Genomic DNA, 256558 nt, shown 5'->3' on the forward strand with positions numbered 1-256558 from the left:
CCACATTCTGAGGCTTAGCTTTGCCTCTTTTTGCACAGCTAGTTTCCATGCCGCCGGTTCTTGCAACCACCCGTTGAGATGCAGTCTGAACAATGCGCAGTCAGGCCCACGTAATCCCAAATAATTAAAAGCACACTCGCCATTCATTGAGTTGGGGCCACCTAGACAAGCCCTCTGTTGCTGGGACTTACCAATGGCTGAGGCACTCAAAGAAGCGGCGGGCCAGGTGGCAGGCACAGTGGTGGAGTTGCTGCCTGTGTGATGGGGGAAGAGGCTGAGAAAGAGGTTGCCTCAGATGCTGCATGGTGACAAGGGGCTGCCAGAGGCCCTTGTGGCATGGCTCCTTCTGGACTTACTTCCCTTTCACAGCCTGTTGGAGTTCTCTGGTGTTGGTTTCTGGTCTTTCCGTGTGTGTGCGTGCATGTGTGTGTGTGTGTTGCTTATACCTGTGTACATCCATGTTTGTATGTGTGTGGGTGTAGCTGTGTGCATGCATGTGTATGTGTGTGCACATGTGTATAGCTATCCAATGTTGAGGCAGGGTGTCTTCCTCAATTACTTTCTGCTTTACATAGTGAGGTCTTGCTACAGAGGAATGTGCAGATGGGTTCCCCGGAAGCCTTGGTAAGCTGTGTTCTTTGGTTGTGGTGGTGTGCTCTTGGTAACAGGGTCAGAAAGGTAGCAAGGGACTCAGGCCTGGAAAGGGGGGCAGCTAAGGTATGATGCAGCTTCATGGTTGGGTCCTGAATTCATAGGTCCCTCTGGAACAGTTCTGTGTCAGGTAAGGGGTTGGACCTCTGTCACCAATAACCAGTTGCCTATCCTAGGGTGGGGCATGGCCAGAGGCCCCAGATAGGTGTCATTGGCTGCCAAGGTCCAGGCAGGTGCTGAGCGAGAGCCTCCATTTTGAAGGGCAAGTTGGGTAACAGCAGTATCACTGTGGGTGCCCTGGTTGAGCTCACACCGCTCACTCAGCATGGTGCAGTGGCCCATTTGGAAGAGCAAGGCCCTGGGTTAGGGCCAACCTCTCTCCCCATGGCCTGCCCTACCCTTGCCCCACCACAGTTGGTTTCAGAGAGGAAACCAGTGGCCCCTACTCCCCTTTCGACGTCCTGGCCTGTTCTTCTCTTACCCTGGACAGCTTTCACAGGCCCAGCTTTTCTTCTGTATATGACTCTCTCTACCATCTCCTCAGGTTGGGGCTCAGATGCCAGAAACTTCTCAGGCTGTCCATGTACTGTGGTCAGGAAAGGAGGGAGGTGATAACTACCTTCTATCTGTCCCCTGATGAGGCCAATTGTTTGAAGTCTGTAGGACAATTTCCTACCAGTGAGACCTATGGATTTCAAGGTGAGGAGTTCGTGTTGCCAGGAGGCAGCCATCATGGAGAGTTTGAGGGGACTTCCTGTCTCTCACCAAAGCATTTTTGTGTGAGAACCTGGACTTGTAGGCACAGAACACTATGGAAAGAAGACAAGAGTGGGAAGCTGATTTCAGGGAATGGTAGGTAGCATGTGTGTGTGTGTGTGTGTGTGTGTGTGTGTGTGTGTGTGTGTGTGTGTTCCCCTTTAATCTTCTTTGTTTTGTAGATCCATGAATTGCTTCCCCCAGGGAACACAGTACCATCTGACAGTCACTGGCTCAGGGTATCAGATGTCTCTTCCTCCCTGTCTTAGTCTGCTTCTGCTGCTATAACAAAATGTCTGAGACTGGTTAGCTTAACACCATATATTTATTGCTAACAAAACTAGATACTGGAAAGTTCAAGGCCCATCCCTGCACTTACAGGTTTTGTATAAGCAGAGGGTTCAGTCTCTGTCTACAATGTGGTACCTTGCACTCTGCAGCTCCAGAGGGAACAAGAGTAGTGTCCTCACTTTGGAAAGCAGAAGGGCAAATGAGAGTTAGCAGTCTCTTATGAGGCCACTGACCCCATTTATAAGAGTGGTATTATCCTGACTTAATCACAGCCCACTGAGCCACCTTTATTACGGTTACATTGGCCTTAGGCTCAACATAAGAGTTTGGTGGCCGGGGGAGATGGCTCAGTGAGTACTCTCCACCCCAGCATGAGGACCAGAGAAGGGATCTCCAGAAACTGTGTTAAAGCCGTGTAGGTGAGATTACAGGGAGTACCCTGTAATCTCAGCCCTGGAGGCAAAGATAGGGGATCCCTGGGGCAAGCTGGCTAGCTAGACCAGAGGAAATGATGAGTTCCAGATTCATCAAGAGACCTTGCCTCACCAAATAAAGAAAAATGTGATTGAAGAAGACACCCTCCTCAACTTTGGGTATTTACATATATGTGCACACACAAGCATATGCATGCACATAGCTATACCCACATGCATGCAAGAGCATGGACATACACAGGCATGAATATCACAAACACACACACACACACACACACACACACACAGAGAGAGAGAGAGAGAGAGAGAGAGAGAGAGAGAGAGAGAGAGAGAGAATTGAGTAAGCACACAAAGCACACATTAAAAGCCCAGCGCTGACCTTTATAAGGCATGCCTCCAATGGCCACCCCAGCTGCAAGGCTGGAAGGCCCTCCCCTGCCCTGCCTGGCCAACAGCAGTGTGCTTCTTATGGGAATCCACAGTGTTTGCCACTTCCCATCTCCACACCAAGTAGGATCTTTCACACTGTGGCTGCTGTCTTGTGCCCCACAGGGACATACAGTGTGCCCACTCAGCAAGAGTGACAGCAAGATTAGTTTATAAAACAAACAAGACTCAGGTAGTTCATACATGATGGGGATGGAACCCATCTCTTGCCCGTGCACAGCAAATAATCCATGGCTGAGGGACAACCCTGTCCAAGGGAAAGGAGAATTTTACTGGATTCCCTTCCAAACCTTCTGGCACACACACATGTTCTATTCTGAGCTGCCTGCTGAGTGCTGGAGGAGGCACCTGCCCTCGGCACTTGGGCCTCAGAAGGACTTTCCCGGATGGCTTGGCTGTGATCAGGACCTAGGCTGTCCTGGGAGCCTCATGGAGAACCTGCCTGAGCTCCATCCCAGGGGCTCTTCTGCAGGATTTCTGGCTGAGTCTCTTCATTGCTCTTTGGAACATTCATTTAAAGGACCTGAGCCAAATATATATATATATATATATTTCCCCTCACTATTGAAAAAAGAAGAGAAAGAGGGGGAGGGGGAGGTGAAGGGGAATAAGGAGGAGGGGGAGGGGAGGGAGGAGGAGGAAGAGGAGGAGGAGGAGGAAGAGGAGGAGGAGGGGAGGAGAAGGGGACAGCAAGATTAGTTTATAAAACAAACAAGACTCGGGTAGTTCATACATGATGAAGGGGAAGGAGGGGGAGGAGGGGGAGGAGGGGGAGGAGGGGGAGGAGGAGGAGGAAAACAGGAAAACCAGGACCTTTTGTTAAGCCAATGGTCTTCCCCTCTGCTTTCCTCCAAGACCCAAATGGAGGCCTCAGATCCCACCCCCATTTCTAGCACTGTGTTGGCCTCTGTGTTTGCTGCTCATCCATGAAGCCAGTCTCAGGGTGTGGTCATCCATCCCCTTGTGAGCTCCCTCACTATCTAACTCTCAGGTGTCTCCAACCCTGCTCCCTCCACCTCCTAGAGCCAGACTTTACACACACACACACACACACACACACACACACACACACACACACACACCACATCCTTCTTGATGGTCTCTCCCTCTGAACTTCAGCTTCATTGAAAATGTGAAAAGACAGCAATGAGAATTTGTTACCTTGTCTTCATCAAGAGAGCTATGATTGATTGTCGTTGGCAGTGGACAGGACAGGAAAGCAGGGTAAGGAGTCACCCATTTCTGGCTGTCTGCTGAAATACAGACCTTCATCTCCAGATTCCCTCAGCACTTCCACACCTACCCCATACTGGTTTCTCAAAGATGAAGACACACCATTGCCCTTGCTTAGAACTGAGGAGGTAGAATCTAGAGAAGCTGTGTTTCTCACGATGCCCACTGGACAGGTAGTCAGGCTGGTGTTGGTGACAGAGCTGGTGTCCCTAGTGAGAAAAGCCTTCTACATCTTGGAGGAATGGAAAGTCTGAATGATTCACTAAGTTTTGGGGTCCTGGGTTTCTGGGCTCCCACCTTTAAGCAGATGGTGCTGTAACTGGCCTGCAGAAGTCACTGTGGCCAGGGACAGTGTCTTCTTCATTTGTGGGCCTGCCTCTTGCTTGAATGGAGGTATAGAGGGTTTGGACAACCTAGCTTTTCCACAGCTCAGTGAGCAGCCCCTCCCTGGCTGGCTGCCCTACAGCTGAAGGAGTATTGTGCATGGTGTGTGTTGGTCCTAGAAGCCTAAAGGTATGCACAGTGTGGTCAAATGGGACACTGTCCACCAAGATCCTATTCTGTGGGTACAGCTGGCCCATGGGCCATCTCCAAAGCCCTGAACTTTCCTTTTCTCCCACACTGTCCTTCCCTTGCAGACGTTTGTCTAATTCATCCTTCATACTTCCAGGGCTTGATATGGGATAAAACCCAGAAAGACTCAATGATGAACGGACTTTGTCTCATGCTAAAGTGATAGCTACATAGTACGCACCATCAAGCTGACAGAGGACACACACACCATCCAACTTTGTGATGAGATAGCCAGTTCCATCTGGTTTTGTCTTAGAAATCCTTATGGAAAATGGATTAAGATGTATAGCCCTCTTCTGATCTAACTCACCACACTCTGGTGGCTAGTCTGGATGTGGGGGGTGTCCCACTCCTCTCTGGGTTACCAGCCAGCCCTCTCCAGAGCAATCTCCTTTCATTCAGGGAAGAGCTATTGGTCAGGCTTGCTCATTCCGTTAACTGTTGACTCACAGTCTGAAAATGTGCTCAGGACCCGTTGTGGCCAGCGAGCCTCAACAGACTCCTGCAGGAGGACTCCCTTTCCACGCACGTGCCGTCCTCGGCACCTTCCTGCCAGCTGCACAGCGACCCTCCTAATGGGACCCTCATGTTTCAGCTTAGCCTTTAGCCATAGGCTTTGGCTCAAGACCTGGCAGAGGGGGACAGAGGGAGAAAGCCATCTGGAGAGGAATCAGTGCTCAGACGAGAAAGGAAATTGCGTTCGGATGATCGAGACAGCAAAAGGGAGGGAAGCTCGCAGGGCCAAGTTCAACAGAGGGGGACTGGAGTGAGCAGGCGGGGGCCCTGCTCTGTGGATGCTGGGGTCTCTTTCAATCTGGCAACAGGGGGCAAGGGTCTCTCCTTCTTCTGCCACCTTAGGCATCAGGAGTTTAGGCAGGTCTGGTAGTCACTCCAGAGATGTTTTGGGTTCCCAAAACCATGGCAGGGAAGGCCAGAGTGAATCTATCTGGATCTTTCATGTAACCCACATGGTTAAGTTGCTCAGACTAGGCCCCAGCCTTACTCTCAGTAAGGTGTCCTTGGGTACTTTATAGCATCATCCTTTGGGTCACTAGGTGCCATTTACCCTTTAAGCATTTAGTTGAGGGCAGGCCTGGCCCTTTGTTCCAGTGTCCCTGTGGCTGGCTCAGAGCTGCTGGCCACACATAAAAGCCATGCCCATGTCTAGAACCTGAGCTTCTGGATGCAAGAAGCACTCAGCTGAAGCACCTTGCTAAAGACACTTTCCCTGGGCAGCAGCAAGATAGAGACTTTGTCCTTCTGTTGAGTGGAGGAAAATGGGTAGGGCTAGGCAAGGTGACAGAGTAGCCAGGGCCAAACCAAGCTGTGGTTCACAATGTGGTACCTAGTGGTTGTTGTGAGCCTCCAGCTCAGCTGTGGCCCAGTGTGTCAGGAGACTGGACTACCATGGGAGAGTGAATGTGTTTCTTGAAGCACCCCCTACAGGTTCCTACCCAGCATTTTCACAGTTCAGTGGCTCAAGTAGTGGAGGTGACAAAGAGCTCTGCTCTGAGGTCCATCTGAACAGTTTGTTGCCCAACAGTGACACTTGTCCCCAGATCTGCGCAGCAGCCACCACTTGAGTACCATTGTGTGTCAATCTGGGCACCTGCCAACAGAAGGCATCTGAACATGGACGAGCCTGTTTGTTGAGCCAGGAAAGTGCAGCAGGAAGGTTGGGTTGGGAAGCCATTCCTCACCTTTTCTGTTCCCCACAGATGTCAGCTGCCTTGTAACTCCAGGGGGGGAGGGACAGGGCACCTCTGGCCCTTTGTGCTCTCAGGTGCTTAGTGGGTATCTCAATGTGATGGCTAGTATTGACTGTCCACTTGGCAGGGTGTAGAATTACCCAGGAGACAAAGCTATGGGCATGTCTGGGGAGAGGATTTATAAATTGTGTTAACTAAAGACCCAACCTAGTATGAGTGGTGCCATCATGGGTCTTTGATAGGGTTTTACTGCTGTGAACAGACATCATGACCATGACAACTCTTATAAGGACAACATTTAATTGGGGCTGGCTGACAGGTTCAGAGGTTCAGTCCATTATCTTTAAGGCAGGAAGCATGGCAGTGTCCAGGCAGACATGGTGCAGGGTAAGCTGAGAGTTCTACATCTTCATTTCCATACAGCTAGGGTGCCAGTATTAAAGCCCGCACTCACAAGGCCACACCTACTCCAACAAGGCCACACCTCCCAACAGTGTCACCCCCTGAGCCAAGTGTATACAAAACCATCACAGGGATAGAGGCCTAGACTGAATACAAAGAAGACAGTGAGCCAAGCCCAGCACTCGTCTCCTCCTGCTTCCTGACTGGGTGCCATGCCACACCCTCCTGCTTTGTACTCACGATGCCACCCCCACCATGATGGCCTGTACCTGTAAACTGTGAGTCCAAATAAACCCTTCGCTGTTGGTTTTTTTCACAACACAATCTAGAGTCATTGGGAATGCCCTAGACCAGCCTGTGAGCAGTTCTGTGGGACACATTCCTGACTGATGATCGATGTGGGAGGGCCCAGCACACAGTGACAGTGACATTCTTGGGCAGGTGGCCCTGGCTGTTATAAGAAAACAGGCTGAGTAAGCCAGGTAACAGCATTCCTCTCTGGCTTCTGCTTCAGTTTCTGCTTCCAGTTCCTCTCCTAATTTTCATGATGGACTATGAATTGCAAGCCAGATAAACCTTTTCCTCCCCAAGTTGCGTGTGGTCATGGTGCTTATCATAGCAAAAGAAGCCTAATGAGTCCCAAACACACCTTTTCTTGTGTCTGTTATTTTATCACACCAGTAACAAAAGTAAAATATAGTGTGGTGGTTTGCATATGCTTGGCTCATGGTAAAGTGCTTCTTTTAGGAGGTGTGGCCTTGTTGGAAGAAGTGCATCACTGTGGCGGTGGACTTTGAGGTCCTGTGCTCAAGCCCCACCTAGTGAGGAAGAGATCTTCCTGCTGGCTGCCTTCAGAACAAGATGGTGAACTCTTAGCTCTCCAGCACCAAGTCTGCCTGCACACTGCCATGCTTCCCACCATGATGATAATGGACTGAACCTCTGAAACTGTAAGCCAGCCCATGTGTAAACTGTATAAATGTTTGCCTATATACAAGTTGCCTTGATTATGGTGTCTCTTCACAGCAATAAAACCCTAACTAAGACACATGGAATGTTGTCAAACATGGTCCTCAGAGCAAAAGGGTTGCCATCTTCATCAGATCAGCTGTGCCTGCCTATGAATGTCAATCACTATGGGAACAGTGGACTGTTGACATTTCCTCGTGGAAGAAAGCGTGTGCAGGGTCAATGGACCCTTTCCTTAGTATCAAGCCACTCCTCCCACCATTTGTATTCAAATTTCACACTAATTGCGTGTGACCTGGAAGGTCTTAGGAGGGGCTAAAGTTTATAGGTTGGGGAGACTTAGCTGAGGGGTTCCTATCTAAGTGGTATGGGGGGGTTCTGTTATGGTTTATATAAGCTCGGCCCAGGGAGTTTCACTATTAGAAAGTATGGCCCTGTTGGAGTCAGTGTGGCCTTTTTGGAGTAGGTGTGGTTTTGTTGGAATAGGTATGTCACAGTGGGTGTGGGCTTTAAGAGCCTCATCTGAGCTGCCTAGAAGTCAGTATTCTGCTAGCAGCCTTTAGATGAAGATGTAGAACTCTCAGCTACACCTGCACCATGCCTGCCTAGATGCTGCCATGCTCCCATCTTAATGATAATGGATTGGCCCTCTAAACATGTAAGCCAGCCTCAATGAAATGTTGTCCTTATAAGAGTTGCCTTGGTCATGGTGTCTGTTCATAGCAGCAAAACCCAAACTAAGAGAGACACCATTATCCACTCAGGGTCAGATCTTCCATTATCCACGCAGGGTCAGATCTTCCAGTCTGGCTGCTTTAGGATCACCTATGCTATGCTCCAGCCCACGAACCTTTACCCATGTTCTGTGAGTCCAGTAAACTCACTGGTTCCCCAGGGCAAACTTTGGTTAGTCACTGGGACTTCAGTAGGCCAGGTGACATTGTTTAGCATCTCCCTAGGGAAGAATTCTACAGTAGGCTATGACAGGCTTTTCCAATAGAGCCAGTGCTTAAATAACAGTGCTAATCCAGAAGGGCTTGCTCTGATGACTTACACCTCTGAAAGGACCTGCTGTTTATTATTGCTCCAATGGCTGAGCTTCACAGGGAACTTTGAACCATAGGCTGCCCTTACAGGGCTGAGGGTGTGCTGCTGGCTAGATTGCCACCCTTCTTCTGTTAGCTGCCTGCACAGGACACTGCTTGGCAGAGCTCTGGACTCCTCAGCTCTGTCTAGACCAGAAAATAGACCCTGCAGGTGGAAGTCCAGCATTGGTAAATAGGCCTGGCCTCTATCCATTGTCTTGGCCAGCATCACCAATCCGTTGCTAAGCTTGGTTCTACCGAATGGAGGTGGTTTTGAGTTCTCTTGACCCTAAGTCTTCACATTCAGCTCTAGAGTTAACCATGGCTTCATCCCAGGTGAGAGGGAAGGTTCCTTGGCTGTCCTGGCTGATGGTCCCCACATCCCTGACTGTGCGTGACTAGCAGAGAAGGCAGCAGAGCTGTGTGAACTGGCCTTTGTCTCCTGAGGACAAGCTGTGGAATGTGAGTCCTGGGCAGGGGCCAGAGGATCGCCTGTGAAGGAGAGGAGGTCCTGGCTGGGCATCTGGACACCAGACATGAGAGGCTTAGCTCATTCAGGGGCCGGGCCAAGCTCTACCCTAGGATGCTGGAGTCAGCTCGGGTTTGGGGGCTAGAGAAAGGTCAGGCTGAGGTTTGAACTGTCCAGAGAAGCCCAGAGGATCAGCGGTCCACAGATGTTATGTCTTACTGGGTAGAATATCTCCTGCCATGCCTGTGCCTGCTCCTGGGTTCTTGGGCACTCTGAGCACAAGAGGATTAAGAATCTCTGGACATCTCTGTACTGGTAGATTCTGATTTTCAAAAGATCACCAGTTAAAACTGCACAGAGAGAGGGTTAGCCAGGGGAATGTGACACAGTGGCGTGAACATTCATGGAAAGGTACAGAAAGAAACAAAAGAAACATTGCAGGAATTTCTCACTTAATCTCAGAACCTCTTGCAACTTGTAGTAAATTACAAGTTTACTACTTCCATGGTTAGCAAGGAAGGCCCTTTGACTTCTGACAACAGTGCCCCTGTTCAATGTCCCAGAGTTGGCTCTGCTGAGGACTATGATTCTAAGCCATTGGGTTTTAACCTTCCTAATGCAGTGACCCTTTATTATAGTTCCTCATGGTGTGATGACCCCCCAACCTTAAAATTATCCTTGTTGCTACTTCATAACTGTGACTTTGCTGCTGTGATAAATGCTGATGTAAATATCTGTGTTTTCTGACAGTCTTAGGCGACCCCTGGGAGAGGATCATTTGAATCCTAAAGGGGTTGAGAACTGCTGTTCTAAGCAGTTCTCATGGAAACTTCCCTCTCCGCTCAGTAATCCCCCTGGGACATGATCCTCCCTCAAGGAGCTTCCAGTTTCACGAGGTTGAGTCCAAGTCATGTGAGCACAATTGGGGGCCACCGAGAACCTCTGCAGGGACTTTCTGCTCCATTTTAGGAAAAGGTGGACTCTGCAGGAGTCCTGCCCATCCATCAGAAAGGTGGTGACTTCTTGTCAGCACCGGGGTAGGACTGGGATGCTGGTTCCAGGACCTACGGGGGACTAGGTAAACAGGAAAAACCAGGACTACCCCAGAGCACAACCTCAGTCAGCTGCAGTCACCCCTTTAAATAGCTGGGGAGACCCCAGGATTCCCAACTGGTTTGCAGTGTTAGGCTCTGAACCCCTGGGTTCCACAGGAAAGATGACGCCCACCAGACATGAGAGTGTCTCAGAGACAGAGCTGGGGAGGGGGCTTTCACAGATGTTGTTGGACTTTGAAAGGCCAGGGAAAGTTTGCGAGCACAATTGGGTGTGGAGCCAGTAGCCTGTCCAACTTTCAGACCACGTCAGCCCAGGCTGTGGACTCCAGCCCAGATGGTCTGGCCACTTCTATATGTTATCCGTCTGTGAAGATATGTTTCTGCAAGAAAACAGATTTAGACAAGAATGCTGGGCTCTGAGATCCCCCTGGGGGTGGAATGTTCTAGCAGAACAGGAAGTAAGTGGGGGCTGGGCCGCTTTCCTCAGGCACCACACCAAGATTAGGAGGTCCCCACCCTGCCAATAGATGGGTGGAAGAACCACTTGGCTGACAGATGTGTACTGGGGCCTGAGAGGGACTGTGTAACAGTAACTGTGTCAAAGGAGGCTCTCGTTTTCTTTCTGTCCCCAAGCTTAGCTGGCCTTGGGTTGTCACACTGGAAATACTGGAAGTACCGGCTGCCATATGCAATTGAGTCTGTTGCCTGCTTTCTGTCTTTCCTGGGATTTCATTTCTTCCTATAAACAGGGCAATTTTCTGGATGAGGGTAATGTGGCTTTTTTCGTAGACTCTTTCTGTTGTTGTTTGAGACAGGGTTTCTTGAAGCTTGGGCTGGCAGATGATAACCTTCAACTGGTTCTCTTTCCATGAAAGCTAGGATCACAAGTGTGTACCACCATGCCTGGCTACTTATTTATTTGCTCATAGACTTCATCTTTATTTATTAATTTAAATATTTCATCGTAAGAAGGTTTTGTATCTGTGTGTGCATACATGTGTGTTTTTTTCTGGGTGCATATGAATGTAAACATGTGTGTTATGTAAGTGTGGGTATGTGTATGTATGTATGCATGCATGCATGCACATGCATGTATGGTGTACTGTGTGCACATTACAGGCTAGAGGTTGATATCCGGGCATTTCTCTATGGCACCCCTGTATGCAATCAGGCACCTCCACGGTCAGCACAAAGGGACTCCACAGAGATGTGAGAAATCAGGTATCTTTATAGTCAGTCCCAAGGGACATATTGTCACTAGCTGCCCAGAGGTGGCACATTCACATTGTTGCCCCTATCACATGTCCTCCTGCTCGTGGGCCATGGCATGACAAAAAAAATCCATGTTTTCCCTCCCACTCCCCATCTTCCCTTCCTCCACCCAGAGGCAGCCTCTGTACCCCTTCTTTTTTGGATAAACCTCCCACATGAGACCTTTTGCATGGTATGATTTTGTCAGAATTCGCAGCTTAGTTCCATCAACCACACCTTAGTTTTTGAGACAAGGTCTCTCACTGTACCTGCATAGCTTCTTGACTGCAGAGGATGGTCAGAAATACACTTGTCTCCACCGGCCCTTTCCTTGCCGAGGCCACACTTGGATTTTAGGTTGGTGCTGGGGATTTAAACTCATACTTGCACAGTAAGAACTTTACACACGGAGCCATCTCTTTAGCCTGTTTTGTAAATAAAAAAAATATTATATCTATTTTTCTGTATGTCACATCTATCATGTGGAGATCAGAGGACAAGTTGTAGGAGTCAGTTCTGTTCATAAATGGGTCCCAGGGGTTGAACTTGGGCATCAGCCTTGGTAGCAAGCATCTTTACCCTCTCTTTTAAGGTCTCTGCTTTTTTATTTGTCCATATTTATGGAATATGGAGTGACTGTTGGGAGGAAACAGGGTCCTAATTGTAGTATGAACTGGCCTTATAGTGATCATCTTGCCTCCACTTCCGAAGTGGTGGAATTACAAGTGTCCCCCTCATTCTCATGCCTGGCCACAGTGTGACACTTTAATACCATATAGAATCTATCAAGGAAGCTAAGATATTCATAATTTCTTATATTTATTTTATTTCTAATTCTGTGTATGTATGTGACAGCTGATCACGGCTGGGACTAGAAAACATTAGTTGAGGAGTTACCTCCATCAGATTGGCTTGTGGGGATCTATGTGGGACATTTTCTTGACTGTGAGTTGATATAGAAGGGCTGAGTCCTAATATGCTTCTTGGATCTGGGAGGAGTCCTGCTTGGGATCACCCTTGCATTTGGGCTGGAACTGTGAGGAAGGTTAAAGTCACACTAAAAGGACACAAATACCGCTGGGCCGGTGACACTGAGCACACTTGGCAGGAAGCAATGTTTGGGGAAATGGCCTTACCCATAAAGAGAAATGGACAGGACGAGCCTCGATCATCCACCCTGGAGTTGGCACTGTGCTTCTCTAGAAATAACTCTCATGAGCACCAGGTATCGAGGGCCATGGCTCAAAGCAGCTTGTCTAGTGCACAGTGCCTGTCCATGAGGTGAAGTGCCATGCTATGAAACAAAATAACTGTAACGGAAGAAAACCCCAAAGCCATATACATCCAAACAGGAGCGAGCCAAACTCAGGAGGCAACACAAACCTGAGCATGGAACTTTGAGGATGAGAGAAGGCATCAAAGAAGTCTGACTCTGTGAGCTCATGTATATACTGTTCAAACACAGACAAGACCCAACTGTGTGGTTAGGGCTGTGTAATTAGACAAAGCAACTCAAAGGAAGAGAAGGAGGCAATTACCATAGCAGCCACACCACGCCAGGGCTCAAAGGCTATGCTGGGTTGTTTGGTCAGGGGTCTAGTGAGTATGTCCTTTTGTATGAGTGTGCACACACTCCTCTGTGTGTGTGTGTGTGTGTGTGTGTGTGTGTGTGTGTGTGTGTGTGAGTGTGTGCGCACGCACACAGAATGTCAGTCTTCCAGTCTATCTCACTGGCCTGATTGTGTCTTTTGAGGCAAGAGTTGGATCCATGGATAGTGCTCTAGAACAATCTACATATTCTTTGTATGTATGTGTGGACATGTGTGCACACATGTACATGTGTAGATGTGTATATGGAGGCCAGAGGACAATAGTCAATGTCATTTCTCAACCAATTTTCCTACATATTGTTTGTTTAATGACACAGAATCTCTTACTGACCTGGATCTCTCTTATCAGCCAGGCTGGCTAGTCTGTCCTCCTCCTCTCTCCAACATCCTCCCTGCCCCAGGCCCTGGGATTACAGGTGTGTGCCGCGATGGCTGCCTTTAATGTGAGTACACTCAGGCTCTGATGCCTCAGTGGCAAGCACTTCCTGACTGACTGAGCTATGTTCTTCAGGACTGCTACTCTCATGGTTGGTGGGATCAACTAAGCTGGAGGGTAAGTAAGCTTCCCTCTGATTCTACCCTGGACCTACAGACAAACGGGCTAACGGCAGCCCCAACCCCATCACCAGTTCTGCCTGAGCAGCTGTATATACACAGAGTTGTGGTCCTGTATCCTTACCTCTGAGCTGGGAGAGCAGCATCTTCCTTTATCTCCTGGCTCAGCAGCCTTCCACTGAGCTGATGCTGTCAGTTCAGTCAACATGTGTTAGGTGCACGTGGTGTTCAGGTCCCAGGGGAGGGTCACAGGCACCTTTGGGTACCTACTGTGTGCAGGCCTTTAACAAGACATTGAAGATCTCCATGGAGTCATGGGGCATCAACGCAGAGGGATGGGGCCTGCTGCTTCTGTTTCTGTCAGGTAGGGGAGTACATTAGGCTCAGACAGGCATGAGCAGGCCAGAGGAAAGGTGAAGGTGAGTGACATTGTTGGTTTGAGATGACTCAGCCCCTCCCCCCATCAGTGTGTTCTAGAGCAGGCCTGCATAATACTAGAGTTGGCCCCTCCCAACCTCTGTTTCCTCATGACAATAGTCGCATAATGCTTGCTCTTGTGATGTTGGATGGAATAAGGCATTCCTGAGGCTCTGGTGACTTCAAGACCTTTCACACAGATATTCACCTGAGCTTCCGCTCTCTCAGACAGTCCAAGAGCCCCTCTACCTCTCTAGTGGTTTCCACACAGAAGGCCTTTTAAGGGTGTCTGGGCCATGTAAGGCAGATGTGTGGGGAGAGTGGTCCGTCCTGTTGGAAACCTTCAGCTGTTGTACTGTTGGGACCTTTGCCTATGCAATGTGCCCTGGCCTCAACTCAGGCCCAGTCATCCAGGGGGACATTGTGCCCTTCAGAAACCTTACCAAAAGTGACCTATGCTGCTCCTCCCACCTGCCCTCCATAGTTGATGAATGCAATTTGCAGAGAGCTCCTGAGGGACGCCTACTGCAGTCACACAAATGACCATTAATCACCAAATCAACACAGTGTATCTGGGTCAGAGAACCACAAAGTGAGGCCAGCACCCACATTGGTTTCTGCAGGGATCTCTGGGCAGGAAGACAGACTTAGAGATCACCACAAAATCATTTGACGGCCACAAGTCAGGCAACCAGAGTGATGGCGGCCCATCTTGTCTGGAGGGAGAGGAGGGGGATGGAGGCCTAGCAGGGACTGCTCGGCACAGGGGTGTGTATGTGTGTGGGGGGTGGGGTGGGGAGGGGCTGAAGGTAGGCACATGGGTGTCATCAGAAAAGAGGAGAAAGAGGTCCTAATTCCATGTCCCAGTCTCCTTGTGACTGACACAAAAATTCTGAGCTGCACTTATGTAGATCCCAGTTTGCTCTCAGTGGACATTTCTAAGGAGTGGTCCCAACTATTGGACATTTACTGTGAACCCATAGGCAGAGGACCCTCACTCCAGCCTGTATAAGAGACTATGTTATCTTATACACATAGTTACATGTGATAGGAAGAGAGACCCAAACTTGCCACCATTGTGGTCCAAGTCTTCTCATACACACACACTTCCGGCCTCCAATATACAGAGCACACACACACACACACACACACACACACACACACACACACAGAGACTTCCATGATGTTGATGATATTAGGAAGCCTTTGACCTGAAAATACATGAAAAATACATGGCCGAGAATTTTCAGGTAAATTCCAGATGCTACTGGAAAAAAAAAAGCAAATTGGAATGAAACATGTGCCTCCTAACCTTTCAAGGATGGGTGCCACAGTGGCAGTGAGCTTTGGAATTAGACAGTCAGAAGACAGGGCTACAGAAAACATGCAGGCTCCATGGTAGGCAAAGGGATAGAAAATATAAAAACACCAAGAAGGAATGAGGAGATGTTCTGAGGGTCAGACCACTTGCCGTGAAAGCCCAAAGACTTGAGTTCAAATCCCCAGCACCCATGTAGGAAGCTGGACACAGCCATGTGCACATCTGTAGCGCTGGAACTATGGTGGGTAGAGACAGGAGCTGGGGCTGGCTGCCTGCTGAGCTCCTGGTTGGTGAGAGACGCTGTTGAGGGAACATGGATGGAGAGAGAACAGGAATGCCTGACATCTTCTGCGTGCGCGCGTGCAAGTGCGCACACACACACACACACACACACACATCCCTCTGTCTGTCTCTCTGTTTCTGTCTCTCTGTCTTTTTGTGTCTGTATGTCTGTTTGTCTGTCTGCCTGCCTTTCACACACATACCCACATACAGCAACACCAGTTGCATGCAGACTACATTGAACTACGGCAACACTTGGCACTGCAGTCCCAATACGTGTGAAGAGACAGAGGTAGGACTGGTATTGGAGGAGAACTTCCCTGACTTCAAAGGAAGAAGTCACATATTTAAGAAGTGCCATAGCAGCAAAACAAATTCAAAGGGAACTATGTTTTAGAAGATCACGGTAAATCTACTGAAATCCAAAGACAAAGAGAAATGTATTGTTTGTGATCAGCCAAAGGGAAACAGTTAACCTTAAACAGGTAGCCAAATCTCTCACCAGAGATGGTAGAAACCAGACACAGTGGAGGAAGAGCTGCCGTGGAGAGAAGCATAAACCCCCGGCCTGTACAGATTCCCCATGGGGCTGGACAGAAGGGTACCCCCTCACCCCCGTACAGATTCCCCAGCAATGAACACGAAATAAGAATGTTTTAAGACCATGTAGCCGAAGAGAATTTACAATCTGATTAACACTAAATAAAATACATTGTTGTGAAAACATCTTCCTCGGGGGAGATAGGAACGGTGCCTACCCACTCCTCACAAGGAAAAGCAAGGCAGAGTCCCCCCACTAACGTAATCCAGGGAGTCGGGGTTCGCGGGGGCTTCCTTCTAGAGCACGGGTGAGAATTCCTGACAGGACAGCAGGTGATCCCAGAGCAGCAGTGGGAAGCCCTTACCCAGCACAGATGGTGGTTATATAAAAAAAAAAAAAGCTATAACTTACAAAAAGAGATGCAAGAAATAAAATTAATATAATTTGTCAAGAAATAGAATTTTTAATTTAAAAATCTTAGGGTCTGGTGGCTTGATTGTACAATTCTTCTAAATATTCATTTAAGACTACTGCTGATCACACATGAGTTCTTTGAGAGAATAGAAAGAATGTCCTTAACTTTGTTTACAAAGCCACCATTCCCTTGACATAAAATCTGACAAGAATTTTACACAAAAGGGGAAGCATAAGTTGAAATGTCCCATGGACAGAGATATAAAGATTCCAAGCAAAAATATTGACAGATTTAATTTGGTGAAATAATGAAAGGCACGCGCCACAGAGCTATTTTAGTGTTTAAAATTGCCAAGCAATGACGTGCACTCCATTATCAGGGCTCAGCAGACCAAAGAAGTCAAAAGAAACCTCGTCAGGCTAGAAAGGGAAGCTGGAAAACAAACAAAAATACTAGCAGTAACAAGTACCCATCACCATTGTGCAATACTAGAATTGCCTTCAGAGAATGGAGCAAGGATGTTACTGCGGCAACAATCCTGCGGCTTCTGGAGGGAGCACACAGGTGCCAGCATCTGCAGAAAAAAGACCATCTCCCATCAGCTTCCACGGTCCAGTGTGCAGCTAGAAGTCTAAAGACAGCCTTGTGAGAGTGCCAGAATTAGAAGTGAATCTGCCAGTTGTGAAGGTGTGCATCAGTAAGATGTGCTAAAGAGGTGGAGACAGGAAGTTCAAAGGTTCAAGGCTGGCCTGAGCTACACATCTGAGAGGCTGGAGAGATGATGAGCGCTTGTTGCTCCTGCAGAGGACCTGGGTTCTGTTTCCAGATCCCACATGGGGACTCACAACCATCTAAAACTGCAGTTCGAGGGGATCCAATGTCCATTTCTGAACTCAGATACTGCACACTTGTGGTGTATATACATACATGCAGGCAAATGCACATGCAATACAATAAACAATTTAAAAAAATTGATTCTGTCTAGGGCATAATCTAGGGTATAACTATAATGTCAAGATAAAACAATTCACTGCATGGGGCTGGAGAGATGGTTCAATGATTACTTGCTGTTCTTCCAGAGCACCCCTGTTTATCCCCAGCACCCGTATGGCAGCTCACAACTGTCTGTGACTCCAGTTCCAGGAGGGTCCGATGCTGCCTTCTTGCCTCCATGGACCCTGCACACAGTGGTATATGTACACACATCCAGGCAAAACATACATACACATAAATCAAAATAAAGAAGTCTATAAAAAAGAAAGAGAGAGAAGAAGGAAAGAGGAAGGGAGAAAGGATGAGAGGAAAGAAGGGAGGAAGGTGGAGGAAGGACGGGAGGAAGGATGGGAGGGAAAGCTGCATTGATGGAAGGACACACAGATACATCATGAATGAAGACTCAGTTATAGAAAGCCGTGACTCGTTGCCTGTTTTTATCTTCTCAGAGAACTGAAGCCTGACCCCAGCAGAATGGATAAGCCGAGTCTCCAGTTTATATGGATGTGCAGAGGGACAAGAAGAATCTAGAGAATATTAAAGAAGGAACAAATTGCGAAACTTGCTCTGCCATGTACTAAAACATTGGGGACCAGCAAGAGAGTGAAATGTTTCCCCAGAGCCGACCAATAGGCCAAGAGGACAGAGCACAAGAGCCACATGCATGCGTGGTCCCAGGCCTGATTCTGGGGACTTTAATATGTAAACGGTGTTCAGTGTTCACATGAGAAGAGATGGTAAGACAGACATCTCGACACTAGCATCTTTCTCAAGAATGGCTCGGAGCAGGACAAAGATGTGCAGCTTCCCCTGGGCAGTGTGACAGTGTTGATGAGGTTGGAGGGACATATGTCCTCACCAGGACACAGATCAGGCTGTCAGAGAGCAAAAGACTGATAAACCACACTTCATTGTCACTGGAGAATACAGTTCATCAGAAGTCTCGCCATGATCAAACCAGAGACTCTCGAGGGGAAGTGGACATCAACGACAGATGGACCCGAGAGGACTTGAACCCAGAGCACTGCAATCAGACTTCTGACAAATCCACAATTCACTCACACTGTAACTGGAGCGTGGCATTGGAGTAGGAGCCTCAGGAAACAACTTTTGGATGTGATGTTTAATACTGAATGCCAACCTGACAGGATCCAGCATCACAAGGCTCCAAGCCTGTGTCGTCAGGGAGGTATTTTCTAGACTAAGTCGAGTGTGAAGACATGCTTTAAAAGTGGCCCCGCTCTTCTACAGATGGGACCCTGAACTCAGGGAGAAAAGGAAGCTTTTCTCTCACTGCTTCCTGTATGTGGATGAAATGAGAGCGGCAGGGCCGGCTTCCTGCACCTGACGCCTGCCAGGATGGGCTCCATCCCTCTGAAAGGCCTGCCTCCAGGATCTGCTTTGTGGAGGCATTTCCTCAGAGAAACAGAAAAGCAACCTAGCAAGCGGTGGCTGTACAGACTGGGAATGTAGTAACTGCCGTGGGATAGATCGCTTAAAACAGGTCATTTATGAGATCGAACTTCACCTCAATAAACATTTTAAACCAAATGAAATAAGCCACAAGGACACAATGAGCCAACATGGCTCAAATTAAAAACAACTGACAAACCAGAAGTCAGAGGCGATGTGAGCTGCTGAACTCCCTCCCTGTGGGGTGGGGAGAGGAGGTCTGCCACCCCTGACTCTAAGCTGAGAGTACACAAACTCTGTGATGTTGCAACTTGGCTCCTTGAGAGCTTGGGTGGAGAGTGGGTAAGGGGTCCTTCCACACAAGAAAGACACAGGTAATAGGCGTCTAGGGCCAGGGAGAGCTGTCAGGTGAACCCTGGGAGCTGTGCTGAGGAATGTATATGAAGGGGATGGGAATCCATTGCCTGTGTCACCAAGAGATTACCAGGGAGGGTGTCGGTGACAGCAGAGAACAACCCAGAGGAGAGGCATTGCTGAACCTTCTCAAGAAGGTCTTCGGAAGGGGAGGAGGTCTCAGAACCTAATAGGGACCCAAAGAGCCAGCTATGTGACAATTCTGAGGGGACCAGAGATGTGCAGGGCAAAGCTCACCCTCCTACCAGTCACATTTGCCACATTCTGTTTTCTGATGCTTAGATGTTTCAAGGATTCTGATATCCCAAGAGGCTAATTCCTGAAGACAGCCAGGGGCGGCTTGCCTGTGAACACACCTTCTAAGACACATGCCAATCACCAAGGCTCTATAGCCCCACCTACCTTCCCCAGAGAACAACCACAACCACTCTCCAGGTGATACTTTCTGGGACACCCCTCCTACAGCTCAGCATCCTCTAGTTATCAGCCACAGGGAAGCCTCCCTTGGCCCTTCCTGCAGAAACCACAGTGAAGCCGCCCCCCACCCCCACCTTGCTGCTCCCCACCCCCTGCTGCTTCCTAAAAGTCCCAACCCTTTCTGGAGTGTGTGGTTCTGTGCAGCCCCTCATCACATCCTTGTGAGCACTCAGCCTAGGACCCGCCAACACTATGCAGAGGAACCTCAGGCCTAGCACAAACAGACTCCTTTTTGGAATTTTTTGGGACAAGGAATAAAGGACTCTGGATAGTAACAGTGTCTAACCTGGTGTCTTCTGGTATGAACTGGTCATTTTTGCCAGAATATCAGTATAGTCACTAGGGTATCAAACTAGAAGAGGCATTTGTGAGTTCTGGAGTCCCGGATCATCCATCATCAGCCACCCCTCCCCCCCAGCAGAGCAGACCTATGGTAGAATAGCCATGGGCAGTCACTGGTTTAGCGAACAACAAGGCAACGCTGTGCCATGACCCCTTGATCGCAGGCTGCCCTCTCCTGTGAACGACTCACAGTCTGAAATGGGCTATTTTTATCTGCTCCTCAGGGCAGATCCAGCAAGATGCCTCGCTGGCAGGAAGCCGCTGCTGCTCAACAGTCTCCCCGTTGCTCCAGCGGAGCCGGGCTCTTAGAACAAGATGGAACTTTCTTCATCTTCTATGTCCTCTGATTCAATCAGGCCCTGCCTGCCCTCCCTGGGCCCCCTCTGGTGGGGAGGGACCTGAGCCTCCTCCCCTGCTGCTGCTGTGGCCACATGTGCAATGCCAGCCCCCCACCTGCTCTGACTCAGCCTGAAAACATTCTCTGGGGAAGCTTCTACCCCTCCCTGCCTGGGCCCCAGTTTCCCAGGCTTAGGCATTGCACAAGCAATTGCAATGCCTGGATCTGGGCTCAGGGCTCTGGTGTGAGGGCCAGACATACAAAGCAGACAGTGCTAGGACCAAGAGGAGCCACAGTGAGCCAACTGATCAGAGGGGCTCTGGGAGTCCTCCTAAAACCTACCCTGGGTCGCCATTGCAGCCAGCTATACCAAGGGCCTGTCTGAAAGCAGTGGCTACTCTGTAACTGCCCTCAGAGTAGGGAGAGAGATCTGGTTGCCCGGGGGCAGGGAGGGGGGTACGGGAAAGCCATGTCCAGTTCCCTCCTGATCTCCCAAGGCAGGGGAATGAGCATCCAGAGGGTGGGACAGAAATTGGCCATGAGAGGAGACAGAGGGAAACCCTGTTGCCACTGCTTCCTGCAGCCTTACAGCACCCCAATCCATCTCTTCAGAGATGTCTTCAGATGCCCTTCAAAGGCCACCCCTCTTCCTCTCTGAGTTTATTCTCAATGCTGCAGACTGTAGCCATCCTGGTGCTTGGCTCACATTAGTCTGAGCTCTGCCTGCACAGAAATGGAGCCTGTGTGCATTCCTCAGTTTCTCTATCTACAGGCAGAGGTGGGCTAGGCCCTTACTTGGGGAGTCTCTGTTGGTACTGAGCTCCTGCTGAAATCTTGGGGGGTGCAAGGTTTAATTATGGCCATGGAACCTGCCATCCTTTTCTTCCCAGGAAGGGACCAGCTTCTCTGATTCCAGATGAAGCCTGGGGCATAAGCCCAGTGATGTCTTCCCATCTCCCCCATGACAGGCCTGCTCTACAGGTGTCTTCCAGTTCTCTCCTCTGTCCCAGTGCAAGGAAGGAAATGTAAACTCTTCTGTCCCCAAACCCGCTCTTACCAAATGAAGTCACAGCAACAAGTGGCCTTCCAGTCCTTCTTTGCCTGTGGCCCCAACCTCTCACACTGCTGGTGGGTAAGCAGAGCAGGCCTGTCCTGGCTTTGAGGTGAAGGGTCTCTGTGCAGGTGAGCTATTCGACTAGCTGGAGGACACTGTACGTGGGTGCACAGCCGACCATCAGTCTGCATACTCCATCATGACCATGTGTGCACGTTATGCTTTCGCTCGCAGGCAGCATGCTGGCATGGTGGAATCCGCTCTGGCAGGTCCTCACAGGATGGGCTCTGAGGGAAAGTGCAGAGAACATGAGGCCCTGGAAGAGCTGAGACTACTCTGTCTGTGGCTCCTAGCCTGGTTATTCCATGGAGTCTGTGATTGTCATTAGCCTGCTGGTTTTCCAACCAAGGGATATTGCCAGCTTGTTTACTGGCTTTCTGGATGGAGCAGTCTGAAGCCTCCATGACACACATTTTCCATAGGAAGGGGTCTCCAGCTTCCAAGGGATGTAGTCCGTGGGTCTGAGTGATATACTCCAGCCTAGACTGAGTCCCGGGTGTCAAACCTTCTGATGTTTCCAGAGAGAAGGCAGGGTCTATTCTACAACACCCCGAACACAGGCTTCCCCAGGATCTGACACACTGCTAGGGCTCCAAGTCAGCTTGTGCTGTTGTCTGGGTGGGGGAAGAGCAGAAAGGAGACACACACAGAGACTCAGGGGTGGTGGCTGAGGACACCATGTCCATACCAGGTGAAAATAACATTCTCTGATGCCCTCAATTGTCTTTTCATAAACGTGTTAGGGACAGAGGGTCTCTGCCTTTGCCATGTGACAGCCTCACTGCCTTCTTTCTTTGTGAAGCATGTCTGTCAGTTGTCCCCAACCTGTCAGAGTTCAGCCAACACCTATTGAGAGGCAGGAAGGACAGGGCCACAGACCACAGAGTCCAAGCAGGAGGAAGGTCTCTGCCCTTCCCCATCCCGCAGATAGTCTATGGACCCATCCACCTTCCCCTCAGATGTAGACACTGTCCCTGAACTACGAATGGGGACCATCATGTCATAATATATGTGAGGTCCTAGAGTGGACTATACCATGTCACCCATCCTTGGACCTGTTGACAGGTCTTCCATTAAGTTCACTGACGTGGATGAATGGGTCCCCATGGAGGGTCAGCCCAGTCTCCCTTGGCTACAAGGCCTGCATAGTGCATTCCAGCCCCCACACTCTCTGCAAGGTCCCCATGGCCTTGAGATTGGGTGGGCAGATGCGGTACCTTCCCTTCCCATAAGAACCATTTCCACCTCTGTGCCATAGCAATAGCCACCCTCACCCTGGGGGCAAAGGCTGCAGCAGAAGAGTGTGTGGCAGTGAGAAGGACCAGCATGGCACTCCCAGCAGTGAGGCGCTCTGACATGGTTAATGTTTGGTGCCCAGCATGGCCACGCTGTGGCTAATGGATTCAGCAAGGATGTGAGCTTCTCGAGGAGGAAACATAGCAACTCAAAGTCAGGACGTGACCAAGTCAAAACTTCCAACCTCCAGGGACCAGAGAGTTCAGAGGAACATGGTACAGTGGCTGTCTTCTTTTAAAAGACACGTAAAAGCCTTTCCTTCCAACCTCATAGGATGGAGGATCAAGATCATTGATGGGGGAATGGAAAAAATGGGCCAATTTCAAGGTTTCTACCAAATGCTCAGGACAGTGGTCTCTGATATGACTTTAACGCCCGAGGGCAGCTGCCTTCTGGAAGCGCATCTCTGAAAAGTGTACCCTTGTGCAAGGAGGCCAGATATAAGACAGGAGGTCTGGAGGCCTCTGGATGAGAGGGATAGCCACTTGTCAGTCCCTGTGAGTTCTTGCAAATGAGGCTTCGGAAGTGAGTCCAGAATAGATTCACGGTGAATGCTTTGTGCCTTACTAATCTATAGATTAAGAGAGAAACTTCCCTTTTCTGTTTGTGCCTCAGTTTCCTGGTTTCAGAGTGGGCTTTTGTCTGCGAGGCCTCTGCAACCTGCTGCTAAATGATGGGAACTATGTAGTAAGGACCTCCTCTGTCTTTCCTGTTTCTAGACATTCTCAGCATCTTGTGCAATAATCCCCTGCAGGGTTCCTGTGTGCAGTTTTATCCTAGGGCACCCTTGGAAAGCTGTCTGAGATCCTCGGGGAGTTGCACTCCTGGCAAGAGGTTACATACATGTTACATACATGTCTCAGATTCCCAGGACTCATGGAGATCTGACTCAGTCTAATCTCTAGTCTTCTGGCACCACCCTGACAGCAGAGTACGGACAGAGAAACAGCTTCTGGAACTCACCATCCTGGGCGAGAGCCCATGTCCCTGCTGGGTGGGCCCCAAGCCTCCTTTGGCTTTGATTCTGCAGCTTTTTCCAGAACCCAGGGCATGATTCACAGCCCAGATCGCAGCCCGGCTAGTGGAATTTCTGAAACCGGAGAGCTGAGGTACCGTCTGCACTTCTGAGAGGTCCTACCCCTACCTTGGGGGCAGCTTGCAGCAGAAATGGGTGAACCCACACACATTTTTCCCACATGAAGCACTGTCCTCATCCGGAGGCAGCAGCGATGACAGCAAGGGATGCCAGGCGTCATAGCCACTTGCATTAAACAACTCAGATTTACTTAACTTGACAACCCTGTGACAGTCTGGGCCTGAGGACAGCTCCAGGCTGCACTACCACCCAGCACTAACTGAGGAACAATGGGGTCTCTCCTTGTCCCTGCCATCCCTCTGCTACTCATCCAGAGTGGTCCAGCATCCATACTGCTCCTGCCAAGTCTCCTGAACAAGGCAGCCCCTTATGAACATGCTAACACCATATGCTCTTGTGGTGGTCGTGAAGAGATCAGTATCTCTTGTCTGGTTAATTACTGTCTGGGTTCTTATAGTGACAATAGCGTCTCCTGGGACTTTTCATCTAGGGACAATATGGTCCTGGATGAGGCAGGAGTGGGCATGACCCTGGCTGAGCATAGTCCGATGGGAGATAAGGACCAAGAAAGTCGGTAGTTCTCTTGGCCTCCAAGTGACCAGAAAGCAACAAGGCCACCATTGTGAAGGCCACAATGGGCCAGCTTTCTTTTCTAAACATGGAGGGCTCAATGGGCATTGTCACCCAATAGGATATGATGGGGAGGGAGGTCCCCATGGGAACAAAAGCAAGGCTGGAATGGAGTCTGCTGTATGTACAGAGGGCCAGTGAGTCAGCCAAGTGCAAGTGAGTGGACGGCCTGGGTGCCGTGTTCTTTGTTTATGAGAGAATATGTGTGCACAGTTTGTGTGTATCTGTATGTTCACATGCGCCTGTGGGTATGAGCATACACACGGAGGCCACAGGTCAATGTGAGGTATCTTCCTCTCTTGCGACCCACTCTATAATTACTTTAAAAATCTTAATTAACTCTGTGTGTGTGTGTGTGTGTGTGTGTGTGTGTGTGTGTAAGGTCAGAGGACACCTTCATGCCATTGCTTCTCTCTCTCCATTTTTAGTGGGTGCTGGAAACCACACTCAGGCTGCCAGGCTTGTGTAGCAAGCCTTCTTACTCGCTGAGCACCCTCTCGCTGTCTCCAGTCTCCAGCTGATTTTTTGAGACAGGGTCTCTTACTGACCTAGGATAGGAGTTCCCGGGTTTAGTTAGGAGAACTGGCAGGTTCCTGCTGTCTTTACCTCCTCAGACTAAGATGCCTGGCTTTTTATGTGAATTCTGAGGACCTGAGGATGTCTTTACATACTGAGACATCTCCCTAGCCCTAGGCAGGCCAGTTTTAAAAGATCTCTGTGTGTGTGTGTGTGTGTGTGTGTGTGTGTGTTACATGAGTGTGCACACATGTGTTTGCCTTAGTGTGCACATGGGCGTCTGAAGCCAACAACTTTGCAGTGTTGGCTCTCCCCTTCCACCATATGTTTCTGGGATTTGAACTCATCAAGGCTTGGCAGGGAAGTGTCTTTAGCTATTGAGCCATCGTTTTTTGCTCCCATGTTCATTTTTATTTATTTTTAATTACTCTTTTGGTGTATTGTGTTCTGCGTGCATGTTGTTCACCGTGGAGCACGGTGTCCAGAGGAACTGCTGGACACCAGAACATGCCAGAAGTCAGCTTGTGGTGTTGAGAATGCATTCCCCAGAGCTGGGAGATTAAGTGTTGCTTTGCCCTGCCAGGTTTTAGGTTAGCTGGGACCAGCGACTGCTCCTTCCTCCCTTCCCACCCCTCTCTCCTGTTGGCGATGGGGGCCTGTCCAACTCTTGTACATTGGAAGCCCAGAACATGTTTGACCTGTGTTAGACCTGAAGCTCCTAGGACTGGAGTTACAGATGCTTGTGAGGCAACACGTAGGTGCTAGGGATCAAACTGGGTCCTCTGGAAGAGTCGCCAGTGCTCTTCGCCACTAAGTCAACTCTCCAGCTTCTGCCATGCTCATTTTATAAGCCAAATAGTGACCCAGGATTTAGGAGATGCTAAAGATGATTGGAAGGAGAGCGAAGACAAGGAAGGACAGGAAACACCGTGACACCCCAAGGCTGGTGGAACTCCCCAGATGTCAGGAGTTTTCCTGCTCTCCGCCGTTCAGGAGCCTTCGTGTTCTAGAGGAAGCCAGTCCTAGTGTCTGGGCCAGGCTGTCTCCAGGAGCTGTAATGCAGAGTGAGTTGTCCCAAGCTGAAAGTCCACTCATGCCGGTTCAGCTCATAATGAGCTTTCCTCTGGAGCACACCCTTCCTTCCTCCCTCTCCTCCTCTGGCCTCCCTCCCCCCTTCCCTACCTTGTTCTCCTCTCCCTTGTGTAAAGTATGGATCCTGAAGGAGTCCTGACACGAGGTGGTGCTGATCCAGTGGATCCCGCACGTCACCCTGCTGTTAGAACCCAGCTTTACCACTGCAGAGGGCATCTCCCCTGGATGTAGCTGCATGCCTCTCGGAGCTTGTTGTATTTTTCTTTTATTAAATCAGATGTGGCTGCAACTGCAGGCATGATTCATCCCCAGGCAACTTTCCCTCCAGCTGTAAACCTGGGAAATCAAACGCGTCCTGGGCTTCCAAAATCCAAGAGTTGGGCGGAGCCCCCATTGCCAACCGGAGAGAGGGGCAGGAAGAGAGGCAGGAGGAGTCCCCTGCAAACCTAAAACCTGGCAGGGCAAAGCACTATTTCATCTCCAGGCTCTGGGGAAATCATTCTCAGGCTGACTTCCGAGTGCCTTGAGTGAGAGATGAGGGCAGAGTCACCGACTAGCCTCCAGCTTTGAAGATGAAGCAGCCCGGAGATCACAGTCCATGGCTCTGCTGCTCAAGGATGGAGGTGTCAGCCTATGGCACAGCCCCACAAGACCTCACCCTAGTGGGGACTCACTGATGAGTCTGTCCTTGAGGTAATCCTGCACCTCAGGCAGTCACCTAAAACTGCAGGCGTTCGTTTGCCAGCTTCGAATTCCCTGTGACGAAATTCCACCCACAGCACACACACACCTCTGCCATAAGAAGGAAGAGCTGGCCCAGTGTGCAAAATAACCAAGGCTACAGTCACTGCCCTCTGGAGGGTGGCTAGCGTGACTATTACTCAGTCTGGCTCACTGGATCCTCATGTTGTGTTGTGGAAGGGGAGCTCTGGAGGTGGGGAACGGAGCTTGGGGTGGCAGTGCGCAGGAAATGTGAGCAGTCTACACTCCTGTGCCTAAGTCACCTTCTCTCCCAGACTCTATGGGCTGTGCTGGGAGAGGTGAACTGATAATCTCTGTAATGCCTTTGGGTCACCCCATTGTCTTATTCAAGACAGTTCTTGCTTTAGATAGCCAAATCACCCCCCCCCGACCAACTTCAGGTAGGGGTGTGTGTGTGTTGTTTGAGACAGATACATGATAATCTTTGAATGTTGGGGTTATAGGTACAGGCCCCACGCTGGGTCCAATTTCCCATATTTTTAGTTTTGCTTCCATTTTGATTAAAAACCCTGCCTTTGAATCGTTCACTTTTAATAAAATTTTCACTATGAGCATGTGAGAGGCACCAAGCTACACCTTTAAAATGTGGCGGAGAAACTCTCCCAAGATTCTCTTTCATCCCTCCAGTTCTGCCTTCCACACTCTCAAGCCCCCAAATGCCAGCACAAGCCAGCCATGATTCTCTGTTGACTTTCAGTAATGTGCTCTGGGTTTCCGCTCGAGGCTCATGACTTTTCCTACCGATATTCTGTTCTGAATATGGCGCTCTCCACACCCACCGGTCAGCAGATGCCCTTAGCCCACTGCCTATCCCATCTCCCGCCCATGTCCTACCCTTTCACCCCCTAAACCCACGTACAGAGGCAAGCTTTCTCTGGCCAGTTCCTGGAAACCCTTGGAGATGGTATGTGCTGTCCGTTCCCATAGCTGCATCCACTCTGCAGGTGTTAGCTTTAGTGTTTCCCACATTATTGTCATAGACTCTTGTCTTCCTCTGTTGCGATGCCTTAACTAAATACCAAGTACTGCATAACTCCTAAGCAATGGAAACACTTTAGTGTCCTGGGAGAAGGAATTCCACAGTTCCAATGCCTGCAGGTCCCACACTGGGAGGGCTTGACCTTGTTCAGTGAGAGTGCCTTCGCTCTGTGTCCTAGCTCCCAGGAAGGGGCAGACAGCTCTATAGGTAGAGTTTTGTCCTTGAAACCTACTCAGTCCCCACTGGCCCCACCTCCCCCTATCATCCTGCTGGGAATAGGAACACGAGAGAAACAGAACCATCCAGACTACAGCACTGATTTTATTTCAACCAATAAATGTTATGGGCCAGCAATATGCTCAACAGGTAAGGGTGCTTGCTGCTAAGCCTGATAACAAAAGTTCAGTTCCCTCCCTAGGACCCACGTAGTAGAAGGAGAGAACCAGTTCCCATAGTTGCCTCTGACTTCCACGTGCCCACAGTGGCATGCACATGACCTGCGCACATACACAAAATAAATAAATACTTTCTTTTTTTGGATAAGAGCAACACTGAATAGTCCATAAAGCTATTTCCCATGGACCATCTGTATCCTGACATGCACAGATCTCTGCTGTGGGAAGGCTTCACTACAAGGGTGAACCACGTTCATCTGCCACCACCCCAGTCCACTCTCCACAAGGGCTCACACTCCTTGTTACTTTCTTAATGTATATGCGTGCCTCTGTCCGTGTGTGTATATACATGCATTCAGTGCCTTCAGAGGCTGGAAGATGATGTTGGCTCTCCTGGAGCTAGAGTTTCAAGCTAACTCTAGCGCTGGGAATTGAACTCTGGTCCTGGGTGCACACCTGAGGAGAACATAAGACAACTCGTCTGAGGAGTCAGCTCTCTCCTGCACTGTGTGATCTCAGGTGTTTGTGCTTCCACACCTCAGGTACTGGGGGACAATTGGCCCCTCATTCTTTCTATGTCTTTCATTTCCAGCTCATTAAAATAAGAGGTCCACCCACTCATCTGACCATACCTCTTTCCCATTGGCTGCTGTGGGCTCAGGGACTGGGTGTTCCAGCCTTAGATGACCTGTATGTTGTACTTATTTTGGGGTGCAATTGTGGTACAGGTCTGAGGCTTAAAAGTCTAGGAGATAGACTTGGGGGGCTCCTTCCTAGTCCTGGATCAATCATGCTGGGTGTATTATGTGTTGGAAAGAATCTACCAACTGTCTCCCTGTTCTGCTAGCCTAAGTGCCAGCATGTGGTGTTAACTAATCCCTTTAACCCCTTTGCCTCTGGAGTGTCTAGACTTTGGCTTGTCCAGGGCATCCTACAGAAGTCAGGAGGCAAGTGGCCTGTGCACAGGGTAGGGCAAGGTCAAGCAGGCCTAGTGAAGCTGACCACTGTCTATAGAGAAGAGACCACTCTGTAAGTGGGAGGGGCCCGGGCATCACACGGCAACCTTCTTCATAAGAATCCATGAGAGTTGTTTCTCTTCAAGGCAGTCTCAGCAGCTATTATTCCTGTGGGAAGCACAGGACCAGATTCTGCTAATTAGGAGGGAGTAGAGCCCTCTGTCTCAGGCCAGGGGCTGCAGGCCACTACCACCTCTGGCACAGATAGCTATGCAGGAGCTACATGCAGCCTGCCAGACTGGCCCTCCTGATCCCAATAAGTCTGATCTGGTCCCATAGATAACTCCCTCAACACCCAGCTCTCTGAGACCCCAGCTCACCCTCTCTGGGCAGCTCAGCCAGTCTCCTGTAGCTGAGGACAGGCCTAGGCTGATATTTGCAGCAGGGCTCTCAGCTTTCTTTGCCTGGAGGATGAAACCCCAGGCCTGCACTCTTGGCTTGCTTGTCCACTCGGCTCTCCCCTGTGGAACTCCTCTATGCTGCCTGGTCCTTGGATCCAGAAGTCCAGAGACAGTGTTCTTGAAAGACTCCAGGGGCCTTCTCCATTTGTCCACACATCTGGGGCCACCTCTTGCCCCACTTTCTTGCTCTGTCTTGGTCTTTATGAGCTTGCCGTGGGCCTGCACGTGTAGATTCTCATGCAGGAGCATGCCAGGTGCTGGCTCCTCTGCCTCACACACCAGTCATCTGCTTTGGAGCATGGTGGCCAGCTCCAGAATCTTCCTTGGCTGCCTTTGCCTCAGCTCTTCTTGCCAATGAGAGGATTTGCCTTCCTGCAGCCCATCTGCATTTCTTTGTCCTTAAGCCTCTTCCCTATCCTTCTCTAGCCTGGCCGACACTCCCAGCCTGCCAGCCTGTCTCTGGTGTCCGGATGGATGACAGGCCCAGTGAGCAAAACCCACCTTCTTCAAAAGGATAGGTTGGGTAGTTCTGCAGGGTGTCCCAGGTCTGTGGCAGGCACTGGGTCTAAGAATAGAGCTTCCCAAAGAAGCAGAGGGTAAGGAGAGGCGCTCAGAGGCTATGTGCAGAACAGTCTGAATAGCTGGGCTTCAGGCTGCTGCCCACTCCAATGGTCTCTACCCAGGTAATTTATTTATTTACTTATTTATTATCTGAGACAGGCTCTCACTATATAACCCCAACTGGCCTAGAACAAACTATATAGACCAAGCTGACCCCAAACTCAAGGAGAGCTCAGGGATTCAAAGCCGTGAACTCCCACACCTTGCCCTCCCACTGGCTGGCTTCAAGTATCTCTCCCTGCAACAATGGTTTAGCTCTCCCATGGACAGAGTGTGTTCTTGTATTCCCTAGTCTGTGTTGTTGGGCGTGTGGGATTCAAACTAACCCTGCCTGCAATCAAAGCCCCTGTTCCTATGGGTCTCTCTCTATGACTCCACAGGCCACACAGTGGTTTCCTCATGGGAGAGAGTTGTGCAGTGTCACACTGGGTGGGTGTGCCTGGGGACAGCTACAAACATAAATGTCAAGAAGACCAAGGGAAGGTCAGCCACAGGCTGTGTTAGGGCCAGGAAGAATGAGAGCTATGAGGATAGGGCTAGCGGGGTGGAGAAGGCAAGAAAGATGTGGAGAGATGTGGAGGTATGTGTAGGGATACAGAAAGATGCAGGGATGTGAAGGCATGTGGAGGAGTGTGGGGGGATGGCTTACACTGAGCCATACATCCATGTGGGGGTGCTTTCTGTTACTGGCAGAGCCAGTACCTAGCATCCCCATTCTCCACTTGTCAGGCCTGCAGTTTGCCTTGGGTATCTCTCAGATGAGGGTGTAGTCAGGTGCTTATTGCAGCAATTCTGATGTGTTGGATGGCCAGGGGTTGGGGCAACATATCTGTGGGAGAGATAGGCTCTCTAATCTGGCTTTCTGTCTCCAAGTTTGGCAGAAATAGGAAAAGCTGCTCCATGAACAGACCTGGATCTGGTCATGGCTGGGGCTGCACAGAGAGCCCAGAGCAGTCAGCCTCAGCCCAGCAGACGTCCATGCCGACTCAGCAGAGGTTAGGGTGGTCCTGCTGGGTGCTCGCAGGGTAAGCCTGTCTGTGCACTGCCCACTGGGGCCTGACTGTTCCTTCTGAGAACCAGTCACCTCTGGCAGACATAGGAGAGTGTGTTGGGAGACAGGATTAGACAGAAGCTGTTGTGAAATTTTTCTCCCTGGAGAGATGTGAACAATGCCCACCCCTTTCTCATAAGGCCCCAGCAATAAGCCAAAGAATGGTTGCACTAAAACCCACTTTGAGGGAAGCGATGAGTTTGCTGGGCTTCTTTATAGAACACAGGTGAGGTTTTACTGGCCAGAGCATGGAAACCCTCAACAGCCGCCTTGGAAAGTCTTCGCCCAGCATGCATCATGGCTTCCTCCTTGCATCACAGATGCAGCTCTGCCTCAGTTAACCTCCCCAGGCTATACACACATATATTCTAGCACATCACAACAACGAAGACCATGTGCATTTAGGGCAGAACTACATACAAAAGGCTGAGAGCAGCCTCCGGAATCTCAGGTGAGGATCAAATGACCCATCTTCTCCTTTCCTAAGGGAACCTCTGTAGTCTATAGGTCCAGTAGTGATGGACCCTCGCAAGGGGGTACAACTGATCTGGGAAAGGTGGTGGCTACTCTGTTCAGAGGATCATACTATACAACAGGAGCTGATGGAGGCCAGAGCCTCTCTTCTGGCCTCTTTGGGTGGGAAAACTTTGAGAGTTGATTCTTCCAGCTCTAGGAGTGGATTTGAGAAGGATTGGGCATCAAACCAGAATCATCCAGTAAAACTCTCCTTTATGGCAGTGGGAAGGGAGCCTAGAGCATTGTTTGATGACTTCTGGGTCTTATGGCTGACAGTGGCTGATGCCTGGTGCCTAGCCTGGCTTCCGTGGGCCTTTCCTATATCCACATTCCTGCCCAGGATTTTCTGTATTATACACATGGAAGGGACTGTGGTGTCTTATAAGACATCCAAATTCCATTGGGGACCCTTGGGAAGGAGCCCTGTTTCCTCATCTGCATGACCATAGCAGCTGGGAAAATCTAGAGCAGGGCTGTGGTCGGGGCCTGCATCTTATTTTGCTTTCTATAAGCTTGGCAACTGGAGAAGGAGCCTTCCCCAGCAAGGCACACAGTAGAGTTTGGTCGGAACCTTTGATCATTGTGCTGGTTTCTGGTATGGCTTTTTTAACCAGCTGAGGCCACCTTCATAGCTTGACTGGCTATGCACAGCTTGTACAAATGGCTTTATAGGCTCCACCCATGTGCAACCAATGCCTTTAGACACAGTGAGGCTGTTGCCAAGCTGGGACCCTAATTTGTGTCTCTGCCTCACCACCCCAGATGGAGTCCAGCAATTTTGGTCATGGCTTTCTCTATTCCAACTACAAGTACCAGTTTGGAAGGAGAGATGAGTGGATTGGCTGAGCTATAAATAGGATGTCTGTTCCCCAGAAGGCAGACTTGTTGGGGTGAGGCATCCGAGAAGGGTTTGTGTAATAGGGGAGGATGGTGTAGCTGTGAGGATGGTCTGGGAACTCCTATTTCCCACCCTGGCCACCCACCCAACCCAGCAGTGGAATTATCTTTCCTGCTTCCTGACATGTGGAGTGGCCAGACACTGATAAGACAGGCTTAGAGATGGCCCTGCCGTCGAAAGGGATGGTGTTTCTCACAGACCGGGATTAACCCCAGTCACTGATTAACCCAGCTCTTTCCCATCAGGGCAGTCCCTCCTTCCCACACGCTGTCACCCTGGTTGAGAGATATCTGGAGCCTCAACTGTACATGGGTGACCCCATGGGTGACCCTGGGGTGACAGTGCACACAGCTCTGCCTGTGGGTGAGAGCTGTAGGCCACAGCTATAGGACCAGTCCTAAAGCAGCTCCCAAGGAGGCTACATGTGGCTGCTGCCTCTGACCAACCTGCTTGGATTGTTTACAAAAGGGAGAATGTGGGTTAAAACTGGGGCCCATTGGACATGCAAACTTTATATGCCCCAGTACAGGGGAACACCAGGGCCAAAAAGTGGGAATGGGTGGGTAGGGGAGTGGGGGGGAGGGTATGGGGGACTTTTGGGATAGCATTGGAAATGTAATTGAGGAAAATACGTAATAAAAAAATATTTAAATAAAAAAAAAACTGGGGCCAACAAACTACGGTCCCCGTGACCAGAGTTGGTGGTGCTTCCAAGCTTACAGTGGGTTTCTATCTTCAAATGATCGGGGGTTGGGGGACCAAAGAATGTGACATAGAAAGAACATGAAATCCAAAGATTGTTTACACCATCCTGCCTGGTACTCACTACTGCTGCTTTCCATCTCCTTCCCTCCCTCCCTCCTCCCTCCCTCCCTCCCTCCCTCCCTCCCTCCCTCCCTCCCTCCCTCCCTCCCTCCCTCTCTCCCTCCCTCCCTCCCTCCTTCCCTCCTTCCCTCCCTTTCTTATTTCTTCATTGACTTTCTGTGTGTGTTGGCATGCATATGTACACACCATGGCAAGCATGTAGAGGTCAGAGGACAATTTGTGAGAATTGGTTCTCTCCTTCCACCATGTGGGTCCCGGGATCAAACTCAGACTCCCAGGCTTGGCTGAAAGGGCCCTTATCTGCTGAGTTCTGTTCCTGTGACTTTTGCACCCCACACCACAAAGCCAAGTAGTGGCCATAGGGAGCCCCGGTAGCCATCAAACCAAAATTGTGTGTCTCCAGATCCTTTAAAGCTTCTGAAATTTCCAGACCAGGCTTAGACCCTTTAAGGGTGTGGGCCCCAGGAGCATGTTGGCTATGATACTCACTGTCCCCCCAAAGAGCAAGGCACAGGGTGTGTATTGTGTGGCCTAAAGAAGTCTACATTCTATGTAGATCAGTTATCCTCAGTGGAGGGTAGTTTTGCTCAAGGGTGTGTGTGGAAACAACTTGAGGTACTGCGTTCTGGCAGATGGAAAGGGGGTGTTGCCAGCATTTGCTGGGCAGAGGCCAGAGAGGTTGCCGTTCATCCTGTGTGGCCCAGGGTATCTCAGGCTGAGCCAGATAGCCCGAAATGATCACAGTCCTGAGGCCAGGAAACCCACTATAAAGAAGTACAGATCTTTCATTTGGTCAGATTTCATCAGCTAGGGAAGATGCATCAGGGCAGGGATGAAGACAGAGGTGGGTCTGAAGCAGGCAAGCATGCTCTAGCCTCAGAGGCACAGGCTGGAATACGCTGCCTGCACTCACACATGGTTCTGCCTGAGCCTGTGAACCAAGCCTTTGTACTTCCTCTCTCAGAACTCCATTAGTCAGGCCCTGCACTCAGCCCTCAGGAGCCAGAGGGTACAGAGAGGACTCCTCTTGCTTTTAATTCATCTTAAAGACAGCTAAGGACGGAACTCAGACTGGTGGTGGCAGACAAGAGCCTGTGACTGATGACAGACGAGCTCCTGTCTTCTGATGGTCCCCACTCAGCTCTGGGGAGGTCCTTCTTCACTTTGCTCACAATTTGAACTTTTAATTTTCAGTCCCTGCATCCAGGCATCCACTCAGCTCAGCCGCCTCTCCCTGAGCCATCCCTTCCCCTTTCTTCCCTCTCTCCTTTTTCTTTCTTCCATTTCCTTGCTTGCTTCCTCTACAGCTCCGCAGCTTTTCCTCTCCCTATTTTCCCATTGCAGAAAAGAGGGTCATTGCCACCAAACTCAAACTTCTCAGAGACAGGTGCCGTGTTGTGGCCACAACAGTACCCAAGGCAGTCTGCAGCTGGTGCATCTGAGAGAGCCAGTGACTTCACAGAGACTTGACTAATCCGCCATCATCTGCCCTCTATATATGGGAACTTGGAAGAAGCTGGCCTCAGACTAGAGTCCACTGGAGATTCTATAGTTAACTGGGAGGGCTCACAGATGGAAGCACAAGACTTGGGGACCCGGTCTCCAATCAAAAGCAGTTGGAGGATCCGGAGTTTGACAGATAGGCATTCTCAGCCTTCCTCTGTGTTAACTGATGAATTTTCCAGAGCTCAAATGAACCAGAGCAGACAAAAGTCATGTACAAACTAAAAGCCTGCCCTGGCCTACTACCTACCCTATGGGATTCACTTCCAAGGAACTGGCTCCTTGCTTTCTTTCATTGTCTCTGTTTCTGTCTCTGTCTGTGTCTCTCTCTGTCTGTCTGTCTCTCTGTCTCTGTCTCTGTCTCTGTCTGTCTCTCTGTCTTTCTCTCTCTCTCTGTCTTCCTCTCCCTCCCTTCCTTCCCCTTTCCTCCAGAAAGTCACATCCATTAGAGCTGTCTATGGGGCTGAGGGCATTTTTCAGTCACCACCTCATCTTACAGCATGGCCACAGAGCCAACAATTGGGATCAGCTTGTAGTCTCAGGTATCGGTAAACGGCCTGCCCACACTTTCTAGCTGAGATTGCAGAATGCACAGTGTGTGCCGAGCTGGGAGAGTTCCACGGCACATGCATGTTCCTTGCCTGGCCAGAATCCAGGAGAGTAGAAGCTGAGGTGAGAGTGGGAGAAAGAGATTGCCCGAGGTCACCTGACAGGTCCGCAAGGTCTTACAGGAGCTGGTTCACTCTTTCTCAGAAGGTTGGAAGGTGCCTTCCTCCCCTAGTCAGTGATGGAGAGATGTGTTATATATTTGTATATTTAACTCTTTGAGTTCCTTTCATCAGAACTGGAGGTTGGAGATGTCTTCAAACCCCATAGAAAGAATGGGCCCAGAAACACTATGGGCTGTATGTCTCTTCTCAGAGCTGCCACAAAACATGGCATGTTGAACACTGATGCTACTGCCCAGTTTGATCCTGCATGCCTATGTCCTATGCCAGCCTTGACCACTTGTGGCCCACCTACCTCAGAATCTTTGTGCCTACACACCCTTTAGTCATCTCTGGCTCCATCTGAGTCCCTGTCTAGGGACTTGCCCTCTGCACAGGGAGATGTTGTCTTCATCCCTCTTGACGTCCCTCCATGGCAATTGCTCATGGCCACTGAAGTTATGGAGACTTTCTTGTGGATGACATCGAGGGGAACATGAATTCTCTGTAACAGTAAGCTCAGCTTGGGAGGGGACAGTAGGCCTGCTCCAGACAGAGAATCACCCGCCCTCCTCACTCCAGGCCTCCCTGGGCAGCCTGTCTCCCAGTTAAGGCATTCTCCCAAATTCACACCCCCCATCCACCCAAAAAGGAGCCTTGCTTCCATTTACAAGAAGCAGTAGGGTGACAGACAAATCCCAAATCTGGCAATGGAATCCTGAATGCAGCCACCAGTGGTCTGGTGAGTCATGTCAGTTAGGAGTAAGGACAAACCAAAGCCCAGCTGTGGAGACCAAGTGCAAATGCAGCCTGACACTCCCCTTCCTCCCGGAGCTGTGGTTCTACCTCAGAACCACACAGAAGGGAGGATGTCCACTGCTCAGGGACGCAGGCTGTGACAGGAGTAAGTGTGGTGTTGCGTAGCAAGGGCCTGCATAGTGCCCAACACAGGTCTCATTCACAGGACCATAATGCAATTCTATTTTAAATTTAGGAATTTGCCTGTCTGTATAAGAACAGCAATGGAGTCAGGAACCAGGAGCCAGGAGCCCTCACCTTAGCCACACACACAGCCATGATCTGGGCAACTCTCGACTTCTGCAAGCCTTCCGAGTTCTCCTTGCATGTTTACTCTAAGGTGTAGGAGACAGAGTGTGTCTGAAAGTCTTCTATACACTGTAACCAACATGAAAGCGAAAGACTCAAGCCCTCAGCATCTGTCAGGGATGTTTGCGATTCATCTTCAGACCAGCAGGATCCCTGCTTTCTCCAAACATCACCAGCTAACCCGACTTTCAGCCCAGCCTTGCTGATTGCTTTAATTTGTTCAAAAAGTAAACAAAATAGTGTGTTTTGTTTCCAGGATGTCCGGTGGCTTGGTTTGAAGGAAGGCCAACAGGATAGTTCTTTGTCTCTGCTGGGGTCAGGAGAGAGGGTGCCCAGCCTAGGGAGCCTAAGTGATCGGCTATGGTGCCAGCAGCAGCCTCTTTGGCATGACTGAAAGCTGGCCTGAGGCACTGGCTTTGAACCACTCAGCCTCCAGTGCCAGCCTTACCATCCCTGATTTGACACAAATGCGGCCATGCTCTTAAGTCTCCCTGAACCTATGCTAAGAACCTGTTCTTGGTTCCCAAGAGGGCATCTGGGAGACCTGTATGGGAAGGTGAGGTGTGGCCGGGCCAACAAAGGGCTTTATTCAAGGTAAAGGTGACTTACTTCTGAGGTAAGGAGCGGGTTTTTTTTTTTCCTTTTTTTTTTTTAGGGTGGGGGTGGGGCTCAGATGAGCAAGCCTGGGGTTGGCTTTGCAGGGCCCTGCACATGTGGGGCGGAGGGGAGCATTCTCCCGCCTCACCTCTCCACGGTCTCCTCCTGGCCCATGTAGAGCGATTTTTTTCTTCCATGTGTCAACCCTCCAGATATCCATCTGCAGGCAGCTGGTGAGGAAGACAGTGTCTAAGGAAAGCAGATGGCTGCCTCTCAGGAAATCCCAGCTTTGAAGAAGATAGGGGAAACTTTCCCTGCCAGGAGTTGTCCCTCCCCAGCCTCGAGGAGGAGGAGGAGAGCAGGGTTGGAAACCAGGACCATACTGGGGAAGAAACATTTTTTAAAATTTTTAAATTTTTTATTTTTGGAAGATTTAATGATTCAGGACAAAGGTCTCAACTGTCCCATTTGCTCACAGCTAGCTGTATACAGCCCTGCCATACCTGATTTTAAGCCATCAAATGATACCATGGGACACAGCTGGTAACAGAGCATCAGACAAAAGCAGGAAGAATTTGGGTAATAGTTTCAGTTAGATTAGGGCAGTCAGGATCTGCAGGAGCAAGTCAGGAGAGGGTCAGTCCAGAGGTCCTGGGCACTGGACAGTGGAGTAGGAGCTTCCACTAGATTGTTCCCAGTGTCTGGGTTCCTCAGGTTGCCAAGGTGGGAACCCACCTGTGACAACCCTATTGGTTCTCATGCTACAGACTAGGAAACCGAGTCATTGCCCAGGAAGTGCCAGGCTCCCAGGAAGTGTGCTGTTTTGCTTCCCTCCTGCCAAGGCATGGGAAGGAGGATGGCAGCACCAGACCCCAGGTTTGCAGGGAGCAGAGCCACAGGCGACAGATATGCCAGGAGAGGGCAGAGCAAGCCATGGGAAAGGCTGGGGGACAAATGCCGAGTGTCCCCTTCTGTTCCTTCCTTCGGGTTCCAAGGGCCACAAACTCTGCAGCTTTCCAGCTGGGGCGGGAAGTCAGACTGCTGCTGTTGAGACCTGCGGGAGTGGAAACTCTGCAGCCTGGATCTGCTGAGTCTCATTAAAACCAACCTCCTTGTTGACAAAGAACCAAATCGATGCCAGCACGCACCATCTGCGGGCTGCCTTAATTTTCCTGCAAGGAGCTAGAGCCCAGGGTTCCAAACTGGACCAAGCCCATAGGCTTCAAAGAGTATGGGGGCAGGCGGTGTTCCTGAATGGGAAGGGGCTTTGGCTGGGTGCCCTAGTAAATGAGAACGCCTCCTTAGGGGGCAGCAGCCAGAGATGCCCAGGCCCAGGGTCTCATTAACACTCGCTATCCAACATCCTGGTACGTTTTCCTTGGCGAATGGCTTGAATTTTCCTAACCCAGAGGTGAGACAGGAATGCAGAATGGATGTCATGGCGAGCTTGGACTGCAGTGCCAGCAGTTTTGAGCCTAAGAGGCCACCAATGTGAGGTCAGTTTATATGCCAGGTGTCTGAGAAGACAGTACCAGGGAGGCGAACACTCCAAATTGGCAGTGCAGGGCTGGGTAGCGCAGCATGGATACCTATCACACCATCCACCAAGCTGAGATCCAGCTGGCTCTCATGGCTCCAAATGGCAGGTCTTCAGAGCCAAGTGGATCAGGAAAGAAAGGTATACTGTGCAGAAAGTCTGTGTCTTGAAACTGTTGTTACAAAATAACTCCACTTGGGGACTAAGACAATACCAATGCATTGTCCCATGGTCCTGGAGGCCAAAGGTTAGAACTGTGGGCATGGAAAAGCCAGTTCTGTTTGGAAATTCCTGCTCTCAGTGTCTCTTGACTATCTAATCTTTACATGGCCTCTTCCTCCTCTCTCCTCCCTCCCCTCCTTTTCTCACCTCTTCTCTTCCCCTCCCCTCTTCCCCTTCTCCCTTCTCTTTTCCCCTTTCCCCCTCCTCTCCTCTCTCCCTCCCCCTCCCCCTCTCCTCTCCCCTCCCCTCCTCCCCCTTTTCTCTCCTCTTCCCCTTTCTCTCCTCTTCCCTTTCCCCTCCTCTCCTCCCCTCCCCTCCCCCCTCCTCCCCTCCCCTTCTCCTCTTCTTCTCCCTCCCTTTCCCTCTCTTCTCCTCTGTGCTTTTCCTATATGGACACCTGTCAGTGATTTTAGTGCCACCTGAGTTATATGTGCTAATACCACTGATGTCTGTAACAACCCTTCTTCCAAATAAGGTCAAGGCCACAACTGCAAGTTTGTGCCCAGCCAAGCTCATTATGACAGGTAATCAAGACATCCTCCTCACTTGTTTCCTGTTCAGCTTCCATGGGCACTGTGTCCGGCTTTCTTTTTTTTTCTCTTTTTGTACATCCCTCTGCCCACCTCTTCTAGTCACTCAGAAGCAGCCAGAAGACACTTGCCACGTCTGGTGTCTCTCTTACTGAACAGTGGGCCAAGCCTAACCTTCTGTGACATGAGTGTGGGTGGGTGACAGGTCTCACGTGATGCTTGGAAAGGAGCCCGAGCTGGGCAGGTCCCAGGTAGCATTCTTTTCTGTAGTCTTTCAGTGGCCCACTTCTTTTCCTGTATCCATGCTGCTGGGAGCATCCTGCACTACTGGCTCTTGCCCAGGTGGAGCTGGGTCCTGCAGCCAGCACCCTCAGCTGTGCGTTTCACTCTGTGTATGATGTCCTGGTGACAGCCTTTCCAGGATCCAAGTGCTGGCTAGTTGTGTGTCAACTTGACACAATCCAGAGTCATGTTGGAAGAGGAAATCCCAACTGAGAAAATGTTCCCACCAGATTGGCCTTTGGGCAAGCCTGTGGTACAGTTTCTTGATTGGTGATAGATACAGTAGGGCCCAGCTCACTGTGGGTGGTACATCCTTGGGTTCTATAAGACGGTAGACTGAGCAAGCCATGGAGAGCAAGCCAGCCAACAGCGTTCCTCTGCCTTAGCTCCTGCCTTTCAGTTTCCTACTTGAATTCCTGTCCTGACTTCCCTTTATGCTGGAATCCGAGCTGTAATCTTAAATAAACCCTTTCTTCCCAAGTGCTTTTGGTTATGGTACTTTATCACAGCAATAAGAACCTAATTAAGACACCCAAGAACTCCTGGCTTGAGTTTGTCAGGAAAGTGACACAAGGGGTTAGGATCAGAGGGAGACCTGCCTGCTCTGTGTCCTCTGAACCTGCCCTCTTCCTGTGTCTAGCTGGGCTGGTGGCAGCAGGCATACAGGCTTTCCTAGTCTCTCTCTTAGTTTGGATTTTATTACCATGAAGAGAGACCATGATCATGGAAACTCTTATAAAGGAAAACATTTAATTAGGGCTGACTTTCAGTTTCAGAGGTTTACTCCATTATCATCATGGCAGGAGGCATGGCAGCATGCAGGTAGACATGGTGCTGGAGAAGGAGCTAAGATTTGCTCCTTGAAATCTTGATTTTCAGGTAGCAGAAGGAGGCTGTGTGCTACACTGGGTATAGCTTGAGCACAGAAGACCTCACAAGCTCCTCCTCCCAGTGACACACTTCCCCCAATGCCACGCCTACTCCATCAAGGCCACACCCCCTTATAGTGCCACTTCCTATGGCCAAGTGTTCAGGTACATGAGTCTGTGGGTGCTGTTCCTATTCAAACCACCACAGATCTCACCTGTTTAGGAATGGCCAAGGCCATGTACCTCTTTTTTGTTTCAACTCTGGATAGGAGAGAGGCCTGAAGGATGTGCTACTGGGTCATCAGCCACCTGAGCCCAGGTCTTCCACTGATTCTTCCCACATACTCAGCCCCTCCCAACTGACATCATTTCAGTTTCTCTGAGATATCTTGTACTCTGGGCTGACCCCTTGGCCAGGAGGCCTCAGAAGGGTTGTTTGTGTCCACGGCCTCTGGGACTCCGGTTATAAAATACCATAGACTGGCTAGCTTAAAAAGCAAGCTTCCAGGTCCAGAGGCTACCAGTCTAACATCAGGGTGTGGACCTGTAGGACCATGTTCTCTCTAGAGGCTCTGATGGCAGATCCTTCCTGCCTGGCTGGTTCCTGGTGGCTTCAGGCATCCTGTGGCTTATGTGAGCACCACTCCATTGGGCTCTACCATCATCATAAGTGGGTCAGTCATCTTTTGCTCCCTCTTATGAGGATACTTTTGAAGGCATGTGGGCCCTGCCGACTAATTCAAGATGGGCTAGCTCAAATACATCTTTCCAGACCTTTCTCTAGGTAAGATTGCTGTCATGTATTATCGATATGGCTGTGGCCCTCTCCATCGTCAGCCACCCAAGGGGCCACACCCATTGTCAGCAACCTCATTCATTTCAAATCTGTGCCATTGTGGGTCAAGCTAAGTGTCACCTACATCCGGTCTTCCAGGAGGTGGACTGCAAGAGCATGCATCCTAGAGAACATGTTGGTTGGCAGTGGGATCCCGTGTCCCCACCTAGCAATCCTGTTCTCTAGGTGACACTTGAAGGTCCTGACTGCTCTTTTGCTATGGCTCAAGGGAGGACCAAAGAGGGAAACTGGACCTGAGGAGATATTCCAATTAGCAAAGCAGTTGCTTGTAAGTATGAGGCCATCAGTCTTATCTCCAGAGCACACCAAAAATAGCTGTGCATGGAGCCGGAGGGACTGCTCAGTGGTTAAGGACACATATTACCCTTGAGTTCCATTTCCAGCACTCACATCAGATGGTTCACAGGGCCCCATGTCTTCAGTTCTAGGGGACCTGATGCCATAGGGCACCTGCACTGTGTGTATACTAACACTCAGATGCACGCTCAAACACAGACATAAAAATACTAAGCCTTTATAAAGGAAAACTAAAAGAGAGCCCTGAGTATGGTGCTGTGTGTTTGTATCATCAGTGCTGGGGAGCCAGGAGGGTCCGTGGGGCTCAGTGGCCAGCCAGGCTAGAAGACTCCCTTGAGCACCAGGTCTCAGCCAGACACCTTGTATCAAAAACAAACAAACAAATAAACAAACAATCAAACAAATAATCAAACAAACAAACAAACGAGACGATTGTCTCCTAAAGAATGGTACTTAGGCAGACTGTGCTCTCCACATATTCACCCATCATTCACAGACATGTGTACCTGAACACGGTACATGCACATGAGTTCGTGGACACACACACAAACATATACACACTATATTAAGGGGTCAGGTGGTTTGTGGTGGATTGTCACAAAATCATTATCCCTTCTTGTTTGTCCTGCCCTCCCTGACTCCCTCCCACCCTCCCCCAGTTCCACACATCATCCTCCCAGGGGAAGCTCTCCCTATGAATCAAGCTCAATGACTTTGAGGAACAAGTGAATTCAGCTCCTAGGTGACACTCCAGCTTAAGAGCCTGGTTTTAAAGCCTTGATCCCCTTTTAAATTTCCTCTTATGGAAGAAAGTCTAAGAGGGCAGATATTTCCATGAAAAACATTGGTTTAATACTCAAAATGAAAACAAATAAAGCTAGAGTCTTCTGGAAAAACCAACAGTCCCAGTTGGAGTTTGGCAGGCACCACCATCACACACTGCTTTCAGCCCAGTGGCCAGTCCCTTTGCCAGAGGAGCCCTCCTGCTGGGAACAGGCTCTCAGGGCACAGGAAGCTGGGTGGTGTCTGCCCTGGCAGCCAGATGTACTGCAGCTCCCATTTGCCCTTTGTTCCAGGCCACAGCTGTGGAGCCCAGCATCTACTTGACTCAAGGTGATGGAGGGACAATCGGTCTCAGGACACAGATGTCTTACGGTGTCCGGGGCTGTAAAGAGTGACCAGTGACACCGAAGTCTGTTTGTATCCCAAGCACCGAGGCTGTGAATGGGACTTAATTTGCACATGGGTTATGCAGTTGCAATTCAGTTAAAGCCCTGGAGATGGTAGCAGGGGCATCTTGGGCTGCACATGTCTGTCACAAATGTCCTTTGTAGAGAGACCCAGGGTAATTACAAAGCAGACAGACAAGAGAGTGTGGAGACCAAGATGGACTCTGGCACCCTGTTAGAGAAACCTGTCGCCAGCAGGAATAGAGGAGGTATGACAGGTTCTTGAGTGCCTCGTGGAGGCAGGTGGCCCTGATACATATTAACCTTGACTAGCAGTCTCCTGGGGGGAGAGGGTGGGTTTTGTTGCTTTTAGTTCCATCTGGGCAGCAGCCCAAGATGCTTCAATGTTGCCACTGAACTAGAACTTCTGAGAGTAAAGGTGAGTGAGTAGGGACGGATCCACCCTCTCTGGATGCTCACCTGGCCAGGTTGTCCCAATGCTCACAGTGAAGGACGTACTGGGGAATCAAATGAGATCACCACAGGCTTTTGTACTAAGTGTCACCTGCTTATTCTTTAGTTGAGTTCAGAACCAAGAAGCATGTAAGATGCCCCCCAGCTCTGGGAGACCCAAATCACAGCCTTACTGAGCCCTTAGGAGGTGCTAATAAGCAAACAACCTCAGGTCCTCAGGCCTCTGTGTAGGTCAGATGGTGGGCAGATGGATGGGACCAGAAATCTACGACAGCCCATGATACCCTGCTCAGAAGAATCCCAGGGCTTGGGGACAAGGCATTTTTGAGAGGCTTACTTAGAGCTGAGCTTTGAGGCCTCCTTAGGATGTGTGGACATAGTAGTAGAGGATGCTGGGAGGGAAGAACACAGAGCATGGCCATTAGCAACAATGAGTGCTATAAGACAGACATGGCCAGGTACCCAGCTCTGCTGTCCAAGGTCAGCCTCAAGGTCCCAGTATGGCATCTTTGAAATAGGAGTAGCTGCATTTGAATTCCTTACAGGGGTGCTCAATTACTAGGACCAGACAGATAACTTAGGGAATCCTCGGTATCTGTGTAGAGGAAGGTGTGTGTGGAGGCAAGAGTGGGCAGAGTAAAGTTTCTGTGGCAGAGATGGTAGAACCCCATGCTGGTCTTCTTGGGCCTTAGCTCCTACATCTGTGGTCTATGCATGGCAGAGGGGCACGGCAGTAAAGTACATGATACTTGGCTGATGGCATGCTGTGATAGGCAGTGTCTGGGGAGACATCTGTGCACTATCTGTGGGGCTCTGCAGTCCTGGCTCCCTGGAGTTCCAGGACCCTACTGCCCACCTTGACCCTGCCTTTCCACCCGTAGCTCAAACCTTGTCCATTTCTGTTCTACTTGGCTTCTCCGCTGTGGTGATGAACACCATGACTAAAAGCAACCTGGGGATGGATGAAAGGGTTTATTTGGCTGACAAGCCCTAACCACAGTCTGTCACCAAGGGACTCAAGCAGGAACCTGAAGGCAGGGACTGAAGCAGAGACCATGCACGAACACCAATGGTTGGCTTGTTCCCAGCCTCTGAGTCAGCTATCTGTTTTATATCTCCCAGGACTACCTGCCTAGGGATGGCACCACCCACAGTGGGCTGAGCCCTTCCCACAGTATGGGCTGGCTGCCTCTGCATGAGCTGCCTATGATCCTGGCCACCATGTAGAAGCATGTGAGATCAGATCCTTGTGTGGGACTGTCATCACAGACAAGCAGGAATTTAGGTGATTTTAGGTGACTTCACTGATCCTGGGAACAGTCCTCTGCTGTAGGGGCAATATCTCCACCCCTGCAGACAGTTCTTCAAGAGACAAAGCAGAAATTTCTCCTGTGGACACTTTCCTTGGCCTGCAATCTCAAGCCAGCTCTGTGAAACAGTCTACAGGAGACGACCTGCGCCAGCTGCCACCGTCTGGAAAACGCATCTCAGGACGCTTGTCGTCTGACTCCCTGCAAACCTGCTTCTCATGCCAAAAGTCAGTCTAGTGTCTCCTGGGCTGTTCTGCCTGGAAATCCCATCATTTTTAAAGGCTTGTTTGGCACCAGCGGGGAAAGGCTAGCCAGCTTAGGTTAAAGAAGCCAGTCTTAGTGGACAGGACATGGAAACACTTGGTGCAGGGAGTGGCTGGCATACAGAAGGAAAATCCAGAGCTGCCTGCCCCTCTGTCTCAAACATGCCACCTCCCTTCACATCTGAGTCTTTGGGAATCCCAGAGTCAGCTTCATTACTCCACTTCATAGGTGACAAGCATCGCAGAGAGGGAACTCATCTGCCCAGGTTTTGCAGTTAATGAATGGCATGTACAAGGGTGGGACATCGGTCTGGCTTCTGAATGCCAGCTGAAGGACGCATGGGTGGAGCTCTTCCCTGGGCACAAATGTAAAGGCATCCCTGCTGGTGTGAATATCTCTACACACAAGGCAGAGCCACAGCTCATCATGACCTTCTGCACCTACCGCAGAGCTGCTGGGGCCCAGGACCTGTTGGAGGGCCAGTCTGTAATGTGCCTGAGAGACTTCATATGCTCCGAGAAGGAGGGAAGCACCTCCCACCCCTTAGCGTTTCCTCTTTGCTTCTCCCCAGAGTCTCAGGTAAAGGTCCTCCCTCATTGTCTGCTTCTATGTGAGAACAGCAACAGTCCACAAGCCTAATCAGGATGGACTCCTGCAAGCAGGGACAGCTGACCTGATAATAATGGCAGTTGCTTTGCTTGGAGGACTGTATTCTACAACAGAGGGTAATGGCATGTATGCATGGCAGGGACATGCAGGGGACACTGGATGGAGGTGGATATACAGAGACAGGCGAGATGGAAAGAACACAGCAGAAGCACAAGACTATGTCCATGATCATGGAGACCTGGTGCAACAGTGCAGGCTGGTATAGATGGGGCCCACAGGCAGCTTGCTTCCTCAAAGACTCATGCTGGTGAACAGACCATGACCAATACTCTCCATTATCATGAGATGCCAATTGGGCACAGGAGGATGCTGGGTATGGGTTGGCTTAGCCTGAGCAGGATGCCTAGGGTGTACCTGCTGGAAGGCAGATGTTCTGAGTCTGTATTATAGCACGAAGAGGGAAGAACCCTGTGCCTGCTGATCAGCTGCAGCACTCATCTTGGCTCTGACACAGCGCATTGCTGATTTGGTGCTCTGGGTAAGCCCCTTACCCCGCCTGACTTGCAGCGTCCCCGTCTGTGGATGGGAGAAAGACCTCCCCTGATATGTAGACCTGATGCAGGTTGGGGATGGGGAGGTGAGCTTGGTGAAAGCCTCCGGATGGCTGAGGTTTTCATCCCCATGAAACTCACCAATGGAATGGCACATAAGCACACAGTATACACAGCACACACACAGAGACACACATATGCATGTACATGCCCCCACATGTGTTCATACACACACACATACACATCTTATCATTTATACAACTTACACACATACATAATTATTCCATAACAAGTACAAGCTGGCTTTTAACTCTTACTGTACTGTGACTGAGTCTGTCTGTCTGTCTGCATGTCCACTCAAGCTTGTTTCCCTCTGCCCTCTCTGTACTCTGGATAGAATTTAGGACCTTTGTGCACAGCCTCTGAGCTGCATCCCCAGCTTTCCTCCTCTATTCTGTGTACTGTCTGATGTTCCCTATAAGGTACATTCCACACTTAAGCAAAGCTTGAATTAAGTCAGTACTAGCCACCCCCATTCAGATTCAAGAACCAGAGCATGGCCATCCCAGCAACTCCTCTGACTGCCTTTGCCCCCTGACTGCCTCTATCCCCTGACTGCCTCTGCCCTCTGACTGCCTTTGCCCCTTGACTGCCTCTGCCCTCTGACTGCCTCTATCCCATGAATGCCTCTGCACCCTGACTGCCACTCTCCTCTTGTTTGGAGAATAATGAGAAACTAGGGAGCCTGAGGATGCAGCCGGAGAGAGATGTCCCAGGCCGGTCTCCATCACTACAAAATTCTTTCAGGCTGCAATGTGTTCAAAGGGAGCGATAGCTTTGTGTCTGAAAGCCTTCTTAATTCACTCTGATTCTTTCTAAACAAACCCTGAAGCCCTTGGAGAAGGGCAGGGCAGTGAGTCAGGCTTTTGCAGGGCCTCCCAGGCCTGGAGAAGTCTGGGAGAACTCCTGTCTCCCTCTGCTGTAGATGGGGAGCTGGGAGCCCCTCTCCTTTTCCAGCTGTCAGCTCTGGAAGGGGGCTCTTCCTTTTCCTTGTGAGTTGTTGGGCCACTAGGGACAGCAGTAAGGCGGTGGGGTGGGATCTGAGACTGACCTTCACCTGATTAATAACTTGGTCACTCCTTGTTCACTTAAGGCCCCTCTGGGCATCCTTGACAGTCTGGTCTGTGGAGAGGTAGAAGGCAGGTCCCCAGCGCTGTATTGGCCTGTCAGTCATAGTCTAGGGAGCCCCTTCTGGCTGAATTGCAAGTTGAGTCTCCGCCCAGAAGAGGAGCTCTCGGAACTCCTCCTTAAAGAGAAAGTTCTGTGTGGTACTGCAATCTCTCTTTTGAATTCCAGCGATCAAACTTCGGGGGTCCCTCAACGTTGGTTCTTGGAGTCTGGCCAGGTCGGGGTACCTGAGGCGGGAAGAATCTAGGATCAGGGTGGGCCATCAGGTTTTGGAGGCCGCCGCCCAGAGCGGGGAGAAAGAACGGGGGCGCCGGCCCCGTCCCACGTCCGCTCCCGCCCCGGGCCAGCCCCTTCCTCGCCGCGACTCGCCCGCTATCCCCACCCCCTCGCCCTCGGCGCCCAGTGGGAGGCGGGGACCGGCCTTGCTGAGCGGGGCGCCGGGCTCTGATTTGCTGCGGGCGTTGGGGGCGGTGGGGGGTGGGGGAATCCACAGCCTCCGCGTTGTCTGCCAGCAGCGAGGGAGGGAGGGAAAGGGGGGAAAAGTGCTCAGCGCCGAAGGCGAGGTCCGCACTCCTGGTCCCCGCGGCTGGCGCAGGACCTCACTCCAGCGGAGCGCCCACGGGGAGCGGGTCGCGGGGCAGCAGCGGTGAGGAGGCCACGAGACTAGAAGGAGGAGGACAGGGAGTGCGCGAGCAGCCAGCGAGGGGGTCCCGGCCGTCCCGGGCCACAGTCGATCCCTGCGCCGTGGGCGAGCGCGCCCGCTGCCTCTTCCAGAACAGCCACCGCCGCGGGGGAGATCGGGCGGGTGCCGAGCTTCCTATGACTCCCTGAAGTTGTCGTGCTCCCCTAGCGTCCGCCACCCGGGACGTGTCTCTGGTCCCCGTGCATCGTGTGCGTCTCCCGCTCCCCGGCCCGCGCACCCCGCCGGCATGGACGTACACACCCGCTGGAAAGCTGCGCGCCCAGGCGCCCTGCTGCTGTCTTCGCCGCTACTCCTGTTCCTGCTGCTGCTGTGGGCGCCGCCTTCGAGCCGCGCAGGTAAGAGTGCTCTGGGGACCGGACCTCGGGGACTGTAAGAGGTGCGCAGAACCTCCGCGCCGCTGTCATCTCGGGCTCCTTCGCCGCCGGCCTCCTCCGAGCCTGCAGAACTTTCCTCCTTGGCCTGTGGAATGCACCGGGCAAGACAACGAATACCATTCGTTGGGGGCCCAGGAGAGGGAGCCGGGCCAACTCCATCCCCGCGGCGTACCGCCCCCTCCTCAAACGGGCCTGCTGGGTGGGGCTGTTGGTCGAGTCAAGGAAGAATCTGCCTCGTGTTAGATCCCAGCAGAGGTGCTCACACTTTTGTCCCCAAACCTCGCATTTTCTGTCCCACATCACAGGCGACCCGCTGCATCCCACGCAGCCCTTAAGCAGAAACTTTCCTTCTGAAAGCTGGAAAGGGCCGCCCCCTAGAGTCAAGGCCATTCAGTTCCTCAGGGACGCCTAGGGGTGGAGGGGGATCCCAGAAGTTTGAAACCCCAGCTATGGACTTCCCTCTGTACACACCCTCTTGCTTGTCTGAGCTAAGTTTCTGCAATTCCCAGGGGACAGAGTTCCCTGTAGTCCCTGACAAGTCTTCAGGGGCACTGGGGAGCCCTGTGAGGTAGGCCAGCCCTACTCCTAGCCGTCAAACCTCCAAACCCCTTAGAGGTAGTTTTCTTGGGCTTTCTGCCCAAAGATGGGATGAACGGGAAGCCTGGAGAGGGCCTTGGAGTCTGGGCTGGGAGCTTCTCAGATGATCTGCAGATGTGAGACTCCTGCCAGGTTGGGTTCTCTGAAGGAGCCCTGATCCAATGGGCAGAATCAGGGAGGTACTGGGATTGTCCCTGTCTGTATTTCAGCGCTTTCAGGCTCAGGTCTGGGCAGGCATATTATTTTCAGCATCACTCTTGTTAGTTAGTTGTGGGATAAACCTCCCCAGAGCCCTTAAACACCATAGCCCAGGGTGGGAAGGCACCAGGCATGTGCTGATACAGGGAGGCGAAGGCAGTTAGAAAGAGTTCAGGCAGCCGAACAGCGGGTGGAGTGGTCAGCCCTTGCGCAGTGACAGGGCTCTCCTTAGCTTAGCTGGTGTTACTAGGACTAGCAGGAGAATCCATTTCCACCCCCCATGGCCAATTACAATATTCTTCTCCTGCTTTCTGGCACCATTAGTGTCCAGTGGCCACAGGATGAGCAAGAGTGGAAATGGGAGGGGCCAGGGCCTGCGGGGACCGAGGGAGAGCATGGGCTGACGATGCTCACTCTTGTGGAACTTGGACCAACTGCCCCGGAGTTCCCAGGGTTAAGCTAGCAGTAGGGAATGCTGAAGGCCCTCAGGAAAGTGTGGAGGAGAGACAAGAGAGGTCAGCCTCTCTTTTCCCTATACCCCCACAATGTTCCCCTGTGCGCCCCAGAACCCCAGGAGGGAAGCCTTCAGTGGACCTCTCGCCTGGGAAGCTGGGGTTACCACTAGCATAGGTTGGGTGTTCCGGGTTCACCCTGTCCACCCTGTACCTTGTCCCAGCCCTGCCCTGTCCTGTGGCCACCTACCTCTCTTCGTCACTCTATTACTATGCTCTGCCCCACTTCCCTGTGCTGTTGAGGGTGCGGCCATTTGGAAGGGGCTGCCTGGGTCCTGGCTGTGCTGTTAGCTGTTTTGCTTTGGACAGAGTTGACTTTTAGAAGCACATAAAGAAACTGCTTTTCTGGGTGGGCTTCGGGAAGCTTTCCCCTCTGCTCCTGTGGTGCGACCCACTTTGAAGTCACCCTCAGTGCATGGCCAGAGGGGCAGCAGTGCACGTTTGATGCTGACAGGTCAGGAGAAAGTGCAAACAGACCCTGCTCTGCTCTCCCTCTCGGACCTGCCAGATGTTTTCCGAGGTTTCTGTGAGCACAGATCCTCTGTCTCTCTCTTGGCCAAGTGTGTGAAGGAGTGAGAAGTCCGATTGCTCTGGGAGCTGCTAAAAGCCTTAAGGGGGGGAGGAATGAGAAATGAAATGTGACCCCAATATTTGGAAATTGAGGTCATCTCTTCCATGTGCTATTGGTGGGCTTGGGTCATGTGACTGCTTTTTTTGCAATAATTTGCGGGGAAAGCCAGCCAAGTTTTGTAAGACTTGACAGATACTGAATGGTTAAATTTCCTGTGACTCAATGAGTTGGCTACAGGGACATCCTTGGGCCTTCCCTCCTCTCTCCCCTCTCCTCCCTCCCCCCTCCTCTCTCCCTCCTCTTCTCTCCTCTCTCCCCTCTCCTTCCTCCCCTCTCTTCCCCTTATCTCTCCTTCACTTTTCCCACAAAGTCCAGTCTGTAGAAGCCCCCTGTGTCTGTCAGGGTGTATTACTCTGGCTGCAGGGTTGGAGCTGTGTGCCCTCACCAGCTGTGTGGTAGATGAGTCCCCTCTGGGGGCTAGCTCACAGCCTCTTCTCTGATGATGCTGTCTTGGGGGCTGGCCCTGCGGTGCTGGCCAGAGACTGCCCCTCTACCCCACCCTGTAGATATTTCTGGATGCTCCTCATAGTCACACCCTTAGCCGAGGGCAGCTGATGCCCGCTGCCTGCTCCTGCCTCTGGCTGGAAGCCTCTTTCTTCATTTAAAAAAGCAAACCAAAACAACTTCCTGTACCCTCTTAGGGTTACAGTTGTTGAGTAGAATACAGATTGTACAGATCTAACCCAGTCCCCAGGGTCACAGCAGGGATGGTGAGTGGTGCCCAGTGGGTCAGGAAAGCATTTTCTCCCCTACCCCAGGACACTGTTTGCTGTAGTCTGGGGCTCAGGGAACAGTGAATACTGGTGGCTAGTGTGCTGGTACCTGTCTGGACAGAAGCTCAGCTGTGGAGAAGCAGAGCTGACTAACCTGGCTGGAGCCCTTCCTGCGAGCCCTGGCCCACTCCCACTCGTTCTGTTCTTTGATCTCACATCCATTTCCTAGCTTTCCCCTGGGAGACCCAGTACCCTGAGCTACGATCCCAGCTTGGGGGCCCAGTCCAGGCAGGGCCCTGGGGGACAGATGGGGTGTTCCACTCTGCCAGCGCCATGTCTCCTGCTGCTGCTGCTCCTGCCTCTCCATCTCTCCTCTCTCCCCCGGCCCTTTCTTTCTTCTTCTCTCTTATTCTTTCCCGCCATCCTCTCTCTCCTTGAGGTCCACAGCCTTCTGCAGGGGCTCCTTATCTCCTTTTGGATCACCCAGGCTCTTCCCAGTCACCAGAACCTTCAAGTACCACAGACTTTATTTAGCTTGCTCTTGGTCTGGAGGTCCTGGGGGTGGTGGTGAAGGCATTCCTCATTCCTTCTCCACATCAGACATCTTTCTTCTTGTTCTTAGGCCACTTCAGACATGCTGGCCCTGTGAAGCAGCAATGGAGGACATCTCCATGGAGTCCCTGGTGGCCTGACCCCTTTCTTTTTATTACCATCCCTCACTGTGTCACCTCCTTCTGGTTTAATTTTGCTTTTGTTGAATATTCCAAACTTATCTAAGGAGGTTCTCCCTGGACTGTCTTCCTTGGCTGGAAACCCCCTCATCAGTGGGTTGGCAGGTCCCCAGTTCTTGCCTGCCTTGTTGACATTACACCAGGAGAGCAGAAATGCTACCAACAAAAAATAAGTAGGTGTCCCAGGGCCCCACTGGTATCCCCTTCCTGTTCAGGATGGGAGCGTGTCCAGGTACCGTGTTAGCAGGATACACTCAGTACAAACCAGACGGGCCTTGGCTTTGCCCGTGGGAACTCTGCTGATGGTTGGTGGAGGACAGCCCTTGGTGGTACTGCACCTTCAAGGGATGTGCATGGCTGAGAAAGCCAGCATGCACTGTCTCTGCCTCTGAGGTTGAAGGTTAGCTAGAATGAGTCTCTGCCTCAGTTTTCCTTCCTGAAAAATGAGAAGACTAGCATCTGCCACTTTGGGGAGGTGGGTGGGTCTGAGACTGTCTGGTGGTCCTGCCAGTTCCTCTTAGGTAGTGACTTAGGCACTGGGATGAAGGGCCATCTCACAAGCTGTGTTCTGTGCTAATGGGCAGTGTTCCCTAAATCCTCTCCAAACATCATGATTCTAGAAACTTGGGCAGAAGAGTGTGTGTTCAAGGAGGTGCCATGCATCTCCTGTCTTTCTGCCTGGCTCTCATATGCATGTGGCTCCCTGGCCAGTCACATCTCAGAGGTATTGTAGTCACCCGAGGAGTGTGTGTGTGTGTGAAGGCACTGGACAGGTCAATTTCAGGGTTATTCTCTGTGTGTATGTGCACGTCAGGCTGTGTGTGAGTGTAATGTGCTTGTCCATGTGGGACCCACGTGCTCATGCCTGCATGTGTAAAACAACTGTGTATGTAAGAGCACATATGTGTGGGAGTATAAAAGCACACACATAATGCTTGTGTGGTTGACGTAGCTGTCCCGAAAAGGCTCTTTACTCTGTGCAGGATGGGAGGTGAAGAGGCTCTCATGGCCCTGGAACCCCTGGTGCTCTCAGTGACCACAGACCCTGGGTCCTGCCACAGGGTGGGCTGGTCCACAGGTCCTCCCAGTTTGATGAGAGCAATGTCATGTGATACCTGGGCTCCTTATCTTGTATTCTCCTATGTAATCAGCGTGTATACGGTCAGCACTTGGACAGATGCCTGTAGCAATTCCGACCCAGCTCTTGGATGTGCCAGGATGCCACTGATAGAGCCTGCCTGGGCCCTTCTCACAGGCCATCTTGCAGTCACTGTAGGACATGGTCTGACTGCAGACCCCAGTGTTGGGGGGTGGGATAGAAAGAACAGGGGTCTTGGGTGAGACAGCCTGCATGCTCATCCTGTCTCCGATTCTTCCCAGCTGGGTACTCAATAGCTTGGGCCTCAGTTTCCCCACTCGTGAGCAGATGGATATGATTGTAATGACAGCAGATCCCGGTGAGATCACTACACGGCTATATGAATCACAGATAAGCAGCATGCTTACGGTTATGATCATTGGGGTTCTTGATTGGCTAGAAGCTGGGATCGTCAGCTGTGGGAGCCACCTGTCCCCCTTCTCCCGAGAGAGCCACACTGGGTCTTCAAGATGGGACAAACATTGGAAGCAGTGCCTTTGTGACTGTTTCACCTCTCCAGAGGTCCCAAGCTCTGCTGGCCATTGGGAGTCTGATCCTGTGCAGTGTGGACCAGAGACCTCCACACCCCTCCCACTGCAGCTGCCCCACCCTACAAGGAGGATCTGGGGTCAGGACGTCCAAATGGACTTGGCCATTCATGGCTCTTGGCCACCTCTTCTGGGTCTGGGGAGGGAGTGAGGGGATGAAAGAACTGTCAGTGGCACATTTCCGGTCATATCACAGGCTACAAGTTCACTCTCTGTCACCATGTCAAGTAGTCTCAGCTCCTGTAAACACAGTCATTTTTCTGGGATATTCCCAACTTCAGTGATGAACCCACATCAGTGGTAAATGTTACCAGTTTGGTGACTCAGAGCTAAGACATGAACCGCAGACTGACCCACTTTCCTTAAAATGTAATAATTTGGAGTTCCAGGGGAGAGGTGCTGCTGGGCATGACGTGGGTACCGTTGCTTCGACTGTAATCCTGCTTCCTAACATTTTTTGTATTGCATTTATTTATTTATTTATTTATTTATTTATTTATTTATTTATGTGTGTGTGCATGTGTGTGTGTGTATGTGTGTATGTATGTTTGTGTGTGTGTGCATGTGTGTGTATATGTGCATGTATGTGTGTGTGTGCATGTGTGTGTATATGTGCGTGTGCATGTGTGTGTGTATATGTGCGTGTGCATGTGTGTTTGTATATGTGCGTGTGTGTATATGTGTGTGTGTGTGTTTGTGTACAGAGGACAACTTGCTGGAGTTGATTCTCCTTCTATCATCTGGGTTCCAGGAATGGAGTTTAGGTTTCCAGGCTTGACAGGAAGGAACCATAACCTGCAATGCAATCTTTCTGGCCCCAGTGCTGGTTTCTTGTGGGCAAATTTAGTTTCTCATCCTTTTCTTTCCTACTAGTGCCTTGGCAATGGGGATTCTAATAGCATCCTTAAAAAAGAGAAAAGGAAAGAAATGAGTGGCACAAACGGGACATAAAAATGTGTGTGTGTGTGCACATGTACATGTGTCTGCAGGTATGTGCACACACATGTGCATGTGTGCACATGTCTGCATGTGTGTGTGTACATGTGTGTGTGCACGTGTCTGCATGTGTGTGTACATCCACATGTCCGTGTGTGTGTGTGTGTATCCGTGTGTGTGTGTGTGTGTGTGTGTACATGTACATGTGTCTGCAGGTGTGTGCACACACATGTGCATGTGTGCACATGTCTGCATGTGTGTGTACATGTGTGTGTACATTGTGTGTGTGCACGTGTCTGCATGTGTGTGTACGTCCGTATGTCCGTGTGTGTGTCCGTGTGTGTGTTGCTGCGGACAGCTTAGAAAAGCAGTGACTTCCCAGCGAGACTGGTGAGCATCTCCGCCTAAGTGGGCACTGTGGTGTGGTGAGGCTCGGAAAGGTGGCCTCCATCCTGCCTTGTACTACCGTGAGGAAACTGAAATTTACATCTTGCTGGGATTTACCTCTCATAGTCCCTGTGAGCGACTGGTAAGCTCTCCCTGGCTGACAGAAACTTCTAGAGTAGGGTGTGTAGAGGGGACAAAGAACTGTATAGATAGTTCTGTCAAGTAGTGTACAGGCCTTGGGATTTGTGTCAGTCATCCGAGGTACCTGTCAAGACGAGATCACCCCTACCGGTCCCAAAGAGGCTTTGAAGAATCAAAAGAAGGCACTTGCCAGCCCCTATGGAGGACTGGGCAATCAGAGACCAGATTGTGTTTCTAGGCCTGCCTCCAAAGCACTGTGCTAAGCACCCTGGGGCCCACCCCTTGCACAATTGAAGGTAGGTACCTCTGCATGAATGCAGAAGGCACTTACCCCTATTGTTCCTTTTGGCTCCCTTTCATCCTCGTTATAATCCTGCTCTCCAGGCATAACTCACACAGTGCTTGTGCTCCTGAATGCTCCCCAGGCATGACCTGCATAGTGCTTGTGCTCCTGAGTGCTCCCCGGGCATGACCTGCACAGTGCTTGTGATCCTGAGTGCTCCCCGGGCATGACCTGCACAGTGCTTGTGCTCCTGAGTGCTCCCCGGGCATGACCTGCACAGTGCTTGTGCTCCTGAGTGCTCCCCGGGCATGACCTGCACAGTGCTTGTGCTCCTGAGTGCTCCCCGGGCATGACCTGCACAGTGCTTGAGCCCCTCAGACATCTTTGGGTGGGAATGAATCTTGCAAATGTGTACATGGAGGCTCTGCCAGGCCAGGCCACAGGAAACCATGCAAGTTACTCTCTGCTTTTGTGGGCCTCACTTCAGTCATATAAAGTCATAAAAGCCAATGCGGTATCATTGCCCTGGCCCCCTTATTCCCTTCAGACAGAAGTGGGTGATTTCGGAAAACAGCAGTGTCCTTGCCACAGGCGCTGGACAACAATTCTCCCTTTCTGATACAGGACGAGGCACCCCTGAAGCATCCTTCTTTGGGAGGGCAATGGTCCAGGTGTATGCCCAGCTAATTTTTCTCCATTGTCAGAGCTCATAGTGGCAGACTAGTGGGTTAGAAAAGCTGGCTCCTGCCCCAGTATGGGACAGCCTGCAGTTGTCACACTGGGCACAAAAAGAGCCCCTTGAATTTCTTCTGGCTCTGGGATGCTAAGTGACATGGGCTTGAGTTTCAGCATGGGAGAGCCTGGCTGGAGAAATGTGTGAGAAGCTGTGTGAAGTCTGGGGATGCCCCACCAGCCCCTTCCTTACATTCTTCGTTCAACGGAAGAATCAGGATACTGCCCACTTCCTGTCTGTGGAATCTATCCAGTCTTCTCCAAAGGGAAGACTGCTTGCTATTCAGCCGACTCTTGTATACTTTGCAGCAGATCTTAGGGATCAAGGCTGGGCTGGAGTGTATGGAGCTGTGAGGTTCTGGAGCATAATATGGCTGAGTCTGTCAGCACTGAGGGTAGTGAGAGAAACTTGGTCCAACAAGGCCCTATATCCTGCGAAGCCCCCAGGTCTGCTAGTCTTGCCTCATCCCCCTTTCAGTAGTGACTCTTTGGGCATATGTCCCTAAAAGCCAGCCTCCTGGCTGAACTCTGCCTCTCTGGACTCTCCCTGTTGTCGCCCACAGGCGCTCTCCCTATAGGCTATGGTAGTGTGGTCTTATTGGTGACACATCTGCGTGGGAAGGATGAAGAGATGGAGTTTAGAGCGGGTCAGTGCCCTGGAGGCCCAGGCCAGAGGGGCAGAGGACAGCTGTTTCCCACACCCTCAGACATCCAGTTCACAATCAGGGGTTAGGAGGGAGGGCCCCTGCATCTTGCCCTTCCCTGTGTGCTGGGACTTAGCACAACACTCACTTAGAGGCACCTACTGTGCCTGAGTTTCCCCATCTGCAGAGTGGACATAAAATGCTATCTCATCACCGAGGCAAGCTGAATAGAGATTGCAACACCTGCTGTAGATCCTCTTGTGCATATGACATCAGTGTGTGCCTGTGTGAGGCACGCAAGGAGCCTGCAAAACTCACACATGGAGCTATACTGCCTGGAGTTTATTAAGGAGCTGCAGGGAAGCCTAGGACCATCCCGCTTCAGCCAACTATGGGTAGGTTGATGGTGCAGACTCCAGCCCCTTCTATCCCCTGAGTAGACAATACTGAAGCAGAGGGCCTGTGGTGCTCTCCTGGAGCTTGTCCTGGCTAGGTGTCTCTGAGGCCTCTGCCTGCTGCTGGCTGATGAGCTGAGTGGCAGGCACAGGACAAGCTCTACTCAGCCAAGCCTGGAGCTAAGGACCTTCAGTGACTGCCTAGTGTGTGACACAAGATGGGTACCCTGTGTGCTGTGCCCTGTATCAGGAAAGCTGCATCCCAGATGTTCTGTGTGCTGCCATTCCAACTGCAGCAGGGGCTTACCCGCCCTCTAGTAACGCCCTGGCATGGCGGGCTGGTCCCCAGAGAGCTGAATGCTAGCCTTTTGCAGAGGGCCCTGGCCCTGCCCAGACATGCCTGGTGTTCTTTAGGCTTGAGGAAAGTGAAGCAGGGGCTGCACTTCCTTCAGAAAGGGTCTTGAGGGGCTCAGCAGGGCACCTAGACTGAGACCAGCGGGTGGAGTCAGGCACCCACATAACTGTCAGCTTCAGTGGCCCTAGGACCCTGCCTTGTACTTGTGGGTTCGTTAATGGAGCCAGTTCTACGAAGCTCTCTAGCAGTCCTCCCACATTCTGGTGCTAATGATCAGTTGAGGGCACAGTGGGATAACTCTGGGCACAGCAGGCAGTCCCCAGGGCATCCTGTCTCCATTGCCAGCTCAGTTGTATTGCAGGCATGGGGAAAGTTCAGCAGATATTAAGAGAACAGGACAGTGGAGGGTCCTGAGGATCAGAAGAGTGTGTTTAGGCTCCTGGTGGTGGGCCTTGGAGCGTGCCAGTAAATCTCTCTGACCTGATCAGTTCATCAATTCGTTAGAATCGTTTAACTGGAAACAGCTGGTAGGTAGGTCCAGATCTCGTGAGGTTGCTGTGGGCTTTGAGCCTAGGATGGTGAGTTGCCTCCAGCCCATGGGGGTAGTAGATGGTAGCAGGATGGAGGATGGCCTATGATGTAACTGTTCCCCAGCTTGTCTTTGTACTGATTGGGATCGAGGAGCACCCCTTAATTTCTGTGAAGGGTAAAGGTGCTGTGTGGCTGTGTGTGGGTATAGTGCCATGCCACCTCAGCCACAGTCACTTCCTTAGGGCAAGGGCTCCCAGTGGTGATGAGGGTGAATCTCTGGGTCACGTTGGGGCCATCCCACCTTCCCCTGCACTTGACACCTGGGGCTTAGGACAGAAGGTGTTTTTCTACCCAGGAATGTGAGCGCTCTGGCCACTTTGGAAGGAACTGACAGATGCACCGAGGGAGTGCTTATAGAATCTGGGGTCTGGCCTGCAGCTACAGGCCACTTGCAGATAATTACACTCAGATGAGTTGGGGATTTCTGAAGTCACAGGTCGGGAGGAGAGGGAAGCAGAGAGGGTCCATCTGCCATAATCCTGGTGCTGGGGAAAGGAGCCTGGCTGTCCTGATCCAACCAGCTGGGGAAGCTATTCCAGCTCTAATGTCTTTGCCTCTGATGGCTGAAAGGTCACTGCAGGATGGCTCATCCAAGGCTTTCTTGGATGACCATGATGGTTCCCAAACATCTCACTTGGGTGGTGTGCAGACAGGAGAGCCCACCCCACCCCCTGGCAGGTGCTATAAAATGTCTCCAAGCCATTGTGTTGAACTCTGGCTTGAGGCTGGTGAGATGTTCCCTGTTCATCAGCAGTGACTGAAAATGGGCTGCAAGAAGAGAGCTCTTTCCTGCCCTTTTAGGCCCGCCCCATTTCTTCACTGTTGCTGGCTCTGTCCATGGGGAGGGGCAGCCCTGGGTCTCCTAGCTTTGGGGATGCCTGTCCTCACATGCCCCGAGACTCTCTGAGTCCAGCCTGTGGACTTACTTACTCCACCTCCTCTGCTTGGGGCTAGGGCTGGGCCGATTGCAAACAGCTGCTTGGCCCTCGAGGCGGATTTTCAGGCTCCAGGAGGGACTGTTGTACTAGGGCATGAACAGTGTGGCAGAAAGGCCACACGGGATGTAGTAGGGGAAAGCCAAGACCCTTCTCTCTGCTTGCCTTTGTACGTGAGGAAGGCTAGAGAATGGAGAACAGACAGCTCATCTGTCCATTGTGGTCCTTCAGGTACCCCTGTAATCAGGTCAGGACAGCCAAGGAGGGTCAGCCTCTGGACTGGAGGGGAGGGGCCACAGGTTCCAATCAGGCCCTGGGGTCTTGCTATTCCCCAGAGCTTCCTTTGGTTCTGGTAACGGAACCTTTGCACATGAAGACGCATGCCCGATGTTCACTGAATGTGAAGACCAGGACTCTCCAGGTTGCTGCCTCCTCCTGCTCCCCTCTCCCCCTTCTCCTCCTTTTTCTTCTTTCCCTCTTTATCCTCTTCTTACTTCCCCTCCACTTCCCCCTCCTCTCTTCCCTTCTCAGTCTCCTCTTCCTGTTCCTCCCCACCCCTTCTCCCCCTCTTCCTCTCCACCTTCCTCCCCACTCCTCTCCCCACCCTCCTCCCACTTACCCAAGTGTTTCCCTACCTAGTCTATCCTAATGGCATCTTCTAAGCCAGGGCTCTAAATGTGTCCTGCTTGAACCCCCTTTTCATGTGACCCTGGCTCTACAGATATGTAAAATAGGCGCACAAACCAAACATTTACTGATTAGTGTGAGGAAGTTTATTTTAAAACAGTTCTTTGCTATACCTATTATGCCATCTTTTAAAGATAAAAGCAAGTTTGGGTGCTAATTAAATAGGTACATGTATTTATCTTTATATAAAGATTAAATCTTGGCTGAATATTGCCATGGTCAGATGTATAGTGGTCTCCGTGTTTTTCAGAGATGCTCAATGTCTTGATTTTATGATCGTCAGTGCTGAGAATTCAGCCTCGTACAAATGCATAGTACAAGTGGGCAGAGATGGGTTTGGGGCCATTTGATAAATTGTTGGAAATTTCACCCTAATCCCAAGCCAAAATTCATTTAATGATTTTTTGTTTTCACAAACAGAAATCATTTTGTTTTCATGCTCAGATCAGCAGCTCAAATGACAACTTTTGAAAAATCAAACATAGTGGCATAATAAAATTCAAAGATATGCTAATTTGATGCTTGCTCCTGAGGGATGATGGTGGGGAAATATGAAAGCTTGTGTCGTTTGTTTGTGATGAAATCATTATGCTTCTTTAAGAGCAGGAGACATTACATGTAGATGAAGCATTGGTTTCCCGAGGTGCAGCAGTCTGGGCTCCAAGCTGAGGCGTATGTAGTGAGCACCTGTGTCCGCATCCAAGGTCGTAGTGGGGTCACACAATTCACCATAGGTGGCCACTTGCCAGAGAAACCTCAGATTCATGGTACATTTGATTTGAAAATAATTTTTGGTCAGTGCTCATTGAGACACTTGTTGCTGTTGCCAAGCTGTTTCATGACACCCCTCCATATTGTCATGTGGCCCATGAGGTGATACAACCTGTGGTTTAAAGAGCTTGGCTCTAAGACATGAGACATCACCACCCCCACCATCTCCCCATTTCACAGGTGAGAAGACCAAGGCCCACTGAAGCTCTGCAACTGGCAAAGACAGATCTTAAGCTCTTAAGACAATATCTGTGCTCTAGGAATGACTGTCAGCCTGAGGGGTGACATTCAGGCTGGGTGTCAGGGCCAGTAGAGAAGGCTGATTGAAGATAACATTTTCATCTCCACTGAAGGCATTTCCCCCTTTTCTTTGGGGAGGGGTCTCCATCCCTGTGGCAGGGACTAATGAGAGGGTGTGGAGAGAGTGGCAGAATGAGTGTTCCTGTGTGAGTGTGTGTGGTCATCGGGGCTGGGGTTCAGGTTCCTGTCTCCCTGGGCTTCCTGAAGCCCACAGCCCTGGATTCCTGGGTTCTGCTCCGTGTGATCTATCTTTGGAGACCTCTGTGGGTTTGCTCTCCACAGCATCCAGCTGTGAGGAGCCTGTTTGTTTAGGAGTCTGAGTCACGTTTTTTCCATTTTAGTGGGAAGAAGGTCAGATAGTGGGGATTATGGCCAGGTAGGGGCTGTCTGTTCCATCTCAGTTGGCAGCTGATGAAATGAGTGTGGGGGATGCTCTGGGAAAGCCAAACATGAATGGCAAGAGTGGATGGGTTCCTGGGCCTGCCCCCCGCGGCCCTTCCCCTCCCGATAAGCCCGGTGGATGCGGGTGGGGGGTTGAGTCATCAGTTAGAGGGTCCAAGAATCAAGCTGCCACAGCTTAGCAGTAAGCTCAAGGTGGCCAGAGAAGTTAAGTGCGGTGTAGCCCACAGTTAAATCATGAGCCTTTGGAGAAGAAAATTAAAAACTCTGAGAACAATGTCTGGTGACCTGGCTGTCTTAGTGTGCCTCACGGGGCTCTGATCCTATAACTGGTGCTTGCTGTCTAGACCAACTACCTGACCCCCTGGTGTACTTGTGATCTTAGACACTTTGGTCACTCAGTGGACCAGAGTTCTCAGCACACAGTAGCAGAAGGTGGCCTAGGTCTGTGGAGGGGCAGAGACCTGGAACTCAGGTCTCTCTGGCTGTAGTGGGGAAGAGAAAGCATCACCTAGAGGCTGAGGGTGGTATTGCACCTCAGGGCTTCTTGCCTTTTAAAATTGGGTGTGGCTTGGGTAGCCAGTGTGACTCGGTGGAGTCCTCATCCAGGATGATGCCCCATCCTTCATAGGCTTGCGGTGTGGATCTAAGGAGGCAGAGTTGAGGCCATAAAGAACCAGACAGGGCTGTAGTCTGCTGTATCTCATAGTGGACCAGCATGGGGGCATGCCTAGTGAATCCTTTCTGGGACTAGCTGAAAGTAATTTGCAGACTCCAGGGTGTCTGCTGAACAAGAGTATAGCCATTCTGGAGTAGCAGTTGGTGCTGGGAAACCAGGGGAGCCCTGGTCCACGCTGTCCGTGCCATTCTGGGGCAGGCCGCGGTAGTCCTGGCAAGGTAATCTGAACACTGGAGAGCTGGGCTCTCGGGCTAGGTGTCCTGATATCTGCAGGGATGGGGTGCCCAGTGTTTTCCAGGCACACCTAGGGACTGCCCACCAATGTGTGGTGGATCAGAATATCTGGTGTGAGCTCCCACTGCACCGTCCCCTCTTCAGACAGAGGTCCAGACCCAGAGTTGCGCATCACAATTCCCATGGTGATTGGAACCACCCTGGGCCTTTCAGTGATGCCTAGGAAAATAACAGACTTGAAGCTGGCCATGGTGATGGGCATCTGCACTCTAGCGTAATATGTGTGATGTCTCCAGAGAGCCCTGTGGCCCTGCACATAGCTAAGCATGTCTTGTCTCCTTGTGGGGATGAGGTAATTTTTACCTGCTTTTTTTTTTTAATAACCCTAGGCCAGCCTCAGACTTAACTATGTAGCCAAAGATGACCTTGAACTTCCAACCCTTTTACTTCCACATCCCAAGGGTTGTGAGTATAGCTATGTGCTGTTGTAATTTTATGCAGTACCAGAGACTGAACTATGGGCTTTGTACATTTTAGGCAAGCGCTCGCCAACTGAGCTGTGTTCCAAGCTTTGACTTAATTTCTGTGTCCCCTTCACCCCATGTGGTTGCTACCCTGCCCCTGGAAGAACTTTCCAGGTGACTGTGCCCACGAGGAGCCAGCCTGAGGTTGGGTTGACACTCTCCTGGGATCTCTGCCTTCCCTGCAGCTCTCTGCTGACCAGCCAAGCCTGCCATCTCTCAGTATTCATTCCTCAGATGCTGCTTTTAGCCCCAGCTCATCTGATTCCAGGATCTACCATTTCACCCTATAAAAACTCCCAGCCGTGTTTTGCAATGATTTAAATACAGCCTGCTGCTACCCACTCTCTCTGGCTGCTTCTTTCTGTTTGGGCCCTTCCCTTGAACAGTTCCTATTATCTACAACTTTGAGTGTGGGAAGTGAGATTATAAAGGTCTCCTCACTTTAGACACAGGCATGCTCCCAGCCTCCCTCCCGGGGCTAAGACACCAGGCCCCTGCCGTGTGCTCTTTCTGCCTGACTGCTCACGCCTGGTCAATATCATGGCCAGCAGATAAATTCCTTGGCTGAGAGGCAGTCCGACCTCTTTCCAGTCACTTATAAAACTGTTTCCTGGTCTGGCTTCTTGAGTGATGCTGCAGCCAGGACAGAGCCACGCCACCCGGTCTTGGCATCCCACTCTACCTCCTATGCAGCTCTACCCCAGCCTACGTCAGAGTGAGTGCTGGGATGCTCTCACACCCTGCCTGGTTCATGCCTGTTCGGCCATCACCTTCCTTTCCATTTGGACATTTGTACTGGTCCAGGGACACCCTCCATCTGTAGGTGCCAGAGAAGCTGGTTTCTGTTTTCCCTTTCCTGATTCACAGAGTTCTCTACCCATTGACTCTCAAATTTGAACCCCATTTGTGGGCCCCCTCCTATATCCCTCAGTGGTTCATGAGTGCGCTCCTCCCCACATCCTTGGGTAGGAGTTGATGCAGACATGGTGTTGATGGCTGAGTAGCTTCCCTGGCAGGGATTATTCTTGGCCCTCTCCACTCTCACCCTCACAGCTCTGTGGCTTTGCCTCGTCTCTGATCTCATCCCTGGCCTCAGTTCTGAGCTCTTCAAGGGATGGGTACACACAGCTGCCTGCTTGGGTAGGAGCCTGCTGCTGATCTCCCAAACTATTGTTCATCGTGTCTCTGTTGGGCCACAGGTTCAAACCAGAGCCTGTTCTGTGACTCAAGTCCAGAACTATTAGCCATAGGAGAACCTTGTCTGCCGCGTTCCTGAGAATGCTGTATACCTACTAAATGCCCTGCCTGCTCGGCTAAGCCCCAGAATTCAGCTCAGCAGCACCTCTATGGGCACCGGCAATGTCCAAGGCACTGTGTGTGGCTTTGCCAAGGAGTCCTTAAGGAAACCTCTTTCCTGAAGTGTAATGCAGTGAGCTCTATGCACCTGTAATTGGCACACAGCTGGCACAGCTCCAAGGAGAAGAGTGGCATCCTGGCTGGGCCATGGGCTCTTTGAAATCTGAGCTGCATCCTGGAGCTAGTTATGGCAGCACCATGGCTTTGCCCACATGAGGCCTAAACCACGGATGCAGCTCTGATTCTCCTGCCAGCCCAGGAGGGAGGAAGAGTAGACCCCATTTGGGTTCTGTTCCCAGGGGTCACAGGTCAGTCTGGTGAGGATAGCATGAGCAGAGCCAGGGTTCCCACTGAGGGTGACCTCGTGTGTGTGTGTGTGTGTGTGTGTGTGTGTGTGTGTGTGGGCAATGACCTTGGAAAACAGGAAAATTCATGAAAAAGTGACTAAAACCATCTATAATTCTTGAAGTCAGAGCTCATGGGTCTTAATAGAGAGAAGAAAGGAGGGGATTTGTAACAGTGGCTACCTGGGGAGTTCCTGCAGACACTCTACTAAGGACCCTGTGCTCACTGGGTGCTCCTCCCTGAAGATGACAACCCCGAGGCCTGCAGGCAGGCAGGCAGGGAGGACTCACTGCAGGCTAGAGGGAGGACTCACTGTCGTTGTGTTGTGTGTGCTGTAGGTTTCACCCCGTCTCTCCCGACCTCTCTGAGTACTTGCGTTACTTGAGTCTCTCTCTTACTAGTGGACATTCAGGTGGTCCCCATGCCTCATATTCTAAACCACCTGTTGCAGAGAAAGCATGCCACAGGGGTGGGTGGCAAGAAGGCTTGGGCCTCCTCCTTGAACTGCATTTAGGGAGAAGAACATATTGGGGGGGGGCTAGTGAGCAGTGTACCCCCATTCCATGTGAGCCAATCAGCTGCAGATGGGAGATATATAGCCCTTGCCCTTAAAAGTCAGGACACTAGCGGTAGTTTAGGATCTAATAAAGTTTGTAGTTTCAGAAGGGCCTTGGAAGAAGGGATTAATCACTGAACTGGACTGGGATAATGGAGAAGCCATCTGGGGCAAAGATGCCTCTGTCTACCCTCCTCTTGCACTAAATTAATTCCAGGTGGATCAAAGATGTGAACTTTAAAAATGAAACCACAGGACCACTAGAAGCAAGCTAGGGAGGTAGGTGTTTATGATTATGAGGCCACGGTGGGGGTGGGTGGGGTGGGAAAGTGACATTGTTAGTGTGACACAAACCTCAGAAATTGTAAAAGAGAATTATAATTTGAGTTTTTCTGTCTGGCTGAAGGTAAAAGCAACTACCAATTGCAAGAAAAGAATGTAAGCCTATGTGACAGGAAAAGGGGTCAATATGGTATCATATGCAAAGAGTTCCCACAAATCAATTTAAAAAGGTATAATCAAAGGTATAATCAGTTCTCCGAAAGGAAAACATTTGGAACTTTGGTACATTTGAAAGTTGTATAACTTTAACAAGGATAACACAATGTAAGGCTTCACTGTCAGCTGGGGAAGTGAACACCTGGCATCTTGCCCTTTTACAATAGGCAACCAACAGTAGCTGTTGAGATGTTAGAATGCACACGCTCCTTTGGCCCGGCAGCTCTGCGCCTTGGAGTGTGTTATATTCCTCACTCATGTGTGTGCAAGGTGCTGCTGGGAAGAGAAGGGGTTCACAACATGTGCATGCTCACCAAGAGAAGTCATTTTCCAGATAGGCTCTCCTTAAGTAGCCCAGGCTAGCCTCAGTGTGTGTTGGGATCACAGGCATACACCATCGTGCCTAGCCACGGGGAATGCATTTAAATACGTTATGGTGTGTCCACGGGACAGGCCAGAGATCAGAAAGCAATGAGGTTTAAGAGGTTCCGATTCACTGAGCAGCACCCATCTTCAAGAAACTTGAGGTGAAGCCTAGCAAGGAAGAGGGCTCCTCCCAGTGTGAGCCCGCCCTTCCAGGGGAAAACACCCAGGTCCATGGCTACACATGTGTCAGTCATGGGAAAGGATGTTCAAATATCTGGACTCGGGTTTTCCTCCCGAGTGGGTAGCAGGTCCCTAGGCCACAGTTCTTACGTACTTCTTTTGAGAGATGAATGCAGGACCCCAGAGGTGTGTTGCTAGGAAGCAGGCAGATGTACAGCTACAGAAAACAGAGGCAGTGAGGTGTGAACCGGCTGCTCTGGGCTGCATGCCTTTTGGTGTGGAAAAACAGTAAAACCAATTTGTGACCTTAAAAGTTTGTAAAGCAAGGACTGGGGAGATGGCTCTATGGTTAAGAACATATACTGTTTGGTTTCCAGTACAAATGTTATGAGGATAACAACCACATGTAACTGCAGTTCCAGAGGAATCCAGTACCCCTCTCTAAACTCAATGGCACCCACATGCGTGTGCACACACACATCCATGCATTTAGTGGAAAGTAAGTTTTTAAGAGTTCATGAAGCAAGCCGGTCGTGGTGGCACACACCTTTAATCCCAGCACTCGGGAGGCAGAGGCAGGCGGATTTCTGAGTTCGAGGCCAGCCTGGTCTACAAAGTGAGTTCCAGGACACCCAGGGCTATACAGAGAAACCCTGTGTCAAAAAAACCAAAACCAAAACCAAAAAAAAAAAAAAAAAAAGAGTTCATGAAGCTGCCAGGCAGTGGTGATGGAAGCCTTTACTCCCAGCACTCGGGAGGCAGCGGCAGGCAGATCTCCAAGTTCAAGTAGGCCAGCCTGGTCTACAGAGTGAGTTCCAGGACAACCAGAGCTACCTAGAGAAACAAAAACCAAACCAACCAAACAAAAAAGTTCGTAAAGCAAATCCAGGAGATTAAGTGGCTTTGTCCATGCGCCCTCTCCTATGTGAGGTTGTGGAAGTAGAGCCTGCAGCTGAGGACTGCCAGGGCTGCTCATTTTACAGCAGGAGAAACTGAGGCTGCCACAGGCTTCCTCAAGCATCACTTGGAAATTGGGGGTCTCTGGGTTCAGCGAAGGCTCCTGGGACTGTTCTGCTCAGACACTGTAGCCCTATTTTCTACAGAGTGTTTTTTGGCTTTTTGGCTTTTGGTGAATCTATTCAGGAATAAGAGTCCTTCTGCATGTCATTGAGAACTCATTGTAAGTACAGACACTACCCCCTATCCCCATCCACCAGCTACACATTCCAAGCCTCCCCGGGGATGCTTGAAACCACAGTTATAGATAGAGAAGCCTGGGTGTGCTGCCTTTGTTCCTGTGTATACATACCTGTGGCAAGCTTTCATTCACAGAGTGGGCACAGTCCCAGATGAACAACTGTTCTGTATTTGTAACATTGTAACAGTATGTTATAGTAAATGTTATTTTAAATGTCTGAATTTTTTTTTCTGGACCTTCCCATGTCACGTGTGGGGACTGAGACTCTCACTGTCCCTGTGTTAACTGGTTGGATCTGGGCTGCTTCCAGCTCCGGGCTGTTGGGAATAGAGCTTGGGTGAACATCTCTCCAGAAGATCCCTTCAGCCTCGGATTGTTTCCTTAGGGTGATTTCTGAGACACTTACTCACATGCCAAAACACAGGAAGAGTAGAGCCCTTTAGTTTTCCCATTCCATCCCTGCCGCAGTGGGCAATTACCACCTAGCTACCACATCCTGGGTGGCGTGCTCCTCAGGTGTCGAGGTAGACCTCACCTGTAAAATGGGTGAGTGTGGGGGCATTCAACCCACCACCAAGACACAAGGTGCTTCTGCTTCTGGAGAGGCAGCAGGGGACTTTTACTTAAAGTTTGAGACCCAGCTTGGCCCTTTCTTGCACCTGTGACACATGCTAGGTCCCTTAGGCCTTTAGGTGAACGTGAGTGTTTCCCAGTATAAGGAATGTGACAAGTACTTCCAAGTCTGGGATCAACATGAGTGGCTGAACTGTTAAGAATAAGAACAGAGGGGGCTGGTGAGATGGCTCAGTGGGTAAGAGCACCCGACTGCTCATCCGAAGGTCCAGAGTTCAAATCCCAGCAACCACATGGTGGCTCACAACCATCTGTAATGAGATCTGACGCCCTCTTCTGGCATGTCTGAAGACAGCTACAGTGTACTTACATATAATAAATAAATAAATAAATAAATAAATAAATAAATAAATAAATAAAAAGAATAAGAACAGCACATCTATGCTCTATGCTTCATAGCTGTCCTTCCATTAGTCAGAAATCACGATGGAACCTTTAGAACCCAGTAGACACCTAACAGATACTAACCATACTCCGATTCTCTTCTTCCCTTTCTGGATGTCTGTATTTGCCAAGTCCTAGCTGGGGCCCAGTGAGCAAGCACACCGCATTCTGCTGGTGTCAGGGTCTTCTCCGTGTCCCTCCGGTTGACGGTGGGAAATGCATCACAGCTCGGGGCATCTGTAAGGTAGTGGAATGGGCTGGGTGCTGCTGAGCATCAGGAGAGGGACCAGCCTGAGCTGGAAGAAGATGGGCATCATGAAAGGCCTCTCAGCATCCTTCTTAGGAAGACATTGCCCAGAATGCTAATGACATGCAGCCCAGGAGGGCTGGCTGCAGCTCCGGAGCCTGCAGAGTGAGGCAGAGTCCCTTACGGTCTATTCTTGGGAATAAGACCTTGAGGGCCAGTGTGGTTTACTCACGAGAAGGGGTAGTGTTCAGCCATGACATGGGCTTGTGGAAGGAAGGAGTCTCTTTCCTGCTCCTCAGCCTTGGGGTCATTTCTGTCCCTCACAGAACTGGCCCTGAGCTTTAGAAATGGAAAAATGCTTTCTGGTCCTGGGGTGTGGTGTGAGATGTTTGTCCAAGGGTCAGAGTGACCAATGCATGGTTTTGCATCATGCAATTGGATTAGATCATTTTGGAGTCATGAAGATAATCAAATAGAGGGACAGAAAGGACTGGTAGAAAGGTATCCATCTACTTGCTGTTGTAACCAGTAAGCAAACAGCTGGAAACAAGCCACAGTTTCTACACAGAACCAGCAAAATGCCTCCCAATAGGGTGCATGCAGTCTGTGATCAGACAGCAGCACCATTCCGACCTGGAGAGCGGTGCGAATGGAGGATGTGCTGGTTAACATCTGTAACCTGAAATGTATCCCACTTACCTTCCTTCTCAGCTTGCTGTCTTCTCAGCAGTTAATAGGCGGTAAACCATCTTCAGGGGCCAATTCCCTTCTGTTTCTAAAGCTGTTTCTTCTAACGAGAATTTAAAGGCAATGCCAGCTCGCTGCCCGTGCTGGGAGGGGATAGCAGCTAACAGACACATTTGCCTTTTGTCCACATTTCATCTGAAAGGGCAAGGGTGAGGCAGACCCAGGACCGCCAAGTGGACCTGGGCAGACTTACAATGTAGGGTGGCCACCTTCAAGTGCCAGTATCCTGTGATATGTACACAGCCTTGAGAATTGAAGACATGGTTTTGATTTAGAAAGACCAGTTGAAAATTGCCCACTGTCGAGGCAAAGACAATGGGCACTGGGGCCATCTTGCTGTTGGGGGTAGGCACAAAGAGAGAATGAGTATTTAGCTATAGAGTGTTGCTTCCTGTTGGGCACTAACTGGCTCTCGCTGTCTGTTTAATATGCTATAAAAAGCAACATGTTAATATGGAAACATTAAAAGCTACCAAGAAGTAGAGAAGAAACAAAAAACATCATAATTCCTTACTTAAGTTATAGTGATGGCAGTTGGCAGTGATGATGGCTTTGGTGATGGTGGTGATGATGGTGATAGTGGAGGTGATGTGGTGGTGGTGATAATGTAGATGGCAGTGATGGTGACAATGGTAGTGATGGTGGTAGTCATAATGGTGATGAGGATAATGACTAATGATGGTGGTGTGATGATGGTGAAGATGGTAGTGGTGGGGGTGGTGATGGTGCTGATGGTGGTGATGGTGGTAGTGATGATAGTGAAGATGGTGATGTTGGTAGCCATGGTGATGATGATGATGGTGACAATGTTGGTTTCTATAAATTGTAGTCAAGCACACTACTAAATGAATACCTTCATATTTGCCTTTTCCTATTTATCTGTGCCTTTATAGACAAGGGTGAGATTACATGTACTTTGCACAAGTGTTTTAAATGGAAACTCTGATGAGCAAATCTCAGTAAGTAAGGGATAAAGAGGATTTCTTCATCCTGATAGAAGTCCTGCTTGTAAAAATCTGTGCAGCTCAAGAAGCAGGGTGAGCCACATGCTCTTCATTTAATATCAAATGGAAATCCTCGCCAATGCAGTAAGGCAGGAAAAGGAAACAAAAGGCTTATAGATTGTAAAGAAAGAGGGAGACTGTCTTTATTTATAGATGATGTTTGTCTACGAAAAAACCCAAAGGAATCTACAAAGCAGCTTCAAAAGCTAATAATATTATTTAGGACGGTAATAGAGTATGAAACCAATAAAAAGTCAGTTGTACTTTTAGACAGAAGTAACAAACAACCAGAAATGGGAAACTTAAAAGCATTACAATAGCATCAATGTGGAATTCTTGAACTTAATAGAATAAAGCAAAACATGTGGGTCTGTATAACAAGTATTACAGACTATCACTTAGCAAAATAAAAATTGTAAACACACTGAGCTATACCAAGCTCACAGATCAAGACTCAAATCATTAGGGCATCCTGAACTTTCTGTGTATATGTAGTGTGTGTGTGTGTGTGTGTGTGTGTGTGTGTGTGTGTGTATGCATGCTTGTATGTGGCGGCCAGAGACTGATGTTGGTGTCTTCTTCCACTGCTCTGTTTTATTTCTGTGACAGACTCTCTCAATGAACATAGAGCTCATCACCTCAGGAGGCCACCTAGCTCCAGGAACCTGCCTGCCAAGCGCAGCCCCCACCCCACCCCGCCCCGCCACACACCAGCACTGCAGTTACAGGCACACATCGCTAGCCACGCCAGGCTTTTATGTGGGTTTTGGGGATCTGAGCTCAAGGCCTCATACTTGTGAGACAGGGACTTTACTAACATCTCGCCAGATTCTGTGTTAGAGGACTCATGCAGTCTCAGTGTAAGGCAGTGGTTCTCAGTCTTCCTAAAGCTGTGGCCCTTAATACAGAGTCTCATGTTGTGGTGACCCCCAATCATAAAGTTACTTTTGTTGCTACTTCATAACTGTAATTTTGCTAGTTATGAATCATTATATAAATATATGATATGCAAGATATCTGATATGCCATCCCTCAAAGGGGTCACAAGCCATAGCTTGAGAACAGCTAGCTCAAGGCTTGTCATCTGTAGTGATCAAGACTGTGCAATGGTGACATAAAGGCACAGACTCATGGATAGGACAAAGTAGATAGGTAGTACATACACACACACACACATACACACCCAGAGAGACACATACACACGTATACACACATATACACACGAATACACACACATGAATACACACATGTACACACACGCATACACAAATGTGTACACACACATACACATGCACATACACATATGTACACATGCACACTCACATGCATACACACATGTGCACACACATGATTGTGCAGCATATACACACAGGCATGATCATTTGATATTTGTTTGCTTCTTTGTTTTGAGACAGGGTCTCACTGTGTAGCTTTGTCTGGCCTCAAACTCAGAGATCTACCTGCCTCTGCCTCCATCATGCCTGGAAAGATCATTTGTTTTGATCAAGGCATTAGTGGTGGAAGATAGTCCTTATCAACAACTTGTGTCCAAAAACCCTGGATGTACAATTACAAAGGCATAAACCTTGACTCTTACTTTGATATTCAACAGTTAGGACTTAGATCAGTTTTGCACTTGAGTTAGGAAAGAATTCTAACCTGGGGAACCCACAGAAGCAGGTAGAAAGCCAGTGTGTCTCCATTGAAGCACATGGTCTCACACTTTGCAGAAAATGAAGAGATAGTTGCAATAAGATATTTGCAAAACACATATTGATACAGAATTTGCATCTGGAATCTAGAAAGCACAGTCACAGTGAGACCCAGAAAGAATATGAACCAGTTTAAAACAAGATGTCTCATGAAAGATGTGAGGATATCCAGTACACATCTGAAAACATGCTTACTTTTCAGTCATCAGGGAGTTACAAGTTGAGCCCATGAGATGAAACCCCTTACTGCATATGGGAGGATATACAGTGGTGCATGCATGCATGTGTGTGTGTTTGTGTGAGTGTGTGAGAGCATGTGTGTGCATGCATGAGTGTGTGTGCATGTGTGTGTGCTTGTGTGCGAATGTATATGTGCATGTATGCATGTGTGTATGTATGTGTGTGTGTGCAAGAGCATGTGTGCACACATATGAGTGCATGTGTGTGCATGTATGTGTGTGTGTCTGTGTGTGTGCCCCCTTGCACACGTGCCTCTATGTGCATGTGCAGATGCAGGTTCAGATGTGTGGTGACCCTGTTTGTGCCTGCCCAGAGCAGAGGGCAGAACCTGAATTGGAGGTGTTGAGTCCCTGCTCGTAGACTGACACCCTGTCCCCAGTGGACCAAGAATCACCATCCATGCTACTTGTGCCATGTCAAATAGACACAAAAGGGTCTGATTTAATTGGAGCATACCTATTCATTAGTGACACTGAACATTAGTTGTTTGCTTGTCTTCCATCCTTTTTAATCACAAGGCGTCCCCTGGGGATTTCTATCACAAATATACCTCTTTGCTTTTCGATAGCTCCCTGTGATGCTTACTCTGATGCCAATGGCAAACCCTGTGTTCTGGTCTCTTACTCTGCATGTGGGCTCACTTTTGGGACATGGCTTGCCAACATGACTTGATCTCTCTGTATAGCTCAGGACCAGCAGCAAAATGGCTTGGGGCCCAGGGCTCAGGACTCGGGGCTCAGCTCCTAAGCTGGCTTTCCAGAGTGGGTAGTGAGTGAGGCCTGGCTCATGGTTAGGGGCCTGGGTGACTCCTTCCCTGGGACCTTCTTGTCAGGATACTCTGGGTTTCTCCAGCCTGACATCTGCAGAGGCAGGTCCTGTGGCTTTTAAAGCCAAGATTGCAGAGTTAGCAGTGTGTCCCTTGGTCACATGCATTCCTCACCTTCCAGAGAGCCCACCTCTGTTAGAGGGATTGTACCATTTGACAGACTCTTGTATTAAAGAGCTATGCCTGGTTTTAAATGCCCACACTTAAATATATTTTGAGCTCTTTTTAAAAAATAGATTGTGTAAGGTTTACACTGATACACACATGGCTCTTCAGAGGTAGATGCTGATGATTAGCGAGCACACATCTGTCCAATGTTGGATCCATCCAAGGCTATTGACCCCTGGGGTCATTTGTTCTGGATTGGGGGTGAGTTCAGAGTTTGATTTCTGTTACCTAGTTTAACTTAGTTTAACACAGGGTGCTGCATGCTTTCAGTGTTTCTGAACATGATTGTGGTCACTTAGCAGTGTGTTCTGGCCACCTTGCCATGTCAGGCTGTGTAGGTTGACCAATCCCACTCCATCTTTGCAGTGAGCTAGACAGGGACAGCTTTTTTTTTTTTTTTTTTTTTGATTCAACTAGCTCCCTTCTGATGGGCATAGACCTTGCTTTTATCTCACAAGCAATCCTGCACACCTAGGCACAATACAACCCTTTCTATACAATCTACCCCAAAGAGCAGATGCCAGGCTAATGTGGCCTGGCCTCGGTATTCTCACCAAGATCCTATAGGTACCCTTCCCACTCAAGGTTTCTTCCACTCTAGTGATTGCTGTTAGCACCCAGCACACGAACCTCTTTTATTTGTTGGATGGTTCATTTGTTCATTGGTTAGTTGGTTCATTGGTTAGTTGGTTCAGTGGCTAGTTAGTTTGTTCATTGATTGATGATCTGGTTCATTGGCTCATTGATTAAATGGCTGGTGAGTTTATTCATCAGTTAGTTGGTGTGTGTGTACATTGGTTGGTTAGTTTTATTCCTTGATTTGTTAGTTGATTAATTTGTTCATTGGTTAGTTGGTTGATTTCTTTTTCCCTAATGGTTACCTGCTGGATGCCTCATTTGTTCATCGGCTACTTGGTGGGTGACTCATTTGTTCATTGGTTAATTAGTGGGTGGCTCATTTGTTCATTGGTTAGTTAGTGGGTGGCTCATTTGTTCATTGGTTAATTAGTGGGTGGCTCATTTGTTCATTGGTTAGTTAGTAGGTGGCTCATTTGTTCATTGGTTAGTTAGTGGGTGGCTTATTTGTTTATTGGCTTGTTAGTAGGTGATTTTTTAGTTAGTTTCTGGATCCATGGACCTTATCAGCACACACAAAAAATGATGCCCTTACTGCTGTGTGCCTTGAAAACTCTGGCAGAACATCCAGGGAGGCTTTGTGTCTCTGGTGGTGACAGGCCATCCATCTGGAAATGCTTGGGACAGGACAGCTTTGACCTTGTCTGACTCCAGAATGAATCAGAGGTGGCATGGTCCTTCAGCTGCTCATGGAACATTGCTGAGGAAAGACAGCCTGGAGCTGCTCTGCAGGTGTCAGTGACCCTATGGGCAGTGGGACCCTGAGAGGGCCTGACTTGCAGCTGGCAAGTTATATAATCATCATGACCATATAGATGCCCACTCCCTGAGCCTTCCCAGGAGTTGGTATGGCTCTATAAACACACTCACTCAAATGCAGCCAACTCCATGTTGCACAATCCGTCTCCTGGCATCTTCCTCCACTTCCTCCAGAACAATGAGGTAAAACTATCTTTGAGGAAGCAGAATGAACCACTTGGTCCCTTACTCAGCTCACTGGTCAAGTCCTACAGTGAGCAGAGTCTTCTGGCAGTGCCCATATTCAAGGAGCCTGGCATTCATCCTGTCCCTCTGGGTGTTGGCTGTAGGCATGGTGTCCTTGACACAAGTTCCATTCTGTTGTGGTCACAATTCTTTGATAAAGGACAGGAAGAGAGAAACAGGCCTATTAACAACCATACATGAAGAACAGCAGTGATCGTCCAAAAGGAGAAAAAGATGCTGAACAGATTTGAGAAAAGTAGATACATCCTCTCTTCCAGCTGCTGCCTGGTGTGAGGCACTCCTGTGCCTACCACAATGTTAATGTGGCCTAGGAGTCTGCATGGTGGCATCTACTGATTCCCAAGTAACATTGCATCTTCCTCTTTACTCTTCACGGCTTGGCTCAGGCCTCCTTGCAGGAGTCCTTTGCATGATGTCTCTGCCCCTCCACTCCCCTTACCCTTCATGGAGTCCTTACTGTTGGCTTGGCTCTATTTTGAGTAACAGTATGTGTGTATTATGGGTGATCTTTGTATCTGGGTATCACCATCTGTACTTGGGGATTGCATTAGGGAGAATTGCAGGCACATGTGTCTGAGCCTTTCTGAAGGTGTCTCAGCCCTTGTCTGGGGTCTGTGTACAAAGTAATTCAAAGGTGCCAGGTGTCTAGACCTCAGGCCAGCTTTCAGGAGAGGTGAGAGATGGGCAGTCACAGACTGAAGGAGAGAAGCCTTGGGGCACTGGTACACTCTGTAATTATTTGTTCCCAAGCAGAGGGACAGACTCCTCCTTTCCCTTATCCAGATTTTCCATAAAACTGCTGATCTAGGACACAGTGGTCAGTGGCTTCCTGGAAGCCATAGCTTTCTGCCAGGAATGAAGAAGTGCCTTTGAGATGAAAGAAAAAAAGCCAAGTGGTCAGAGATGTGTGCCCAGTCCAGCCATGGAGCAGGGCAGGGCACTGAGGAACTTATTGATGGTCTTTGCTGGGGGTAGATATGGGTAGTGATGACTTATGTGGCTCTTTTTGAGCTACTTCATTTCCTGGGGAAGTAATTCAATTTTAGTCTTTCCATTCATGGTATATCCTCTTGTATATATTCCTTCTTCTAACCTATGCCATTATACATGGTTTGTCCATCTATCCACCCACCCAACCACTCATCTACCCATCCATCCGTTCACCCATCTGTCCATCCATCCGTCCGTCTGTCTATCCATGCATGCATGCATGCATCCATCCACCCACCCATCCACCCACCCACCCACCCATCCACCCATCACCCATCTATAAATCCATCCATCCATCCGTCCATCCATCCATCTGTCCATCATGCATCCATCCATCCACCCATCCTTTATTGATCTTATCTAGTCACAAAGCCATTCTTCAGCCACCCCTTTTTTTCCCTTTCATTACTCATCCATAATTCTGTGTCTGTTCTTCCATCCTGAGGTTGACGGAACTTACAGCTGTGAGCTTTGCAAACAAGTGACCTGGCTTTCCAGGGTGCTTTCAGGATCTGGAGCGTTAGATAAGGACAGTGTTTCTGCCCACAGCATGACCTTCTGAGACTCTGACAGCTCTACCCATCCTCCCTGGAGCGACCGCATCCTGTCCTTTGACCCTGTCCAGTACTCTCCTGCATGGATACCTGTGAGGGGCAGGGACTCAGTGCTCCTCATTGCTCTGAGATCATACATCTCCTCTGGGAGCATCCTACCAGCTTCCTGTCCATGATGTAGAGGGAAGAATGAAGGCTTTAGATCCCAGTATAGAGTTGGTTGGAGTCTGGCCAGCCCCTAGGTATCTTCCTCAGTATTTTGGTCAGATTTCCTCTTGAAGGGCAGACTCTGAAGACTGTGAGAGTGAGGGGTTTGGGGTTGGGAGGAGGTACACAGTACAGAGCCTCTGTCATTCCTCCCCGGACAGGACTGTTGCACGTGCTTATAGCCCCAGTGGGTATAACCCTTGCTTGGGGGAATCTCTGTAGGCAGAGATGACAACCTGTTGGGCCTAAGTGGCTGCTTGTACACTAATGCATGTGTTATAAGACACCTGCTGCTCCCCTCTGCCGTTCAGAGAGCGTTTACACACTATCTTCTGCCAGTCCTCAACAGGGGTTTCCTCTCGCACCTCATTTCTTGCTATGTTGTGGATTTCTGGACTGTCTACCACTACCACCATGTGGGTCTATAGGGCTCATCCCTCCCGACACAGTTCAGGGCAGTAAAATGAACCTGGCAATTGTTGGGAAGGAAATACTGGGCATTCTGGGTGAAGGAACAGAGCTGTGCGAAATAGAACAACGTACAGCGGGTCCCAGCTTTCACCCTCCATGCATATACCCTTCCATCCACCCCACCCCCACCCCCTATGCATATATCCCCCCCCCATCCTCCCGCACAACCTCCATGTGTGTGTGCTCTCTTGGGCAGAGCCCTGCTGCCTAGGGAACCCTGGGGTTCCATAGAAAGGATCAGGGATGTGACTGCTGGGTGACTGGCCCTGAATCGGTGTAGAGGGAAATCCCAGAGACAGTATTGACTTCCAGTTCCCACTCTGTGAAGAGACACCTCTGCCTTTGGTTGCCCAAGATCTCCTTCAGTTCTAGTCAGTCCTTCCTCCTGTCTTACCCTCAACCCCATATTGTGATGTCAAGTCTGGCCGACCATGCTCTTCTTTTTGTTCCATCTCTGATCCCTCCCCCCTTGTTGCTGGGACTGTCACCCCATACTTTGTATACTTTATAGTCCCTGCCTTCTGCCCTGAGGGGCTAGTGGGAAGTGTCCACTAGGTGGTGCCATGGTAGAGCATGCTGATCGGGTAGGCAGAGAAAGCCCTTCCAGGTGCAGGCTCCTACAAGGTTGCCACTTCACGCTCGTAACTGCTCATCCCTGGCCAGGTCCCACAGCTGGGGGACATGGCTTTGTAGAGGACAAAACAGGTTCCCAGGAGTCTGGCTACACCCAGCCTCACACTGCTGAATCTGCTGTGCCTTGGTGTCTGTCACAGGTGTGCAAATGGTCCTGTGGCAGTCTGGGGCTAAGTGGGGGAAGTTTCTCATGCTGTGTGCTGTGCAAACTAGGTGTGCCCTTGGATGGGTCATGGTGGGGTCCACAAGGTTGTGGCTGTGATGTGGAGATAAGCCAGCCAGCTCAGGCTTCCTGGGTGAGGAACGGGCTGTGATGGCAGGCTGAGGACCCTGTGCCTGGAGAAAATAGAAGCTATAAATTACATTTTGGGGGGAGGTGAAGGGACCCATGTTTATGGTAGAGGTGAACCTGGCAAGGGATCTGAGGTCAGGGCACCAACAGCCAGAGGCCTGGGGAGAGCAGGGACAGAAGAGGTCCTGGCTAGCTCCAAAGGCCAGCACTGCCTGCCTGCAGCCCTGGCCACGCCCTCCCTTGTCCCCAGCGTTAGTCACTGGAGAAGAATTTCATCAGGGCCTCCAAGGCACCCTCTTTGTTTTCCAGCCCCCTGGTTGACCTTGGATGAGGCCACTGCCCTCAGGGAGGGCTGGTGGAAGGACCTGGGCAGACCCTCAGGGGCTGCCATGTCTTCAGGTGTGGCTATCAGGCCTTTAGTAAAACTGGCTCTTTGCTCTAGGAAGCCAAGGGGGAAGAGAGGCAGGCAAGAGAGTGGGAGATTGGCCACCCCAGCCTATGAAGGCTGCTGCCCTGTGTATGTGGGTAGGTCAGGGGTGAGAGGCTGGGCACCAACGTGCTGTGTAGTGTTGGTATGCTGGCTGTAGCTCTCTGAGCTTCGTGTGATTCTTTAGGACAGACGCTGTTCGTCCAGCCCTTGTTGCTGACCCTTTGGTCCTTCTGTCTGTGAACTTACAGAGTTGAACCCGGGTGGTCGGTTGTCTAGAAGGCCCACATGTTCTTCTCTTGAAGATGAAGACGTTGACCTCGGAGTTTGCAACACAAAACAGAACACCTCACTGACTGTTTCTCTGTTGGTCTGTCTGTCTGTCCTTCTGTACCTAAGCCTGTCTTTCTCAGTCGTTCTTCTTATGTCCCTCAGTCTCTGTATATTTATTTTCTCCAAGGCTCAGCATCAAAAGAAGGTGGTCCTCAGTTTCTCCTTGCAGGCGCGATGTGGGGAAGGCCTGGTGTCTGAGGCAGGTTTTGGATTGTGGGGGCAGCATGGGAAGAGGCCTGCTTGACTGTAAGGTGGTAACATACGGGCTAGAGCTTGGGCTCAGATGACTAAGTCACAGTACCCACTCAGCCCTGGTGAGATACCAGTCATCAGGGAGTGGCCAGTGGGGCTGAGGCTGTGTTGGGGATTCTGGGACAGTGACTTCCCTGTGAGTGTACAGAGGCCACATGAGTCCCCACAGAACTCCTTGGGGAGAGAGCTCTGCCAGATGTATGTCAGGAGACAGGTAGATGGGCTGGAGTCTTTCTGATCCCAGCAAGTGCTTAAAATGTGCAGTTTACTGAGGGTGTGTGTGTGTGCCTAATTGGAGCAAAGGGTTGTATCACCCAAATCTGTTGGGTCAGGAGTGTGACTTCTTCCGACTGCTTCCCTTCTGCAACACCCAAGCTCATAGCTCAGTCTCTCAGCTCACAGTTGCTCTGAGAATGGAGCCCGGAGAGAGAGATGTAGCACGGCAGCCAAGGTGAAGTGAATTTCATTCATGAAAGCAGAACAGGAGAGCTGACCTCATTCACCTTTGAACTGCTAGGGGCTCATTTAGTCACTCAACAAACGCAAGGGAGTGCTGCCTATGCTCTGCCCCTGCCCAGCACAGGACAGGGCACTCTGACCTTCTTGTTTCTTTTGGTGCCCAACCCCAGTGGGGTAGGGTACATGATGAATCTGAGAGCTGTTTCATGAAGTCCTCCTATCAGGACTTCGCCTCTCTGCTGTTACCTGTGAATGTGTTTGCACCAGGCCCCCTGTTTGAGCTGGAGGTCTGTGCTTGACCAGGGTCCTTTCTGAGTGTTTGCATTCCTTGGGCTGGTCAGGGCTGGGGTGGCAGAAAGCCTGTGATTGTAGATTCTATTCTGAAGACATGTCCTGAGCGGCTCCAGATGGTGATCCGGGCCTCACTGGCCTTCCCAAGAGCAGGCTGTCTTTTGCAGTGTTGGCACTGTGGGCTGGGATGTGTTCCTTTGCCAGGGCCACGAGTTAGGCTGCTGAACATGGGACTGGCTCTCCTCTACTGCAGGCTGGCGTCGTCACAGATGTCCTTTTCTGTGTCTGAGCAGGAGGCAGGAGTGTTTAGATGCCAGCTATGACCAGCTATGACCAGAACAATTTCTGCTCTTTCTGAAAGCAGACACCTTGTTCCATCTGCTCTTAAAGCCTGAGGCCTCCTGGTGTTAGACTGTGGCGTGCTCCTCCAGGGCCTTGCCACGAGCTGTCTGCCTTTTTGGTCCTTCTGAGAGGAGTGTAGACAGAGCCAGGGTCTGCAGCCTCATGTGCCAGCAGCAAGGTTTTAGTTGTCTATCTCTAGGTAACAGGTCAGGAGAGCCTATGTGATGAGACTGCTCACTCACGTTCCTCCAAGGTGAGTGAAGCTTGTGCATAGCTGGGTGGCAGGCTGTCTGAGGGAGGACAAGCTGTCTGGGGAGCAGAGCCAGTTGGAGTTAGAAGTCTTGAGGCAACTATGGAGCTTTCACACTGAGGTTGCTATTCACAGGACAGGGTCACTGCTGCAGATGTATGGAAGCCAGGGCTCTTAGTGCCATGACTGCCTCACCACGGGCATGGTCCAGGAGCTTACTACAACTCGTGGTCCACTCTAGGATAATCACTGACTGGTAGATTCTGGCTTGCTGCAATAATTCTTATCGCAAAGGCCTCTAGGAAACATAGTTTTAGTCTCCCAGGCTGTGGAACAGGACTCTCTGGGAGGAGGCTGGGTCTAGCTGAAGTGAACAGATAAAGCCAGGCATTCTTCTCTCTGGAACCTGGTCTGTTCATAGGTGGAACACCCGGGGAAGAGCAAGGGAGTACTTGCATGCAAACCATTTGGAGGTGGTCTCATTTGCAGCAGGTAGTGACTGGTCTCTGAATTCTTCAGGGTCACTCAAGTGCCTCTTACTTTGAAGCAAAGACCTCTTGTTGGGAGCAAGGGCCATGGATGCAATACCATGTGTGTGCTCCTCCAGTCTGCGGGACTCCGATGAGTCCTGAGAGCACTGTGAATAGCATTTTCCTTCCAGAGGGCCCTGTACTTAAGCTACGGAGTTCTGGGGATTGCTCACTGGCAGGCTCCCAGTGGCTTCTGTGGCTTCTCTAATGGGCCTCAGCTGGCATGATCTTCCCTTGGGGCTGTGGTAATCCTGATTTTTAGGCACATCTACCTGTGTCAATAGCCCCTGCCACTTCAGAGTTGAGGTGCTCAGCCTGGGTGAGGCATTGGCCTGAAGGGCAAATAAGACATCTTGTGTGGAAGGGAAGAGTTTTCCAGATGCCTGTATGCTGGACACTACTCTAGTGCTCCCCACACCTTGTTTAAGACTAAATATATCTTGCTCTCTGGCACAAAAAAGCCCTGGCCAGCGGGAAGGGTGGCACTGGGCCTAGGAGAGGTCTGATGGCCTTTTAAACTGGTAGCGATACAGGTCTGCAAACATCCTAGTCAGACTCCTGTGAAACCGCTCTCTGCTTTGACAATGGGGAAAGCAGGCTTCGACCTGGTCTGGGAAGAGCATCATCGTATAGATGCAGTGATGTAGGGCCAGGAAACGCTGCTGGGATCCCCATCTCTTCCCCAGGCCATTGCCAGCCTTAGAGCTGAGTTTCCGAGATGACCCAGGCTTTGGTGCTATGTCGTTCTGGCCAGGTGTGCTGGCAGTTGGCACGGCCATCTTCCCACAGCTGTGTCCAGGCCTGGGACTGTGCCACACAGCTCTGCCAACACACTCAGCATTGCCTGTGATGTTCACTAAACAAGAGCTCAGTGAAGACTTTGTCATCACATAGAGTACCTGGGGGGGGGGCACAGATACACAAATAACTGGACACTGGGTGGTTACCTAAGAGCTGCCAGGATTCTGAAATGAGTTGAGGCTATCCTGGGTCAATAATGGGCCGTCCGTCCACACTGTGCCCTGCTGTCCTTCATAATGATTTCCTGTAGGGGTGGGGAACCCTTCTCTGGTGTCAGGAAGTTGGCACAGACCTGGCCACTTAGGTTGCCTTGGAGCGCAGGCTAACAGGAGTCAGGCTTGAGACTCGGTGGCTGCTGTTGGAGGACTCCTCACCCTGAGGAAGCTTGCATGATCATTCTTCTTTAACACCTTCTTAAAAACGGTTCAACTGTCCTCCCGGGGAATCCACTTGGGGAGGAAGGTGAATTGAGTTTGAGAGGAATAGTCAAGAGATGAGCCTCCTGTGGTCGTCAGATGTGGGTGCTGAGTGTTTAGCAGGATATGTTGTATTCTGATATGGACAAGCCTGAGAATGAACATATGGGCATGTATATGATAGCTTCAGGCGTAGCTGGATCCAGGTGCCCATTTAGCACTGCGAGAGTTGGCCTATGCATGCACTAGATTCCCTTGAGATAGTTGCCCTCTGACTTCATCTTCTGTGTATGTAGCCCACAGAACAGCTTTTTCCTAGACGAAGCCACAGGATGGTGCGACACTGGTCCAGCTTGGCCATGTGTCAGGGGCTTCACATCCTGTGGGTAGCACTTTGAAATTTATTCTCTGCTGGACATCCAAGAGCCTCCTATTTGATGTAACTCAAACTGAACATACATAAACAGGAAAACAAGCAGTCTGGGGCGGGCATGTGTGGACTCAAAGGCCTCTAGATGTAAGGAAAGGGGGCTTTGTCAGGGGGGCATGTTTTGTGTTTGGGGATGTTCTAGCTTCATTTCTGTCTCTGGACAAAAATACCCCAACGAAAAGAAACTTAGAGACGAAAGCAGTTTGTTTCAGCTTAGAATTCCAGGTTACAGCTCATTGTTGTGGGGAAGTCAAGGCAGGGACTTCAAACATCTGGTTACATCACATCCAGAGTCAAGAGCAGAGGGAAATGAATGGAACACACACTCACCTGCTTGCTTGTGTTCAGCTTGATCGCCTCACTGTTATTCTTCACAACCCCATGCCTAGGGAATGGTGCCACCTGTAGTGGGCTGTGTCTTCCCATATTAGCTAGTTAAAGACCTACCCCTCATAGACATGCCCACGGGCCAACTCAGTATAAACAGTTCCTCACTGAATCGCTCTTACAAGGTCAAGTTGGCACAGCTAACCAATGCAGGGGCAACTGTTGAGCTCTTGAGGAAGCGCCTGCACTTCAGGGGTCAGAGGGTCAAGCTTCTGCTGTCCTCTGAGTGGCTCCCAGAGGATGGGGTGTCAGAAGCTTTCCTAAAGGGACGTCCTGCAAGCATTCTCCTGACCTGGGTATTCAGGCCTAAATCTTTTGATACCAGACAGAAATCGGATATTTGCTCTAAGCTGTTGTGGGAACATGGGGGACGAAATGACATCAAAGACAGTGCAGAGACTAGAGGTTGCTTGGCAGTTTCTTAAGCTGTCAATCACTCCAATGTTGGAAACAGCCCCGTAGAGATTGCTGGAGCTATTGAGGCTTCCTGGCTGCGTCTAGGTGACAGACCTATCTCCAGTGTTGCTGAGAAGAAGTGGAGATTGTGTGACTCAGGCAAGTGAGGATGTGGAGTAAGAAGTCCCTGCAGTTTGTAAAACAAGGAAGTTTGGGGGCTTTCAGAGGGTGTAGGTGAGGCCAGGCTCTAACCTGGGCAACTAGTTGGAGATAGAGCCACTTCTAAGACGTGTCCCTCCTGAGCAAGCCCTCAGTCTCTTCTGAACACCAGATGTTTGCTGGTTTCAGTTGTCTAAGATTCACCTTCTCTTTGGGGGTGCCCCTCAGTTGTGTCCATCTTGGGGCTGACATAGCTTCTCTGTCTTTGCAGCTCAGCCAGCAGATCTTCTGGAGATGCTAGATTTTCACAATTTGCCCTCAGGGGTAACGAAAACCACAGGTTTCTGTGCTACTCGAAGATCTTCCAGCGAGCCGGATGTTGCCTACCGAGTCTCTAAAGATGCACAGCTCAGCATGCCCACCAAGCAGCTGTACCCTGGTAAGAGGTGCCTCATTCCTGTTCTGGGTGGCAGAGTGCTGGGGACTTCAGGCTTCTGGCCAGGGCCAAAGAGGAAGCCGGAGTGGGTGGTTGTGCCAGAGCCGTGGGTGTGCTTTGTGTGAGTCTTCCTCATTATAGTGAAACCAACACCCACTCACCACTTGTGTGTGCGCAAGGCCTTGTCTGTGCTAAATGGGATACAAGTAGGCATGTTTACATTAATGACAGACCACCATGAGAAAGGACAGAAAGGAGGTGAGATGAAGTGAGATCTTAGGTCATGGAGAAGAAAGGCTTATACTGGGGAACATAATCCTAACTGGGGCCAGTGACATTAAGAGACACAAGTCCAGAACCCTGGCTGGCAGCGAGCTTGAGAGATTCTTAATGAGCGTCTGCTGCCAGGTGCCAGACATCTACTTTTAATTATGTATCCAGAGGGAGCCACCATGTTGGACAGAGGCGTGCATCTAAGTGATTCACCCACAAGGGGAGTTAGCTCCTCTCTACCACATCTACTGGTACTAAGTGCCCTGGGTTTATTCAGTGTGGGCAGGTGATAGATTCTTCTTCCCCTGCCTCAGGAGGGCCTGCCAGCTTAGCCTGAGGTGCCCTGACTCTGTTGACCTGAGTAAGAGGTAGGTCAGCCAGACACTCCTCTTTTGCGATTAGAAGTCTGCATTCAATCTTTTATGGTCTGGATATGACCGCAGCATTGAACCAGAATTGGGCAGTTTTAGCAACCTGTGCTGTCCCTCATGTCCCCACTGTGTCCCTGGATGATGCTTTTGCCTCCCCCCCCCCCCCCCGGTGTTGGCACTTCTGGTCTTCTGTCAGGGTTTGTCCTCCACTCAGCATTGCTCTGGAGTCATTGTGACTTTACAGCTGAGGAAGAAGCTGGGTGCTTTGGTCCAAGGTATCATTTTGGATGGATGGATCTCGTGCGCAATGCACCTTCCTTGCAGCCACAGGGGAAGCAGCCTGGGGTCTCCAAGGAGCACACCTTTAGTGCAGAATCACCCTGGCTCACAGATGCCCCTCTAATTCTTCTGTAAAGATAAATGTCCCACCACGACCCTTTCTAAACGGGAACCTCACCCTTCCTTGTGAGGGGCTGCAGGGATGGATTCTATGCCTTATTTTTGGAGAAAACATTTTTGCAGAGGGGGGGGGGAGGTCATCTTGAGAACACTCAGTCTCATCTGTTTTCAGAGAGTTGTAATTTTTCTGTCTTGTGGCCCAAGAGTTAGAATTCCCAAATTGGAGCCATGGAGACCTGGGCCCAGGCTGGAAGGGTCTGCTAGTCAGGAACAGAGGGCTGGAGGTGATGATGATGAAGCTGAAATGGGGATGGCTGCAGAAAAGAAAGGCTCCCAGCCCAAGGAGCTATACAGAGCTCACTGATGCTTGTATTCTTACCATTGTCACCCAAGACAAGGGGGCTAGCCGAGCAGGTAGCTAGAATCCCCATCTGTCACTCTCTTCTCCCTGGGTGGCTTATGGTAAGAATTCTCACAGGATCAGGTAGCTGAGCCCAGGAAATGGAGTGGATTCCCAAGTAACATGATAGGGGATATTTTTTTGGTAGTTGACTAGTTTGTTGATATTTTGTTTTTGAGACGGAATCTCATGTAGGTTGAGGCTGGCCTTGAACTTGCCAAGCAGCTACGGAGACCTTGAACTCCCAGTCTTCCTGCTGCCACCTCCCAAGCAGTGGGATTACAGGCACAGTGCCTGTCTTCAGCCTGCCCTCAGCTCGTGTCCTCTGCCTTAGACTTGCCAGTGTGCGGGGTGAACCGTGGGCCTTTACTGTATTTGTTTTTGGCACGGTCTCAGCTGTTCTAGACTAGCCTTAGATTTTGCTTTACAGTTAAGGATGACCCTGAACTTCCAATTATTTTGAATCCACCTTTTTTTTTTTTTTTGCCCTAAGAGTGCAGGCATGCATCAGTATGAAATTTATGTGGTTTTGGCGATCAAGCTCAGAGCTCCATATGGGTTCAGGAAGTACTCTGACAACCGAGTCCCAGCCCCAGTCCTGGGAAGCTTTTGGTTTTGTTTTCAACTGTCCTCAAATTAGTAACTTGATTAGATAATCAGAATTGCTGTAGCTAGGGTGTGGGGGACACCGGGTCAATCACTGATTGTCTGACAGTGGCCAGTGCAGCCAAGGTGGCTTCGGAGTCTCTGCAGAGGAGTTTCTGTGGTGTCATCTCCTCAGGTCCCATGGGTCAGTCTGGAAAAGCTGTTCCAGGGTCAGCATTATCCATCATCTGGTGTCTGAGGCTGTATACCTCAGAGTAGGTGATTGACCCTGGAAAATCCTGGAAGGTACTGCAGGCTTTCTGATTGGCAAGTGCTTAGGAAACAGGTCAGACCTTGTGGGATGTCTTCCACAGGACTCACGTGGCTACATGCCAGCCATTGCAGCAGCCTAGGTAAGAATGAGGGTGGCTGCTAGCTACTGTGTGCCTTCTTCCAGAGTGCAGGAGCTCCTTGGCTACACCAGGGTGGGGAGGCTGTCTGTGGTAGCTGCACTAGGAGGCCCGAGGGCTCCAGGCAACCGCAGCAAGACTGGATTGGGTAGAGCATGAATAGATGTCTGGAATTGTCTTAGTGCTTGCTCAATGATGCCCTTGGTTATGGGCTGATCTCCCAAGACAGCCTTATCCTAGTGAGCAGCATAATCTTTCCTTCATGGGCTGTGTGGATCTGGGTCTTTAGATGGCTGGGCTAGCTTGTTCATGGCATAAGATCTGGCCATTCTCCCCCACAGGGTGGGCGCCATATCTAAAAGAAACTAGCAGGCCATGCATGAAGACGGTCCTGGACTTCCCTGTATACTGCTTTATTGCTCCTATGTCTACCCAGCTAGCACCAGCTGCTTGTAATGGTCTCCTGACTGACACTAAGGCCTGACCCCTGGCCTCACCTTGTGTGTGGAGAACCAGTCCCCACCATTCTTCCACTGAGGACTGAGGTCTCCCCTCTGTTCTCCTCAGCATCCTTCTCTGAGGAGGTACCTGAGATTTCTGGCTCACTCAGAACTAGATAGGGTGGATTGGCCAGGAGCTCTTCTCCTTATCCCCCCATTTCCAGGGCTCCATCTTTACTCCAGGATCCCAAGTCTTCAGCTAGCTCCAGGAGCAGCCCCTGACCAGCTACCCCTATTGCTCCCTCCTATCCTTACTGACCAGAGGCCCTGGGTCCAACCAGTCCACTGCAGACCACAGGATAAATTACATCTCAGAATGCTGGCCCTAGACAAAGGCCATGCATGGGAAGCAGGGTGCGGCTGCCTGGGCTGGACCATGGGATACGGGGCCCCAGGATGGTGTAAGAATACAGCAGCAGGTCAGAGGTACTGCATTCCTTCAGTGAGCAGAACTGTGTCTTCTCTGAGAGGCTGTGGCCATCCTGCCCATATGGTAGTATGTGAGATTCTCTGGGAGAGTCAATTCCATGGCAGCTGCATTTATTAGCTGCCTACTGTATCCCCGCCGTGGACCGGGGCCCTTGGGTGTTGGTGGGAAGAGGGAGGATACCCCATGAGCGGAGCTGCTGGCCCTCCACTGTGGTGGCTTTTCTGAGTGAGATCAGTCAGGAGGCACCAGACCGCACATGCACTTCTCCAGACTACCCGGAAGCTTGGCGTACAGTGTCAGCTCCTGTCGTAGTGAAGAGAGACCTTCTTAAAGGGACTATAAATCCATTGTTATTTTGCTAGGAGAGAGATTAATGTTCAACATAATTCATCTTTTCCAAGTTTTGTCTGAGCTGAGAAAATTTGTTACCATAGTGATTTTAAACATTGAGGAGGGGCATTTTAATGAGCTGGGAGAGATGGGCTGGCTGCCCTCCACCATAGATCATGATGGAGGAAGAGGACTCTCTCATGTGCCATGCGTCTCATCCTTTCAGTCAATGACACAGAGTCAGGGTGGGCACAGAGACTGGATAATGACCGCATGGTCCACCCTGAATGCAGACAGTGACCTCCCGGCTGCTGTAGGGTCCGCTCTGGTGTCCACGTCCTACAGGTACAGCGCCCAGCCACTGGCAGGGCTAACTGGGGCCTTCAATTGGGTAGGCACAGCAGTTCTCAGTGCCCATCAACACCAGTGAAGGTGGAGACCTCTGTTTTCCTTCACACCCCTGCCTAGTAGAGGGTGCAGTGTGGCACCCAGGGTGACAAGACAGTGCAGGCTCGCATGTCCCCTTCCAAGAAGCTTCCCGTCTGGAACTTGAAAGCAGGCTAAGCAGGTCCCCCAGTGGAGTCCTTTTTTCCCCAACTACCTCAAGTAGGTGCATGGCCATCATTACCAGCTATCAGAGCAGCCTGAAATTGTCACTCTGAGCCCAGGGGAGCTGGTGATGCCCAGCACACAAACAGGCCCCTGCACACCCAGCCTCTTTGGGCTCCTGACTTGGGCTAGGACACGTGGCTATCCCACATCAGAGTCTGAGGTCCCCTTGACCTTGATGAGAGGTCGTGACCCTATGGGATAGTTCTTCCACTGGCTTCCTATCCCACCATACCCTGTGCCACCCCTGGGATCTGCAGTTTCCCTGTCAGAAGCGACCACAGCCTCCATTAGCTCTCTCTGCCTGTGCCCTATATCAGAAACGGGAGGGAAGAGCAGTTAAGTCGTTATGTCCTGTTTGTGCCCCAACCCCCAGCCCCCAACCCCAGATCTAGGACATCTTGATTTTCCCCAGCATTGTACCTGCAGCCTGCAGTTCCAACAACAGAGGGCACCCTTGGATAGCTTTGCAAGGAAACTGTGACAAAGCCTGCTACAGCAGTGACTAGTGGCCTACTGGGCCAAGTGGCTGACCTTGTTCCAACTCTAAAGGAGAAAATGGAATAGCCAGACACTCCTGCCTCATCCCAGCCCGTAACTCAGACTCCCAGCATCTACAGAGGAAACAGTGTGGCTTGGTGGTACCTCACTACCTGGTGCTTCGTCAGTCTGTTTCTGCCAGTTCCTTGCTGGGTGTTACCCATTGAGGGATCTGAGAGGTGCCCTATCCATGGGTGGGGGAAGGAAGGAATATTTCTAGATCGCATTCCTTCACATTAAGTAACTGTGTGGCTTACATCCTATCAGACCCAGGCAGTTGGTGGCAAAACTTCAATCATAGGAGGATAGTTGACATTTCCATCAGGCTCCATGGGGAGGGGGCAGCCAAGGGCTCACTGAGCTCCAGCTGAGGGTGGGTTTAGGTGCTCTCAGGGCTAGGAGTGAGTTTAGGTACTCAAAAAAGGGGCTTCCTGTTTTGAAAGGCACAGGCTTTCCTGTTCAACATACTAGATATTTGTTTTTCTTAAAATTTTAAATTGGGAGTATTTTTAAAATTTGCTTCTGATTTTTCTTTGATGAGCTTATTGACAAGGAATCCTCAGACCATGTGAGTCAAGACGAGCTCAAGTCTGTCTCCCACTCCTCTCTCCTCCACTCCTCACATCCCTTGTGATCGACACTGGATGAGGCACACAGTATATTTAGCCTTTGATGCAGCTGGAGACTCAAAGGTCCCCCTTAAGCTGCTGAGTCCAGTGGGTCCCTAGTAGGACTCATAAGCAGATGCACAGAGGTGCAGCTCGCAGCCAAGGAGAGGGTGTTGTGGGGTCCTCACCGGAAGGGCCTTCCTAGAGAAACTTGTGTTTTGATTGTGCCTTGAACGGCCAGCTTGAACCCTGGTGGTGGAGGAGGCTGTAGAGGTTTGATCTTAGGGCGGATAAGCTGAAGAGGAGTGCCACCCACAGCAGAGTTTGCCAGATCAGTCTCAGCTTGCCATAGCTGGCCAGGGTCTGGGTTCTCCTATGGCCTTCTCATCCTGTCTTCTGTTCCAGAGTCTGGTTTTCCCGAGGACTTCTCCATCCTGACAACCGTGAAAGCCAAGAAAGGCAGCCAGGCCTTCCTAGTCTCCATTTACAATGAGCAGGGCATCCAGCAGTTGGGGCTGGAGCTGGGCCGCTCCCCTGTCTTCCTCTATGAGGACCACACAGGGAAGCCCGGGCCTGAAGAGTATCCGCTTTTCCCTGGCATCAACTTGTCCGATGGCAAGTAAGTATCCCACTGAGGTAGGGGATGGAGCTGCTGGCCAGATAGAGTGCGGCGGCAGCTAGCCCGATAGTAGATGGTTTATGATGCTCACCTGCAGGGTACCAGGTGGTGGGGCGCTGGACATGGAGTTCAAAGGCTTGGGCTTGTTTCTTCTCTTCTCTAAAACTCTAGGGGACCTTTGCTATTCCCTAGCCCTGCTGTCCTGTAAAATGCACCATGTGTGCCCTGTGCTGGCCCTAGATCAGAAGGGGCAGAGGACATGGCCTTGCTCACCTGTTCCCAAAGGGACTTCCTTTTTGGATTTGGACAGTCTCTGTGTGAGTGAGGGAAAACAAAGACCTATCTTCAGAATTCTGCTGGTGGCATCCCTGGGGACCACAGGCTATGGCTTCTGGGTTTTCTAGCAAGACTCTGTATCGAGCCATCACATCTAGCCCACAGTGGTCAGAGATAACATCCCATGTAAAGAGTTATAATGTGACTGTGACCACAGCCTCCGTATGACTTCTTTCAATGGCTGAACCCACGCTAAGTCCTCATGCTCACCTCTCCCAAGGAGCTCACGGGATTTGCATCTTAGAGATGAGAAATCTGGCTTTGAGGATCTGAGGGGACTGGAGAACAGTGGGATCTCCTGTAAGTTACATCTGTTCCCCAGAAGTACCTGTGTTACAAGCGCTCTTCCTAGAGTCTGGCCCCGTTCACTGTACGTACCAGGCCTACATTAGGATTTCTCAAAGCAGGGATCATGGAAGCCCAGAACATTCTCAGCTGCACTGAAAGAGGGAGGTTAAACAGAGATGACTCTCTGAACTAGGACAAGTGCTTTCTGGTTTATAAACATTAATGACGTGTTGCGTATGGATGCTATATTCAGAATGGGAAACGAAGCCTCCTGTTGCCTTTGAAAATTAGTTCTGAAGCCAGTGGATGTGATCCCTTTCTTGACTCTTAGAGATTCTCTAAGTGACAGTATGATTCTCGGGTGCTATTGTCCAGATGTGTGTCCAGAGTTGTCACACAGAGGCTTTGCGGTGCAAGGCCCTGGGGACTCTGCTGTGAAGCCACTCTGGCCTTCTGCAGTGTGCAACCTTTCCCCGCCTGAATGTTTGTTTCTTTGCAGGTGGCACCGAATTGCTCTCAGTGTCTACAAGAAAAATGTCACCTTGATCCTCGACTGTAAGAAGAAGATTACGAAGTTCCTCAGCCGCAGTGACCACCCCATAATAGACACCAATGGGATTGTCATGTTTGGCTCCCGGATTCTGGATGATGAAATATTTGAGGTAGGCAGGAGATGGGCAGTCCCCTATGCCACTTGGGATGTTTGTGGTCACGTGGTGGTTCTTCATGTAGAGATCTGTGGCTACTGTGGGAGACCCATCTCCTCGTTTAGGGGTCAGTTTGATTCTATTGCTTCCCAAGGATGCCACGACCTATGAGTGGAACGGCCTGACTGGCTACCATGTGGGTACCATGCAGGGGTGGCGGTGACTGCCTGTTTCTAAGCAACCCAGTAGTTGTCTCCTGGGTGCCACATTGGGATAGAGACAGGGCTTTGGCAAGCTTGCTCTGACTGGCACCTTCTTATGGGTAAGGGTTCTACTGAGGAGAGCCAGCTTCCTCTGAGTGGTACTTGCAGGGCAGAACTGGGCCACTCCTGGGATAACTGGGAGGGAACCAAATGACTCGGGGTGTGTGTGTGTGTGTGTGTGTGTGTGTGTGTGTTTGTGTGTGTTTGTGTGTGTTTGTGTGTGTGTTTGTGTGTGTGTGTGTGTGTGTGTGTGTGTGTTCAATGATCCAGCAGCTGAGCCTGCTTCTCTGGGAAATTCCCCAGAGACAAGAGCAGAAAACAGAGAAGGGGCTTGAGCCTGCATTTCAGTCTAGAGTCTTCTGGATTCCTGTTGGGCATAGAAGCATTTTGGGAACTGTCTTTGCTTCAGGAAGAAGGTTGAGAGCCCGTGCAGGTGTCTGGTGGCCCTGGAGGCCACCTGAAACCAGATGCACTGGAACAGGCATCTCTGAGGTCTGTGTCCCAAGCGCATCTGGAGCCTGAGACCATGGACTTGGGCTGGGACACTTGGCCTGGTTTCTTTTCTTTGACATACTTTGGACTTTGTGGGAAGTTTGGGAGCTGAGGGCCCCTGGCTGAAGAAGTTTGGTAATCACCCAGAGAATGGTCTCCGAGGGTGATCTTGGTTCTTAGATATCTCCCTCCAGGGGTTGGACAGGACAGAATGGGGGTCGTGCTCTCCTCAGTCTCTAAATACCATGTGAATGCTATTTCCTCCTTGTGCTGGCTCACCACCAGGTGCAGTTGCCACCTGTGTCTGATGAGGCCTGCTGATGCTCTCACCGCTGTGGTGGAGGTTCTGGGCCATGTCCTCCCAGTGACTCAGGCCCAGCAGGCTGGATGCCATGTCGAACCGACCTTAGTGCTCTGCTGGTACTTTGTGACTGATGTGGAATTGCAATGCTATACATGGATCTGTGGCAAAAGTGACATGTAGCTGAGTGTGCCAAGGAGTGAGTGCCTGATGGGTGTGAACCACACTCATTGTGGAGGTTGGGCCAAGGTCAGCTAGGGTGAGGTTGGGCTAGAATCTGCAGTCAATAGCTGAGGAGAGTCCAGAGCAGCCAGCTGCCTCATGTGGAAATGGGGTCAGTCTCCAGAAGGTGAGAGCGGTGGGTGAATGGGTCTGCTGGACTCATAGTCCAGGCCTTCTGCCAGGTGGGACAGGCACATGGGAACAGGCAGTACTGGATCCTGTAAGCTATGGGGCTGCCCTCTGGGCAAGCTTCTGACTAGATGTGCCCAGAAATCTGGGATGAACAGGGGTGTGGCTGAGTGTCCTCAGCTAGACAGGTACCTGCTGGGTCTTGTGGGAAGCTAGTGCTTACAGCTTGCCCAGGGGTCAAGTACTGCTTTTACGGATTACCTTGTGGGAGGATCTAGGTAAAAGCTAAGATGCTGGGAAGTGCCAGGGCTGCCCTGAAGAGTGGGCATAAGAGGGTACTAGAGGAGCCGGAGAGAGAACTCTTAGCCAGGAGAGCGAGGGTGGCCCCTGCTGTCCACTCTCTGGTGACCAAAATCTTAAAGGCAGGCATACAAGGACATCCCAGAGCTAAGCAAAACATCCGGTCTGACTGAATTTGCTGTGTACTAGCAGTGTCGGGCTGTGCTTGTCATTTCTACAGGCTGTGCCAACATGCCTTTTATCATCAAGTTTCTGGAAACGCTTTGCATTTTTAAAAAAAGCATCTGTGTATTTTTCTCTGTATGTATATGTGTGTTTATTTCTGTGTCTGTGTGTGCTTCTCTGTGTGTATGTGTCTCTATATGTGTGTGTTTCTCTGTGTGTGTGTGTGTGTGTGTGTGGTCTATGCACATGCATGTGCATGCATGTGTGCATCTGAAGGCCAGCAGTCAATGCCAAATGGCTCCCTCACCTTCCACCTTGTTTCTGGAGACTAGATTTCACTGAGCCTGACTCTCACTGACTTAGTGCACGCATGCACACACACACACACACACACACACACACACACACACACACACTCACTCACTCAGGAATCAGTCCACAGAAGACATACACATGTGTGATCCACAGCAGGCCCTCGGTAATGGTTACCAATTTGTGTTGAGAATGAAGACAGGCCCCAGTCTTTAAACACGTTTGGACACTGGCTGCAGAGTCCAGCTTTGCCCCTTTGGCTTTCTCTTGCCATGCACAGGGTGGTTCTCACCCTGCAACTGATGTCTGGCAACTCTGTTAGAACAGCAGGGTGCAATGCATGCACAGTTCTGAGTTGCTGGTGAGCTCTTTCCTCCTGCCTTGGAATTTGATTTGAGGGGGAGCGGCTGCCAGAAGCCAGGGATTTTTGTTGACCACAAGTTGTTAATGGTCTGAGGTCTGTGTTTTCCCAGCCCCAGGGTTTCCTGGCTGTTAGCTGTGCTCACGGTGGGAAATTGGACCTGTCTTCCTTAATGAAGACCAGCTAGGGCAGCAAGGCGGAGGGTGGCCAGTAGGGACTTTTTCTACTCTTTGCTTCTCACAGTGCAATGGCAGAGGAGGGGGGCTGGTCTCAGCTTCTATGTGTCTCCTTGCAAGTGAATTTTTAATCCCTTTTGGAATCGAAGGTATTTAACTCTCTGCTTTCCAGGTTTCAGATAATGGTGTCCGCTGCTTTCTTCATTTTCATTGCCTGGCTCCTCCAGAAAGTTCTTGCTGGAAACTTCTCCAATGGCCTTTACTTCCCACAAGATTCTTATGCTTGTTAAAGGCCACTTTGTTCCGTAGCTCTCTGATTTGAGGAGTGGGAGGCTGCTGGTGCTGAGGCTGAGGCCAGGGCACTGCTGGCACAGGCTTGCAGTTACTGCACAGCGCATCTTCTAGGCAGATCCGCCAAACTCCACAGGGCTTCCAAGGGGTTTTGGGGAAGCCTGGGATGCCACAGCCTCTCAGAGACCCTGTATAGCATGAAGACACTCTGAGGGAGGCAGCTAGGGAGGACACTCCCAGGGCCACAGTAGAGGCTTCTGTGACAGTGGCCTGTTCATCTTCATGGCACAAGTTGAGCCCAGCCACAGTGGCCTTGGCAAACAGTCTCTGGCATCTGCTGGCTCCCTGAGGCATGGGTCCTTTTGGTCTCACTAGTTTGGATCTGAGTCTTGGGGTTTCCCTGAAGTTCAAGGAATGTTGTGCATACCAGGGTCTTGCAAAGCTATACAGAGAGGAAGAGAAGGTGTATAGACTGTAGACTTTCAGCTCTTCCTGGATGGTCTTTATGTGGTCTTCCTGACTGAGGATGTGGAGCTCAGTGTTCACATCTGTAAAATGGGTACAAAGAGGCCACCACTGTGGAGCTGCGCATCAAGGGCTGTGTGAAATGTCTGCTCAAGTGCTTCAGGGAACCATGCTGAACTCAGGTCCCTTTGGCCAGGGCTGTAGCCCCTCTGGCCTGTAATTCGTTGCAGTCACTGCTTTCTCCATGGAGGCAAAGACACAAGTTGTCTCACCTTATCTAGTAAGTGCTTTGACTCCCCCTCAGAGATGGGGAGGGAGGGGAGCCTCATGCTCCCCAACTCCTACCTGAGCTGAGAGACTACAGATATGGATAGACAGGAAGTTGTAACCCTGGCTCCTGGGACACCCTGGCCCCAGCTTTCCCCTGCCATCTCAGGAGCTCACTATGAACCATGAGCTAATGTTCTTTACCCTGGGCCTTCACACTGTCTGGGTCTTGGGGGCTTACTAGGGACTCACTTCATGCTCTTCCTTGCTCCCTTGGCCAGCTCTAACCCAATGCTCTTGTATTCCAGAGGGCTATGCTGAGGCTACCCTGCACAGTTTGAGTCTTGTCTATTTCCTTGCAATGTGTCTGAGATCTGAGGTGCAGGCGATGCTGGGCAGGCCAAAGCCTTACCATACAGGAAGTGGAGGAGGTGTTTCTTGATCTCCCTACATGGGAAAACACTCCCTTTTCATTTAAGAGTGAGCTTTGGGGTTTGGGAGCAGGGACACAGCTGTCACGTAAGGGTGTTATCTGGACAGGAGGAAGCAAGCTGTTTTGGTGGAGTGTCTTTGCAGACAGGACACCAGCAGCAGTGGCTCTGTGCTGTGCCTGCCCACCTCAAGGTACTGGAGGCTGGGAACCTTGTTTCTATCTGGAGAGCTTGCAAAACTGGCCCCGAGAGCTGAGCAACCTAGCAAAGATCATCTGCAGCGTGACAGCCGAGCGGGGTTGTGCAGCCAGGTAGCCTAGCTCTGGGTCTTTGCCCCTGGCTCCTGTGACTCTACGTTAGCCAAAGACAGAGAATGGGACCTTCCAGAAAGAACCAGAACAAACATCTTTCCAGGATGGAAGTTCACCCACCGCACTGACGGCTAATGACCGTCCAAGCATCCTTGACTCCCCTTGCGCCATCCTTCTATTTCCCACCCCACCCCACCCCGAGGCTGCCCTTGTTCTGGTGCCTGCGGGTTTGAGGCTGACCAGTGCTCTCAAGGGAAGGGCAGAGATTGGCACCTTCTGCTTGCTCTAGGGCCCCAGGGTGGAGAGGCCTTCTTGCTGGTGTGTGCCGCGGAGGAGGGCCACGGAGGAGGCTGAAGCTTCTGGGATAGGGGGCGTGGTCGGCTGCAGACTCTGGGCCAGGAGCCAAATGTGCTTTTAAGCTGTTGAATGTTTCAAGGGGCAACAAGACCAAACAGACTGTAAACTCAGCTTTCACTGTGTACCCCCAGTCGCTGGCGGGTTCCCCTTCCCAACCGCACCTCAGCATTTGAAGAAGGCCAAGTGTTTACCTAATCCTGCCTTCCCTGTCTGCAGGAGCCTGGCTTTTCCACTGACGTGTTTTTTCCTGGAGTCTGCTCTGAGGCAGGAACGGGCTGTGCTGAGGAGACGCCTTCCTCAGTAGCCAGCTCAAGGAGATCTGGTCTGGCCTTCTCAAACAGGTCTGAGACCAAGCCATCTTCTGTGTGAGTGGAGAGAGCTGTGTTCTCGTGGGGAGATATACCAGTGTGGCCCCAGATCCAGGCCCCACTTTAGCTCCGATTTTAAACCTCTGAATCCTGCCGGGGAAACTCTCTTTTTCTTCTGCTCACCTGTCCACCAAGGGCCTCCGTGGCGAGCTATCATGGGCCGAGGCATTCAGCCCAGGCTTGCTGTTGAGTGGGATTCAGGGCCAGTGGAAAGGGACTTGTGTCATGGGGGAGTGGACTGAGGGGAAAGACCTCTAGAGAGAGCTGGCCCCAGCCTGTGGGAGTCGGCCAGTGATTGGTGGCCAAGCTAAAGAGCTCCTGAGAGCGGCTGCCCCTGTCCAGCTATCAGCTTTGCCTGTGCTTCATATCTGTCGTCCTCCCTTGCCGACCTGAAGGTCATACGCATTTCAGAAGGAGCCCCAGTAAGGCATGAGGTGCCCTACCCACCCTGAGAACAGCTGAGGAAGGCTGATTCTGACTCTGGTTGCAGATAGCTAGGAGCCGGCTTTCCCGAAGCCCATCTGATACCATCTCTGTGCCCTGGTCTCCATCCATTATGATGCTTGCAGTTTAGGTGGGGCAGCCTGGACCAGCTGCTCCTGAGATTTGGCCTGAGTCCCTATTTCTACCCAGGTCAGTGTAGCCATGGCTGTGGTCATGTTGGCCATGCTGTGAGGGACCTAACACAGCAACGAGACCTGCTTTCCCATAGCCCTCTTGTACTGCTCCAGGCCCCTGCATCCTGAGGCACAGACAGGAATATGGAAGCTTCTAGAACTAAACGCTAGGACCTGGGCTCAGTGACTAGAAGGGAAACCTCAAACCCAGGCTCTCAGCTGCCCATCCTGGGCATGGCCAAGTTGGGGCCAAGCAACAAATGGGAGGAGTGCACATCAGTGAGCAAGCAGGGTGTGCACGGGGCCTTGTCCTTGTGGCTTGGGACATGATTCACATTTAGCCAGTTCTGGTCTTCTGTATTCCACTCAGTCAAAATGCAGATGCTGCCTGGCCATCTCAGGCTATCACATCTGTGCTCCAGCACACTGATGAGGCCTCAGTATGTGCCCTTGTGATGTGTGTGTGTGTGTGTGTGTGTGTGTGTGCGTGTGTGTGCACAGATGTATGTGCACGTATATGAGTGCGGGTGTGCATGCATGGTGCACATGAGGAGGTCAGTGGTCAGCCTCAGTTGCTCGCTCTCCCCTTCTGCCTTGCTAGAGATAGGATGACTTTGCCATTTGCTGTTTCCTGCACTAGACAGCTGCTTTGGGTATAGGGTGCAGGGTGCAGGGTGCAGGGTGTAGGGTGTAGGGTGTAGACACGAGATTTCAGGGATTCTGTCTCCGCCTCTCATCTTGCTGCAGAACACTAGGCTGTGCACCTACTGTGGCAGGCTTTACCTGGATGCAGGGAGCCATTTACTTAGACACAACATGGCTCCCTTGGAGGCCCCAGGACACTGGCAAGTGGGGATTCAAGACTTCATCTGGTTGTATCTTCAGTCTGACTTCTCCCTGGTACCTCCTGACTCCTGGAAAGGCAGAGTTGTTCTGATGAGTCACCTGGAGCTGACAGGCACGGTCACAAGTGGTAGCAAAATGAAGACTCTGTTTCCTTCCAGTCTAGAAGGCTCTGAGTCCGAGGTCAGGTGTCGGCAGGACACACAAGGCTTACACTAAACCTAGTGGTCTCACTTCAAAACCCTCAGCTGAGCTCCATCCAAGTCCCTTCCGTGAAGGCTTAGAGCTGAAACATAGCTGAAATATAAGCTTTCATTTAGCTTATATCTCTAAAGCAGCTTGACAAGGCTTCCCCTGATCCCACCAGAGCATGCACACTTCAGTGTAAGGCACTGGGCACTCCTGAGTGGCTTCTAATTCCCCAGCTACCAGGTTTAGGAAGAACTTCATGTTGGGACAGAGGCTGGCCCCAGCGTGTGCTGTGGCTGGCAGCGAGCCACACAGCGTGATTCACCAAGTAAAGCTGTTGCCTGGCAGGCAACCAGATGGAGGTTTCTGCTTCTAGGACCCATTAAATCATGGTCCTGAGGCCCAAAGCTGCAGAGATTCAGCCCTTCATAGCACTCGCCTGGCCTGTGAGGGTTCCAGGCTTGTTCCATGGAAATCGTGAGCAAGCATCTCCCAGGAGACAGGGTTGACCTGATGTTGGAAGTCAGGCTTTGTCCAGTGATATCATGCTGGGCTGGCATGCAGTAGACATTCTGGTTCCCCCGAGACCATTGTGGGCAAGGAGCTCTAGGAAGTTGGACCTCTTTGCCAGGAGACACACAGGGCCAAGACATTGAGGGAGGTGACCAGGGCAGGCAGGACACGTGTAGGGGGACAGAGGGACAGTGTGTCACCTGCAGGAGCGGCATGTGGCCAGGGACCGGTGAGAGCCTAGAAACTGCTATCAAGCTAGTGACAGGTGAGAGTGTCTGAGTGCTGTCTGGGGGCGTGGCCAAGCCCTGTCCTTCAGCTCCCATGGCTGACTGCGTGGGCATTGGGAGCATGTTTTCAGAAACACTGATGGACACCTTTGAATCTCTTCGATGCTAACAGGAAGCCTGAAAGCTGTGTCATTTGATTGGCTGTAATCCACCAAGCACTCCTAATTGGAATTGATAGGCAGTGCCACTGCTAGCCACAGGCCCTTTCTTTCCGCTCCTAATGGTAAATATTAACTAGTATTATATATTTATTCTGGTTAGTTTTTTTTTAAAGATTTATTTATTTATTATATGTAAGTACACTGTAGCTGTCTTCACACACTCCAGAAGAGGGAGTCAGATCTCGTTATGGATGGTTGTGAACCACCATGTGGTTGCTGGGATTTGAACTCCGGACCTTCGGAAGAACAGTCGGGTGCTCTTACCCACTGAGCCATCTCACCAGCCCCTAGTTATTTTTTATTTTGTCAACTCAACACAAGCTGAGGACAGCCAGGAAGAGAGAACCTCAAATGAAAAACTTCCTCCATCAGATCGGCCTGTGGAGCGTTTTCTTGAGTGATGGTTGATGTGAGATGGTCCACCCTAGATGGGTGGTCCTGCATTCATTAAAAAAGAAGGCTGAGCAAACCGTGAGGAGCAAGCTAGTGAGCAGTGTTCCCCTCCGTGATCTCTGCTTTAATTCCTACCTCCAGGTTCCTGCCTTGAGTTCCTACCCTGACTTCCCTTGGTGATGGACTGGGACTGGGACTGGGACTTGTGAGCCAAATAAACCCTTTCCTCCCCAGATTTCTTTGTGTCAAAATGTTTTATCATAGCAATAGGAAGCAAACTAGGACAATATTACATTTTACAGCAAAGTTACATATTCTCTCTCTCTCTCTCTCTCTCTCTCTCTCTCTCTCTCTCTCTCAGACACACACACATATTCACACACACTATAGAATTATTAAGAGGCTGCAGAATTGATAATGGCTATCCTAAGAGGTCTGGGTTTGGCCATACTCATAGCCCTGGCTCAAGTCAATATGTAGCCTTCTTCAGATAGCCTCACCCGCACCACTGGGCTCAATACATCCCGTGCTGATGGGTTAGGAGGCCACAGCCAAGCTCTGAACTGTGTCCTCCATCCTGCCTTCCTGTATCTCAGAGGCAGAATCCAATTTTTCAGTTGTGTAAATTGGAAAGCCTAGGGGCTGCGCTCTTCTCCCTGGAGACCCGCAGTCATTCACCTATGTCCACAGGCATAGAGGCGAGTATGAAACACTGGATGGACGGAAGAAGGAGGAGTCCAAGCTGTGTGCTCTCCTGCATGCTTACCTGCTGCAGAGGGCCGTCAGGGGGATGGTCCCCCTTCACGAGGGATTGAGGGCCACTTGGCATCATTATGGTCATGATTGGAGACTGGTGGTGGTATACTGGCAGGTGTGCATGGTAATGGGGTTATGGTGGTCTTGGTGGTAGAAATGGTGAGTATTGTGATTGTGGTAGTGGTGATAGTGATCTACATGGTGGTATGGGGTTGGTAGTGCTGATGATAGTGAATGTGGTAGTGATGATGGTGGTGGTGAGCCTGGTAATGGTGGTCTTCGTGGTGGTGATGGTGAACTTAGTGGTGGTGGTGGTGATGGCCCTTGTGATGGTGATCTTGGTAGTGTTAATGGTGGTGGTGGTGATCCTGATGATGGTTGTCTTGGTGGTGGTGATGGTGATTTAGTGGTAGTGGTGGTGATGGCCCTTGTGATGGTGATCTTGGTAGTGTTAATGGTGGTGGTGGTGATCCTGATGATGGTTGTCTTGGTGGTGGTGATGGTGATTTAGTGGTAGTGGTGGTGGTGGTGGTGGTGAGGATGGTGATCATCCATCTCTTTCTCTAGGGCCCAGCTCTGTGATATTTCCCAATGATGCCGTTATACCATGCACCCTTGATAGGATCCAGAGAAAGACAACAACATTTGACATAGACTTGAAGCTGTTTCCTTCATTCTCTTGTGATCACAGCGCAGCCCACTCTGCACAGCCACACTGAAAACCATGAAGCAGTGTTTTCAGGTCCCCTTCCTGTGGCTTAGATACGTTTTATTTCCATCCTGTGTAGCCCATGAGCAATAATGCCAATGCCAGATTTTAAATGTGACTGGTGAGGGAGGCCCCTGAAAGCCAGAATGTATGCCCTGTCTACAGGGAACTTCTGAGGACAACATAGAGCGGCACCCAACTGCTCTGCCCTAGGTCTGTGGAAGTCACCCTGGCCTGCTGACTGGGTGTGTCCTGAACCTGTGGGTACCTGGCATGTGCCTGTGTGGCCTGGCTCTGCAATCCTTCACTGCTGTTGGAAACAAGTCATGCTCTGCTCCAGTTGAGGAAGTTGGGCTGAGCCGTTCCCTGGCAACCGCTGAGCCCAGTCCTGTTTCCATCCTCATGGATAGGAAGTGTGGCCTGATGTGGTTTGGGACAGTGCCTAAGATCACAGAGTGTCATTCAGATGGGAAGCCAGGGGAGCTGGGCAGTGCTGGCTTCTGGTTCCACTCCTCTACCTGTGACAGCAATCAAGGCAGTCCTGGGAATGAGTCCAAGCCACACGTGCCTAGGTGTGTTTTGTATGGGCGGTGGAGAGGTCTACCCTAACCAGCTCTGGGGCATGGTTCTGGGAATGGCTTATGGCCAGGGAGTGTGGCAGTGAGGGCTCAAGATTCACTTGACTGGTACACTTGGGGCCACCTCTCCTGCAACCCGGAAGAAGAAGGGTTCATTTTCTCAGCTTATTTGCACATGTCCATTTGTGGGTGTGAGGTAGTCTGGGTGAAATGGTGAAATTGGCAAGGCAAGCACAGATCTGTGGGGATCCCTGCAGAGCACATTTTGATTTGGAGAGGGCTAGGTGTAACTGTCTTAGTGTAGGGGCTGCTGTGCCTCAGGGAGGAGAAAGAATGGAAAGGAAGAGGGACGTTGCAAAGCTCTGTGCTGTATGTGAGTCCACTGCATAGCCTCCAGGGTTGCAGACTCTCCAACAAAAGCTTTGCAATTTCCTCGGCCCAATGCAGCTTAGCTGAAACCTCATTATCGGCCGAGACAGAACTGACTCGCTCAGCAAAATGCTTTGGGCTCCATGAGCGCCAAGGACAGCATGATCTCAACTGTGTCCAAATGGAGATGGACTTGTCCTCCGCAGAAAAATGGGCCGCTCACTCGATGCTGCCAGTATGGCTGCACGGTCAGCACAGCGCACTGGAACAACAGTGATGGCCAACAGGCACTGGGACCAGAAGCTTGAAGAGGCTCAGTAGGGGCTCAGAAAGTAAGCTTGTACACAGAAGGGGGAAGGGCGGGCAAAGTCCGTCATGAGAGTTTCCTCAGGTGATTTAGGGTTGCCATAGGCAGGCTGTGTGGGGCTGCCAGTTCCGGGCTGTGACATTTGAAATGAAATGAAGTGATGGCCAGACTTGGCCTGGGCCCTGTAGGTAGAAGAGTGGGTTAGCCAGCTTCCTACCCTGTATTAGCCTGTGTGAATCTGCAGTGAGAGGGTGTCCTCTGTGGGGTGTGCACCGCTCCAAGTGAGCAGCTCTAGGGAGCTGGGAGGACTGCAGGCAACCTTCTTGCCAGGTGGTGTGTGACAGTGGTCTCATTTCTCTGTGTTCACACATCTGTGTCGTGTAGGAGACAAAAAGATGAAAGAAGCCATCCATCCTCTCACTTGGACGTGCAAGGAAAAGAGTATGGTCAGGCCTGGGGAAAATGGCACCTTTGCTGAAACACTGCAGTAGCCTTGAGAGAATTGGTGGACAACACTCGACCTTGCGTGAGGCGGCTCAGTCAGGGTTCTCTGTTCCCCATGTGAGCTCATATGGGGGATGGAGAGGGGTCTCAGTTCAGCTTGTGAGCTGCAGTTGAGAGGGAGAAATTGTGTCCTAGACACTCAGGTACCACTTCAGTGCTCTCTGAGGGCCAGCTGATTACTCTATAGAGGACCCTCCTATGACACACACATGTCATGCCTGTGTACATGTACACATGCAAGTCTGTACTTAGCTGTAGTACATACCTGCACATTCACGTGTGTACACAAAATCCATGCTTTATACCTATGAACACACTAGGCTACTTGAGATCTTGCTATTAGACCAGAAGACCTATGAGTGCAGCGGGGTGGGGGAGATGGAGTACAGGTAATGGGGTTGGGGGTAATGGGGGTGATGGGGTAGGGATAATGGGGTTGGGGGTAATGGGGGTGATGGAATAGGGATAATGGGGTGGGGTGATGGAGGTGATAGGGGTGGGGGTGATGGGGTAGGGATAATGGGGGTGGGGGTGATGGGGGGGTGGGGGTGATAGGGGAGGCCTTGTGGCACACTTGGGAAAACAGACCCTGGACTCCTGCACCAGAGACTTCTCCCTGGCTGTGCAGGAAGGCTGGACATGACATTAAAAGAGCCTCAGTGAGAGGCTGGATGGCCAGTGAGTCTACACAGGGGTAGAGAGTCTGGCTCTCCATAGAGAACCTATGTATGGCCCAATCCCAAATTTCAGCCAGTTGATCTTGGGTACCTGCTGCCAGAGCTCACCTGTGGGAGGGCAGCTGGCACTGACATCCTTATAGCAACCCAGTGCCTCTAGGTGCTGCCCATGAGCAATTCCAACTTACTGCCTATGCCAAGAAGCCAGGAGTGTCCTGGACTGCAGGCCTGAGACCTTCCGGTGTGCTCTTGAGTAGTGGGGGGTACAGGGGTGTTATAAGGCTAGCTTGGGGTTCTTGCTTCCTGCCTATATCCCTGCAGGATACTGCTGGGTCCTGATGTGGCCCTGAGGCCAGCTACCAACCCCCAGCCCTGCATGTTTAGAGCCTGTGTTTCTTCCTTTTCCATGATGTAACGAGGACATTGTGGGAATTCAAGGCTGTTGCACAGAGCCTGAATTTCTTCCAGGAAGCTTTGTCAGGATATTCTCAATATAAGACTCTGGCAACTGTTTGTTTTAAGATTATTTTATTTTATTTTATTTTATTTTATTTTATTTTATTTTATTTTATTTTATTTTATTTTATATGTGTGAGTGCTTTTGCCTGCATATGTATATGCACTTTATGCCCATGGAGGCAAGAAGAGTAGGATTTTTCTGGAACTGGAGATACAGGTGGCTGTGAACCACCAAGTGGTAGAAATTGAACCGAGATCCTCTGTGAAAGCTCTAAGTTCTCTTAATGGGCTGAGCCATCTCTTTAGCCTTGGGCTTGATTTTAACAAGTAGTTTGTGTCCACCCTGGGGCTTCCAGGGTTCTACTGTCCAGGCCACAGATGGTGGCTTCCAGAAAGTTTGCTGAGGCTGCATCTGGAGTGAACATGGCAGCCTCAGGAGGCTGAGCCTCTGACAAGGGTCCTCGAAGCCTCCTGCAGATCTGGCTCGTCCACAGGGGAGCAAGGCCATTGGGGACATCCTACAAAGTCTTAAGATTGTCCTGAACAGCTGCCCCCTGCTGGGGCTCCCTGCAGTGGGTGCCTGGACTCCAAACTATCACATATTCCTGGCCCAGAGAGAGGCAGATGTATCAGATTCACTCTAGAAACATTCCTGGGCTCCCGAGGGGTCTGGGGAGTCCTCTGGGATGCCTTTGAAGTTGCAGGGGCAGAACTTGTTCTATCCACCTCTACCCCAGCCTCTTGAGACCCACCACATCAGAGACTTCTAGAGTCTTTGGACATGGATTTTTAGACAAGACACTTGTGTACAAGACTGCTGCCTGTCCGCCATCCATTGTAGCGCTGCCTGCCTATCTATCTATCTATCTATCTATCTATCTATCTATCTATCTATCTATCTATCTATCTATCTGAGACATGTTCTCCTGTAGATCAGGCTGGCCTTGAACTTCTAATTTTCTTGCTAGTGCTGAGTTATAAGCTACCACAAACCCAGGGCTTTGCACTTGCTAGACAAGCATTCGACTAACCAGTCATCATTCCACTTTCACTAGGTTAGCAATGGTTCCAGGGACCTGGGAGTGCCTTAGCACAGTGCTCTGCATTCTGCATTGCACTCCAACAGGGCTGAGACCATGTGATAGCTCCCAGTCAAAGGTAGCCCAGGATGGAGGTAGGGTCTTCTCAGAGCCAGACTGGGTTTTCAGCCTTCCTCTTGGTCCAGCGTCTCCTCCCACTTCTCACAAGGTCTGGAAGGAGTCTATGATGATGTCATGGCACCTTTACCCTGTCCTCACACCCCCACACTGTGGCACACACAACTGGGGTACAGAAACAGGTACAGGGTAGAGCTACTGCCCTACCCTCTTGTCCTCCTGTCCTGCAGAGAGCTCCTTGTCCCTTGGTAGACTTGCTGGGCACTGGGCATTCAAGGCCCTTCTCCCCTATCCTCACGTGCAGTGAAGAGAAGCTGGATGGGCTGGAGGCCCCCTGGGCCAAGACAGGTTTACCCAGCTCCCCATAGGGCTTGGGGATGGATGGGTTAGGAAGGCAGGGACTCCTTGCCCAGCCACATCTAGACTGAGAACGTTGGTTGTCTGAAGCCAGCTTCACCTGAGTTCTGGAGTAGGCACATAGGGACATGGAGCTCTGCACCAGTTCCTGGAGCCCTTTACCCAATCATGGAATGAGTTGTCATGTGGTGTGTACCCACACTCAGCAACAGCGAGCCACCTTACTCCAAGCCTGCTCTCTGGACTGCTGTGATGGATTGCAGAGATGTGCTAGACAGGTTTCCTGGAGAGACAGAGCCCGTAAGGGGCAGTGATCACCAACATCCTAGCTGCTAGATCCCAAAGGCTCCCAGTGCTACATCGCCTCCCAAAGGCATCTCTTCCTCCCATCAAGTGTGTTTATTTACATGTCAAGCTATGGACTTAAAGAGAAAGTATTTTATTTGAACTGGATGACATTTGAGCTACGGGTCGTGTTGCTTAATGAAGATGCATGGTTTTCATGCACCGTTCTGCCACAAGGCTCTCATCTGTGGGAGTTTAGAACACAAGCCTCCGGGACAAGTATGGGAGGGAGGGAGTCAGGGCGGTGGGCACCTCTGCTGGCCTCAGAGAAGGTGTGGAGGAGTGATAGGAGGGAGGCATCTAGACTGGATGTCAGTAGGGGAAGGTACTATGTAAGCTACCGAGAGAGGATCACTGGGGCCCTGTCCCCCCCCCCATTCTCTTGTCCCCCACCTCGCTGTTCCCCCTGCCTCCATTTGCTGCAGTGCAGGCTGCAGACAGCCTCAAGCAGCAGCAGGTAGCTTTGTGCATGTTTTCTCTGTTCCCCCATCCCACTGTGACAGGGGCTGAAGCCTAGGGCTAGTCTAAGACAGGAAGGTGCATCCATCCTACCTCTGGTCCCCAAGGGTCCAGAGTGAGCAAGACCACCCTTCTCTCAGCTGCCTCTTGCACAACTGTTTTTCTCATCTTATGGAAGGGGCCTGGCTCCAGTACATAGTACTGGTGTGGAATGTGGTGTGGTGGTGTGGAATGCTGGCGTACCGATTCTGATTGCTACAGGCACAAACGAGGTAGCCACTATCCTGCTTGCTGGTGGAAAGAACCCTTTTCTGTCTGCAGTCTGGATAGGAGTTTGCCTGCTGAGGTGGGGTCAGGTGTGGTGGGTCAGCTGGTGGTCATGGGTACTGGGCTCATGAGTTACCTCTGCAACTCAATGTTAGTTTCAACCCTCAGCTTGGCCCAGCCTAAAGTCACCCGAGAAGGGAGTCTCAGTTGAGAGACTGCTCAGATCAGATTGGCCTATGAGCATGTGTGTGAGGCTTGTTCTTGATTGATTATCATTTGACAGAGTCTAGCCCAGGTTGGGTTGCTTTATTCTTTAGGTACGTTGTCCTGGACTATGGAAGAGAGCTAGCTGAGCTGGGCAGGGGTGTACTTCTTTAAGCCCAGCACTTGGGAGGCAGAGGCAGGCAGATCTCTGAGATTGAGGCCAGCCTGGTCTACAGAGTGAGTTCCAGGATAGCCACGGCTACACAGAGAAAGACGAAAACAAACAAACAAGGTAGCTGAGCATGGATGTGTGAGGGAGCCAGCAGGCAGCATTCTCCATGGCTTCTGTTCTACTTTAGCTGTGAGTGAGCTCTCTCTTAGAGGTAATGCTTCACGGAAGAGCAAATAGGTGTACCTTCACGTCCCTGACCTGCACTTATGCAGTCATGGCCTGTGACCTGGAAGGGAAAGCCAAATGAATCCATTCCTCCTTAATTTGTTTCTGTCAGAGTGCTTTGTCAGAAATGGAAAGGAAGATAGAGTACCCTGAGACCAGGGTCAGTGGCCTCTCCTGGTCCTCATGTGACGGTCACTAGGCAGACCTCAGGAGGAACTGTTGGCCCCTCCTTTTCCATAGAGGTCAGGGCTTGGGATCTCGTCTGCTATGGGTACAGGGAGGAGAGAACCATGTGTAGACCACACTGGACGCAGGCTTGCTCAAGGATACTCCGAATCCCTTGATCCTTACAATGGGTTTTCCGAACCCCAGTGAGGCTAGGGTGTGGAACTAAGCTTTGGGGTTCAGGGGGCGCAGCCTTTGATGTATTCTGAGCCTGCTTTTCCATCTGTCAGTGAGCATTCACTCCTACTTTAACCCAACCCTAGACCTGTTTCATCTCAGAGATAGGAGTTGGGGATGACAAGGGACCCTAGATCACAAGACACCCACACTCTCCTTCTCAGGTCCTAGAAGGCCATCATGAGTCCATACTCAGTGACTACAGGTGACACATCCATACAGGTGACACTGCCATGGCTCAGTAGATAGGAGGCCACATCTAGACTTCCTGCCCCTCCAACCTCCAGGTTAGCCTGGGGTCCAGCTCACAGAAAAGTTCACACTCCACCTCATGGAAAGCAGGGATAAAGGGCTTCCTGTATTGTGCAAGAAGATCATTTCTTCCTCCCCACCTCCCGAGAGCAGAGCAGAACTGTGGGTTCAGGACCAGAGGTAGTCCTGAGATCTTGCTAGAAAAGGGTCCCGAGAAGCTCAATGATTACATGGTCTTGGGAGGATGTGACATTGTCAGAAAAGCACAAGGTGAATCTGTGGTGTGGACAGAATGTGAGCACCACTGTGGAGCTGTTCTGTGTCAGAGTTACATCTGCAGTGTGTGCCACAGTGGCCTGGACTTAGGAGGTGTGTGATAACTCTTGAATGGACAGGTTAACGGATGGACACATGGATGGATGGATGGATGGATGGATGGATGGATGGATGGATGGATGGGTGAATGGATGAATGGGTGGGTGGGTGGGTAGATGGATGACATGGGTGGGTGGATAGACAAGTGATATACAAGGATGATAGATGGATGAATAGATGACATTAATAAATGGATGGATGAGAGGTGGTTATCTGAATGATATGCATGAGTAGATGGAGGGCATTCATGGCTAGATGGATGAATGGGTGAACAAATGAATTGTGTGAATGGATGGATGGATGGGTGAGGAGATAGGTGAGGAAGAGCTGGGGGTGTCACTCATGGTAATAATGGAAATGTTTCCTTCCTGTTTCGGGTGCTCACTATTTACTGTTGACTCCCTCTGAGCCCCTCTTTCTTGCCCTGTGGCTTTGCTAATGATTCCTGTGGTCTGGTCCTCGCCCATATTTCAAGTGTCTGATTCTCTCTGTTCTTCATCCTGCCTGAGTCCTCTCCCGGCTCCACCCCTGCAATTCCACATCCCACTGTCCCCCGAGGATGTTTCTCCTCACCTCTCACGGATACCCAGGTTTGTTATTGGACACTTTGGTTACGCCAGTTTGCCTGGAGGATCATGGCCTCCTCAGTGTCGTGTGAATTGGATATTGTTCATTTTGTGCTCAGTTTTCACAGAGAGAAAGCAAATCTCAGACAGGCTCCAGGCCACACAGCCAAAGAGCTGGCTAGTTTCCCACACCTGACTGCCTACGTGTGGAGTACTCTATGCTTCTGTGCCACCGAAAGTTGGGGTTCCCACACGTTCCCATCTCCCCTCCACCTCTGAACTAGTAGTAGAGGCAGACACTACAATCTGCTCTGCTTTGGTAGGAACCCCACAATCCTCTTATCAAGGTCTTCAGAGAGGAGAGGAATCTTTGAAATGAGCTGGGAGCCCCCCTCCTTCCACACTCTGGGTGACTTGTCATGGCCACAGGGACCCAGCACTGCAGATCCATCAGGACTGCGGAGCCCAGCTAGAGAGGCAAAGATGCCATTGAGCATACAGCCCTGCAGAGGCTTTGGAAACCAGGGAGGTAGCAATTCTGCCTGGGATGAAGAAAAAGCCCAAAATAAACCTGAGAGACTGTGCTGTCTTCCAGACAGCACGCAGGCCCCGTCCCTGCAGCTTATTGCTGGAAAGTTTCAGACTAAGTCTGTCCTTAGCCAGAATATATTACATATTCTATTCCAGTATAGTGTAATATATTACAGTATAGTCTTGGTGGTAGCGCTGTGTGATGGATGGACTTCAAGCACAGAGAACTCCACACCTGGCACAGCCCTGGGTCACCTTTGTTTGCTGTACTGTTTCCATTGTGGTCTTCAGAGTGCTTGGATGTTCTGGCACTTTCTGCCCCAGCCCTGAGCCCACTGGCAGGAAATCACTGGCCCCTTGTGGAGCACCTTCACAGGCCTTGCCTCACCTGCTCCTGCACACTGAGCCCTACTTTCCTTGGCCACGGAATGGGGGTTAGTGGGTGTGCTGTGATGGCCACAGTGGGAGGCCATGAGCAGGTCCTTCACCCTGTGCTCAGTAAGTGGAAACACTCGCTCTCCTGGTCACTGTCACTAGAAAAATCTGATGGACTGGGAGGACCCAGCCCCTGTCTAAAGCTGGCTCTTGTCCTTGTGGGAAGGGTATGCACACATTGTGTTCACGGTCCCTGCAGGCTCTTCATCCTACACTGTCTGCATGTCTTGATGAGAAAAGGGTGTAGTGCATGATTCTGTGAGCTCAGCTGCTCCGTGAGCAGGTGTCGCCTGAGCAGCTGGAAAGTTCCAGATTCAGCTTTGTGGGGTCATCTGGGCTATGACTTGTTCCTGTGGCATTCATCATTGATTCTACTTACCTGTCATCTTTGGATGGACACGTGGTGCTACCACTCTGGGGCTATTGACAATACTGCTATGAGAGTGTGTGTACATTTATGTGTGTGTATGTATATATATACATGTATATGTATGTATATGTATATATATATACACACACACATATATATATGTATATATACACATATACACATATATATATATATGTGTGTGTGTGTGTGTGAATATATGTGTGTAGGTATATATATATGTTGTGTGTATGTTTGCATGTTTGTGTATATATATATATATATATGTATATGCATGTGTCTATGTTTGTATATATGTATGTGTGTATGTATATGAGTGTGTATATGTGTGTGTATATATGTTTATATGTGTGTGTGTATATGTATAAATGTGTGTATGTATGTGTATATATATTGTGTGTGTATTTGTATGTATATATATGTATGTGCATGTGTGTATGTATATATGTATGTGTGTATGTGTGTATGTGTGTGTATATATATATTTATATGTGTGTGTATGTATGTTCGTATGTATGTACATATATGTGTATGTGTGAGTGTATTGGCCTGAGTTCTTTTCACCTTTACAGGTGAAATGACTTGAGAAAATTTGTTCCAGTGTTTGCTCTAGTTTCCAGGTTTGGAACTTCTGGGTCATGTGGTAATTCCATGTTTAACTCAATAAAAAAGCAAACATTGCATCTTAAAGAAACATCCCTCAGTACTGGAGGCTGATGGTGACAGGGACATGCCCTCCTGATTCTAGGGCAGCTGCATTTATACTTGGTAACTGCAGTAACTGTGAGCACCAAGCTAGCAAGTGTGCAAGAGGTGTTTGGTAGATGGATGGATGAACTATGGTGGATGGATGGATAGTTGAGTGAATTGTGTAGAAGGATACATAAGTAGATGGATGGGCGGGTTAGTAGCTGCCTGCCTGGCAGGCTGTTGGCTAGATGAAAAGGTGGATAAATGAATGAGTGGGTGACAGCAGGGGTGGGTGGAGGGTTGATTAATTGAAGGGTAGATGAGCAGATAGGTTGGTGGGTAAATGGATGGATGGATGGATGGATGGATGATGAGTGGATGGGTAGGTGACTAGATGGATGGACGAATGGATGGATGGGTGGGAAGGTGAATAACGAATGGTTAGATACTAGATGAATGGAAGGTAGATAAGAGCATAGGTGGGTGGGTAAATGGATGGGAAGATGAGTCCCTGGATGGGTTACTAGCTTAAGTAGCTCTTGAGAGCAGCGTCTGCTGGGAAGAAGTGTGCTCCTGAGGATAGCTCCTTGCAAGGTCTCTTCTAGGCTTCTCTCCTGCCCACGACATCAGGCTGGACCCCCGAGTTCCCAGACCCCCATGGGTGTCTGCATTGTTTGCTCAGGAGCTCTTGTCTGTTTGCAGGGTGACATCCAACAGTTGCTTTTCGTCTCTGACAACCGAGCTGCCTATGACTACTGTGAGCACTACAGCCCCGACTGTGACACTGCGGTCCCTGACACACCTCAGTCACAGGACCCTAACCCGGATGAATATGTGAGTCATCTCTGGCTGGGTTCATGGTGGCAGCACAGGCGGAACCCCAGGATGGTTCAGAGTCGGCAGGGTTGTGGTTATAAAGGATTCTGGAAGCCAGAGGACTGAGTTTTCAGCAAACTGTAGGGGAAGCAGTGTATGATGTCTGACCCACCTTACCACAGAGGAGCTCCCCCTGACCCACACATACCTTGATCAAGTCTCTCAAGGGAGTGTCATCAACAACTGTGTCCCTTAGCTCTCCATATGCATCCTTAGATGAATGCAGACAGACAGTTGTCCTTTGCCCTCAGCCTGTGGCCTCAGTTGTTTTTTAGAGCTCGGTTGATTCCCTCATGGGCACCTGAAATTTTTTAATAGGGCATGCCCGGCCCTGTGTATATTGGACATGACTCCGAGAAACAGTAAGTCTGAAGGGCCGCCATGTCTGTCCCCTTGGTCCCTCTCCTCATTTCCCACTCTGCTGGGTCACTCTCCTCATCCCCTGTGCCCTCCTCCAGCCCCCCCCCCCCAGGTCCCTGGTTTGTATTTGAGGACAGAGTGCCTGTTAGTGACTGTGAACCCCTTTCACTGGGCACCCATGCTTTGGGGCTAAAGGTGAACTTTGCTGGTCTGGGTTTGATTTTTATGGGTCACATGTAACCACTTTTAGGGCTCAGCTTTTGCTGACCTCTCAGTAACGTGTGGGGTCATCCTTCCCCATGCTAGGCTTCTGGGGAGAGGCTGAGGCAAGAGCCCTATCTGAGGACCCCTGGGACTTGACAGTGCCTTATGGCACTGCTTTTTCACCCAAGTAGGACAAGGTGGTTGATAGGCTGCTTTGGTAATACATTCCTTTTCTTCTCCACATGGGCACCATTGACCTCAGTACCCAGAAGGAGAGGGTGAGACCTATTACTATGAGTATCCATATTATGAAGACCCTGAAGACCCGGGAAAGGAGCCTGCCCCTACTCAGAAGCCAGTGGAAGCTGCCAGAGAAACCACAGAGGTTCCTGAGGTCTGATCTGGACTGGGCTGGGCTAGGGAGGTTCCTGGTTCCCCTAGGCCACAGGGTTGAGAGCCAGAGGCTATGGGCATTATGGCACACTAATAGGACATTGTGGACCTATAATCCTATCCCTTGGGACGATGAAGTAGGAAGTAGGAACTCATGAAGTAAGCATGAGTTCTGGGCCAGCCTGGGCTACAGGGTAAGAGGCCACCCCATCTCCCCCCCGCCCCCTCATACACACATGGAAGCTTAAGCTGTTGTTGGATATCTGGAAATATCCTGATATGTCACTAGATGGTCCTTCACCAATTCATGACATCTTGGTACCTGATCTCACACACACACAGACACACACACACACACACCACAATGGTTGCCTCCCTCATTTTCTCTGCCTTCCAGGAATGGAGGGCCTTCGTGTAACTCCATGCCCACACTTTGCTGATCACTGATGTGCTAGGAGGATGCTGGCTTGGGAGCTTGGGAAATCCTGGATCAGGTATCTGACTGCCTCTTTCTACACTCTGCCCACAGGAGCAGACCCAGCCCCTACCCGAAGCCCCTACAGTGCCTGAGACCAGTGACACGGCTGACAAGGAGGACAGTCTAGGGATCGGGGACTATGACTACGTGCCCCCAGATGACTATTACACTCCACCCCCATATGAAGACTTTGGATATGGCGAGGGTGTGGAGAACCCTGACCAGCCCACCAACCCCGACTCAGGGGCTGAGGTCCCCACCAGCACCACTGTTACCTCCAACACCTCCAATGTAATTGCCTTCCTTCCAGTTTGTATTGATCTCGGGGGCAGGGGTGGAGAGGGGGCAAAGGCTTCGTGGCTCTGGGTCACTGCTGAGCACGAACCTCCTTGGGTGGCCTTCCTTGTCCACACTCCACACCCTGGCTCCCGAGTCCTCAGTAGCAGGGTTGAGTGTGGTTTAGAAGCCATTGGCTTTTCTGAGTTTATTTCAGTTCCCCCTGAAAAATGGGTAGAATATCTCCGTGGGCTCTGCATTCTTGCTCTCAGGGTAGCTCACATAACACTGTAGTTTTGGGATACAGGAGTTCCATCCATGAACATCACTGGTGGTTACCCATGCTACCAGAATAAAGCTCATAGCCCACTGTGTTCTTCACTATTGGAAAGAGCCCCAGTTTCCAGTGTGCAAACTCTTAATCAGCAACTGAACGCAGACCTCCCCAGGGATAGAGTCAGCTTTGAGGGACACTGTTGCTCCTTCCTGCCCTGACTTGTTATAGTGTCTTAGGTAGCCTGGAGAACCATCCCCATGGTGGCCGGGAGGTATGCAGAGAACCTTTGGGGGCCACAGGTCTTCCCTCATGGAATCCCCCTTGGACTTTATCTTTAGATGTTCTGTGGTGGGGCCACTGACAGCTCTATGCAGGAAGTGCTAGGCTCAGTGCCTGCTAGGCAGAGCCTGCATGTGGCCAGGCAGAGCCTGCATGTGGCCAGCCTCCCAGAGTGACTCTGCCACTTCCCTCCCTTAATCTGCAGCCAGCTCCAGGAGAAGGGAAGGATGACCTGGGCGGCGAATTCACCGAGGAAACCATCAAGAATCTAGAGGAAAACTACTATGACCCGTACTTTGACCCCGACTCCGACTCCAGTGTCTCTCCATCAGAGATAGGGCCAGGCATGCCCGCTAACCAGGACACCATCTTTGAGGGGGTAAGAGACTCAGCTTCTCTCTGCATCCCAGGGCATCTAGGTGGTGAGAAAGGGCCAGCGCTTTTAGAAGTCTGAGGGTGACTGAGTGAGGCAAGAGTGACATGGGCTGCCATGCATTTCAACTATTAATTAATTAATTAACTAGCTAGAGACACGTTCTCACTATGTAGCCCTGGCTGTCCAGAAACTCTCTATGTAGACTAGACTGGCCTGGTACTCACAGAGATCCACCTGCCTCTGCCTCCCAAGTTCCAGGATTAAAGGCGTGCGCCACCATGCCTGGCTGAGCTTCATTCTTTAAAGTAGCCTCTCTGATTCCTGTTATGGTCATCTGTGCCTCACTGCCTGTCTATGCTGGTGTATACATGGCTAAGGGTGGGGATGGGAGGTCTATTTCAGCTTGCTATCTTCCTCCAGTTATGAGGAGAGGTGACTAGCTGTGGGGAGAATTTCACCCTGGTTTTGCACAAGTTTTGTGTCATGTGGATTTTCTGTTCCTTTTCTCTCTCCCCATCTTTCCAGATTGGAGGACCCCGAGGTGAGAAAGGGCAAAAGGGAGAACCAGCCATCATTGAGCCGGTAAGGATTTCTGGTGGTGGTGGTGGTGGCGGTTGCAATGGTGGTGAGTGTGTGTGTGTATGTGTGTTTGTGTGTGTGTGTGTGTGTGTGTGTGTGTGTGAGAGAGAGAGAGAGAGAGAGAGAGAGAGAGAGAGAGAGAGAGAGCGCACTGTGGTGTCCTCTAACAAGCTCATGATGATTTGTAGGGTGTGGACAGATTGTGGGTCCCACTGTCTGCCTACCAAGCCATGCAAGAAGCCACACCCATGTACTCTACATCCTTTGTATCACAGATTCTTGGGAGAGGCTCTGGGGAGTCAGGGAATATTCTAGAGTTTAGTAAAGGTGATAGATCACACGTGTTTGTCCTTGTAGAGAAGGCAGAGGCCAGAGCACCTCTGCAGAGATTTCCTCAAGAGAAGGCACACAGACCATGAGAGGAAGGCTAAGCCAGGGGCTGGGTGGGAAATTTCTAGTGTAGGTAGCAGGCAGGGGGCAGTTAGTTAGGGCCTTCACCTCTCTGTGCCCTTTATGCCTCCACTTGAGCCTGTTTGCTGCAACAGGAAAGATCTGAAGCCATGCCAAGGGAATGTAAGCAGTGTTGAGGTAGGATTCCCCTTTGTGTAAAGCCCCATGTTATTAGACAGTGGAATCCTGGGTAAGCTAGCACCAGGGCCTGTAGAGAATGTGATTGTGTGCCATCCATGGCCCTCCTGGGTCAGAGTTTTGTGAGAGTCTGCCTTGGATAGGGCATTCTGGACCAGCTAGGTGCTGTGGCCTGCTTGGGTCTCAGAACTGTTGAGGTCAGGGTCTTGGCCCCAGACAACAGAAAGCTGTGTGATTGGCTGAGCTGGGCTTGGTGGACCTGGGAATGTGGACTCAGACCTGGCTTTGCCCCCAAGGAGCCGGCCACTGAGGTCGTCCATCCTAGCATCCTGTGAGTACACAAGGGAGGAAGTACTTGTCCTACATCATGGCCATTGCCAGGCTGAACAGCTGTCAGCTCCGGTGCCAGGATCAGCTTCTGGGACACTGCCAGGATCAGCTCCTGGGACTGAGTTTATAATGTGACCTTGGGACTTCCTAGGAGAGAGAAGCAGCCTCATAGGGCCCCCACCCTCTTGCAGGGAAAGAGCCTTGCTTGGCAGTGCTTAGTAGGCCAGTGGGCCAGGGCAAGCTCCCTGGCTTGGCTTCTCCTGGCCAAGGGGAGCCTTGGATGGAAGCCTCTTTCTGGTTCCAAGGGCTCTGCCTGCTGCTTGTGCCCCTGGCTCCCCCTGGCAGTGAGCCTGAGGACACAGAGGCTCTTCCCAGATCTCTTCCTAGATCTCTCTATGGGTCCAGAGAAAAGATCCTTACCTGAGGCTGTAGGATCAGGGCCCAAATCAGTGCATGGATTGCACACAGCGAAGGGTGCAGAGCATAAGGTTAGCCCAACATGGGGCTTTTTGCTCAACCTCATGAGAAATTTCAACTGAAGTTCATGTTCATGGGAGAAGGAAATTCCTGAAGAGGAGCATCCTAAGGGACTAGAGACTTATCCCCTGGAACATGTCTGAGGCTTTTTCTCTTCCACACCAGAGGAAGGCTGTGGCACAGATGCCCCCCCTGCTGTGCTGGGCCTTCTTAGAGCACCACATCAACTGCACTTGGCCCCAGGTGGACTTGGCCATCACTTGCAGCCCATTGATGGGCTCCCTGGTGCTTCACTAAAAGGGGCGTCTTTCCCGAGTCAATGATGTTCCAGAGAAGGCAGGCACCTGAGGCTCTGTGGGCTTCAAGGGTGGTCCCCAGTTTCAGAAGTGGTTGGGTCATACCTTTGAATAAGACTTACTTAAGCTTATTGTGTGTAGAGTTGGCACCCCAGTTCTGGGAGGAGAGAGGGGCATGCAGAGAGTTCCACTAGAGGGCTGCCCTGAAGAAGGCTGTGGGTGAAGGTGAGCCAGAGACAGCACTGAGAATGTAGAGGTGGCCTGCCGGACACCATCTCTATCTACATGGTCCAGTTCCTCTTCTCTGGGAACAGCACAAGCCATCTGGAGGCAGTTACAGAAGGGGCCCACCCCCTCCTGATGCTTGCTTCTTCCCAGCTTCCTCAGAGTGTCCACAGGGCCTTTGGTGAGTCCCCATGGAGAGAAATGTAAACATTTGGAATTGTCAACCCGGAGAATTGCCAGATGTCTTCACAGTCTTAGCCATACATAAACAGATGGAGGCCCTGGGGACTGGTGGTGCATACCCTGCCCTGTGTCGGGGTGGCTGATATCCCATCCCCTACATCTGCCCCACAGAATAGGTTTACACCAACTGCTGGGCACAGGGTCAGTGCAACCCTGCATCCAGAAGGACCTGGCAGGCCTTTTCCACCGAGGTTCAGCTCCTCTCATTTGTCAGCAAGACAAGGGGTTCCTCAAAAGGACAGATCTAGCTTGGCTGAGATGGGGGAAGATCCAGCAATGCCCTTGGCATCAGCCCACACTGGGTCAGGGACCACTAAGTCCTGATTGGACACCTCTTACCTGTTGGACCTCAAGCCGTTCCTGGTTTGTCTTTTTCTGAGACGATGTTTCAAGTATCCCAGGCTGGCCTTGCTATGCACTTGAGGATGACTTTGAACTCCTGCTTCTTCCTTCCTTTTCTGAGTCCTGGGATTGTAGACCATACCCAGTAACGACAGTGCTGAAGTTCAAACCCGTGGCTTTGGCTATGCTAGGCAATGTCTGCTGTGCGAGCCCAGCCCGACTCTGACATTGCTTTTAGTTCTGCTTAGCAGGTGAATGGACCACTGCTTAGCAGATGAACGGACCACTGTTAAGGATGGGAGCTGCAAATGACAGTACATACCTATGATACCAGGAAGGTTGAGGCAGGAGGATCTGAGCTCTGGGATAGCCTAGGCTACAGAATGAAGTTTGGTCAAGCCTGAGGTCTTCTGTTTCTGAATTTTTGTTTAACCATATGTACTTAAAGTAACAAAACAGCTTTTCATTTGTGTGTGTGTGTGTGTGTGTGTGTGTGTGTGTGTGCACATGCATGTGCACACACATGCTTTTTGGTATGGGTATGTGCAGTGCATACCTGTGGGTGTATGTACATATATACAGATGCCAGAGGTAGATGCCAGTTGACTTTCTCAATTGCTCTCCACTTTATTTCCTAAAGATTAAAGAAGATTAGTATGTCATAAGTGTCTGCTGTGTGTGTGCAGGTGCCCTCAGCATCCTGAAGAGGGCTCCCCAAGAATTACGATGGTTGTGATAAGCTCAGCAGTTGGCTAGACTGCTGGGCTAGTGAGCTCCAGGGCTCCACCAGTCTCCGGTACAGGTGCACACCACCATGCCTGGCTTTTGGATTATATTGTATGTATGTATGTATGTATGTATGTATGTATGTATGTATGTATGTATTTTGGATACTAGGGATCTAGACTCATGCTCACACACTTTATTGACTGAGCCATCTCTGCAGCCCTCAGGCAGGATGCTTTGACATTTCTGAGTTACATACAGTGAAGAGCTGAGCCTGCCACCCAGTGCCTTTCTTTGTGTGAACGTGGGCAGCATGTGCGTGGCTGTGTTGGGAGTTAGTGGGGGTAGCTGAGTTTACTCCTTACAGGCAACCAGTGACTGCAGCCCTGTAAGCCACAGAGACCATTTCCTGTAGTTGCGAGCCCCAGTGCATTCAGTGGTAGGTGGGTTGGTGAGGTACAGGGTAGAGATAGCGTGCCTCAGAAGAACATGGGACCGGGCTGCTTCCTCTATCCTTTTTAATCTGACCTGGGTGATCCAGGACTGACCTCCTGTGAGATCCAGCAATGCTGCCCCCGCTCTGCAAAACAACAGTATGTGTATCTGGAAAGACAGCTGCTGTCTCCTGGGCCCTGCAGTGTTCCCCTTAATCTCCCTTCCCAACTCCTGAGTCTTCCCAGCTGCCTGTCAGAGGAAATGGGAAGTGGGAGATGAGCAGCTTGGATGAGTTCTCCGTGTACATCGAACGCACAAATATTTCTCCTCGGCGCATCTGTGTAAACATGGTGTACGGCTTCCTAGAGACCAGAGGACCTCATAGGCAGTGTGAATAAGGCTTGTGTGTGTGTGTGGCACTTTGCAGCCCCTGGTCAGTTGTACCTCACCTCACCCCACACTCCTTGGCTATGGTTGACCAGCCTGCCAGGCCTCACACCTATGCCTACATAGGTCTTTTTTCACTTGTCAAGACTAAGCCCAAGTTTGACAAGAGAGTTGTGGGCTTTCAAAGACATATCTGAGGCATCCATTATCCTGGGAGAATAGCCATTCCTAGTTTCCTTTGGCTGGGAGACTAGAAAGGGACCTGGCCCAGGGCCAAGGCCTCCAGCCACTCACTCATTATTCTTGCAATCTCGAGAGTGAATAGGCAGACACTATGCCTGTCTTGCACGTGGCTAGCCTGCAGGCATGCAAGTGTCTCGACAGGGTCCTGCAGCTATCGACCCAAAGCCTGTCCAGACTCTTGAGTACCAGCCCCACAGGACTCTTGTGTTGATTTTGCCCCCCTCTACTCATGCCCCAAGCACAGATCCTCTTTCCTAAGGTATACGTGGGGACTCAGAAATTCAATGTTCTAAGTGGGTGGTGGTAGGGAGACCAAGAGAAATCTGGGAGTACTTTTTGAAAGAGGACATCCAGAAATACAGATCCTAGAACAGAAAAGCTCTCTTTTCAAGACAGAGCCAATAGACAAGAGGAGGGGGTTGGGCACAGCAAGGGTTAGTGGCAGGATGGACCAAGGGCCCAGGAATGATGGAGAGAAGAGTGATGTCAGCAGGGCGCTGGGCAGAGGAGGGACTGAGCCTTCTGCTGGCTGAGGCAGGAGGCCTGACTACCCTAGGCCTTCCTAGCTTTTCCCATCAGTCCACCTGGGGTCCTGGGCCCGGGGTCCATTCTGTCCTTCCAGATACTCTTCAGACAGACAGCAAAGACAGCACAGGAGTTGTGTCTGGGCTCTGTTTTCTCATTTTGGCAAATTGCGGTGTTTTTGTCAAAGTTGTGTTTGAGGGGCGCCCGTGGGCCCCTGGTCACTGGCTGGAGTTCTGCAAAGATAGAGTGCTCTCCCAGCACAGGCTATTTCCCATGAGCCCTAGCAGGACCGACTGACCTCTTGGCTGACTGTTGTCTACCCAGTTTGGAAGCTGGGTTGGGCTCCTGGTCTTAGCTGCCCCCTTTCTCTTTCTCTCTGCAGGGGATGCTGATCGAGGGGCCCCCTGGCCCTGAAGGCCCTGCTGTGAGTGCCTGGTTTTATTAGCCTCTGACTTGTGACAGGAACTACGGGGGGGGGGGGAGGAGGTGGGGATCTCCTGGATAGAAAGTTGGATACTCCTCACTTTCGCAGATACCCGGGCAAGGACTTCCCTGACCCTGCTTCTGTTCTCACTTAACTAGAGGAGAAGGTCTTTGCCCTGAGGCCAGGTCTGAAACTCTGTCTTGACTTTATTTTAATTCCAGGGTCTTCCAGGACCTCCAGGAACTACAGGTCCTACTGGCCAAATGGGTGACCCTGGAGAAAGGGTAAGAGACCACAGTTCAGTGCCAAGACCATGGACTCTGGGGGTTGTCTGTGTATTCTTCCTCCTGCCTGTAGGCTGTCTTCCCTCCCCGCTCTGGATCCTGTGTTGTTATTCAATGTAGAAATGACAGTAAGAACAACCACTCCTTCCTCAAATTGCCCCTCTTCCCAGGGCCAGCCCATGTCACCCCCTCAGATCTTTATGGACTTGACTGCACCTGGCTATGTGCCATGAGCCCAATAACCAACCTGGGTCCAGAGGCAGCCATCAGTCAGCCCTAAACCCTCAGCAGTGGCTCTACATTACATCAGTGGCCCCAGGAGTCATTTTAAGTGACAGCTTGGGTTGGGTGCTTCCTCTGTGCTTTGCAGGAGCAGCTCCTGACCTGGAGCCTGCATTGGTTCTCACACTAGCCCCTCTTATTAGCAATCAAGCCACTGGCTGGGGAGGTTTGTTCTGGGTGGGATATAAGCCATGCCATGGGGCCTTGAGCTTCTTCTGATACTTGGTGATGGGTTCGTGCACTGAAGCCTGTGGGTTTCTGAATCCCTCCCTCCCCTTTCTGCTGGCTCACCTAATGAATATCACCATTAAAAATCAAACAGCCGGACCGGGCAGTGGTGGCGCATGCCTTTAATCCCAGCACTTGGGAGTCAGAGGCAGGTGGATTTCTGAGTTCGAGGCCAGCCTGGTCTACAGAGTGAGATCCAGGACAGCCAGGGCTATACAGAGAAACCCTGTCTCAAAAAACCAACCACCCCCCAAAAAATTCAGACAGCCAAGTTGTAGTTGATGACATGCATACATGTGGTAAGGACAGGCATTTGTCTCTGATTCTTGGACCAGCAAGCACAGTTTTCTAGGTAGTCAAGCATGAAATGAAAAGGCAGAATATGATGTCGTCACATGGTAGGGTATCCTGTAGCGTGCTCTGCTGGCTAGGGCCTCTTCTGGCAGCAGCTGGGATAGCATGGTGGTTTGGGCAATGAGTAAAGAGTGTGACAGTATTCAGGAGGTAAGGGTGACCAGCCCTCGGGCAGCAGGAAGAGCACATGCCTGTGATGCTCGGGGAACTAAGTGCCTTGCTGGGACGTCCCCTCAATGGCTCTGTAAACCAGCGAAGCAAAATCAATTTTGCCTGGCCACCTCCAAACTTGCCGCTATCAATGGAGGTTGTAAGGGTGGGTGTCCCCACTAGCTGGATTCAGTTTGGGGAGGGTCTTTCAGTTTGAGTTCACTTTATAAGGAGGTCTGACCTCTGTCCCTGTAAGCCAGGGCTTGAAAATTAATCCCGAACATACTTAAAGTTGCTCTGGATGGCTCTGTGCTCCCATGGGTGGACTTTCCTTCTCTTCTCACCTATCTCTGGGTCTGTCCAAGCGAGTGGGTGCTCTACCCTGTCCTCCAGCCCCTGACCACATGCAGAGCTAAGGACTGGATGAAAGATAAACTGAAAGATAAACACTGTCCTCATTCAGCCAGAAGAGCTTGGGGCTGCAGTTCTCAGTCCCCACTCTGGTAAAGACTGCAGGGGCTACATGGAAGGATACGAGCCAGCCTCCGCCTTTCTCAAGCCTCCAGCCTGGAACTAGACACAATCGCCTGCCTTTCCTCTCAGAATTTCTTACATCTAACTCAGCTCCCTCACTCCCTATCTCCACAGCCCCCTATCATGTTGCTCCTTTCTAGAGCATTCCAATGTTTCTAGAACATTCCATGTTATGGAGTCTCATGTTGCTCTGTGCTTGCCTAGCCTGCTTTCTGACCTCTCGTTCTCACACTGCTGCTCAGCTATGTCCCTTTGTCTTTCTGACCAGTTTTCTTTCCTCCCTGGCTGCAGGGTCCCCCTGGGCGCCCAGGTCTTCCTGGAGCTGATGGCTTGCCTGGCCCCCCAGGTACCATGCTCATGCTGCCGGTGAGTATCTTTAGCTGGGATGAGGGGTTGCAGTGGGTGGGTCCTGGAAGGATCTGCGGTGTCCCAGGAATGGGGTTTGGGCAGGGTGTTTGCAGCTGCTCTAGGTCCATGTGATCCAGTCTGTCATTGGTACCAGGAGGAGAAAGAAAAATCCCACTCTCTTGGTGAGGTTCCTAGAGAAACTTACTTCAAGGCTCTTTGTGACAATGGCTAGACTCCTGTCTCCCTAAAGAATCGACCAGTGATTGTGGGTGGGAGGGAAACAGGGACTTCACTGGAAGCTATCTGTGTGGTCAGATGTCATCTAGAACCTTCTAGATGCTGCTTTCCACTGAAGTTAATCCTAAGTAGTAAGAATGAAGCCCAGGCTCACATTCTCAGTGTCCATAAGAGGAGAATGGTTCCTCTGGCTAGTTCATTCAGCCATGAAGGATTTGGAGCTCAGAGAGTGCTGAAGGCTAGCCAGGCTCCAGGATTCCAAACCCAGAAGTTTCTTAGACATCTATGTCCTGGTAGCCAGTACCCAGCCACTGCTGCTGGCACTGGGGTCTCTGCACTTACGGAAGACCATGAAGTGAGGGTGTATGCCCTGGGCTCCTGTTTATCCTCTGGAGAACAACTGGGCCCTTGCAGAGGTGCTCTCAGGATGGAGGATTCTAGGTAGGTCAGGCCTAACAAACAAACTTGGGTAAGTGAATGAGTTAGAACCAGGCAGAGCTGGACCAGACCCTCAGCCACCTTGATCTAAACTATTTTCCTTCACCTTCATCTCCCTCACTGTGCCTGAGTACTGTGTCCGCAGGACTGTGCCTTCAGCAGTGTGTCCTCAGCACTGTGCTCTCAGGACTATGTTATCGGCATTGTATCCTCAGGACTGTGCCCTGGCACTGTGCCCTCAGCACTGTGCCCTAGCACTGTGTCCTCAGCACTGTGCCCTCAGGACTGTGCCCTCAGCACTGTGACCTAGCACTGTGTCCTCAGCACTGTGCCCCCAGCACTGTGCCCTCAGGACTGTGCCCTGGCACTGTGCCCTCTGGACTGTGCCCTCAGCACTGTGCCCCCAGGACTGTGTTATCAGCACTATTCTTTCAGTACAGTGATCCTGGGACAGCTGGTCTGAAGGAGGATGGAAAGTTGGCAGGTTCCCCTCTCCAAGGGCAGATGATAAAGAATGCCACATTTGGAACTCATGTCCTCTTCCTAAGGTCTCAGATCAAGTGTACCAACTTCACTTTACCCCCAAGATGCCTGTTGCACTAAGGGAGACCTAACATGGAACCAGGGTGTCCCCTGCAAGTCCCTTCAACCTAGTCCAGTTTCTTTGGCCTTTGGCTACTCTTTGCAGTTGTGAGGGTCTGTGGTTCATCAAGATGCAAAGCAATGGAGGTTCAAAGTCCTTTGTAGGCACAGAGCAGGTTTCAGGTGTCCAAGGCGAAGGCTGACAGGAGGGGCTGTGGCGTGTAGATTAGGGTCGTGTGCACACATGGGGTCTGCTATTGGGAGTCTCTGCTTTACTTAAGGCCCATGAGACCCACCTTGCTCTGGGGTCAGAGTGGGTGCCCTGTACCACCTCTTGTAACTTTTCACCTTGCTCTTGCAGTTCCGGTTTGGAGGCGGTGGCGATGCCGGTTCTAAGGGCCCCATGGTCTCTGCGCAGGAGTCCCAGGCCCAGGCTATCCTCCAGCAAGCCAGGGTAAGTAATGTGGACCCCTAGGGACTCATGTGACAGAGCTTGGCCATGGTGGCTGCACAGAGTGAATGATTGTCCTACAGTTGTCTGGTCAGGAACCTAGGGAAGGTTGGGTCTTCCATGTGCAGCTGGAGAATGTGGGGGAACTTACAGAGAGCTTTCAGGGCTATCCTCTCCACAGTTAGGGATAAGAGGTCTCTGGGCTTGGGTTGGGATTGAGTGCAAGGCCACATCCTAGGAGAGAGCTCCCAGATCCAGGGTCCCTCACTCTGGGCCCAGAATCTTTCATGGACCCTCCCAAGCTCTTGCACTGGCTCCAGGATCTCTCACACTGAGCCCAGGGTCACTTGGTCTGGGTTAAGGGTTCCCTGTTTCCCCAGTGAGAGTATCTGCAGATGGCATCATTAGAGAATGTACCTCCAGATTGCTGGTTGCCTATGACTGGCCTGATGCCACCACTTCCTATGGGGTGGGCAGGAAGTGTGGAGAAAGCCAACGTAGAATCCTTGTTTGGGAAATGTTGATACTACTCTGCATGGCTTAGAGGAGACATTAATGGCCAGAGTCTGCTAGGATAATTGGAGGACAGTTTCAGTACGGACTGGATGCCATGGAACAGGCTTGCCGGTGATAAACCCAGTCAGATGAGGCTGTATGTGTGACTAGCTTTGCTGGCCTGTGCCTGCCCGGCAGCCTCTTAAACTGTGTGCATTTTAATAGAAGCCAACCAGGAGAAAGGCTTTATGGTTTGTCTGTTTTTTTGTTTTGTTTTGTTTTGTTTTTTTAAGATGTATTTTTTTCTTTCTGTGAGTGAGTTTTTTTGCCTGCATGTATGTGCCTAGTGCCCACAGAGGCCAGGAGAGGGCATCAGATCGTGAAGGTTGTGAGCCACCATGTGGGTCTTTTAGAAGATGTGCTCTTAATCCCTGAGCTATCTCTCCAGTCCTGATTTCTTTTTTTAATTTTTAATTTTTTGGAATATTTTAAATTTTGTATATTTTTATTTATAAGTTTAAAAAGTATGTTTTTATTATTGTGTGTTGGTATGTTTACACATGTGTGTGCCTGTGTGGGGCAACCTGAGGTCAACGTTGGGAATTTTCTTTTGAGACAGTGTCTCTCATCAAACCTGGAGCACACTGGTTCAGCTGGCTGGGTTGGCCGGCCCGGGGACCCTCAGGAATCTCTCTGTTTTTGCCTTCCCAGTGAGATGAGACAGATGCTGAAACATCTGGCTTTTTACATGTGTAGTGGGAATCCTGACTCAGATTCTCACGTTTGCATGGCAAGCAATTTACCAGCTGAGCCTTCTCCAGAACCCCCAGATCATTTAAAATGCAAAATAATCTTCCAAAATTATCATGGCTCTGTGGTGGGGGTTGTAACGCTGCTCTGTTGCAGGGAGACAAGTTGAGCCTGCGTGATGGCTGGCAGGAGCCACACCAAGGGGGACGGTCAATTCATGACTGAGATCCCAGGGCCCACAGGCTCCTCCATGTACCTACCATGCACACCCCTCTTGCTACTGGAGAGTACTTTGTGCCTCTTCCAGAAGTGAAGTCTGAAATCCACAAGGAAAATATAGGCCTCAGCCCGGCCCAGGAAGGGAGATTATATTCCAGATTTGGTACAGGATGGTCCACCTCTCCAACAGGGAAAAAAAAGAGAGAGGAAGGCTTTGGGGACCCTGCCCACAGTGGGGCAGCAGGTAGCACTGACTTCTACCTCTGTGCCCCACTTCTCTGTGGAGATGCTGAGAGCCCAGAATTGGGTCAGTGAGACCTTCTCTGTGAATGTCTAGTCTTTTCTGTCCTAGGCTCCTTTTCCTCGTGACCACGTGTTATAGAACAGGAGCCAGAAAACCAGGACAGGACCAACCATAGTCTTTTTCTGATCTCCTCCGCTTTCCTTTACAGTTGGCACTGAGGGGACCAGCTGGCCCAATGGGTCTCACCGGGAGACCTGGCCCCATGGTGAGTGATTGGCAGGACTGGCACCAGTTGGTGGAGCACACTGGATAGCCCTGTGCCCAGAACCTTTGTTTCCAGCTGGGAACCAGCTCAGACAGGTTCTTTCCCTTTGTGGGAGCACGTGTCAGGGGGGGTGGCTGTGTTCAAGGTCACCTGAAGTTTTGGGGGATTCCTGGGAAGTAGCCCTCAGCTTGAGTGTGATGGGAGATGGGGGTGCTCCCTTCCCACTTGTGCATTCCAGCTCTAAGCAGCTCTCCCTGTGAAGGACAGGCTCTAGGCTTCTCCCACTTTTCTCTATCACAGGGAACACAGCGGATAGGGGCACTGCTGTAGTACAGGCCTGGAGATGTCCCCCAAATAGCTCTTAGACCTATGCTGACTGTGCTCTCAGCTCATGAGGAGTCAGCCTCTGTCCTTTTTGGGGGTCTTCTTTCTTACAGTTCTGTCCCAGTGTCAAAGGTAACCCCAGGACTGGGGAAAGCACGGGGTTTCCTATCAGGCTTAGGTGCCCCAGCTCAGAGCAAAGCAGGGATGCTATGGATTCAGGGACCCTCGGCTGTCATCCGTGTGTCAAATACATATTGTGGGCACTGGGAGTAGGACCCTACAAGGACACAGCCACCTCCTGGTCCTCCAGAGCTGAGGACTGAACCCAGAGCCTTGAGCTTGCTAGGCAAATGCTCTATCACTGAGCTAAATCCACAGCCCTAAGGACACATGATTTCTATACCATTGAGCCCCTGGCTGACTTTGACATAGGCTACCTCCCACCCCCAGGTCTGACCTCAGTACCCTGCACCCAGGAGGTGAGACCAGTCTTAACTTGAACTGGCCCATAGGCTATGCACTGTGTTCCAAGCTAGGGGCTGTCACAAATCACGAGCCAGCTTGTCCTGGGGGAGAGAAACCTCTTAAGACTTCATGGTCTCTGTGAGCCCCATCTCCTGGAGTTCTAGTAAGCACCAGGAGGAGACCTTGGCGGCCATAGGTCTCTGCCTCCTAGAACTCACATTTTTACTTTTGTCACAATAGGCAGGCCAGCCTTGTGATGCGGGCTCCCTACCTGTTCCACACATAGCATCTCATGTCACTTGTTGGTGTACACACTGATTTGATACTGTCTCCCTAGGGTCCTCCTGGGAGTGGCGGTTTGAAAGGTGAGCCAGGAGACATGGGACCTCAGGTACGTGTGTGAACCTACCTCTGCTTTGCTCTCAGGAAGGTGACTCCTGGTTGTTGCTGGTGGTCCAATTGCTGATACTTCTTCAACAGAAGCAGGAAGAATTGTTACTTGATAGCATAGAACAAGCTCTTTGTGTTGTCTGTTGCTAGCCCTCACTAAGGGAATACCCCCAAGATACTCACATGTGAGCAACTCGAAAAACAAGCCTTAGGCTAGGTTGACATGCGTGGGATGAATTTTCTTCCTTAGAAGAGGGACATGTCCTGATGCTTTGTCCTCTGGTTTCTGGCAGGGTCCTCGAGGTGTGCAAGGCCCACCTGGCCCAACAGGGAAGCCTGGAAGACGGGTAAGTGCTTGGTGCTAAGACCATGTGGTATGAGACAGCATCCATGCCCAGATCTGAGGTAGACTGTCCCCTTTAGGACCCATGGTCCCATGTCCACCTCCAAAGCTGTGTCTGAGCCACTGCTTAGGAATAAATGCTGCGTGTCCAGGGCTGAGATGGTTCACTGGTCCCTAAAGCCATGTCCCAGACAGGTCACAGCAGGAGCTGGATCCACATTGTTGATTGTTTGATAGTGGGCCTTATCTTTAGGGACACCTCATGCCTCCTCTCCAGAAATGGCTATGTCGGCTCTGTACGGGTCTTTCTTCAGCTCACTAGCCTCTTGAGATTTCCTGTTGAGTACGCTGTCCTCCTGGATGGATCCAGCTGGTTTCCTCAGGCACACAGCGGCTATAAGATGCCATCCTCTTAAAAAGTGATGACCACACACTAGGAAGGCTAGAAAAGTCTTAATTAACTTGACCTATTTCTACAATCAGACCTTATGTGTTTCATGTGGAGACCAAAACTGCCACTGTCCACACGGCCTGTGTGCCTGACCATGAGCCCATGAGCAACAACCCCAACACATGGTCAGGCATCTATAGGAGACAGAAACGAAGAGGCTGGTGGACCTCGATAGTGAGCAGGGGTTTGGCAGGGAGTTCCTCTCCCTCTAGTGACTGTAGCCTTTATAGCAGACTCTGAAGGTCCAGGCTTGGGGCCTTCAGTCTCAGGGCAATCAACTGGGCACCCTGGGTTTGCTCTTGAACATTTTCCATAACTGAGAAGCAAGTGCAAGAATGGACAAAGACGGCTGACCAGCTGGTCACACAGTGCAGACCCTGCCTTTAGGTCACTGTGTTGTGTGAGTGGGACACACACCCTCTGGGCCGGTCTCATACTTGCTAAGGTGGACTGAGAGAGGCCTTTATCTCTCCCATGCATCTCCAGTCTTTAATTTTCTTCCCGGTAGTAGCAAAGAGCTGAGCTTCTCCATGGTTGTCTGAGGCACGTCACAAGCCAGAAGAGCAAGCTCCCTGTGCCAGAGCTCCCAAATCCCATCATCCTCCACAAGCCTAGAGGACAGGCAACATCAGGCTCCTGGGGCACACTGCCGGCCAGTGGTGTGTCATGGCCTTGGGGCTGTTGGATCTGGGTCCCCTGTCCAGCCTGATGACAGTGGACAATCACCCTTGGTTGGTCGCCTCTCTCTGCTTGGTTTACTGGGAAGCTGCTCCCAGAGGATGTGGCAGGCTGCCTTTTCTTCCTTATGGACATCTTGTCTTCTCTGTTCCAGGGCCGTGCTGGAAGTGATGGAGCCAGAGGCATGCCTGGACAAACAGGCCCCAAGGTAGGCCGTCACCCACACTCATACAGTCACCATCATCCCTGACATCATGTTGATGACATAACTATCATGTTTGATGAGTGTGCCTGCAGGGAGCGTAAGCACTCACTTTGATGAGCCCCCCCCCCCCTAGTGTGTTGAGATGACAGATTGACAGGTGACTTGCATGGGTGAGATTCAGTCTCCTTAAAGGGTCAGGTGCCCTGTTCATGTGGCCAGTGAGTGTGGTGGGGTGGATCAGGGAGAACCCCTTGGGAGTGTGCAGGTAAGCAGACTACACCGTTGGTGCTTGGGTGGCCAGGTGATCTCAAGTCTATGGGACATGAATTTTCCTACCCTGCCTTGGAAAGTCAGGACTCAAGGCCTGTAGGGGTGAGTTGACACAGTCTGTGCTTGAGCAGGGGGCACAGGACTCATATAGACACGTGGCAGCTGTTTTTTCCCCCTGATACTGTGGATGCTGGGCTCATCCCTCTTCCTGTGACCCCGTATGGACTCTCTCATATTCCTGAGTCACCAGGAACTGTCACTGTTCAGTACATCTGTGCTGGGTCCCCTGGTTCCATAGTCTCACTTCCTGTGACCTCCAAGTTAATAAACACTGAAGGCTGTGGATGATGGAAGAATCCCACTGTTCTGTCAAGTAGTTTACGATCTCTTAACTGCAAAGTCATAAAAATACCCCAGTACCCTACTCTGATTTCATCCTACCTGGGTTGAATACCCACATGATGGGCTGCTGGTACTGGGCTCTATGCTGGAATGCAGGAGCCAGGGGTCCCTGCAGGTAAAGATGCAGGGGTCTCCACCAGTGAGTGTGATCACTGGTGTGTGACAGCCCTCAGGACCATGGGGATATTCCTGCAGGGAGAGACTCGGAGCAAATGAGCCCATGCTGACTTTGCAGTGGTCACTGAATAACTTCATGACTACATTCCCAAGGATGCCCTGGCCTTTGGCTTGGGGACAACAGTGTTCCTCTCTTTCCAGCCTCTGCTTTGTTTGGGGAGAGGAGGTGGCATATACAGACTCCACAGTGTCCTGAGGCAGGAGGGCTGTGCATGGCCATAAGAAGGCCCTGAGTCCAGGGTGTTGAATTATGGGTACCCCTAGTTCCTGCTGTGTGGGCTGTTTGGTTCATCTCTCTTGTTCTTGCAGGGTGACCGTGGCTTTGATGGTCTGGCTGGGTTGCCGGGAGAGAAAGGCCATAGAGTGAGTATTTGCTGTGGGATTTGTGGGGGTCTTTTCTTTCCAACAGCCTCAGGTTCCTCCATTTCACAGTGTCTCTGTATGTACTGTGGAGTCTCTCTTAATGGAGAATCTAGTCAAGAGAAGTTGGATTTCCTACATGAGACTTACGAGCATGTCTGGCAAGCACCTCACTCCAGGGTGTCACAGGGGACAGAGAAGTGAGGGAAAATATGTGCTAGAACTAGTTTTAGAATCTTCTAGAAGCCACTTTTTACCTAATGGAGCCTTCACATTCATGGGAAATCTGAACAGCTATCGCATGCAAGCTTAGAGTCAGGACTGTGGCCGCAGGAAGGTAGGGCAGTCTCAGAGCCTGCTGCTAAGGATGGCTGGGGTTGGGCCACTATGGTGCTTGGCCGCCTTTCTCACCGCTCGCTGGGAGTGGTTCCTTTCTTACTTGCTTTACCTTAAAGTGGATTTATTGGTCAAATTTCTCATTTTGGGGCATCCAGGCACACATGTATGTGTATTTACATGTTTGTACAGATATACCTTCACAGGCATACACACAAAGGCACAAGAGCACATATTCATCCATACACATATGCATATATACACATACATTCATAGCCACACACACATATACATATTCACAGGCATACACATATACACACTCATACAAACATGATGACATGTGTGGATACATAGCAAGCATAATCACTTAGGACTCAGATACATATGCACACATTCACAAGCACATATACATACAGTTACACACAGACATAGGCACATAGATATCCATGCGCATATACGTGTATGTAAGCACGCTTGTATGCAAATACATACACATAGGCACAGACATTCATACTTACCTAGTCACACACATACATACAGGGCATACATGCATACATATATATTACCTGCACAAAATACACACAAAGAGGGATGCAACAATACAGTCATGCATACACATGGACAAAAACATGCACATATAGGAACATGGGCTATTGATGAATTAAAAAACATATGCAGATATGTGTCTTACAGTGAAAAATGTCTGTGCTCTGTATACTCTGAATAGTGTCTCACCCACAGCTGCTACTTCTCTGCTCTTTCGTAATTACGTGAAAACAAGCTCACAGTCACCAGTTGTGGGGAGTTGGGAGAGGTGCGTAGTCCTTTGACCAGCTGATGAGAGTATACATTGAGCGCCAGCTACAGGCGACACTGGGAATGACCCTCAGGGATTCTTGGTCCAGCGTGGTCCTTTTTGTGCTGCCCTCCCTCACACTGAATGCACAGTGTGCCTGCCTGTCTGTGGCTCCTGCTAAACCTGCTAGGTGCTCAGGCTGGTGATTCTGCCACCAGCAAGGTATGCAGATGGGGCTCGAGTGCAAGGCTCTTGGCCAGCCACTAGACTGACCTCTCAGCACACGCCCTCCGCCCAGGGGAACTAGGCTTCAAGACTGAGGGTTAGGATTAGGAGGACAGAAAAAAAAGGGGGGAGGGGTTGGGACAGTTGGGAAGGACCTGCTCTGTGGTGGTTAACATTGACCCTGGTTGGTTTTTCTAGGGTGACCCTGGTCCTTCTGGCCCGCCCGGAATCCCAGGAGATGATGGAGAAAGGGTAAGTATCTCTCAGCATCCTTTTACACTGGGAAACTCTGAGTGCAGGCCAGGCAGGGTCGGTAGGGCGGGGGGGGGGGGTAAGGGGGGGAGGAGGAAGCATGCATGTTGGCCCAGGCAGGTGGCTGTGTGCTTCTGAGATTGAAGCAAGGCACAAGCATTCACTTTACTTTACCCTTCTTGCCAATGAGGGTCAAACTGTCATGGGTCTCAGAAAGGAAACCTCTAACTACAGGAGGCAGGTGCCCCAGATCCTGTGGAGGGGAGATGCCAGGGACTTAATGAGCTCAGCGGCTCTGCTGATCTCATCTAAATGAGGTGTCAGATGGAGAAGCAAGGGCTCGGGGAGAGCAGGCGGTGGAGGGATGGGGGAAGTCATTGGTGAAGTAACTGAATATAGGAACAGTGGGGAGGGAAGGGCTGCAGTTGGGCTTCTTAGCCTGGGCTTTTGTACCCAGAGGACTCCTCAGTGTCCATTCCCAGTATCCTCAGCGGCTGGAGGCTGAGCTCATAGGCCACAGCACAGATGTGCACAGCAGAGAATGCATGGCAGGATTTATGGGCTCCTTGCACTATTGTTGGGAGCCCACAAACCCCAGGAAAGTGGGAGCTAGGTGCCATCATCTCTAGATTTTGAACTTTGTCCAGAAAGTTCCCCTCTCTGGACCTTGGCCTAAGCAGCTGCAAGCTGAGGAAGGAGAGGGGTACTTTTGGATGCCTCACCCTCTTGGTTCATGGTGGGTTTCATATGCATGCATTTGTGTGCACATATGCCTTTGTCGACGTATGTGCATTCACAGCATGTGCATACATGTACACTACTGTATATGCATAAGTGTACTCACTCCTAGGTGTGTGCATGTATATGCATGTGTGTGCGTATATGCATGCATATGCAAGTAATATGTGTGGCTGCAGTTATTGAACATAGGCACACATGAGCATATATGCTGGCAGGTGCTATGTGAGCATGCATGGCTGTGTTTGAGGAAGGCAGGAGAACTGAGTTCTGTGGTAGGAAGCAGCATCTGCTAGTGGCCCCTGTGTGGCCTGGTGAACCAGAGCAAGCATCCCATCTGGAGTCAGGAGGAAAAGTTTGCCACTGGATGGCTTGGATCCCGGTAGACCCTGAGCTCACCGAAGTCTGCCTGGGCTCCTCTGCCTCTCCTCTGACACCCTGTTCTTCTGTTTCTGTTACTCATGAGGGTGGCCTAGGCCTTGAACTCAGTGTCTGCCTAACTGCCCTTGCTACAGTTGTGAGTGTAGCTGAGAAGCAGGACCTGCTTCAGAGCCTCACGGTTCCCTGCAGCAGCTGCACCCTTGCAGCTCCAGAATGAGGACAGGGCCCTCTCCAATGGAGCCAGCATTAACACATTAGTGTATGCCTGAGGAGCAGGCAGAGTCCTGCTGTCGGGTGTGTGTGTGTATGTGTGTGTATGTGTGTGTGAGAGAGAGAGAGAGAGAGAGAGACAGAGAGACAGAGAGACAGAGAGAGACAGAGACAGAGAGAGAGAGACAGAGAGAAAGAGAGAGACAGAGACAGAGAGAGAGAGAGACAGAGAGAGAGAGAGAGAGAGAGAGAGATTGTGTGTGTGTGTGTACCCAGGCCTCAATGCTTGTACTTAAACATTTTTTTTCTTTCTCCATAGGGTGACGATGGAGAAGTTGGGCCCAGGGGACTGCCCGGGGAGCCTGTAAGTTGCTGATGGGAGGGACTCTGGGCCTCAGCTCCACAGTCATGAGCTGATGGGTGTGGAGTAGGTTAGAGAGCTTGGTCTAGAGAAAGAGGCACATGACATTTGCCCAGGAAAGAAAAGAGGGAGGACACTAGGGGCTGGGCACCTCTAGGGAGTGTATACTGGCCCTTTCTACAAGAGGAAGATGGGCCTTGGAGAGCTATAGCAAATGCCCAGGGGCACCGTAACCCCAGTGGAATTATGCTGGGTGCCGACGTGCTGCATGGAGGACATTCAGAGGGCCCATGGTGGACACTCAAGTGTGTCAGAGTAGACAGGAAGACACAGTATAGTGGGTGTTCTGCAGGAATCATAACAGTAACAAGGTAGGCATTGAGGGCATGGTGGTAGGTGTCCAAGGTGCTGCAGCAGACATTCCATCAGCAGCTATAGTGGGTGCCGGGCAGTCGAGGGGACTGAATAGGCCCAAGCTTGTCTTAGGCCTGGCAACTACACTCTACAGGGTGGTGCTCAGCTCGCTGCAGGAAAAGCTGCCTTTTGCCAGCCACCTTGTATTTAGGCTTAAAGCATATTTCCACAAGGGCAAAAGGACATTAATTACCCTGCATTTACTGATGTTCAGAAACCTACCTTTATTATCCAAGTCAGGCGGCTGTTTGTATCTGGTGAAGCTAATTGATGAGCTACGCCTTAAACGCCGTGCAGGGCAGAGCCCGGGTCGGCATGCTCAGGTTCATTTGGGATGAAATTATACCCTAGCCGTCTGATTAACCACCGAGGAGGATCCGTCAGCCTTGTTCTCCTTAACACACATCTAAATGGTGCCTTCTGGGTTAGCCGTGTCTCAAACACATGTATAAGACTAAGTATTAAAATAATGAAGGAAGCATTTAAGACGCAGAGAATGTGAAGAAAGGTTGGGCTTTTTTGGTTTGGTTTTGTTTGTTTATGTCCTCCCCAGCCCCATCTAATAGGTTCTGGCAAAATAAGGGCAATTGAGATCCAAGTGTCTTGAGTGAAACCTATAATTTCCTAGGTGGACCATTCCCCTAGACTTCAGTTGCGCCTCAGGCCAGATCTTCAGTGTAGGATGCAGGCATTGGGCACCGCCCTTCAGTGTCCAGAGGAGGGAAGATAGATTGTGGCTCTCCCAAGTAGCTGTCCCCTACAAGGCCCTATAAAGTTTCTTGCAAGTCTGCTGTCTTCTGAACCTGTTCCCTGCTCCCTTGAACTCTGTCATCCCAGAAATGGCAGCATTGCATGTCACTGGGGAGAGAGATTGAAGAAAGACTCGGTGATAAACACGGGACCCAGCAGTACAATGTAACTTCACGAGTTTTCAATAGAGAATTTTGTGCTCACCTTCCTGAGTATCAGAGGCAGGCAGAAAAGACCCCTTACCTTAGGACACCCCTGATGCCTAGCCGGGTCCCTCCATACCAGGAGCGTCCTACTTCTGATCCCCAGTGTCCAGGTGGAGAGGAAGATGGGGTGAGTGACAGTGGGGGCGCATCATGGCAACTCTCTCAGGATTCTGGAGTCACCAGCTGCGCTCTAGTCGGGCACAGGGTACTGGGTGTGGGCTGTACAGGGCAGACAAGCAGGCCACACCTCCAGCCGGGTTCCATCCTTCTTCATCTTTTCTTTTTGCAGGGACCACGTGGTCTGCTTGGGCCAAAAGGCCCCCCAGGGCCTCCTGGACCTCCTGTAAGTTCTGTCACCTCCTGGTGAATGTGTACACAGTATAGCACCAGAAACCCTCTGACCCAGCTAGCAACACCGGGGCCATGGGACCATGGGGCCAGGGGGCCATGCTGACCTTAGTGTATGCCGGCTGTAGGTGTGAGGGGCTATGGGTCATTCATGCTCATACATGAGGAACCAGAAAACGCGTGGTGCTCAGGCAGCTGGCCTTGCTGCTCCTTTAGACTTTTCTACCCCCGTTCTGGCACACAGCACCTGCTGTGCTGCTCTTGCTATTGTTGTTGTTTTCTGTCATAAGCAGTACCTCAGGATGCCACACTGTCCCTCTGCTTAAGAGCCTTCCAGCATTTTGGGGGGTTTGGTTTTGGGAAGGAGGGAGAGGCTCATGGTATTGATTGGGGTTCTCTGTTTTGGGTGGGTGAAATTAGCCTTGCCCTCTTCGGCCTCTCTAGGAGACTTTTTCTAGATTGCAGGGTCTGCTCATATGAGGGTGCTGGGGCCTGACAGCTCAGCTACCTTATTGTGAAGGGTAGTAGCCCCAGCTGTTAGGGGTGGACAGTCGAGACTGTCCTTTCCCCAGAAACTACCCACGTCCAAGTATGCAGAATGGAGTGAGTTATTCTGTGTTGAAAACACCTTTTCTCCCCCTTTTTTATAACTCTCCTGCAGGGTGTAACGGGTATGGATGGCCAGCCTGGCCCAAAAGGAAATGTGGTGAGTCCCAGGGGTCACATGGCCTGGATTTTGGTCATGGTCTGTGGGCACAGTCCATGCCTGGCTGTGGAGGTCTACATCACCTGGAAATTGGGGTAGGAGAGTGGGCACCTTAGCCTCTGGCCCATGGCTTAGTGCTGCCCTCTGGTGGCAAAGCCTCATGTCAGAACCCCAAGTTGATATTTGTTATCCAAAGCCAGCTAGGAGTTGGAAGTCAGTTCCATCAGATGGGTCTGTTTGCTCTATATCCAAGTCAAGGGCGCACATTTCTACCAATAGATTATTGCCTGGCCAGCTCCTGTCAAACTTTTGCCTTGATGGACACCGGGGTGCTGGGTGCAAGTCCACATGCCCTTTGGGTGTAAGGATCTGACACCAAAAGCAGGCAGATTCCCCCTTTCCAGAAAGCTGCTCCCACACATCGACTCCTGGGGTTACTGGTGGAAAAGATGAGGCATGGAAATGGGATTTCCCCCAAATGGGGTGTGGTTCCTAGATCTCTTCTCAGGGCCTTTGCCTCTGTTTTTCTAGGGTCCCCAGGGAGAGCCTGGGCCGCCAGGACAGCAGGGTAATCCTGGTGCCCAGGTAAGTGTCTCAGGAAAAGGTGACTTGGAGGCATCAGGGGTGGGACACAGGTTCTGGCCAAGTGTCTGGGAAGTGCACTTAGCTCTGCCACCAACATGTTTGGTACCTGGATGTGGTGGTCACTGGGAAGATGGTGGAGGGTGAGGAGGGGCCTCTGGTCAGTCCTCTCATTCCTCTGCTGGTTTTTCCTCTTAGGGTCTTCCAGGTCCCCAGGGTGCCATTGGTCCTCCAGGAGAAAAGGTAGGTGGAACAGATGGATGTGTGAAGAGGGGCTGCCTGTCATGGGGCATACGTCTGTGCAGGCCTGGGAGACCTGCAGTCCTTCCATGGCAGGCATGCACACCTTGCTCCTGAAGTTTAGCCCATTATCCAGATTCATATATTGATTTGCCTGCCATCTATGTATAGAGGTGGCAGTTTTAGCAATCTTCAATACCAGCACACACTGTTGACTGTGAAATATGTGCCATTTATCAGAAGATTAAATTGGGCATCTTATTTAGTTGAGTTTTGTTTGGCACATAGACGTACAGTACTTACCGTGTCCTGGGACTTGTACCCTTCCGACAGCATCACAGAGCCCAGGCACGGGCCGTTTCAGGAAGTGCAAACTGTCTAGGTCTCGACCAGCAAGAGCCACTACAGAGGTGGTTCTGATGGAGTCTCCCAGATCCCCGGAGAGCTTAAGAAATGCAGACAGCCAGGCTGTGATGGACCTTGTTAAGAACGTCACAGGATGGTGGCCTGGTGGTCCTGTGGCTGCCCTGCCCTGCCATGGGAGGGATTGCATAGGTGCCAATGGGGAATGTGAGGAAGGTACTGACCTCAGAAGGCTCCTAGGACAGCAGCATCTCAGGAGATGAAAGGGAGAAAGAAGATGGGGGTGGAGGTGATCCCATAGCAGAACTGAAGGTTCTGGTGGAGGAGGCACCTCGTTGGGTGCATGAGTGACAGTGTCTGAATATTTACTTTGGGTGTCTATAGAGAAGGATTGGACATCCCAGGAAAGAAATAAACGTCAGAGGTGTTTGCTCACAGACTGTCTTATTTGCACTAGGGTCCTTTGGGGAAACCAGGTCTCCCAGGAATGCCAGGCGCTGATGGACCCCCGGTGAGTAGTGTCCCCCACCCTGTCCCTCTCCTCCCCAGAGGGGCACTGGGAGCATTGTTGTCCAGAAGCACTGTGGGTGAAGATCGTGTGCCCTGGTCTCTGTGCTGAGTGATGACTGGGTTCTGGACAAGCCTTCATGCCATGTTCCTGTCATGGAGTTGATGTGACTGCGCAGAAGGAGATGTACTTGTTAGGGTGTGCAAATTAGTCCCCTGAAATCAGCATCATGTTTGAAACTGTGAGGAGTACTGGGCTGGGCTCCAAGCCATCACACCTGTCCCTGGTGTGGAAGTGAGGGGCAGGGTGTGCCAGAGGTATTTTTAGTGTTCACAGAGTGAGTTAGGGGGTGGGGGAGGTTGCTGGGGGTGGGCAATTCATCTGCAGTGAGCGCAGCTGGGAGCCAGATTAGGCAGAGCCTGGAAATAGCAAGTGAGCGACAGGTCCAACCTGGGGGGGGGGGGGACCAGGGTTTGCAGAAAGAGAGAAGCAGGGAAGAGGAAGCAATTAGGGGCACGTGTGTGCCTGTGTGTGTGTGTGTGTGTGTGTGTGTGTGTGTGTGTGTGTGTGTGTGTGTGTAAGAGAGAGAGAGAGAGAGACAGAGACACACACACACACAGAGAGAGAGAGAGAGAGAGAGAGAGAGAGAGAGAGAGAGAGAGAGAGCTTGCGTGTGTGTGCGTGTGTGTCTATCCACACCTGCCATTCTGACTGAAGATGCCCTCTGGTTTGAGAGTTTTTTTAATTTTAAATTTAATTTAAGTATTTTTAAAGTAAATTATTAAATTCACCCCTCCAATTTCTCCCCTCCCTTTCCCACTTCGTGTGCTCTTTTGTGTTTAGTGAAACTCAAAGAATCTATCTCAGAAGGCAAGATGAGATACATGAATTATTTATGACAGTTTCATTTATTATTTTAATAACACCATTAAAACGTAAATGCAGGGGGTAGCTCGGGGGGGGGGCTGAGAAAATGCCCCAGGGGCACGGAAGGGATTGCAGCACAAATGTGAGGACCAGAGTTCAGGTCCATAGACCCCATGAAATGCTGGGTGGTCATGGTGTGCACATACTATCTGGAAAGCAGAGATAGGGGACTCACCACAGCAAGCTGGCTGGCAAGACTAGTTACAGTGGCAATCTCTGGGTCTGTGAATGAGACAGTGACCAAGGATGACTCCTGACATAAGTCTCAAGCCTCCGTGTCCTCATGCACACATACATGTGTTTACATGTAAACATACATTGTACACACATGTGTACATTATACACTCACATGCAAACATATAAAGAAAAAGAACTAAATGGGAATGTTGAGTGTGCTAACATGCTGGGGATGGTTCTCCATCAGCTGTCACCTCCACTCCACAAGGGTCACATGGCCCAGTGAATCCCAGACCCCAGACCGTCTTTGGTTAGCCTGAGCAAATAAGTTTAGTCACCCCCACTCCCATGTGGACATGCGGGGGAGTTTGGGAGCTAAGTGATTGGTATTTCCCAGTGTATCATTTCTGCCCTTTTAATTGTCATTTATTTCATGTTGTGTCAATGACATATTTTCTAATAGACATTGAGGTCAGGGAATTGGCAAGTAGATGGCTCCATCCATCCCCATTGGCCATCACTCATCACAGGACCATGGCTTCCTAGTGTCTGTTTCCTGTAGGTGATGACCACAGATGGAGGTCTACTGCAGTGTCGCATATCGTCTGCAGGGAGGAGAGCAGCTATACCCTTTCCATAACCAGACATGTCTCTGGCCTCCATAGACCTGGCTGGTTCTGGCCTGGAATTCAATTCCTCTCACCACACTGAACGCCCCCTCCCCCGTAGCGGCAGGTCCTGAGCATGGTCTCCTTTTGCATCTTGTGAATGCAGCACCCAGCACCCCCTGGCCTGGAGACTCTCTTCTCTGTTTCTGGCTCTATTAGTTACTTTTCCTATTATTGTGACAAAATAGGGAACAAAACCAACTTAAGGTAGGAAGGGCTCACGGTTTGAGGATGTACAGTCCATTATAACAGGGAAGTTGCCCACAGCTGCAGACGGAGCAGCTGGTAACATTGTATCAGCAAGAAGCAGAGGTGGATGCTGGTGCTCTGCTGACTTTGGTCTTTTCATTCAGTCCGGAACCCCAGCCCCTGGGATGGTGCCACCCACACACAGTTAGGGGGAGTCTTCACCTCATTTAACCTAATTTTAGACCCTCTCTTGAAGGTATGCCCGGAGGTTTGCCTCTTAGGTGATTCCACATTCTGTCAGGTCCAATACTGAAGCTTTAAAATGCCCCGTGGGAGAGGCCTGGTTTCTGCCTGTGAAGGGCCCAAAGACAGCAGGTGGGGCAGAAAGGCATGGGGGATCCTAAACAGATCTAGCTTTCCATGTCTGGAAAGGAGGGAAGATGGGTGGCTTTCCCTATAAAAGCAGCTTACTGTTGATAAACCTTGAAGAGGGCAGCTTGTGCTGAGGCGGTTTTCCTCCAGTATTCCTTTAGTTTTGGTTGTGAACAAAGAGTGATTGACAGGCCAGGGAGATGGCTCAGTTAGGAAAGTGTTTAGCCCCGCATGTATAGAGGCTGGGCATGGCAATGCAGGCCTGGCATTCTGGGGCTGTGAGAAAGAAAAGAGACAGATCCCTGGACCTCTATAGAGTTTTAGGTTCAGTAAGATCCCATCTTAAAGGTTACGATGGGGAGCAGTTGAGAAAGACACCTGATAGCAACCTCTGGCCCCTACATGCACTCACACATGTATACACATGCCCATAAATATGCACACACGTGGAGGGACAGAGGAGAGAGAGGAGAGGGGAGGAGGGAGAGACAGAGAGAGACACACAGAGAGGAAGGGTTTAAGTCATACCTAGTACTCTGAAATGTGATTAATTCCCCAGAGCACACAGCAAAATGATGGGAAAATAGGGCCAGTAAAAATAAAATGTGAAAGTCTATCCAAGGTTTGGAGAAAGTGCTCATGATCCAATACTAAATGCGGATCATATTATACCTGCCCACTTTGTATGCACACACACAGAAAAAAAAATGAACTGGAAGCCTGTGCCCCCGACCAGTCTCATGGCTCTGCATGGTGGGCTGCAGAGGGGTTTAATTTCCTTTTCTGCTCTCCTAATTGTCTACAATGAACATATATTACTTTTTTAATCAGAAAAATATCAAATACAAATAATTTAAGCTTTATTATTTTTCCATTATGAAAGTAACATTCACCATAAAATATTGGGGAAATGTGCAGTGGGAGAGGAGAGGGAGAGGAAGAGAGAGAAGGAGAGGGAGAAGGAAGGAGGGAGGGAGGGAGGGAGGGAGGGAGACAGAGAGAGAGACAGAGAGAGAGAGAGAAGGAGAGGGAGGAGGGAGGGAGGGAGGGAGGGAGGGAGGGAGAGAGAGAGAGAGAGAGAGAGAGAGAGAGAGAGAGAGAGAGAGAGAGAGAGAGAGAGAGAGAACAGCCTAGCCTTGCACAACAGGAAGATTTGTCAGTGTTAAATTTTCTTCTCTTCTCCCCAGCCTCATGGTTACAAAATGAGTCCTGGGCCTCTCCGCTGCAGTTGCTTCCTTCTAGAACGCAGCTGAGACTCATCTAAGGCACCTGGGCAGCCGTGGCAATGGTGCCCCAGCTCCTGCCCCTCACACTCTGCTAGGTGTTTGCTGAGCACCTGGGGAACCTCTCCTTGGTGTCTCTGGGGCTTTCTGCAGTGTAAGCACATGCAGTTTCCCACATGCCTCTGAAGGAGTTCCACATGACGAGGGCATCTGCGTTCTCTAGTGACCCTCACTGCATGTCCTGGCTTAGGACTCCTGAGCAGATCCATATGGTGGCTGGGCACTGAGAAGAAGAGCACAGGTCTGCCTGTGGCGGGACACGCGCTCCTTGGCGTCTTACATTCAACCTTGCAGCCTTAACCTCTGATACCCTAGGCACATGTAGGGCGCACGGACCTACTGCAAGCATGATCATCATTTCTGAAAGGCAGGGGCTGGTCCAGCTTGTCCTCTGGGCCAGAACAGCAGCCACAGTCCATCAGTGGGTGCCCTAGTTTCCCTCCAAGGTCACTGGACTCCCACATGGGAACTTTGTGTCCCAATTCACTTGTTAGGAGCTTTATAAAATCAATTATTCAACCACAGGAAACAATGGAGCACATGCTGGGTTCTTCCCCTCAGAGACAGAGCCCCAGACCCACTCAAGCTAGAGCAAGGGTTTATCTTTCCAATGCTCACCTGAGGGAGAATGGGCCTAGAGAGCACAGAAGACTTGCTCAAGCATGCACGATAGTTTCAATGTATCCAAGGTAGACTTGAGCCCCTCTCCATCACCTGGAAAAGGTGGGGGCCAGAGTGCATGTTCATAAGTGAGCACTGCCTTTTTGCTTTCCTCTCTCCCTGAGGCTCTAACCACAGGGTCAGCCTGCTCCAGCAGAGCCTCTGCTGTATTGTGGAGGATGTAATTAGTCCAGGCACAGGTAGGTGAGACACGGTCAGAGGACACAGGTACCTCTGCAGGGCCACCTCTCATCTTTGCTCAGTTTCTCTGGACTCAGGGACCCTCTGGGATGTGACTGAAGCAATTTGAAGTGCTGAGGCACTCAGTCAGGTGACAAGATGGCCTTCTTTCTGCTCTAACTGCCTGCCCTTAGTTTCCCCAAACAGCCAGTTGCTGTGTTTGGCAGACATTGTGTGGCCCTTGCTGGTCCTGGAAGTCAGGATCCAGAAGTCTTGTCTAAGTTCATTATCCTGTGGGTTCATTCTGTGAAGAGGGCAGAGCTGGGGGGTTGGGACATAAATACTGCTAAGGTAGAAGGCCTCTTTCTGAGCAGGTGGCTAACTAATGAAGACCTTCTCTATTGTGACAGGGGCACCCTGGAAAAGAAGGTCCTCCAGGAGAGAAAGGAGGCCAGGTGGGTACCCACAGCACCCTGCCTCAGCAGCCAGTCTCTGTATTGGTCTCCTAAGACCAATGGGGTCTGGGGGCATGGGGTGAGGGAGAGGCAGTGCCTGGACTGTAAGCTTCAGTCAGTCATGGGAAAGGGCTTTTGACTACTGAAGGATGCCATCTCCCTAGACAGGATACCCTTGTTCCCCTCAGCTGAAAAGTGTCTCACCTCAAGGTCCCCAGGAGGGAGACATGTTATTTCAATGACCCTGTTTTTTCTTGACCCAGGGCTATGTTTCCTTATATTACATAGCAACAACTCCCCCCAATCCCTCTGGGCCTCCTGAAGCTGGACACAGCATCTGACTGTCCTCAGATATTTTTGCTTTTTGAAAGGCATCACCCACTACCTCCATCATCAGCATCAGTACCAGTGAGGACCACAAGGCAGGGCCTCCTGCATCTCCCACAAGGCTAGGGTCCCACAGTGGTTGCCCAGGTACTCACACCTGAAAATAGCTAATGTTCTTTCACTTTGATCTTAGGGTCCTCCTGGCCCCCAGGGTCCCATTGGCTACCCCGGTCCACGAGGAGTCAAGGTAAGAGGGACTCTGCAGCTCTGGGTCTTCATAGAAGTCAAGGTGGGAAGGATGTATGTCCCTGGCTGGTTCCTGGCAGCTTCTCTGTTGTTAAGCCCTGCTCCAGGCACTCTAGAGTAGCCTAGTTCCCCAGTTCAGTATGCACATGCTGGGACCTCAGACAGCATGTCTGAGCAGGTGAGGATCTTGCCTGCCAGCTAGGGGACAGACTGCTACAGGATGAGGGATTACCTCCTAGACAGCTTGTGAAGAAGTGGGGACACTGTACTGGCCACCCTCTTGTGTTTACCATTTGTTCATACCAGGCTGACCTCTGGAGCCTTTCATGGATGTGGATCTTGTGAGGCAGGGGCATGGCCAGCCTAGGGAAGCTCAGAAACAGTCCTTTGAGCTACTGGCATGTTGGAAGAGGAAAAAGACTAGTATGTCCTCTCAAATCCCCAGCAGGCAGGGTTCGTGAGAGATGTCCATTTGTTTACAATCGTGTTTCTGCTGGTAGAAATTCCTGGAACCTTGTTAAGTGGGGCACAGAGTGCCAGAGCAATATTGAGAGCAAGGTCCCCTTTGTCCCTTCAGCACTAACTGAGTTTGCTCTGAGCTGCATGATTTAATCTTGAGTTCCACGGTTCCTGGGGCGAAGGCACATTCCTGTGTAGAAGATGAGCGTCTTATCGACAGGGTCTCTTCCTTCACCATACAGGGACTTTGCAATATCTCAAAGCTCCAGTCTCTTTCCCCACCCCAGCACCCGGCAAAAATGATAACAGCCCCTTCCTTCAAACTGACATGAAGGGGAACAGAGGTGTGCCCCCCTGTGAGTGTGCATATATGCAGAAGCACACCACAAAGCAACTTCAGTTTGAAGAATTTATATAAACATGACCCAGGCCGCTGCCCCACCCATGTACCTTGTGGTACTTTCTGTCCAGCATTGATGCAGACCCAAAGTATACAGCTGCCCTGGGTTGTGGAGGGTGGGGAGCTCACAACCTCCGTGTTCAGAGACTGTCTGGAATCCCTCCAAACATGGTACCCGCGTCTAGACTTGAACCCAAATGGCCCTGTTTCTGTGCCTCAGAAACCCTGACATCCTAGTTTCAAGAGTGACCTCTCGAAGATGGCAGCCTTAGGCAGGTCAGGTTCCTCCTGAAGCTTGCTTTTCCTGACACTGTGCCTACTGAAGGCTGGGAGGGAGATAACTGAGCAGCAGCGCTGATTATAGGAGCTCTACGTGTGTTTATCTTACAAATTTCTGTCTCCTACCCCAAGCCTTTGGCAGCTCCTATACATGGCTAATTGCGTAAGGCTTCCTCTGCAAGCTGAAAGGTGTTTACTTTAAAATGTTTATGGAGAATGCTCTTATCTATCGATCTGGTTCAAATTCACTCAGAACATGAGCAATCCAGTTAAGACTTGGAAGCAGAGAGGGAAGCAAGCATTAAGACAGTTTTCACAAGAGCAAGAGATAGTACTGCCCCGTGTGCTCTTGAGAACTGACGTGGTGTTGGCCACCTCATGAGTGCCAGGCTCACGGGCACAGCAGAGGTAGGTGTGGGAGCTGTCACCATTAGGGTAGAGAGATCTGATTATTTCCTACCCAGGCTTCTTCCAAGATGGGGTTCTCTCATGGCCTGTCTGCTATAAGAAAAATCCCACAATCTAGGGTTTTGTAATAGAGACTGGAAGTTCAAGGTCAAGGTGCAAGCAGATCATCATTTGGTTAGGGTCGCTTTCTCCTTCACAGCCTGGCTCTTCTCACTGCAGCCTCATAAGGTGGAAAGAGCAGACAGCCTCTCTCACCCCGCTCCCCTACTTCCCACCAAGAGTTGAACTCGGGGCTTGCCCACATCCCCTGGGCACTCTACCACCAAACTAAATAACCCCCTTATTTTTAATCGTTGTTTTGAGGAAGAATCTCACTAAGTTGCCTAGGTGTCTGGTCTTAAACTCATGCTCCTTCTGCTGCAGGGTCATGAGCAGTTGGGTTTGCAGGTCTGTGTCAGCTTCAGGGTCATGAGCAGTTGGGTTTGCAGGTCTGTGTCAGCTTCAGGGTCATGAGCATTGAGTTTGCAGGTCTGTGTCAGCTTCAGGGTCATGAGCAGTTGGGTTTGCAGGTCTGTGTCAGCAGGCCTGAACCTGAGAGATCATCTCTGCTGGGTTCTTCTGTTTATGTTTCTCTCCACCACAGAGATGCCTGGAAGAGTGTGGTGGGTGGGGCTCTAGGTCTCTCCTATGGAGACTTCTAGATATCCAGAAGGCATCTCAGGCAAAAAACAGTGCCCAGAAACCATTGGTTCCAAGGCAGCTGTCCAGACAGGGCACATTGTACCTTCCTGAATCTGTTGGACCACAGATGTTCTTCAACTCCTGTTACTTAGGTGCATGTGGCAAGCCTTGCTCACGGACTCTGTGTAGACATGTCATGATATCTCCATGTCTGCTCTACGCTCCTCTTCATTTTTCAGTTTGCTGCCCAACATTGACTCAGGTTTGAGCAAGCACAGAGCAGACTCCCTAGAGTCAGCACTCCTTCCTTAGAGCCATTCCATCCATGGCTGCTTTCAAGGGCCAGGATCCTAATGGGCTGGGCACCTATGCTGTCAACCCACATCCATTTATTTGGTGTTGGGATGAGTGAGCAAGAGCTGCTCTGACCCAGCTGCTATCCAGATCCATCCTGTTCAGCAGCTGTCCTCTTGCCCCTCCATTCTTCATTCTAAGCTGTGCATCATGGGATACTGAGTAAGGATGTTGTCAACCATGGGCTTGTCTCTTGATGCTCCAAGCCCTCCTTCCTTCCAGTGGTTGAGATCTCAGGGTACCTGTCCACCTGGCTTATAGCTCCTACCTTCCTGTGTCAAAGCTCAGATCTCAGCCCTGACTCCTGGGTCTGTATGTCTCCATTCCAAAGAGCTTCTTTCTAAAGCTCTTCCCAGCCCCAACCTCGGAACTACCAAGCCTATGTGGATCTCTGGCCAGCAGAGGGCAGCTGGTGGCACCTGGGTCTAGAAGGTGGCTCAGGCCCAGGCTGCAGCCTCAATCATGAAGAAACTGAGCCTTGTGACTCCTCTGCGGTCCTAGGCAGAGGTGGCTTGAGGCAACTCCTGGAGTCAACAGTGAGTCCATGTAGGTAAATGTCACCCCTCTCAGGAGCCCAAGGTCAGAAGGCATGGGCGGTTAAGCTGTGGCTCCATCTGTTACTAGGTTTTATGACTTCGCCTCTGACAACAGAGGGACTGGGACCATTGATAATAGAAGAAAGGGGGCCTGCTGTGTGTCCTTAGAGCTGTGTCTAACAGGGATTCCATGTCCACCCTGGGCTGAGGCCAGCCATACTCATTGTGACATTAGTTGGTGCAATACCATGTCACCTTTCAATGATAATGCAGAATTAACACAAACAGCCAGTGCACAGCATTTTTCTACTGGATGTCCAGTATGCACAGGGCACTGCCCTGAGGACTTTCAGATCACCCTTTTTCAAACAGTAGAGATAGGCTAGAGTCCTTGTCAATCCACTTCCAGATAAGAAAACAGGCATGCAGAAGTCTGGGACATCTTCAGAGGCCACAGAAAGGGTCAGGATCTTAACTCGCCGGCCTGCATTGAGTTTTTCCTAGCTGCAGGATTGGGGGACTCTTCCTAGAACAGGCAGGCATGCTAGCCTGGGAAACTGTTGGCAGGGCTTTGGGCCGTTAGAAAGGCAATATCAGGCCTTTGAGTAATTTGGGCAGGGGAAAGTATGGATGTTTGTGCAGAGGCCAGGGTAGGAGTTAAGGACAGTGGGGGCCTCACATGAGCTCCTGTCAATCAATGAGAGAACAGGAAGTACCCCTCCCTCCAGAGATGGAGGTATGTTGGATGAGGACTCATCTAAGGCTGGTCCATACTGCCTGTGGGAGCTGTTCCCTCTTGGGCTGTGCGTGTTTGTGATCACTCTCTATTCTTGCTTGCACAGGGGGCAGATGGCATCCGAGGTCTGAAGGGCACCAAGGGGGAGAAGGTAAGAATCTATCCCCTTGAGGGTGGGCTGTCTCAGTGTGGTACAGGACTCAATGGGGTTGCCTCCGAATGTGGAGGGGAATTGATGCCGTCCTGGTCCTAAAGGAGACTGGGGATCATGACACTGTCAGCATCTCCTGGGCTGGCCCAGAGCATCTACCTAGGAGGCCCTAGGGTGGCCACATGGCTGTATCCACATACCTTCGTCCCCCAAGTCTCTCCCTGCGGGTCCTTTGCAGGCAACAGTCCTCATGGTAGTCAGTTCTCACCTGAGAGGCCCAGAATTCCTACACAGAGTCTATCTAGTTTTACAGTCCAGTCTCAGGCTTAGAGCCAAGGCATGTGAAGGCACGTGCAGCCCGGTGACACTTAGCATATAAGCCACAATGTAGAATGTGGTACTGCCTGCCATGTTCAAGGCTGTATATCAGGCCTATGTGGATCATCTTGGTTAATACAAAGCTAAATAATGACACCCTGAATCACATAGTCAGAGTGCCCAGTACCCCTGGCAGAAGAGATATCCCGAGCCTTGTGGAACTGTGCAGCAGCCAGCCACTTCTGTCCCTCCATTTGGTGGTAAGAGGCCTGGCATTTGGATGGGATCCGACCATTTGAGCTCCATCCTATTGGCTGTAACTACTGGGTGTGGTTGCCCTTTGTGTCAGGCTGTGGCATTCCCTGTGGAATCTAAAGGCTATGAGAACAGACCTGACACCCGCATCTGCTTATGCTTGGAAGGTATACATTGCTTCTCACTGGGTACCTGTGGACAGTTTTTTGCCTCCATTACTGACTGATCTGATAGCCTGAAAACTATTCTCTAAAGACTGCTTTAAGGGCTATGGTTGGGGACATCTCAAGGTAGAGCCTGTGTGGTCTACCTTGAACTTCAGGGTGCTAACCACCTGGCCACCCTTTGGGAAGATCAGGCCAAAAGGTCTTCCATTTTCCACTATTTCTAGAGCACCTCTCCCTGATAGAGTAGAATCCTAGATCTCCTTCTGCAGGATCAGGAGAATGGGTTTGTCTTTTGAACAATTCAGCCAAGAACATACATACATGGACCTCATAGGGGTTTAGGGAAAAAGCGAGTTCTCTTAGGAGCAGATGCCCACTTGCTCCTCAGAAGGACTCTTTCCAAGCCCTCTGTCCCAGATTTCCCATTCTTTTGGGACACTTTACTACTGGACGGTCCTTCTGAGGATGGTTTCCAGAGCCTCGGCTTTATTACTTTATCTTGTCTTGTTTGTCTTCACGAGACAGGATGTGTCCCGTTACATACTTGGAAGGATATGACTGGGTTACCTGATGATGGTGCCTTACCAGGGAAGTTCCTGGGCTGTTCCAAACGACCCAGGAAGGCAGATTAAGAGGGCTCTAGGGAGAGGGGTGCCCGAGGATCTGTGGGTTTAATACATTGTGCGTACTGTAGCAGGTCTAAGGGATGGGTAAAGGCCTGTGGTATGCAGGCCTCCTTCTGTGCAGGCTGTATGTTTCCTCCCTGGGCAGCTCTCCTGCTCCTGTCCTGGGCTGGGGCTCCGTGTTGTGCAGGCCCATTGTGAGTGGACAGTAGTGTGGTGGAGTGGAGTTCTCTGTAGACTGATGTTTTCTTTGTTTCTGTTCAGGGTGAAGACGGCTTCCCTGGGTTTAAAGGCGACATGGGAATAAAGGGTGACCGGGTGAGTGTCCTGGGCCTAGGATTTGGGCCAGGGACAAGCAGAGTGAGTTTGGGGACCTGCATGAAAGCTTCGGGTATTCGGGACCACAGAGCAGCTTATCAGAAGGGAGACAAACACTTCTGCAAAATCCTGGTCTGAGGACAGAATGTCTGGAGCCCAGGGCCTCTGTGCAGTGCTCTCTAGCCTGCTCCTCAGTCTCCACTCCAAAGCCGGGGTTGCTCTCACCTGTGTTAACTCCAAGGACAGCTGTGGCTACTGTCACTCTACCCTGAGTGTTGGACAGGTGCCTTAGTGAGGACTGGGGACCCTGGATTACAGAGAAATTTGATTTCAGAGGATGAAGAGGAAAGACTGGGTGGAAACACTCCAGGCAGGCCCATAAGCAAGCCCCTGTCCAAGGTGTAGTGGATGGCTAGCAGAACTATGCGCTGTTGAGGATCTGCAGTCCCTCCTGCAACCCTCCTGAGGGTTTGCTCATCTCCTGGATGCACCCAAGTCACATTTGAAGCCCATACAAGCCCAACACCCTGCCCTCTGCTGCTCTGCCATGGGTGAAGCCCACAGCCCAAACACTCTGGTGTCTGCTGCTGGGCCATGGGTGAAGCCCCCCACAGCCTGGCTGTTTTCTGATACATTGTCCGTCCCAGCTCCAGGGAAAGCTGTTGGTACAGAAAAGGGTGTGGCTTGCTCAGGTCAGGGGTTGGGGAGGGTACTACTGCCCAGCACAGCAAGCACAATGAACCAGGGGTTAACAGTGACACTGAGGGCGGCTTCTAGGAGCTGATCTATAAAGTCGCCTATTAGCTCCTGCTGAGAAGTTTCCCCACATCTTCAGAATAACTCAGAGCCTGACAGAAGGTGACACACTGTGCGCCTGGTAGCCCAGCTGTTGCACACACCTGAGTGCCGTCTATCTGTTAATTCTGGCCTGTTGTCTGCTTGTATAATTATCTTCATAGCAGGCCCTGAAAGCACCTTTGCCCAACATCCCAGAACAAGAGGGCCTATATACTTGACACTTTGCCACAACCCGATGGGGAATGTCTGAAGCCACCTGCTTGTCTGTCAGAAGAGAAGAATATAAAAGGGACTTGGTGTTCTCTTATGCTGCCACTGATGGTGACTGCTCCCGGTCTCCTCCAAGTGAAGGATTCTCAGTGCCTCTGGCTGAGGGGCAGAAGTCCCTTTGACTCCCTCTTTCTGCTGACCTGGCACAGACCATTAGAGTTCACTTAACTGAGGCATGTGTGGTGGTGCATGCCAATAATCAGTGGCAGGAGACAGAGGCAGGAGGATAGATATGGGTTTGCAGCCAGTTTGGTGTTTATAAAGAGACTAGTTGGAGATGATTTAGAAATGGGAGATAGGAGTTGATAGGTAGACAGACAGACAGACAGACATAGCGAATCACACAAAAGACACTTCCTGGGAGCACAGATCAGTTTTCAGTAGATGACGGTGAGCTAGGGAAGCAGGTGCTATGGTTTGCTTTCTCTACAAACAGAGCTTTGCTCTGGGCTTTCTGTGGGTGCTCAGATGTGACTACCTAAAGGATTAATGGGCTATAGGAGTGCCTCCCAAGGACAGGGGGAGGGCTTCTTAGCCCTGCAGTTGGTGCTCAAGAGCTCGGATGTCACTTGTCTCTGAGCAGTCTGTTTTGATGTGAGGGCCATCCATCTGTCTGCAGCTGCTCTTGGAAGCAGGTAGTCACTGGAGGACTCAGGCATCAGTTGCCGGGAGCTCCAGAGATGCTATTTGGAGATGAGCACAGTGCTTCTGCGGCCCGAGTGGGTTGAAGTCCCTCTTGGTTTAGGCATAGACTTCATGCCTGCAACTAAGGACACTGGATGAAGTCTCTGGGTCTCCCGGGTGTGGGTATAGCTGGCTTACTCCCAGTTGGGGAGAGGTCCCCTTGATGCCTCCTGAGGCTTCAGAAGAAGGTGAATGTGGGGACTGTGACAGTTGGGTCTGGATCAGCTAAGGAACATTCCTGGGTAGGTCTTTGAGGTCCTTTGTCCTGGAGTGATTATTATTCCTTTAGAGAATCCAGAGTAATACAGGGGCAGAGCCATTCACAGCCATTATTGCTAACCAGTTATTTTAGCCAGGAGTCCCTTACCTAGACAGGGGAGTCAGGAAGCAGAGATGGCAGCTATGGTGGCACTCGGTGCAGAGGGTTGACAGCGGTCCAGCTACACCTTGGATTTGCCACTGGTTTTCAAAGAGAGGCCAGGGGAATACGGCTCAGGCTGCACTGCAAGCACAGCATGCCTGTTTGATAGCCATACTCCAAGGTGGTAGGAGGGGTCAGTTGGGGGTGGAGCCTGGGAAGGATCACCCTAACCTCCTCTTTTCTGATTGCAGGGGGAAATCGGCCCACCTGGTCCCCGAGGAGAAGATGGTCCTGAAGGTCCAAAGGGTCGAGGTGGTCCCAATGGTGATCCTGGTCCCCTGGGGCCCACTGGGGAAAAGGTTTGTGCTTACAATCCTAGATTATGCTTAGAGGTTTCTGAGTGCCAGATGGCCCCTCCTATGTGCAACACGGGTAGTGGGACTCCTGAATAGCCCATGCCACAACCCCTAGCCTTTCGTCACCTCTCCCAGTCGATGTGTGCGCGTGCGTTCGTGTACCCTTTGATCTTCATTCTGTTCCAAGTTCCCCTTCTCATCCCACCACCGCCGCACACCTTGGAGGAGTGTCTTCCACCAAATATAGGCAAAGCTTGGGCATCTCACCCGAGCCTCACACGAGCACCCATCCCTATCAAACCCTGCCTCCACTCTGGGGGTGACAGAATGTTCTCACTACAGCCTGACATCATGGCTTGTGCGTGAGGCTCCGGTAGGTGCCTGTGTCCTAGCTTGCCCTGTAACAACAGCGCCTCCTACATCTGGTCCCCAGAAACCTGGGCAGGAGGGGACTCAAGGAGTGGTTAAGCCTCCCATTCCCTCTGGTCCTGTGGCTAGAACTCTTACAGAGTGTTCAGAACCCCCACAGATACGAATATTCTTCCTGCCCATGGTGCCCATGGTGCCCATGGTGCTTGTTTGGATTTCCACGCATGCTGGTAGGATCCACACACCCTACTTCCTGAGGGCTTAGAGACCCACTCAGTTCCCGGGGAGATGCAGCTGCCTCTGTACACCAACCCTACCCTTCCAACCTGCCCTAGCTCCTCTCAGAACCACCCCTCCCTGCTTACAGGACAAGGTTGAGAAAGTCATTTATGATTTATGAGTCTTTTTTTTTTTCCTGCTCCTAGGGAAAGCTTGGCGTGCCCGGATTACCGGGGTACCCAGGAAGACAAGGGCCAAAGGTAACTAAACCTTGCTAAGTATGTCCTGGCAGGCACTGCCTCATGTGGCACCCCACACTCCAGACGCCCTCTTCCATTCTCTACCTCTGTGTGGCTTCTGTACCGCAGTGGAACAATGCATTCGCTGTGATCTCATAGTCTCCTGTGTTAATTTGACCAAGCTCAAAGAAAGCACTTGCACAATGAGTTGAGCCTTTCAGAGAAGAGGGCAGAACCTACCCCTGGTGGCCTGCTGGGGGTCTTACCCCCTTAGTCCCCCCTGGCTTATCCACACCAGCCTCCTCTTAGCCCCACTTACTTTGGAAGTATGGAGACTGTTTATAATGGAGCAGAAGAGGGGCAACCGTTGTCTTATCTGCACTCATGTTCAGGCTTAAGTGGAACAGGTCCTGAAGGCTTTGAAAATCAGTGAGAACATTATTTTCTTCTCATCCCACATTTTATTATTCATGGCTTCTTCTTAAACAATAACTGCTGCCTGCGCTGGAGACCTGGTTAGCAGCACGCAGCCAGCCCGCCCCAGATCTGCATCCCCACGCTTCTGCTGCCTGCTAGCTTCACTGTCTTTGACTCACAAGAGCCTGGGCCTGCCAACCGAAGGAGGAAGGGCTGTATGGGCAAGCGGTGGCCTACCCTCCCCCCTTCACCCCCCCCCCCCCGCGTCTGCTCGGTGTGGACACACACCCTGCCTGCAGGAGAGTGTCCCTTAGATGAGAGCCACCACCCAAGCACATTGGCTTTCCTTCTCTTCAGGTCCCTTTCTTAGGAAGAGAGAGAAGGAGAAGAGGCATCTGAGAGCAGAGGGTGGGTGGGCTGACTAAGTGCTGGCAGCCTTGCATGTGAGAACTGTTCTCAGGCTATGACTGGATGCAGCAATGGGCTGTACAGTGGCCTGGGCGTTCTGTGTCATCCACTCCATGCCCCTTTGTTTCAATCTCCTGCCTGGGTGACCAGGCAGACATAAAGGAGGAAGGCAGAGCATGGAAACAAGCAGCCTTCCAGAATAGGGTTGTTCTCAGGTTAGGGTGGTCAGCCACCCCGAGGGCAGAGACTAACAGAGAACAGTAGACAACACCCACACCAATGGGCAGTGGGCTGCCCCGAGTATGTCCTGGGGAGCCCTTGTGATGTCTTTTTTTTTTTCCGAGACAGGGTTTCTCTGTGTAGCCTTGGCTGTCCTGGAACTCACTTTGTAGACCAGGCTGGCCTCGAACTCAGAGATCTGCCTGCCTCTGCCTCCCAAGTGCTGGGATTAAAGGCGTGCCCCACCACGCCTGGCTTGTGATGTCTTTTTGTACATAGAGTTTGGATGCTTGGCAGATCAAAGTCTTGAAGACCATATTTGGGCCCTGTGTGTCTATAGACATGAAAATGGTAGATACTACAGTCTATACCTGGATTTGTAAACTGTCACTTAGTTCAGGTGTTATGGACAGGTCACAAAGTATGACAGCAGGACCAGTGAACAGAGCTGTGAGATGCAGCCCCCATTTCCGGGGACTCTCAGCAAAGCATGTTCTCCCATCCCCCACATCATCAGCTGGCACTGCACATTCTCTGTGTGAGGCTGAGCAGGACAGAATGGGGCATGCTAGGACTTGGCTTTAGGGTTAGATTTGGGGTCTGGAAAATGTTTGGGAAATATTTATTGAGTGGGTGGTGGGTGGCTGGACATATGAATGATGGAAGAATAAAAAGGTAGGTGAGTGGGTATTCCACAGGTTGGTGAGTGGTAGAGTGGCTATCTGGGGGGTGGGGGGAGGTGTTACATTGGTGGTCAGGTACAAATCGGATCTGATCAGTATAGATAAGCATGTGTGTGAACTCCCTGTAGAGCATGGCAGTGTGGCCCTCGTGCCTGCCTTGGTGGTCATGTTTCATCTTCCCTTAACTCTCTTGCAGGGTTCCATTGGATTCCCTGGCTTCCCGGGCGCCAACGGAGAGAAGGGTGGCAGGGTAAGGACCGTGGTCGCTTGGTGTGTAGTATTGGCTCTCTGGTCAATGCCCTGTTGAGTTTTCTCCACTTGTCATCCAAAGCACTTTTCAGAAGTAGCTGATCTCAGCTCCAGGCCTTTAAGTTATGGAGGCACTGTCACAGGAAGGGGCAACGGTGAGAAGGAAGAGCATGCTAGGAAAATGGAGGTTTTGATGGACAGGAGCCAGGAAGCTCTTGAGGTTCCTCCAGATTATTCTCTTTCTAGGAGACTTTTCCTACATCCTAATTTTACAGGGAGAAAGAGGGTTATTTTGTTCTCTTTGAGATCCACCACCTCCCGGAGGCTAGGTGTGTGTTACCTTGGGGCTATGCACAGTGATTCCCAGATGTACAATCCCTGTTAGAAGTTACCCTGGTTGTAAATATGGGACAGGGCATGACACTGTCGGTTCCCCCTGTTATCATCCTCACAGAGACCTCTTCAGGTTCCTCTTGGGGATCCCGATATCCACCTACCTTCTGTGATGTTGCGGTTGGCTCAGACCTCCCCTGCAGAAGCCCTCCTGGATGTGTCTGGGTGGTGTCACAGAGCCTAAGCACTGGTAGCTCGTTGAGAGATGGAGTGTGATGGTCATCATGGACCTTGGACATGCAGGGCAGAGAGGCCTGGCTGCTTTTCCTCCATGACATAGAGCACACATGGTCTTCCTCATGCAACATTGCTTCATCACAATGCCATATGCCATGTGTAAAGCAGAGTCTACGAGCTCTTGAAAGCCAGCAGAATGACTTCAGGGTCACTGCAGACAAGCTGGTGGTCACTAGCCTCATGAGACTCTGCAGACAATCTGGTGGTCACTAGCCTCATGAGACTCTGCAGACAATCTGGTGGTTACTAGCCTCACAATGTGGAAAGTAGAGTTGTCCTGGAAGAGAGCACACAGAGAGGACACTCTCTACTGCCACCATTTCCCCTCTCATGCAGGCCCTTTATCATCTTTCTGTTTTTCTACATATCTTCAATTTTCTCTTCATCCATCTATTTTCTGTCTGTCCGTCCATCAGTCCCTCCCTCAATCCATCTGTCTATCATTTATCTTCTATCCTTCTCTCTCAGTCAGACTCTTTATCTAGGGTCATCTGACTACTGGTTGGGGGGAGGGTTGTGACCTAAAAATACTTGGAGGTGCTCCCGGCAAAAAGTGGTCCTGGGTCTCACAGGTGTGGAATATGCTGCAGGGGTAGAACGGGGAGCTCGTGGGTTATTACTTGGCCTAAGCAAGAGCCCAACAGAAAAGTGGGTACCCTTGGACCACAAGGTATGGCTGGCTTCCCTAACTGGCCATGGATGCTGGAGGCTGGGCTGGCCTTGCAAACAGCCTCGGGTGCAAAATCATATCCTGAATGAACGCCAGCCCTAAGGATCAGGCTGTGTTACCCTGTTGTTTGCTTGTGCTGTGGGTCCCTTAGTGACATGGGGCTTCATGGAAGGCAGCTCATTCACTTGCATTGCACGTTTCCTAAGTCCTTGCTAAGCTAGGAGCTTACCAGGCAGGGGACGCTTCAATGACTGAGCAAGATAAGGAACAGCCTGTAACCAGTGCTCAAGGGTAATGAGCATGCAAGGAAGGAGAAACCCAGCCCCTAGACCTGGGTAATTCCAGGAGGCAGAGATGTTCCTGCTGAGACCAGAAAGGGAGTGGGGGGTGGGGAGGGAAGCAGAACTGCTTAGAGAAGCTGGGGTAGCTGAACCCAGTGTAGAGGCCTGGGCTGGCGCGGAAGGTGTGGAGTGTCTCCACAGTGTTGCCTCCACAGTGTCTTTATCCCAAGGTAGCCAGGGTTTAGTCATGGGGGTAACTCTGGGGAGAGTTCTGAAGGTAGTTCTGGTTTCATGTGGGAGAGGATCAGGAGGGCTGTGAAGTGGGCCAGTGTGTGCTGCACCCTGGAGAACAACCAGCTCTGCTTGCAGGCTGCCTCTGGTATTGGATGCCAGGCAGGGTTTACATGGTGTGTGTGTGTTTGCCACTTACCCAGTGCTACCTATACACTTCAGTCCTCTGTTACGAGAGATCTGGCTTCTGCAGAGCCAGAGGCTCATGTCTGTGCCTGACAGTGGGAGGTTAAATGGGAAACCATCAGAAGCAAGGCTGCACTGTTTCAAGCCAGCAGCAGCTCAAGGCAGTGCTATGATACACGCAAAGCGATGTTCTATGAAGAGACTGTACCCTGCCCCTTGGAGGGGTCCCAGGAGAGGAAGACCCCACTGAGGTCTCCCAACAAATCCAAGGCTCCTTATACATCAGCTTGCCTCTGGCTCTGGGAGAGTTGTAGGCAAGGCTGTTTCAGGGACCTCCTGTTCTTTCCTGGCAGGGACTAGAGACCAGGTACACCTGAGCAATTCTCTGTGAGGGAGTCCTGGAGGTACAGTGTGCTCATTGGGCTAAGCTCTAGTGCGGGTTAGGTTACTCCATGCCCTGCTGAACACCATGCTGCCCGAGGACCCAGATGGAACCTGGGCCGAGACCTGTTTGCCTGCTCCCAAGACTTGGGTGCCTAGATGCCCCAGTACATCAGGGCAGGCTGCGCCTGGGTCCCAGGGGTGCTGCAAGGTTAAATGGGATCTGAATTGAGATCCAGGTGGTGCTAAAGGTAAGAGAGGGACAGAGGTGTGCGCAGCCCAGCCTGGCTCACATACCCAGGTGAGTCAGGTTGCTCATACTGTTGATAAGGGCACACAATTAGCACGAGAAGAGAGGAGGTATTTTACTTAATTTTCATATGCAAATGTTTACCTGAAGCCAAAGGATGTTGTCATAGAGTTGAAGCATGAGTTGGTCCTGAAGGTAACAGGACCAAGTAAGTTTGTTTGTTAAGGAAAACAAACAAACAAACAAACAACCATAATTCCTTTGCTATGAATTGTTTCATAAATGCCTTTAAAAAATGGGAGACTGTTTTGCTTCTGATAGTAAGACAGAAAATGCTAAGGAGAGACTCATCCTGTGGCTTCAGCTATAAGCTGACCTAGCTTTGTTGATAGAGACCGGCATAAACCCAGGATGAACCTCAGCGCACAGGAGCCTCTGAGCTCCATCCATTACGTCTGTGTGCTGTGGGTAAACTGCACTTGCCGGCCATTATATCCTTGCTATGGTAAAAAACAGAAAATAAATGCCATGCATTTGCTTTCCGTGGTTCGGAAAATGCAGATCAGCAACAGCAAAAGGACTGAACTCCGAGCGATGCCGGGAACTCTTCGATATATGATTTATACGTTAAATTGCAGTTTCCCTTCGCGCCTGCAGAGCCTGATGAAAATTTAATGCCTAATATTCTTAACAGTAGCAGAAGAAAATTATGTGTGATAGGAGTTGACTTTCTTCTCTCTTCATGTAATGATTTCTGTGCCTACTAAAAGGAGCAGAGAGAAGGGAAGGAAGAAGGGGTGGGGGGAGGGAGGGAGGAAATGAACCATCGAAGCAGCAGACATTGCCCATCATTATTTCTGCCCTATACTCTCCCATTCACCCCCAGATAGGCCCTCCAGGCCTCACTCTGGACTCATGAAGCCTCTCATGAATGGGGGTAGGAGAGTCGGGGGTGGGGGAGGGGGAGAGTGGCATGCTGAGCAGGGCCATACATGCCCCGTGTGACTCATATCCAATTCTCTGTTTCTAGGGGACACCTGGAAAGCCAGGACCACGGGGACAGAGAGGCCCAACGGTAACCGTAACTGTTCTTGTGGCAAAGGATATGGGGTGTAGGTGGGTGGGCTCTGTGAGTCTGAAGCCCCTGAGCTAACTGGTCTGCCTTCTCTCTGTCTATCTGTTCAGGGCCCGCGGGGTGAACGAGGCCCACGAGGCATCACGGGGAAGCCTGGCCCTAAGGTATGTTCCTGCTCCTTCGAGGCAGGAGAGGGAGGTCAGTGGCCTTTTCATGTAACAACAATAAAAAGAACAGTTTTCTTGAACATCAGTAAAGGGATTCTGCCTGCTAGCATCCTTCAACAAACTTCAGCAAACATGGCTGAGGGTAACCCCCAAAAGACCCAAGACAAACAGAGGAAGGACAGCCCCCCCCCCCCCCGTTTTTGTGTAGCTTCAGACCCAGGAAGCCACCAAGGTCTGGTGGGGAAGCCTCGTTGTTTTTTGTTTTTGTTTTTTTCTGGTAAAGATGGCTGGGGACTGTAGAGTTCTTTCTTAGAAGGTTCTTTCTGGTACAGGCAGAAACTCTGCCTACCCCTGCAAGGACCCCCCTCATGCCCAGGAATGAAGCAAGCTCCCCCTGCTGTAAATCTAGGGGAAAGCCAAGCATGGCACAGCTGTCCGGTTCTAACCAGTAAAAATCACGAATAGGGGGCTGAAGAGGCAGAAGACCAAGGTTTGGTTCCCAGCGCCCACATAGTGGCACAAAACCATCTGTCACTGTAGTTCTGGGAGATCTGATGCTGTCTACTGCAGCACCAGGCATGTGCTGGATGCACAGACAAAACAGCCATGCACATAAAAATTAAAAAAAAATAATTCCTCAGGGGGGGTGTGTGTGTTACTGAGAGGAGATTCCAGTTAGCTGACCCATCCCTAACAGAGAACCAGCTGGGTGCATGGAATGGTCCTGAAGCTGAGCCTTATGTTCTTCAAGTCATTTTTTATGTGTTCTTGGCTGAGCACAGCCTGTGTCCAGCTAGTCATGGGGACCTGTTCTGGAAATGTCCCGATCCTGCTCATGCAGGCTCCATAGTTGGCTGTGCATAGAGGCAGGCTAGCACTGCTGCCACACTGCACTGGGGTCAGGATGACCTTGGGAGAGCAATCATGGTGACCTTTTCTCTCCCACCACAGGGCAACTCCGGAGGTGATGGCCCAGCTGGCCCTCCTGGTGAACGGGTAAGAGTCTTCCAGGCCTGGGCTTTGAGGAGATTTCCAGGGACAAATCTGACCCCAAACATACACTTAGCCCTGGGTGGGCCAGTGGAGGAGGCCAACAGTGCCCTGCAGAGGAGCAGCGGGCTTGCTGAGACCCAAGGTGGCTCATACACAGAAGTGATGTGTTCCTTGGGGAGGAGTCTCATCCCACCTTTTGGACTTGACCTTAGTGTGCTAGAGGTGACCGTCACCACAGTAATCGACTCTTGACGTCATACAGAACAGAGGACTCTGGGGCATTGCCATGTATCTTGGCCAACAGATTTCCTATCGAGGAATCTGCCTATCTATCGGTCTGTCTATCTATCTATCTATCTATCTATCTATCTATCTATCTATCTATCTATCTATCTATCTATTATCTGCCTGCCTGCCTATCTGTTTATCTGTCTGCCTAGTATCTATCTTACCTATCTCTCGTCTCCCACCCTCCTAACTTCTCTCTGGCATCTACTCCCTCTCTTCTCACTTCCTCTAGATTCAAATGGGGAAAGCAGGGCCAGGATAAACAGAGAAAACGTTTTAGGTGTAGCCAGTGCCACAGTGGGGAAACAGTGGGGGCTGCTAGCAGGAAGAATGCCTCCTCAAACTGGATGTTCTCTGTTCCCAGGGACCCAACGGACCCCAAGGTCCCACCGGCTTTCCTGGACCCAAGGGTCCCCCGGTAAGTCATGCTTTCTTCCATGGAGGTGGGCAGAGCAGATTCCCCGTCAGTGTTCTCATCTCCCTAGGCTATGGGGAGCGTGGATGGGCATGCTGGACTCCTGTTGGGTCGGCAGTAGAGACAACCTCTGAAACCCAGCTGCTAAGGCTGTGGCTATGGCTCCCCACCCATGCAAGCCTTCTTTTCAGGAGAGCATTTAGTTTTAGACAGACTTTCCCTGCCATGAACATGCCCTGTGAGGTCCTCGCCCTGGTGTGGACCTCCTGTAGCAGGTCCTGCTGTCATTGAGACCATAGTGACCTTCTGCCTAGGTTTGCATTAATGTCTAGGGTAACCACACAAATGTAGCAGACATGGTGTTGCAAAACCACAGAAAGGTCTTTGTTCATTCCTGGGGCCATTTCTGAAACCAAAGCTGGGTCCTCCCCAGGAACCAAGCAGAAGTCCACATCAGGGGAAGGCTCACTCAGGGCCCACCCACTGCAGGGGAGTGCCCGCAGAAGAAGACACATGGTAGAGGCTATCCCACAGCAAATGAGCATTCATACCAAAGGAGGGCTTATGACAGGAGAAGGCCCAGGGAAAGTGAGGACCCATGCCAGGGGAGGTCCATGCCCGCAAAGGATCTGTTGTAGGAGAAGGCACAAGCATGGAAGGCCCATGCAGAAGTCCATGCCAGGGAAAGTCCACATTGGGGAGGGATCACAGCCAGGGGAAGGTCTGTGACATGGAAGGTCCCTAGGAGGGAAGGGTCCCTGGCGTGGGAGGTCCACAGAAGGGAAGGGACACCAGCAGGGGGAGGTTCATGGCTAGGAAAGTCCAGACCTCTCTCTGGGTTCTGGAGTTATGGTCCGTCCTTGGGGTTTGTCAAGATAGACATTTGAGGGTCCCAGTGCAACCAGGCTGCCCACCTGCTCGAGTCTGGGGAGCTAGGTTGACCTCCTCTGCCCCTGTTAACCCCTTGGGGCAGCTATAGGGATTGTGGGGCAGGTTCTTCCATGGCAATTAGTTCCACAATTACTGTCCCAGCCACTACGATGACAGTCACTTTTGTCCCCTGCTTCTCTGAGTTGCTGAGTGAGCCATCATTGCTCTGATTCTTTCCCCAGGGCCCACCAGGCAAGGACGGACTCCCTGGACACCCTGGGCAGAGAGGGGAGACCGTGAGTATCACAAGTGCTGGGGACATGGCTGTTCCTGGCCTCTCTAGCTGGGTCTCCCACAGCTTACAATGCTGCTGGCTGCCTGGCACAGTCAGGAGCCCCTTCCTCCCTGGGAAAGACCAAAGGCCTTGGCAAGGCTTCCTGTAGGCCAGCCAATCTGCTGTTGACTTAAGGTCAGGCTGTAGGGTGGGCGGGAGCCCCAGGATGTCACAGTGGAAACCCAACAATGGCTCTTTGCATGTTTTAGCAGCTTTGCCAAAGGCCATGTTTAAAGCATCAGGACACTGCGTCGGCATCACAAAAACCTTTATTTTCTGAGGGTAACCGTGAGTGTAGCCTTGCTGGGACCATGGGCCTTACTTGGAAAAGTACCTGGGAGGCTCTGTACTTGTAGAGAGCTGGTTGTTTAGGCTACAAAACCTCATGACAAGGGCCATGGGCCTTGGGCCTCGCACAGACACCAGCTTTGTCCATCTGGGAGATTTCAGCCCTGGGGAGCTGGTGGGAAGGAGTGGAATGAAGTCTTTCGCCTCCTCTATAAAGAAGATGCTGTGTGGGAGAGATGGGATGGCTCAGTGGCCTGACTGGGCAAATATGAGCATCTGAACTATCCCCAGCACTGATGTGAAAGCTTAGCGTGCGGCACAAGTCAGTAAGCCTGGTGCTGGAAAAGTGGGCAAGAGGATTCATTCCTAGGACTGGCCAGCCAGCGAGGCCAGCCAGTGGGTCAACTCTGAGTTCAGGAAGAGACCCTGTCTCAAAAAGAGCATGTGCACATTTGTCGCCTTGCTTGCACTTCTGACCCTGTGATTCCAGACTTTGAGCAACTGAGCCCTCAAAGTGCAGGTGATACCCGTGCGTTCTCTTTGTGTGGCTCTGCCTTATCCATATTAAAGGCCAGTTCGTACCGGTGTAAGCGTTCCTCCCTGACAGGGTCCTGTGCCATTGCGTCCTGTTCATTGTGCTGGGGTTGGAGTGAGGGCTCTCATGGCTGAAACTGGCATTTCTGATGTGGGCCTTTGACCACCCCGTCTATTTCCTGGTACCTGCTTTAACATGTGTTAAAGTGTAAAGTACCTGCTTGTCCTTCTCTGTCTTTCAGCACACAGGGACGTGAAATCTTTTAATTACGCCTTTGCTGGTGTTCGAGCAGCCTGTGCTGGCTGATAAATGGAGAGTACCTTGCTCTTTTGTTTAGAGAGAAGAATTAAAACGTTTCTTCAGAGCTTTGCGCATTTTCCTCTAATGCCTTTCCAAGGAGACAAGAGAGAAGAGTTTTGCATACTGCATGCTTTTCTCCCTCAGACTCATTCTGCAGAAAATTAAGCCTCCTAATTTGCTTGGAAAAGTATAATTTCCAGCAACTTCTACCATGTCCAGCTACCTTTGTAGAAACAGGGGTGCTGCATGCCGCTGCTGGCCATCTTGACTCTCTCTGAGACTCGTTCGTGGTTCTCTAGAGTAGACTTCCTCGTTTTCTTTTTCCTTTCCTCCCCTTCCTCTTCTTCTCCATCTTCCTCCTCCAATGAACACAAATGCCGGTTACTTCTCCTTAACGGGAGCCAAAGCCTGTTTGTCAGTGAGGAACAGAAGACCATCTCCCTCCTTATCAGGCACGTCACCTTAGAGTGACTGTGGCCAGCCAGCAAGGAGAGCCAGTGCATCCATTCTGGGTCCAGAAAGAGACCCTATCTCAAAAAGAGCATGTGCTTGCCTGTGGCCTTGCCTGCACTTGTGACCCCAGGATGCCAGACTTGGAGCAAGTGAGCCCCCAGAGTGCTGGGGTATTCACTGTGTGCCCCCGCCTCAACCACAGGAAAGGGCAGTTGGGACTGCTTGCCCTCCCCGCTAACACTGCTGTAAGCAAAGCTTTGGCTCCAACCTCCTCTCAGACACTTCTCCCTCCTGACCTCTCCTTCACTCTTTGCTTTTGACCATCAGAGAAATGTATGTTAGAAATGGCCAGGTCTGCCCCCTGTGTGAGTTGTGCTGAGAGAGAAGAGCCCTCTGGGGTCTACAGGGCAGAGTCTGCTGAGGCCAGTGAATTGTGTGTGATAGTAGCTTGTTGCCTGCTGGCCCTGAGCCATCTGCTCACCCTCACGTCATAGTTATGACCTCTGCACAGCTAGACTGCCCTTGGGTAGATCCACCCTTGTACACCTGGCAGCTGCCAGTGCATCTCATTGTGCCTACTCCATCATCATGCCCCAAATCAAGCTTGACTTTCTTCAGCCTCCTGCTCCATAGGAGAGTTTGGGAAGCAGAGGCGAGTGGGAGGCGAGCCTGGGCCATTCTAGGCATGAACACTCAGATCCTCAAGGAGTCAGGGTCTATGAAGTGACTTTAAAGTAACACATTGGAGCTGACAGCTTCAGAGAGCAGTCAGACCCTGCTCCCACCTGTCCTAAATTCGAAGAGGAGCAGGCTGGCGAGTCACCTGCCGGGAGTCAGAGACGTGGATAACAAAGGCTAAAAAGTCCCACGACGTTGCTAATGAGCACCAGCCCCGAGATGGTTCTTATGTGTCCTCAAAAAAATGAACACGCGGTGACATGAGGGGGAATAACAGGCTTACAAATCCATTTCTCAGCACAAAGACACAGTGTGGAGCTAACCCTCTTGGCTCCAGTACTTTCATGAAATTAATATGAGAAGGGGAACATAAGGCATGACTTCAAACTGAGCGTTGGGCACACAGCCATTGGGGACAGGTGGGGGACGGGCTTCTGAGACTGCATCAGGATGGGGGTGCCGCTGCAATGGCCCTCAGCTGCCTGACTCTCTCCACAGGGTTTCCAAGGCAAGACTGGCCCTCCAGGGCCCCCAGGAGTGGTTGGCCCTCAGGTGAGACCTTGCAGCATCCTGGGGCTGGGATTCTCTGGTGTTACAGAAACATGGGGCTACGGTCAGTTTTCTAGAGGGGTGGACCCCACTGGTGGAGAGGCATAAGTCCCATGGCAGGTATGTGCTAACTGTAGTAGATAAACTCCTTGAAAGGGGCTGTGCTGAGACAAAGCAGGTGACTCATGGAGCACTGCCCTGAGCTTGGCAGCAGAGCTCAGGTGACCCCAGAACAGTCAGGGCCAGGCTCTAGAGTTTGACTCTCCCCAAGGGCACAGGGGTCAGTAGAATCTTCTTGTCCCATTGTGGACATACTGGTCAGTGTCATGGAGTTCTGATTCCAACCAGCACAGATCAGTGAAGGGTATAGATTCCAGCTAGGGCTGACAGCTTTAGAGCCAAGGACAGTAAGTACCTGTCACCTTGCCACTTAGCAAGCCACACCTGACATAATGAGAAGTCAGAGGCTGACACATGATGTCACCACAGAACTGGAGCCCATGAGACCTTCTCCCCTCTGTGGCAAATATGGCAGCCCTCAGCATCTTTCTGAACACACCCCAGAAACACAGCCTCCAGAGAGGTTTATGGGCAGAAGGATACCAGCCATGGCTACTGCTGTCTACCTGGCTTCATTATCTCCTTCTGGATTTTGGCTGGCATGAGGAGTCTTGAGAAAGAGTAGAAAGGAGTGGTAGGCCCACTGTGAGCATCACCATGGTCAGGGCTGTATTCAGTGGTAGGCCCACTGTGGGCATCACCATAGTCAGAGCTGTACCCAGGCTTGGAGGAAGAGATCATTCCTTTGTAAGTCACTCAAAACCAACATGTGAACATGTAACAACATTGTCTCTCCCCATAGGGTCCCACAGGAGAGACGGGCCCCATGGGTGAGCGTGGCCATCCTGGTCCTCCAGGCCCTCCTGGTGAACAGGGCCTCCCAGGTGCTGCTGGGAAAGAAGGAACGAAGGTAAGTTTCTGGAAGCTTCCGTGCCAGGTTGATATTTTTTTTCTAGAAAATCAGAACTTTGTGTTTTCTCTTGATCCTTTTGGACAGATGGGTAATTTCTCAAACAAATGCGTCTCTGAAATTCACACGTTCAGATCTGTTTGGCTTGAACTGAGGCAGGGCTTCTGTAGATGGAGCACAGAGGGACTGTGGGATCAAACCTTCCCAGGCCTCATGGAGTGCGCCTTCCCCTCGCCGCCCACTGCTCCCGGAGCAGACTAAAGGCCCCAAGTCTAACAGCATACAGATCTGCTAGAGAATGGTCCTTTGAAACCCCCTCACTTGGACACACTGCAAATAGATTCTGAAAGTGGAAAATGAACGTATCCCCAGCCTTGTGCCCAGTGCTAGGCCTTTTTATAGTTTGTTCAGCCTGCTGGGGTGCCCCAAATTTGTGGTTGTAATGCTTGTGTGTTAGCATTAAAACCTTCAGGTTTCCTTGAGGGGAACTAAAGACACAGGCTCTTAGTCTGTTTTTGTTGTTTTGAAACAGGGTCTCACTGTGTAGCCCTGGCTGGCCTGAAACTGGCCATATAGACCAGGCTGTCCTCAGACTCACAGAGATCCACCCACCTCTGCCTCCTGAGTGCTGGAATTAAAGGTGTGAGCCTTTCACCAGGGAAAATTCTGGAAAATATTCTAGCTTTTGCAGCATCAGGGAAGGCACACCCCCATGGTGCCCTGGTGGTCACTGAACTGAGAGCAAGTTCCTTGAATGGCTGTACTTTTTTAGCCACAAGTCACTGGGGTGTCCTTAGCTTGGCACAGGCCCATGGAGGAACCCAACCCAAGTAAGAACTTTGATTTCACTCCATTCCCATTCAACCTCTTATGGCCCTGCTGGACCTGGCAGGTCTGGGACCTGAGAAAGCACAGAGACAGACAGAGGGAGAGAGTCAGTCACAGTTGGAATCCCTTCCCCAGATCTATACACAGAGCCAGTCAGGAAACCATGGCTTCCAGGTGTGTGCAGGGTCTGAGCTCAAGTCCACGAAGAGAATAGAGAAGATATGTCAGTTCCCGGCTTCCATCCCCAGCCTCCAACTCAAAATAAATAAGAGAATTTCTGTAAAGCCAAGGGGCTAAAGAAAGCTCAGGTCAACCCAGACCCCCAGTGGGTCTTGACAGAAGACTCCCCCTGCTCCTCAGACGTGGGTCCTGGATCCTGGAGGTTGGTGCGAAGTCAACACTGGAGCTTCCGGGTGGGATTAACCCTGGCTCTCTTTTTCAGGGTGACCCAGGTCCTGCTGGCCTCCCTGGGAAGGATGGCCCTCCAGGATTGCGTGGATTCCCTGGGGACCGAGGGCTACCTGGCCCCGTGGTGAGTGAGGGGCCAGGTGGGTGTAGTGGTATGGCACACAGCCCTAGGGCTCTGTCTGAGGCCCTCAACCTAAATTCTTACTGCTTCTCAGGGAGCCCTTGGACTCAAAGGCAGTGAAGGCCCCCCTGGCCCACCAGGTCCTGCGGTAAGTCAAAACCTTGCATCATATCCTATCCTACAAACAAGAGCCGGGAGGGCATGCTGGATGCCAAGGTCCCCATCAAGTGTGTCAGGGGACAGTATCCCTGAGCCAGAGGTTGGCTTGATAGAGCCCGAGGGCCACTTTGTATGGCAGAAAAGTGGCAGCTTAGAGAACTACAAGTGACCTCTCTGGGCATGGAGGCAAGTAGAGAGGCCCACATTTGGTGTAGACTTCTTGGGTCAGCAGAGAGAGGTCAGTAAGCATTCTTCTTATGAACTTCAAAGACGTATCCTAGAGCAGGCTGGGCTACCTGGCACAGGCAGGGAAGGGGTCTATCTCTAGCCTGCAGTCCAGGAGCCTAACACATGTTCCTCATGAACTAGCTAGCCCTTCATCAATCTCAGAATCCCAGATGTGAAAGGTTTTATGATCCTGCACTCCCAGGCCTTTAGCTGTGGCTCAGTGTCTGAGACTGTTCCTCCCCTCGAATGAGTAAGGATGGTCAGCTTTGCATCCTTCAAGCCAGCCTGATGGCTGTGCTCAGGTATAAAGCCCAGCTGGGTTTAGAAGTGACCTCTCCTAGCTGAGTTCCAGACTAGGCAAGTCAAATGGGGTAAGAAATTAGCCTTCCTTTTGATAGGGCATATAGAGGCTTGCAGGCTGTGTTGAGCTCTTAATGTGACTTTAAGCTTAGCCTGGATGCCCATTACCATCAATATCTACCCCCTGGTCTAGGACCTCCTCCTCTAAATCTATGAGCACTTTGTGGGCAGGCAGACCCTACAGGAATGGGTAGATGCCAGGCCTCTGGAAAAGACCATCAAAGATAGACACAAAGTAAGACTTATTCCCAGACACTTAATGGGAGAGAGTGGATGTGTAAGATGGATTACGGGAGGTAAAGAGCTAAGAAAGGGCCTAACAATAGCCTTAAGTACTAGATCAAATAGTCCATGTTTGCAGAAAGCTATGTAGGGAGCCACTGAGGCCTCTAAAGTGGGGGGAAGAGTGGTGTGACCCATTAACGAAGTCTTCCCATATGGTTCAAGAACCTCTAAAGCAAGCCCTTTTCTTACTGCTCTGTAGGGTTCTCCAGGGGAGAGAGGACCAGCTGGTGCCGCTGGGCCCATCGGAATTCCAGGGAGACCTGGGCCTCAGGGACCTCCGGGGCCTGCTGGAGAGAAAGGACTTCCTGTAAGTGCCACTTGAGATTGGGGTCCCTTCCATGTTTGGTCTAGTCCCTCCTGCTGTGTTATCTCCTTGTGTGCTCCTCTGGGGTGGGAGGAGGCAGAGGCTGTGGAGTCTGATTATCCTACAGGGGTAGACACTCTGAGGAGTCCTAGGCAGCTCAGCCTGGCCTGCCCGGAATGCTGATGTCACAGTGGCTAGACATAGTGTGTCCCTATAAAACTTGCTCTCTGTTTAGCCTCTGTGCTCTGGAGTAGCTGGACCATACTGTCTGCTGAGTGAGCATCATCTCTCCACTGGCCTCACCCCACGGCTGGGCCTTTTAGGAAAACGACGAATATCTGGGAATGGGTGGCCCCTTTATTGATGAGAGAGCATAGGAGGGACACACTGGCAGAGAACAGCAGGCAGGTCCCCAGAAAGTAGGACAGGTCGCCCTTAAGGCTTGAGTTCACTGGGCTCTGAAAGGTCTCTGAAGCCTGGGTTTCCACACAGCCCTTCTCTCATCACCCAGCATGGCTCTCCGATCCATTAGTGGCCTCCAGCCCCCATTTATACCCCCAGTTCATGTGTAGCTCCGTGCCCTCCCGTCAGCCCTGATTGCCCACGGCTGTGGGGTAGATTCCATCCCAGCTTCCCCTTGTGAGCACAGAGTGCTGGAAGGAAGCTTGGTGGAGGATCGGCATGGAGCATTGAGCCGGACACTGACTTCTGCTAGTGACACTCTATGCTCTCTGTGTCCTGCTCTCTGGGCTCACTAGGAGGAAAGGCATTCAGACTACACTGGGACATCAGTACCATGGAGAGCCTTGCAACGTACTGTTGGCAGTTGATAGCATTGTGGCATTTTTAGTGAGGAGCCCAGGACACAGAGCCAGCTGGATTCTGTGTGCAACACAGAAGTTCTTGGAGTTCAGGACACGTGGAGCTCACAGACTCACCTGAAGGAAGCTCGGTGTTTCCCAAGACTTAACAGTTAAGCAGAAACCTTGCAAGAACTGCCCTAAGCAGGGCAAGCTCACTATCTCCCAGAATAGCTCTAGCAAGAGGAAAACGTTGAGAGAGTGTCTGGGGTCTCTGCAAACTCCCAGCCTGACAGGGCATGCAGGGCCAGAAGCTTGGAAGCCCTGGACCTGCCAGAGCACGTACGAGCACGGAGAGGACAGGCTGACTTCAAAGAGAGGGAGTGGAGTGCAGGAAGGATGGGGTGAGCTAACGAAGCATCTGTGTCCCCTCCTGTTGCACACAATTTCCTTCTGTGTGACATTGGAAGAAGGAATTCCTAGCTGAGGTGAGAAAATGCCTGTTGCTCATGGCCGATGGAATTTCATCAAAACCAAGCATTAGCAGGAACCGGTGAGCTCCCAGGGTTATGAAGGGGCAGCCATGAGTAGAGCAAGTCAGAGTTCTGAGGGCAGAAACGATAATTTTGTATATGTATGTCTGTGTGCAGGACATGTCATGCATGTATATACGTGAATACGCATGTCTGCATGCATTTGTATGTATGTGTATTTGTATGTGTGGGCCTGCATGTGTGGTATGCTTGCGCGTAATCTCCTGCGTGTGAACATGACCGTGGACGTGCATGTGTGCTTGTTTATTTGTGCTTATGGGTATGTGTGTGCTCACATGGCATGTGTACATGTGTATATGTGTGTCTGTGTGTGCACAGGCAGAGCGTTCACAAAGAATTGACAGAATAACAGTTTTCGGAAGCTGCTGCTTAGGCCCTGGAGTACAGTGTGGTCTCTGCTCACCAGCTTGGAGGAGGCCAAACCGGCTCAGAGACTTCCGTTCACAAGCTCTGCTAGTAACCTTCCTGTCACTTTGACAAATATCTGCGCAAAGCCACTTAAATAAAAGGATTTGTTTGGGCCCGGTGGTTCCAGAGGTTTCGGTTCATGGTTGGCTCCATTGCTGTGGGTCTGTAGTGAGAGGGGGCATCCAGTCGGAAGGACATGCTGGGTCAGAGGTGCTCATCTCGTGGGAGCCAGGAACGGGTGGGCAGGTCCTAGTTCTCCAGAACAAGTGTGGTGCCGTCCTCCCTCTCCCTCCCTCCAGCTCCTCACATCCCTACAGCCTCCACAGAGCAGCAGGCCCTCACCACTACGGGTCTAAACCACAGCGTCAGCTGTGCCTCGGTTTGCTCGTGTTTCCTTCTACATTCCTCCCTGCCTCCCTCTCAGCCATTTCAGACCGAACTCTATGGGGCTGGATTCAGTGAGATTTTAATCATGTGTCATTCTGAGCGTGGCCCCGGCACAGCAAGGTGCCCGCCATTCAGGGTCCAGACTGGTTGGAATTGGCTTCCATGCCACTGGCTGATATGTTAGGATCATGATGGTCCTAACCACTCCCTCAAAGCCCTGGCTTTCCCTCCCCTGTGTCCCTCTCGGGTGAGGAGCCATGACATGGCGTTCCCAATATGAAACCATATTGAGTCTCAATGGCCTGTCCTCTCTAGGGCGAGAAAGGTCCACAAGGCCCAGCTGGCCGAGATGGCCTCCAAGGTCCCGTGGGGCTCCCTGGACCAGCCGGCCCAGTGGGTCCTCCTGGAGAAGATGGAGATAAGGTAAGGAGGACTTGGAGTGTGTGTGGCCAGGCAGGCAGTGGGTGGAAGGGTTTTAAACAGCGGTGTATGATAAAGAGGGTTCGATGGGCAGAGCAGTGCTGTGCCCCCTCAACCTGGCGGAGGGGTGATTTTGAAGTTAGCACACAAATAAATGGCAACAAACAAGACCTGGAGTGTGTGTCGTGTGGCTGCGGGGAGCCTGGAAAGCACTTGGTTCCTCAGCAACTCTGCTGTCACCTGAGGCGTGTGCAGGTCACAGCCAGAGCTGAAGAAATTACTCCCTGCTCCCTCCTGAACCCTTTCAGACAGGGGATTGTGTGGGGCTGGAGTTAATGAGATTTTACTCTGAGTCTATTTTTAAGCATCTTCTCTTGAATGATCGAAGCTCTGTTTTTATTGCTATTTCTGATACCATTACAGAGGAGCCTGGATTTTATACTTCATTAAGGAAAGATGGTACGGCTTAGCTCTTCAGGGACGATCTCCATTTGTCATAGTTCTCTGGTGATATTTCTGACTTTGTCACCTCTGCACAAAGGACGTCTTAGTCTTATGTCTCTGTGTGGGAGGCAGTCCAACAGAAACACCAGAGAGGACATTAGTCCACCACATAGCCATGCCTACTATTAACACCTTGGCAGTAATCCAAGTATCACAAAGGAAACAAAGGGACTGGGGAAATGTCTCTCTCACTCAGTGGAGTGCTTGTCTTGCAAGCTTAGGACATGAGTTTGACACCCCCAATCCTTGTTTATAAAAGTCAGATGTGGTGCTGTGTCTGTAATCTCGGAACTGGGGAGGTAGAGACAGAAAGATCTCTGGGTTCTCTGGCTGGCTAACCTGGTCTACAGAGGCGAGTTCAAGGCCATTGAGAAATGGAACAGACAGCAATTAGGGGGTCTGCAGAGATGGCTCAGTGATTAAGAACGCTGCTGCTCTTATCTGGGGTTCAGTTCCCAGCACCCATGTGGTAGCTTTCAACTGCCTGTAATTCCAATTCCAAGGAATCTAACACCCTCTCTGGCTTCCTCACAGTGCTCACATGCAGACACATGTACAGACACACATGCAGGCCACCTGCACACATATGTATTTGTACCTCTACACACTCACACACACACAGAGACATCTGTGTACACACAGATATCAAGTTCAGAAAGGATATCAAATTCATATAAGGAAATGCTTTCTGTTGGTTAGTCCTGGACCAAGAGAGGCACACACTAACAGCCTCCTCCCTGTCCATCCCCAGGGAGAGATCGGAGAGCCAGGGCAGAAGGGAAGCAAGGGCGACAAAGGCGAGCAGGTAAGACTGTGAGTGTGCAGGGGTGGCTGCTGAGCACAGAAGTTATACCCTGGGTTCATACTCCATGATCCCAGCACTGCCAACTCCTGGGTCACATCATTGACTTTCTTTCCTGAGAATGTCCCATGCACATGTGGACATTCATGTATGTTCAGGTGTCTGAGAGAATCTCTTGGCATGAGACCATGACCAGTCCTGCGTCTGCCTGGGGGCCCAGCACTGAGGACCACAGAGCTCTGCAGAGGCAGGGCATCCATTTGTACCTTGGCCTTTCATGCATTCAGGGATGCAAGGGGGTGGGTGCTTCAGCCAGGTCACCCACACCAGCCCTCTCCAGTGCCATGAGCCCCCGATTAATGTCAGTGTTCTTACTCCTGAGGTGACATCACCAGGCTTCTCTACAGGCTCTGGCTCTCCAATAGCAGGGCTCTGTTCCCACTGGCTTTTCTCTCTCCCTGTTCCTGCGCTCACAGTGATAGGTGATTAAGGACGGCATGACATTAGGGGTCGTGGTGAAGTCCTTCCTAGCCTAGCACTTAGGAGATTCGAGTCCTCTGATCCTTGTTGTCCCAGGGGCCCCATGTGCCACAACGGGGTATTTGGCGGTTGCTGAGAGGACACATAGTGACCTGTCCTGCTTCTGTTACCCATAACAACATGATCATGGTTGAATTGAGAGCTCCGCCCACTTCTCCAACCTTATAACCTGGCTTATGCTATGATGTTAATAGTTGGTATTCCTTGGTGACTGGCACATTTGGGGACTAATATTCACATCCTGTAGGAGCCAGCCACTTCTGGAGTCAGAATTGTCCTACTCCTGGACTCATCTGCCATTTCAATTTCTTTTTGACACCTACAGGGTCCTCCTGGGCCTACCGGTCCTCAAGGCCCGATTGGACAGCCAGGCCCTTCGGTGAGTATCTGTGTCAGATGACATAGCAAGGCCTGCCTGTCAACCTGTTGTCCATCCATGTGAGCTCACCCATGCTCACTTCCTTCCTCCAGGGAGCAGATGGTGAACCTGGCCCTCGTGGACAGCAGGGCCTGTTTGGGCAGAAAGGAGATGAAGGTTCAAGAGGTTTCCCAGGACCCCCCGGGCCAGTGGGATTGCAGGTAACCACAGAGCTTCCCCAGGACCCTCTTAGCAGAGGTGTCAGTCTCTTGCTGGGTCTATTCTTCCTGTCATTTTAAGACTAGGGAAACTGAGCCTCAGTAGTAGAGAGTTTTTGCTGCAAGTATCCTGTGAGTCCAAACATATGAATGCATACACACACACACACACACACACACACACACACACGTGTGTACCGCCCCCCCCCCCACACACACACAGTAGAAGCTGTTTCCACATTTACTATGGAATCCTGGGAAATGGTGTCCTGTAAGAAAGGAGTACAGAGTCCTCATCTGAACACACAACCTAGAAGTGACAGCATCAACCCAGCCCACCTCATCCAGTGCCCTCTAGGCTACCTGTTCCTACCACATGACTCTACCTGATGTCAGTAAAGCCCCAAGCTTGCCGTGTGCTATAGAGCACACAGCAGCCGTTATTTTATCTTACGAGGCATGTTGAACATCATTAAGTCTTCATTGGACACAAGACTTAACTTTGGAAAACAGGGTTTTGAGTTACTGATAGTATTTGGCATATGGTGGGGACTTGATTTATCCGGAAGGTTCCCCGATGCCGGCTCATTAGGCTTATCGTTTATGGGAAGCCACCATAAGCACTGTTGCCCATAAATCTTTGCATTCTCCTCTGATTATGTCCTCAGTGTTCGAGCCCTAATCCTTCCGTGCAGGCAGATTCATGGAGACACATTTCAGGGCCTCCAGGAACCATCATGGGACTGGCGATCCTGAGAGCCACGTGTGTCTCTCACGGCGTGGCACCTCACCACAGTTTTCTGTCCACAGGGTTTGCCAGGACCTCCAGGAGAAAAGGGCGAGACAGGAGACGTGGGCCAGATGGTAAGCAGCTATGCCATCGAGACCCACTATGGCTCCCTCTGGTTTTCATTCCAGAGATGGATATTTGCATCTTGTCTTGCTCAATGGCCTTTCTTCTTCCCAGGGCCCTCCTGGTCCACCAGGCCCCCGAGGACCCTCTGGAGCTCCAGGTGCCGATGGACCACAGGGTCCTCCTGGAGGGATTGGCAACCCTGGTGCAGTCGGAGAAAAGGTGATATTTGCCTCCGTATTAGTGTCTGCCCCACAGCTGCACGAGAATTAGTGTGTTTGTGTGTACACATAGTCCTGTGTGCCTGTGTGTATGCACTCACGTGCCTGTGTATGTGCACACATATGCGTTCGTGTGTGTGTGTGTGTGTGTGTGTGCGCGCGCGCGAGTGCGCGCGCACGCGCGCGCGCGGAGACACTCCCAACGCACCCATCATGAGTAAACTAATGGACCTGAGGTGGGAGCTCTGACAGTGTTCATTTGTAACAGCTGTTTGCAAAACCTAAAGCAATAATGTGCCCATTCGATCTCCAATCCCCACAGCCTCCTTCCATCCAGTTCAGACCTGATGAAAGTCCCCCTTTCTCCCTCCACCCTGAGCTTGCTCTGACAGCCTGCTTTCTCACAGCGAGGGCCTTGTCATGCCTTCCTGTTGGTGTCAGGGCCTGGCCCTTGAGACTGAGCCACTGAGCCCAAGAGTGTGGGCATGAATACACATGAATGTGTGCACACACACTTCTGAATACACATATGTGAACATGTGAGTGGGTGCCATGACAGTTACAGTGTGAGACTGAGCTCCACAGAGTGCTGAGAGCATGGCCTTAGGAAGCCATCTTGAGCCTTGAGAAGGTTGGAAACCTGCTGCCTGCCATTGTGAGGGCTTGCTTCTGATGTGGGGTACTCTGCTCGGCACATGCTGCTCTTGTTCCTTATGATATGAAAGGTCAGAGAAACGGGTGCAGGGGTAGAGGCCCTGCTGTCTCTCCCGTCCTGCCTCACCCCTGCACAGCCTTCGCTTGCCACCCCCTAACCCCTCCCCCCAGGGCCCTGCCTTCCTGTCTCAGTGCTGCAGGAGAATGCGCTGGGCCTCTGCGCTCCACCCTGCTTTGCGTCCTGTGTTAGTTACCTGTCCCACTGCTGGGACAGAATACCTGAGAAATCAACTCTAAGGCTGCCAGGCTTGCTTGGCTCATGTTAGCGGGGAAGGCATGGCGGCAGGGCTGTGAGGTGGCTGATCATGTCACACCCGTGGTCAGGAAGCAGAGCACCTGCTTGGGACAGCCTTTAGCTGGTGTCCCCTTGTGATTTGTACAGTATCCTACCTCTTCCCCTACCCCCACGTCCCCCTCATCCCTCACACACTCTTTCTTCCTAATTGCTTTCTCACTGCCATCTGTGAGCTATTTAAGACAGTAACCGTGATTCTATAGAGTCCTGAACACCAGATGCCCAAAAGCAGATGGGAAGATGGGCAGGTGCTGGCAGATGGACCCTCTGCTAGCACCTCAGTGTGGGAACCTTCTAATACTGACTTGTCTCCTCAGGGAGAACCTGGTGAAGCTGGAGATCCTGGCCTTCCAGGAGAAGGAGGTCCCCTGGTAAGTGTGACCCTGGAGGAGGAATAGGACATGCCCAGTGGGAACACTGACAAGGCGCTGGACCAGGAGCTTCAATTTTGCCTCAGTTTCCCCTCCTGTGAAATGGGAGTCATGGCCCTGCTGTGCTGCACACTACAGAACTGTGGTGGGGAAGTGTGGCATGCTGTGGGGAGTGAGCTTATGTGCATTCATGTGTACAGATGTGGGGGTGAGCACATATGCGTACACAGGCAGCCCTCAGCAATGAGCCCACAACTCCTGGCCACCGGTGACTTCCATCTGTGGTATATAGGCCCTTTCATAGGCTGCTGTGACTGTGACCATATCTACCTTGCGACGTAGACATTCAAGGCTAGCCTGAGAATAGCCAGACCTCTAAAGGTTGGCCTAAGAAGCATCCTGAGGGACTGAGGACTGAGATGTCTCAGTTTCCTCAGCTGCCTTGTATTAATCCAGGAGCCAGCCCTAACACAGAGCTGAGCCTAGGCCTTGGAGGTTTGAGAAGGGCAGGGTTCTTTGCCTGTCCTGTGTTACATATGGGGTTGCTATGGAGAATAGGTAGCAAGAGCAGCAACCATCCCTGTCCTGGGACCCGGGGGATGCTGGGAAAGAGCTGGCAGTGAAGAGCAGCAGTAAGTCCATAGATGGCCCACTGTAGGCCAGCACATTTCAGGCTCTAAGTGAGCACCCAGTGAGCTCTGAGAACTGAACCATGGCCTCTTTCTCCACAGGGACCTAAAGGAGAAAGAGGGGAGAAGGGAGAGGCTGGCCCCTCTGGTGCTGCTGGACCCCCTGGACCCAAAGGCCCTCCTGGAGATGATGGCCCCAAAGGCAGCCCTGTGAGTAATGCTAGATGCAGTGGTATCTGGGCAGAGCCCTGAACACAGGCCATTCTGCATCCCTGGAGTGCCTGCATCGTGTACATTCTGATCTGGGGACAGCTGTGTGAGTGCTGTGTGTCTTAGGGGTAATTTTGTCTACTCTAGAGGTGTCCACGCCAGCTACTGGTGAGGCTGTAAGAGGGGAACAGGGACGCATGGGATAAAAGCAGCATTCATGGGGAGGGGGTGTCCTGATGAAAGCCCTTCAGTCTCAGGGTACTGTTTCTGCTGGCCCCAACTTTGCATCGGAAGTCAAAAGGGGCACCAGAGTGGATGTACAGGCAGGACGCCTGCCCTCACTAGAGTCCAAAGAGCAGAAGGCTGCTACCCCGGCTCTGCCTCACGGGTGGGTTTGCTGCTCTGTGAACTCTTTAGGATAGGGTTCCCCTGATCAAAAGTGCTGGAGGTATTGAGACTGTCTTTTGTCTTGTAACCTGGGTCCCGGTGGGCCGGGCAGGGTGTGCCAGGCTGTTAATAGCTTACCTCTCTCTTCTCAGGGCCCTGTGGGCTTTCCTGGAGATCCTGGTCCCCCTGGAGAGCCAGGCCCCGCAGTAAGTGTCCATCTTGTCTCTACTGCCTCTTGTCACCCCCAGTTTTCCTGCTCTCTGTTTCCTCTCCTCTCCTGGGTTCTCCGGGGCGCAGCACCTCTCCAGGCTGTCCCTGTTCCAATGCCCAGCCCGTGGGAGAGGACCTGAGGACACACTTGGACTGGAGGATGAACTTCATCTGTGCAGTGGAAACAATTTTCTTGTTCCCACAGGGTCAAGACGGCCCACCTGGTGACAAAGGGGACGATGGTGAACCTGGGCAGACGGTGAGTGTGTGGTCTGATGGCTTTCTCATGGAGCCTCCCTGCATTCTCGGGTCTTCGTGAGAAGTCAAAACTTAGGTCCCTCTTGATTGTGGGCGGAGCTCAGGGGCTCCAAGGCTGGGACCCTTCCTCCAAAGGAAGGATGCATATGCATCCCAGCAGAAGACCTGTATGAAGCTCCAAGGGTTCTGCAAAGTGCCCCAGATCTCACCCTGAATGCCAGCCAAAGCTGATCAACAGGTGTACAACCCCCTCCCACAGGCCCGACTCCTGCAACTGTGGCCACTTGACCTTGAGTGGCTGTTTAAATGTGAAGTGGTCTCTTTGGGGTGGGGCCAGGTGACTTCTTCAGGTCCCTGGGCTGGACTGTGCCTCTGTCAAGAGGTCTCTTCAGCCCACACCCAAGGTGGGACTAGCTCCTAGGAACGAATGACTATCAAGGTCTTTTTACTGATAATGTGAATGTTACAGGCTGGGTGATTAAAACAAGATAAGTGTGTTGGGCTTAGTGCTGCAGGCTAGGAAGTCAAAATAGAGGGAACTTATCAGGTAGGGTGTTGGGCTGTGGCTTAACAAGGCAAGAACAGATGTGGTGGCTCATGCTTCTGATCCAGCACGTGGGAAACTGAGGCAGGAGGATTGCTGCGAGTTTGAGGCCTTTCTGGTCTACATTATGAGTTCAAGGTCAGCTTTGGTTTCAGAGTAAGACCCTGTCTCTGATGATGATGATGATGATGATGATGATGATGATGATGATAATGTAGTAGATGTCATCATGCGGTTATGGGGAGGGGGAGGTGGGCTTAACCCCCCTTTTATAATTAGCTCATTTCTCTGATAGTGATGAAATCTATGCATACTCACAGGATCTGAAAAGCAGGGCCCCTCCTGTCAATACCAGCACAAGGGCAATTTGATATGAGCCTAGATTTCAGAGGCCATCCAAACCCTATCACTGACCCAAGGGTAAAATACTTGTATCATTGATATGAGACAGGCAGCAGTGGAAGCGAAGGGCTGGGGACACAGGCTGTGAGCCAGATGTGTCCTGTCCATGCCCCTGTTCCCAAGCCCCTGCCTTGAGCTCCCAGCTTGGCCCTTCTGCAAATGAGAGGCAGGTGATGGTAGAGCGGTGGAAACCAGACAGCAGAGTGCTGGGTGCAAGCATGCCCCAGGGGATCTCTTTGCTCAAGGTGCAGCAACTGTGGGATGTGAGTTGGATTCTCTGAGTGCCACCACCAGGGAGGGCGAAGGGATGTGAAGGCTGTAGGGAATTGGTTGTGGACTTGCTATGCTCACACCAGAGAAGGGGCTGTGCAGGGCTGGGCATATGGAGATGACACATTTCTGTGTGTTTCCTTGGCTGTGGCCAGCATACTCGTGTGTCCTGATGGGACAAATTTCTAACGCTCTGTGTTCTTTCTCCTAACCAGGGGTCCCCGGGCCCTACTGGTGAACCTGGTCCATCTGGGCCTCCAGGAAAGAGGGTAAGTCCTTCTGCCCACCCTTCCTCACCCCTTGTGGAATCCCTGGTGCTCCCCATGGCCCCAAGGAGAGTACATGGATATCTGAAATGTGGGACACACTCATCAGGTCACAGATATGTGGGGGTGACACAGCTGGATGCAGTAACTTCTGAGAAAACAGAGTCTGGTCGGTGACCAACATGCCCATTATACTATCATGTGGGGAAATCATCTACAAAAGCTGGGCTCTCCTTGTCCCTAGACCTGACCATTATAAGAGAGGAGACCAGGCCTAGTCTGTGTTACAAGCTCTAGTGGGTGCCTAGACTGCATGCAGCACTTGAGCCAAAGAGTGCACAGAGGAGAGAGGGCCTTCTGTATGCAAGGCACCTAAGACATCTCTAGATCCACCAGAGGCCTGGCCAGCACCTGGATCTGTGAACCCCATATGGGGCCTTGCATCTTCACTGGCCAGTGGCCCAGCGTGGCCTCATATCCTGTAGCTTTTCTGGTCTCCAAACTCAAGTCTTTGTTGTTCTATTGTTTTTCTAGGGTCCCCCAGGCCCTGCAGGCCCTGAAGGCAGGCAGGGGGAGAAAGGAGCCAAGGTAAGTTACTCTGGTGGCTGTAACATCTGTGACCCTGAGAGAGGTTAGGGGCAGGGGCAGGGGCAGGGCACAGCCTGAGAATACAGGATCCGGGGCCCAGAGGGAGATGGGAAGGGTCAGGGAGCCTTAAGGGAGGATGAAGTAGCCGGAGGAAGTAGACAGAAAGAGGTCAGGCTGAGATCACGCCCAGTCTTTGACCTATGACAGAAGGGAAGACAACACACACAGGAAGTGAGGCCTTGGGAGACTGGGCTAGCCACCACCTAAGTGTTTCACATGGTGCCCAGCACTGGGCGCTCCGCCACTCTCTCAGTGAGGTGACCCACATGGCCAACATGGGAACATTTGCCAGTTTTCTTTGAGACTTAGTGAGCTCTGCATCTGGGTGCTGTGTGGCCTGACACCGGGTAGGTGACCTTCTGTGGTCAGCAGGATCAGGGAGCCACTATGTTTGGATAACAGAATGGAGCTTGGGCCAAGTCAGCCTCCACAGGAAGGTGGGGTGTGGCACCACTCAGGACGCGTGGGAGCACCTCCACAACACCCCAGGGGTTTGGGGCTGGGCCCTTTGAGCCTCTGAACATATACGTCCTCCTCTGCAGGGAGAAGCTGGCTTAGAAGGCCCTCCTGGGAAGACTGGCCCCATTGGCCCCCAAGGGGCCCCTGGGAAGCCTGGCCCCGATGGTCTCCGTGGAATCCCTGGTCCTGTGGTAAGTGGCCTGTCAGGCCTGGGATGAGGGAGAGGTGCTGATGGAGGCACAGAATTACACCAACGGACTCTGTTTCAGGGTGAGCAAGGCCTCCCAGGATCCCCAGGCCCCGATGGTCCACCCGGCCCCATGGTGAGCGGCATGCAGTGTCACTGGGTCTGTATTGTTAGGGCACTGGAACCCGCTAGGAAAAGGACACTGACTCCTCTCTCCTGTCCTGCAGGGTCCTCCAGGACTCCCTGGCCTCAAAGGAGACTCCGGTCCCAAAGGTGAAAAGGTGAGCTGAGACTTAGGGGACCCTAGCATTGCAAGAACAGCACCCTGACTCAGACTTAGGGGACCCAAGCATTGCAGTAACAGCACCCATGACTCCATCCCAGGAGTTACTGACCCACTGCCAAGTACCTGCTGTGGCTCTCATGGGATGCTAATGTAGAGCAACGGAAGAGAAATACTCACAGGACTCTGAGACTCATGTCTGTATGCCAGCATTGACAAGAACCTGCTAGAGCCCTGGTGGCTTCATTAACAGATGGTGACTTTTCTCCTTCCATCGATTTATTTGTAAATAAACGAGCTCACAAGACAAACAGCTGCTCACAGAGAAGGCAACAAGAACGTCCTTTCGACTCGGAAGTCCTCCCAGAACACTGTAGATGCTCACACAAAACCAAAAGACGTATGAGGCAGATGTGGGGGCTTTTTCTCCTGAAAGGTGTTCAGATGAGTCTATTATCCTCAGTTCTCAGCAGTTTCCATCCCGTGTCAGCCTTGGGCCTTGCAGGAAAAAGGTGGCATGCTTACCGAAAGTCAGAATGTTTCCTAAGTAAAAACATAGACAGAAACTATCAGGAGAATCCCATGGTCTCTGGATCTGGGTGCCCGTCGGCTTCTTTTTGGTTGTTATTGGGGCCCAGTGCCAGGGATGGTGGTGGCTCACTGCCAGGGATGGTGGCAGTACTGTAAACTGAACCCAGAGCCCCATACATGCTGGTCAAATGCTTCACTGCTCAGCCATACCCTGTCTCTCCCTGAGTGTTTTTGCAAATACATTCCTTACTAGCAAGGGGCCAGGAGACTCGTCACCTGTCCTGTCTCTGCTTACTTTCACTCCCCAACATGTTGACTGTGATATGTTTCCCTGAGCTGTGGCTATGAGCCCTGTCACCCCACCCACTGTGCAGTGGACTCAGGGTACTGGTAGCATAGATACCTATCATGGCTCTATTTCCTCACAGGGCCATCCAGGCCTGATTGGACTCATCGGCCCTCCGGGAGAGCAAGGTGAAAAGGGTGACCGTGGACTCCCAGGCCCCCAGGGTTCATCTGGTCCTAAAGGAGATCAGGTATATATAGTAACTGGATCCATGGAGCAAATTCTAGTTTCCCAAGGAGGCTGGGAGGATGCCCTCATTGCCATGGAATCTCAAGTCTTGCTTTGCAGATGGGGACAGTGGGGCTTGGACTTAGCTAGGTCTGGGAGGCACAGTTAGAACACACCCCAACCCAGACCTCAAGTGGAGGTGGGAGCTCTCTCCTCGCTGCTCCGAGGATCCTCAGAATTTGTGGGGGGGTCTTAGCAGTCAGATCCTTCCTTCCAACTCCATGCAAAAGCCTCTAGGCAGAAGATAGTGGCGAGCCAACAGCCATGTTTACTTGTGAGGAGGGGTGGAGCAATGGCCACTAACATCCTTGCCCCCACCTTACCGCAGATGCCCACATCTGACCCCAGACTTACCCCAGAACCCACTGTAGCTGGTTAGCTTGCAATCACGGTGAGCCATGGCAGAGGAAACCCTGGCTGTGTCTTGATTTGAGGAGACTCCCAAATTCAAGAGGCAGTCTGTGTGTGGCACTGGAGAGATCCCCATTCACTGCAGTGGGAATTCCTACACAGTCCCCACAGTATGACAGCACTCACATCTGGGGATCTTTGCCTACCCAGCCTACATCTGTCTTTAAAGACAGCAGGATGTGGGGTGTCGGGAGCCTCTGGGGGCTGAGAAAACAGTAGACATCAATCTTTAGGTCATAGTGGAAGTGCATGGCATGAGAGGATGGGGCTCCTTGGAGCCCCGCCTCAGCCACTGCACGTTTTTCTGACTGTCCCGTGTCCCCAGGCTTCAGACTTGTCTGGCTCTCTTTGTGAATGTATATTCACTTCTGTGAGCCACAAACTATGTCCTTGGCCAGGGGGCAGGAGGAGGCATCTCCAGGGCGCAGGCTTGGGAAGCATGGGACCCATCAGGGACCCTGAGGTCCAGGCCCAGGACAGGAGAGGGACTTTGTTCCCTGTGAGGCTGGGCTGTCTACTGTGGCTGGAAAACACGTTCATATTTCTCTGTCCACGGTGGTAAGGCCTAACATTATGAGCTGAGATATGTGGCCAAGCTGGGCAGGAGGTTGGAGCAGACTTTTATTAGTTCCAGTAGTGTATGGTAGGGGTGATGTCTTAATGTACAGATCCTTCCAGCCTGGGCAGGGAGCTGACCCTGGGGACTTCAGCCTGTGGCTGTTTTGGTCGATCAGTTCAATCCATTGAGGAGATGTGGTGGCTCTCACCGTGATGTAAGCTCCACCCAGAGTGGTTGACTACAGCTGCCAGCCAGGATTCATGGTTCCTGGAAAGGGGACTATGCGGGATTCCGGAATCATGGCAGGGTCAAGGCGGTCACTTCCCTCAATTCCACCTCCATCTAAAAGCTGATAACCTGCATTTTCTGCTTCCTTCCAGGGCATCACAGGTCCTTCTGGCCCACTTGGGCCTCCTGGTCCTCCTGGCTTGCCGGTATGTATCTAGGATGGATGCAAGGGTCTAGGGCCCAGTTGATACAAGGACAGATGGGAGATGGATGAGCCTGTCCAGCGAACCACAAGGATGTTAGGAAAGATGATTGAATGAGGGATGATGTGTACATAACACAACCTTGGAGTCCTAAGGGACAGGAGCAGGAGATGGGTTGCTGCTCTCCTGATTGCCTTGCCAAAGGGGAAGGGAAGGGCAAACAAACTTTAGTCCCTGAACCTCCTCACAAAGGATGGAGAGCCTTTTGTATCTGGGGAGAGGGAAGGGAGTGGTCTTGGCTCTCCTCTTCCCAGTGTGTATGAGCAGGGCCAGCCCAGTCTAGGCTTGAAAACAAGGGACCTGTTTTCTTAGGAACCTAGCCTGGGCCTCCCTGGTGCTTTGAGGGTCCATCACTACAATATCATCGCCACATCCCTGGGCTCTACCCACTCTGAGCAACCTGTGTAGGCTGGACCTTGGGCCCATATGGCCATGGATGTATAGCAGCTGATTCCCTCCAGGCCCCATAGGAGTCCAGGGGCTCCTTGGCTTTTGATGTCCAAATGTCCAAATGTCCTTGGCTTTTGATGTCCAGCTGAGCACTGTGGGCAGGGTGACCTCCCATCAGATGCCCTCCTGCAGGCAGTGGTAGCCACATCCACCCTCCTGCCCACTCACTGACCAGGCAGGCATAGTGAGGACTCTTAGGGGGTGACCAAGCAAACCTGGGACCTGAGTGGCCCCTCTGTTTACTGACATTCTGACCTTTGCTCTCTGCAGGGCCCTCCAGGTCCCAAAGGTGCTAAGGGCTCTTCGGTAAGTGACTCTGACTTGTCTGGGCCCACCTGAGACTGCCTTGTAGGTGGGAGAGGAGTCTCCTAGGGCTGGACCCCCAACCCAGACCCCCCCACCCCAGACCCCCACCCCTACTCATAGCTGTACTCTCCCCACACCTTCTCTTTTCTTCTTCATTACACTGTATGTTGCTGGCATTTCTTGTTGTCTTTAGGTTTTCAGTTTTGTTTTTTTGTTTGTTTATTTGGTTGGTTGGTTGGTTGGTTGGTTAGTTTTTTTGTTTTCAAATAACCAATTGCTCTGCTCCTGGCTGTTTTTAAAGTATTATTTTAATCGTAGCTGTTCATGAGGTAAGGTGGGAGAAAATCAAGTGAGACTAGCTAGCTCTGACAGATCCTGCAGCCTCTTGACACTTTGGGCTAACATGGAATAATCACGTGTATTATGGGCCTTGGTGTGGCTTTTTTACTATGCTGGGGCCATTGGCGGTTCCATGGCTTTACTGATGGAGCCATCCAGCCTCTCTAGATATTCATGAAACCTAGCAGGCTAGTGTGTGTGTGTGTGTGTGTGTGTGTGTGTGTGTGTGTGTGTGTGTGTGTGTGTGTATGTGTGTCCCACTGTGCTACAGAATACACGGTTTTACTCCTGTGTAGCCATGTTTGGTACCCAGCACGTCTTCATCCATCCTCCCAGTGTTCCAGAGCCCTGCCCCTCCCCCAGCCTCTGAAACCACTGTCCTACCCTACCTCCTGCTTTCCATGAACTGTTAATGCTCCAAATTATCATACACTGTATTTCTGTTAATGTTCACTTCTGAGCGCCCCTCGTCTGTCTGTCCCCCTCCTCGTCCCTGCCCTGCAAACCCCCCCATTGCCCATGCAAAGACAAGATGGCCTCCTTTATGACTGAGCAACACTCCTTGTGTGTGTATAAGATACATTCCGTATTTACTCCCTGGATGGACGTCTAGGCTGACTCCACATCTCAGCTATTGTGGTCAGTGCAGTAGCCACATGGGTGTGTGAGCACCACTCAGACACGCTCAGACACACTCAGACACACTCAGACACACTCAGAGGTGGAGCAGCAAGCTCGAGTAGCATGTCTGTCTTTGGTTTCCAGCATGGCGGAGCCATTCTGCATTCGTACCAGCAGTGCCCCATCCTCTCCAGCACTTTTTGTCTTTCTGATAGCGGAGTTGCTGACTGTGTGGAAATGAAGGCCCACTGAGGGTTGGGCTTACATTTCCCTGATGGCCCACACAGCTGCCTTGCTTCCATAAGCCTGTTTGTTGGCATTTTTGTTTCCTTTGACCTCCGTCTCCTGTCTTTATAAATGAGCCTAGCCCATCTCAGGCCAAGGTGGCTGGGCCTGGCCTCAGGAGCAGAGAACCCTGCCTGCCTTGTCCCTTTGTCCCGGCCTTCTTGGAGCTAATAGGTCATTCAGAACACAGGAGGCCCCATGACCAAGTGCTGCTTTCTTGTTTTCCCTCCAGGGTCCCACCGGCCCGAAGGGTGAGGCAGGCCACCCAGGACTCCCCGGCCCACCTGTGAGTAGTCTGTGAGGTGTGAAGGGGAACTGAGGGATTGTCTGTGGGGCTTGCTGTCTGAGATGCAGTGAGCCCCACATGGCATACCCAGGGGATACAGGGGGGACTGTGAGTCTCCTATCTCTCTGGCCAATAATCCCACCCATTGGCTAACTTGCCCTGGGTGGGATTATTGGCCAGAGAGATAGGATGTACATGTGTGTGGATGTTATGTGCTATGTGGGTATATATGACTATGTAAGTGTGTCATATTGCTATACATGCATATGTGTACTGAGTTGTGTGTGTATGTATTCATATGTGTAAGTAACATTTTGTGTCTGTATACATGTTTGCTTGCAAGTATGGACTTGTGCATTTGTGTGTGCTCTATGCATATGTGTGTAAATATGCATTAAGTATATATGAAAGTGTTCATATATGTATCAACATGCACATATACTTGTACAGGCATATATGTATGTTTCTCTGTGCTATATGCATGTGTGTGAACATGTATACATATGTGTGTATAAGCGTATGGCATGTGTATATATGTGAAAATGCATATGTAAGTGTGTATATATATATACACACACACACATACAATGTGTGTGTGTGTGCGTGTGTGTGTATTCTTCCCTAGGTATGTGTATGTATGCTGGTTTACATATTATTAAGATATATATGTATGTACATATATGTACATGCATGTGTATGTATGCAAGGATGTGTTTTTCTGTCTGTGTATTGTGCATGTTCATGTATGTGTGTGAACATGGATTTGTTAATGTGAAGGTGTGTTTCTATATATGTGTGTGCATGTATATAAGCATGCATATGTATATATATCACAGAGGATGTTTGTAAGTATATGTATAGATGTATGTATATGTATTTATGCACATGTGTATGAACATGAAGTGTGTATTGTATATTTCTACATGGGTATTGTACATGTGCATATATGTATTGTGAACATGCATTCATGAATGTGGTATATGCATTTATGTGTATATGCCAACATACCTGTGTAATGTGCAGGCATATTTCCATATGTTTATGTATGTGAACATATATGTGTTTCTGTGTGCATATTGTACATGTGTATATGAATATGCATATATACATATGTAGGTGTTTCTAGATGTGTATATGTATGCATATGTATGATTATAAAAGTGTGTATTACTATGTGTGTATTATTCTTATGTGTATGTATGAAACAGCATATATAAACATCTATGCATGTTTCTATATGTATATTGTGCATGTGTATAGTTGTTTGACTAAATTTTTCCTGGGAGTATACAACACAAATACCTACTTAATACCAGAAAGACTAAAGTATAGTTATTGCTCAAGTCAAACCTGGTGAACCATGAATTTTTTTGGTGGGGAGGGGTTGGTTTTTCAAGATAGGGTTTCTCTGTGTAGCCCTGGCTATCCTGGAACTCACTCTGTAGACCAGGTTCGTCTCAAACTCAGAAATCCACCTGCCTCTGCCTCCCAAATGCTGGGATTATAGGCGTGCACCACCACTGCCCGGTGTGAACCATGATTTTTATTGGACTTACAGGAATATGGGGAAGGGTTACTTATAGGAGCAGAAATGACTCAAAACCAGCTGCATCTTTAAAGCCTACCCCAGTGTGGGTGACAGTTCACAAGCTGGGAACTTGGAGCAACTATGCAGCCTACAGGCAACTCAGAGGATTGAAGAGTGTCCTTTCTAAGTGGACCAGTTCATCTAAGCTTCTTCCAGGCAGCTTGGCTGGTTTTTGCATCTTCCAGGCATCTGGTCTGGTCTCAGAGTCTTTGCAGCTTAAGTCTACTTCCTAGAGAGAGAGGGACCCTCAGCTTTTATTGCTTAGTCTGGCAGGGAGAGAGAGGCCTAGTGAATCTAGTCAGTTATAGGGACTTTCTGAAGCTATTTTGAGTTGTTTACCTTCCTTTTAAAGATACTTACCTGCAGGATTGAATGTTTCAGCCTTGGAGAAACTTTTACATAGCGGTTATATGTGATCATGCATGTGTTAGTATGTACACATGCATATGATGTATATAGTCCTGTATTGAGGATATGTGTATATTGTGTCTGCATGTGTGGTTCTGTGGTTGTATGTGCATGCAGGAAAAGCTTGATGTGGTTGGGTGCTGCCAGTCCCTAGACTACCTTACACAGAGCCTGAGGGACCCAGACTTCTGGCTCAGGGTCATCTTAACTCTGCCCTTGGGGCAGGGCAATTCTCATCCTCTCTTACTCATAATTGCTCTGTTCTGTACCCTAGGGCCCTCCGGGTGAGGTCATCCAGCCCCTGCCAATCCAGGCCTCCAGGACTCGGCGGAACATTGATGCCAGCCAGCTCCTGGACGATGGGGCTGGGGAGAGCTACGTGGATTATGCAGATGGCATGGAAGAGATCTTTGGTTCCCTCAACTCCCTGAAGCTGGAGATTGAACAGATGAAGCGACCACTGGGCACCCAGCAGAACCCAGCCCGTACCTGCAAGGATCTACAGCTCTGTCATCCTGACTTCCCAGATGGTGAGGGAGGACCGCAGGGTGGGAGACAGGGCCAGCCAGAGTCACCCCCTCACTCACTCACATCTGTGGGAGGAGATTTGGGCTAGGCCCCTCATTAATCTTCAGAAACATAAGAGAGGGAGGTTGACGTGTTGGGAGAAGCCACAGAGGAAAGAAGTCAAACCTCAGAGTGCCAAGGCTGATTGGGTATTATCCTGTGGCCTGGCACTAGTGGCCCCGAAAGCAGCTTGAAGTCAGGAGTATGTGCAGTGCTGGGCTTGGGAAAGTGGGTCTTAAGCACTGGCAGAACCATAGAACCTCACCCTCACCCACTTCAAACCAAGGGCCTGTTGAGCAGTAAAATGAAATCGACTTCTTTCCCCAGAAGTAAGGGGTGCTCCTCCTCTGGATTTGAGGGGTATCTGATTTCAGTAGATTCTGACGCCATGCCCATGAAGTTCCAGGTTCATTTCGGAACACTCTTGGTCTTTGTGCCATCCACCCATCAAGGTCAGCAGACACTTACACAGTGTGCTTCCTGCCCGAGCTGCACTTCTGCGAACAGGACTGTCTGCTTCTCTTTATGCTCCCCTCAGGAAAAGCAAAGTACTGTGAGACAGGAAAGGAGGCGGTGTCGGTGGCTTTATGGCCCTGGCTGTGCATTTAACAGCTAGGCTGAAATGTTGCGGTGGCTTCTGCGGACAGTCCAGGGAGCCATTCTCATGAATCTGCCTCCCTGTCTCTGAAATCCAGGCGAATACTGGGTCGATCCCAACCAAGGGTGCTCCAGGGACTCCTTCAAAGTCTACTGCAATTTCACAGCTGGAGGGTCCACGTGCGTCTTCCCTGACAAGAAGTCTGAGGGAGTGAGTACCTGTGTCAACTGCCGGCGTCCGCTTGGACCAGGGCTTCAGTGTTTCTTGTGTGTATACAGCTTTAAGGCTAAAAGCCAGCAGACAGTCACTTTCAGTACCAAGAACATTCTTCTGGAAACCATACTTAAGTTGTCCTAAGATGAGATAGTTTAGGTGTGCAGCAGCAGATGCAGCCTAGGTTCCTGTGTGTGAAGAGCGCCTGCCCTGAGCATGCTCCCCCCACCTCACCCCGCCTCCACAATAGATTATCCTGGGGCTGGCAGCCATCCCTGCTCAGCATCATCACAGCTCAAACCAACCGAAAACTTGGAAAGACCTTTGGCGACAAGTGAGAAGAAGAACTCATTTGTCTGAGTGTGCCTGAACTGGGGGTGCCAGCCTATTTTTGTGGGATCCTAGGCCTCTCAGGTGCCAGGCAGGGGCATGCATGAGGAATCTGTAGGCAGATAACTGGGTTCTGACTCAAGATATTTTGTGGGGTATCATGTAGTCACCCCTTTCTGAGGTCACTCCTGTAGGTAGGATTGTGTATGCATGTGATAGGTGAGTGAATTGTGCTGCAGACTCTGTGTCAGAGGCTACTCCGGCTGGGACAGGCCGGCAAGAGAATAAGCCTTCCCATATCTGAGAGCATGACCATGACCCCAGTCTCAGTGGCCCTCCATCAGAGTTGTCCCATGCCATTTTCTAGAGGCCACAGCAGGTGTGTATGTAGAGCCACACCACAGCTCCCTAGCAACCCTAGCACCTGGGAAGTGGGTTCCTGCTGGAGAGGGCATAAGGGCTCCCTGGGGCTGCCATCCTCTCTCTAAATCACACCATAAAAGTGGTAAGCGCCAGCACGCCCTTGGGTCGCACTCTGCCGCTGGCAGCAGGAGCAGAGCAATCCCTCCTGCACTCTGATGTACTGGACTCCCAGAGAAGAGCCAGGGCTTTGCAGAGATCTGAGACATGAGAACCTCTATGGGTCTCATGTCCCCCCATCTGGCTGGAGCTGTCAATGGAGTTGAACCAAGAGCCCTTTCTCACCCCCCTTAGTGCCCTCTGCAGACAGCCTCTTGGAGCCAACCTGTCTCTGGGACTATGTCAGATAGAGTCTGTGCAGATGCACAGACACTCGGTCCCCTTGCTTCTCCCTCGTGTACAGACTGTGGGCTGAGCCAGAGCTGCCCTGCCCAGGATAAATAGACCTTCTCCTAGAGCCAGTGAGACACGGCTCCAGAGCCTGGAGCAGGTATGATCAGAAGTCTGAGTTGAAGCCTCCATCCCTAACTTGGGAGGAGCTGCCCCAACACAATTTGAGTGTGGCATTGACAGACCACAGGCAAAGGTGCAGGACTCTGGGGGAGGGGGCAGGCAGACAGGACACCTCATTTCCCCAGCAGTCAGGCTTTGTTCTAGCACCCAGCCAGCTCAAAGGGGGCAATCATGTTGATCCATATCCCTGCCTCTTCCCCACCTAACGTTTGTGACTGGATCCCATGTATGGTCAGCCTATGATGTCTTGAAAACTCTGGTTTTCCACACCAACTGAATCAGTCTGGAGACACGACCTCCCACCCTCCCCCTACAGAGACTCAGCCCATATGATCTCTGAGACCACTCTGTTGGTCAGTCTTACATATCTTCAGCCTTGGCTTTCATAGAGATAGAGGCCCCAAGTGAGACTCCCCAAGGAGGCACAGAGGCAAGCCCTATGATGAAGGAGGTCACCTTAGCCCTGCAGTTTCTGGAGGCTTTGAGGACAGTCTCTGTTCCCTTGTCATAGCAAATTACCTACTGGCTCCAGGAACCCCAAAGACCATAAGTCCCCAGTGAAGACCTTCACACACACACACACACACACACACACACACACACACACACACACCTCTATTGTATGCCATTTTCTGGAGAGACACCAACAAACATCTTTCCACCTCATAAAGGGCAACAACAATAGAACAAAGACTAAAAATATAATTCCACCCAGGTCTAGCTGAGTGGAACTGTAGAGTTTATTGGGGTTACTCACAGGAGCTCTGGTGATTCAAAAGCAGCTGTCTCACTGAAAAGACCACCACAGGAGGCCTACAACTCACAAAAGCTGCATCATTGGAGTTTTGTGACTGGCACACAACCTGGCTGGTCAGAGAACCCCCCCTTTCCCACTGCTTTCATAGTGTTTTAAGGGGCCATCTATACTGTAAGTCTGAGGAGGTTCCTGAAACTTGTGAGTTGTGTTTACCCCCGGAAGCTTACTAAGCTTAGTTCTAGGAAAGATGTTTCCATTTGGAGGCTATAACTACACAACACTTCCCCCCTTCTGACTATAACATTGTTTCCACATCTCCTGTTGCAAAAAATAAACTTCCTTTGATGACCAACTGAGAAAGCAGTACTGTATAGGCCTAAACACCAGTGATTAAGATGTAACTGATAGGTGCATGTGAGTTCCCGTCAGTGAAACAGACCTTAAACCTATTGAAAAGCAGCTGGTGACACCACAACACTTGTACCACTATGGCACCAATGTGCACATCTTGTCTGGCTTGTTGGAGCATAGCACACAGGACTACTGGGGGCAATCCTCCTCCAGCAGCCTACTTGATAACTCCTGGCACTAAGAAAGCCAACCAGAAGGGGGGGGGAACTTCCAGCTCCGTCTCAGCCTGATTCTTCCATGGCCTGAGGCCAGCACAGAGGGGGCTCCCCATATGGCTACATACTTGACACATACCACAACCACGTACCTTACGCACACACATACATTATGCATATGCACTTATACATATATGTACACATACTGTACACACACACGTACTACATACACTGGGATTCTATGTTGCTGCAGTACTGGGTGGCAGCTGAAGAGCCTGAGCCATTGTCTCTTAAAACTGAGAGCAGGATGAGGAGATGTCCACACATTGCAAGCCCATCAACTTATGCTGGCTGCAACTTTCTCTGTCACTGGCATGAGGTTTCTGTGTTCGTCATTTACTGTTCCACTATGACCTTTCAGCAGTCACTAGATACCTTGGTACACACAAGCGGATAGGTGCGCCTGTAATCCTGGCATGACCATGTTGACATGTACCTGGTCTCTATAGAGCTCTAGAACAGTTTTCACCCCATGTCACCCCAGGGAGGAGGCATAGATATCTCGGCAGGACACAGGGGCTGGAAAAGCTGGGAAGGTCTGTCTGTAGAGGCAGAAGTAACCCTTTCATTTTCTGTTTCTCTCCCTCCCCACCATCCCTGCCCTATGTGTAGGCCAGAATCACTTCTTGGCCCAAAGAAAACCCAGGTTCCTGGTTCAGTGAATTCAAGCGTGGGAAACTGGTAAGGTGACACCACGTTCTTTGCATTTGTCACTTTAAACCCGCCATCTCCTATCTTGCAGAGTAAAATGGCCCGGTGGCCCAAAGAACAGCCTTCCACCTGGTATAGTCAGTACAAGCGGGGTTCCCTGGTAAGTGGCCACCTCACGCTGCCTGCTTGCAGCTCAGCCTGGCTCTGGGTACTGCATGGGCCTAATCACAGCTGGGGCCACATCTGCTATGGCCCTTTAGGCCAAAATGCTCCACACGCCTGGCAGCAAGGCCCAGATGGGCGTGATGCCCCTTCCTCTCGCCTCTCCTTCCATCCTGGAAGTAGGTGGGTAGCTTCCCACTGAGACTCAGGGCATCTGCAGCTGGAGGTGGGCACGCCAGTAAAGCCACATGCTGCTTATGGATGGCACACCGTCGCTGGCAAGCCACAGGTCAGAGACATACACCGAGTAGGAGATCCTTCTTCATAGGCATGACCAGTTAGGAGGTTCACAGAGAGTACTTCTAGACCCCTGCTGTTCACACCCTCTTTCTGGGCTATGCAAGGCCCTCGGACTCTGGCTGCTGTTGACCTTGTAGGCACCAGGTGTGCCCCACATGGCTGTATTAGTCTGTGTTTAACTTATGGGAGGTGTATCTTAGAACATAACCCATCTTGGAGGTGAAGAGATCTTAATGTCACCCAGAAGGCTCTTATGGCCAGCATGGAGGTCAGAAACTTGTTTAGGTTCATTGCTATGAGACCAATGCTCTCCCACTTGAAACAGGACATTTTTTTCCTCCAAATACTCAGGGCCTTTAGTAAAGTCAGCTCAAGACTTTGTAAAGACCCAGCTAGACTTCAGGTTCCAGGTCTAGAGAAGAGCCCCACACCTTCTTTTGACTCTTCAGTCTAGTGGACCTCTCCCTATGAGTCCTTGCTCGCACAAACCCCATTGGGGCTTCCGCTGCCTCTCAGCACTGCACCAACCTCAGCCTCTTTAGTAAGCACAGAGTCAAGTGGCTTCCAGGACTATCCTGCCTCCACCTCTGTCATCCCTCAGCCCGGAGGCATGCCTGGCTTTCTGTCAGGGGTCCCAAGGAGCTCACCTCTGCACACAAGCTGTGGCCTGGACTCTTTGGGCTTCAGCCCCGCAGCTTCTCTTCCCCTGCTGGGAGCCGGGCATCCTCATCTGTTGCTTCCTCTCTTCTGCTCCTTTTGCTCTCTTGAGAGGAAAATGGTTGTCACACAGAAGGACCTGTCAGGAGGAAGACCCAGTAGCAGTGACAGGAGATCTGAGGGGTCAGACAAGGAAACTGCCCAGGTCCGAGATCCTTTGGGTCCTGTCTGCCCAAGCTTGACCTGGCTTCTCCCCTCTCCAAATGGCTTCCACCTGGTGGAGTCCAGGTCCCCCAGGGGCAGCCACCCAATTGCTAGCATTGCTAAGGGAGCAAATGGTCATAGAATACCCATGTCTAGGCACGCCCCTGTCTGAGTTGGTTATCAGAGACAGAGGCCAGGGACCATTCAAGGCAAACCAGCCTGCCTTCAGGCTACAGTGCCCGGCTCCCAGTTCCCAGTTAGAACCAGGAGCTGCCTAAGACGGCCTCTCACACGGAGGATGCAGGGAATCAATCCACTAGAGCAGGTCCTCTTGAATTCAACTTGGAACAGTACTAGGGCTTCAGGTCCTTCTGTGGGGCCACCCCTGCCTCTGCTGTGGCATGTGTCCTCTCTCAAGTCAGTCGTGTGTCCTTCCAGGAGCACTGGATACCCGGACTGCCGGTTGGTATGCATTTTTCCTTTGCAGAGTCTGACTGTGGGTTTTTCTCAAGCTGTCTTCAAGGAAGTGGAGCGTCCTTGGTAGCTTGGGAACCCTTAGGGTGTCCCACCATCATGGTGGAAAGGAACAAGGTCCTGGGCCTGCCTCCCCCACCCTATCCCTTCCCCCTATTACTATTGAAGTTGTTGTGTCTTCTTGGTCACCGTGGCCTGTGCTACACCTAGCACTGCCCCAAGCATTCCTTCACTGTACACATGCCCTTTGGAGTGGCCGACACAGAACAGGGTTGGAGCTGCAGCTGCTGGGAGCTGGGTTTACCAGAATGAGACACTGACCTCTGCCAGTCTCTTCCCTGATGCAAATGTCACTACAGAACCTGCCCCGCTGAGCCCTGCTGGTCCTTGCCTGGAGAGAGGCCTTCAGTCACACCAGGCTTGGGGAGGCTGTGCTTTCCCCCACAGCTAAGAGTTTTGTACCCCTGATAATACTGATGCCTCAGAAAACTCTTTGCAAAAGACAATGCAACTCTTCTCTCAGGGTGTCCATGGCAGCCTGCACCTAGTGGAGCAGAATGGCTTGAGATACTGGTGACACAGTGGGAGCCACTTCCAGGGTGCCATTCATTCTCTTTCCCTGAGGCTGTTCCCAGTTTGTTGCGGAGAGTGGGGCCTTCCAGAGAGAGTCCTAACTCCAGAGCCCTGCTCTGCTTGCTTGGTATGCGTAGTGGTCTGCAGGATAGCCTGTTTGCTGCCTCAGTAGCCTGTCCCTTGGCAGAACAGGATACATCTGGTCACTCGGGTTCCCACACAGCTCAGACCCTACTCAGGCGAGTCCATCATCCATCCAGGCTGAGCCATTCTTCAACGTTCCCTGAGGTCTCTTGGCCATTCTAGCTCTTGATCCCCGGCAGTGGCCTTCAAGCAGTGGCTCACAAGAGCCCCGGCTGCCTTCCTCTGCTCAACACAGTGACAGGGACAAGAGGCTGAGCTCCTGTGCTTGTGGCATGTGTACTCTGAGGAAGGTGACAGACAGATTGACACCAGGACACAGGACCTGAGCTGGTGCACCCAGCCTCAGGGAACAGTGAGCACAGTGACAGAGCTGTGACCAAAGGGGACACTTAGCAGCATCTCCTGCCTATGGGCCATGTGCACTACAGAGAGAAGCGCTCCTATCAAGTCTCAGGGTCAGACAGAACACTGGAGAAGTGCCAGGGCCGGAAAGGGCGTGGTCACCAGACCCCAGGAGCCTTTTCTCCTCCAAGGCCTTCTTCCCATACATCTGCTCGCCCGCCTTGAGGAATCAGACCTTACCTCTTGCTCCCAGCAGACTGACTCATGCATTGGCGGGTGGGGCCTTCTGCGTCCCACGGCAGAAGGAGAAGGGCAGAAGGAGAAGGCGGCTCTTAATGGAGCACCATGGGGTGCAGTCAAGCCAGGCAGACCCTGCCAAGTGGAGAGGAGGTGACCAGCTCCCCAGAAGTGGCCTGGAAGCTGGAGGCAGAAAAGAGGGTCACATGGAAGAAATGACCTAGGCAGGCTTCCTGGAGGAAGCAGGGCAGGCACTGTATCTAGAGAGGCAGGGCTGCTGGATGAAGGGTAATAAGACTGTCAGTCTCTGAAGAATACGTTATGAGGTGTATCTCACTTGGCTCCTATTCTCAGGGCTCTCAGGAGCGAGGAGTACAGAAGCTTCCAGGCAGCGGCCTAAAGGGACAGGCTTGGGTGAAGCCCTGTGGGTGTGGGGAACTGTCTATTGCTGTGTGTCCACCCTGCTCACCCCCTTGCTATGCCTACCCCCAGCTCTCCTATGTGGATGCTGAAGGCAACCCCGTGGGCGTGGTACAAATGACCTTCCTGCGGCTGCTGAGCGCCTCTGCCCACCAGAACGTCACCTACAACTGCTACCAGTCCGTGGCCTGGCAGGATGCCGCCACAGGCAGCTATGATAAGGCTATCCGCTTCTTGGGCTCCAACGATGAGGAAATGTCTTATGATAACAACCCCTACATCCGTGCCCTGGTGGATGGCTGTGCTGTGAGTATGCCTCCCATGGATGCTCACCTAGTGCAGATTTACAGAGGACTTTGTGTGTGCCATTCTCTCTGTGTTAGGGATGCATCAAGAGCCGGATAGGGCCCCAGCCTGGCCATATCAGAGTGTGGCTGACCTGGAAGGGCCTGGTTGGAGTTTAGAGACCATGCAGTTAAGCAGGTGTTTTCTGGGCAGGGTGAGAATTATGAACAGGCTGCCTTTGTGTGTATGCGTGCATGTGTTTGTATTTGTGCGTGTGTGCTTGGATGTATGAGTATATGAGCGGCGGTGTACATGGAAGGGACAGTGGTTGTCATTCCTGTAGAATGAAAAGGTGTTTCACTGGCTCTAACCTGCCAAGTAAGCTAAGCTAAGTGGCTGACCAGCAAAATCCAGGAATCTGCCAGCCACTCACTTCCACCTCCAGCACCAAGACTGCCAGCATCTACCACCTCCCAGCCTTTATTTTTAAGGAAGGATTTATTTCACGTGCGTGCGTGTTTTGCTCACATGTATGCCTGGTACCCATGGAGGCCACAAGAGAGCCCTGAATCTCCTGGAACTGGCACTGTGGTAAATCATTATGAGCCACCATGTGGGTGCTTGAGTCTAAACCCAGGTCTCTGCAAGAATGACAGGTGATCTCTCCGACCCTCACACCCAGCTTTTAAATGTGGGTTCTGGGGAATCAAACTCTGCTCTTCATGCTTGTCTGACTGAGACATCTCCCTGGCCTGGGACTGGCTTCTGAGGGAGAAGCCAAGCATGTTGGGGAACTCTCCACAGCTCCAGATCTGGCTGACCCCTGGGAGTGTGGTAGCTGAGGTGGAAGTTCTGACCACAGCCCACATGAAGGCCTTCTCTATTCTAAACACTGTTCTAAGCTGTGGCCTCCCCAGCATCTCTGGTGCAGAGGCGAGGTATAGAACAGAAGTACACTGGGGGGAGGGGGGAGGAGAAAGCAGCCCCCTCCTGGTTTTAGTTCGGGAAAGATCCAAGATCCTGTCTTGGGAAAGGTGGGAAAATAATGGCTCAGAACAGAATAACCCGCTGATGGAAAAAATGGCTCTGTGTACTGGGAGGGAACTCAGGGAGGGGAAGCAGGCTGGCAGGACTGTAGAATTGCAAGGCAAATCCAAAGGGAGCAGCATGCAGCAGGCTGACTGGAGTGGTGAACCGCTCTCTGCCCCGAAACCCCTGAGTTCAGCCATGATCTGAAATGTCACAACTCTCTCCTTATTGGCCAGGCTCCTTCAGGATTCTTCTATCCTCCAGGTGCAGGCCAGCGGTGCCAAGGCCTGCCCAGCCCTGGGAGGCCAGTTTGACTCATTTTGTAATCACAGCCACTGAAATTGGAATGCCAGCGCTGCTATTGTGTGGCTGGGTAGCCTGATTGACTGGGCTGCCAAGCGGCCGGCCCTGTGGAGGGGCAGAGAGTCATTCCACATCAATCCATTGTTTGTGCAGTTTGTGTGCCCCTGGGGGGCCGTTGCTAGCTGGCAATGGTTATTTATGTCTCTTCTTTAAATATGTCCCTCTCTAAGCGCTCTGATAATTGGAGCAACGGGACTCCACAAATCTGTGTGAAATCACCTGCCGGCTCCACACATGGTGGTCCCTGGGGTGGGAGAGAAAGACCCATTTGATGTTGATGCCGTAAAGTGGGGAAATATGGGCTGGCATCGGCTTGTGGCCTCATGACTCACTGGTGTGTGACAGTAACACTCCATCACTGACCTCACATGGCTCTCCAAGACTCTAGCACCTTCCATGGCCCAAGAAAGGCCAGGCTGATCACCTCAGATAAATTTCTGGGTCTGGAAGCAGAGACCAAGGTAACCGGCCCTAGATGGCAGCGGTGACCAGCTCTGACTCCCTAGCCTAGCCAGGAGAGTGAGGCTCTCAGGTACCCCCAACCATACATGGGTGCGTAAGTCTAGCCCCTGAAGCTACCCAGATCCCTCATAGATATCTTTTTTGAGACAGGGTTTTTCTACATAGCCTGGTCACAATTCTCTCATTAGTACAGCGGTATAGTCTCTCTTTAGTCTATAGACCAGACTGGCCTTGAACTTGTAGATCTACCTACCTCTATCTCCTGAGTGTTGGAATTAAAAACATGGGCCACTACCCCTGTCTCTTTTTTTCCTCTTATATTTTTATGTTTATGGTGTGCATATTTGTGTCTATGCATGCTTTTTCATGTATTGGCATGTGGGTGTTTGTGTGTGTCTCTGTGTGTGTGTGCCTGACATTAGGGGCTGTTGAGAATCATCCATCTTATTCATTGGTCAGGGTCTCTCAACGAAACCCAGAGCTCACTGATGTGGCTTGTCTTGCTAGCCTAGCTTACTCTAGAATTTCCTGTCTCTGACTTCCAAAGATGGCATTACATCTTTGGAGTTGCTACACCCACCTAGCATTTACATGTATTTCTGAGGATTCAAACTTCAGTCTCTGTGTTTGCATGGCTAACAGTTTAACCACTAAGCCAACTCTAAATGCTCAGATATATAACATGGTAAGTTTCAGGCAATGACCACGGAAGTGGAAAGATATGGCCATTTCTTTGGCCAGTCTCCTTACAACCTGCCTGGCCAGATCAGCTATAGGTATCCCTAAAACCCAACCATGTTCTAAGCAACTAGAATCTGTACCAGGATCCTGGTGGCAAATTCTTTCAGTGTTTCTCAAGGGACAGCCAGGAAACTATAAATAACAAAATTGTCCAAGACTCTAAGAAAACACAGATTCTGAATCCACCAGTTTTAGTTAGGATTTTATTGCTATGAATAGACTCCATGACAAAGGCAACTGTTATAAAGGACAGCATTTGGTTGGGGCTGACTTATAATTTCAGAGATTCAGTCTGTTATTATCATGGCAGGAAGCATGGCCTAAGTGACTTATAGACAGCAGAACTACCCAAAGTTCTGCAAGCAAGAAGTTCAAGGTTGGGGCCATCACCTTGGGTTGTACACAGTCAACCTTTGCATTGTTATCACAAGGCAGAGATAGAGGGTCTTTCTGGGTTCCCTTCATAAGGGAAGCAAACCCACTTGTGAGGGGTCCATTCTCATGGTCTAATCATCTTTCCAAGGCCTATCTCTCACCATCACCTTGAGCAATAGGGTTCCTATTTGGATTTGGGGTCCACACTCAGTACTCCCAGGGAGAGTAAGGCCATGTAGTAAGGCTACACACCAAGCGTGGGAGTTTCAGGACTGACCCAAGGTCAGTAGGAGGCCCTCTCTTCCAGGCTGCACCCTGGCATGTTGCACCCATAATTAACATGTGGGATACTTGCTGCCCGTCTGCTTTCTCGTGATTTCTGCCAGGTTTAGGCAGTGGAGGGATACCTTTCCCAGGACAGGCACAGTTTCATGAGAATGGAGTTCACATCCATGGTTGTGGAAACCCCGGCTCAGGACAGATGGCCAGTATATAGCCCAAAAATTCATGGAAGAAAGGCGGGGATGTCAGGCACCATTGAAGGAAGTCGGTGGAGTGGCAGAACTAGATTGCCCTCAGTGACAAATGTTCTAGACGCCTGAAGTTAAGCTTGCTTGGCTTTAGGGACAGAAGTACTCATGTGTCTTCCTGCCTATATTCTGTGCTGGAAGAGATGTCCTGGCTAGCAGCTCCCTCACCCTGGCTGAGGCTCAGCCTACTTTTCTTAGAAGAGCCTTGTTCCACTCTGCTCAGGAGCCCCGAGCAGGGCTGAACACATGAGGGACACTGACCTATCGGGTTGCTCAGGCCCTACACCAACATGACTCTTCTGTGTCTCAGTTTACCCACTTCGCTCTGGAACAGGTAGTATGGCCACATCTGTGAAGGGGCCAGGCATAGCTGCAGAGCTCCACTTCCCTCTCCCACGTGAAGTCTTACAGGGGTCCCGTCACCTCTCTGCTCAGCCATGTTTCTTCCAACTTACTGTTCTGCAGCTAATTTGGTGGCTCAGGAGTTCGTGGAGCCTTGGGGTGGAGAGAACTGGGCCAGGGGCATTCTGCCAGCTTTAACAGCCTCCACTTCTTCCCCTTCCTAGACCAAGAAAGGCTACCAGAAGACGGTGCTGGAGATCGACACGCCCAAAGTAGAGCAAGTCCCCATTGTGGACATCATGTTCAACGACTTTGGCGAAGCCTCACAGAAATTTGGATTTGAAGTGGGGCCAGCTTGCTTCCTAGGCTAGGAGCTGCTGAGCCCACCGGTCTCCAGAGCAACCTCGTGACCTCAGCACCCCACCTGTGGGCGTCCTGTGCACGGCCCATCCCGGACAGTGAACATTTCTCACCCCTGCCTGCCTGACTCATCTGTGCCTCGGACCCTCCGTGGCATTGGACCCCATGCCCAGAGAGAACAAAGGGAAAGAGCCGTGTCCCCACGGAGCCGAATCACATGACCTAGCCACACCACAGCCTCTTGCCACCCTTCAGCTCTCAGGATAGGTTCATTAAAGGTGTTAATGGACCGTTGGCCGGGAGTGGGGGCGGGACAGTATTTGAAGATCACTTTAAAAAAAATTCAACTTGAAGATATGTATTCCCCCTGACCTTCAAAAGATGTTCTGAGGTGGTCTTGTAAAGGTCGCCAAAGCCTCCATTTTTTTTTAAAACAACCCTCAACACATCCACTCAGAGGCCAAATGTCATTCCACACGTGCCTTTCCGATGGATTAAAGGTGCTTATGTTTTTGTGAGAATTTTAAGTAAATATTTGTATTGTATTGTTATAAATGTTAAGTGTGCCTGGCTTTCAGTCTTGCATGGAAACCCAGCCTTAGGCCCATGGGGGCAGCGGGCAGCTGGGACAAGTCACCCGCTCGGGCTCGAAATCCGGCTCTCGGTAGAGGGCATCGCCTTACCCCCACCCCCACAAGAATGTGCAATAATTTGGAAATTTGCCCAGTCAGCAAGAAGCGGCATTGCCACTGCAGGTGCCTGGGCCCCTTTCCAGACTCTTTATTTTTTTCTTTTTGATTAGCTCTGGATAATTTTTTATGGGGAGGGGAAAAAGGCATTTGATATCCTGCCTTTCCTACAGCACTCAGATTAAAACACAGGCTTAAATTAATTCTGATTGCTTCCTTTTTCCTTGTTCCTTCCTGCAGAGGCTGATGGGACAGTGTCCAGGGCTGGAGAGCCACGTGTTCTGTAGATGATAAATAACTATGAACATTTGGTGCTGAATTTTTTACACTTGTCTCTTGTGGTGCTATGTGTCCGGAGACCCTTAGGTGGCCCTAGGGTGCCTGCCATGCCTCATTCCCTCCCCCACCTTCCTTTATCCTGGCCATTTCTCCACATTCTGAGATTTTTGCCAAGGACCTGAAGACCAGATTGGTGCCAGAGACCTTTCTTCCCTCCTGGCACCTTGTACTCATGATGGTGGGGAGTCCCTTCCTGAAGCCTGTCCCCCTCTCTGGGCTCTGCTTATGTCATTTGAAAACACATGAGCAAAACAAAGACTTCGTGCATGGCCGGCCCATGGTGTACCCATGGTCTTGTTCAGTTGCTGAATGTTTGTGGTGCTAATCTCTGTGTGTGTGCCAAGATGGAATGGAAGCTGCTGTGTGCCCACCTGACAGCCAGACTTCATTGAGAGCCATAGGTGGCTTGAGAAATGTGGGATGGACTCTGGCTCCAGGGTCGCTGAGCTGACTGAGTTTCCAGCAGAGGAGTGTCCTGGGTGCTGCAGTCAGTGCTGGGGTCCATAGGGATCCCTCTGGATGCTGCCCTCTTCCTCCTCTCCCTCCTCCTCCAGGGTGTGTGTGGTGGCTGGGCGGGAGGGGTGCTGCCTTCTGAGTGCAGAGGTCTCCAGGTCCAACAAGGAAAACCTCACTGAGAGTTACCTGCCTTCCACCACGAGAAAGCTGTGGTGCCCACAGAGAGTCACTCTGGTGCTTGTGTCCCCACCCCACCCCTGAAGTGAAGAAAACGACCGTGAGGCACCCGGGAGCAGCCAGGATTGATGAACGCCACCAACACGCATCCCCCAAAGTTCCCTGAAGAACAAGTTCTACTCTTGCCAAAGAAATGCCTGGCCTGGAGAGCTCTCCTGGAAGCCAGGATGCCATCGTGAGCCAGGGACTGCTGTGCATGCCTCTGCATGAGAAAAAGCCATATTGGAAGACGGCCATACGCCCTGTGGATTCTGTGTAGGTCATGTGATTCGGATTCTGCCTCCCACTCCATCTGACTTTGCTCTGTCCTGTTCTTCTGTCGGTCCCTTCCACGTTGTAATTTGCATTGAAACCCAAAATGTGTTCTGTTCTCCTCAGTCCACTTTAGCTCCAATATTTTACAATAAAATTACTTCTTATATTTGCAGAAATGCCTCTGGCATCATTTTCCGTTTCCATTTTCTCTGGTGTGTGCGCTCTCTACATATATATATATATATATGTATATATATATATATATATATATATATATTTTTAAAAATTGAACAAATGCTGCTGAAAATACACACAAAGTAAACAGAAGGGCTGTGTGATAAAAACTATAGGACCTTGGGTCCTTTAAAATTCCAGGCCAAACGGTACATTGTATATTTCCCAGCAGTCTAAACTAAGCCTCAGATTTTAACTTCTCCCCAGGAAGAGTGTTATAAAATATTTTAAAACTGTGTAACAAAGGAATCGTTGTAACAGTGTCTCAATAAAGCAGTTTACTGTTTACACCCCAGAAACTTGACTAGCTGTCTTTTTTGCATGGCCAGGCCTTCCATCACCTGACTCTCCCGTTGCCCTACAGCCCAGGACATTAGAAACTGTGAACTGGAGGATGGTGGTCAGGAGGGATGGAGACTGGCTACCTGGCTGACACCTCTGGTTGCTGTGGGCAGTTTTTGTACCCATGAATGGGCATTAGGATGCAGCTGGTGCTGGCTCCAGAGGCCTTACTTTTCACTCTGGGCATTTGATGCCCTGAGGGGAAGTGCCCAGATCCATCAGGTGACGCCTTTGCAGCTAGATGACCCGATCACACTCCTTTGATTCTTGCCTTGTGGCTGGAGGAGGCAGCATGTGGCTCACCTTCAGCAAATGGGACACGTACCTCCTGCCTCTGAAGGGACGGTTCTTTCTGTATGTCACCAGCCATGGCTACATCTCAGCAGGTTCTGGTGTCATGCCCCCCAGTCTGTCATGAACTCTCACCATCTCTCTAGGAAACACATGTGCTGGTTTGTGCTGCTTTGGGCCACCACAAGCGATATTGCTACCACAGAGTCCCAGGCCGGTGGATCTCAATGTGGCCCACAGCCCCACAACAGTGCACCACTCTGACCTCCAGAGTGATGATTTGTGAGACAACTAGTCAAATGTTTTTGCCAAGCCAGCAGGTGATTCACAGACTGGGTCATTTGAGAATACTGTCCTGATATCCCTTCACTGTGAAGGACTCGGTATTGGCGGGGAAACCTGCCCTCTGTCAGTGTAACGCTGCTGGACATTGCACACAGGCGGGATATTGAGCCTCACATTCTGATAACTTGATAGCTTCGAGGCTTGGAGGTGGATGCTGAGGCCTAGGTAGAAAAATGCTGGCATAGAAAGCTGGTTGCTCCTGCCTGCTTTAGACGTACATGAGAGAAACAGCCCTCAACTGTGGAAAGCAAAGCCTACGGAATTGACGATTTTCAGTGCTGGACAAGGTTCCTGAGCATCTGAAACATCCAATGGAGAAAAGCCCTTGGGGACACATCAATAAGAACCTGGTCACCATGGTTGATCAGATGGAATCCAGGCTTGGAGTGGGAGCAGGTGGTACCAAAAACAATCCTGTGCATTGCAGTGAGTGGCTCAGGAAAGGGACACCAATGGTGTGACACTAAGGCCAGTAGAGGTAAGATGGTACGATCCCCACAGGAGAACAGGAAGTCCAGGGAGTCATGGTTGGAGGTGTCCTTGGTGGGACTTCAGGAACAGTGGAAAGTGGACTGTCTCTAAGAGATGGGATTCACAGAAGGCCTTCAGCAGGGTCTGTAGGAGTTGGCAATGAAACCTCACACTGTCCCTTGACCTTGAATCCATATGGGGAGGCACATGGCAAGAAATTGGCCCAGCTCATCTCCTTTCCTTGGGAACTGCATCTGCAGGTTATACACCTTCCTTCCTTCTTTCTTTCTTTCTTTCTTTCTTTCTTTCTTCCTCCCTTCCTCCTTCCCTCCCCTCTCTCCCTCCCTCTTTCTCTTTCTCTTTTTGCTTTTGTTTTGTTTTTGTCTTTGTTTTTCGAGACAGGGTTTCTCTGTATAGCCCTGGCTGTTCTGGAACTCACTTTGTAGACCAGGCTGGCCTCAAACTCAGAAATCTGCCTGCCTCTGCCTCCCAAGTACTGGGATTAAAGGTGTGTGCCACCACCGCTGGCTTGGTTATACACTTTCTTAAGGGCAGAGCTTCCACCAGATCAGAGTGGGCTGGCCTGTTGGCTATGAGTGGGAGGGTCAGGCAGTGACTGAGGCTATTCCAGGCCTATACAAGGGTGGCCATAAACCTGTACTTGGCCCCAGACCTTGATAAACAGAGTTGCTTCCAACAATGGATTTAGCATTATAATCCCACAATCCAGGTTCGAGGTCCCTAGCCTGAGGGCTCTCTCCTCCAGGGTTATGTTCTAGAACATTCTAAAGAACTGGAGTGTAGGTTGGGAAGCTCCTGACTTCTGCAAGTGCCCCTTGGCCATGAGTTCACTCTCTAAGCCAAATTCGCTAAGGGTGGGGAAGGGCAGAGGGGTCCTAGTGAGGCCACAACCTCCTCTACTCCTGACCCATGTAAGTACAGGGACTCTATCCTGATGTTAGCCAAGCTTCAGTGAACCCTCCCTCCATCACTGCCTCCTCACTTTGCTCAAAGGACCAGCTGGAGGTCTGAGCCCTGACCAGGGGGCCTTCTTGAATCTTCTCTTCCTTTGCTCAGCTGTCCTTAGTTGAGCAAGGCACTTGGTCTGAGTGATCAGCTAACTCTCTCTGAATGGCTGGACATCTGGACCCTATGTTAGATGTTGGAATCTTCCTGCCCTGTTCCAATGTGGTGACTGAGGATATCGCCAGCCCCAGCAGGAACACAGGCTATATCCCCAGCTTGGCTGCAGTGAGTTTTGATCTTGGAAGACCTTAGTTCAGCCCTTTGCCTTATCCCTCACTCAGCCGGTGGAAACAATGTTAAAGTGTGAGGCTGAAGTGGAAACTTCTGGTTTCTTTGGAAAGTCAGTCATGTCAAATGATGTTCTGCTGGGGCACACAGGTGAAAGGATGTTTCTCTAAAGCAGACATGGGAAAGAATGTTTTCCTGAAGCAGGCACATGAAGGGACACATGATGTTAAGAAGGAATATGAGTATAACCCAGACTGTGGATGGTATTGGTACGTCTTGCCATTCCTTACTGTTCATTGTTTCTCACGTCTGTGATAGTTTGTATATGCTTAGCCTAGGAAGTGGCACTATTAGGAGGTGTGGCCTTGTTGAAGTAGGTGTGTCGCTGTGGGCATATGTTTTAATACCCTTGTTCTGATTGCCTAGAAGAGGTTCCTCCTGTTTGCCTTCAGAACAAGATGTAGAACCCTCAGCTTCTGCACCATGCCTGCCTGGATGCTGCCATGATCCTGCCTTGATAATGGACTGAAACTCTGAGCATGTAAGCCAGGCCCAATTAAATGTTGCCTTTATAAAAGTTTCCTTGGTCATGGTGTCTCTTCACAGCATGGAAACCCTAACTAAGACAGAAGTTGGTGTCAGGGACTGGAGTATTGCTGTTAGGCCTGACCATGCTTTTATTTGGAAGAATGTGGGTTTGGGGACTTTGGATTTGGAAAGCAATAGAATGATTTAAGTGGGGACTAATGGACTATCCTAGTAGGAATATGGAAGACTTGCTGAGAATGATTTGAACCATGCAGACCTGGCCCAAGAGGTTTCAGTGGAGACAAATTTCAATATGCGGCTTAGAGACTATTTTTGTTGTATTTTGGTGAAGACCGTGGCTGCTTTTTGCCCTTGTCTGAAGAGTCTACCTGAGGCTAAGGTAAAGAGATTTATATTAACACATTGACAAAGGAAGTCTCAAAAAAGTAGAACAGAGACTTTGTTCTCTGGTTTAAGTCTCAGAAAGAGAGTTTCAAACAAACAAGCTTAGAAAGGAAACATGCAAGATATAAGGTTCAAGTAGTAATAAAGGGCACCAGGAAATAAAATGGAGCTGAATCCTGTGTTCAAGGAGATAAAGAGATTTAGGGAGATCCCACCCAGCTATGTTTATTGTTTGTGTTTGCAGTTGAACAAGGAATAGTTTGGACTTTTAATATGGAATGAACTACAATCCAGAAATAGAGGGCACACTTTGTGATGCAGATCATGAGGCTGAAAGAAACAGGATTTTAATCCGGATCTTGAGGAACAATGGCCATGAAAAGCTAAGGTGATACTTACCTTTAATCCCAGGAGACAGAGGCAGCAGATCTCTGAGTCCAAGGTCAATCTACAGAGCAAGTTCCAAGACACCCAAGTTTAGATAGTGAGGGAGTTGGAAAATAGAAAGCTGGTGATGATGTAATAGAACAAGGGGGCCATGTTCCAGCCCCAGCAAGCAGTAGAGCTCAGCAGCTTTGGCCATTTGGCTCTGCCTTTATAGTTAAGAGGAGAAAGAGACTACTGGGACAATTGATGGTGCTTAGCTGTAGCTAAGAAATTAGTGGTGATTAAGAAGATATCAGCATTACTGAGATGAAATCTGGAAATTGTTTTCTGAGAGCACAAAGAATCTGTGTTCCAGAGATAGCCAAAGTTATACCTCGTTGCTACAGCTGTACTTGATAATGTGTAAGAGTCATCCAGGTAGTACTGGTTTTGAAGGCATGAAGGGATCATGAAGAGCAGCTGAGGCTTGGCACTATGAGAGGCCATGGAAAGCTATGGTTGAAGGTGCAGCCTCAGTTGCAGTTGATAGCCCAGGACTTTGAAGGGGTCCTGCAAAGAAGTTGAGGCTTGGTACCGTGAAGAGAACCTATGAGAGATTATGGGTGAAGCCTTGTTGCAGAAGAAGAGCCCAGCACATTGGAGATGCTAGTACCATGGAATGACCCCCAAGAGAAGCATCAGCGGTGGAGTGGATGAATCTGAGCTTAAAGTGCTACAGAGGGCAGAGCTGGAGAAGTGACACAAGCCCTTTGGAGAAGCCTTAAAGATCATTTGTGGATGCCAGACATTGGAACAAGAAGCTGTACTTTGGAGACCCTAAGATGTTCAAGATGCCAGAGCCATGGAATATCTGCTGCTAACAGGGAGTGGAAACAGCCCAGGAGAAAGAAGTTTGTTGCAGTCAACAAAGATGAAAAAGGAGTTGGAGATCTAAAGACTGCTTTGACATCAGCCCTGGAGATGCGAGTTTGGAGTTTGCACAGCTGGTTTTCTGTCTTGCTTTGGGGATTGCAGTAGAAGAGACTTTGAACTTAGGACTTTTAAGATTGTTAAGACTGCTATAGACTATGGGGACATTGGAAGTTGGACTAAATGTAGTTTTATTATGCTATGGATAGGTAAGCCCCCCATAGACTCATGTGTTTAAACAAGCCTATGGGGGCCAGGGAGTAGAATGTGATTGTTTGAATATGCTTGGCTCAGGAAGTGACACTATTAGGAGATGTGGCCTTGTTGGAGTAGGTGTGTCACTGTGGACATAAGCTTTAATACCCTTGTCCTGGCTGCCTGGAAGAGGTTCCTCCTGTTTGCCTTCAGAACAAGATGTAGAACCCTCAGCTTCTGCACCATGTTTGCCTGGATGCTGCCATGATCCTGCCTTGATGATAATGGACTAAACCTCTGAACCTGTAAGCCAGCCCCAATTAAATGTTGTCTTTATAAGAGTTGCCTTAGTCATGGTGTCTCTTCATAAAATTGAAATGCTAGCTAAGACAACTTCATAGAAAGAAACGTACCAAGAAACTTCTGGTGGTGTTCTGGCTGCTTCTTGCCACTTCTGTGGTCTTGGGCCAATTGGCAGAGTAAAGTGGACGTTTCTGGATCTGTCAGCTGATACAGACTCAAGTGGAGTTTTGCTAAGACAGACTCACATGGTGTTTTGCTGAGGCAAGACCCGTGGAAGGACACTTGATATTTGGAGGGAGTATAAATAGGATTCAACCGTCAGTGACGGTGGGCTTGCATACCTAGCTTTGCAATGTTTCTTTGGTCTCATGTCTTCACTGATCTTCACTTTGGTGAGAGAAGCATGGCAGAGAACTTCACCTGGCATCCCTGCTGATCCTAGTCCCTCCTGCTGACTCATACCGATTCAGGGGAGGCCTGGCTGTTTCTGCTGGGTCATGCCACCACTGCTGATTCCTGTTAGCCGTCCTGACACACTACGGAACTGGATTGCTGGTATCTTGAAAATTTGGGGGGAGATTGAACTCGACAGGTCCACTTCCCCCATATCCTAATAACCTTTCTTTTCCACTACCTCTGGTTGGAGGTGGGCCAGAAGGAAGGTTAAAACATGTAGGAACTGTTATTAAAAGTAGGTTTTGAAAACTCTAAGCCTACACGAGGCCCAGGCTTTTGCCTGCTGTCTAGCATCTGCCTCTGCCTGTGCTGCACTCACATGGGACCTCTGTCAGGTACTGAGCCTGTTCTGTGCCCCAGGCAAGAAGACATCCCTCCCCAGCATATCCCAGGAGTAAACACAACAGAAGCCACAAAAATGTCCTCGCCAAGGCATGCCACTTTCTCTCTTTCCATATTAACAAGTGGAAAATCACATCGGTTTGGGAGATATGTTGTGGGCCAACACGTTCAACTGGGCAAGAATCCATTGCTGTCTGATACTTTCTCAAGTGTGTTCCAAACTCGAAGCCACTGCACAGAGAACCCTTTCAGGGTCCGAGTTAAGAAGACTCTTCCCCAGCATGAGGACCCACTCCCTCTGAGTCTGCAGGATACACTGTGGGATCCATGACCCCAAAGACTTAGAGGCTTAAACAGCACACAATTTCACCCCACAGCTTCTAGAAAGTTTCCGCAGGCCCTGAGGCAAAGGGTCCCTCCTGACATTGAAACCAGGTGTCCGTGAAGAGCCAGGTCTTATTCATAAAGTTGACCAAAGAAGGCCCTACTTCCAAGCATCCTCGGTGGCACCAGGGTTCAGGTGTTTGGATGCTGTTGATCAGCAGCCAATGCTGACCTTCCTGGACCTCTCACACTGCTTAGAGGAAAGTGGCTAAGAGCATAAGAATGAGCTCACCACACCTCACAAGTGGTCACGTGCCTCCAGGGCCGTGGGTTTAAAGAAACAGATAGCCATGGCTCAGCAGTCACCCTTGACTCCTAGAGTCAGACCCACTGCATTTTGTATTGTGAGACAGCCTTTGTGAGTCAAGAAGGAAGCACTTTGCTCTGGATCTTAAACATCCTCCACAGGATGTGTATTAAGGCTTAGACACCAGCCTGTAGCATTGCTGAGAGGTAGTAGAAGCCTAAGAAGAGGAGCCCAAATGGAAGAAATTAGGGTACTGGGGATGTTCCCTTGAAAGGGAACAGTCTCTCCCTGTTTCTGCTTTCCTGTAGCCACGATAATAGGCTTCCTATCACACATTCCCACTTCTGGGAGGCATAATGACCTCATGGACCCACATCGACCAGAGACATGACTGAACTAAAACCTCAGAAGCTGTAAGTTGGTTGCCTCAGGCGTTTTGTCATAGGGACAAACCCAATGAGCACAGTCGCCTTCATCCAGGGTGGAGCTGAGTGCAGAACAATCCTCAGGAAGGGAAAGGCAGAGCAGACGCCTTCTCTGTGCTGAAGGCCAGTGTGCTGTGTGTGATTCCATCACACACGTGCCAGGAGGGGCTTATAGCCCTCTTGCTTGAGGCCTTAAAGGATGCAGCTGTGGCGGAAGAAAAGCATAGCTGGGTAGTGCCTTGTTCCACACTGATTGGCATCACAGGGTCTCCCAGTGCCCAGGAAAAAGGATGATTTAAGGAACAGGTTTGCAGATTAATGAAGAACATATTCAGAGCTGTGAAAGCCATGCAATTGGGGTTTAGGGGCAGAAACTCAGGGCGTGTGGATGGCAGTAGCTCCCTCCCATAGATAGCTGAGTCACAGAAGGCCACACAGGACATGAGGCACAGCTAGAACATGGCAGTGGCTTGGATCACTTCTGTATATTTAGACTATTCATCAGAATTTCAAAATACCAGAGAAGATCACCCTGGGAAGAGGAAAGGTTCGTTTCGCTCCTGTCTTTGAAGGTTTCAGTTCACAGCATAGGAGCATCTAGGGAAGGGTCTTAAAAACAGAAGGGTCGTGTGAGAGGGACATGGCTGGGAGTGTGGGAGGGCTTGCCATAGAGGGTGGGCTTGCGTGGGGCACAGAGGCCTTTTGGAAGGTTATTCCACAGACCAGTGAAATACAGAAATTGTAAATGGAGATGCGGACATCACATGCCTTTGTGTCACTGTCTGGACAGGCAAGAGCAGGTGTCACTCACCCACCTGCCAGTTGATGCCAATGTGGTCCAGGATCAGGTGACACACATTGTGCAGTCAAACCCTCTGCTCACTCGTTCCCCAGTCTGTCCTCGACGTCCTCTGGTGCCATCCCTTTCTTACAATGCCTAGACTCCGCCAAGGTTTTTGCCTTTCTGTAGACTTTACCCCCAATACTGCAGGTCTGAGCCCCACCTCCCACCCGTCATTTGGCAGAGCTGGGATTGTGAACACTCCTCAGACTCCCAGCACCTTTGAAGGCTGCTTGTATCTCTTTCCCACTGAGATGAATATCGACTTTGCTCCTAAGGAGAGCTACTGAGGACGGAGCTGCAAAAACAAAGCATGCCCTTCTGTCTATAACGTCAGGTGTAAGCCTAGAAAAAGGGCAAAGTGGCCGATATACCAACTTGCTGCAGAACAGCCCTTTCATAGCCCCTGATCATGAAAAATTCCTGCCCTGTTTTTCCCATAGGTTGATACCCCACCCCGACTTCCACATCCTCCCCAGGGCTCCAGATTGGCCCCACCCCCATTTCCTGGTATGTGGGTTCTGAGGGCCTGGTCACAACCCTTAGGTAAACAAAAATGCTTCCAGGCAGGTGGGAGTCAGCTACTGCAGGGGCTCAGTGCCTCCTACTCATCTATGATATTCTGATGAACTCTAAAGCCACTTCACAGTGAAAATAATCTCTAAAGCCACTTCACAGTGAAAATAGACCATAAAGATTTCTTCTCACATCATCAACAAAAATAATCCAGGGCATGACTTCTTACACTTTTTCTGGTTTTGACTCTTCTTCTCCCAAGAAATTTCATATAACTCCAGTCATATAGATACAAACATATACACATACCAAACATTTATGGATAATAAATTATAAAAATATTTTAAAGTAATCCTTTCATAGACATATTAATTTTATCATCCATTAAGAACAAGAACAAACTTTGCCCATCAATGTCTGGCTGTGCTTATTTTAACATAAAGATCAAATCTTGCCTGAATATTTGATGCACAAGACCTGGGGACTCTCTGTTCTTTTTCAGAGTTGATTGACATTTCAGCTTTACAACCACCAGTGCCATTTTTCATAAAACCATAGTATAGGATGGCAGAAAAAAAATAAAACCATTTCAGAAACCCTTGCAAATTCTGTTCTAATCCCAACCCAAAATTCATTGAGCATTTTTTTAAAAATGAAATTCAAGTCAGCAACTCAAACAGCAATTTTTTAAAAATCTGACAATCTCTTATATTTTGGATTGTGAGTCTAGCATTTAATGACTGAGCCATCTCTCCAGCCTCCAAATCTAATATTCTGAATCCAAAGACAAACTAGCGTGATACATGTTGGGGACTGATGGTGGGGGAAGGGATGCATAAAAGTAGTTGTATTTCTCTAAGAGCTGAGAACTCTGTGTGTACAGTACAGACAGTCTCTGCAATGTATAACAGACAAGCTTCTCCCTTCTGAGTGGCGGTGTCTTGGGCAGCGTGATGCACGGTCATTGTCCTGCCTGACACTCATTCACATGACGCAGCACAGGCCAGCTCCACCAGAACCTCAGCACTGCCTGAGTGTTATCATGAATCCACTGAGTATGCAGAGACCTTTTATTACTGACACCGTTGTACTGTCTGCATTCAGCTATAAGACCCTGTGAGCATCGCGGCTCACAGTTGTTTAGGAAACTGGGCTGTAAGGCCGCTGTGGACCACACCCTTTTACGGCACAGAGGAAAGGCAGCTGGGGTCTGATGTGGATGCAGTCCCCAGACTTGTATGTGTGAAGGCTTGGCACCCATTTGGTGGAACTGTTTGGGGAGGATTGGGAGGTAGCCTTGTTGGAGGCTGCTGTGATGTGAGAGACAAACATGTGGCCTTGGAGGCCAGAAAGGGAGTCAGAGTCCCTAGAGTTTGAGTTACAGGTGGTTATGAGCCACCCATCATGGGTCCTGAGAACCCAATGTGGTTCCTCTAGAAGAGCAACCAACACTCTCAACCACCCTAAAGAAGATATAAATTATAAAGTAAGGGCAGTCAGCCTCCAGTCCCAGGAGGAAAGAACAAGCAGGCAGAGTGCGACTCCAGCCGAGGGGTGGTGGTGGAGAGGGGTGTGGAGGGATACAGACTCAGGAGTTCAAACAATGATTACAGCTGGCAGTACAGAGCTGAGGACTCGGGGAGATGAAACTACAGCACAAATGGAGAAACTGGAGAAGCATCTTCCAAGAGTGTGGAGAGGGTGATTCTCTGGAGAGGCCGAGGGGCTCAAGGATCAGTGAGACAGAGACACCTCAGACTTGAGGAGGGAAACAATGAGTAATAACCACAACGTAAAATTCACATCTAGTGAGAACTCGGGGAGAGAGTGAAGAGGACCCTGGGCTGACCCACAGCCGTGTCCTGATATGAAAACTTTTTTTGTTTGTTTGGTTTTTGGTTTTTCAAGACAGGGTTTCTCTGTATAGCCCTGGCTGTCCTGGAACTCACTCTGTAGACCAGGCTGGCCTCGAACTCAGAAATCCGCCTGCCTCTGCCTCCCAAGTGCTGGGATTAAAGGCGTGCGCCACCACCACCCGGCTTCTGATGTGGAAACTTAAGGCTTCTTTGGAAAGTCGGTTGGGTGGTGTTTTGCTGGGGCAAACATGTTAAAATGGATGTAGGTGTGAAAGGCTAAGGCAGACTTGTGAAGGAACATTTCACTGAAGCAGACACAGGAGAGAGGATGTTCTGCTAAAGCGAACATGTAAAAGGACATGTGATGAAAAATTCTTTGCTAATGACATGAATGCATTGGTTTACCTTACAGTGCATAGTTGAGCTGCATTTGTTGGGATGCCATAGAGAGAAATGCACCAAAAAGCTCTCGTGCTGTGCTGCGGTTTGTTGCTGCTTCCAAGGACCCAGGCTGACTGGATGCACGTGCTGAGGTGAGACCATGCTGAGGCGAGGCACGTGGAAGACACATGATGTTTGGAGGATACAAAGGAACAGCCAGCTGTGCAATGCTTGTGGGTCTTGCATCTTCACTGATTTTTGCTTCCCTTAGAGAGGCACAGCTGAGAACGTCTCCTGTTGGTCCCTCCTGCCGATTTGAGCTGAGGCCGAGGCCTGGCTGTCCTTGCTAGGTCATGTCACTGCTGTTGCTAACCCGACTCTACCAAACTGGACTGCTGGGGTGTCCGTAAAGTGTTTTCGAGGGGATTGAGCTGCAGCTGCCTGCTGACCTGTGAGCTGAACTGCTGATTTCCAGACAACACAGATGGGAGTTGCTCCAAAGACCCTTTCTAAACAGGTCCTCTCCCCCATATCCTTCCCTTTCCACTCTCTTTGGTGGATGGTGGGCTACAAGAAAGGTTAAAGCATTTAAGAACTATCATTAAAAATAAGGCTTGAAAAAAAAATTAAAGTTACAGTGTCCTCCAGCTAAGCAATCACAGGAAGGACAGAAAAGCAGAGATTCTTAGTGGGAATTAAAGACATGGCAGTGGGAAGTAGCATTCTAAAAGGCTTCCAGTTAAAATGGCACTCAGGCCGCATGGCTCCAACCTGTTATCCCAGGACTTTAGAGGCAGCCTAGGCTACATGCTGAGGCGTTATTTCAAGCAAACAGTGAGACGGGTAGACAGAGAGAAAGCCCCCTGGATATAAACTTCATCTTACTAAAATAAAAATGAGAGTTTATTCAGGGCTCATAATATATGCAGAAAGGAAATCCAAGGCTGGTCTAGGTATACACTTTATCTGTCACAGCGCTATGGCAAAATTCCTGACAGAGGTAACTGGAGATAGGAAGGCTTGTTTGCCTCACGGTTTGAAGATGCACACAATCTGTTGGGCTGCAGGACCGTGAGGAAGCTGGCCCCCTGACCGCCACTCCACACACACACACACACACACACACACACACACACACAATCTAGCAGCCAGCAGAGGGGAGAATGCTGGTACTCAACTCACTTTCTCCCTTTTCATCTTTTTAAAGGCTAGGTCTCCAAATCAACTGGTGCTGCCATAATCAGGGTGGGTCTCCCGATCTCAGTTAAACCAATCTGCCCACATCTTCAGAGACACACCAGGGATGTGTTTCCAGAAAGACTCCACATCTGATAAAGTTGGTTGACAATGAAGATGAATTATTTCGTGAGCAGGGGCAGGAGCCAAGCGAGCTCCATACCCATCACCTCGGGATGGATGTGGAGTTTGGCTCCCAGGGCAGGTGTAGGAGTCAGAGCAGAGGGAGGGTACCCAGAGGGCAGCTGTGTTCAGGAGCATGCCAGGGTCCCTAAAGAACTGAAAGGCCCCAAGGCAGCTTCCCGCTTTACTGATCCTCAGTTTCCCATCCAGAGGCAGCTGAACTGGGCCTGCTCTGAATGGTGAGGCTTCTCCTCTGCTGTTTTATCATTTGCTCCATCTTATTTCTTACACAAAGGTAACCCCGAGTCTTACCTCCGGCTTTTAAAAAAAGTTCCATCCATGCGTAATTTGTTCGCCGTATTAAAATAACATTCCAAAACGCACTGCTTTCTTAAGCTTTGAATTTGGCTTATAAACTGATTTTCCATACTACATACAGGTTTAATAACTTCCCTATAAGTGAATCTCAGCTGCCAAACTGGCTTATCTGATTTAACAGATTTAAACATTTTAATTGCATTTTACAAAATTAATCTATTCAAAGTCTTGTCTTTGTGTTTCACTCTGACAAACCTGTGGGTATGAGCTCATTTTTAGAAATCTGGCCACTTAAACATTTGCAGGAAAATGACAAATTAAGCCCTCCTCAGAAAGACAAATAAGTTCTCTTATTTGTGGCTCCTAGATTTTGCATAGCTACATGAAACCATATAAGTACATATAAGCAGAAATAAAATTGTCTGGAAGAATAAAGAGAGCTAACAGAATGGGGGAGCTGATAGTAGAAGGGGAGGTCAGTGGAAGGGCGGGGGAGGAATGGAAGGCTTGGGGGGCAGGGAAGAGAAATTCAACACACAACATGTACCTAAGTGAGTTGCTTCTTTTGAATTTAAAAAGGAAAGTTAACTATCATAGAAAAAAAAAGTCTGCCTGGCTCTATGCTCTCATCTACTCGATTATTTTGCCTGATGTTCGGCTTGGCACCAATCCCTCTGACACCCATAGCCTCTCCGGATGTCCCCATTGCCATGTTCTTGCAGTTGTCCCTCATTCATATGAGAGCAGTTCAGCCTTTTAGCTATAAAATTGCTGCTCTCTTTGGTCATAATGCTTCATACCTTTAATCTCAGCACTCCAAAAGCTGAGGCAGGTGGTTCGCCAGTACTTTGGGATCATCCTGGTCTACATAGTGAGATTAGGGTCAGCCAGGGCTACAGGGGAAGATCGTGTCTCAAGACAAAAACAAAACAAATACCAGTGTTGCTGACCAGGCCAGGGAGGCCTCTGAGCTATCACTGCTCTCCCATCAACCCCTCTTGCTGCAGTAAATACTATGCAATCTCTCAGGAGACAGTGCGTCGCCTTTTGGTGATTTTGATCTAGAACGGAGCAGGTTGAGCTGGGCACATTGAGGGCTGCTGGGAGAACTGCGAGGGTTGCCAGGAGAGCTTGGGAAGAGCCGCCTGGAGAGCAGTTAGCGCAGCTGCAAGAGCTGCCGAGCCACAGGGCTAGTGAAGCAGCTCGTCCTTCTTTGAGAACTGGAGCTGGACAAAAGTAGCCTCTGCCCATTGCTGATGAGAGCCATTGGAAGCCTGTGCTCTCTGGGTCACATAGGGTTTGTTTATCAGAGTTCAGAGAAATGGGCTTGGCTTGTGATTCACAGCATGTAGTTAGAGTGTACAGACGAGTAATCATGACACACAATTGGCTTGTGGAATCATCATCCTGGTCAAGATGATGACCAAACCTGTCTGTCACCTACCCGCGACCTGTCTGTCAGTCTGTCACCTCCCTGAGCTTCCCTCAGGGTACTAACACCTAGACTCTTAGTGCCCTGTGTTCCAAGTGGCAGCTGCTTTGCCACTGCGTATTAGCCTCCTCTCTGTCTGTCTGTCTGTCTGTTTTCCTGTTTCTCTGTCTCTGTCTCTGTCTCTGTGTCTCTCTCTGTGTCCCTCTGTCTCTGTCTCTCTCTGTCTCTCTGTCTCTGTCTCTCTGTCTCTGTCTCTCTCTCTCTCTCTCTCTCTCTCTCTCTCTCTCTCTCTGTGTACATGTGGGGGATACAAGTATGTGTGTTTGTGTGCATGTAGAATCCAGAAGACAACTTCAAGGGTCTTCAAGAACACTATACCTTAATTTTTTATATTTCATATGCATTGGTGTTTTTGCCTGCATGTAGGTCTATGTGAGTGTGTCAGACCCTGGAGTTATAGACAGTTGTGGGTGCTGAGAGGTTGAACCCAGGACCTCTGGAAGTATAGTCGGTGCTCTTAACTGCTGAGCTATCTCTCCAGCCCCCTACCTTAATCCTTTTCAGACAGGGTCTTTCATTGGCCTCTCACTGACTCGGCTCACCAGCTGAGTTCCAGGGATCCAGCTGTGTCTGCCTCCTGGCATGCCATCCTGCCCAGATCCTTATATAGACCCAGGGACAGAACCCAGGGCCTCCTGCTTGAACACCACCTTATGTATTGTGCTGTCCCTTCAGCCCTGTGTGTTTATCTTGAGAGTCATGGTGGGGTAAAGAAGCCTCAGTCAATTTCCCTCTATGCCAGTAGCACCCGTGGCATTCTGTCTGTTGGCTACATATTCCACCAAACACATGTTGAAATTATTTGGAGGGAAATTTGCATATTATGGAACATCTGTATACTTTTGTTTTCTTTTCAAATTATTCCCTGAACTGTGGGGTCTAACAACTGTTTACATAGCAATTACACTGTGCTGGGTGTTGTAGGTCACTCAGAGATGGTTTAAATCATCCAGGAGGATGTGCACACTTCCTGTGCAAACACCAGGTGACTTTAAATAAGGCATTTGGGCACCCAAAGATTTTTTTTTCATACTTAGTTCATTGGTTCTGAGTCATTTGTTCAGAATACTATATAAGATTCACACTGTTTCCTCTGAGTCTTTTTTTAATTATTATTTTTATTGTTTCGATGTGAAAATATCAGCTGGGCATGGTTGTGTATATGTTTAATACCAGCACTTGGGAAACTGAGGCAGGAGGATTTCTGTGAGTTTCCGGCCAGCCTCGTTTACACAGCAAGTTCCAGGCAACTGGGAATACACAATGAGGCCCTGTCTCAAATATATACTCTCTCTCTCTCTCTCTCTCTCTCTCTCTCTCTCTCTCTCTCTCTCTCCCTCTCTCTCTCTCTCTCTGTGTGTGTGTGTGTGTGTGTGTGTGTGTATGTGTGTGTGTGTGTGTGTGTGTGTGTGTGTGTGTTGTGACATGTCTCTCATAGACTCACAGCCTCCAGCTTTGTTGCTATTCAGGGAGCTTATAAGGCCTTTGGCCACATGATCTAGCTAGCAGAAGGTGGGGACTTGATGATGCTGTCCACTTTGCTGACAACCCACACTTTCTGAGTCCTGACTGGCCAAGAGGTGAAGAGCCTCTGTCATGCTCTCCCGACACCGTGGACTCTGCAATCTTCCCCTCACCCTGCCCCCCAAGAAGAGCTGACACTGCAATTCAGAATAAATCCTTCCTCCCTTAAGTTGTTTCTGGCATTTGGCTCCTGCAATGAAAAAATTAGCTAATATAATGCTCTGCTCACAAATGGGCTTTTTAAAGATCCGAAGGATTGGATTTTGGTGGCTTCTGTTTGTCAGTATTCTCCTACTAGAGATGGTCCTCTGACTTACGACTGATGGAAACTGACTTAAGACATCTTTTTGTTCTAGGTGTTTCCTACTTTCCTTTTAATATTTGGGTCTGTGGTCCATTTCTGGTTGATTTGCATATGGTATGAGGTAGAGGAGGGATGACATCTTTTGATGCTGTGACACAGCAGCTTTTCCCAGCATGCCCTCATCAACAGGAAATCCCCTACATTTCCTCCATCTTGTGCTCTAGCATCCATCTCTTTATCTGTGTATATATTATTGAGTCTCCGTTCTGTTTCACTGTCCCATTGTCTACCTTTAAATGAGTATCCCATGGTTGAGTTAGTAATCTTGAGATGATAACATATAATTATATTGATAATTCTTATACCAGTAACACAGAGCCCATCAAGTTGTGGAATAATATTAGTGTAGTGACAAAAGAAATCATGTCACAGCTCTTGGCTTCATTCTCACGCCACCCTCGGGGATTTGGGGACAATTCTATCTCTTGTGCTTTCCCATGTGAATTCTAGGCATCAACATCAATGATGCAGAAGATAAAGACTGCTAGGGTTTGGATTTGAACTGAGCTGCATCAGTGTACTGGCTAGTTTTGTGTCAACTTGACACAGCTGGAGTTATCACAGAGAAAGGAGCTTCAGTTGAGGAAATGCCTCCATGAGATCCAACTGTAAGGCATTTTCTCAATTAGTGATCAAGGGGGAAAGGCCCCTTGTGGGTGGGACCATCTCTGGGCTGGTAGTCTTGGTTCTATAAGAAAGCAGGCTGAGCAAGCCAGGTGAGGCAAGCCAGTAAAGAACATCCCTCCATGGCCTCTGCATCAGCTCCTGCTTCCTGACCTGCATGAGTTCCAGTCCTGACTTCCTTGGTATGGAAGTGTAAGCCGAATAAACCCTTTCCTCCCCAACTTGCTTCTTGGTCATGATGTTTGTGCAGGAATAGAAACCCTGACTAAGACAAATTGGTACCAGGAGTGGGGTATTCCTGTGACAACCTGACCATGTTTTGGGGAGGACTGTGGAAGGACTTTGGACTTTGGGCTTGAAGATCCATCTGTTGTTAAGAGCTCTGTCAGATGTTGTGTAGGAGCTTGGAAGATAATGTTGAGAACACTGCAGAAGATGGAGGTCTGGTTTGTGAAATTTCAGAGGGAAAATTTAAGACTCTTTTCAGGGCCATTGCTGTTTTGATTGTGAAGATTCTGTGTAGTTCTGGTTAGCTGGGGCTGAAGAATCAGCTGTGATTAACAAGATACCAGAACTACCAAAGCAAAAACTTTGCATTACTGGGACTATTGATGCTGGTTAGCTGGAGCTAAGAAATTAGCGGTGATTAAGAAGAGACCAGCATCATTGAGGTGACATCTTCTGGGAAGTGTTTTCTGAAAGCACAAAGAGGCTGTGTTCCAGATATGGCCAAGGTTGTACTCCTGCTGCAGCGGGACTTGGTAATATGTAAGGGTCACCCAGGTGGTACTGGTTTTGAAGGCATGAAGGGGTCACGCAAAGCAGCTGAGGCTCGGCGCTGTGAGAGGCCATGGAAGGCCATTGGTGAAGGTGCAGCCTCAGTAGCAATTGATGGCCCAGGACTGAAGGGGTCATGCAGTGTTTTGGAGATGCCAGTACCATGAGATGACCACCAAGAGCAGCAGCAGCAGTGGAGTACAGGTATCTGGATCCTAGAGGATGACGCGTGTGCTACAAAGGGCCTGGCTGGAGAAGTGACCCAAGCCCTTGGAGGAGCCCAGAAGATTGTGAGTTGGATCCCAGACATTGGACGGTTGGAGATTGACTTTTGCTTTTGATTGTGACTGTGCCCTGATATTTTCCCTCTTGAAGGAAGAAACTGTTTTAGTGGAGCCCACAGTTGAGACTTTTAATTGTAAAAAGACTTTGAATTTTAAAAGAGATGGATATTTTAAAGAGATTGAAATTTTAAGAATATGTAAAGACTGTGGGACTTTTAAAGTTATTTAGATCTTGGGGATGAATAAGATTGTAAGGGTTGAGGCTTACTAGTGATGTTTTTGTATGTCAAGTTGACAAGGGGTCAATTGTACTGGCTAGTTTTGTGTCAACTTGACACAGCTGGAGTTATCACAGAGAAAGGAGCTTCAGTTGAGGAAATGCCTCCATGAGATCCAACTGTAAGGCATTTTCTCAATTAGTGATCAAGGGGGAAAGGCCCCTTGTGGGTGGGACCATCTCTGGGCTGGTAGTCTTGGTTCTATAAGAAAGCAGGCTGAGCAAGCCAGGTGAGGCAAGCCAGTAAAGAACATCCCTCCATGGCCTCTGCATCAGCTCCTGCTTCCTGACCTGCATGAGTTCCAGTCCTGACTTCCTTGGTGATGAACAGCAGTATGGAAGTGTAAGCCGAATAAATCCTTTCCTCCCCAACTTGCTTCTTGGTCATGATGTTTGTGCAGGAATAGAAACCCTGACTAAGACAATCAGTAAATCCATTTCAGACAGAATTGGTCTTAACCTTTGGCCTTGACCTTGAACCTTCTGCCCTGTGAACTATCTATGCCTTTAATTTTACCCTAAGGTATATTTGTGCATGTGTGTGTGTGTGTGTGTGTGTGTATGATGTGTGGTATGTGTGTGTACACACATGTTCACATCAGGATAGTGTGTGTGCATGCATATGGAGCCCTCGTCAATTTCAGGAATCAGTGTCACTTTCCAGACTCTCACCACTTTTTATTTTTATCTTTTTTTTTTTTTTTTTTTGAGACAGAATTTCTCCTTGGCAAGGATCTTACCTTGCCATTTCAGTTAAACTAGCTGGCAGCCAGCTCCAGCGATCCTCCTGCCTCTGCCTCTCCAGCACTGGGACTACAAACATGTGTCCACATACCCAGATATTTTAAGTGGATGCTGGGGATCAAACTCAGGACGACATGGTTTGAAGCTAAGCAGTTTGCCAACTGAGCCATCTTACTAACCCCTGCTTTTGATCATTTTTAGTGCACTCAGTTCTATACCACCAATGTCATGTGAGCTGGGGACATTTTTTGATATTTTGTTAAGTGAGTTTCCCTTTGTGGTGACAGACCTTCAGGTGTCCCCAAGCTCCTTGTGCCTTGCTGGCCCCACCTGGTCAGGTTCCCTCTCCCTCATTGTGAACAGGATGGGTGCTTTGCTTTGTTTGATAGAGTACTGCAGAGGTGATGAGGTGAGTGTGTGTGTATGTGTGTGTGTGTGTGTGTGAGAGAGAGAGAGAGAGAGAGAGAGAGAGAGAGGAAGAAGGAGGAAGAGGAGGAGGGAGGGAGGGAGGAAGAAGAGGGAGGAAGGGATCATATAAAATGGCAGCTTCTACTTGGCAAGTCTTGCTGGTCTCACTTCCTGCTGACGCTGAGACAGAAAGTAGCCTGTGTTAGTGAAGCCCATGGGGGCAGGAAGTACAGGCAGCCTTTAGGTACAATGGCATCTTCCAGCCAACAGCCTGTAGAAGGAAGCGCCACCTGTCACTTCTACAGCCACAGCTGGGCGCTGAGAAGCATCAGGCGGATCATGGTGTACACGTGCCCCTGCTCCCCGGGTGGTCTCAGAGATGAGGGAGTTTTGGTGTCACCTTTGACCCTCTGTGGAGCCACGATATGGGCTTCAGACCCACATGGGAAGCACAGGAGAGTGGAATGTGCTGCTCCATGCTGGAACTTGCTAGGCGTGTCTACCGATCACTTCCTGGGAGCTTTTGAGGTGGGAAACGGATCACAATCGCAAATATGTTTCCATTTCTCTTGACATGACCATGTGGTTTTCCATTTCCGCCCAGTAAGATGAAGAACACCATTGATTTCCAAATGGTAAACACACCTCCCACCTCCAGGCAAAACCTCAACTGGCATGATGTATTCTTTTTATACACAATATTGTTGGGTTCAATTTGCTGAAATCTTGCTTGGGATTGTTGCATCCGTGTTCGCAAAGGTTATTGATCTATCATTACTCTTTTCTTGTGGTAATTTCTGTCTGTGTTAGTACTGGGGAAGGCTGGCCTTGGAGAATGAGTTGGGAAATAAATGTAACTTCTTGATTTTCAGAGAATAGTGGGGGAAGAATTGCTATTATTATGTCTGGATGGCTTCATCCTTAAAGCCACATGGGCCTGGGTTTCCTCCGTGGACGCTGTTCTGTTCATTGATCAAGAAACTACCTTTCGAGAAATGCCACATTGCAGGATTATACGTGTGCATGTTGTGTGTGTATGTGTGTGTGTGTGTGTGCGCGCGCGCGCCTTTGAGAGAGTGCATGGATGCGTCTTGGTCATCATTTCAATTCCTTTTATCCATATGGGGGTTGTTCAGGCTCTGTATCTTTTTCTTAACGTTTTACTTATTTTAGTGTATATGTGATAGGACGGGTGGAGATGTCTGTGTGTGTTCATTTACACATATGCATGCTGCACACATACTTTTGGGAACTGGTTCTCTCCTTCCACTGTGAAGATTCCAAGATGGACTCAGGTGTCATGCATGGTAGTAATGACTTTCATCTACGCAGTCCTCTGATGGGCTCTAGGCTGTGTATTTCTTGAGTGACTTTGGTGCTAAATTTATTGGCACAGACTTTTTAAATAGTATCTCTATACACTCACTTAATATCTGCAGAATGTGTATTAATGATGTCCATCTATTCCTAAAAGTGACTGATATTCTGCTCTTTCTCTCTCTTGTCGCTCTTGCTATCACTTTTCTTCTCTTGCGTCTTTACTCCCTCCAAACCACCCCATCTCTCCTCTGCTAATCTTGGTAGTCAAGCTGACATATTGGGAAGAAGGAATCTCAACTGAAGAATTGCCTGCACTAATTAGTCTGAGGGCATGCCTGTGGGGACATTTTCTTGCTTTCTAGTTGATATTGGAGGGTCCAGCCCACTGTGAGTGGTACCATCCCTAGGCTGGTAGGCCTGGGCTACATGAGAAAGGTAGCTAAGCAAACCAGGGAAGCAAGCCAGTAGGCAATAGGCCTCCATTGGTTTCTGCTGCAAGGTTTTATCTCAACTTCCCTTGATAATGAACTAACCTGTAAGCCAAATACACATTTCCTCCTCATGTTGTTTTTGGTCATGGTGTTTATCTCAGCAACAGAAAAGCAAAGAATACATATATTCTGTGCGTGTGTCTCCTCCCAACACCCCCCCATCTCCCACCCTGTTTCTCTCCCCATTCCTCTCTCTCTCTCTCTCTCTCTCTCTCTCTCTCTCTCTCTCTGTTTTAAAACCCTGGCTACAGGTTTATACATTTTATTGACCTTCTTAAAGAACCAGCTTTGGTTATATTGATTTTCTCTATCGTTCCTGGCTTTTTCATTACTATTCATTGTCTCCGCCTTTGGCTTTCGGTTACTCTTTATCCTGGTGTCTGGGGTAGAAAGGGGCTCCCCCTCCTCTTCCTCACAGGCCTTCCCTGCTTTGACCTCCCAGGCTACTTCAGCGCTGCCCACCAGCTCTGAGACCTTGTGTGATTTTTTTTTTTTGTTTTCATTTGGTTTAAAATCAGTTGACATTTCTCTTTTGATCTTCCCTGCTGTCTGTGGTATTTAGAAGAAAGTTATTGAGTAACCAGATGTTTGGGGAATTTCTACAGGTTTTCTAGAGATCTTTCTTCTCTTGGTATTTAGAAAGTCTATAGAAGTTCATAATTCTCTGTGTGACTTGAATTTGTCCCATTAGTAGGTACATTTTTTTTGGTGGGTGTTTCATTTTGTCACAAACACAAGCTGCAGAGTCTCCGTTTTCATCTCTTCTCTCTCCCTCCTCCCAGCCTCTGGAGGCTGCATGCAGCAATGCTGGAAACACGTTAGGCAGTTGGGCAGAGGTATGGAAGGGATCTTCTGAGAGGTAGTGGAAGAGGGTATGAGATTGGACAGACTGAGACTGGTTGTGAGCCTGTGTTCCCTCTGCCTCTGCTTGGAGCCTTGACCTCCTCAGAGGGTGACCGGAATACCCCACAGCGAGAACTCAGCCTAGGGATTCAGGGGCTCCTTGTTTCTGTTCTGCTCATGTGTTGTTTTTATGGGCAGTTTTGTACCCACCAAAGACTTCACCTTTGCCTTTGTTGTTCAAAATGAATTCAATGTCTGTATCTCTAAAGTAGAACTTTCAGTGACTGAATTCTGCCCTCATTTGAAAAGAGGGACTGGGTATTTTTTATGTGTGGTTGTGTGCTTGAGTGAGTTTATGGGCATGGTGGTGCCACTGAGGCCAGAGAACATGCTGTAGGTGGTTGCGAGCTGCCTCATGTGGGTGCTGGGAACTGAAGCTAGTCTCTCTGGAAGAACAGCAAGTGCTATGGAGCCTTAGCTCTCTCTTGATCTCCCTTTCTCTGGAGGATCCACGTAGCAACACATCTCTTAGGTTCTTCTAGTCTCTACTACACTTGGGATCTCAGTGGAAGCCCTGTGTTGAAGGTGCAAAGAGAGGAGAGATTGCCATGGGATGCTAAGAGCACAGCTGCCCTTCTCCATCCCAGGGTCTGAGGAACATATGCCACCCTGCTTCTGTTTCTGACATTCACAGTCTCAGAAGTGCAGACAAGACCCTGAGCGTTGGTATGCCAGGTCCTCGGGCTGCCAGTGAGAATTCAGTCTCCCCACGGCCCTGTACCTTTGCTTTGCTGGGACAATGGATACTGGTTGTCTGGGGCTGGAGGTCAGCATCATTGAAGTGAAATCTACTGGGAAGTGTTTCTTCAGGGTCAGCACACAGAAGCTGTATTCCAGAGGCAACCAAGCCTGTACCTTGTGCTGACAGTCAAATTTGCTAGTAGAAGAGTCACCTAGGTGGTGCTGGTTTTAAAGGTGTGAAAGGCTCGGCACTAGCAGCAGGGCTGCAGTTCCTGGAGAAGCTATTGGTGAAAGTGCAGCTTGCTGCAGCTAGAGACCCCAGCACTTAGGAGATACAGTATGCTGTGAGATGACCACCAAGAACAGTGGTGGAGTAGAACCAGCTGGAGCCTAGAAGGCAAGCTGTGTGTAGAGAACAGACCCAGAGAAATGACCAAGCCCTTTGGAGGAGCCCAGTGTTGGGATCCAGGAGTTGCCTTACAAACCACACGAACACCAATCACAGTCAGACAGGGATAGTTTATTGAGCATTGGCCCCAGGACCAATTGATCAAGGCTGCAGGCCAAACTTGGCAGCTGACGTCATCTCCAAGCCAGAATTCTACCCAGCTTTTAAGCCTGAAATCCACAAACATCTGTGCCAAGTTATTTCACCAATCAGGATTTAGGGGTAGGGGGTTTTCTTAGAAGCATATCTTTGTGGTACCCTTATCCTGCTCCCGTTGGTTGGGGTATTCAGCTATGGTGGGGACTAGCCTGGCCTAACATTCATGTCTTACTTGCCAACCAGGATGTAAGTTGCCACGGACATCTCCGGAGTTAAAACTATCCTCGACCCCTACTCAAACGGACGTCTCACTCCAAATGGCTTCTTATGTTGGTGCGAGTGTCTCTCTTATGCTGGGTCCATCCCAGGGGCAGCTTATGAACAACCATAAAAGCTCACACACAGGGCAGGAAGTGCTGAGGCGAGGTCGGTTCAGGTTCAAGCTTACTGTGGCTAACTGTACAAAGCAGTTCCAGCTGACCTCTACGTGATTGGATCCCAAGATCACCAAAGCACAGCACATCACAGAATCTGCAATTCATTCAGGCATGAGAAAGTCTCCTAGTAACAGTACATGAGAAAGTTTCCTTGTAACGCTAGTAACAGCATGAAATGGCTGAATAGACAGGCAGCAGCTACCTGGGCCAGAACACCAGAACATGGTGAGCGAATTCCAGACACTGACAGTGAATTACTTGCGCGTTGGAGTTTGGTTTTGCTTTGTTCAGATTGGAACTAAGCCCTGGTTCTGCCCTCGCAAACTAAGGCAGTATTGACATTACTTTTAATTTTCTAGGAGCCCACAGTTGTGAATTTGAAATTTGAAAAAAAAAAAAAGATGTTGAACTTTTAATGAGACTAAACTTTTAAAGTATTTGAATTTGTAAGACTGTAGAACTTTTACATTTGTAAAATGTTTTACCTTGTGAAATTAAAATGAAAGTGCCTTCGCCCCCCTCCCCCGAACTGGGTCACATCCCCTGGGACACCTGCCCAGCTCCCTTCCTCACCTCCAGCTGCTTTCTTCTTTCTAGCTACTGACCCAGGAAGCAGTCCAACCCAGACCAGCCTCTCTCTCCTCCTGGAGACTTCTGGATCCCCAGTGCAGCCTGGACTCCCTAAAGGATCTCAGGCAGGTGGGGGAAGTGAGTGGGTGGGCGGGTGAGTGGGTGAGTGGGTGAGTGGGCGGGCGAGTGGGTGAGTGGGTGGGTGGGTGAGTGAGCGGGTGGGTGGGTGAGTGAGTGGGTGGGTGGGTGAGTGAGTGGGTGGGTGAATGAGTAGGCAGGTGGGTGAGTGGGTGGCTGAGTGTATGTCAGTGTCTTTGTAGGTCAGGCTGGCCAGGGAATAGCTATGGGGCCTAGGATAGTCTTAAGTCTCCATCTTCCTGTTCCCAGCACTGCAGTGCTGAGCTGGGCAGAGTGTAGTCCCAGCTTGGATATTGTGGAGCTGGGGATCAAAGCCAGAGTGTCCTATATACTAAGCAGTTGCTTTTCCTTCTGAGCCTCAGCTCCAGGCCCAAGTCTGGGTCTCTGAATCTACACAGGCTCCCCTGGGATGCTGGTTCTTCAGGAAGTGAGAGTGCTCTGAAGCTGTGATTAATTGAGGTTAAATCTTGAGAGATGCTTGTTCAAAAAACATTTACCTTCACAAGAATGTGTCGTTGTTACAGGAGACAAAAATAAATGATTAAAGAGAAAAACATTTTTTAATCTGTCAAGCTAGAAAGTTTCTCCCCTAAAGTGTTGCTTTTAAATTTTTTCCTAACTGAGTGATGAACCAAAAATAATTTTTATAAATAAATTCCAAAATTTAGGCCTTGATGTAATTTGTTTATGAGCATCTCTGCTTTATCTTAATAAGACTTAAAAAGTGTTCATAAAATGGCCAAGATGTCTGGGAGAGAGATACCTTCTGAAACCAAACTGATAAAGTATACACATGGGCATGTGTCTGTGGGTCCTCGGAAGTGCGGGCCCATGGCCCAGTGAGGCTTCTGCGCTTGGTTGGTGAGGGTTCCAAATCTTTCTAAAAGCCAAGTTGATGTTCTTTCCCACCCATTCTCTCCCTGGTCCCATGTGCTACCTCTTCTCCAAACCATAGGTTCTCTGGCTGGTTTGTGCAAACTGGTTTTCCATCATTATAATAAAAGATCAGAGACCATTAACTGCTGTGAGGTGATAGGCTACCTTGCTGGCTACCTTCCACTTCTATAGGAAAGGCTTATTTGAGCTAATAGATTTAGAAACTCCAGTCTGTGGTTCAGTTGGGCACATGGTGACCTAGTAGGCATGTGTGGGTCAGCAAGCCACTTACATTATGATCAGGGAATGTGATATCCAGAATGAATTCAAGACCACCCAGTACCTTCCCGCTTCAAAAAGACCTTCCAAACTGTACTAGCAGGCCAAGTGCAGAGCCAGATAAAGAAGCTGGCTGACTAAACAAAGATAGAAACATAGTTTTAACGGTCAAAATGACTAAGCTTGCAACTGCCAGAGCAAGATTAACAACTCCCCTGCCCCACCCCACACTGAATTCTGAGACAAACTAAGCAATGCCTGAAAAAATTATTGGCTATACCAATTAAAATAAGCCAACAACCCTGGTACTGATATCTGGTCTTTACAAAGGTAGAAAACGTGTGTTCTTTCTTTGTTCTGGGTCTCTCCTCTGGCCTGCGTGCTGAGAGGGGAGTCCCCAACATGTTGGGTCAATAAAAAAAATCCTCATGCGGTTCACAACGATGGTGGTCTCTGTGGTCTTTGTGAGTGAGGTTCTCTTGACAAACTACAACGGGAATATGAAAGAGAAGGAGTCCCACAGAACACTTAAAGGGCACATATCCAGCAATTTTTTTTTTAATGCCAGGTAGACCCTGCTTCTTAAAAGAGCCACACTGTGCAGCAGGACTTACACTCGTGGGCTTGTGGGAGACATTTAACATCTAAAGCATGACACCCATCCAATGACTCTGTGTCTGAGGAGGATTGATAAAAAGTACTACAAGTGTCCTTTGTCAGCTTAATGCTTGACTGGGTACAATTTTAAAAGGTTCAAAGTTTTATAGATTGTGAAACTCAAGGGTAAGTTGATTGCTGGAGGCAGGTCTTGGGCTTTGCGTTGCTTGCTTGTTTTAAAATTTGTAAAAGATTTGTTTATTTTATGTCCATGAATGTTTTGCATGTGTGTGCTTGCGGCCGGAAGAGGGCACCATATCCCCTGGGACTGGAATTATGGATGGTTAGGGACCACCATGTAGGTTCTGGGAATTGAACCTTGGTCCTTTGGAAGAGCAATGAATATTCTTCAGTGCTGAGCTGTTACCCAGTCCCAAAGGCCTTGGGGCTGTGTAGCTTGCCTGCTTCTTGCTTCCTTTCCTTGGCTTCCAGATCCATCCAGACACCAATAAGCAGCCCCATGTTCTTGCAGCCACGGCCTCCAGCTTGTCTTGCTGCCCAGACTTGCCAGCATAATGGACTGTATCCTCACATCCTCAAGTCAGGTATCTTGGCACAGTAAGAAGAAGAGTAAGGAATGGACTGATCCATGGCAGTGTTAGCAAGACCCCAGGAGAGAGGCACACCTGTGTGCTGTGAGGCACTTTAGAGTCCACCATTGATGGAGATAACTCACTAGCTGGCTTCTTCTCACTCTGTCCGCTGCCTCCTGCCTCATCATTTCTGCTGTGGCAATGTGCTGATATGTGGACCACTTTCCCATCCCTTGGCTTCTCCTTTCTCTAATCTAATTCTATCTGAAATGGACCATCACCAGGGAGCCTCAGGAGGGAGCACGGTGGCCCAATGATTAGCAACAGAAATGAAGACCCCAAACCTGATCTCCCTTCCTCCATCCTCCAGGACAGGTCCCCGACTTCTCTTTTCTTCCCCACAAATTACACAAATTAAACCTCTTGTACATACCACAGGCTCTGGGAGCACCCACAGGCACCAAGCCCTCCTGAGAGTCCTGAGGAAGTGTCCTGCTTCTGTGAGTCCTCTGCACATGCTCTTCCCGAGACAAGAGGGCATTTTACAGCAGCACCCAACAAACTTTCCAACTGGAAACTTAGCAGGGCAGAAGTATGAGCTGATTATTTTTTAACCAGCTTGGCCTAAGTTTCTCCAAACAATCTTCCAGAGTCAGGATGCCCTCCCCACCTCTCAGACTTGGGTGCGTTTCTGTGTGTGTGTGTGTGTGTGTGTGTGTGTGTGTGTGTGTGTGTGTGTGTTCTATGCATGTGTGTGCACATTTGTGTGCTTGTGCATTTGCTGAAATGTGCACATGAGAAGATCAGAAGCCAATGTTAGATGTCTTCCTTTGTTCCCCACCTTACTTTTTGAGACTGGATCTCTCACGGTCCCTGGAGCTTGCTGCTTGCTCTTTCAGCTAGACTGGCTGGTCAAGAGCGCCAGGAGGGCCTCTTGCCTCTGCCTCCTCAGCACTGTCACTGCAAGCACACATCATCATGGCTGAATCTTACATGGATGCTGGGAACTTGACTCAGGGCCTCCTGCTTACCCAGCAAGCACATCACCCGTGGAGCCATCTCTCCAGCCCCTGCACTTCACAGTTTGAGTGCAAATATAGACAGTTCGTTTTCCAGTCCACACCCAGAGCACCCACCTACAGGGAAGAGGCTGTAACTTTATAGAACCCCCGCTCCCATCATGCCAGGGGACTTTCTGGCCAACAGTGTCTGTGGGAGATGTTTACATACAGAGCAATGCTATGTGCTCACTTTGATCTTTAGTCCTCTTCCTGTGGGAAGGACACATTTCTAAACCCATCAGGCAGGCAGTAGATGGAGCCCCTATGGTTGTTCAGTTTTCAGATGGTCAGCCGACACTTACCCGCCCCTGAGTCTTTTGTGCTATGTAGAAAATCCCAAGACACTCTGCCAGGCTTCACAGCAGTACCAGGGGCAATGCAATGTTGACCTGAGGTTTCTGTCACAATACCCATATGCTCTCTTGCTATTCATGGAGGAATCCATAATGGATCTCTTTTTGCTTTAAATCTACAGCGCAAACCTCAGTGCTGATAGTGGGCTGCGTGGCAGAAGCCTCGTTTCTGATCAATGTGTTGCCTGCAACAACTTTGAGGGCGGATGCGTGGAACATCCTTTATGGCCCCCAGGGGAGAGCTGGGAAAACAGGATTCTAACAGAATGTGTTTCTTTTTCTTGGCGGCCTGGCTAGGTGTTACAAGGAAAAAAAGAGCTTAGCAGTTGGCAAGCAGGAACAAAGCCAGCTGAAGGCTACAGGAGACCAAGGGCTTTCTGTCATGGAAAATGCCCACACATTTCCAGATCCTTAAAAGAGTGAGAGAGAAAGTTTTAAATGGCTGTAGGTAGCCAGCTTTTTTAATGTAGTGACTCGGCCTTGCTGTGAAATCCCTCTAGGCTGGGAGGTAGCTAAAGTGTTGTCACACAAGCCGGAGGGACTTGAATCCTGTTCCCAGAAACGTGTAGCCAGGCATGGTGGTGCACACTTGTGATTCCAGTGCTGGCTGTGAGTTCTCTGGCCAGCCAGAAGGCCTACTACGCACATGTCTTAGGGTTTCAGTACTCTGAGGAGATACCATGGCCAAGGCAACTCTTACAAAGGAAAGCATTTAATTAGGTTTAAAGCTTCAGAGAGAATCTCAGTTCATTATCATCAAGGCAGGAAGCATGGCAGCCTGCAGGTAGACATGGCACCAGAGAAGGAGCTGAGAGTTCTACACCTTGATTGGAACCCAGCCAGCAGGAGCCAGCTCTCTTTTGCACTAGGCAAAGCTTGAGCACTAGGAGCCCTCAGAGCCCGCCTACACAGTGACACACTTCCTCCAACAAGGCCACACCTACTACAAGGCCACACCCCCAGTAGTGCCCCTTCTCATGAGCCAAGCATATTCTAACCACCACAGCATATTCCAGGCCAGTGAGGGAAAATGAAAATTTCTCAAAAAAAAAAGGGGGGGGACTCCAAAGAACAACACCTGAGTTTGTCCTCTGACCTATACACACTACACACACACACACACACACACACACACACACACACACAAACACACACACACCACACACACTTCCTCCTGCCTGAGCCTGGATCATCTCAGGGAGATGGCCTCAGGGCAGTAGATACACAGAGAGGCAGGGCACACATCCCACTGACTTGAGGACTATCTTGGGGAGCTTGGGTGAGGCTGGGGGAGAGGACTCCATGTTGGGCCTACTCTCCTTGCTGTGTCCTGCTCTGACCATGCCCAGGCACCAGCAAGAGTGAGTTTGTGTCTATCCCAGAGTGGCAGGTGCTTTGTTCAAATGCACTGCATCTGAGAGGGCGGCAACAGGGAGGATACCGGGTGGAGGAGCCGCGCACCCCTCTGAGCAGGCCTGGAGCTCTCTGGGCTTCGTGCCAGTGCAGCCTCCACTGGGCTCCTCAGCTATTCTTTAGTGGCTCTGAGCTACTTATGCTGTTGTCATTGTCATAGCGACTCGGCGGCCTGCAACATATGGGTGGGAGGCGACCGATGATGTGATTCCTGGAGCTGTGCAGAGACTCTGTCCCTCCTACCCACCACCCACCTCACCATGTGTCAGGAGTCCCAGCCAGTAAGGCAACAGCACTAGGGACCATCTGAAAACCCATCTGTCCCAAGTTGGTGGCTAGGACTCAAGGAGCTTTACAATCCTGTGGTATGGAGTCCTAACCCCTAAGTGGGATTAAAGGGAGAGTCGCCATATTTCACAATAAGAACTGAGATGCTGCCAGCTGTGTGTCTTGTCCACCCAGACCATGGGCCTCTCAGCTCCCCATGACCCATATCCACCAAGGCTTTGCAGCCCACAGGCACAGACGACTTGGCCGCATTGTGAAGAGAGGCAGGACCATCCCTCTAGACATGTAGGGCCTTCCCACAAAGGAGACTCTGCATTTTCAGAGGAAGTGGACTTTGTGTGGGCCTAGGCACCTTCACAGCAGGGTGTCCAAAGCCACACACTAGGCTGCAGAAAGGGGTTTGCTCAGGTTGGCAGCCAAGATAAAGGACTTGAGGTCAGAAACATACCCTAAGCTCCCATCACAGGACATGTTTGGCTGTGGATACAGACATGGCCATCCACATTGTTCAGCAGAACGGCAGGGTGTGGAAGTTCAGGGTCATGTGAACAGGAGCAGCCTGAAAGCCTCAGTTGGCCTTACCCTGGGTTGTGAAAACTGGGTCTGAGCGACTCCTATTTGGGAGGATTGTTCCACCCAGTTTCCTTCTGACATCACATCCCTGTAAACCAGTGGTTCTCACCATGTTGGTGGTGACTCCTTGGTGTGTGTGTGTGTGTGTGTGGGTGTCGAATGACCCTCACAAGGGGTCACCTAAGACTATCTGAAAACACAGATACTTATGTAATGATTCATAACAGTAGCAAAATTATAGTTATGAAGTAGCAACGACAATAATTTTATGGTTGGGGGTCACCACAACATGAGGAGCTATATTAAAGGGTCGCAGAGTTAGGAAGGTTGAGAACCAGAGCTCTAAAGTGAGCTCTTCTCTGACAACCAGAGGATCAGCTCTTCTTTGTCCCATAATCATCTGCAGTAACAAAGTTCCAAGGTCCTGACAGCCCATCACAACCATCCAGGAAGACTCAAAAAGGAATCATGACCCTCCCTTCCACCCAGACTCTAAAAGCTCCCTGTGGATTCTGAGCCATGGGGAAAGCCACATGGTCCCTGGGAAGCCAGCTGTAAAGCAAGAGGACCTGGCTTCAGGCCCCAGCACCTGGTTAGCAAACCAGCTGTGGTGACAGTATACACCTGTCACCTCAGTGCTGAGGGGAAGGGGGCTCCCTAGAGGATGGTGACCAGCAGGATTGGCTAATCAGTAAGTTCGAGTTTCAGTGAGAGACCCTATCTTTAAAAATAAGGTGGAGAGTGATAGAGGAGGACACCCAGTGTTGGCATGCGTGGGTGCACACGTAACTATACTACATACAAAAGCCCTGTGGCAGTACATCAAACAGACATCCCACAGGCCCCGTGTCCACAGCCCCCCACCCCCGACATCCCCTCAGTGAGGATCAGACTGGTGACAGAGAATGTCTGCCTCTCGATCCCACATCTGTGACAGTGCACGTTTTCTGAGTCAGCATGCTCGCCAGAGAACTCGTTCCTAGGAGAAAACTCAACTGCAGCAAGAAGTCTGCACACACACACACACACACACACACACACACACACACACACACATACACACACACACACGAGGAATGCTATGCAGGGTCCAAATCCACGATAAAAGAATGGCCTTTTCCTCAAGTGAGTTAGTAGCTATTTGAAAACTAAATATGCAAACACTTGTAACCTGGGAAATAGCTGTAAAGTTGAGAAATAAAAGCCACAAACTATTTTACATAAAAATTCACGATTCTGTGTACAGAAAATAAAATTTTGTATAATTTCACATGTATAAGATAAAACAAAATGCTATGTAAAATAAACTTTTCAAAAAACTTAAACTACATTTCAAATTAGAACATAAAAGGTATAGATGTCCATTTACTTTAATGAATTAGAAGAGGTCGGGGAGGTCAGATTCCTTCTAAAAACAAATGATTAAGACCCATAGGGGCAAAGAACCAGAAGGAACAAGGACCCAGAGGGAAAAGGAACTCAAGGGGAGACTGGACCCAAGAAGCAGGGACCAGAAGGGTAGTGACCTAGGGGGATCAGAGACCCAGGGGCATCAGGGACCCAAAGAAGCAGGAACCCAGGGGTGCAGGAACCCAGGGGTGCAGGAGCCTAGGGGAGCAGGAACCCAGGTGTATTGGGAATGCAGAGGAACGGAGACATAAAGGAAGCAAGGATCTAGGGGGGAACAGAAAATCAGGGAAATGGGCCATCCTGAAGAAGGACACCCATAGCCCAGAGTCCTGATCTGAGTCAGAATCTCCAAAGACTTCAAACTTCAGGAAATAATGCCAAACTCTTCTGGAACAAATGGTGATGTCCCCATCAAAGACCTAGGTGCCATAGGATGGACTCGAAGGGACATTTTAAGACTGAAAACCAAAAACTCAGGAGTAGTAATCAGACTTTCACATAGCGGTGGTGGTGGTGGTGGTGGTGGGGTCTTTACCCGAAGAACAAGGCTTTCATCTAACTTCCTGCGGAAAACATACCTATCAAATTAACCACGCATAGTCCAAGTGCCAGGTCTTGAGGTGTGCATTGGGAAAACATCCTCTACCTGACACACGGAAGGCCCGAGGGTCTATCCTCAGCACTGCACAAAAACAATCAAGTAAATCAAAATAAGGTACAAAACAAAAACAAAAACCGGTTGCCAGTGAAGAATCTTACATCAGGTGAAACTAGCAGTTACACTAAAGTGTGGGAGATGCTCAGCTAGTCGGGGCTTGCCTTGAGAGTACGAGGACTGAGTTAGGTACCCAGAACCGACATAAAATGGGTGCATGGTCTGGAGAGATGGATCAGCAGTTAAGAGCACTGGCTACAACCAAGTTCATTTCCAGCACCCATGTGGTGGTTCACAATCATCTGCAGTCTCAGGGGACCTGATGCCCTCTTCCAGCATGCAATATGGTGCATAGACGTACTTACAGACAGAACACTCATACATAGAAAATGGGACAATAAACAAATCCAAAAAAAAAAAAAACATTTTAAGTGGGTGTAGTGGTGTGTAGCTCTAATCCCGGTGCTGGGGAAGGAGAGACTAAAAAATTCCTGGAGTTTGCTGGCCAGTCATCTGGACCTAACCAGCAAGCCCCAGGTCTTAACAAGCAATCTTGTCTCAAATTATATGTATACATCTGTATATCATCTGTATCATCTATATCATCTATATATCTATATCATGTAGATGTTTATATACCTATGTATCTATATATCTATATCTAATCATCTATATATCTATATAATCATCCCACTATATAGCTGTATATCTCTATATCTGTATATCTAGCTATATATCTATCTATGTAACTATCTACAGATATTTCTATAGATATCTATATAGAGATATATTGATAAATAAAAAGAAAGACAGACAGACCAATACATAATGTGTAGGATGACTGAAGACTAGCACTCTAGACTCACCCGTGTATTAATAAGCATGTGCAGCTCCTACACACATGCACACACTAAATAAATAAGTAAATGAAAGCAAAATGGGGCAGTTTAAATATGCTTATTCATAACAAAGGTGGACTGCATTGAAAAAAATTAGCTATCTGAAGGGCTAGAGAATTAGTTTCAAGGTTAAGAATTTGGTCTTTGCAATCATGAAGACCAGGGTTTGGGTTCCAGTAGCCACGGAACAAGCTACACAAACCACAAATGCATGTAACTCCAGCTCCCAGGGAGTCAATGCCTTCTTCTGTCTTGGCATGTATCTGCACCCACATGTGCATACACTCATACACACAAATATACATGCACATATACATTAATAACTAATTAAAATATACACTATGATGTCAGTGACTTCCACCTCTTGTGATTCAGACAGCTGCCATCCACCTGTTGCTGCTAAGGGGAATTCTGTGGAGCTGCAGTCTTTGTGGGGCTTGGTGCATTCTCCTTTGCTCAGCTGTGATTCGCCCTGCGCTGAGGGTCTTTTGTCCCTGGCCATGCTTCCCGCAGCCACACTGGTGCCTCCATGCCATGAAGGACGCCTATGAGTGTGAGATTATGACAGAGACCTTCTATGACATCAACCATGTTCAGTGTGTTCTGATTGGCCACAGCCTTCAGAATGCTTCCATTGGTGAGCAGATGCCTCGCCCCCTAAACATGGCCTTTCTTATTGAGGTGCTTAATTGAACAGTAGCCTGTATTAGCACCTCTCTTGATTATGATTTGCATTTCTCTGATAAATATAATTTTTATAAACAAATTGAAACTTTTTTTTTTTTTTTTTTACAAACGCAAGGGAGTTTTTAGAAGTCTAAATTGTTTGCAGCCTTTTAGCAAATACATTGAAATCAATTTTGGGATGTGTTTGCTCAAATCCATGCCTTCTTGTGTGGTTCGCTGCTGCCTTTAGAACTCAGTGCCTGTGCACACTAGGCAAGTGCTCTACCACCAAGCTTCCCCTCCGGCCCAAACTCATGTTTTTACTGAACCTGGGAGCTTTTGCTGTTATTATTAGATTGTGCTACTGGGCTCTATATTCAGGTCCTCAATTCTAAATGATTTCTCTGTGGTCACACTGGCACCAGAGACCCAAGATAAGACCCAACACCAAAGACTCTGTCCAGCAACACTGTGGGAAGCCACATGTGCCGTTGCAGAGTGGCACTGACTACTGCTGGCCACCACGCATAAGCTTGGACAAACAACCAATGTGTACATATGCAGTAAAGTTTTTTTTGCAAAGACACTGCCTGGCCCAGGCATGATAATGAGGCTTTGGGAGTATAACCAATCAGATGTGAGACATGCAAATGAGGTATGATAATGAGGCTCTGTGAGGTACAGAGAGAGAGAGTAGCCAATCAGATGAGGAGCATGCAAATGAGGCAAAGTGCATAACCAATCCGGGTGTGAGACATGCCTCTCCTAGGCCTATATAAGCAGCACCAGTTCTGGGCTCGGGGTCTCTTCTCCTCTGCAATCAAGCTCTCCCAATAAACGTGTGCAGAAGGATCTTGTTGCAGCGTCGTTCTTGCTGGTCGAGTCCGGCGCGTGCAAGACAACACCAAACTTACAGCATGCCCCAAAGCATCAAAATGCCCCCTATCCCCTGGAAGCCATAGATGGACACCCCCCCCCCCCATTCAGGCTACTTTCACAAAGGCCACCCTGAAATGAAAAATCCCAGGTAAAACTCCACCTTCTTCCAGCCAACTCCCCTTGAAACAGCCAACAGACCCAAACTGCACCCCAAGCCCTGGCTTCATATTCTGGCCCTCACCTCTGGCCCCTTTGCTGGAGTTCATGCTTCCTGTGTAGGCCTATCTGTGATCCCAGGTAAGCCCACACCCTCTGCCTGCCAACTAGCCTTAAAGCACACCCAACAGCCCTAACTGCCCACAATGGCCTGGGCTAAGTATTCAACTCTGACTGCTTTTCCCCCAAGGCCACACTGGCACTAGGAACCCAAGGTAAGACACTGTCGTTTGCCCACCCACTCTCCTTAAAGCACGTCCATATTTGGGTCCAGGACTCTGAAGTTTACCCAGAGGCTACATTGGCACTAGAGAACCCGGCCCTTTGCCCACCAACTCCCCTTAAACCACACCAAATAGCCTCCAACTGCACCCCACGTCCTGGGCTCACAATTCTGGCTGTTCTCCCAGAGATCACACCGGCACCAGGAACCCCAGTTCAGACCCAGCCCCCTGCTTGCCAACTTCGCTTAAAGCATAACTAATGGCCCTAAACTGCCCAAGATGCCTGGACTCCACAGTCTGCCTCACTACTTTAGTTGCTTTCCCTGAGGCCGCCCTCGCACTAGGAACCCCATGTGGGAACCCGTCCTCAGCCCACCAGCTCCACTTTTTTGTTACTGCTGTTTGCTTATTTGTTTTAGATAGGGGTTCGTGAATCTCTCTTTAAACCTGAGATGGCTGTGAACTTCTAATCTCCCTGTCTCCATCTCCTGAATGCTCAGATAGCAGGTAAGCACCACCACATCATAGTTAGGCAATACTGGGAATCAAACCTAGCACGTGCACACTAGCCAAGCACTTACAAGCCGAGGTGTGCTCAATCCAGGCTGGTTTTCTGTTTCGATTTCTTTTCTTTCTTTCTTTTATTTTTTTATTTTTTTTTTTTTTTTTTGGTTTTTCGAGACACGGTTTCTCTGTATAGCCCTGGCTATCCTGGAACTCACTTTGTAGTCCAGGCTGGCCTCAAACTCAGAAATCTGCCTGCCCCTGCCTCCCGAATGCTGGGATTAAAGGCGTGCACCACCATGCCCGGTGGTTTCTGTTTCGATTTTAATAGGATGTCTGCTGAAGATTTCTTGCCTGATGTCTGGAACTATAAACAGTTTACAGAGAACAACTGGGTTGACCCCCTAAGATCTATGAGGACCCTGGCTTTTCTAAGCAGAACCATATCTAACTCCAATCTGCTGTTGGCTTTGAAGCTGGACAAAGAAACCACAGCTAAGGAAGCCAGGGTGCTGAGGAAGCTGGAGGAGGTGGGGGTCAGGCTCTTTCAGGCAGCAGGAGAAAAGGACACCAGCATGTTCACTTTCTACAAGTCTTATTACCTTTAGAACTGTGGGCAACAGGACTGTTGGGGGTTTTGTTTGTTTGGCTTGGTGTTTTTTGGGTTTTTTTTGTTGTTGTTGTTGTTTTGTTTTTTTTTTTTTTAGTTTTTCGACAGGGTTTCTCTGAATAGCCCTGGCTGTTCTTGAACTCACTTTGTAGACCAGGCTGGCCTTGAACTCAGAAATCCGCCTGCCTCTGCCTCCTGAGTGCTGGGATTAAAGGCGTGTGCCACCACGCCCGGCAGGACTGTTGTTTTAAGCCACTGAATGTGTGCCTGTACGTTGAAGCAGAGGCAAAGGGCCTGATGTCCTAGAGATATGCTTTCCTCCTGGGCCCTTATTTTCCTTCGTTGTGCCTGATAAGCAGATGGTCTACTTTCTCTTCCACCTGCTCAGACCCCCTTGAGTCCTAGGGAGAATCTAGCCCTAGCCTGTGAAGAGGACCTCTCCTTGTTTCCACCCTCTCCCCAGCTCTGTCAGCTAGAATTGTGGTTTTGACATGTGCCCTGGGGGTGGCAGGCCCCTCAAGCAAGTGTCTCACCAACTCTGGGCACAGTGCTCACCACATCTGCTAGTCAAGGGAAGTGCTGGCTCACAGAAGCTCTTACATAGAAAGCAGAAGGGTTCCTGCACGCTCCCAGCCTCTGGGAGTGCTCTTTCTAGCACTAAGGTGACTTTTTAATGGTCATGTAAATTGCTGTGAGTGAGCCATGAGGGGACATGGGAGTTGGAATGGGGACAAATCACTTATGATAGTGGCAGAGCAGGGGGTTACAGGCAGATACCCAAGGGGTTATGGTGGCATTGGCTGTTTCCTCTGTGTCTATAAATGGGCTCTCCAACCCTTCCTGACTGTCAAGTTCATAGACAACACTGCTGGATGATTCAGATATGGTGACTATTCAAAAGTAATACGAAAAAAACACAGACACCTGTCTGTCAGAGAACAAGCACCTTTTGAAAATGCATTTTTTTCCTTTGTGGTGAGAATATAGGGATGTGAAAAAAGCTAGGTCAGAGGCCATGGGCTGTGTGGAGTGTGAGCAGTGGGCAGAGCAGGGTGGGTGGGCACACTCCATCCTTAGCTAGCAGTGAAGATGGAAGAGTCTGGGAGGGGTGCTCCCTGTGTGGGAAGCTAGATGAGCCGCACCTTCATCTCAGAAACCTTGCAGCTGTAGTTGTACCCTCTCCATGACTTCCAGTTGACACCATTTGCATAGCTCTTATGGGGACCCCTCAGGTAGAGGCCATTCAGGTTGGAAGTGTGGCACTGGGAGTACCACCAGGCTCCATGGTAACCCATGGCACAGCTGGAAGTACTGCCGTCATTGTCTTGGTCTTTGGTGGAGAATAACCTGTTGTTATGGGGTGTCAGAGAGTCACCTGTTCAGAAAGAACATGCATCACATAGATGCTAGATGGCTCATCCTCGATTGGAGGATTTATCAGTTGAGATCCAGGTGAGGGACCCAGCTACATAAGCCTTGGGAGAGAGTACGCATCAGATATGACTGTCTCCTCCTGGTCCAGCAAGTCCTGGTTGCCATTGGTATCTTTCTCCCTAACCACACTACTGAACCCTCTGAACAGCATCACCAGGACTGGCTCTCTTTCTCCTGTAGCCTGTATCTCTCTAGGACTTCTCTTGACTTCTCTCTTGCCCTGGCTGTCTCTCAGTAGGCACTGAATGGCTTCAAGCCTCCAGGCCTCTAGGGTGCATCCTGTTCTACTCCCTTGCTGAACGTGAAGCTCGCAAGGACCTCCTAATGGCCTCAGGGTCCCCACCCACAGAACATGGTCAAAGCACTGTCTGCTTTGTTTGGTTTTTTTCCTTCTAAAAGTTCAAGGTCATATGGTGCAATGCTGGTGCATACATTTCAGAGCTGTCACCATCAAATCTCGTGAGTATGTGGCCTGCCTCACTTAGCTTTGAGTTCATCAGTTGAATAGGTGTGGTCATGCCCCAAGGTTTCCCGAATCACACTGGGAATCTCTCCAATCCACTGTCTCCAGGTTCATATGCTGTAGGGTGCACTCTATAAGATGCACTTCCCAAACCACAAGTCCTTCTGGGAAATACGTGCTGCTGTGGTTTGGAGATGAAACATCCCCTAAAAGTGTTGTAGGTCGAAGGCTTGGTTGAAGGCAAGCACTGTTTGAGAGTCAGGTGATTGGACTGGGAGATCTGAGACCTCAGTGGGTTAGTCACTGATAGATTCTGGGAGATGGTGACACTGGGAAAGGCAGGGCCTGGTTAGAAGAAAAGGATTGCTAAGACATGCCTTTGAGGGGTGTTCCTTTGAGCCCCTTTCTTTGCTTCCTGTTGGCCCTAGAACGAGAGGCTTTGTTCCACCACAGGCTTTCACCATGACCTCACCTTGGGCCCAAGTGACCAAGGATGAAACCATGGGCCAAATTATTCTCCCTTCCTTCTGAGTTTACTTCCTTTAGTTCTCTGTCACAGAGATGGGAGGCTGGGGCTAACTCAGGGTCCCAGATATGTTCTTTCTTTGTGGAAACAAGGCTTTAGCACCCAGGAGATGACCATCTCCTTCTGACTTCATTGGAGACAGTAGTCAGTGGTCCTCAATAACTACGCAATGGAGCTGGGTGTGGGCCCTTGGGAGTGCTAACAGACCGAATCTCATGGAACTCACATGGTGTAAAGATGCAGATATTAGTATTTCGCTGATGTCAACCCTAGGCTCAAGGCCACCAGGGGGAGATGCAAAGCAGGCCCTTCTACTCCCAGAGTAGTTCAGAAGCCCTCACTTCACAGGTAAGCCCCCCAAACCCAAGCTGCTCACCAGCACCACCGCCAAGGAAGTTTCCCAGGATAAGCTTGTATTTCTCGGCCTCTCCCTGGATCTGGAAGGAGCTGTACTTGGCAAAGTCATGCTTGCCTTCGAAGTCTGAAAGATCCACCCGCAGCTCACTGGTTCCTTCAGGGCATGGAGGAGGATGGGAAAGGTTCAGCCCTTGAGGTGAGCTGCCACCAGGCATAAGAGATGGGAGTCAGATATCGTATTCATATCTATGAATGATACTGAACTTGGAATTCACCGGGGTAGGTACCAACATCTTTGGCTACAGAGGTACCTCAGAGGTGCCCTGTGTTTCTCTGTCTGTTTGAAAGGCAGTAACACTCCTGAAAACCCACTGGCAATGTTCCCTTGGCATGAACCAGCGTGCTTTGGTCTGTGAATTCTCCCAGAGGGCTGTGCTTTCTAATGCAGTAGCCTGAACCTGGATGTGCAAGGTTTTAGATTTTTTTTTTTAAATTGGAAGCACAGAAGCAGACACAATAAGGTGTCCTGGTAGTGAGTAAGTGGCAAAAGGCTATGTGATTTTCAGTGGGAGGAGAAGGGACTAAGAGAGCTTGCTTTCTCTGTGGCTTGTAGAGGCAAAGGGGACTTTTGTAGAACCCAGAGGCAAGTGTTCTGGATGAATTAACAGCTAGAGATGAAAAACAATGTCCCCAAGACATTGGCTGGGTCCTGAGAAGTCATATCCCACAGTTTAGAGGAGGCCCTTATCCCCTGACTTTCACCCAGCAGAAGGGCACAGCTGTGATCTCACTCCCTGGGGTGACTTTGCTGAGCATTGCATACTCTAACCATGGGGGACTCTTGCCCCATGACCCAGGGTCCCAAGGTTACCCCATCTGGCCGGCATTACCTACCCTGGGTGGTTAGAGCGTGGATATTATCATTCCCCAGCCAGAACTCCCCTAGTTGGCTGCCAAAGCCCCTCTTGTATGAGGTCCAGTCCCGAAAGAAGTCCACAGAGCCGTCAAGCCTCCTCTGGAAGACCTGAGACCGTGAAATATACACAGAAGTCAACACAAGGAACCAAGCCTCAAAGCAGAGCAGGAATCCAAGATTCTCAGAAGACTGGGAACCTAGTGCCATAAACAGGTCATGGCAGACCCCATACACCTGAGGGTCAGCTATGAGAATAGGCATCATGACCCAAGCCACACAGCAGGAAGAGGAGTGGCCTTCCCTTCAACGTGTGCTCTCTCACACAGGTTACCTGTCAGCATTTCTGATTCTCTATCTTCAAAGAGTAAAGGGCTCCCTCTGGGGTACAAAGGATCAGAATCCTACATAGCTCATTTTCTGCTGACCATGGAATTTGGGTTCTGAAAGTTCAGTGACCAGGGGCTAGCTCAACACTCACGGTCCAGCCTCCACCATCTGTGTCCATGTCACACAGCACAGTCAGGGGCCTGCAGTCTGGCAGATAGATGGTATACCAGCCAGTGAGAAAGTGGCCCTGGGTGAGCAACTCCTTGCAGGTCCGAGGTCCTGTGTATAGAAGCAGAGAAAGAAGGTGGGACCGGAGCCCAGGTATGCTCAGAGAAGGTGAGCAACAAGCACAAAGTCACACAGCAAGGGCCTGAAGTGAACACAGGGACAGAGAACATTTATATAGGGACAGGATAGGCAATGTGGTCACCTGTAGCACATGACTGAGAGGGCCCAGAGTCTCCTGTGTGGGGAGAGAAAAGACACTGGTCATAAGTGTGAGGTCATCAACTACATCCCTATTGGTCCCTACAACCCTGCAAATACATGATAATTGAGCTGAATAATTCCAGGACTCGCCTAGGCCCTCCTCCTGGAGTACACATTCCAGCTGCCTGGCTTTCCCTCCACAGCTGTGGTAAGCACTGTCCCTGACAGCACCCATCTTGAGGCCTTGTGTACCAAAAAGAGTGGGTAGCCCCTCTTTGCTCCCAGAATGCTTTGCTCCAAGTGCGCTTAGACTATGCTCTGCCAAAGTGTCTACCCAGGAGGCCTTGTGGGTGAGGGATGTCCTTGGCATTCAAAACTCAGGTAGAGCCCCCTTGATTATAAAGAAAGCATGAGATTATGTCTTAAAGTTTCATAATTAAAAAAAATAAGCTTCAATTAGAAAAGAATTCAAGTCAGCTTTGCTAACCACTCAGACAGACCACTTACAGGTTCTAGAATGTGAGCCTCAGGGTTTGAATATCCTGGCCCCTGCCACCTACTCTACCCACTGCCCAGACAATAGGACCTCAGGCTGAGGCCCCTCTCCCTAGGTATGTCTGGGCATGGAAGAAATTTCTCTACACAGAGCTGCGCACACCTCCCCAAGACACAATACAGAGACTCACCTTTTTCTCCACGTATTCCTTTTTCTCCTTGGTTTCCTGAGGCAAGAGAACACGATACTGGTGCCCAGATCATCTGGTCAATCAGGAGACCCACCAAATGGGGCTAGCCACCCAAGGCAGGCACTGGTTAGGGTCAACTGGGGAGGTGGAAACCAGGGGTAGGGGACAGAGAACCCATGCAGCCTTCAGGGAAGAGACACTGAGGCCCGGTTTGGGCAATCCCTCCCCATCTCTTTCTCTAATCCCTGTGTCTTTATGGACAGTTGAGGTGCCAGATCTAGCATCCCTCAGCTGTCTGCCAAGTTGTTACCTTTGGGTCCAGTTGGTCCTTCTTTTCCAGGAATTCCAGGAAGGCCACTCTCTCCTGTAAAACCATACTTCCTGAGCAATGCATCCACCATTATTCCCCTAGAAGGTCTTTGCCTAGGTGGCAAACTCCTGACCCTGTCATGCTGGCCATAGTGATCTCTAGGACTATAGCTAGTCTCACTGAGGAGGGTGCAGAGGGTAGGGTATAGCCTATCTATGGCTGAGGAGGACACAGGGGTGAGGTATACCCTACCTGTGACTGGGAAAGATTCAGTGTGTGAGGGGGAGGTATAGCCTAACCCATGACTGCACACTAGGTCACGCAGTTACTAAGCTTTTGTTTGCTCCTTTGTCCAAGCTGAGTGGTCCAGGCCTAGGCCACAGCGTCTTTACAGTGGGAGACATGTCTTCAGAGATGCTGTCCTACTAGGTCTCTACAAGGAGAGGACAAACCTTTCACACAGTGTTCATGAAGAAAGCTGAGGCTGTATCATGCCCAAAGAACCTGTGCTGGATAGTTTTTATGTCAACTTGACACAGGCTAGAGTCATTTGGAAAGTGAGGACATCGATTGAGAAAATACCCCCACTGGATTGGCTTGTGGGCAAGCCCATGGGGCATTTCTTGATTAGTGGTTGGTACCACTCCTGGGTTGGTGTTCCTGGGAGCCAAGAAGACAGGTAGAGGAAGCTTTGAGAAGTGCACCAGAAAGCAGAGTTTCTTCATGGCCTCCAGGTTCCTACCTGGAGTTCCTGCCCTGACTTCTCTGGATGACTGACTACAAGCTGGGAGATGAGATAAACCCTTTCTTCCCAAATTGCTGTTGGTCATGGTGTTCCATTACAGCAATGGATGCCCCGACTAAGATGTCTCCTACCTCAATGGAAGCTGTGAGGTGACTACAAGGTCCTCCTTGCAAGTTCTGATCTCAGGCGCCACTCTGGCCCCAGCACAGCACTACTGGTCTCTGCAGGAGCTTGTAGGCTCCAAGCTTTCATTGTCGGGTGTGCCCAAAGGTGGAGTGGATCTGTCTATCCTCTACAGATGGATATGAGGGTCAGGAGAAGCAATGTCACTGGAAGAACACCTCTGCAGGCCTACTGACAATACAGTGCCCGGGGCACACTAGTTCTCCCCTTGAGTCAAGTTAGCAATGCAAGCTGGTAGCAATTTAGATCTAGGGCAGTGAGATCCAAAGCAACACCTCTCTCCCATTGCTGGCTATCTCATCCTGGCCATGGGACAACCTCTTCTCCCAGGTCCCTCAATGGGGCTCTGGAGACAGATATCTCTCCCCTTACTGGGATCACAGTGGTGAGAAGGCAAGTGAGACACAGTCTGGGACCACCCACATTGGCTTCAAGCCTGGCATCTTCTCACAGAGGTGTCCAGCTTTGTTCTGTCCCCACCAAATCATTGCCAGGCTGGAGTACCTTCAAGCAAGGGGCTCTCCTGCTGAACCCCAGGGCACATCTGGCTCAGGAGACATAGGTACCAACCACGGTCCCCACTTGGCGAGAACAAGTATGCTTGAGGTCTCCACAAGTGCTAATGTTGTGGTTCTGTGTCCTAGTGACTGTACCCTGCAGCAGATCCCATATGGAGGCTGCCCCACTCTTCACTGGAGGGCCAGCTCAGGAAGAGGCTGGTCGTTTTAAGCCTCTGCTCTATTATGTGAGGCAGGTGAGGAAGAAAGCCACAGCCCAGCTTTCAGGTGGGGCTGTGAAAGTGTCTGTTTCCTAGATGTCTTACAGTGGCCAAGTGGAGCAAACATAGATAGGGGACCAGGGGGCGGGGCTGAAAAGCACGCCTGAAGCACCTAAGTAAGGTGGTCCAGAGAAGCCCTCCTGGGCCTTTCAGACTAGTTGGACCTTGTTTTTGTCACTGGCCATTCTGTCAAGGCATCTGGTGTCACGGAGGGCCCGAGGTGTCCTTTCCGGACAGTAATGTGACTCTGGACCCCTCCACCATTACTGCCCCCTTCCATATCCCCTCCTTCCCCAGCACACACCTCTATCTCCTTTGGCACCTGCCTCTCCCTTGGGCCCTGCAGCTCCAGGCAAGCCAGGGCAACCTTGAAGGATGGTGAGCTGCTTGTAGCCTTCCAGATCTAGGACCTTCAGTTCTGCAGAACAACACAAGCATCAGTTGGTACTAGCATCATATGCCACCTGCCTTGAGAGCAACTGCCAGCTCAGCCATGTCAGGCAGAGGGCTGTGGACAGAATCGGCAGAAGTCAGGTCTTCCTGTGATGGAGATGGGCCCATCATTGCCTTGGGGAGCTGGGCAGATGGGAGGGGCATGCAGGACAGATCTGTATCCGGTGGGAGTGGGACTGCTTGGGAATGAGCTCTCCAGTTACCAGTGCTGTCATTTGACAGATCACCCAAACCCCGCCCCCGTGTCTGCCTCCTCAGCCCCACTCAGTTGTAGGAACTAAAGCTCAGGGGTTAAGAGCACTTACTTCTGCAGAGGTTGCAGGTTTGATCCCCAGCACCCACATGGTACCTTACAACTGTCTGTAACTCCAGTTCCAGAGGATCTGATGCCCTCTTCTGGCTTCTGCAGATACCAGGCATGCAAATGGTGCACACACATACATACAGGCAAAACAGCCACACACACTTAAAAATATGTTTTCTTAGAGAATAGGGCTGTAGCAAGGACTCAACTTGAGAATGAAAATTAAAGTCTTGCCGTCATTCTAGAATTTAGAGAGGGCTTTGGAAATGGTTATGGAAAAACAAGAGTCAATCTTGCTAGGAAACTGAGTTAATGTAACATTTTTTTTTTCCTCCAACTCATGAGGGTTGACCATGGACTACAAGAGGTCTTCTAGGGGAGGGGACATGCATGCTCCAAGGCACAGCTGGAACCCAACAGAAGTTGCTACATTTTGTAAAATATTGTTAATTTGTGAAATTCATATCTCTGCAGAAGAACACTTGAAATATCAGACTAGGGCAGGGTTCACTTTGGAGACCAGAGAACTATCTTTGGTATGCTTCTTACCAGGTTTTTGTTTTTGTTTTTTATTTGGTTTGGTTTGGGGGGATTATAATTATGACAACTCTCCCTTCCCTTTCTCCAAATCCTCCAAATCCTCCCAAACTCCATGCTCAAATTCATGGCCTTGTTTTTCATAAATTGTTATTGTTTATTCATACACATATAATATATGTATATTTATATACATATAAATTCCCAAATATAACCTGTTGAGCCCATATAATGTTACTTGTGAGTATGTTTACAGGGCTCACAGTACAGCACTAGACAATCAATTGATGGAAAGGACCACCTCTCTGGCTCCCAGCATTCCTTAGCTGCCTGGAGCTCTTTGTGTAGGGTTGAGACCTCGTAGGTGTTTCCCTGTCCAGTTTCCCTGCTGGGCTCTTTCCCCTGCAGTGGGTGGGCTGTGTCTTGCTGTTTTAGTCCCTTCTCTAACCATGTCACCACTTGAGACAGTTGCCCTGTGCTTAGGAGTAATATCCCCAGGGGATATCAGAGCAGAGCTGATCAGGAATATTCTCCAACCCCAAATCCTTGCCCATATGTACCAGGAGACTCTGGGATGCATCTTTACCAAAGTTACCAAGGGGATGTGGCAGCCACAAAGTAGAGGATCCTAGCATCTCTCTCCAAAGTCCCTAAGAAGGTGGAAAACATAGGTGTCATCTTCGTCTGTGAAGTTCCTAGGGTCAGGCTGAAGGCCTCAGGGTCAGCATCACAGGCCCACAGAGTCTCCACCTGAGCCAGTGCTAGCTGCTCAGAGTCTGTCCTCAGAGGGTGACACTGAGCTGACAGGAGCTTCTCAGAAGAGGTGGGCACAGGGACACTAGAAGGCACTGAGTGGGTAGTTAACCTGCTCTCAGGGACTTAGAGTCCTTCTCACCTGGGCATGTGCCAGCCGCATGGACAGTCAGGGTCAAGACGAATAGTGCAGCAGATCCCAGGGCCATGGCAACTGGTCGGCTCCCAACCCCCTCTATAGCTTTGCAGAGACACTCTGCTCTTATAGGGCAGGAACTCCATATCCCCACCTTGGGCTCCAATGTCCCAATCCCCAGGAGATAGTCACTTCCTGGAGGCCTCTGGTTGCACAAGAGACCTAAAATAGTCCCAAGGGTATGTCTGTTCTTCCAGGGAGGCCTTTGGAGGTTCACTTCCCCTGCAGAGGCATCTGAGCCAGGTCTAGAGGCACCTCTGTTTGCAAAAGGCCTGCCTTGCTGGTGGCTTAAGTCAAACATACTTGGGAGTTCCACATTCCCTTCCTATTTTTCATCATACTCTACATTGTGTCTTGTGGTTAGGTGGGATTCTGGAGGAAGGACCCTAGGATAGTCCAGAATGAGCTGGTAATTGGGGATTTGATGGAGGGGGAGTCTTGACATCCCAAGACTGTTTGTACCTTGTCATTACCGGCTAACAAGGTGGAAGAACTTACCTTGCATTTATAGGACTGAAGTTCCATAGCCTGCAAGGATCAGACACTGAACGCCAGTTTGTGTGAGCTCCAGTGAACGCCAGTTTGTGTGAGCTCCAGCCAGTCAGGGGCTGCTCAAGACACCCACAGGAGAAGACATGTCTCACCCCCTCAACCCTCACCTTCCACCTTCAAGCTAAATTCTGTCTTTTGAGCACTGTACCCTGCATGCTCGGCCTAAACTGGCAGTAGTTGTTCAGCTGAAAGGTGTGGACATCTGAGGTCATCACTTTGAGTCAGAGGGTGACAAAGGTGGGTGGTGGGAACAGAGTGCTGAGTAGGTCACGGCCACACTGTTGGCGACAGGAGGATAGACACAGGGACAGCCAGATAAGAAACCTAGCAAATGGTGGGCTGACCAACTCAGCTACTGCACAGGCCTAGATCCAGGGTTTTGAGTTGACTTACCACAACATCTACCTCTGAACTCCTGGAGCCTGTGTAAGGGCCGCTCCTACAGATCCAAAGCTGCTGCTTCCACGACAAGATGTTTTCTATGCTATGCTCTGTTTTGTTTGTTTGTTTGTTTTCTTTTGCAGGGAAGGTTGCAAGGGCAGATACAAAGGAATGTGGAAGTAGATGAATGGGATTGGGGTGTGTGATGTTAAACTCACTAAGAATAAAAAAAATAGTTAAAAAAAAATAAACCTAGCAAAACTTTGGGATACCTGCAGGCACATCATTACCAAGTGTGGTGCACAGCTCCAGACTGCACTGTTGAGCAAGCGGGAGCAGGTCTTTTCTGAGTCTCCCAGAACTGCGGAGCCAGGCCAGGCAGGCTCAAGGCTCAGCCAGGCAAGCCTCTCTGTGCCAGCTAGTCGGTTCAAGATGGATATTCACCAGGGGCTTTGTCAAGACAGAGACAGGGAATAAGTCTTTGAACCCAAATGGCAGCTGCCTTAGCTGCCACTGCTCCTTCTGCACGGCCGCCAGAGGGAGATGTCACCAGTACAGTCCTGTAATGGGGATTGCTACTGAGATGTGGCTTACGACAACGCAGAATGTTGATGCCGTGGTTCAAACATGGAAATGTAACTCCCCTTGTGATAGGACGATTGTAGGAATTGAACTCCTCTGTAGTGTTTGGAGTTACGGCCTCTGGAGGGCAGCTGTGACTAAATACGTGTTTTGGTTACTTTTCTATTGCTGTGATAAAAGGTCACAACCAGGACAGTTGATAGAAGAAAGTGTTTATTTGGGGCTTACAATTCCAGAGGGTTAGAACTCAGAATGGTGGATCAGAGGCAGCAGGTGAAAGGCAGTCAGAGTTGAGCGCTCACATCTCAATGGCAGGCAAACAGGAAGCAGAGAGAGGGCACTGGAGATGGCAGGAGGCTTCCAAAGCCTCAAAGCCACTCCCAGTGGCATAATCCTGCCCAAACCACTCCACAGCTGCTGAGCAAGTATTCAAATGCCCAAGACTATTGGGGGACATCTCATTCAAAACACACAGTGAAGATGCCAGGGAGTAGACTCCATGATCAATCCTGGTGGCTCTATCGGAAGAGAGATGACCAGGACACATGCATGTGCAAATCCACACACCCACATGCTTGCAAATGTTTGAGTACATATACCTTCATGCTTATACACACAATATGAATGAGCACATGAACATGTGCACATATGTATAGGCATAAATATAGACACAGTATGTACATATATGTACATTCACTGATGCATGTATATACATAAGCATACATGCACACCTGTATACACACGTACACTCATATATATAAAAACATACACGAAGAGTGCCAGCAAGATGGCCATCACTAGATGGAGACCATGGAGTTTGCGTGCCCAGAGTCATGAGCCATAACAAATCACCTATTCTGCAGTTTGTCAGTGACACAAAAGAGACAAATAAAGCCAGGTTCTGTCACATTCAAGTACTTGAAATTTGGCTGCATGAGAACCACTGACCTCTGGTAACAGCAGTCTGGATATTCAGGATTGTCAATCCTACTGGAGACAAAACATAATGAAGGCACAACCACAACTGCTAAGCTCTGGAAGCATAAATCTTGAAGAAAGAAAGAAAAAAAAAAGGCTTCTGGCTTCTTTTGACCATGAGAATTTGCCAAACTCAAAAGCTGCTAGACAGCGGTCAGAGCCAAGGGCTGGGAAGAGTTCAGGTTTGGGATCCAGAAGGGCTCCACCCTAGGAGTAGGGTGAGCTAGCCCTCAGCATTCCTACATTGTATTCTCAGCCTCTGAGAATGCCAGGGGGAAAAGCTCACTTCTAGAAACATGCAGGATTTTGTCAAGAAGTAGGGACCTTCACCCATTGTCATGGAGGATGCACCTAGTACAAACACATCTGAAAGCCACTTGGCATCGTGTCCACAATTCTCCGTGACCAGTGAACTCAGCATCCAGCCACGGTAGCTCATCTATGCTCAGCAAGAAGATGCTGGGACACGCTAGAACAAGAGGCCCACCTGTCACAGGGGTTCACACTAGGGAAGCCTGGAACAGCAGCTTGCTGGAATTGACTCACAACCAAGCACTAAAGAAACAGATTAAAAATGCCAGGCAAGTGTGGGACAGTAGACCATGCCAGGAAACTTGGCAAGGTTGAGTGGACCCCAGATCCCAGCACCCAGGCTCCCTGCTCCCTACGAGATTCCTGGCCCAGAACACGTGACCACACTCCCCACGTTCATGTAGCCCAGAACGGAGTTCTCCATGCTAATGAGGTATCTAGAGGCCCTGAGGATTTAACCAATAAGTGTCTCTTTCCGGACATTTCTCCCTGCAAAAGGCATCTAATTTCTGCTCCACCCTGAGGGGTTGGTATGCACCCATTTTCCAAAAAGAACAAAGAGTTTGGAACCAAGGATGTCTCTTTCATCAAGAACTGCTGTGGGGAGCACGGAGAAAGCCTTTGCCTACCGAGCCACACTGCCTAAGTCTCCCACAGAAAGCCCCTCTGTGCTTCCAGACAACCGCCACTAAGATAGGGACTTTTTCCGATGAGCTAATCTGGCATTTCCCATTCTCTCAACCCCTGGTTTGTCATCATCCCCAGGCCTTGGGCCCCCAACTCCATTCCCAACTCTCCATGACTCAGTGGTGTCTGGATGTCCAGAAGTTTAGGAGCTCCCGGGACCTCCTCATCACAGATCCGGGGACCCCTGACTCTTCTTTCCCAACTTCTCTATTTGGTTTTCCAGTGGTGACAGCTATGTCTCCTGTGAGGACATTTACTTTCAACCCTACCGTGCTACAATGGGCATCTGCCAAGTTCAGAGACCAAGAAAAAGGGCTGGAGGTCTTCTTGACCCCAAATTTGGGATAATTCCTGTTAGGGAGGAAAAGAAGTCAAGTATCTGAACCACCAAGTCTATGTGTTCATATCTGTGGGGCCCCATCGCGTTAGCCTTAAGACACTCACTTCACCCTTTCTTCTTGTGGATTTAATTGTACTTCCTCCATCTCTATGTTCCCAAGTAGCCAAATCCCCTTTTTCTGTCCCTCCACAGACTCCTATCTGCAGGGGCCTGACTCTGGTGGTGCAGCATTAAAAACCTCGAGATCTTTCTATTCCATTGTCCCTGGTGTAGGACCCTTCAGCTCAGGGGTCCTGAACCCTGGCTCCCCATCCCCTGCACCACTGAGATGCTGCCTGGTTGAGTCCTAAGGAAAGCCCTGGGCGTTTTCTTCTCCTTTGCCTCTGCAGACAAACACCACAGTCTGAAGTTCAGGAAGTAGGCAGACATCAAGCAGTTGTTGTGGAGAACACCCAAGAGTTGTCACAAGACCCAGCACTTTGACCCCCAAGTGAAGACCAGAAAAGAATGAAGATTTCCACATCCACACATCTGTCAGTTCACATCTGTAAGGTCACAAGGCTCCGAAGATGGAAGCTGTTCCGTGTCCCTCGGCTGGTGGGAGAACGAGCAGAGCACACACCATCCTATTTGGATGGTGTCATATGTCATCCGCTATACAAAAGAGCAAAGTTCTGGCCTATTCCACACTGTGCATGAGCTTGCAGAAAGAGAGCCAGGCCACACTGTACAAGCCCCTCCCTCCCCTCCCCCCCAGAACAGGCAGATTCAGAGAAGGTACAGATGTCAGAGCCTGGGGCAAGACAGAGGGAGGCAAGAGAAAGACCAGTTAAGGGTCTAGGGTGCCTTTCAGTTGATGAACATTTTCTAAATTATTATGAAATTGTAAAATGTGCTGACAGCACGTGAGTGCAAAAGGTAAGAAGGAAACCCCACTGAATTGAACACTTCAAATGGATGGATTCCCTGGTGTGTGGATTCTGTCTTAATAAAGCTGTTAAAGAGTAAAGGGACTGGGGAAGAAGCAGATAAAAAGGCCTCCTGAAGGCCCCAAGGACCAAGCCGAGGATCCTTAGACACTGTAGGTGTGTGTGTGTGTGTGTGTGTGTGTGTGTGTGTGCGTGTGTGTGTCTGTGTCTGTGTGTGTGTGTGTGTGTGTGTGTGTGTGTCTGTCTGTGTGTCTGTGTATGTGTGTGTGTGTCTGTGTGTCTGAGTGTCTGTGCATTCACACACCATATTGTTCCTATGGTACCCAGAAGACAACTTGTGGATGTTGGTTGATTCTTTCCTTCTTCCACGGGGGCCTAGGACTGTAGTCAGGTTGTTAGGCTTGGTGACAAGTACCTTTGCCCACTGAGCCACCTTGCTGCCGCCACCTTGTATTTGTGGAACAGAATCTCCCAATAGCTGCTCTTCTCTCTGTCCTAGTAGGCTGGGCTGGCTGACTGTGAGCCCCTAGGTCTGCTGTCTTCATCCCCAATGTGTTGGGATCATAAGCAAGTGGCAAGACACCCAGTTCTTTTCTCTTCCTTTATGTGGGTGCTGGGGCTTGTACTCGGGTTCCTATGCTTGTGAGCATGCGCTTTTACTAAGTTCTCTTCCTTCTTTCTCTTCCCCCTCTCTCCTTCCCCTCTCTCTTCTCTGCATCTTCTCCATTCACTCTCTTTCACCCCTCCCTTCCTCTTGTCAGACCCCTTTCTTTCACCTTCCTTTGTTAGGAGCCCACGCTGTAGTGACCCTGCCTCCAGAAAGCTGCTTTCCAGCTATGTAGTATTGGGAAGTGCTTGGCAGCTCTGGGGGGGGGGGGGAGGGGGGCAGAGGGTGTGAGGCAGGGTATCAGGCAGTGCCAGCCTCAGAGAAGCAAAATTCCCAGTGGGAGCTGCTGAGGTCAGCCCAGGTCATGAGGCAGACGCATCTGGGGCTAGGCAGGAAGCATTCCTCACCCATGGCCTGTTTTAATTTCCCAGAGATAATAATGGGGCACAGAGCACCTGCCAGGCACCTGAAGACAGATGACCAGTGCTTGCAGCGTAATAGTCTGTGTCAGAGAAAATTGGAATTTATATCTCCTGAGGCAGAGATCTCTTCACACTGCGATGCCTGCGTCCCTAGAACGCTGGGAGTCTGCCCTGGGCTGCTCACTGGAGACACAAACAAAGACAGAGTGCTGTGGAGGAACTCTGCTCCCCAAGCCCTATTTTTAATATCTTAATTGAGTCTACAAGCCCTAGGACAGTGTGGAGCAAACAAATCTCATGATACTCTTCCTCTAGCTCTGCCTGGGATGAAGGTCACGTTCACCTTCCAAAGTGCAGGTGTGGCAAATCAGACAAGCGAGGCTGCTGCTTTCCGTTCTGTCTTTGTGGTTGTTCTTGCTTAGGTCTCCATGTTTTAAAGCTTGTGAGCAAACCAGAAAAATCCAAGAGAATGTCCCCACCTGAGTTAATCTAGTCATTCTTAAAACCCCAAATCCACCTGCAGCCTTTTGTTCCCGGGGCCCAGAACACAATCTGCTTTGCACTTGATTTAAGCATGCTGACAGGCCTCTGCTCGCACGCCTGCACCAAGGCAGGAGTGGTACATGGCTTTCATATATAATGCATGAGCCAAGCAGTGATGGATGCAGGGACGCAGAGCGTGGTGCTGTGTGGACCCTGTGTGCTGTCCGCCCTGGACCTTCATTTTTGGAGCTCCTGCACAGACATATTTATTCTGGATAAAAGAATGGGATGAGGCTGCAGGGACATTTGTTCATGGAAGTAGATTTAATTTTAAAACTCAAATTAGGACAGGATTAACCTTGCTGAAGGGTACTGCGACATGGCCAGAATGTCTAAAACTCATCCCAGTGTCACTGTATGGGAGAAACACTGGTGTAATTAAACATTTATGGTATGTAAATGCCTTCTCCTAAGCCTCTTTCCTCCCCACAGTCCTCTCTGAGATGCTGTCTCTTGCCCTGTGGAGTAAATGCAGGCACAGGCCTCGCCACATGGCTTTTCTTCCATCCTGACCCTGCCATTCTTAGAGACAGGTGGGTGGGCTAGCAGGCGTGTGCATACATGGCTGTACATACGCACACAGAAGCAAATCCCTGCCAAGGCTCCTTAGAGACATGCTCTCTGCAAGCCAGAGAGTACCTTGTGTGGTCTCTGTACTGTCCTGTGCACTGGAGGAACTGGAGGTTTAAAAACAAAAATCCCAAAGAAAATTCTGATTGGCCGGTTATCATGACTGAATCTAATAAGGATGGAGCTTTCGAAGAGGGCAATGCTTTACGCCAGCGAAGGCTGACCCTTTGCTGAGAGATCCTTAATCTAGGGAATCCTTCTGTCCCGCTTGACGATTGATCTCAAGACTCAAAGAGTCCAACTGAAGTTTCCAAAGCTGGCTAGAGAGTTCAGCAAGCAAGTTATTACTGCTTTCTCAAGCACTTGATTTTTGCAATTCCTCCACAAACTCTTTCGATAACAAACATTTCAAAAGGCCTGGCAAACGAGAACTGCAAACAGGCCGTGGTCTGTCCTGTGGTTTCCTCAGCAGAACCCAGATCTCTGCTCCAACTGGTGGCTTAGCTGAAACACCCTAGAGAAATCGCTGTAGTATACCAGTCCTGTGCAAACTGGTGGCAGGTTCCTCTTTCCAAGCACTGGACAGCAGGCATCGTCTGTGACTCGTGGGGAGTTGCACGATGTGAATTTCCTGCAACCACCTCTCTACATGGTCCTATGAAAAAGCCAGGGAGGTTGTGTCATTCTAGTGTACCAACAATCGCTATCTGGAGAGCACAGGACAGGGGCCTCAGCAGCTCCTGAATTCCCCCCAGAAGTTGGCAGAGTGAGGAGGACCTGGTGACCCCTGGAAACATGCCAGAGAGCCTGGCGCTGCCTCAGTTTGCTTGTATTGGCTAGTTTTATGTCAACTTGACATAAGCTAAAGTCACCTGAGAGGAGGGAACCTCAGTTGAGAAACTGTCTCTGTAAGATCAGGCTGTAGGCAAGCCTGTAGGGTGTCAATGATTGCTGGGGACCTCCCAGTGCATTGTGAGTGGAGCCTTCCATGGGCTGGTGGTGTTGGGTTCTATAAGAAAGCAAGCTCAGCAAGCTATGGGGAGCAAGTCAGTAATCAGCATCCCTCCAGGGCCTCTGCATCAGCTCCTGCCTTCAGGTTCCTGTCCTGCTTGAGTTCTTGCCCTCACTGCTTTTGATGACGAGCTGTTATATGAAACTGTGAGGAAAATAAACCCTTTCTTCCCCAAGTTGCTTTGGTAATGGTGTTTGATCAAAGCAATAGTGGCCCTAACTAAGGCATCGTTCCTGTGCTTGTGTAGGGACAGGGAAACCTCAACATGGTTAGTTGCTGCAGAGCAGTAACCCTAGAAGGAGACATCGGTATACGCCTTTCAACCAACGTTGACATAAAGACTATCTTTAATGACCTAAGAAGAGTGGTGTTCAGTGAGAGATTAGGATGGTTGCCAATCCCATAACCAGATTCCTTTCTTTAGCCCACAGCAAGGGGTGTTTATCACTCTTCTGTTTAGAAGATATAGAGACTACCCAAAGAGGGTATGTAGACTAGCCTAGCCCTCTATCCCTCATAAGACTCCCTATGCGAGGCTTGTTTCTTTAATTTCTTTCAAAGCCTACTTTTAATGATGGTTCTTAAATGCTTTAACCTCCCTTTTAGTCCATCATCCACCAGAGGTAGTGGAAAAGAAAGGATATTGGGAAAGTGGACCTGTTTAGAAAAGGTTCTTTGGAGCAACTCCCATCTGTGTTGTCTGGAAATCAGCAGTTCAGTTCACAGGTCAGCAATGGCAGCTTGATCCACTCACAAACACTTCACAGAGATACCAGCAGTCCAGTATGATAGATCTGGGACAGCAAACAGGAACCAGCAGAGGTGGCATTACCTAGCAGAGACAGGCAGGCCTCAGCATTGGCAGGAGTCAGCACAAGAGACCAGGAGGGACACCAGGAGTTCTTGGCTGTGCTTCTCTTCAGCCAGGCAAAGATCAGCAAAGACTTGAGACCCGGAAGCATTTAGCTATGCAAGCAAGCCTGGTTCAGCCTCTTTGACTGTCCATCCAGCCCTTTTTATACTCCCTCCAAACATCGAGTGTCCTCCACAGGTCTTGCTTCAGCACGTGAGTCTGTCTCAACTGACATTACTCTGCCAATCAGCCCGAGTCCGAGGAAGGGGCAAGAAGCTACAGCACAGCACTGTAAGTTTTTTTGGTGTGCTTCTCTCTATGGAGTCCCAACAAATGGAGCCCAACTATGCATATAAGGTGGGCATGTTGCTGTTGCTAGCAAAGAATCCCTTATCACGTGTCCTTTCCTGTGCTTGTTTTAGCAGAACATCTCTTTCAGTTGTGTCTGCTTCCGTAAAAACGTTCCTTCGTGAGTCTGCCTTAGCCTTTCACCTATATCCTCTTCAGGAAAACACTCTTTCACATTTTTGCCCCAGCAAAACACCATTCAACACAACTGACTTTCCAAAGAACCCTAAAGTTTCCACTTCAGAGGCTCACCTTTCGAATTAGCCTCTGTCACAGCTCATGTAAGGACTGGTACATTGGCCTTTCTGGAAGGAGTTGCTTTGCGCTTCTGCCTTTGAATAGGAGTCTAACTGGAACAATGGAACCAAGGAGAAAGCCTCTGAAACCAAGGCACGCCCCTGGCTTTCTATCCAGCAACTCTGCCAGACCCCAAAGGATGGAGGCAAGGTGCTCTGGGATTCTGGAAGACCTCCAAGCCCATCAGCCAATGTGGACTGGCTTTTTCCTAAAGCAGAGATCAGGTCCGGCTTCAGCAAAGGGAGTGTCCCTGGACCAGTGGTGGAAGGTGTCATGCCTCCCTCCCTCTGAGATTCTCTTCTTGGCTTTCTTGAGGCCAGACCACTGTCCTGGGAGTAAGGGTAACACTGAGGGCCTGACTTGGACATGACAGCAATAGACATAGTCAAAGGGGGTCTCAGGGAGGGGCAGCCCAATGTGCTCCTGCCCCACTCTTGCTGGCAAATGCTAGGCCTAGCCAGGGAA

The 256558-nt window shown here is 50.3% G+C and overlaps 2 protein-coding genes and 2 long non-coding RNA genes across 7 annotated transcripts in view; 1 reads left to right on the forward strand and 3 right to left on the reverse strand.

The window, feature by feature from the left end:
- Positions 1 to 241, reverse strand: part of Gm39777 — a 5425-nt gene extending 5184 nt beyond the window's left edge. Inside the window, exon 1 of the long non-coding RNA XR_866074.3 lies at positions 1 to 241. This exon is cut by the window's left edge and continues 123 nt beyond it. This is a non-coding gene — a long non-coding RNA (predicted gene, 39777).
- A 47975-nt stretch (positions 242 to 48216) lies between these two features.
- Col5a1 (collagen, type V, alpha 1) lies at positions 48217 to 201346 on the forward strand. 2 transcript variants are annotated; one of them, XM_006497644.4, is made up of 66 exons: positions 48217 to 48760; positions 83853 to 84020; positions 89878 to 90091; positions 91215 to 91377; positions 111463 to 111594; positions 112463 to 112594; positions 113123 to 113362; positions 114109 to 114282; positions 114805 to 114861; positions 120058 to 120099; positions 120321 to 120383; positions 122223 to 122297; positions 123898 to 123990; positions 125904 to 125960; positions 127087 to 127140; positions 127433 to 127486; positions 128766 to 128819; positions 129975 to 130028; positions 131581 to 131634; positions 133283 to 133327; positions 134984 to 135037; positions 135704 to 135748; positions 136280 to 136333; positions 136529 to 136573; positions 137391 to 137444; positions 142308 to 142352; positions 142873 to 142926; positions 146885 to 146929; positions 148557 to 148610; positions 150975 to 151082; positions 151874 to 151927; positions 153830 to 153883; positions 157542 to 157586; positions 157697 to 157750; positions 158705 to 158749; positions 159399 to 159452; positions 160562 to 160615; positions 163406 to 163459; positions 164319 to 164426; positions 165697 to 165786; positions 165878 to 165931; positions 167015 to 167122; positions 169584 to 169691; positions 170944 to 170997; positions 171860 to 171913; positions 172006 to 172113; positions 172921 to 172974; positions 173078 to 173185; positions 174511 to 174564; positions 175296 to 175403; positions 175943 to 175996; positions 176206 to 176259; positions 177690 to 177743; positions 178275 to 178328; positions 178931 to 179038; positions 179117 to 179170; positions 179262 to 179315; positions 180277 to 180384; positions 181773 to 181826; positions 182604 to 182639; positions 184117 to 184170; positions 186441 to 186696; positions 187429 to 187541; positions 190933 to 191001; positions 194427 to 194660; positions 198706 to 200989. In XM_006497644.4, the coding sequence occupies exons 1-66, from the start codon at positions 48652 to 48654 to the stop codon at positions 198850 to 198852; spliced, it is 5517 nt and encodes a 1838-aa protein (XP_006497707.1). In that variant the 5' UTR covers positions 48217 to 48651; the 3' UTR covers positions 198853 to 200989. The 2 variants fall into 2 exon arrangements, with proteins under 2 accessions (XP_006497707.1, NP_056549.2); NM_015734.2 differs by lacking the exon at positions 190933 to 191001 and adding an exon at positions 190803 to 190871 and having other exon boundaries at positions 48261 to 48760; positions 198706 to 201346.
- Gm13372 lies at positions 179571 to 194430 on the reverse strand. Of its 2 annotated transcripts, none has more exons than XR_003953781.1 (3): positions 193938 to 194430; positions 191951 to 192099; positions 179571 to 179860 (listed from the first exon to the last, which is right to left on the reverse strand). It is a non-coding gene; the product is annotated as a predicted gene 13372 (long non-coding RNA). The 2 variants fall into 2 exon arrangements; XR_003953782.1 differs by lacking the exon at positions 179571 to 179860 and adding an exon at positions 185696 to 185987.
- A 36968-nt stretch (positions 201347 to 238314) lies between the features above and the next one.
- On the reverse strand, positions 238315 to 246746 carry Fcnb (ficolin B). 2 transcript variants are annotated; one of them, NM_010190.1, is made up of 9 exons: positions 246627 to 246714; positions 244742 to 244855; positions 242732 to 242785; positions 242422 to 242457; positions 241737 to 241769; positions 241458 to 241585; positions 240958 to 241087; positions 240083 to 240217; positions 238315 to 238658 (listed from the first exon to the last, which is right to left on the reverse strand). In NM_010190.1, exons 1-9 carry the CDS (start codon positions 246691 to 246693, stop codon positions 238411 to 238413), a joined length of 945 nt encoding a protein of 314 aa, NP_034320.1. In that variant the 5' UTR covers positions 246694 to 246714; the 3' UTR covers positions 238315 to 238410. The 2 variants fall into 2 exon arrangements, with proteins under 2 accessions (NP_034320.1, XP_006497739.1); XM_006497676.4 differs by lacking the exon at positions 238315 to 238658 and adding an exon at positions 238665 to 239525 and having other exon boundaries at positions 246627 to 246746.
- Between the last annotated feature and the right edge of the window lie 9812 nt (positions 246747 to 256558).

Source organism: Mus musculus, chromosome 2, assembly GCF_000001635.26.
Source record: "Mus musculus strain C57BL/6J chromosome 2, GRCm38.p6 C57BL/6J".
Classification (NCBI taxonomy): domain Eukaryota; kingdom Metazoa; phylum Chordata; class Mammalia; order Rodentia; family Muridae; genus Mus; species Mus musculus.

Bases quoted from the DNA above. Each gene is read 5' to 3' on its own strand.
- Col5a1 (XM_006497644.4), top strand. From the start codon at position 48,652: ATGGACGTACACACCCGCTGGAAAGCTGCGCGCCCAGGCGCCCTGCTG. The intron at 128,820-129,974 runs GTAGGCCGTCAC...TTGTTCTTGCAG, and splicing joins CTGGACAAACAGGCCCCAAG to GGTGACCGTGGCTTTGATGG. The intron at 142,353-142,872 runs GTGGGTACCCAC...CTTTGATCTTAG, and splicing joins CAGGAGAGAAAGGAGGCCAG to GGTCCTCCTGGCCCCCAGGG.
- Fcnb (XM_006497676.4), bottom strand. From the start codon at position 246,693: ATGGCCCTGGGATCTGCTGCACTATTCGTCTTGACCCTGACTGTCCAT. The intron at 241,770-242,421 runs GTGAGTCTCTGT...CTCCCCACACAG, and splicing joins AGGAATACGTGGAGAAAAAG to GAGACTCTGGGCCCTCTCAG. The intron at 239,526-240,082 runs GTGAGCAGCTTG...TCTTCTAACCAG, and splicing joins CTTCCTTGGCGGTGGTGCTG to GCCCTGCCTTTCCCAGTGTC.